The 274601-nt window shown below is 43.2% G+C and overlaps 1 protein-coding gene and 1 long non-coding RNA gene across 27 annotated transcripts; one reads left to right on the top strand and one right to left on the bottom strand.

Moving 5' to 3' along the window:
• Positions 1–39978: 39978 nt before the first annotated feature.
• SORBS1 (sorbin and SH3 domain containing 1) lies at positions 39979–270287 on the top strand. 23 transcript variants are annotated; one of them, XM_063102732.1, is made up of 34 exons: positions 39982–40073; positions 102001–102089; positions 146214–146269; positions 150808–150876; positions 153657–153752; positions 155746–155874; positions 165139–165165; positions 165291–165403; positions 177869–178237; positions 182250–182394; positions 186356–186385; positions 192484–192656; positions 194395–194458; positions 196285–196359; positions 196680–196742; positions 205345–205392; positions 205504–205633; positions 207711–207825; positions 213509–213592; positions 217586–217651; positions 218203–218304; positions 222596–222645; positions 230914–231086; positions 233762–233847; positions 237194–237361; positions 241302–241348; positions 245856–245970; positions 246125–246250; positions 247809–248003; positions 249478–250251; positions 259997–260056; positions 260787–260845; positions 264037–264149; positions 266968–270287. In XM_063102732.1, the coding sequence occupies exons 3-34, from the start codon at positions 146260–146262 to the stop codon at positions 267033–267035; spliced, it is 3942 nt and encodes a 1313-aa protein (XP_062958802.1). In that variant the 5' UTR covers positions 39982–40073; positions 102001–102089; positions 146214–146259; the 3' UTR covers positions 267036–270287. The 23 variants fall into 23 exon arrangements, with proteins under 23 accessions (XP_062958801.1, XP_062958802.1, XP_062958805.1 ...); XM_063102735.1 differs by lacking the exon at positions 196680–196742; XM_063102745.1 differs by lacking the exon at positions 249478–250251.
• On the bottom strand, positions 171436–178565 carry LOC134382284 (uncharacterized). 4 transcript variants are annotated; one of them, XR_010024065.1, is made up of 4 exons: positions 178237–178565; positions 176899–177739; positions 175441–176088; positions 171436–175132 (listed from the first exon to the last, which is right to left on the bottom strand). It is a non-coding gene; the product is annotated as an uncharacterized LOC134382284 (long non-coding RNA). The 4 variants fall into 4 exon arrangements; XR_010024063.1 differs by having other exon boundaries at positions 177225–177739; positions 178237–178563; XR_010024066.1 differs by having other exon boundaries at positions 177225–177476; positions 178237–178561.
• Positions 270288–274601: the final 4314 nt, after the last annotated feature.

Genomic DNA, 274601 nt, shown 5'->3' with positions numbered 1-274601 from the left:
CCAGGAGTGAAAATACCTGTAAAAGGGAACCAGGAGGCAGCCACAGTCTTACAATACCTCCACTTAGTCTTCTAATACTTAGTGGTTTATCGTAGCTATATAGCAAGGGGCTTCTTGTTCTGAAATCCCTCCTGTGGTCCTGCCCTACCACCTCCTTTTCCTGGCCACTAACTTCTGATAGCACAGGCCACTGAACCCACCTCCCCCACTAAGGGGCAAAAAGTTCTCTGGGATATGTGAGATAGCAAATATTATTCTTCAAGCCAGTTGTACTTGGGTTTAGGTTTTCTGTTAATGACATCCGGAAGTATCGCGATGATACAGTATACACATGCATTATAGGGGCATTTACAACATGGGCAGCAAGGCCTAGATTATAATGTGCCATTTGTCTGTGTCCCTTACTTTATGGAATCATCTCTCCCCCATATTGCAGTCAACCCGCTCAGTCTGTGTGGTTCAGGGGAGGGGTGCTGATCTCCCCCTACTCACCATTTTTAGTGGTGGTCACATGACTCATGCCTGATTAATCAGAACACTCTGTTCCCTGTTTACAGTGATCACTTCAGATCTGGGCATAGCCAACCAGCATGCTAATGGAATTTATGCTGTGGTTATCAGGAAAAATGAAGTCTCTTCCTTTGGGGTTACAGACTCTTAAGTCTCAAGAAGATCCGAAGCTGATAGTATCCATCCTTCTTACTATGTAGAGAGAGTCTGTGTAAAAAGTATCCAAAACCAGAGGAAAGAGAGCCAGGGGATATATAGTTTGCCCAACTGGTTCCACCTATGCATGCAATCCACCCCTGGACTCAATTCAATAATTTCCCTTTTTTGCTTAAGTTAGTTTGAATTGAGTTTCTATCCCTTTCATCTTAGAAGACTGGATAATATACCTGGGTTCAAATCTCTGCTGTGCCACTTATCTACTGGGTGACTTTGAGTAAGTTATTTTACTTCTGTAAGCCTCAGTTTCCTCATGGGAATATTGATCCCCCCTACTTCATAGGTGGTAATTAAACACTGGCACATAACAGCGCTCATTAAGGGAGGGATGGTCATGTGCTATGATTCTCCCAGTGTCCAGTAGTGTGCTTGTACTCCACAAGAAACCAAAAGTTTCTCCTGTTACTCATGAGGCAGTTTTCAGGAGCCAGATTTTCCCGTCTCAGCTGCGTCTGACCACCCGAAGCCCAGCCCTGCCCTCCACATGGGGCAGCGAGGAACAGAGCACTGAATCCGATCAAGCGTTTAAACACCTGGAGTGTGTGGCAGCTGCTACTGAGAAAGGCATGAGGCAGTAGAGACCCTATTTGGGGCCCAAGAGAGAGAAGGTGAGTCCAGGTAAATGTCATCTTCTGCCTGAAAGAAGAGAGGTGATCCTGGGGAGGCTGAGGGGGGCAGGCCTGCTGTGCTTAGAGAGAGGGAACAAAGCAAGAGACTGGGTTTCTAGATCTTACACGTGTGCACCACAGTCTAGTATAAAAGAAATGTAGTGTGCATGCTGTTCCAAATTGGAAATTCATTTTTAAATCTCCCAGCAAACACAAAGCTTTTGTGTATTGGAATGAATCATCTGGAAGTATTGTCTGGCTAAGGCTTTAATTCTGGTAATCAAATCTCTTTTTTGACTCAGGGGCAGGTATTGTTGAATGTCATTATTACTCACATCTGTCTCTCAAATGTACATGGAACAAAATATTTCTGGATAGTGTTTTGTGCCCTGTTATGAATAATGTCTCAGAGCAGCAGAAATGGTGGGGAATATTTTCAGGTACAAGTAACAGAAACCTTAGCTCAAACTAGTTTTAAATATATGTATTTGCCTTCATTACTGAGGGAATCCAGATGTGTAGTTCAGGCATGATTTGATCAGGGATGTGGCTCTATTTCTCTGTAGCTCTCTGTAAATCAGTAGTTCTCAAACTTTAAAATCTTCAGAATCACCTCCAGGGTTTATTAAAAAGGATTGCTGATTCAGTAGATCTGGGATAAGGGCCAAGAATTTTCATTTCTTTTTTTCCCCCCAAGTTTATTTATATTTATTTTTGTGGGGTACAGTGTTTTGTTTCAATACATGCATATACTGTACAATGATTCACTTAGGGAGACGGCATAGTTTTGTACGTGTTAGTCCAACCCTTCTCCTCCCCCAACCCGAGAATTTTTATTTCCAATAAGTTTCCAAGTATTGCTGCTGCCACCACCGTTGATCCAGCATCCATACTTTAAGAACCACAGAGCTCACGAGATGTCCACCAGCAGCAGCCTGTCCACATTGTGGGTTGCATGGTGAGGGGGTCAGAAAACTCTTTCCTTCCACCACCATCAAACAAAAATCCTAGGCTCCCCACTTATTAAACTGGCCTGAATCAATCGCTGTAGTAAGTGCAGACACTGAATTGAGCTGCATGCCACAGAAAATGCAAACCACTAAGGCTTGGATTGGATAGGAGCTCATTCTTCTGTCATGTAAAAAGAGGTCTGGGGTAGGCAGCCCAAGGCTGAGGTGATGCCTCCATGATGGCATCAGGCACTCAGGCTTTTGGTTTCTGCTCTTCCATCCAAGGGTGAGGCCTTCGTCCATGTGCTAGTGGCATTCCAACCATCGGGACTGTATTCCAGGCAGCAGGAAGAGGGAGGAACCATGGGCAACTGAGCATGTGCCAGCTGTCCCCTTCTACATGACTTTCCAGGAAGACCCATCCAATGGCTTGGCCAGACTGGCTCGTGGCCTCCCCTGTCTAGCTTTTTTTATCTGGACACATTGCAGCTCCAAGAAAGTAGGGGTTCTGTTGTTAAGGGAGAAGGAAAATTGGGCAGGGAAAGGAGATTATCCTAACTGATTCATGGAGCTGGGAGTGGGATCCACTGACCTAAACAAAATGGCTGCCACAAATGAAGGAGAGATGGAACCGAGGCCAGGGAGGCAGCCACAGGGTCCCAGCACAACGGCAGGGAGTGGAGACCAGACATTCTAAAGGCTCGTGGTGCTCTCTGCAGCCCAGCATAATGGAGGCTGCACTGAATTGGGACTCCAGAAATTTTTTTTCAGCTCTGCCATTGACTATCCTGTGACCTTGGGTAACTTACTTGAACATTTGTGCCTCAGTTTTCCAGTTTTCTCAATCATAAAATGGGAGCATGGATCAGCTTTCTATTTAGATAGGGGTGGGGAAGGTTTCCATCACTAAATTGCAAATTAGCTGACCAAGGCTTTTTTCCAATCTGACATCTACAGCTGCCCAAGTCTTTGGTGGGCATTTTGAAAGCTAAACCCAAAGGCTCTGACCCCCTCCCCTCTACACACACCCCTCTGCTAATCGCCAGATTTATGGGCCTCAAACTACTTCAAGCTGTGGTCCAAAGATCTCTGTAGCAGAATGACCAGTGGGACTAGCTAAAACTGTAGATTCTCCCACCCAGAGCTGCTGACCCAAAATAACTGGGTGTAGCACAAAGAATCAAAATTTTTAACAAGCTTTTTATGTAATTTATCCCACCACTATCACCACTGCAAGTAACCTGAGAATTTTATTTTTCTCCCAGAATAAGAAGTCCAGAAGTAGGGAGTCCGAGACTGGCAAGGCAGATCTCTGATGGCTTTAGGAACCCAGATTCTTCCTAACTTTTGGCCCTGACATTCTTAATACCCTTAAAAAATGCATGCAGTTTCCATTGCACAGTGCTGGCTGCTCCCCCTCCACACCTATGTTCCATCTACGGCAGGATGAAAGCATCAGGAAAAACTGTTTCATGTGGCCACATGGGCAACCCTAGATGCAAGGGAGGCTGGCAAATATTGCTTTATAGCTGGGCACTTGTCTGCTCAAACAAAAACCAGGATTCTCTTTGTAAGGAATAGGACAGGATAAACATTAGGTAAGCTACTAGCAGTGTTTGCCTCAGTTACCCCTAATCACTTTCTAAAGAGTGGATTTTCTTGGAAGGCCCATTTGTTCCCTTGAGTTCATGAGTGGGTTTTGTAATGCAGGTTTTGTGGGGGAAAGATGAATTGCTCTATAAGAGATGGAATAAAGACAAAATTCCCAGGCAGTTCTAGAGAGGAAATAGTGAGTTGTAGACTTGCCCTAGGTAGAGGGTACAGAATAAGAGCAGCAGGAAATTAGGCTGGAAAAAGCTAAACCACCAAAATGTAAGAAAAGCCATCATTTTTAAACTGATGGCTTGGTGGGAGTTGTTATGGACTGAATGTTGTATCCCCCAAAATTCATATGTTGAAGCCCTACCCCCCAACGTGATGGCATTTGAAAGTGGTGCCTTTGGGAGGTAATTAGGGTTAGATGAGGTCATGAGGGTGAGGCCCTCATGATGGGATTAGTGCCTTTATAAGAAGAGACCTGAGAGCCTGCCACTCCCCAACACCCTTCCCATGTGAGGACATAGCAAGAAGACAAGAAGGCCTTCTTCTTCTTTTTTTTTTTTTTAAAAAAGATGACCAGTAAGGGTGTCTTAACCCTTGACTTGGTGTTGTCAGCACCACTCTCTCCCAAGTGAGTGAACCAGCCATCCCTATATAGGGATCCGAACCCACGGCCTTGGTGTTATCAGCACCACACTCTCCCAAGTGAGCCACAGGCTGGCCCAAGAAGACCTTCTGCAAGCCAGGAATTTGGCCCTTACCAAGAACCAAATAGGCCAGCACCTTGATCTTGGGCTTCCTAGCTTCCAGACTGTTAGAAATAAATTTCTGTTGTTTGAACCACCCAGTCTATGGTATTTTCTTATAGCAGCCAGAGCAGACTAAGACAGGAGTAATTGTTTTGGACTTACTTGCATTTTAAAGAGGAGTCCTATTATTTCAAAGAATTAGCCAGAATGACATACTAGAAAGAGCATGCATGTGGGAGTCATATGACCTGCATAGCCATTTATAAATTGTGTGAACTTATTAGAAATACTTTTACCAAAATGAGCTTCAATATCCTTGTTTGGAAAGAAGGAGACAACTAACACCTACCTTAAAGGGTTCCTATAAGGAAAGAATAAGGTAATGGTTTGGACACCCAGCTCATGGAAGAAGCACTATTAGTGTTAGCCACAATTAGCCACATCTGGTACCTCTGTCTTTGTAGTCCCCATCCAGCCCAGCTAGGAACAAGACACACAGGTGCTCACTGTGTACCTATTGAAATGGACTACCTGGGCAGACTTATGGAGGTGAAGAGGGCCTTCTCTGAAACCCATGGACCGTCAGGGACACTGGTGTGAAGCTGTAGCCTAAAATGGTTATATATCTTCCCTACCCTAACTTATTTCTAAGCAACTGAGGAGGATCGTTGCTCTCACCTCGTGAAAGTGCCCTATGGAGTCTCTCATAGTGAAAGGTGGGTTAAATGTTGCAAGTCTTTTCTCCTAGTGCTTCTGGCAAAAATTGATGAATGACTTTATAACTGCTCTTAAGGGCAACTCATTTAAGTTGGCAGAACTCCACCTTTAGTGAGAATGAGATTTAAAGCTTCATTTGGTATTCAGTGAGCACGTACTATATGCCTGGTACTAGGAATGAGACATTTCCCCACCTGATGGTTCAAATCTTAACCTGTCTGAGAATTGCTGCTCAAACCACAGACAGTTCTTCTGCTAACTCACAGTCCTTACTGCCTATTTTACCCCCATTCCTAGCTGGAAGGGAGGAGGAGTCACATAACCTCAGAAGAGAAGCCACATGCTCTTTATGCCATCCAGCCCCAGGATTCCTCCAGCGCTAGAGGGCAGTCTGGCACCATGGATCTGAGGAAGTCTGTCTGCCCAGCAAATGAAGCTTCGTCCCAGTGCCTCCAATCCACCCCTGCCCCACCATTCTCAGACTGCTTTACTGGAAATGAAGTGCTGGCACAGTAAAATAACTTCCAGAAATTCATTACCTAGAGGGTAAGACCACAGGCTTTTTGGTTAAGAGACAGAAAAGGGTTTGGACCTTGATTCCAACACTGACTAGCTGTTTGACCTGGGGTAAGTGTCTTAACTTCTCTGAACTTTGATAGTACTTATCCATAAATGGATTTTGTGAGATGATATGTCAAGCAATCAGCACAATATTCAGCGGATGGTAAAACTTCAATAACAGTTAGCTTATGATTTATGATTCTAAAGAACAGCTTTCTCTTAGTTCTGGACATTTATCTTTCATTTAAAGTCCAAGCATCTCTTCCTAGGAAATAAGGTAAGGACACTCTTAGGACTGATCTATTATGTACCAGGCACCATAGTAGGCGCTTCATATATGACGCCCCAATAATCTAAGTGAGGGAATTGTTATCCATATTTTACACATACAGAAACTAAGGATTAGAGAGGTTGAGTAAATTGCCCAAGGTCACACAGTTAGGAAGGGGTGGAGGAATCTAAATTTGAACCCAAGACAGTGGGGCTTCAAAGCTCTTAACCACCACAGGTGGCTGTAGCACTAGTGTTTTCCCAGCTCGTACCTTAGCCCAAAGGCAAGTCCTAAGGCTGAAGAAGGAGGTTGCCATAGCTACAAACTGGACCCCTGTTCAAGTAATCAGATCCTCAGTCTGCTCCAGTTTTGCAAGAGGAGCTGCTTGTCTGGAAACTCTCCTCGACACCTGCCCCTGGAGGGAGCCAACTGTGCCTTAATTATTTAGAGAGTCTCTAGACATTTGATATAATGAGCAGGTGTGGATGCTTCTCTGACTTTCCCTGACATGCCTTTACTTACCCTGTTTCTACTCTCCCTAGTTGCCTTTGAGGAAAAAGGAAGTATCGTCCTTTTCCTCATTGTGTATGTATCTGCTTTCCTCCTTCATTCTCCATTACAAAATCTATTTGTAAGAAGTGAATCATTTTCCTTGCAAATTTCAAAATCACATCATCTGAGGTGAAGTTGGTGGTGTAAGTAGGACTCTAACCAGTAAATGGATAAATCATCTTTTTCTATCAATACACTGTTCCTTTTCCTCTATCTTAAGCTTCTACAAGTCAAACCTAAAGACTGAGTTTGTATAAATTTTTAAAAAGGTAACAAAAATATTCATTCTATAGATTTCAACTATGTGTAGGTAGGGGGAAAAAAGCTATGCCTAGAAAAAAGACTGGAAGGTAATATGAATATAAAGGTAGAACTTGGCCTATAGTTCTCAGGCCATAACAGCATAGGCAATAGCATAACAGCAGGTGTTAGTTAATAAATTCATTGATTAGGGTCATGTACCCTCACCTGAGTGCTCACATACACCCCACCCCTTGACCGTCTTTCCATCACTCTCTTTTTCTCACTTCCTGTTCATGGACCAGTAGTGTGGGATCATTATGCTGCCTGAAATTGTCCTGGTAGGGAAAAATTGTTTTTAGGTTTGTTCCTGATCCTCTCTGTATCTAATCTGTGACTTTGTATTGTTATCAGCACCCAGTTAGATTTTAATGTAAAACCAAACTGAAAACATTGGATCCTAATCATATACCTCTTTACAGTGGACTATTTGAAAATAATTAGCCACTAAAAAATCTTATTTTTGAAGGATATTTATTGACATTAGGAAGAGGCTCACTACAAATATGGAATAGGCAAAAACTAGGCTATAAGCAGTATGATTAATATTTCCCAGTTATATTATTTATATTTGGTTAGAAAAAGCCTGGAAAAAAATGTCTCAGAAAATATTATGAGTTGTACACATCAAAGGAAACTGTTAACAGAGTGAAGAGACAACCTACAGAATGGAAGAAAATACTTGCAAACTATACATATGACGAGGGGTTAATATCAAGAATATATAAGGAACTTAAAAAACTCAATAGCAAAAAACCAAATAACCCAACTGAGAAATGGGCAAAGAATCTTAATAGACATTTCTCAAAAGAAGACATACAAATGTCCAACAGACATATGGAAAAACGCTCAACATCACTAATCATCAGGGAAATGCAAATCAAAAGCACAATGAGATACTACCTCACTCCAGTTAGAATGGCTATTATCAAAAAGACAAAAGAAAACAAGTGTTTGCAAGGATGTGGAGAAAAGGGAATACTTGCAGGCTGTTGGTGGGAGTGTAAATTAGTACAGCCATTATGGAAAACTATATGGAGGTTCCTCAAAAAATTAAAAATAGAACTACTATATGATCCAGCAATCCTACTACTGGGTATATACCCAAAGGAAATGAATTTAGTTTGTCCAAGAGATATCTGCACTGACATATTTATTGCAGCAGAATTTACAATACCCCAAATATGGAATCAGCCTAAGTGTCCAGCAATGGATCAATGGATTTTTTAAAAAGTGGTATATATACAAAATGGAATAACTATTCAGCCATAAAAAAGAATGAAATCCTGTCATTAGTGACAACATGGATGGACTTGGAGGTTATTATGTTAAGTGAAGTAAGCCAGGCACAGAAAGACAAATACCCCATGATCTCATATGTAGAATCTTAAAAGAGAAACAAATATTATAGAGACAGAAAGTAGAACAGTGGTTACCAGAGACTGGAAGGGGATGGGCAGAAGGGATAGGGGGATGTTGGCCAATGGGTACAAAATTACAATTAGATAGGAGGAATAAGTTCTGGTGGTCTTTGGCACAGCAGGGTGACTATGGTTAACAGTTATGTTTTGTAGGTGAGAAGAGGCTTTTGAGTATTTTTGACACAAAGAAATGAAAAATGCATGAGGTGATGGATATATTAATTACCCTGACCCTATCATTATACAATATATACGTATCAAAACATCAGATTGTACCCCGTAAACATGTGCAATTACAATGCGTCAATTAAAATAAATTAAATATATATATTATGAGTGATTCTTATTGAGCAGTGAGACTACAGTGTTTTGTCATTATTCTTTTCTAATTTTTCTACTTTGCTACTTTATTTTTAAATGTTCTTCTTATTTTTATAGCTACTAATATTTCTTCCTATGTGAAATTATTGGTTTGATGGTGAAGTTAAAATTTATAACAATCTTTTAAATCTAAAGAGAGGCTTATTTTCCATCCCATCTCCTTTGTGTTCTATCTTTTAAAGATGAAAAAAATCAAGGCTCAGGGGCTCTAGGTGATATAGCCAGTTGAGGGGAAGGGCCAGACTGGAACCCAGATCTCTGCCCTGTGGGGAGATAGTGGCCTCAGAGCAGAGACAGACTAGGGAGTCCTTCGGTGCTTTCCAGCCTGTGGTTCTCTTTCTGCCGTTGCGCTGGTTTCACCCCCTGCTCTCACCGCCCTCCCAAGGCATCTTCAGAAAGCCACGAAGTGTTTCTGCTCCAGGTACTTCAAACTCTAGTTTTCCTTCTCTAACTCACAAATAAGGCTGCATCTCTGACTCTGTGTTTCCAGATTCTATTTCAATGCAGACAGTTAGATGGTAAATAATTCAAGAGAACGGAAACTGGCAAAGTGGTGTGTGATGTCCAAATAGCTATCTTGTTTACTCTCCGGTGTAAACTTCAGGCTCATCTGCAAGTTGGGAGTCCCTGGAGTAGGTGAAATGTGCAAACACAGGAATCTCCCCTGTTTCCACTCCCTCCCATCTTTTCATATTGTTTGGGAGTGGGAGCACAGTTTGCTCAATTAAAGTAAAACAGCACGGCTTTAGCTGGCAGGTTCAGAAGACTTCTTCAGCGTGTCTGAAGTCCTTCCGATGGTGGGCTATGTGATCAGAATTCAGAAGCATTAGTTTCTCCTTGAGGTTAGAATTCATGGTCCAAAGCTGAGGTATCAGAAATATCACCACCTATCCTCTCTCTCTTCCTTCGGTGCAATGAAGGAGATGCTTTTTGCTAGACCCTTCTGAACCTGCTCCATCATTAAAGAAGCAGTCTTAGTGAAGACTCTTAGAGTTACAGGTAACATAAACCACCTCCACCTTGCTTAAGAAGAAAAGGATAATGTATTATATGTACACAGGGTGTCTCGTAAAGCCCAAGGGCAAAAAACAGAGATGGCCCAGCCTCTCAAGAGACTAGCTCAGGCAAAAAAGAGAAAGGTGTGGCTCAGGTCACCAAACCACGGCAAGAGCAAGTGACTGGGATCAGGAACTCCAACACCGCCTGGATGCTCACTATTCCTTTCCTTCTACTCGGGCCACCTGTCCTCTCTGTAGTGAAGGCATGTAGGAGGGGCCATGGTATGATCTGGGTTGATTCAGCCATATATACCTGTATGACCTTGCGATGGTTAAATACTGAAATAGTTACACAGGGCTTTTTCTTCTGGATAGAATGCACTCGTATATGTAGCATCAATCCAATGCTTCTGCTGAAACAACTAGAAAAAATTGGGCAAGTTAAAAAAATTATAGTTTTAAAGACACTGGAGAATTGTGGCAGCAACGAAGATTAATGAAATAAAATTCTGGAGAGAAAAGAGCCCCTTCTAAATGAGCTGATCATCTCTGACTATTCTCTTCCCTGGGGATATTTGTCAGATCTGGACACAGACTGAAAAGAAAGTGTGGCCCAGGCATAAAGTCTGTACTGGGGCAAAGAGAAACTAGTAGAGTTTAATGATGAATGTGATGTGGTATAACATTAGAATCTAGAGGACCTCTAAACATAAGGCCAATTTTCCCCCTGGAACATTTGCTGAATTCTGGGATGGAGCAGAGGCTGGGCCAGAGGCATCTAATAATGGGGGAAATTTCCTGGGGACTTGCAATATGTAGGAAGCAAAGTCCTGTTGAAGGGAGGAGGCTGCTCTCGCTAGGAACTTCTTGTTACATAGAAAGTAACTCATTTCCTCATGTTTAAGCTATTTCGAGTTGGGATTTCTCTTATATAGAGCCAAGAGCATCCTAATGAACCCAAGGTTGTTTGTGAGGATTAGATTCAATTAAATGATTTATGTAAAGCACTTAATACAGTTCCTGGTATAAAAAGTGCTTTAAAAAAATAAGTGTTATCATCATCATCATCATCACTTTTTCCTCATTATTATTTTTAGTTCACTTTTTGCTTTAGTTCTGGTTACAGGCAGAGGATAGTGAGTCTGGGATTTAAAGATGTGATGAAGGGATGGGGAAAAAGTAGCCCGCAGAGGGGAAGGGATGAACGCAGGTGTCTTGGCTCTTGTCAAGAACTCCTTCTAGTCAAGGGCTTTTTGTCTGAGTGTGTGGATGCAGGCAATAGAAAGAGACTTCAGTTAGCTCAAATTAACAAATAAAAAATAATTTTTTGAAGGATATGGAAGGTGGTATATAACTGGAGGAAGAGAGAACAATGAAGACTTAAGGAAGGAAGGAATTAGTTTCAGAAATGCTCAGCCTCTGAGTAGGTATCTCTGTCTTTGGAGCTCTCAGATTAGAGAATTTGGGGGAGGGGTCTACACCATGCTTCACCAGCTACGGTGGCACAGATGCGGCAATTGAGGAAGGTCATCCTTGGTTATCAGGGCCCTTTTCAGATAAGGGAGAACCATGGCAAGCCCAAAACGTGTCTTTCACTCCCACCATGCTCTCCCCAAACCACAGGTTTCCACCAGCTTTACACGAAAAGCAGCAGCCCCCAGCCAAATTCTGAGCATGCTCAGAATTCAATAATGCTGAAGACAGTCTGTTTTCTATGATGACTTGGAAAAGAAGAGAAAGACTGGAGCAGGAGAGCAGATTGGACGATGGAGTCTAGATCTACTCATTTAGGGCATCGAATCACTGACTTGGAACATTCTAGCTAAAAGGACCAAGCTGTCCTGACATTTGCAAAGTGCAGATATTGCCCCATGTGCCAAGTATCTAAATGTTTAAAAGGTATAAAAAAAAAAAGCTGTAAATCAAGCTATGCCTACCTCCATCCCACATTCCCAAACAATTCTTTTTCTCCCACAAATTTCACTTCTTTGTGATGTGGAAGCTAAAGGAACCAGGTTTCCGCTAGGTCGTTCTTGCAATCTGGACGCTTGAGTTGTCATACCATGTACGTGCTGGGTCTCAGCAGGGCACAAGCTGGCCCTAGACCCAGGACTACATCCATCCAATCCTGGCATAGGGACTGACCCAGTCAAGCTCCCCAGAATTAGGGTGGGCAGGTTATCTTCCCTCACATCTTACTTTTCAACTCAAGATTTCCAGGCAGTTCTAGGTACCTCCCCAAACTATACCACCCTAGCTGAGGAGCAGGGAGTGGGGAAGAGAGGATGGGCAGGAAGGTAGTTATGGGTAGTCAGTTCTGTCTACACACCCATTTCAGTTGGTTTGAGGGACCAACTTTAAGCTGAAGCAGCCACTCTCTCCCTGGTTTCCCAGGGCAGAAGCTGTGATTCCTCAACCCCCACTCTTCACCCCCACCCCACTCACTGACAGTCACAGGCCTCACCCTTTGGCCTGAGGGGACAATTTGGGTTGACACACATTCCCTCCCTCCTTGACTCAATCTGTCACCCACCTTCCAGAAAACTTTCCTATAAAATTTGAAAAGAAGAAAAAAACTTTGTGTCTTAAAGTGTATGATATTAGTGTCTAAGGGCAAGGGCTCTTTTTTCCCTGCTCTGAGGACAGTACCAAGAAGAATCTTAGAGGTTATCTCAGAAGTCCAGTTCAAAGAAAGTAAAAGCCTATCAAACACCACTGGTGTTGGGTCAAAGGGCTTAGGAGCAGACTAAGAGGCTCCCACGGTCCCGCCAGCCAATGGTAAGATAATCAATGAGGATTATAACATCACTGAATTGAAACTCATTAAATATATTTACACCCATGAATTCATATTGGTACTTAAAAAAACAACCCTCATTTGTCATCTTCTGAACGGTGCTAGGGAATCAACCTATTATTTTTAAACTGGTAAATAAAGGAAAAGAAATATTATTTATTCTGCCTTTCCTTTTCCAACTGCATGCTAGCATAACCAAACAGTGGATAAGTGGATTTTTTTTTTTTTTTTTAAAGATGACCGGTAAGGGGATCTTAACCCTTGACTTGGTGTTGTCAGCACCACACTCAGCCAGCGAGCTAACCGGCCATCCCTATATGGGATCTGAACCCGGGGTCTTGGTGTTATCAGCACCACACTCTCCCGAGTGAGCCACGGGCCGGCCCCATAAGTGGATTTTTAAGAATAGAAATATTCTAGCTGATAAATGAAGAAGAAATGAAGCTAAGAAATGAAGTTAGCAAACCAACAGTTTGCAACTCAATAATATAATGGATCTAGGCAATGATCATCAACGTCTGCTAACATCAAAAAAAGAAAAATAACGGGGCATTACATGTCTCCTGATAGAAATACAGAATGTTACCTATGAAGTATTCTTGCCAAAAAATAGAACCTGAACCTCATCAAGTCTTTTGATAGAACTACCAGTTTGGGGGCCGGCCCCGTGGCGCACTCGGGAGAGTGTGGTGCGCGGGTTCGGATCCTATATAGGACTGGCCGGTGTGCTCACTGGCTGAGCGCGGTGCGGGCGACACCACACCAAGGGTTGCGATCCCCTTACCGGTCACAAAAAGACAAAAATAAATAAATAAATAGATAGAACTACCAGTTTGTAGGAAATTCAAGTAATGTGGTCTCTTCAACAAATAAATCATAAGGGGAGAGGGGAAGGATGGGGAGGACCCTAGCTTAAACAAAACAATATACATATGTCGTGCTCTTTTACCTGCCTGTAATCCTACCGACTGGGCCAATTGTCGAGCTAGGTCTGGGTCTGGAGCTCGTAGACCCCTCAAGCCTGTTCATAGACTGGGTCACAAACCCTTCACACACCAGGCTGGGTCCCCAGACCCCTCACATGCCAGACTGGGTCACCAGACCCCTCACACACAGGTTTATGAGCTAGGTAATTGGCCAAAAGATCCTTGGAGCCATAGGTTGGAGAGCATGGCCACGCGCAGGGAGGATGCCCAAGGCAGTTGACGCCAGCCAAGTTGGGGCACTGCCCAAGCGCACTGATTCCACCCACACACAACTTGCTTACAAAGAATGTGCCACACCATCCCCAACCTGACCTTACCTGACCTAAGGTGAGGGGGCCTGATTAAATTATTCTATTTTCCCAACAATCCACCCCTTCAGGGTTCCCTCCCTACAATCTATGTGTTCAGAATCTTCTGTAATGTTCCCTTAGCTAGGATAAATGACCCTTACATTTACATAAACTATTGTCCATTCAATATGCCTTAAGGCTTGTAGTTCTGTAGTTTTAACTGTTAGCTGCATATGTCCAGTTAGTAGTCATCATTGGTGTGATCCTCCATGGGAATCCTGCAGTCATACTGATGGGAAGTTCAACACACATTCAGTAGGCCAACACACCAATCATGCAACTCTGGTGCGGTGCCTGCAGCCAGAACACTATGGGTGAAAAGACAGAAGGATTATTGTAACCAACAGGGGAAGTTCTCATCCCTCTGGTAAGACCCATGCCAGTTTGCCATCCTGAGAAACGATGGTTGCACGAATAGATATCTTACCTGTTTTTATGATACCATACTTTATCTGCTACCACTGTTGGATCTGTAGGTTCTACATGTAACGGCATAGGGGAACTCATGATTGGCCATAATGACAACACAAATGTGCCCTTTGGAATAGAGCATTTATCCATTCCAGGCCATGTTACCTTTACTTGAGGAGGACAGGTGCTTGTCACCCAAGGTGAAACTTACAAGTCTTCCACTAATGCTTTTCTCCAGGGTCCTATTAAACCTACCCAGCGCATATGGGGGGCTTTTATTCTCCAAGGCCATTCCCATTGTATTGTCTGTCCCTGTTGCAAACAGATTGGTGCTAGTAAGAGAATATTTCAATTCTCGCCATATCCTGGCTTCAAAAGTTTATCTTTAGTAATGATTTGCAGCTGTATAGGTGCTGCAGCCCTATGCAAAAGAGCTTCCACCGGAGAGAGTCCGCCCTTGCGGGGTCTCTCACTTAGAATTCTGACTGTTGACCATAACCTCCATGTCCACCCCTTCAGGGATGGGGGTTGGGTAGATAGCCTTAGTCCATTTTTAAAAGACCATTGTACCGTTCAATCACTCCCGCTGCCTGGGGATGATATGGCACATGTAACTTCCACTGAATGGGCAACTGGGAGGCCCACCTCTGAACCTCATGTCCAGTAAAGAGGGTTCCATTATCACTCTCTATAAGTACAGGCCGACCACACATGCCATAAGGCTATTCAATGCCTTCGCAGTGTTTACCTGGTCTGGGGCCTTACAAGACCATACAAACAGAAGACCAGTAGCCATATCAACAGCTGTGAAGATGTATCTAAAATTCTCTGACGTTGGCAGTGGTCTGACAAAGTCCATCTACCATCAAGTCAGGGGCACCCTTCCTCGAGTTACTTGCCCATCAGTATGGGGCATCCGCTGGGGGTGTGAACTCTCTTTAGCACATATTGGACAAGCATGACGGGCATTCATTACATCTTCCCATCTTATAGGCAAGGCCCATCTTTGAGCCGCCATCCACATGGTTTTACTGCCAGCATGTTGCATTTGTCAGTGTAACCTCTGGGCTACATCAGTAGCTGGGGCTGTCTCCAGACTTCTTACCTTAGCCAAGGCATCAGCTTCATCATTTCCTGGACTGGCTAAGGGGAAGTGTCCTGTGACATGGAAAGAGTTGCTTCTTTCTCATGCCCCAATTCCCATAACTCTTGCCACATGGCTTGTCCCCACAGGGGTTGGTGGCCTACCATTCGCCATTGATACTTCCAAGTAGAAATCCAAAGGGTTAAACCTCTGTATACAGCCCAGCTATCAGTACGGATGGTTAATGGCCCAGGCTCATTTTTTATCACCATCCATACTGCTCTCAATTCATCCCATTGACTGCTTTGCCCTGTGCCATTTTCATTCCACATGGTGTCTGTTAAGGGCTGGGCAGCAACAGCTGTCCACAATGCTGAAGTACCCATGCTAGAGCCATCTGTATACCAAGCTTGCTCTGTAATAGATCCATGTCCTTCATGAAAAGGTGTAGCCTCCACTTCCATGGGTAAGGGTTGTGTCAAAGTTTCCTCCATGACCTCTACTGGGCCTAGCACAGTTTGCAACTCTTTGGACAGAGGACTCATTGACACAGTGCTCCTTCATTCTATATATGCTCCCCATTTGGATAAAGTGGGAGTCTGAGCAATGCCTGTTTTAGGGTTGGTTGCCCACATGCACAGCCAACCTCTTATGGGATATGTCATCCTTACTAGGACTTTGGCAGTTCCTGTGATAGCTTCAGTGGCTATCAAGGCAGAATACACAGCTGCTAACTACTTTTCTGTTAGGGTATAATGCACTTCAGCACCCTTCCAGAGCTGAGACCAGAATCCTACAGGTGTGTGGAATTGGTCCTGTCTCTGCCACAAACCCCATTCTAACCCCTCCTGGGTTATATGTACATCTAACTAAAAAGGCTTAGTGGGGTCCGCCACTTGTAAAGCTTGTACTTGCTGTATTGCCCTTTTTGTAGCCCAATAAGCCTGTTCTACTTCCTCAGTCCAATCCAAGAGGGCCCCTTTCTTTGTCAATGCATACAGTGAACATGCCATTGGGCCATATGGGGTACAAAAGCTCTCCAATACCCCAAAAGTCCCAAATATGTCTGTAGCTGAGCTACAGTTGTGGGTCAAGGGTATACCTGTATCTTATCTATAATAGCTTCTGGGATGACCCTCGTCTTACCCAACCAAACTACTCCCAGGAATTTGACTGACAGCCCAGGTCCTTGAACTTTGGCTATGTTCACAGCCCACCCACATTGTTCCAAATGACTTAGCAGCGTTGGGGCTGCCTGGGTTAAATCTGCAAGACAACCAGAGGTTAGTAACACATCATCAATGTAGTGAAACATTGTAACCATGCTGGGCCTAGTCCACTTGGCTAGGTCCCCAGCCACCAAACCATAACAGACAGTTGGGTTATGCAGATAACCTTGGGGCAATAATTGAAAGATCCACTGTCTTCCTTCCTGCATGAAGGCGATCTGATCTTGGCTATCAGCCAAGATTAATAGAGAAAAAAGCATTTGCAAGGTCCAATACATAATGATAAGTCCCCAGCTGAGTCATCAGCTGATCCATTACGTTGTGAACTGAAGGCACAGCTGCATGCAAAGGAGGCACTACTTTGTTCAGGGCTCGATAATCTACAGTCATTCTCCAGGTACCATCAGGCTTTTTTACTGGCCATACTGGAGCATTAAATGGGCTATGAGCCAGACAAATAATGCCAACTTTCTCTAATTCCAATATAGTGGCATTTATTTCTGCATGTCCTCCTGGTAGGTGATACTGCTTTACATTAACTATACATCTTGGCTTGGTAACACCTGTGGGTCATGTTTAGCATATCCTCATAACACAGGCTTTATTGTCCATATTCACAGCTGAAACTCACCAACTGTCGTTTGCAGGTGCAAATCATAAAGTACATCCATACCCAAGATGTATTCAGCTACGGGGGATGTATATACAGTATATACATGAGGAGGTAATCTTCCTATGCCCAATGGCAATGACACAGCTTTGACCTCAATTGTATGTTCTCCATAGCCATCTATATGAACTGTGGCCCTTGGAAACTTATCTGGATTGCCATATATCAGGCTACAACCTGCACCTGTATCCACCAATGCCAAAACACACTGCACATTCATCCTCGACCAATACATTGCCCATTCAACATGAGGCCTCTGGTCCTCGCCTGCCCCCAAAAGATGAGTACCTTGGCCTGCTCCCTAATCAGAATGGAACAGTTCGTCTGCCTCCTCAGGAGCAACCAAAAAGTCCTTTAAATCCACTGAACGTAACTTGCTACCTGTTTCTGGATGTTTGGTGAAATGCTGTTCAGGGCACAATTGCTGCCATAAGGCAAATGGGACTGCATTTGGCTTCCGGTCAATTTTCTTTTTATCAACCCCTGCTGCAAGCAAGTCAAGCCACATCTGCTTACAGCTAGTCTTGCTTGGTCCTTTCAGGATAAAATCCTGGGCATTTCTTGGGGGTTTGGTCTTAGCCACCTCTTGGATCCCTTTTGCTTGTCTCCTATCCTCTACTTCACCCAAGCTGACTATCATGGTCATTACCTCATGTATAGGATGACCAATGTATGGGACCAGTATTGCCATCAGTTACCCAAAGGACATTGATGGGGCATTTTGCAGCACTATGTCTCTCATGCTGCCTGTAAAATTTTCATCATCCAGGCCACGAGTGTTCACATTAAACATGGACTGCCGCATCCCCAGCTCTCGAATGATTTGGACCAACTCAGCATACGTTTGCCATTTGCTAACAATCTTGGGCAGTTCTCCAGCATTTGCCCACACAGTTCGGGCAGCTGCATTCGCCCAGTCCATCAAGGAGTGATTACCTTTCCCTTGTGCATATCTGTGGCTATTCTGCAGCCACTGCTTCAGGGAAGAGTGTATGGTAGTGGAGGCCAATTTCTCCACCTCCTCACCAGAGCACATTATACTATCCACCCCTAGGTCCCAAACTGCAACAGCCAAGCAGCCAGGGGCTCCCCATGTTTCTGGCTGAACTGTCTCCCCAAGTCAACCAGTTCAGCCTGGGTATGCAGGACATAGGTGGTGAACTGGGTCACCTGTTGATTGCCCACTGGTTGTCCATCTGGTCCCATAGGCTGCTTGTGCTTCATTTTCTTGTGCACAACAGGTTGTGCCTGGAGAGGCATGGTTTCCCCCAACTCACCAGTGGGTTGGTCATCTTCCCTGGTGTGAGAAGCAGGAGTGGCCAGTCACTGCACATCATCCTCCAGGACATTTATCCATGCTTCCAACAACTCTGCTTTCTGCCACAAATCTCAATCAGTTTGCAGCATAGTGAGCAGTAGCCAGGCTCCGGTCAGCAGAAAAGTGGCCATTGGGCACCACATGCTCAAGGACAGCCACATTTCCTCCCTCTCCCAAGGGGTTTGGCATTGTAGTACTGGGTCTGTGCTGCCTTGCAGTACGGTGTGCAGCAACCATATCCTGATCAACAGGAAGGTGGCCATAGGGCAGAGCATATTCAAAAGTAGCCACATTTCCTCCTTCCAAGGGCTTTCAGCTCCTGTACCTGCTCAGAATATTGTCACAGACTACACCAGTTGTCGTGCTCTTTTACCTACCTGTAATCCTGCCAACTGGGCCAATTGTTGAGCTAGGGCTGGGTCTGGAGCTCGCAGATCCCTCAAGCATATTCACAGACTGGGTCACAAACCCTGCACATGCCAGGCTGGGTCCCCAGACCCCTCACATGCCAGGCTGGGTCACCAGACCCCTCACACACAGGTTTATGAGCTAGGTAATCAGCCAAAAGGTCCTTGGAGCCATAGGTTGGAGAGCATGGCCATGCACTGGGTGGACGCCCAAGGCAGTTGATGCCAGCCAAGTCGCAGCATCACACAAGTGCACTAATTCTAACCACACACAACTTGCTTACAAAGAATGTGACACACCACCCCCAACCTGACCTAAGGCAAGAGGGGCTGATTAAATTATTCTATTTTCCCAACAATATATCACCCAGTTGCAAAATTTAGATCCTAATTTAAACAAACTGTAAAGCAAACTCTAAAAAAACACAATATTTTAATGGCACAGTCATGGAAATTTGAACACTGAATTAACATTAAATGATATTTAAGGAAGTATTCACATTATTAATTTTTAGGTGTGATGATATTGTGGCTGTGTCTAGAAGTGCTTATCTTGTAGAGTCACGCACTGAAATATTTGCAGATGAAATTATATAATCTGTGTGAAGACTTGGGGTCAGCTGGTGGGAACATAGAAAAGCTAGACTGGCCTTGAGAGAAGATTCTTGGGGCTGGGTGATGGGATTGTGGAAGTTAAGGGTTCTAAAATGATGCAGACAGCATCTCTGCTGTAGAGTGATTTCAGTCTGGTTCCCAAACTCTTATCACCGAGCATCTCTTTTATTCTTTTTCCTTCTGAGCCCCATCTTCGAAAGATTCTGATGACTAACTACTTGCATTTATTATGTAATAATTTAAAAGTCTTTGGGGTAGTTTGAAATGTCCAAACATTTCTTCTTTTGTGGAGCCTTAAAGGAAGTCTTGGCTTGGAATCTCAAAGTGGTCCAACTTTTTAATTTCACAGAAATGGAAACTGAGGCCTATACAGAGAGATTGCCAAGGTCACCTGTTTGCAGAGGAGAGACTGGAGCCTAGCTGTCTGGAAGCTAACCCCACTGCCTTTCCAGTGCACCACCACCGGCTGAGCAAGGGAGGTGTTTTGGAGTGTGCAGACAATCTAGTTTGCTTTACCAGAAACGGTTCCTGTATTAGCCTGTCACCTTCTCTTTTTAAGGCTGAGCTATGCCAGTTCCTTCATACATCTTATTGCCTTGCCACCTTCTGAGACTATTTCAAAGCTGTCTGACACATTATCAGTTTGTTTACATTTTCACTTTGTGATGGGTGGCTGAGCGCTTATTTTCCTTACCATTCTTCAGTTAACAGTGGAACTGAGTAAGAAGTCAAATGCAGATAAGTCTTGGCTATCTGGGGGCAGGTTGGCCAAATTTCCGTCAATGATGGTCAATACAAAACAAAAACAAAAGCAACCATGTAATAGGGGTAGAATAGCAATCAGTAGAATAAGTAGATGCCACAGTGGGTAGCTTTGATGTTAGAATGTTTTTTCCTTTCAACAATCCCACAGTATGTGCAGGTTGGTTTACCGAGAAATGTCTATTTATGAGTGTTTAGTATTTTATTTTGGATGCTTGTCATAAATACTTTCATTGAAATTTTCCCAGTGGTAAGTGCTCTTCAACAGTGTTTCGCTTGCAATCTCTTCTCTCTCCAAAAGATTTTCCTGTCAAAATGGCAGACCCACATCCTCCTCCCCAGCCTTCTGTCAAGTTGACAATGTAGAGCGAGCAACCAACCTGGGTTGCCAACAATCTCACATGCAAGATTGAAATCTTTAAAAGCCCTTTTGGATGATACTGTGGTCAACTCTTGTCTCTGCTGGGAATTATTTGGTTTCCTTCCTGAATTTCTATCAGGGAAAAAAAGAGGCTTGATCTGCCCACAGCAAGAACAAGAAGTGGCTTTCATAGCAGCTGATTGGAATGGAAAACCAGCATCAGATCCACCTCCAAAAGAGCTTTCACTTGAAAAGGGATGAAGTTTTGGTTATCTGCTCCAATTTTTACGAAAAAGCTTCTTGAAAATCCAGAGTTGCTTATGTAAATTAGGAAAAGAATAAACAAGAACTGTAATTAGAGCCCAGTTTTGTCATTACTACACTCAAGGATCCAGCAGAGCTGAACGGCAACTTCTTAGTTTAAGAGCAGAGTATGAGGAGTAACTATCATACCATGACAGTTCCTCAGGACAGGATGCTCCATCATCCCCAGCCTGCCTGCTTGGACTCAATTTTTTCTTCTGGTATTCCCAGGATACCTCCCAAGCCAACCTTCTTATCACCCTGCTCCCCTGATTTTCAATGCTGTTTCCTACCTAGAAGCTTAAGTCTAATAACCACAATTACATACAACGTAAGCTTAGCAAACTAGGCACAGAAGAGAGCTCCCTCCAATTGGAGAAAGGCTGGTTTGAAATTAAAAAAAAAAAAAACACAAAAAAACCCCCTATAGTTAATGGCAAAATAGAGGCATTTCCATTAAAGTCAGGAACAAGACAGACAACTGTCATTGTAGTGGAGGTCTTTACTCATGCAATGGACAAGCAGTGAGAAGTGTGAGTGGGAAGGAGCTTCCTGGTTCTCTGTCCTTACTGCTGATGGCTCCTCTTCTGGCTTTTTACCTCTCAGTCTGAGGAAAGGAGTAGATGAAAAATGGCCCATAGCTTAAGATGCCTATGTGGTGAGAGAACTAGCATTTACTGATTTTACTGTTACCATGTCGATCATTTCCTCTCAGCTATCTGGAGCCAAGGTAGGAGGCAGAGCAGAAAGGGAGAAATTAAAAAAAAAAAATCCTGGGCCGGCCCGTGGCTCACTCGGGAGAGTGTGATGCTGATAACACCAAGGCCACGGGTTCAGATCCCGTATAGGGATGGCCAGTTAGCTCACTGGGTGAGTGTGGTGCTGACAACACCAAGTCAAGGGTTAAGATCCCCTTACCAGTCATCTTTGGAAAAAATAAATAAATAAATAAATAAATAATCCTGCTGATTAGAATTTCTATGCTGTAAAGAAAGATTGGGGGAAGGGGCACAATAAGCAAGAAAGAATCAACTGGGCAAGAAGGAGACATGAAAGAGAAAGGGAGAACGGATATGTGATGGATACATGGATGAGTAACAAGTGCAATAGAGAGGTAGAATCCTGAGGTGGAGAGTGAGGATGAGAAGATGGCCAGAAATAATAGCCAGGAAATCACCTGGAAGCCTTATCATGACTGAAAGAGTGTGGAGGTGTTTGAGATGAATTAACAGGAGAATTTGACTAGAAAAAAGTAGCTTGCAGGGGCATGGAGAACAATTATGTAAAAGATAAAGTTTGAGGAAGCTCTGAGTCCTTAAAGATTGGTCAGGCTAAGTGGTTTGCAACCATTGCCTTATTTAATTTAACCCTTACAACAACTCTGTAATGTGTATGCTTTGATTTTCCCCAATGTACAGATGAAGAAACTGAGGTTTAGAGAAATTATGTATTTTGCCCAAGATCAGTCATCCAATAATAAGTAGAACTGAGATTCAAACCTGGGTCTGCTGACTTTAGAGTTCTGGTTGGGTAATCTTCAGCTTCACTCATCCAAACTCTTATCTAGCTTGACCCAATTTACATTCCAGAATTGGGTGTATTCAGGGTGGTATGGGAAGGATTGCTATGCATTGTATGGGTAGGTAAAAAGCATTTTGTCAGGCTAAGCCAACTCATGGATGCTGATGAATCTAAAATTCATGTCAAATGAGGAACCTTTGGAGGAGCTGTTGTTGATTAGTCTGGATAAAGAGGAAGGTGGGATGCTGGATATTTGAGGGACCGACATGCAAGAAGCAATCGTCTCCTGAGTCATTCCAGAGAAGAGACCAGTGAGTGCAAAAGACAGAGAAGTGGATTGCAGTTCAGTCTTGGCACAGATATCCTTTCTTTCCTTTTCTTTCTTTCTTTCTTTCTTTTTTTTTTTTTTTTTGGTGGCTGGCCAGTACAAGGATTGAACCCTGGGCCTTAGTGTTATCCATACCACTCTAATCAACTGATGCACAGACTTTCAGTCAAGGCTTTCTGAAAACGAGATGAGATGATTCATTCTGTAGAAGCTACCCATTACTGAAGATGTCCAAACCAAGGTTTCATCATTCATTCATTCATTCTTACAAAGTTTTGTGGAGGATCCACAATGTGTCATCTTTATTCTAGGGCTTGGGGTACAGAAGGCAAAAAGCGTAAGATAAATGTGTTCACTACACTCCTGTAGATTTTATTTTGCGGGGGGGGAAACAGATAACAAACAAGCATAGAGACAAATAATGACATAAATAACTTATAAACCATGACATGTGTTAACAAGGAAATGAGCAAAGGCCTGAGATAGGCAGTAAGGGAGGGAACTGCAGTGGACCCTGTTGGCTGGTGCTTCGCTGATGTTGTCCCAGATCCTTTTTGCAGTTTCAGTGTGCCAGTCTCCCAGCTTCTGTGTGATTTTGTTTCTAAGGACCAGCACCTACAGCTTTGTTCCAACGATAGCCCATAAGTCACGGAGCTCCTTGCCCACATGCACAGAAAGCTCCTGCCAAAGCCTCTTTAACCAAGGACTCAGCTAGTCAAGTGGGACTATAAAAGCACAGTTCCACTTGACTAGCTTGTCTTTAGGAGGAACGCGGTGCTCGATGCAGTTTACCACCCCCAGCTTCTCAGAGGAATCAGGCTGAGGCTGGGACTGTGCCTGAAATCCAGGTTTTCAGGCTTCTTCCTTGCTTGGTGTCCTCCCCTTCCCTGTCCAGCTTCCCCTACTTCCTCACAGGTTTCTTCCTTGCGGTACTTTTTAAATAAAACACTTGCTCATAAATCCTTGTGTCAGGTTCTGCTTCTGGGAACTCGACCTGAGATAGGGAGAGAGTCATGATCTGATTCACATTTTTAAAAGGTACCTGTAGGTTTGCAAGTGTGGAAGTGAAGAGGCCAGTTTGGGGCTAGTAGTCCAGGCAAGGGATGCAGGAGGTTTACGCTAGGAGAGTGCCAACGTTGACGGTGGGAGGAAGAGTGATCTTCAACAAGAATCAACAGGGTGTGCTTTGGAGTGACTGAAGGAAAGGGAGGAATCCAGGATGTCTCCTCGATTAGATGAGAACATGAAGGGATATTAGGGAAAGAAACCCCCTCACTGAGTGGAAAGTAAATCTAGGTGATTTCAAAGGTCATGCATCATTTGAAAATCCATCTGTAATAGCTGGATGCAGCCGAACAAAAGACAGAAGCTAGAGATGGTTACACGTGAGAGTAAACATAAAAGCACGGTGAATGTACATATAGACTGGCAGATAGCTTGCAAAAATCAATAAAGTTGCCCAAATTCCTTTTGAGTTATCTAATGGGGTGTTTTCATTTCCTGCTCGTACAGTTCCCCACCCACTTGAATTAAGGCCATGCCTGGCATTGTGAAAGGTGCCAGGCCTTTCTCTAGGTAGAAAGTGTTTGTGTGAGAATCACACTACCTTCTTGGCTTGGCTGTCCTTCACTCTTGCTGACTGCTCACTTTGCTTTTTTGAAGAACAGATGCTAACCTTTGCTGTTATTACTACTATTATTGCTCACATTTACCGAACACTTACTAAGTGCTGATACTTCACTTAGCACTTTGCATGTATAATCTCATTTAACCTTCACAACAACTCTTTGAGGTGGTGCCCTCATATTCCCCTTTTGGGGGCTGAAGCCATCATGGCTTAGCTGTTGCTCAAAGTGGAACAGCCAGAGACTGTCTGAGCTGGGATTTGAACCAGAAGTTCCATACCAGATCCCAAGTTCTCAACCAGTATGATTAAAGACTGAAAAAATGCCCATGCTCTTGGGAGAGCTTGAGAGCTTCCTCTGCCTGCACAAAGCTCGGGTCCCTCCTGGCTGTGGAGCCCCAGGACAGCACCTCCAGGTCCTCACTTTCTAACCCTCCAACTTCTCTCAGCAGACAGGCCCACTACCCTCTGTTCCCCACCCAATCTGGTGTCCCAGTTCATGTCACACATCTAGCTCTGTTCTACAAAGCAGAGCTGCCTCTCACTGCACTGACTCTTTCTTGCTTCTTAGGGAACAGTACAGTACAAGCTCTCAAGAAGTCAGCACTCTCTGTGGTTCTGGAATTTCCTTAGAAACAACCCCAGAGTGACTTGTTTCAGGACACTTTGGATCCATTCTACCCATGTTCATCCAGCACCTGTGATGTGCTAGACTCTCTGTATTTGGCAACGAGGAGGAAAAGTGGCAAACAATGTCCTTGATTGTAGGGAACTCAAAGTTCATGTCAAACATGGTGTCCAGGTGATATATCTAGAAGGCTATTTCTAATAGCCTTATATTCCCATTTCTCTGGAGACTTCAAGGGCCTTCTCTAGTCTAAGAGAGAGTCTCCAAGGCCACAAAAAATTCTTCCTGCCGCAGGTGAAAACTGTCTAAATGTCTGATAGTAAAGGATTGGTTAACTCATTAATTTACTATTCCACACAATGAAACATTCTTATAGACCTTTAAAAAAAAAAGAATGCTGAATTACATGGGTTTCATAATTAACATGCTGTGAAGTGAAAAAAAGAGGTAACATAATTTTTGCACACTATCATTCTATTTATGTGAAAAAAAGATAGTTGTGTGCATGGTTAATAATGATTATCTCAAAATAGTGAAGTTTCTCATGATTTTTTTCTTCATTATGGTTGTCTTTGAATTTTTGATTAAAAAATTATTTATTCAGAAGCTAGTCTGAGAATGCTGCACAGTGTATGATTCCAACCACATGATGTTCTGGAAAAGGCAAAACTGGGGAGACAGTAAAGACCAGTGGTTGCTAGGGGCTTGGGTGGAGGGAAGGATGAATAGGCAGAGCACAGAGGATGTTTAGGGCAGTGAAACTATTCTGTATGATAATGTGATTTGTGGATACATGTCAATTTACATTTTTCAAAGCCCATAGAATGTATAACACAAAGACTGAATCCTAATGAAAACTACGGACTTCAGTTATGGTTCATCAATTGTAGCAAACGTACCACACTAGTGCAAGATGTTAATAACAGAAGAAACTGTGGGGCGGGGTTTGAGAAGAACTCCCTGTTCTTTCTGCTCAAATTTTTGGTAAACTTAAAACTTCTCTAAAAAAAAGTCTATTAATTTAGAAAATAATGTACTCTATAATGTATCAAGCATGCAGAAAAATACAGAGAATGTAATAAACACATATTTATTCACTACATAGACATAATGTCTTCAGATTTTGCTATATTTGTTTCAGATCATTTTTAAAAGAAATAACAAATTATAGAAACAATGAGAACCTCTTTATGTCCCTTCCTAATTTCAACCTTTTCCTCCTTCTCCAGCGAAAATTTTTTCCATCCATTTTCTATACTTTTATATATCTGTTGACATAAACAATATATAATATTGTTTTAGATCTTATAACTTCTCAAAAATGGCATTGAATTACATATCTGACTTTGTAAATTACCTTTTCATTAACCTTATAGGAATAATTATTTGTGTTAGGCATCTATAATTAACAATAATTTATTGTATGTTCTTGAGTGGCTGGAAGAGAGATCAAATGTTATCACAAAGAAATGATAATTTTGCCATGAAGATATGCTAATTCCTCTGATTTGATCATCACACACTGTATACATGTATTGAAATATAACTCTCACATTTCATACATGTATTGAAATAAATATGTACAATCAACACATTTCAATTAAAAAATAAATAAATCCCTTTAAAAATAAATAAATGTACTGATAATCATGGGGAAAAAACAATTATTTGCATTGATACATGAAGCTCAAGTTTATGCATCATAACTGCTATATAATATTACATTGTAGAATATATTACAATACAAAGTTTTAAAATAATGTTTTGGAATATATCTTAGTAATATGAGCAAATACAATATTAAGTGAAATAAACAAGATATAGAATGTTATTTACAGCATGACACAAAACACATACATGCAAAGTAAAATACCACAACAAATATAAAAATGTTAACAATGCTATTTTTGGATTGTGGGATTATGGGTAATTTTCCATATTTCCTAAACCTTATGTAACAAATAAGCATTAATTTTATAATTTTTAAAAAAGTACTAGTAAAAGCATACAGTACTACAAAACAGGAGTTTGAGTTGTGTAATCCTCCCTCCTGCCTTGGTTGGTGGAGTCCTTAGCTAATCTGCACACAGCCCTGCCCTGCACCTGCTCAGGTATCTCATAGGGCCAGTAGCTGGCTCAGAAGCTCCCGGCCACAGTAGCCATATCTCCCTGGTCTCTGTGGCATGTTGGGTTGGTTTTTGATGCCTGATACCCACAAGGCAATTACGGGATTGGCTATAATTATGCCTGCAGTGATATTATGGGATTGGGTAAAAATATTCTTGCAACACGTGAACAGGATTTATTTCTGTTCACAATTTGCCATCTGGCTGCAGTACATCCTTTCCTAGCTGAGAGGGAGGAAGAGTGCTTTTCAAGCCAGAGGTGAAATGGGTGTGGGGTCAGAGGTTTTGAATAATCAGCTTCTGAAAAATCATCTCAGCATGTGTGATGCTGATGGGGCCATTGTGTCAGGAATCACAGGAAAGAGGCAACAGATTTGTATCCAGTTTATATTGTACCTGACACAGAATAGGCCGGCAGAGAGATCTCTATTTCTCTCCTTGCTAAGAGCTTGGAATGAAGCTCGGTCAGGCCATCTCAGACCTACCCGAGTCCTAGTGCTCCCATGGACTTGAAGCTGCCCTCTGTGGCGTTGTCTCACATGGTTTTATCACCTCTCTTCCCCTGGGTGATGGAGCTGCAAAAGGATTACTCAAAGCCCATCTCTCCGAGCAGTGAGAGACTCTGAAGGGGTTAATCTCTCAGAACCCTCAAGAGCGAGACATTCCTTCCTTGGGAAATTAACCATGAACTGGGGTTCTCACCCTGCATTTATTTTCCAGACCGGGAAGTTACAGAAAAAAAACATAGGTGGGGTAATAGTTTAACAATAGAGGCTGGTAACAAGCAAAGTGACATTCCACAATGCAATTTGCAAAAGGTTAAGTCAATCAACCAACAGAAGCTTGATCTTAGCAAACACTGTTTTTCCCTACAGCAATTTCCCAGTATCTTTACATATCAATCAGTAACTTGTCTGTCCTTGAGCCAGCAACCTTGCTGTGTTACAATTCTTTATTTTACAACAGAGACTAGCCTGGGGAAAATTTCCTGTCTTTTGCAAGGTTAACATTTCTATATGTGCTTTTAAGAAGTTAGGCTAAACCTGAAACTACAAAAAGCTAGGCCCTGTGAAATACATTTGCTTTATACTATACTCCACAGCTCTCCTGGCAGAGGTACCCACATCTCCACCTTCTGTCTTGACCTCCCTCCCCAGCTCAAGTCCTACACTTCCCCCTGCCTGCTGGATGGTTCCATCTGCCTGCCCTGCTATACCATTAATTAAATTCAGAACTAGTTGCTCTTAGGTGCCCAAAGTAGGTCTTTCTCCTGACCTCCCTATTTCTCTTAATGGCAACACCATGGTCCTAGTCATCTAGGGTGTCATCTTTGGTCACCTTCTGCTTAGTACCTTGTATCCCAGCAGAAGGCAGGTCTTGCTACACCTTCCTTTATGAGCACAGTGCCCAGATCCAGCACAGTTCCTGGCTCTCCATGATTAATAAATATTTGGTGAATGAATGCATGCATGAATGAATGAGTAGATGAATGAAATATCTCTCCCTTTCCATTCCTCATGGTCACCTCCCCAGTTCCAGCCCTTATTACCCCTCACCGAGACTATTGCGGTAACCTCTCAACTGGTTGTTCTGCTTCTGATCTCTCTGGGCCCCAATTCCTCTTGTTGCTGCCACTATACAGGTTGTACTTATGTGCCACCTCTATCACACCACTCCCCTGTTTAAAAACCTTGGTGACTTTTCTATGACACATAAAATTCAAAATCATGAGATTAGTTTTCAAGGTCCGTGCACTCTAGCCCCAATTAATCTCTAGCCTGTGACTAAAACCACTCACATTCCTAAGCCCTTTGTTCTGTTCTCACAAGTCTTGCACTTGACCATCTCTATAGCTACGCCCAGGTCATTTCCTTAGTCTGGACTGATGTTCCCTTTTCTATCTGTTCTCCAAACCTTACCATCTTTCTGGACCCAGCTCACATCTCTTCTTTTCCAGGAAGTTTTCTCAGGTCATTCCAACCCTGAATTCCTCTGGCCTAGGACTTACTGTCAATGCTATTGTTGGATAACTAATCATGTTTTGCTTTGTGCAATCTTTCATTTTCTTGAAGTGAACTTATTGTTTGTCCCTTGTAATTAATCTTTTTTCCCCTTTTCTGCGCTTGCCTTAGCTCTCTAACTAGATCATATGATGCTGCAGGGGAGACTGCTCTGTCTTAGGAACTGTTTTGTTTTTTATCTTTTTTATCTTTTTTTATTTTTATTGTCTTAGGAGCAATTGTCTTTTTTGCTTGGGTGCTTTTGTGCTTTAACCATCCCCTCCTGCATGTCCACTGCCCACCATGACATGTGACACAGGCCAGACAATCATAGTACCCAATCCCCTTGTCACATTGAATATTACAGGGATGACTCATAATCCATGACCCCAACTGGTAAAACGGCAATCTTTTCCCAGTATTTGTCTAACTGAAACTGGGAGGAAAGACCTTTCACCTCTGGATTCTCAGAAGTGGAAAGGCATGACTTAGGACCACCGAGTTCCCCTTGAGGTAGAAAAAAGGCGGTCTGGTCTGTAGTAGGAGAGGATGTGGCCAAAACCCAGAGAGAAGCAGTCAGAAATGAGAAGAGAGAGATCTGATGACAGCTCTTGGGTACCTGGATCAAATTGTGTCTAGAGCCAGGTTTACTCTTGACATTTTAATTATCAAGCCAACAAATTTCTTTTTTTTTTTCATTTAGACTAGATCTGGTTAGGTTTCTGTTATTTTAGCTGTCAGAGGCCAATACACTTTACTGAATGAAATAGGCCCCTTTATTACTTACGTATTTGCCATTTTATTACTTTATGTATCTTTATAAGAATGTTCTGAGGATAAGTATGCTATTAATCATTTTAGATAATTTGAAAATACAGAAAAGTTGAAAGAAAAAAATGAATATCATCTGTATCCCTACCACCCAAAGCTACCACTATCTGCTTTTGGCTTGCAATTTTCCTTTTAACTTTTTTTTATGTCTACTTTTTATAAAGCAATGCCACTGTATTGTATGTTCAGTTCATATTCTGCTTTGCTCCCTAATCATTATATTGTAAGTGTTTCAGCATTCATCCTTTGTTAGACTAGTCTTCAAATTTGTTTACATTTTTATTTAAAAATGTTCTCTTTATTTTTTTTACTTTTGAAGAGGGGGCTAAGATGAGAAGGGGTGGGTGGTTGGGAGAAAGGAGAGAAATGCCAAGGAGAATACACGAGAGAGAAAGAAAAGAGAGCAGAGATGACCCTCATTTGCTTTCTTTTAAGTCCGTATTTTATCCTGCCTGGTTCCAGAAAAGATTTAAGGCACTATTGTCCTTGTGGCCTTAGAACTGTTCTCCAGTCTCTTTTTCCAGTGGTGGTGGCTTCAGTGGCTGCCGCTGTTTCATGCGCCTGGGCCCGAGGCTGAGCCAGAGCCGGCTTCTGCAGGCTGCAATTCAAGATGGCCAATTCGCAATCCTAGCAAAATCAATCTATTGGAAACTAATGAGGCACAAATAGTTCATGCACTTTGAGGCTGATCTGCCAAATGAGATAAACAGAGCTCAATCAGCAGGGAAAATCAATGATGCAAAAATGCATTTCAATCTAGCATTATTTCCCTCTGGGATGCCGACATCACATTCTATTGTTTTGATGCTTCTGTAGCAATTCTTGTCTAAGCTTCTGTAGGCCAGGCCAAGAGAACTCCCTCACTCAGGGTTTCATGCTCCCAGAGGCTGGTAAATGCTAAGATTTGGTGGCTATGACTGAGAGGCCTGGGCAGCCAATATGTGTAAGAAGTGAGAACTTTTTGTTTTGCAAATACTAACCTCTGTGTTTCTAAACCACCCTCTGTACTAGGTGATGTAATTAGCAAATAACATGATTATGAACTTGCCAAGAAAGCAAATCACGAAAGTATTGTATTCTCCACATTTATAAAACACAAATTAGAGTGATGTTTTTAAAACCCTATCATTTTGTGTCACTAAGTTTATTTTCCCTTAAATGTTATACTAGTAAGATATGATCATTATGAAAAATGTAGAAACTATTGATAAGCAAAAAATTTTTTGCTATTTCTATTAAATTTTATTTATACTTGCCAAATTTCTCTCCATGCAGAATTATTTTAAAAATAAGACCACATAATACATGCTGTTGCGTAACCTACTTTTAAAAAATTGTAATATATTGGAGTTGCCTATCCTAAACAGCCCTTTTCCACTATAATGGTGTTGCCTGGGAGACTCAAGCCTCCACTGATGCCCTGTGTGTTTGGAAGCCCACTAGGTCCTTGGAACACTTGACTGGAATGGATAGTTTGGCTAAAGGAAATAGAGAAATGATCAGGAAACACTAAGTCTGATCCCAGATAGGGGATGTCCTGCAAGAACTGGGACCCAGGCAAGGAGCTGAGTCTGACAGGCCTGGTCAGTCAGCTAGATCCAAAGCAACATTGAGGATAAACACCCACCCATGTTCCCCTATGGGGTCATCAGGTTAAACCCAAGAGTGGCCAGAAAACTGAGGGTACGGGCTGAGACCCAAGGCCCAGACTAACCAAGAAGGCTCAGGGTGAAGCCACCCCGGGGACCTGGAAAACCAGTGGATAATCTGAAATAGTTGACTCTCCCTGAGAGTAAGGACTGGATCTATTTATGTCAGCCCCAGCACCCAGCAGCATGGAAATTCAGTAAATATTTGTTGAATAAAGCATTTGGTTCTGCTTCTTAGTCATCCTTCTAGTCTTAGATCAGGTATTATCTCCTACAGGGAGCCTTCCCTAATCAACAACCCTCTACTCATCCTCTCTACCTTCTCTCTTACCTAGTAATAAATGCCCTCCATTAGGATCCATACAACTCAACAGTAAAAACACACGGAGTCCAATTTAAAAAAGCGAAAGATTTGAATAGACATTTCTCCAAAGAAGACATGCAAATGGCCAATGAAAAGATATTCAAGATCATCTGTAATTAGGGAAAGGCAAACCAAAAACCATAGTGAGATACCACTTCATGCCCAATAAGATGGCTATAATAAAAATGATGGACAATAACAGGTATTTGTGAGTGTAGTGGATTGAATTATGTCCCCTCAAAACTCTCTGAAGCTTGAATGGTATCCCCCAAGTTTTATGTATTAGAAACTTAGCTCCCACTGTGACTGTTAAGAAGGTGGGAGATCCTATTATGATGTTTAAAAGGTGGAGCCTTGAAGAGGTGATTAGATTGTAGGACCATGCCATAGTGAATGGATTAAAAATGGTGGTCATGGGCATAGTATGGAGGGCTTTAAAAAGAGAGTGAATGAGGAGGTTAGTCTCTGCTCTCTCTGCTCCGCCATTTCACAAGTGATATCTTGCATCACTGAAGTCACTACCAAGACCCTCAACAGATGTGTTTCCTGGACTTTGGACGTGCCAGCCTCTGAAACTATAAGCAATAAATTTCGTGTTCTTTATAAATCATCTAGTTGCAGGTATTTTGTTATAAGCAACAGAAACAGACTAATACAGTGAGGATGAGGAGAACTTGCAGCCCACATACATTGCTGGTATAAAATAGTGCAGCACTTTGGAAAACTATCTAGCAGTTCCTCAAAAAATGAAACATAGAGTTACCATATGACCCAGAAATTCCACTTCTAGGCATATACCTAGGAGCATTGAACATATATGTTCATGCAAAAATTTCAACATGAATGTTCATAAGAGCATTATTCATAATAGCTAACAAGTGAAAACAACCCAAATGTTTATCAACTAATGAATGGTTAAACAAATTTTGATATATATGTACAATGGAATATTATTCAGCCATAAAAAGGAGCAAAATACTGATACATTCTACAACAAGCATGAACCTTGAAAACATTATACCAAGTGACAGAAGCCAGCTACAAAAGGCCACAATTGTATGATTGCATTTACATTACATGTCCAGAATAGGAAAATCTATACAGACAGAAAGTATGTTAGTGATTACCAGGGATTGGGGGGAAAGGGGAAATGGGAATGATTGCTAATGCCATAGGATTTCTTTTGTCAGTGATAAAAATGTTCTGGAATTAGACAGTAGTGATGATTGTACAACCTTATGAATATACTAAAAACCATTACATTATAGACTTTAAAAGGGTAAATTTTGTGTATGTAAATATATCTCAATAAAAAAAGTATGTCTATCACACTATCTTGTGATTGATTATGTATTATCTATCTTTCTCACTAGACTGTGAGTGTCTGGAGTGTAGGGTCCTACCCTCATTTTCTGGTTCTCCAGCACTGACCTGGAGTACAGGACCAGGAAAAGAGTAAACATATGATATTAGTTAACTGAACGATTTGAGAGTCTCTTCCCACAATCCCAGGGCTACCTGTCTGGCTCTGCCTCTCACCCTCAATGAACTGCTTGTATGTTAAAAGTTCTAGTCTAGGTATAGTGTCCTCTGGAACCAGAGTGGGCCTCATCCACCCAGCATACACCCAGCAGCCTGTGGTTTGAATACCAAATGGTGGAACTACATTGTTTAACCTATTGAGCCTTGTCCAGGAGTCCCACTGGGACCAAGCAAAGGGGCCACCACTGACCCCTTAGGGTTCCTTACTTTCCTTCTGCTAAAAGTGTCGTTGTGTATAACCTTCCTCTGGAGGTGTTGTCCTGGGCTGCAAGAGGTTCTGGGAACCTGATTCTAGCATGCTTTCTGGTTCTGCTCTTCTTCTACTTCAGGGTCAAATGAAGAAGTCATCCTTGGATCTTTTGGCCTAAGAGAGGAGATATGTATCTCTCTCCAGTTCTCCCTTGTACGAGGTCCAGTTTCCCTCACTCCCTTGGACACAGGACATGTTTCTTTCATATTATCTCCATCTCACAGATAGAGCCAGATAAATAGGCAGGCCATGCAGGCATTGCTTAGATCGCCAATTTAAAGAGAGCTCCAAACATCCCTGGAAACAGGTGATTTTCCCAGACTCCTCTCGCAGACAGCCAAAGTATGCCTGCATGAATTGCTTCAGAGAGTTGGGGAAACAGGCTGGTAAGATCCCTAAGGGGCATGGCCAAGGGACTAGAGATGGTCACTAAACTGCCACTCGAGGCAGTGGGTTGAGGTAACTAAAGGTTGAGGCTTGGCTGAGTGGAGACAGGGCAGGCAAATTCGGGGACAGGACAGATTTGCTGAGATGGAGAAGGGGCTAATGTCTGACGGATGATACTTCCTCCAGCCATCTTCCCTTCTGCCCTTCTCCACAGCACTTGGTGTCTCCTCTTGATAAATGCTGAAGAAGCGTAATTAACCTTCCCAGGGCACACAGGTGACTCAATTGGGTCCTGTGTGATGAGTTCCCTCAGTAAACTCTCCCCATCACCTCTGACAAGCTTCCAACAGCTTCCAGAAAGTCAGTTATTCTCTTAACACTATTGTTGTTGATTTTTTTAACTTCGTTAAGGTTATATTAGTTTAGCGAGGCCAGCTGCCCTGTTTCTGAAGTTGAGTATTATTCTCTAAGTTCGTTCAAAATGATCTCTCTTCCTCTCTCTCTCTGTCACCCTCTCCTGGGCTCTCCCTCTTTCCCTTCCTCTCCCCCTGCTTATCTCTCCTTCCTGGCTTCCTTGTATTATCTCTCCAGCCTCAATCAGAATGCCTCTCCAGAGTTGTCAGCTGTAACCACCAGCCCTAAAAATGGTTTTCTGAAGCAAACACTTAATTAACTAAATTAGAGTAGTAAGTCTTCTAACATAAACTCAGTGTTTTCTAACCAGTGAAGCCCCTGCCCCAGTCAGAAAAAACTCATCGCCCAGCAACTGCCTTCAGACTGCCTCCGCCTCTCATCCCTTTCCCAAACCCCCATCCTAGGGCAGACCCTTCCACTGACACAGCAGAAGTCAGTAGAAGTACATTCTGTTCTTCCAATTTCTCTCAGAGGTCTGCCCAGGTCAACATTTTAAATGTATTAATTTTGATTATCTAAAAGTATAAAACAATCTCTAACTCAAACCTTGTATACTTGGCCAAATATGATACAAAATTTGGGGTTCTATTACGTACACACGTTTTCAATCAAGCAACAACACGAGACATGTTGGGGCAAATGTTTTTAGATTGACAAACAGAGGCCCAATGACCAGAGTCTTGGGGTTACTTTTCATACTCATCCCAGCTCTGCTTCCCCTGCGCAGTGATCTCCATAGACTCCTCTTGACCAACCTCCACCCATCTCACCAATCTTCCCTAAAGCAGCATCCATCAGCATTGACCTCCAAAGAATGTGGAATTCCTGAATCTGGCATTCAATGATCTTCAGATCAGTTCTGTGCCCTCAGGCACAAGTGTGTATTTTACTTTTTTTTCCTCAGTAATTAATCTGTAAGAAACAAGAGAATCAGTTCTTTAGGGAAGTTTTGCTCTTTTCTTGATTAACTTTAAGATGCTGCAAAAAAAAAAAATTAGGTACAGACCATCACTATAGCAGCTAAACTCTGATTCATAACTCTCTATCACATTTGATTTTCCTCTCTCCTGGCGTTCTCCAGCATGGTATCTCTGAAGATGACTATACTCGATATTTGGGGTAACTGGGGAAATGAGTTACCAGCACATTTTGAAAAAGCATCTTTCTCACCATTGCCTCCTAAAAATATTCATAATAATATCTACTTATTGAGTGCTTATGTGTGTCAGGCAGCTTGTAAGCACTTGACACACGTAATCTTATAACTCGTAAGTAAACCTTAGGAGGAGGGTGTTTTCCTCATGTTACAGATGAGGGAAACCTGTACAAGTGTTCCACACTAGGCACCGGAGCCAACATTCTGCAAGATGTCTCTGGCTCTGGAGTGCGCAGCCTTAGCCACTCACTATGCGAATGCCATTTCTAGATCCTCTAGTTTATTTTCCTCTCCCCCAGTCTGCATGACCCTGAAGATGGAGAAAAGCCTGACAACTCTGGTCTGTCTGTGAAATCTGCTCCCTCCTCTCCTAATTCCTTACACTTAGGCCTGCTTGGGGGATGCTTCCAACAGCATGTTTATGATCCTGGTTTGTGTGCACGACTCTCCTGCCTGATATTTTTATTTCTTTCCAACAGCGGGAGGACTGCTGGGAATAATCTCTTGCACATGAAGAGAAAACAAGGAGTTACTAATAAGATTAAATTAAATTTAAGCACATTTTAAGCAGTGTGTAAAACACAGTACTAAACACTCTCTGAGATGAGCAGACACAAGCCACAATGTCACAGAATTTACAATCTGGTAGGGAGAGGGAATGAGGAATAAGATTACACACAAATATACAGGAGCTCATGCCAAATATGGTCAGTTCCACAGGAATGGAAGAAATGAAGAGCTGTAGGGCTGGAAAGCAGGAGCCCTCTATTTCCCAGGGGAACCAGGCTACATGGCTCATATACTGATAAGGCCTTGGTGCTTTCCTTCCTCAGGAAAGGCCACATAATTTATAGGGCCCTGTTCAAAACGAAAATGTAGGGCCCCTTGTTCAAAAATGAAGAGTGTCAAGATGGCAAGAGCAGAGTGTTAAACCTAATGTAGGACCCCTCTCAGCACAGGCTGCTGGCCCTGGAGCTGGTCCTGCCCCACACAAGCCTCCCTGGGCCTCTTCTTCAGGGCTCCCCTCCAGGAAGTAGGGAGCCAGGCCTCACTGTCACCGCCTATCCCCAGCTCCTAGCACACAGGACCTGCTACTCAGATGTGATTCAGTGAATGACTGGAGGAAAGAAAGAACTGACACGGTTACACCTGATGATTTCTTGGTTTGTTTTCAGTGTTAAATATTATTAGACCATGATTTTGCACACACAGAGGAGACATTTGAGATGAGTTGAGTCTTGAAGGATAGTAGGATTTTTCTTTCTCTTTGTTTCACCCTCTTCCCTTCCATCCTTCCAATATTTTTCCATTTCTATCATAAACCCTAATTGTAATGTTATGCTTCCCAGTGAGAAATGCAACAGTTGCATAGACTGGAATCAGCCAAGGGATGACTCGAAGGTTTACGCCTCACTAAGATTCCTCCAGACAGTTTCCCACTTACAAGGATGGCCTTGACTATAGATCAAATCTCCATGGATAGAGTCTGATTTTTCATTTAAAAATTATTTTATTTTCATTGAACATTTGATAGATGTTTATGAAGGAAAACATCAGAAAAGTATAGATGAGCAAAAAAAAAAAATTGCTCATAAGAAATAATTCAAATGGTATCGTATAAAGTTAGTTTTCAATCTACTTTTCCATTTAATAATATATTAGCATCTTGTGTGTCAATAAGTGTTAGTTTATATCTTCATTTTTTTATGGCTGTATGATATTCTTTCAGATGGTTGTACTGTAATTTTCTTAACTAATCCATTCAAATTGAATATTTTTGCTATTCTATATGGTGTTGCCCTGAATTTGCTGGGTAGGTAACTCGCTTAGTCTCTCTTCCCTTTATGTTCTACATCTGTGGATAACCTCAGGATAACAATAGTACTCCCTCCTGGGGTTGTGAGGTGTGTGTTAATGCTTGTAAAGCTCTTAGCACAGGTACAGTGGACACGGTCTCTGACTTATGACGGTTTGACTTATGATTTTCTGACTTTACAATGGTGCAAAAGTGTATGTATTCAATTATAATTCAGTATAATATGCAATACATTATCTGAAATATTCAACACTTTATAATAAAATAGGCTTAATGTTAGATGATTTTGCCCAACTGCAGGCTAATGTAGATGCTCTGAGCATATTTAAGGTAGGCTAGGCTAAGTTGTGATGTTTGATAACTAAAGTGCATTAACGAGTTTTCTTTTTTTTTTTTTTTTTTTTTTTTTAAAAGATGACCGGTAAGGGGATCTTAACCCTTGACTTGGTGTTGTCAGCACCACGCTCAGCCAGTGAGCAAACCGGCCATCCGTATATGGGATCCGAACCCGGGGCCTTGGCGCTATCAGCACCGCACTCTACCGAGTGAGCCACGGGCCGGCCCAACGAGTTTTCGACTTAATGATATTTTCAGTTTACAATGGGTTTATTGGGATCTAACCCCATTGTGAGTAGAGGAGCATCTGTACAGTGCATAGCAGACTAGACATGCTCAATAACATTAACTATTTTATTACTTTACGGCCCAGGGAGAGCTGTTTTGCCCAGATTGTGGTGTAAGTTAATAGCAGAGCCTGGGAAGTGTTCTCTGCAAAGCAGTTGGATGAGGTGTGGGTTGGGGGAGGCATGCGCTGGAGACTCTTTAGGTTAAGCAGTTCTCTACTAGTCTCTTGTCTCCTCAGTTATGGAGTAAGTTCCCAGACAGCTATGAGTCTTCTTTTTTACACAGCAGAGGACAGAAAGTGCTCAGCAAAGACTTGTCACTGTTCCCCGACATCTAAGAACCTTCGCAGATGAGTTTCGCATCAGCCTGTGCAGTCATCAAGGACTGTCCTTATCTGGCCACACACAGCCTATTACCTGGAAATGTGTTCTGGCTAAGGATTCTTGCCAAGGGCAGTGGACAAAAATCAGTTGTGCTCAGCCCAAGGGGCGAATGTTCTACCTCCAGGGATGTCCTAGGGATGTGGGAAGCTGGACCAAGTTTTAGAACAGCTACTTGCTGGCTCTGTGACCTTGGGCAAGAAATTTCCCCTTTCTCATTCCCCTCCTTGTTTACTTTTCTGTCAAACTGAGGGGAAATGGAGGTCAAGAGGATGGTATGGTATGATGGTTAGCTGCAAACACAATATAACAATCACAGTGCCCTCCCTCCACTTGCACATTACCTGTTTTATTTCATTCACTCTACTTTTCACATCCCAGATAGTCTTGTTTGTTTACTCCCTCACTAAAATGGAAGCTTCCTGAGCGGAGGGGCCTTGCTTGTCTTGTTTTCTGCAGCATCTCCAGGGCCCAACACACGCCTACCACCGAACCCCTGAATATATGTGTTGCATGAGTGAAATCTTACAGCCTGTGTTCAAATTCTGATGGCACCGCTTGCTGTGTGACCTTGAGCAAGTCACTTAAACTACACCTGAGTTTTCCCACTTGAGAAATAGGGATTTGTAATAGTGCCTCCTTTATAAAGCTATGAGGATCAAATGAGAAAATATCTAGGAAGCATAAAGCATATTGGCTAGCACAGAGTATAAAAATGAGAGCAGCAAACACTTACGTAGCAACAACCAGGCACTGATCCAAACGCTCTACATACGTTAACTATATTAATCCTCACTGCATCCTATGAAATCGGTACTGTTAGACCATTTTACAGATGAGCAAACTGGGGCACAGAGGTTAAGTCATTTATATGCAGTCAAAACGCGTCAGCTGTTGTTTTATGCCTAAGGTTCCTTCCAGGCTCCCCGTGGGCGGGACAGAAAGGGTAACCGGGTCGGCGCGCGCCTTATCAGCGGAGATCTGCGGGCCCGCGCGCCAGGCTCACAAAGCCGCGGGTTGGGCGGCCGGGCGCTTCCTCGCCTCCCATTGGAGCGCACGCCCCTTCCTGTCACGGAGGGCCCTGCCCCGCCCCCTAGCGCCGCCCTCCGCCCGGGCGCTGCCAGAGTGGACGGTTCCAGAGACATGCTAATGAGGGGGAGGGCGCCGCAGCCCATTGGCCAGCGGCGGAGTGTCGGTGAAGTCAGCGCCGAGTCCCAGAAAAACAGAGCGGGGCCAACTGCAGCGTGTAGTGCGAGTGGGGCCGGACGCGCGCAGCCCGCTGGTCCGCCCGCCCGGCGACCCGCAAGGTAAGCCCGCGCTGGCCGACCGGCCGCTCTCTCCCGCTCGGCGGCTGCGGCGCCGAGGCGTGCGCCTGCCCGGCCCCCGCTGGCGGCGCCTTTGTTCCGCGCTAGGAGGAGGCGCATTTAAAGGGCCCAGCTGTTGGAGGGACTTGGGGAACCCCCTCCCCCAGAGCATCTCCCCCGTGGTCACCGGGAAAGCCGTGGTCCCACGCAGCCGAGCCGTCCGTCCGGCCTGCTCAGTAGATCCCCAGTCTTTCAAGGAAAGTTCCCCAGGGTGCGGGGCATCTGAGATTCCGGGTTTTTTTGTTTTATTTTGGAAGGTGGGGGCTCGTGCGATCATGGTCTTTGCTAGGAGAGAATGTCCGCCTGCTTCAGGCTGGCTGCAATATGGGTGGGTGGAGGAGACATCAAAGCCCGGGTGGGTTTGTGCTGTAAAGTGACACTACCGAGGAGGGGCTGCAGCAGCCAGAGGAGGCAGGAGGGAGCAGCGGCAGGATGGAGGCATCTCAGGTGTGTTCATTCATCGGCATCCCCTAGGAGGAGAGGGCGGCGGGAGGGGCGCAAGGACGACGCGTCTGGCCCGCGCCCGCCTGAATGAGCCGGTACGTGTACGTGCCGGGACACCGTGCCTGCCCATCCCGCCTGTGCCCCTTCATCTCCCCGAGTGGCTGACAGCATCTCGCTAGGCAGCTGGTCACCGAGATGGACAGAAAGCAACTCCTTTCTCCGAATCCCCGCGCATCCCCAGCTCCCACCTCGCTGCTTTCCAACGTGGCTTCCTTGACAAGCGGTAGCGCCATTCAAGATAGAGGGGGAAAGAGGCTTAAAGTCATTATGTTCCTTTCATAGGAGAATGTGCTCTCGAATTCGGCATCCTCGTGCATCCGCTGTCGTAAGATGGCTTTGAAATTCACCAGTGCATGCTTTCTTCAGGCAGACAGAATTTATTACACTATTTCATCGCTACATTAAAAGGCAGAAGGGATCCCACTGAGCGTGGCTCGTTTTATCCGGTCCCTGGGTTTTCCCAGCATGTTCTGGCGGAGCCTTTGGATTTTTGTTTTAAACACTGAGAGCTGGGATGCTTCTGTTGTCACAGGGCCGACTTGCTGAAATTGCCCGAATTGATCTCACTGTCAATAGGAGTGAGGTTCATTTAGAGACATCATGGAACCTATCTGGCATGTCAGGCCTCTGACTCCATCTCTCCCCTCCCCCTTTTTCCTCTTTCAAGAGAAGGGGCCAGGGATGGCTTGTTTGTCTTAACTCTTTTTTTTTTTTTTTTTAGCTCCTCTACTTAGATTCAATTTCGTGTTTTTGATTGGAAAGGTAACTTGGTGGTGGTGGTGATTGAAGGGGGTAGGATGTGGATTACAATTAGGGTGGGCAGCAGAGGAGTACAGCAGCATCAATGACATAAAACACATGATGGACATTTGGAGGCTCCTTATCTACAGCCTTAGAGATAGATGAGGTTGATGGCTGTCTACAGGGTGAGGGCTGTGTGCCTGTGCTGGCTGTGTGGGGGAGGGGTGGAGGAGGAGCATGCAGCCAGCAATTTTTTGCCCCACCCTCTTGATACTGCCTTAAATAGCTCCTTGCCAGCCAAGCTCTGATGTCTCAGTCTTGGCTTGAGGGAAAAGGAGGGAAGGGTTGGTCTATTGGCACCTCTGCTCTGAGCACTGTTGGAGTAGATGGTTAGGAAAAGGTTAGTTATCCAGGGGTTGCAGAGAGCACATTTCTCAGCTGGAGAGCCCTGAGACCACTAGTTCTGGTGACCTTCCTGGCAGGGAATTAGCAACTGAAAAGAAAAGCTTCTACCCTGGGGGGGTGAAGAGATGGGCGGGTACTGGTATCTTCCATACAACACCCACCCCTGTTGGTCCTTTCCTCCTCTTACCTACTTTCATTTGTTGTGGTAGGAGAGTTTTTGTAAACTTTTATGAAGAGATTGGGAATATTGGGAGGTGGGCAGGAGTTACGAGAAAGGACAAGCAAATGTTTCTTACTGTCAGAACAAAGAACTGTTTGGCTCTCCCCTCTTTCCCCTTTCCAAAATAGAGTTCAATGCAGATAGCAGAGTCTGGGGTTTTCTTTGCAGAGAATGAAAAGGCAGAGCCCAGGAAAGAAAGCTTTTATTGTGTGGCATTGGTAATCATCTGGTCATTCAAACTAAACTCTGGACCCTTCCCTGGACATGGAAATATATTTGCTGTAGAGGGCATTCACTGGAAATTTAGGATTTAACCTGTTTCTATGAAAAAGCAATGGATGGTCTCAAAATTCTTGGGTGGAGGAGCTCTGGACCAGAGGTGGCACAGCTGACTTCGGTCTTGTTCTCTACTCTTCTTTGGGCTATTGGCTTCTCCTCTCTGGACCTGTGTCCTTGTTGGTAAAGTGGAGGGCTTTACAGCAGACTGTTTTCCAGGGTTCCTGACAGTACTACTGGTCTTAGATTCACAAGTTCAGTTTATGATGGCATTTTTAGATTCTTTCCTATTTGCCAACCTGATGTTAAATTCACAGTATTGAGCAATGGCAGGAAAGAAGTATTCTAGGACTCAGGTTTCTGTTGGGTTTGGATTCACCTTTTTCTTGATTAGTGTGACTCGTGAAGTTTTACTGTTTGTAAATAATTCAGAGCTAGAATGACCCAGAGTGAGAGGAACAGACCTCAGAGTGGGTGGTTGTCTAGGGGAGATGAGAGTGGGATGACAGTTTGCTGAGGAAAGGGAGTTTTTATAATTCATTCTCTCTGTATATGTTTAACTTGTTTTATTTACGGTTATACAGGTGAACTTCAGATTTTTAGAGCATGAGAGTTGGAAGAGACCTCTGTGATTGCTAGGTGCAGCCATCCTCACTGAGGAATTTGAGGGGTTGGGAGGATTGGCCATTTGTCCGTAGCTGAACAGCTAGCAAGATGCAGAGCTGGGGCAGGAACCCAGGTGGGTAAATTTTAGGTCCTGTGTTTTAGATTTATCTGTTAAGCCTCCTCTTCTGAGGGAAATGATTCTAAGACAGGGTAGAGAAAAGTGAGGAGGAAATAAGAGGAGAAGAAAGAAAGATTGAAGAAACAGACAAGCAAAGGTATAAGGCTGGAGACAGGTCATGTGAGTAGGGAAAAATACAGAAGCCCAGCTTGGAGAAGAAAGGGATGGATGGAGCCTGAGAGGGGGAGGCTCTATCAGCTGTAAAATAGCCAAGCATTTCTGTAGCCCTTGGAGTAAAGTAAAGAGAGACTTGGCTTAGACAAGGTGGTGGGCGGGTGGACCGAGAGGCCAGCCTAGGGCTGAGACTAACTTGGAGTCTCCTTGGAATCTCTCCTGTTGACCCTCAAATTGCTTAGTTTCAGGGCCAACTGAGGCCTTTTGATCCACTGCTTGTGGGAAGTCAGGTGTGCTGGTGGTGATGCTGGCAAATGCTGAGGTGGGACCCAGTTCTGCTGAAGTCCCAGCTTTTTTTTCAATACAAAACTAAAAAAAAGTATTCCATAGAGTTTCTTTTCAATCCAAGCAGCATTTTCTCCTCTGACTTTCGTCGGTGCTTTGTATGCTTTATGAGACAGCATTTTATGTACCCCCTTTTCAGAGATGCTTGGAGATGACTGATTTACTTAATTGTAGCTCATTTGGGGGGAGCTTCGGGCTTGTGACCTGAGCTGTGCCTCAGAATGTTTCAATGAGCAATTAAAGGGCTGTGAACAATGGTTAACCAGAGCATTAACCATTCAAAGGCAAGGATAAAAGGTGATAACACTTTGAAGCCTATAGCCCCAGCCAACAGCTGGCTATGGATGTTGTAATTTACTTTGGCCACCTCTTCAGGCCCTAGCAAGTGTCTCTGTGGATCCTTCCACTGCTCCCGCTTTTTGTGTATGGTTAGGCATTTATGCCTGTTTCTGTCCATCCTTCCACATCTCGCTCCTCTATTCATTTAATTTTCTCTTTTCCTCTTGTATCTTTCTCCTTGCCCTCTTCCCTTATCCTTTCTTTACTGTCAGTAATATACCTTTGTAGCGTATTTTTATATATTTATTGTGTCATTAAAATTTCATGTTCCTTGTTCTTAATTTAAAATCAGTTGAGTTCAGTCTTTTTGATTGTGTATGTGTTTTACACACAAAACAAGAGGCAAATAAACCAAACCCAATTAAATTGCTTTTTACTTCTGTGTGGCTTTCCATTGATTTTTTTCCCCCTCCTCTTCTGTGGTCAGTAGTGGCTCTCTGTAGGAAAAAAGTAGTTCCCAGGTCTCTGTCATGTGGTCATTGTTTTTACAACAAAAACAGCTAGACAACAGAAAAAGTTTCCAGCCTTGTATTGTGAACCACAAGGGACACCCTCTCCCAAGAGAAGTGCCCTATTTCTTAATTTCCTTCCTTGGAAAAAAAAAAGTCTTCTTAATGTATTCTCTAACTGAGGCCTGTACTGTAAGGGGTTGGGGGTTCTGATGGCAGAGGAGGGACTCTTGTCAATGGTTCTGGTAATTCTTAGAGTTGGGGTGGGGGGTGTGGCAGGCTATGGCCAAGAGACTACATCTAGGAAGAATTTAGTGTGATGATATTTCTGTTTCCACAGGCAGACCTAATCCAACTGGCTGTAGTAGTACCCAGACCCCTTTAGAAAAGAACAAGATGCTTGTCAACTTTCTGATTAGTGTTGGGTGGGACCCAAAAGGTATCTTGTCCCCACTTTGGGAGGGTGGGAAGCCACCAACAGGTTGTTCTGATGGATGTATGCTGTACTGCTTCATAATTTTCTTCTGACTCTGAGTAATTACAGAGAAGACTGAGTCTTGTTCAGTGAGTAGTTCAGTGTCTAAAATGGGCCTTGCAAGCAAGAAGTCACCTCGAAGTCTCCAGTTTTTATATTAAAAATGCACGTGAGTATTCTATGTCTGTGTTTAGTAAAAAGTATTTAAATTGCTTTACTGTTGAATATAATTGATGGCCCAGGAAAATGTTGGGTTTATCTTGGGCCTTCACCTTTCCCGGCCCTCCCCAAATAAGCACAGCAGTCCCAAACCCCAGCTGGAGAAGCCAGGAGTAGGGCGGGCATCAAACCTGCTGGTGCTGAGAGCTGCCGCCTTTCCTGCCAGTCTGCCAGACCCACTGTAGGACCCACTTATTCAGATCTCTTCCATGCCCCCAAAGGCCAGCCTCTCCCCACAGCAGGACTGTTCCTTCAGCAGAAGGCCTTTTTCTCCTTTTCCTGGCTGACCCCTACTTTTCCTTCCAAACTCCCCTCACGTCTGAAAGAGACAACTCTTCCTGCGTTCAGCTTTCTACTGTTGTTACTGATGGTTCCCTTGTCTGTTTCCTCCTCCAGATTGTGAGATCTAGGAAGAGAGAATCTGTTTCATTTCTTTTTTATATTAAATTTTAATTTGCATCGAAGTTATGTGTTTGTGTGTGTGTATGTGTATATGTATATCTATGTACACACACACACACACACACACACACACACACACACACACACAGAGTTTTAAAAGTCATAACACTACAAGAAAAATATAAAGGCTAATAAAGAAGCCCTCCTCATCTTGGGGATTCATTCCCTAGAGTCAGTAACTCACTGTGATTTTCTATTGCTGCAGTAACAAATTACCACACATTTAGTGGCTTAGAACAGCCCAAACTTGTATTACAGTGTGTAGGTTAGAAGTCTGAAAAGGGTCTCACTGTGCTAAAATCAAGGTGTCAGCAGGGCCTGCGTTCCTTTCTGGGAAGAGTCTGTTGTCTTCTGAATTCCGTCTAGAGCCACCTACATTCCTCAACTCGGGGTCCCCATCCTCCCTCTTCAAAGCCGGGAGTGGCTGGCTGAGTCCTTCTTTCATTGCATCACTCTGACCTTCCATGGTCACATTGTCATTTGATTCCCTTCTTCCTCACTCTTTCAGTTCTAAGGACCCTTGCTATTACATGGGGCCTACCTAAATAATCTAGGATAGTCTCCCTATTTTAAGATCAGTTGATTAGCAAGCTTAGTTCTATCTGCAACCTTAATTCCCCTTTGCCATGTAACCTAACATGTTCATAGGTTTACAGGCTAAGATATAGATATCTTTGAGGGGCAATTTTGTCTACCACAGTTACTTCCAATCCTTTTAGCTGTTTCTCCTGATATTACTATCATATTTAAAAGTTACCTGCTAACGATGCTATTTCCTTATCATTTAGATGGTATGTCTTGATGTTTTACTATGGATTAGAGAAGTCCTTATTCCCTTCCCTTTCCCCCACCAATACTTCCCTTCCTCTCCATCCTCCCAATATGGTTATGTCATAGTTTCTGATTACATTGATATTAAGTACTTACATTATTTTGACTGTGTAAATAGTGTTCATTCATGGCTGAGCCATATAGTATACTATAATGATATTTCCTTTCTTGTACATTTTTTGAGTTAATAATTGCCTTAGTTTTTCTATTTAGTTTTCTGTGTACTTATTACTAATTCTCAAAATCTCTGGTGCATTTTAAAACATCTCTGTTTCATGACATGTTCCTTTTTATTTTTTATTACTTTGTTTTTTTTTTTTTTTTTTTTGCTCTTTGGAGTCTTCCCTCCTAGCGGCCTCTATCCCTCTCTTCTGTTCTTGCCTGTTGACCTGTAGGCCTGAGATATGACTCATTTTGGGAATTCCTTCACCTTGTCCTGGTTGGATCCTCTCTTTCCTCTTTGTTGATTTATTGCTCCACAAGTTTCTGAGAGATGGTCTGTGCAAGTTGAATACTTCAGACTCGCCTGTCTGAAATGTTCTTATTCTATACTTATACTTGATTGGTGGTTTGACTCATCTAGAATTTTAGGCTGAAAGCCATTTTCCTTTAGAGTTTTGAAGGCTTTGCTCTATTGTCTTGTAGGTTCAATATTGATGTCAAAAAATGGGATGCCATTCTGATTCTTGATCATTTATTGATAACCTGATTTCCCATGGAAAGTTTTTAGGCTCTTCTCTCTTTCCCTGTATATGAAATTCCCTTGTTTAAAAATTGTTGGTGTAAGGCTGGACCATGGCTCACTTGGGAGAGTGTGGTACTGATAACACCAAGGCCACGGGTTCAGATCCCTATATAGGGATGGTCAGTTAGCTCACTAGGGAGAGCGTGGTGCTGACAACACCAAGTCAAGGGTTAAGATCCCCTTACTGGTCATTAAAAAAAAAACAAACCTTAATTCGTGTAGGTCTTTGGTATGCCCTTTTGATCTAAAGTCTCACATCCTTCAGTCTGGGAAAATTTTCATATATATATATAATTTCCTTTTCTCCATTTTCTGTCTTTTGTCTTTGGAATTCCTATTAATTTGGAGTTAGATTTCCTGGATTGAGTTTATAATTTCAAAATGTTTTATTTCCTGTTTTCCATCTTATATTTTTCTTTTACTGTTTGAGAGAGATCTTCAGTTTTATCTTCAACCCTTTTAATTTTTAAATTTCTGCTTTCATGTTTTTACATGAAACATACTTGCATGTTTTACTTTCTAGAGTGCCCTAGTTCTCTAAATGCTCGCTTTTCTTCTTTTTCTTTTCTTTATTTTTTTTTTGGCGGCTGTCTGGTGCAGGGTTCTAAACCTGTGACCTTGGATTTATAAAGCTGTGCTCTAACTAACTGAGCTCACCAGCCAGCCCTTCTCTTTTTAAAATAGCATCCTGTTCTCATTTCATGGATGCAATATATTTTCTTCTGTTATTCTATATACATATATATATATACACACATATATATGTTTGTGTATATATATTTTATATATATATATATTTGGTGGTTTTCTGCTGTTAGTTGCATTGTCTTTGTTCCTCCAAGTCCCCTTTTCTGCTTGTTTTGGTTACTGTATTTCCCGTTGGAGCCCTTCTTCCATGCATGCTGATCCTTGATTGTCCATTTGTATTTTAAGAGTGGACACCAAAAGGCAAATTGGGTATCTGTGCAACAAGGAAGGGGCTTGTTAACTTCACTGAAGGGAGATCCAGCAGAGAGCCCTTTTATCCACTGGAGAAACCTAGGTATCAGTGCCTTATAAACCTTTTCTCTGGGGCTTTCCTGGAGTGGGTTTTTTCTGGAGAGGATTTTGGCTGGGGTTGGGGTGGGTAACAGCCTGGCTGTCCTGCATTCTGGGAGCCTTGATAGGGAAGGAGACTGAGTATTATCCTGTTTGGGATGCAGACTCACTCAGTACCTCTGAAAGTTGCCCCCCTCTCTCCCTACCTTCCTCAGATGTGCTTGAAACCTGAGAGTGGTGTTAGTTGCCTAAACTGTGGACCTCCACCTTCTGCTGGCTAAGGGAGGGAAGTCACCATGCTGAGCAGATTACAGGAGGGACCTGGGTCTGATTGCTACTTGTACTGGGTTTCAGCAGGCTGTCTTCTTTTTTGCTCCATCCTGCTTCTCCCTTTAGAGTCCTTGGTGCTTCCAGTTCCTGAGCCTTCTCTGGGTTTTGTACCATGTGTCAGCCTCTTGTCTAGTGGTTTCCTCCCCTGTATGCACTTAGCAGAGCAGACAAAGCAGAAACCTAAATCAGCTACTGCATGGCAGTCAGCTTTCTGTCTCCCAGAGTTCTGTTGACATGTCTTGTCTGCTTTTGTATTCTTTCCATTAAGAAACAAATTCCTCTACTGTCCTTTTAGTGAGGTTCTGGGAGAGAGCAGAGATAAACATGGGTGTTCACCCCTCTGATTTGGCCAGAAGTTTGTTTCATCTCTTTATCCAAGCCCTTTAACTTGAGCCTGGTACAGGGTATATTCCGAAGAAATGTTTGTTAAACGATTGAATGCATATTTCTAAGATGATGTGTACATAGTTATCAGATTTCTATAGAGTTCCAAACATACAGTCTTACAAAAATAAATCCACTGTTTGTTCTGAAATAGACATAATAACAGGCTATTCTCTCTATGCAGTGTAGGATAAGAAGTGCTGTGAAGCAGCATTATAGATGTCGGGCCAGTGAGTGACGAGGCCTAGGTGCTATCTCCAGCTTCATCACTAACTGCTGGGTCACCTGGAGAAGTCCCTTAACCTGTCTGGGTCTTGGTTTCCTCAGCCTTAAATGAGGGGCTGGTCAAGATTTGATTCAGTTCTCTGCATGAGCACCTGCTGTGTGCAAGCCACGGTGCTAGGATCCTTCCAGGTGCGTCTTCTAAAGCAGCAGTGCAGTGTTTAGTATGTACGTCTGTAATGGCATGTGTTACAACAAGTTGATTGTGTTTGGTCTGTATGTCTTTCTCCTCAGCTTAGTTCAGTGTCTTGCACAGAGTAATTCCTCTGCACATTTTATGTCTTACTCTTTCTAGACTGTGGGCTTCCTGTGAAGACTGTATTGTGGTCATCTTTTTATCTCTTGTGTCTACCACAGTTCTTGGCACATAGGAGGTGTGCGGTAACTGTTGGGTTTTTCCACTAAGGAGTACATCAAGGAAATATAAAAATCTGGACTTGCTGTGCCAGAATCCCCAGACCCTGCTTGGAGGACAAGGCCTAGCTTATTGGAGGTCCAGCTATATACTCCCTGGCTCCTTATGGAGTTGGGGGGCTCAAATGCAGGCCCTCAACTCAACTCTATACATGGTATTAAAGTCAATGGAGATAGCAGTTCTGTATCACAGCCCTGACACTAGAGGATTGTTTTCCTCCAAACAGATTGTGGTCATATTCTTGTTTAACACATTGTTACGAGTTAAGATCAGATTAGTCTTAACTATGAAAATGAATTACAGATATAACCCTGCATTTATAGTGTTTAAAAACATTTAAATGCTTTTTCATGACTTATTTTGGTTTTCACAAACCTATGAGCTTATGTGTCAGGACTAATAAGTAGAAGTTTCAGGGAGACAGATTTATCTCTGTAGAAGAATTTTTCATCATGTGAGTTACTCCTCACCAGACTGCATTGGGATCCCTGGACTCCTTTTCAAGCCACGGCTAGTTGTCCACTGGCCAGGGTACCTGAAGAATTGATGCCTGGGTGGGAGATGAAGTACTTTTAGAGCACGTGGGAAGTCCTTTGCTTTTGATTTGTTCAACAAATAACTATTGAGCACCAACTATAAACCAGGGTCAATGTTGGGCTCAGGGAATATAGTGATGAACAGAGAGAAATGGCACCTGCTGTCCTGGAGTTTATAGACTAGAACTGAGCTGTCCAATATGGTATTTAATTGTGGCTATTTAAATTAATAAAAATGAAATACCATTAAAAATTCATTTTCTCAGTCATGCTAGCCACATTTCAAGTGCTCAGTAGCCACTTATGACTAGTGACTCCTCTACATACAGCATAGATCTAGAATGTTTCCATCATCTCAGGAAGTTCTCTTAGGCAGGCCGAACTACAGAGCTAAGATTCTGTTTCTATACCAGACTCTGTGATCAGCCTTGTTTCGCAGTGGAGGCAACAGAGGCACAGAAAGGCCACTTGTTTAAGGTAGTGTGGCTGGACAAGACTGAACTGGGAACAGGTATCTTATGGTTGAGCATGGCTCTCCTCTCCCTGAAGTGAGACAGGGAACAGGGTGACCAAGAGTGTGTCTCTGCAGTCAGCTGCCTGTGTCAGATCCTGGCTCTGCTACTTCCTAGCTTTGGGCCCTAGGGCAAGCCACTGCTCCGAGCCTTAGTTGCCTCACCTGTAAAATGGAGAAAATAATAGTACTTACCTCAGGATGTGGGGAGGATTAGATGATCCAATAATGCAAGTCATTTAGAACTGTGCCTGACACATAGTAATCACACAGTCAATGCTATTCACTATTACTGAGAATGAAAAGGGGACAAAAGTTATTGGTAGAACCACGGAGTCATTTTCAAACAGCAGACTGTGGAGTAGACAAAGAATGTTGGCAGGTGACGCTTGTTTGTAGAGCTGATCAACCACCTGGAGAGCGACACATAACTGAATGTTTCTAAGCCAGGGGCCGCTTAGGTCATGTGAGCTGATGTAAAAATGTCAGCATGTTCATGGAGCCCTCTGAGCCACCAAACTGGTCAGTGGTATGCTGAACAAGGATCATTTTGCTGTCTCATTCCTCCTGTCTTGCCTTTACCCGGCCTAGTTCCCACAGCCCGTTTTTCCTGTCCCCAAACTTTCCTTCTCCCCTCACTACATCTCTGTGCAGCGGCGGGGTCACAGATATTTACCATCACTCCCACGGAGCGGAGGGCTGCACCAAAGGAGAGCAGAAGAGAGAAGGGACAGAAGCCCGGATAATTTAGCAGTTGGGTCCTGCTGTCTTGCCAGCAGGTCCATCTAAAGTAGCACAGCATCCTAGAGGTTCCCTGATCTCTGATGTTAGCTCCAGGAATGGGAGGGTGCCCTATTTGATAGGTCAGCCCCTGATTGCATATGGAACTTTAGCTTAAGAAGTTCTTTGATAGCCACAGTCTCATTCCATTTCATTAAATGTTGGTGAAGGATGTGGATGTGTGTCCATCCCTCTTGGAGTTTGTTTCCTTATTAACACTGAGAGGGCAGGGCTCTTGTCTTCCTCAGTAGGCATTCAACAGTGTGTTTCAGGTTATGAAGTAGTAACATTTTAGTTTGACAAGGTGTGTGTGGGGAAGTACGGACTCTGAACGTGCATAATGGATGTGGCATCTTGCTTCACCCAAGTGAAGCACACAGGGCACGTGGTAGAAGCCAGTAATGTGCACTAGATCAGGTGTCTAGTAATGGTGGACCCAAATGGATGTGGGAGGAGACTGTTCCTGGCGAGCTGGATTCTCAACGTGGCGTAGAAATACAGGTTCTGCGTGAGATCCAATGATTTGAAGTATTGAGGAGTTGAAGCTTAACCTGTAAGTGGCTCTGCTGATCTATTCCTGTTTGGCCTTGATTTTTCATGTGTTCTAGCTTATAGCAGTGGTGACAGGAACGGGTGCTTAGTAAATACCGGAATTGCCCTTCTGCCTGCATGTCAATGTGAAAGCTCATTACTCATTTATATAATGCCTTGTGCATTGATTATTAACATCAGCCTCTAGGCTGACCTTTGAGCTTGGTTTCCCAGTATGAAAGGTCACTAGGACATACCTTGTGAAATCCAAACAGTTTCTATTGTTGCCTGGAGTCTGTGTGGAACCTGGTGGCTGTGCATATGAGCAGTTTCCTTGTCTGATGTGTAAACAGATCATTCATTTGCAGATTGCTCTTCTCCACTTAGAGTTTGGGACAGATCCAGTGTTGGGTGATTGTCTCCTGAGAGCACAGAATGATGATCAGGGATTATAGTTTTTTATAACAAATGGGTGGGGGGAAATGGGAACATTTTTCTGGTATATTGATGTTAGGGAGTCTTTTGAAGGCTGCCATAGCATGTACACTGCTGACTCTTCTGTGCTTGAGCCTTTCTTTATAGACAATGCACACAGGAGGCTGGTGATAGGAGACTGAGCAGGTTCTTGAAGCCAGGGATGAGGTAAAAAAGACTGGAACTGGAGCTGGGAGATCTGAGTCATTGCCCCAGTGGCCTGGCCAGTGGGGATCTGGGCAGAGGGGCAAGGCAGGAGTAGGGACTGCTTTTAAGCAGGACAAAGAATAGAGGCTCTGGAGAAAGCAAAATCCCAACAGGGACAGAAATTAGAGTAGCTGGAGAAAGCCAGGGCTTGGGAGAGCCAAGGGCCTAAGCAGAGTTTGGTTGTCGTTGCTGAAAAGCAGGTTGACAGGCCCATGAACCTTGGCCAAGGCAGTTTGAGGCCTTTAAGGACTATTTTGTGTTTGCTTCGTAGGGCTTTGTGTTGGACATGGTACATTAGTGAGCCAGCAGTGGCAGGTGTGAGGGGGCGAGGCCCCCTAGGAACTGGGAAATATTAGTCATGCCTGAGCACTGATAGAAGATACGGCTCCTCTTCAGGACAGCTGCTGCAGGAGGAGGCCCCTCAGTGCCAGCCTGCATGACAGTCTATGTTCTTGGTTTTAACTTTAATTATTAAAGTCATGGGCTATTTAAATACTCACCTGAAGCATCATTGTGAATAATTTTCCCTTCCTGGGGTCAAAGGAGCTCCAGCAGTGAAGGGGTTTTGCAGGTCTGTGTTTCTCGATTCCCCGGGTGGCTCCCTGAAGGAATACACACCTGGATAAACAGGAGATTCGTAAGATGCCCTTGATGGCAGGGTGCAGACCTCCATGTGCTGTCTTGCAGATTGGCATTCATTTTTGAGTGAGTCCTTAATTTGACGAGTATAGGGTGTTCCTTTTTATTGTAGGCAAAGAAGAAATAGTGCTGTTAGAATAGTAAAATATTTATCAGCCTGTTTAAAAAATTAAACTGCCCAGGAGCCTTCAGTTGGTGGTGCCTATGGCAACATGCACAGTTTTCAGGAGGTGCTTACCATTCTCCATCCAGCCTCAGGACTTTTGCCCGTGTAGTGTCCTTGGCCTGGAGTGCTCTTTCCTTCCTTCACCTGGGAAAATCTCCTATTTGAGGGCTGTCATGGTTTGGTGGTTCTGGATAGAACATTCTTCATAGCTTTGTCTCAGCTGCTTTGTTACACGTGTTTGGAAAATCATTGTTCCCCACCCTGTGAGTCTGGAGGACCCATGATGACGGTGCCCAGAGCTGTTTCTCTCACCATCCTATCCCCAGTGCCTAGCATTTGCCTGGCCCCACTGGCAAATGGGGCCCCACTGGCTGCTGAGTCAATTCATTTGTTTATTCAGTTTTGGGTTCTGTAACAGATTCTGGGAGTGAAAGAGAATAAAACACCTCCTGCTGTCCACACAGAGCTCCTAAACTAGAACCGTGGCTGAGCTCCCAAGATATCCCCTGAGGAGCAGGAAGAAAACGTTATCAGCTGAAGTTCTGTTTATTCTTTAACTAAAAGAAAGACATAGTTTTCCTATTTATAGTAGTACAGATTTTATAATTAACTTGTAAGTAAATATGCTGAAGCCATTTCACAAATATTGAACTTTAAAAAGTTTGACTGCTGGTCTGAAGGGAGAGGTAGGCAGATGAAAGAGTTTTATGTCAAAGCGTGATGAGCACTAGGTTAGGGCAAGTACAGGTGCTATGAGGGCACATAGGAGGGGGACTGGAACAGACCAGTGGGGGGCATTCCTGAGGACAGAGGGACTGGCATGTGCAAAGGAAGGGTGGCCCGAGAAGTCTTAGTGTATTGGGAGAAGGACAGACACTCTAAGAAGTCTGGAGTATAGGCAGGAGGAGGGCCAGCTTGGTGCCTGCCGGGATGGGGAGGGATTGAGAATTGGGAAGTACCAAGAGGGTTGAGACTGGGCCCCGGCCTGCAGGATGAGCCTGGTCTAGTAGGGGAGAGGAGAATTGTGCAAGTGTGCCTTGGGAGAGACACAGCATGGAGAATATCTGGAATTCAGAAAAGGGTTGATGTTTTGGTTACGAAGGGTCCAGCCTGGTCATGCTTTAAAGATGTAATATGCCCAGCATCACCCTGGCACATCTCTCCATTGCAGAAGTGGAAGCGGTGGGGGCTGGGGGTTGGCTTCAAGGTTCTTTCAAATCCGATCTCAGGGTAAGACTTCTCCATGAAGTTCTCTTTTGTCTACTCCTACTCAGTGGGATTTTTGTTGTGATGTGATTTAGATCTCTCCTTGGGCTATATTTTCTGGGTTACAACATTGCATATGAACAAGAAAAGGGCACATGGTATATACGTAAATGTGCACATTCTGTGTGTTTACTTACCTATGTAATCCTGCACACTCCCTCCTTTTCTTCTCTGGTTTTTAAGTCCCAGGGCTTGAAGTAATTATGTAATTAGAATCCAGAGAGTGTGGCTAGATAAGGTGTAATTAAAGAGGAAAGCCTAATTTTGGAAGAATGATAAGAGGTTATTTGACTCAGTCTGGGCCCAAATCCAATCTTGGAAGAACAGTAAGAGGTCATTTGGATGTAGGGAGCTTGAGGCCACCCAGGAGCCCAGACTAACCTGAGAATCAGGCAGATTCTGTGTCATTCACTGTGAAAGACATTCATTGAGCATCTTCTTGGTACTAGGTATTGTGGGAGGCCCAGCCATGAGTAAAGAACAGAAGTCCTAGATCCCAGGGAGGACACGGAGGGGCATGGGCTTAAGGACAACTACGTAGAAAGATGAAGACTCCTGGGGGGGTGGGTTGAGGAAGGATTCACAGAGCAGGTGACATTTAATCTGTGCCTCGAAGGATAAGCAGGGTTTCAAGAATGAGGACAAGAACTTTCTGGGCACATTAGAAGCACTCAGATAATATTTGTGGAATTTGTTGGAGGTGGAAGGAACATGGCCATGTTGGTGGGTGGTCATTGTGCAGTTCAGTGAGGAGGTCGAGCTCCTACAGCTCAGGCAGTACAGTGACAACATAAGGCCAGGAGGCCAACAGGCTTAGGCCTTCAACTGTGCAGTGGTGACTGTGTGCAGAGGAGTCAGAGATGGCTGTGGATGTCAGGGGGGCTTCTTTGTGGAGGGGGACTTGAGCAGTGCCTTGAAGGACCAATAGGAGGGGGTAAAGGGGAGAAGGGAAGACTTTCCAAAGGAGAGGAATGACATGGGCAAAGGCCTAGAGAGGGAGCAAGGAGAAGATCATCCAGGCAAGAGGGAAGGGGGCTCACAGGGGGGAGCAGGGTGAAACCAGCTTGGTTGGAGTGGGTGAAACTGGTTCCTGGGAATTGGGCATGTTGGGCAGGAGAGATTGATCAGTGGGACAGAGGAACCATGGTGGACGGTTGGATAGGTGAGCAGCATGAAAAAGGCATCTTGAAGGAAGAGGAATCTGGCCCTGGTGGGTAAGATGGGCTTCTGGGGAGTTTGGCCTCATCTGTTGGGCATGAGGTGGTAGGCAGCAGGTAGAGAGTGGGCTTGGGAGGGTGGGGCCATCTGCAGTCCTTCATCACTGAAGTACTTCATCACCGGAATTGGTGATGAGAGGAATAAGGCAAAAGAAGAGGTGGAGGTGACTACAAGGTCCTAGTCTGGGAGAATGTAGATACCTGGGACAAGAGGGGGCCAGCTGGTGGGGAAAGGGTGTGGGTGGAAGCTTGGTGTGTTCAGCGCACAGAGAGCCCTCTCCTAACCCTAGCCCTGCCTCTGAACTGTTGGAGAAACCTTGGGCCAATTCCTTCCTCTCCTGATCTCCATGTCTTTGTCAGTCACAGTATCTGCCTTTGTGGTTCAAGCTCATCTCAGGGAGTGGAGTCATTAAGTCCTAGGGCTCAGGCAAGGGGAAGGGTCTAGGCTGGAGATTTGTGAGGCCGCCCTGTGGGGGTGAGAGAAGAAACTGCATCGTCCTATTCCTTGTCTTCCTGGAGTGAGCAGGAGATTGGGAAGGGGGCTCTGGCTGGCCAGGTTGGAGGAGGATTTGGGAGGGGGGAGGGGGCTGTCCTGATTCATCCTGCCCATTTCAGAATGGTTTTGAGACTCTTTGACATGATGGGTGTATAAACTCTAAGCTTATACAGATGTTGAGGTAAGTACTCCATTTTGGGGTGGAGCAGGGAAGGGGTTAATATTCCTGAATTCACAGGAAATTTTCAGGGCAGGGAACTGATGGTTAGTGAACTCCTCTCCTGCCCCTACAAAGACAATCTTTGGGAAACTTTGGGCCTTGGACCTTTAGAGACAGAGTCTGTGCAGAGAAGACTTCCTGGCAGAGGAGGACTTGGTCAGAGCCTTGAAGTACAAATAGTGTGTGAGAAAGGAGAGAGGGAAGGACTTTCCAGAGGAGGAGAATGACATGGAATTATAGAACAAAATTTGCAATAGAGATTTCAGAAAGGAAGGCATACATTTTTTGAATACCTAGTGAGTATACCAGCTCTGTACCGGGTACTTTCATGATATTTGTCTCATAGTCTTTACATTATTTCTACCTCTCTTACTATTCCATGTTACAGATAAGGCAACTGGATTAGAGGGATGAACTAATTTGCCCAAGGTATTGGTTGTAGGGTAGGATTTCATTTTATTCAGTTTTCTGACTCCAGTGGCAACAAATACCCATGTCACTGTATTTTGCTGACTCTCTGGGGAATATAGGAAAAAAAGAGAATGATTTGTCTTCATGACCCTTATTCCCAAGTTAAGCACCTACTTAAGATGTGGGTCCAGCTGCTGTCCATGCTGCAGCATTTCAGTACAGTGCAAAATCTTAGAGACTGGTGGTGGGAGGCCCTCAGAGCTCAGCAGGGTCTAAAATCCTCATTTACAGACGAGGGAGCTGAGGCCCAGAAAGGAGAAGAGATGTGCCAAGGTCAGGAGCAGAATGGGGATGAGAACTAGAAGAGTTTGGGGACGTTGATCCTTGTGACTGTTTTAAGGCTCCCTGTGGAAAAGTTTGCTTTTAGACAACAATGGAAACCTTTGTCTGGAGAGTTGGTCTAGGCAGGGTTGAATCTGAAAGATCCTCTGTGTGTGTGTGTGTGTGCACATGTGTGTTTCTTTCCTTCACTTTAACCTCAGATGCCTTTTAACCATCAGGAAGTATTCCTTAAGACCAAAGGTTAAGACCAAAAGCATTTAACAGGTGGAAAGGGAATAGGAGGAAGGAGGGGGAAGATCAGAAGCCACAGAAATAGAAGACTAAACTCTAGGCTTGACTAAAAGGAATTTTCCAAGCCTGTAAATAATCACTAACATTTATTGAATACTCTCTGTGCCGGGCAATCTTTACATGCAGTTTTATGTAACTGCCATCGCCTTCCCATGAGGTAGATGCTGTTCTATTGCTCTCCCTTTTTGCAGATGAAGGAACTGAGGCTCAAAAAGGTTAAGTGACTTACCTAAGTCACAGAGTTAGTGAGATGTAGAGCCAGGACCAGAACCCCTAAGCTATTATGTTGGAAAGGGAGCTGCAGGTGCCTTAGCATTTGAGGATATATGAAATAACATATTTAGGGAACCTCTGGCAATGATTCTAATGAGGGGGAAGGATGATTTTAGCCCTAGGGGACATTTGGTAATGTCTGGAGACATTTTTGGTTATCACAGTTTAGGGAGTATTACTAACTTTTAGTGGGCAGAGGCTGAGCATGCTCCTAAACATCTTATAGTGCACCAGAAAGCCCCCCCACAACAAAGATTTATCCCATGCAAAATGTTGAGTGCTAAGGTAGAGAAACCCTGCCCTTTGGGGACCAAGATGTATTTTTATCACTCAGAGCATAGGGCTAGTGGAAGGGCTCATCTGAAGAACTTGAGCAGTTCCTTTAGCTCCAGAGACTTATTGTACCTTAATGGATATTTGCAGTTTGGGTTCCTTACTGACTGAGCCCTTAAGGGGTTGGGTGGTGGTAGTGGTGGGTAGAGGCTGGAAAGAAAAATTCCAGCAAGGTATGTCCAGCCAGGGTGGTGCAGGGCTGACACTTAAGCCAGAGCAGGTGAGAGATGGGTTGGGTCCAGTCTGGGCTACCGAGAATTGATTCTGCTACTTCACTACACGTAACTGGAATGAGAACTCAGATTCAGCTAATTGTGCTTTTTTTTTTTTTTTAATATACTAAATTAGCGCTATGATTACTCACCATCGGAAATGTCTGAGAAAGATACACATGTTGCAGATACACTCCGATACAAGTATGCTGCTTACCAAGCTCCTCTGTCACTGTTTAATCTAACTCTAGTCAGCCCCATTCCACTTAGGGGAGGACTGCAAACAAATCTGGGGAAGCCCCAGAACCCTTGGCTTTTACTTCTTCAGCAGCTTTATCTGCATGCACTGCTGGTGCCCGAGGAGGTTAAAGCAAGCCGCTCTCCTGAGAGGGTAATCCCGAGGAAAGCAAACACTGTCTACTGCTGCTTCCTGCTCCCTCTTCCAGGTCAGACAGGGAATAGGCATGCTGTGTGCCCTTGTCTCAGATGGTGTACCTTTGCAGGTCTGATTTTTGCCTCAGAGCCGCTCCTTCTGTAACACTGGTTTCAAGCCGTCCCTTCCTTGCCAAGCTTCTGCTCTGGCCATAGACAGTTGCCTAAGGTTGTGCCTTTACCCTGCTGGCCACTTCCTTTCCATCACCTGGGACCCCAAGGCCTCCTTCAGGAAGCTCTCTGGCCACTCCAGTTAACAGTGTCACCTCCTCCTCCAGGCACCCTCTGCTCCAGGGACTCCTTTTGTTGTTTATCCAGTCATTAAATTCTGAGTCTTTCCTGTGTCATCTTCTGACCCTTCCAGTGGCTCAGTCACTAACTAGCTATGTGATCTTGGATGAGTCACTTCACCTCAAGAGAAGCAGCATAGCATTGAATCAGGTGACTCTAGTTTCCTTCTAGCATCAGTGTCAAATGAGAGTCACAATTGTAGGACCTGGGCGTTTCTGTAAGGTCAGTGGAAAGTCAAGTTTCTCTTCGATCCAATACAGATTCAGAAAGAACCCAGAACTAGTTGTTAGAAAGCTCTCTTTGGGGGCCGACCCCGTGGCGCACTCGGGAGAGTAAGGCGCTGGGAGCGCAGCGACGCTCCCGCCGCGGGTCGGATCCTATATAGGAATGGCCGGTGCGCTCACTGGCTGAGTACCGGTCACGAAAAGGACAAAAAAAAAAAAAAAAAAAAAAAAAAAGAAAGCTCTCTTTGGGCGAAATAAGTGAGCTTATTCAGCAGATGTTTGTTTAGTGCCAGCTGTATCCAACGGCATGTGATAGGTTCAGTAGGGGTGTAAGATAGGTCTCCTGCGCTTTGCCTTCAAGGACCTCACAGCCTTGTGGGGTGGTGGATGTGTCTTCAAAACCATAACAGGGCAGAATCTCCAGCATGTCCCTCTGTGTCCATCCTTTGGACCAGTTATCCCAGTAGCACACATGAATGAAAGTTCATGAAAAGTGGAATTTTTTCAGTCTTGTTTACCACGCGCCTGACAGTCTGTAAATATTTGCTGAATTAATGCAGTAATGAATGGTACTATCTGATTTGTATTTTGAAGGAAGGGTAGGATGTAGACCTACATAGATGGGTGAGGGGGGCATTACAGACTGGTAGGGGATAGGGGTGGGGTGGAGGCAGGTGGAGGAAGAGGCATGAACAAATGTACAGAGATAGTGAAGCCCAGGCATGCCGGGCTCCTGCACACCCATTGTGATTGGACCATGTGACACTGGCAGGCTGTAAAAAGGCTGGAAAGATAAGTTGGGGCCAAATGGTGGAGAGTCTTGAATTCATGTGGTATTAAGAGGATTGGATTTATCCTGTGTAGTAGGATGACCTCACGTTCCAGTCTCCTGCAGTGGTTTTGCTGGTTGTCCCAGAGTGATTATTAATAGCGCTCCCTCTCTGAAGTATCTATGTTTGGTTGATAAATTATATGTTTCTGCAGTCCTCAAGGCTGCGTGGAGCCCTCAGAGCTTTCACATAGGATGTGGTCAGGCTGCCCTTAGGAAGGTCAGTGCCCACAGTGCTTGGTGGAGCTTGGAGGCAGATGATTATCCTCTAGTCCAGGCAGTTCGGGCGTGAGCCAGAGGAGTTGCAGTGACATCTGAAAAGAGGAGATGGTTATGAAAGGGACTAAAGGGAAAGTGTCACCACACATGGTCTCTAAAATGGCTCTAAGACGGCTTTTCCAAATATAGACCCATTCTAAAGTTCAGGCATCCTGGACAAGCATTTTTCTAACTTGAAGTTATGACTGATAAGAAAAAAAAAAACCTACATTGTGCCTGTTTCCTGAGCAATTAAAAGTCAGAGAAGCTTCTGCCCAGCCTCCAAAACGGCCTGGTGAAATGCGCTGGTATCCACTTTCCTAAACCCCGGCATTGTTCCTTGGAATTTAAAAAAGGTTATGAATGTGCTTGATGTCAGGAAAGATAAATCTGTAAGGAGGACTGTAGTCAATACATTTCCTTTTTAAGTAGAAACAATATAAAGAGCTTAATTCAGTTCCGAATCAATCTCAGTTTGTTGTGATGATTGTGTAAAACCTGAGCTGCGTTATGTCTGTCTCGCCCTGTTTATATTCCCCCAATGTTCCTCATGTCAGCTGGCCATGTGCAGAGTCCCAGCCTTTTTAGGCTATGTATGGTTCTCTTCTCTCAGGGCTGTTTTCTTGTGCGATGAGCAGTGATTTCATTTATGTCTAGGTGCGATCTTCAGGGTGGCTATTCAGTGGTGTCCTTGAATGAGCTTCGTTGTTTAAGAGTTGGAAGCCTAAATTCTTTTGCTTTTTTTCTTCCCATGTAAAGATTGTTAAATTTAAAAATATTTAATATATACATATGGTTTGGAAATCAAAACACTGTAAAAAATGTGTACATTGAAAATTTTTATTCTCACCCCTGCATTCCATTCCCCCCTACCTGGCCCCCATTAAGTAGAGTGAACATACATTCCAGTCTGCCCGGGACAGTTCCAGTTTACATTCTCTGTCCCAGTGAATGACCAATAACATCCTTTTTTACTCTTAGAAGTGTCCCAGTTTAGGTGATAAATTGTATATTACCCAACAGATAGGTAGTCACGTTTATTAGTTTCTCATAGATCCTTCCAAGATTTCTATATGCAGATATATACGTTGGGGGGGTGACATACATTGCTTTCATCACTTAACAGTATATCCTGGAAACTATCTGTATCAGTACAAATGAAGTGTCCTCATTCTGCTAACCTGTCTTTGGAGAATAGTGTTTGTAGAGACTGATGGGCAGTTGCCTTTCCCTTGGTTTATTAATTCATTGCTTTTTAGAGTTGCTACTGTTCACCCAGGGAGAAGTGAGAGGCTGTGGCAAATGAAACCAGCTTCCTTCACTTAGGAAGAGCCAGCTCAGTAGCAAACTCATCCAGGAAATATTTAGTAGCACCAGCTTTATGCCTAACATGGTATTGAGCACTTTGGATGAAGTGGGCCCTCCTTTCATCTCTACTGCCTAATAAACAAATCCTTCAAAGTTCAGCTCAGATGCCTCAGCCCTTCATTAAGCCTTCCCTAATTTTCCTGGTCAGAATTCCTTGGCATCTCCAACCATCCATCACCATTCACCCCTCCCTTTATCTACTTCACCAACCAGTGTTCACTGAGTGCTTCCTTGTGCCAGGACTTGTGCTAAATATATAAAGATGAACCAGATGATGAGCCCCTTGCTCTAGGAGACAGACAGATGAATGGACGGGCAGTTACAGGACAGTGTGGTAGCTGCAATGATAGCCTATGCCCAGGGTGTTGAGGAGGCACAGAGTAAAGGGTACCTGGTCACTAGTGAACCTGGGAGGATTGGGGAGACCTTCTGTAGAAGACACTTCCCCTAATGGGACTTGCTTTTTTACTTTCTACTATATGTATTTGCCTTATCTTCACTGTTAGACTGAGGTCCTTCATGTTATCTTCAGCTCTGACCCCTTCCTCTGTCACTGCAACCCTGGTATAGTGTTCTCCACTTAATAGTCACTCAAATATTTATTGAATGGGTGGAAAATCCAAAATTAATTAAATAGACCTAGCTTCAAGGATCTTAACATCAAAAAGAGCAGGTGAGGTATTCTTTGCTGCCCTTGGCCTTCATGGTTCATCTAGGCAACTGATATCCTACAAGGGCCCCTCTAAGTTAGTGCCTGCCCCTCCCTTCAGTTTCCTTTTATTCATGCCAAGCAGTCTCTGGTCCTCTCTCCACCATCATCAGCATTGCCATGGTAGGAAACCCTTTATGACTCTGACTAGTGCTAAAAAGAAAGAGCTGTGTGAATGGAGGCCCCAGGTCCCATCCCTTCTTTGGTCTTGGTTTCTCCTTGGAATGAGGGGTGTGGCTCTGAACTCTTAAAACCCTTGCTGTTCTGACATTTCAAAAACAATGATTTCAAGAATCAGCCTGATGGCTCACTTAGCTCCTTTTATCTTTTTCTAATAACTCTAGCTTCCTTTGCAGTTTCCTGGTGCCACGGGGAGTGATCCGTCCAGGATAAGAAATAGCCAGGCCAGGAAAATGACCTCTTAATAAAGTTGAAAGGGCCACTGGGAGAGTAGCATGGCCAGTTGTGTGGCTGTGAGCCTCCACTGTGGGCTGTAGTAGATGCTGCAAGAGGGTCCAGGCAACGACTCTAGCTGTGCAGCTGCAGAAGCAACCAAGCCTGTTGGCTTGTCATGGAAGAGGGTTTGGTTGAATGTTAGCAGATGGTTTCCTAAAACTGTGCAGAAGCAGCCTTCTTTGGGAAGAGGTGAGTTTTGTTTGACAACTCACTCCCCTCTCTGTTACCCTCATCTGTTCCTCTTATTGCAGTTTTTCACAGGAATAGGAAGGTGGGATGGTGTTTCTCAGGTAAGTCCATTTTGGACTGTTGCTTACAGTGACGACTGTGTGTCTGGCACTGCACTGGGAGTCTCTGCATTCCCTTAAATCAGTGGTTCTTAAACTTTGGGGAGCCTAAGACTCCATTGGGGTGCTTGTTAAAAATGCATATTACCCCCTGGTAGGACCCAAGAATCTCTATTTAACACATTCCCTGGGTAATGCAGGCTATATCCTGATTTTTTTGATTGTGCTTTTTGGTGGCTGGCTGGTATGGGGATCTGAACCCTTGACTTTGGTGTTACAAGGCTGTGCTCTAACCGTATATCCTGATGTTTTCAGCTGCAAGTAATAGATCACAAGTTGGATTGGCTAACAATAGGGCAATTCATTGTCTCTCCAACAGGAGTGGTTTCATGTACGTGGCAGTGTGAATTGATTCTGAATCTAGACAGAGGATGGGCTTCAGGGTTGATTGTTTCAGTGGCTCAGTGATGTCAGCAAGGCCCTGGTTCTTTCAATCTCTGCTGTCCTTGGTGTTAATTTCATTGCAGGCTGTGAATAAGACAGCAGCAGCATTTCCAGGCATCTCAGTCAGACACAACATCCAGGGGAAGAAGAAAGATATAGATTGACTCTGGCGCTCTCAGGTGTCAGGATGCTTCCAGAGTCACCTCCAGCACTCTTCCCATCATGCCTTCTTGGCTGGAGTTGGGTCACATGTCTTTCCTGAACCAATCACTGTTGACTGGAAGGGGATGACCCTTCTGGAGCCATCTGGAGGAGGGGCGGTACCTGAACAGAATGGGGGCTCAGGAAGGAAGGAGCAGGAACCCGGGGCTGGGAAGGCTGCTACCAGGATCAGAGGCACAGGTGGTTTGCAGATCACACTCAGAGAAACACTGCCTTACGTCATCCTGGACAGTAGGGGGTTGTTGGTGAAGTTATCTCTGTTTTGCAGATGAGGAAATGAGGCTTACTGAGATTAGTGACTTGTCTTAGATAACATGCACATAGGATGTGGGGGTTGGGAGTGAGGGAACTGGGGTGTTTGAGAGGCCTTTTTAGCCCTAGGAGAGCAATCATCCTCTTTTGCCTTCCTAAGTTGTCAAAGTAGCCCTCTTCCTTTTGATTTCTCTTCCATGACTGCAGTTACTCATGGCAGGAGGCCTTCCTGAGTGTTTCCTATGGGAAGAAATCTCAGGGCATGAGGAAAAAATATATCTTATACTTCCTCTACCTCCAAGTTGACTGTGCCTGAAAGCAGTTGAAGTAATAATATCAGCTTCTATTTTGGGGGGTAGGGGGCTACCCATGACGGCTCCTGTGCTAGATATTTTGTATACATTATCTTAAATCCTGACAACAGCTTAAGTTAGGTTTTATTATCTGTATTTTATGGATGGGGAAACCAAGTCTCAGGAAAGTAAAGTCAACTTGGCGGTGGTGGAGCCAGGATGGCGGCCTGCTTGACCCAGAGTCAGTACCACTTCTCTATGCCACACTGTGGCTTATCAGCGGTGGCCAGCCTTATTATGCCCCTGAAGGAAGGTTCTCAGGGAAAGGGATTTTAGTGTCAAGAGTTCCAAAGGAGCTGAATGTTTCCTATGGGAATAATTCTTAGGGCATTAGGAAAAAATATCCTAAGCATAATAAACACAAGAAAGAATCAGGAAATCTGGTTTGTTATATAGCAGCTAAAATGCAAATAGGAAAAACTCTGAAAAAAGGTTAAAGGGTTGTTGGCTTTGAAAATGGAAAATTGAAGGAGGGTAAGAAAACCATGCTGGGTTCTGGAGACAACTGATAAATGTGGGCAGTGTGGTAGCAGTAAGGAATGCTAGACCCAGAGTCTGGGCACCTTGCTTTGAGCCCTGTTCGGCTGCTTTTGAGCTCTGTGACCTCGGGCAAGTTGCTTAGCCTTTCAGAGCAGTTTCTGTACCAGTAAAACAGGGTTCTGGCTGGCTGCTTGGAGGGTGGAGGGAGCAGAGAGGTAAAGGGCTGAGAGGTAAAGGGCTGACGGGGCTTTGCAAAGGTGAGGGAGTAGCAGGGTGTAAACCACAGACTTGGCACCTCAAAGTTTTAAGTTTAATGCAGCCCTACCTGGCCACCGTGAGCTGTTTTGTTGCCTAGAGCACAGGGGCGTGGCAGAGCTGGCTTAGGACAAATGTCTGGTGTTGCCCTCTTTTCTGGGAGAAATCTTTGCCTGAAAAGCCCCTCTCTACCTCTCGATATTTAGAGTCCTTCCCTTGGTGCATTGCCCAGCTTTTGCCTTGGAGACTGTCCTGCGGGAGCCTGCTGCCTCCACAGATGCCCATAGGGAGGTAACGAGTACAAGGTGGGCCGAAGTAATGCCGCAGTGGGAGGGCCCTGGGGGCTCGGGAAGCTCTGGATAAGCTGGGAGTAGCAAGTTGAAGATGTGTTGAGGGTGGACTACAGGTAGGGGTGTGTGTGTGGGGGGGGCTCTGGAGAGAAAGTAACTTCACTTTTCAAATATGAACAGAGTAACTGTTTATATTTTTTTCACCAGAGCACGTTTACATCTTTGTTGGGGTTTGAGTCTATAGTGAGGTATTCAGGATTAGTTTCTCCCTTCCATCTTTTCTACTCGCTTCCCATTTATTGAACACCTTCTGACATTTGTTGAGCAGCTTCTGCATGGCAAGCTGAGCTTGGTGCTGAGGTTTCAAAGACAAAAATCATTGCCCTGAAGGAGTCACCTTGTAGGTAAACAAGACAATTATAAAGCTGTGTGATAACGCTAACAGGTGTGTATGGGGTCCTCTGGGAAAGGTAGGAGGGAACACCTGGTTATGTCTTATGGGTGGAGGTGACACCTCAGCTGGGGCTAGGATGGGAGGGAAATGTGCCAGGTGGATGAACCTCTTAGAAGGTATTCTAGGCAGAGGGTGGTAACAAAATTCATTCTTGCAATAAAAAAGTTTATGAAAACTTGCTATGTGATAGTGGTGATGCTGAGATGGGTGGGACCCAGCTCCGCAGGTGCTCACTGTCTGGGTGAATAGGAAATGATAGTGCAGATGACAGTGTGCTTGGGATGTGGACAGAGTTCGGTGGCAACATAGGGACCCTGCTTAATTCACTTATTTATATTTGCTTATTAGTCTTCCTTGCAGGGGATTCCTTTGTCTTTCATTGGTGAGAGGCTTTGTTTAAGGAGCTAGCTGGCTGTCAGTTGCCCTAGGGGTTGACCATGCCCTTCAACAATTTGGATTTTACTGTGAGGCAGCTGTTCTTACTTCCATGTATCTTCCTTGTGGAGCCAGCATTAGACTTAACAAGTTGATCTTGGGCACTCTTTGAGCTTCACTTTTTAAACTTATAAAAATAGCCTGTTGGACCCAGGTCAGTGTTTCCCAAAAGGTGGTCTGGGAACCACCTATCATAGAATGGCATGGGCTGCTCGCTGACATGCAAAGTCCTTATGGGATGGTGCCCCCTGCCCATTCATCCAGTCAGCATTTTTAGGGATGGCCTGGGATTCTGCATTTAACTGGCACTCCAGGTGATTTTTAGACATTTTAGAGTTTTGGGACCCCTGAGCTACATGATTTCAACCTCTAATTCTTTCATCCCAGGTCTCCTCAGCTATATGTGCACAGGAACTTAAAAATGTTAGCTTTCTTGATGTTCTTGCAATGATGCCTTCAGCAAACTGCTCCATAGTTTAGGTGTCCTGAATCTTGACAGTGTGCCCTTATGAGCTGTTCCACAGGCTGGTTTTGATATTCCTTAAGGAACAAAAACCTTGTTAACATGCACCCGAATGTGACTGTCAAATCTATTTATGATCTGAATCGTTACAACAAACACCCATCTCAGCTTTTCATCTCTGGCTTTGGAGTGTTTGACTAGCTTTCCTCTTCTGAGTCATTCTCTTGGCCTCCCGCATTCTGACGAGGTCATTTGCATTGTCTATAGTTGGAGCTAAAGATTGCAGTTTCTCTTTGACAAACTCTACTTTGGTTCCTACTTGGCCATCTTTGAAGGGTCCTCAAGTGAGGTTCGCAGTGTCTTGATAGCTGCTGTATATGTTCTCATTTTTTAGTATTGTGTCTGGAAATAGTTTTTAATGTACAACATAAGTAAATAAGTGCTTTATGCTATATTTATAAAGATGAAAACCTTGACACCTGGTACCCTAGATCTTAAAAATTAAAAACTTTCCTCTGGATCTTGGTTTACCTCTGGTTCTATTCTGTGTTGGGATTTTCCTTGTCCAAATCAATCTGTAAACACAGAACTCTATACTAGTAAATTCTGATGAACCTCTTGACATTATTCCAGTGGGGGAAATCCAAAGCTGTCTTTAAATGATGAAAGTGGTAGGTGCAGGTATGCACCCAAGAAGGCAGAGCCAGCCAGGCATGACATTTCCCAAGGGTTTCGCACCATTCTCTGCTCACAGTGGGTTCCCAGTAGGTGGCTATTGGAAGAATGGATTTTTAAAAAATAATAGACCAGTAATTAAACAGGTGGAGGCATGTCATTCAAAGTGTAGATCAGTGTGATTTTGAATTTGCCCTTGATTCTTCCTCAAGTTTGATGTTCATGGAAATACCAATTAGATGCAGGATTAGTTGCAGTGCAGAATGGCAGAGAGGGGAAAAGGCAGACATTGCATGCATTTTAAGTACTTTGGTACATCTGTTAGTTGTTTATTATTTGCCAGTCATTTTGTTAGCAGACCCCTTCATAGTGTGTCCAGGGAAACTGAGGCACAGAAGTGCATTAATTGATGTGAATTTACATAGCGAAGCATTGTCCGGCTAGTTGACCAATAGTCAAGAAGGGTATACAGACCGCCTGTAAAGTAAGGCAAATCATAACTAAAGCCAAAATGTTTCATTATTTTAATTAAGTTTCCATTTATATTGTCAGAGCTAGGGCTCAGACCCTTCAAACCCATTGTACAGACTGGGTTCCCGGACCCCTCACACGCAGGTCTATGCTAGGTAATTAGGAAAGATTCCGGAAGCTGTTGGCAGACAACATGAGCTCAGTCCTCAGCTTCCTCAGTGGCAGCAGCTTTCAGGTCCTGTAGTTTACAGGTCCGGCGGTGGCAGTGGCATTGTGGAGGGTCCTGAGGGCATTAGCAGTAGCAGCCTCCAGCAGCAGTAATGGCCTCCCCATGCCCCCCCCCCCCCCCCCCCGGGGGCATCCTCGGGGTGGAAGGCACATCGATCAGAGCCACTGATCCTTTATGCTTAAGTCTATAACCCAGAACACCTGGGTGCACATGTGCAATTACACTAGACAATAACCAAGGAACCCCTAAGTGCATGTGCATATTTACGTCAAATGCTTGGCAAGATTCTGAACATCTGAGGGGCCCTGACCATTTTCCTATATTTTTCCAACAGCTCCTCTCTCTACTGGAACACACATGAATTAAATTTAACTTTACCAAAGATGTTAGAGGTGCTATGGAATGCCTTGGAGTGTACAGTTGCTTTGTGACATTTCTGTCACTTGGTTGTTTGGCTTCTGTTTGTATCATCCCAAGGACAGGGAGCTCACTACTCACCAAGGCAGTTCATTTTATTTTTGAACGTTTCTAATTGTTAGAATTTTAAAATTTGAGCTCAAATCTACCTGTCTTACAGTTTCTTCTTTAGAACCCATGTCTCTATTTTTACACACCATGATTTGTTCACTCAAGCATATGTTTGAGCACCAACTATGTTTTAGGTTCAGAGAGCATAAGAGTAAACAAGATAAAGTTCCTGCCCTCTTGGAACTTAGAGTCTGGTGTTAGTAGAGTGGGAAGAGGATTGAACTATATGTCAGAAGAGCTGAGTGCAAGCCAAAGAAGTTTACAAAAAGAGGAAAAAAAAGAAATGAAGGTTTTCTACCACTTATGACCTGTACAAACTTGGGTAGGACAATTGAGTATCTGTTTTCATTTCATTTTACAGAGGACATTATTCCATTTACCTTCCAGAGCAGTGACAGTTCACTGGGACAATGTACCTTTTAAAGTATTAGTTGCTGTATATTGCTAAGAGTAGTGTAGCTCTTCTAGAGAGTAGTTCTTAAAGTGTGGTCTCTGGGCCAACGACATAAGCAACACCTGGGAACTTGTTAAAATGAAAATCTCCTAGCTCCACCCCAGACTTGCTGACTCAGAACCTCAAGGGGTGGGGCCCCCAAATCTCATTTTTTAACAAGTGCTCCAGGTGAATTTGATACCTGCTGTAGTTGGAGAATTGCTATAAACTAGAGCAATAGTTCTCAGCCTTGACTGCACATTGGATTCACCTGAGGGGGGATTTTAAAACTGTGCTGCTTTGCCCCGGAAAGTTAGATCGGAATGTGTGGGCAGGGCCTGTGCAGAAGCTGCCCAGGTGATGCTCATGTGCAGCCAGGGTTGAGAATGCTACTTTGGCCACTGGGCCCAGCTGGAGCGGCAGCAAGTTGTGGGGTGAGAAGTGCAGGCGCTGGAGTTAACCTGGTTTAGTTTGAATCCTGTCTCTGCCTTTTTTTTTTTTTGGCTCTGTGGCTTTTGGCAACAGAACTCTGGCCTTTGTTTCCTTATCTGCACAATGAGGATAAAATATGCCCACCCTTCAGGGTTGCGTGAAGTCAAGTGGGATGGTGTACCTAAGCCCCCAAGACTATTTCAGGCGTGGGGTAAGTGACCAAGGACTGAAGTTATTGGTGGTAGTTGAGAGTATTTGAAGATCATGGTGCTTATCTTTCCTCCCAGCCCTCTTTTCTCCACACTGAGCCTCTTTAGTTCTTCCTTCTGGTACATAATTTCCAGCCCTCTCTTTTGGAAAACTCCATTTTGACCATGACTCTTTAAGAGGTGGTGTCCAATTTGACAATATCCTTCAAAGTTAGAAACGTACCCACTTTATATCCCTGTAATTCCACTTCTTGGAATTTGTCCTACAGATATACCTCTGTATGTGAGATAAGATGCAGTTCATTCCTTCCAGCATTGTAGTAGCAAAAGACTGGAATAATTTAAATGTCCAGTATAGCATCTCCATGCAATTAAGTACTGTGCAGCCACAGAAAGGAATGAGAAAGCTCTTTAAGTACTGGCATGGGACACTGGGATTTTAAGTGAAAAAGCAGAGTATGAAAACATATATATGATATGGTATGCTACAATTTGTGCAAAAACAGGAGAGAAGGGACGTTTATCTCCTTGTATATGCATACCTCTGGAAGGGTGTGAAGAAGTAGGTAATATTGGTTGCCTCTCAGTTGGGGACTGGGTGACTGCAGTAATGAGTGGAATAGGGACTTTTCATTATAAATCATTGGGTGCCTTTTAAATCATGTGATTGAAATTTATTTTAAAAAGTGTAGTGCCCTGAGCCGTATCCTCCACTGTGGCCTGACCACTGCAGGGCGCAGTGGGAGCATTTCCATTTTTCCACGAACTGGACACTGTCCTACTTTTGATGCCATTGAAGATTGCATTACTCTTGGCATTGTGGGCTCTGATGAACCTTGCGGTCAGTTACAGCACTCAGCTCTGTTTCACATGAATGATTGCCAGGACAGGTCCTGTGGACTCCAGGGAGTTAGAACTGCCCCCAGCCTGTACTTGCACAATCAGCTTTGCTTTTGGCCCAGAATGCTAGGCTGTCAGGATCTTTTGAACCTTGATTCTGTCATCTATAGCATTAGCTCTTCCCAGTTTGTGCCATCTGAGGGTTTGATAAGCCTGCCTCCTGTGTCTATCTTCAGTCAAGTCGTTGTTAAAAAGACACAGAATTGAATCCTGTGTTCTGCCACCAATAACTTTTCTCTAGGTTGTCCTCAAGCCATTGATGACGCTAGTGTACACATTTACTCAGCAGGTGTTTATGGTGTGCTATTTTGTGCCAGGCACTGTGCTGGTGCTGAGGGTACACAGAAGAACAAGACAACTTTCCTACCTGGAAAGAGACGATCAGCTAGTACGAAGGTAGGCAAACCTTTTTTCTAAGGGCCAGGTAGTAAATATTTTCAGCTTTGCGTGCTGTATGTTCTCTGTTGTAACTAGTCACCTCTGCCATTGTAGCGCTCTGTAGCCATAGACAACAAGTGAACAAATGGCACAGCTGTTCCAGTACAATTACAGGAACAGGTGACGGGCTAGGTTTGGCCCATGGGCTATAGTTTGCTGAACTCTGGGCTAGGAGGAAGTCAGACAATAGCTCGGTTGAGTTTCAAAAGTGTTACAAGAGGGGTATGCACAGAGTACAGTGGTGGCCCAAAGGAGGGAATAATGTACATTCAGTGGGGGTGGCTGTCAGCTGGCTAGGCAGGCTGTAGTGCAAGCTGCTTGACTTGATTTTGCTAATTTATCTACAAGTGAATCATGGGATGGTTTTTTTAAGATGCTCTGCTGAAATCCCGATGCATGGCATCTCTGGCATCTCACCTGATCTACTGCTTAGTGACCACCACAAGAGAAAATCAGGTGGATTTTAGCATGCCTTGGTAATTGTGTACTCACGTTGCCTCTTCCCAATATTCATATTCTTTTCTAAATGTCCCCCACCATTTATTCTATAATTTTGCCAGGAATCATTATTGGTTTGTAGTTGTCAGAGCTTATTCATTTGTTAATGTCAGGATCGCCCACTTTTCTACTTTAAAATTGGGATGTTGGCCCGTGTCTCATGCTCTCAGACCCCTTTCTCCTTTGTGCAGTTTTGAAGTTGATCAATAGCAGTTCTAAGAACCTTTTATGATCAGTTAAATATGCATGAAGGAAATTATATGTTTTCTAAAGAAAAGTGGGAACCACATCAAAAAGTGGAAGGACAGCTAAAACAAATCTGTCATGGTGCTGCTGCTCCAGTGTGACCTCAGTTAACATTTTGGTGTTGCTTCTGCCAACTGTGTGAAAACTAATCAGGGCTTACAGTCATACTGCTCTGGAAGGGCCATGGTATATAAGAGGAGCCTGATGTGTAAGCTAATTAGTAAAGTTTCATAGGGGCATTATTCAAGCATGTTCAGAGGATAGTGGAAGCATAGAAGAGAAATGGATGTTTCAAACACCTGGGCAAGAGGGTGGCTGGGAAAGGCTCCACTGTACAGGTGACCCTTGAGAATTGTATATGGGTTATGGTCACAACCATATGCTCAATGTATATGGAAAAAAAACTGCAAAGAAATGTCCCCAAATGATATCATAGTAGGAATGTTGGTGAAAGTGGTTTTATTGTCTCTGGTTTTCAAATGGGAGTCTATTGCCTCATGATTATGTATGCCCATTCCTCAGGAACTCAGGATTGCAGAGCTTGGCTGCAGCCTGCTGCAGGGTCAGGGAGCTGGGAGCTATGTCCTATGCAACCTTGTCCTTTTCATCAGTGGCAGCTGAGGATGAAGTAGAGGAGTTAATAATTCTCTGAAAGTCCAGCCTTGGGAGTAGTCTAGTATTAGGTTTGTAATCGGAAGATTTTAGACAAATCGTGGAATGTAACTTGAATAAAACAGTGCAGGTTGTTTCTTTGCAACTCATATTGGATCAGACCTTGCTTCTCTGTGCTGACATCTTTTATGTAGAAAGAATTACTTTTAAAATGTTCAAGTACAAAAAAGTGCAGTAATGGTTTGGGAGAGAAGTGACATTATTGGGGGCATGAAGAAAATGTTTAAATGTTTATTTCTGGCACATGGATTTTCCACTTCCAGCATTCATTTCCACCTGCCATATCTACAGCAGAAGGGAGGGCACCCAGAACTGGAGTCTTCGGACATTCTGAAGTCCTATCTCACTCCTCTCCACCACTGGGGAAAGGAGAAATGTAGTTGTTGGATAGTCTTGGGTCCAGGTTTTGTTGCTGCTTTTTAACTCACTGTGTGACTGTGGGCATAGTCTTTGAGCTCAGCTTTCCTTCTCCATTAAATCAGGATGATAAAATTGGCTTCACAGTTGTAAGGATTGATCAAACTAGATAATGTATGTGAGCACTGGCCTAATGCCTGACCTGTAAACAGGTGTTCAATACATCTTAGCTGCTATTATTCATTATTACTGTTTGGTTATTAGTGCCAGCCCTGTAAATCGACTCCTGTGTGTCCTGTATGTGGTCATGCAGAAAGAACTCTGGCCCTGCATTCATTATCAGTACTTTGTACCCATAGGTACATTCTGCCCCATGATTCTGAATACTGACATGAAGTTGGTGGGGTATGGGGCATAGTGGGATTTGTGGTCCAACAACATAAAATAACATTTGGTGAAATTTTACTTCAGAGATCAGTTTTCATAAACGACTTTCTACAAGATTCCTGAGGGGTGGAGTTAATGAAATGTCAGGTGCCGTGGCATTATGTTGATGAAGGAAAGGCTGTGTTAAATTGGGAAACATGCATACGTTAAGTAGGGGCTCAAGAAATATGTGTTGATCTCACTGCAGTTTGAATGGCTATTGTGAACAAGACAGAAAATAACAAATGATGGTGAAGACATGGAGAAAAGGGAAGCTTCCTGCGTTGTTGGTGGGAATGTAAATTGGCACAGCCATTGTGTTTGGAGGTTCCTCAGAGAACTAGAAATAGACCTACGTTATGATCCACCTGTCCCACTACTGGGTCTATACCCCCTGAAAATGAAATCAGTGTATCAAAAATACACGTGCACTCCTGTGTTCATTGCAACATTGTTCACAGTAGCCAAGAGATGGAATCAACCTACATGCCCATCAAGAGATGAATGGTTAAAAAAATCTGTGGTATATATACATAATGGAATACTCTTCAGCTGTAAAAAGAAATATGTCATTTGCAGCAACATGGATAGAACTGGAAACCATCATGTTAAATGAAGTAAGTCAGGCACAGAAAGACAAGTACTGCATGGTCTTGCTTATTTGTGGAATCTGAAAAAGAAAAAAAAGCTTCTGCTAGAAGTAGAGGGTAGAATAATGGTTATCAGAGGAGCGGAGGGAGTTGCGATGGAGGGGGGAGAGAAGCAGTGGCCTGACAGGTATAAAACTATACTATCTACTCTGAGTGATTCATTGTGCAGTATATGCATGTATTGAAACAATACACTGTACCCCACAAGAGTAAATAATAATGAAATTGAAAAAAAGAAAATAAGAGATGTGTGGACTGAATAGAAAGACAAAACAGAAATAATCAACAGGGAGAAGGAAAGAGAGAAGAGGCACCTCTGGGTTGGATCGTGGGCCCCTGGCAAAGCTGCCTCACCCTTCTTGTCTCTCTCTAACCTGTAGTTACACTCAGACCTGGCTCTGAGCTTGATGAGGCCTGGAATACTTGTCTTCTTGAAATTAGTGATTCAGCTTCATCCTTCTTCCAGGACACCCCCATTTTCACTTTTCTACCACTCTGAAGTCCTGCTGAATCCCAGATTCAGTCCTACTGGTGACCTGAAACAAGGTAAAATTAGGGGAGAAAGTTTTGCCCTCAGGAGGGTCTATAGGGTGGGAAGACAGGCTGAGAAGCCACCAGAGAAAGGAAAATGAGAGAGTTAACCAGTCTACATTTGTCGGCATGTTAAGATGAAAAAGTCGTTTCTGAATTAGGGTTGACATATTCCTCGGTTATGCTGAGCGCGCTCTGTATACCGTTTACCTCTGCCTGCTGTCAATATCGGTGGTATCTGAAGGCGTGGTGTGACCTTCAGTCCTTCTTTTCCGTTCTTAACCTGCCATGGCCATCTGGGGACTGGACAGACAGAGGGTTAGGTGAAGGGAGCACCTTATTAGCTCTGAGGTCTGGCACACAGTAGATGTTTAATAGAGTCTTTTGTCTTGTTTTCTGGTGCAGGGCCTGTCTGTGGTAATTACTTTGAATTCAGGGCACGGATAGAACTGAAACCATTCTTTGTGTGTTTGTTTTTGAAAAAAATATATTTGAACAGTAGGGTAGGTGATATTCAAAGTACTCAAGTTAATATATAAAAAACACTTCAAACATCTTTTTGTAGAAATGTTCATTTTAACAAGTTTTACAGAGAGTGAAAGTCTGTTTTTAGTTTAGCTGCCCACTACCCTTTTCCCTAATTTGGAGAACCATAGCTCTAGATCTAACAGATTAATTTTCAGTCTTACTGCATTTTCTTAAGCTCCCCAGCATTTATTGCCAACTCTTGGTAGATTTTTCATGCCCTTTCAGTGTATAAGCATAACACTTCCTTTATTTTTAAATAACTTAACATTTTTATTTTATAAATAATGTATATTTTATCATTTACTTTGAAAGGGTTTGCCTAAGTATATTTAGGCATTTAGGAGCTTTTTTAAAGAAGCCGGATAAGCATATACTTCAAATTCTGTCTGGTATTTTACATTGTGGTGGGTCCACTTAACATTTGTCAGTTTGCTTTTCTTGTTTTGCGAGAGATTGGGTGCTTAGTACAATTGATTTGTTAGGTTGTGTCTTTGATGTTTAGGGTGGACTTGTAGAACTCCCCTTTGAACAGCCTTGGTAAGTAGGGGCGAGGAGTGGGGAGGAAGACCAAGGCTACAAGGCAACTTTAGGGTGGGGTAACTTGACATGGGGCTTTTTCTTTACACCACTCCCCTCTCTTTATTTTTCTTTCTCCCCTTCTTTATTTCCCTTGTTTCTCCCTATTTTCCTGCCCTTGAAATATTTTGTATATGTTGCTAGATTTAGTGCATGTAGGCTTATGGTAAAGAAGAGGGATGTTCCTTCCTCTGCTCCTCCCCTGCTGCTCTTCCTTATATTTCAGATTTGATTTTGATGGACATCTTACAAAATGTCTTCGGCCATTTCCTACATGCCTTGCCATACATGTATGAGTCATTATGGTTTTTGCAAAGGGTATGAAGGCTCAGGGATCCAAAAATGGATGTCAGCTCGTTTATGACTCCTTTTTTGGTGCTGGGGGTGACTGTGCTCACTCATGGTGGGGACTAGCAGGAGGTGGTGGCAGCAAAGGCCAGAGTGCTGCTGAAGCCTGGCCAGTACCAGGCTCTTTGGCTCTAGCTTTGCCAATTGCCGACTCCATGTCTTGGCTACTGGGTTTTGGCTTCAGAAATGTCATTTGTATTGGCCATTTAGTCTGTGCTGTTCTACAGCCTTTTCATCACTGGAGTTACACAACTTGAACATTTTTGACCTTGTAAGGCTTTGTTGAAGAGAGTGTAAATTCCAGATCACTCTGTACAGCAGTGCAGGGGCCAAAGCTAGGGAGAATCTGTTACTCAGGCAGATGGCCTTGGCTTCCGAAGGCTTTCCCTGCGGTTGTCCTGGGCATATGTTGAACACATCCCAGAGGGAGCTGGTGCAGCATAGAGACTCCTGATGGGCATGAGCCCAAGGGAAACTTGCAGACAGATACCTGCTTGTTTCACAGCATATATTTTTACAGTTTCTTGCTGTAGGAAGGGAGGTTTGGGTTTATTTAAAATATGTGGTAAATAGTCTCTTCCCCTGTTGCTTGTCCTAGATTCATTCCAAGTCAGTTTCAAGGGGCCTAGTAGAAAACTCTGGCCTCTATTATTCCTTTCCTCCCTATCAGAAAGCTCAAAGTCTCTGGCTAACCTCCAATTTGGGTGAGACAGAGCTGAGTGGCAGCATGGCTGTGTCCTGGGTAAGGGCCAGGCAGATGTGGTTTTGTGATAGGTTTTGACTGGCAGGCATGTTTATGTGCCAGCTCTAGTGTGCCTCCTCTCTTAAAGGCCATCTGGTCCACTCTTTTACATTACTGGGGAGGAAGCCTCCCTAGGGCACAGGGAGGTGAAATGATTTATTCTGGGCCATGCAGTAGTGGAAGAGTCTGAATGAGAATTGTCTCCTATCTGCAGTGTGTTTTATACCATGTTGCATTGACTCTCTGAGGCCTGCACATCCTTCACAGAGTCTGGAGAAACTTACACCCAATTAGGAGGGATAGATAGCTGAGCATGGCTAAGAGCACACTTTGCAATCTGACTGACTGGGTGTTTGTTCTGGCCCTGCTCCTTATTAACTATGTGACTATGAGTGTGTTCCTCCCTGAGTCCATTTCTTCATCTGTAGAATGGGGAGCATGCCCGCTTCATTAGGTTTTGAGGATCACCCAGGACTGTTACCTGGTTCAGAAAGACACTCAGTGAATTGTGGTTGGCAGGAGTATTTTCCATGCCTTGCTGCAGAGTTCCAGTTATGGTGAGGCTAGTGTCGCCACTCCTTGAGTTTGAGATAGGGAGAACCGCAGCAGATCCCAGACATACCTGGATTCCTGTATCATCTTCATTCATTCACCACATGCTCTGGGAGCAGACCACTGCCTGGGGGATCTGCACCCACTAGAAGAGGATGCCTGTGGGTTTAATAACTTGTGCGTTTAGTAATCAGTAATCAGAGACAGATTGATTATACTGGGGCAGAAAAAGAGTTGTATGCTTCCCCTGTAGCCCTAAGTCACAGGCCTTTAACGTATACATTATCTGTATATACATATGTGCAGCCAGCTGCAAATAACCTTTTCTCCCCTGTACCCATCCATGCCCAGCTGCTGTGGTGTGGTTCATTCTACAAATATTTGCATATCTACTGGGTTCCACCAACGGGGCAAAGTGCCAGGGAAAGACACAGTGATGAGCAGAAACAGCCCTGGGCCTTGACTTCATGGAGCTTGTGGGGTTGTGGAGAAGATAGACATATTAAGCAAAGAAGGGTAAAATTGTAATCAGTGTAAGGCTACAAAGAGGAAGTACTTGGGGCTACTGAAGCGTATGCTGGAGAGACTTGATCCAGCTGGGAGGCCAAGGAAGATTCCCAAAGAAATGGGGAGAGGAGCTGGTGATGGCAGGACCTGACCTCTTGTGCCATCCCCTAAGCTCACCACCCTCCTTTGTTTTCTTTGTTCTTTGAGGAGGCAGTTCCTCCTGCAGTCAATCTTATTATTTTGAATGTATGCTATTTTTCTTTGATTGCATAGTTTTCAGGGCAGAAGTAGGGCATGGCCGCTACTTTAGGAGTTAAACAGTATAAACCGCAATCATTTGTTGAATGTCACTATATACATTGTCATTTTATCCTCAATCCTGCAAGGTGAGTATTATGATTTCCTGGTGAAGAAACTGAGGATGAGAGGCTGGGTGACATGAGCTTTGTCTCATGTTGGTTAACGATTAGAAAGCTGGGATTTGAATCTTTTGGACAACCATCAGCCATACATGTACCTGTCTGCCTCTCCTTCTTAGATATTTGTGGCTTGACCTGGGGATCCAACAACTATCTCCATGTTATGTCCATGGGAAAATGCAATCTGAGTTCCAACCTCCAACTTGTAAATGAACTTTAGGCACATGGCCTGATTATCAGCTGAAGGCTGTTGTCTTAATTCTGTGTCAGGCCAGCATTGAGAGTAAGTAGACCTCTTGTAGTGGTTTTAAGATCTTTTTCAGTTCAAATCCAGAATTAAGGGAAGGTGGTCTTAAAAATAGTCACTTGAGATGAGTAACAATGGACCAGATTAAAAAGTGAATTTCATTCCTGTTGCCAGCAGTATCCCTGTGGGCTGTGGTGTGGGCTGGTAACTTTAAATTATTTGAGTTGAGTCTCTGACTCTCATGTGGTTTGTTAGTGAGTGGGCTCTGGGTGGAGGTAGTCTATGCCAGTCACTTCATCTCTCTGAGCCTCAAACTCCTTATCTATAAAATGGGATGATGTTGCTTTATCTACCTCAGCATTGCTGTGAGATTCAAATGAATTACAGAGCTTTAGGATTAGAAGAGGGTCTCCCTAAGATAATATATTTGAAAGTGTTTTGAAGACCTAAATGATGTTGCTTTTGTTGATTTACCATCTTGGTTCGTATTATGATTAACAGAACAATACACTGGTTCTCAAACTTTAGCTACATGGAATTACCTGGAAGGCTTGTGAAGACACAAGACCAGGCTTGTGCTGGTCTCCTCCTCTAGATTTTCTGATTCAGAAGCTCTAGGGTGGGGCCAGAGGATTTGTATCTGTAATAAGTTCCCAGGTGATGCTGCTGTTGGGCTAGTGACCACACTTGGAGAACCACTGGTGCATACCACTTAGACTTGGAGCCTCTTGGCCTAGCCACTGCCTCAGGCCTAGAGTGACAGGTGAAACCCATTGACCCTTGGGAGAAGGTAAGTGTGGATGTCAGTTCAGGGCCGTGGTGTAGCTAGACAGAGCTGAGTTGGCATTGGTGACACTAGGTTAGGTGCTGTGATGTCTGGAGTGGGGTGGAGGCAGCTTCACTGCTCTCTTGGATCCCTTAGGACATGGGATGTCCACTGTCAGTCACCACTTCTCACTTCTCAGGCTGTAGTGTATGGGGCAGAAGGTACCTTTCACAGGGTGCTTTAGGCCATACTTGGACAGACCCATCCACATTGGGGGAACTCCTTCATTCTTTAGGTTGACCCAGATCCATACAAACTCAATCCTCTTTGGCTCTTGTAAAGAAATCACCTTCTTGTGACCGTCCAAGATTGCAGTGAAGGGAAAGTTTCCTTGTGGGGCTAGGTGGCTGATCATCATATTCTGTCTCTCACTTGGAGAGATTTCCTACTAATTGTTCCAGACACTCTCCTCCCCCTTCCCAGCCCACGTGTGGTTTCTGCTTAATCTCTTTTCTAATTGAGATACCCTGCCTTTTCCTTAATTACCCCGATTTCAGAAGATGGCAGGCCGAAACAAGGTAGCAGCAGCCCTCACATTTTTGGGATTATGTTGAGTGGCTTGTTAAAGGTGCAGATTCCCTGACCACACCCTCAAAGATTTTGATTTCTCAGGTCTGGAGAGATCCCAGGGATTCTGATACAGTTGTCTGAGAACTGTTCTTAGGGAGCTAACCAATGAGAATTTGACTTGCTTTTCAGTCTGCTGACACGTGGAGGGTACCACTTTTATTCCAGCCACTCAGGCCCCTGCTTGGACATCTGTTCTCCTTAAAGTCTGTACCTGAGAGTGTGCTCTCCATACCTGAGAGACACAAAGCCGAGGTCTGGGTGGGGAGGGGGTTTTGCTTAATAGTTGCTTTCTTGGCCAGCCATCCTCAGGCTTTTCATTATGGCCTTGAAGGAGATCTTTTACCTGGAGTGTCTTCCCGTTGATACTCTACTTATACAAACTCTACTCCTGCCCTGGGGCCCAGTATGAATCTGAAGTCAAGGTGACCATTGTAGCCCACATGTGATCCATTCTCAGAACTTCAGTGAATGATAATGGGTTTTTTCTCTTTTGCCTGATGTGGCTGCCTGATTAGCTTCTATTGGGCTGATTTTTATCTCTGAAATTATATTGCAAGTATTGTGGAGGTTATGGGGTCTACATGGTTCTGGGCATACAGATATCTTAGCAATGATGATGAATATCTTGGTTCACAATGATGTTTCTGGGGTGGAGTGACCACTGTTTGATCCCTGCACAGATATCAAAACCATAGCAGTAAGGTTGTTGAACTGGCTTGATCTCCATAGCATCTCTTAAATGGAAAGACATTTTAAGTATAGGCCCTTGAATGTAAGTGCCATCAAACGGTGCTTCCAAGGAGAACTCTAGGCAAGTCTGGGTCCTAGCTGAAGCTGGAGGTTTTAACCAAAAATAGGCCAGCATCAGGAAGGGAGCCAGTCAAATAACTCTTCCACTGCATCAGTGGGTGGCAGAGACTCTGGCCATGACAGAGTGAGCTGGATACCAGCCGTGGCAGCAGATTACTCATCAGGCTAGTTGAGTGTGTGTGTATGAGTTTGTGAGATGGAGAGAGAAAAAAAATCTTTTTTCAAATAGCATTCTTCCTGTGTCTCCTGAGGATTTATTTTTCCCCCTTAAATGTTCTTTTTCTTTTTTCTACATAATAGTCAATGTTCAAGATTGTGTTTAAAAAAAAAAAAAAAATCAGGAAACAATCCAAGACCCCAATAGTTAAAAGGGCCTGGGCAAACTCTCAGCATTTTATAAATGGCCTTTCTTGCCTGGATCACTTCTATGGTGGCATGCCAGATCCATCCGGCAAGGTTGCCACTTTGCCTTTGTTTGCTCTCAGTCTAAAGAAACTTCTTAATTCATTCTAGTCTTTTTTAATTTTCATGGCTTACTGCATTTGGGTAGCTCATTTTAAAATGAGAACATGGAATCAGTGCAGAACAACAGACCCAAAGGTTGTTACAGATACAAGAGTCTTTTCTAGATGGTCCTGTCTAGTCCAGAGAGATCTTGCCCCTCCTTGGTGTTAGGGTCCTAAGCCCAAATGTCCCAGTCTGAATTTAATTTTCTTCTCCTATTCTTGCACTACGTTCTGGAGATCCTGGCTTCCCTCTGCTTTTCCACTTGGCCAAACTGAGGTGTGGCCCATAGAGAGAGAAGGGTTTCTAGGGGCTGAGGTTGATGGGAACCATTTAAGTACGAGGAGACTAATGAGAAAAGGGGTGTTGTTCAGATTGCATTTTAAAATGGTTGGGAATAACACTGGCTGTAAAAACATTATCAAAAATCTGCAAAATCAACACTCTTTCTTCCTGGTAAACATGAAAGGCTCGGCAGCTGCACCTCCTTTGTACGTGTTTGGCCAACCGCTGTTCAGGACATTGTGCCTCCCTCAGCGGCTCATGGTGCTGATGGAAGCCAGGGCTGGCATTCCAGCTCTTTGCTGGGTGGAACAGGGCGTTTCAATGCTCTTGAAAGCTGTACCAGTTCAGAGTTTAGCTGAACCTAACTGTACCATGCACCTCTCCATCCAGGGCTATGTGGCCCCTTTGATGCTTCCCCACGTCCCTGGTCAGATTTCAATGAGTCAAGACCATTGCAGGCAGAACTGACCCTCTTGTTTAGGCAAAGGTGATTTGTGGGTGATTTTTTTCCGTCAGAATCCTCACCCTCTTAGTCACCCCATAACCTCTGTTAAACAAGAGAATTTGTTTATTTCAGAGAATCGGCCCACACACAGGTTTGAAGTAAGTCCAAAAGGAACATTTGCCACTGTATAAAAAAATCATCTCATCCTGCTGGTTTTTGAGAACTGGTCCACTACCCACCCTGCAACCCCCCCACCACACCCCCACCCTACCCCCAGTTGTATACATCATTTGTAGAAAACTTGCTGCTTGGAAATGTACTGGTTTGTTTCTCAGAACTGGAGCTATTGTCTGACTTTCTTGGGGAAATACTTGGAGAAAGCCAAATTGCCTCATTTGCTCTCTCATTCTTTTTTCCCATGTATCTTCACAAGGAGATGGCTTGGGAATAGTTACCAGGAAGAATGCAGCAGTGTACTTCAGTATAAGTTCCTGGAGTGAGAGCCTTGTCAAGAGAATGGGATTCTCTTTTTGATGTGGACTTAGGAACATGCTGTAGATACAACATTGTGCATGCTGATTTCAGTGGAGCTTCTAGCCAGGAGATCCCATTAGGAGCCTATGATTGAAATGGAACATGGGACCTGGTTGATAAGCCTGCAGGTAGATGCACTGCTGGCTGAATTACCAGATCAGATTTGCATCCTTGAGATTTGTGGGAAGCCTCTTATGGCAGACCTAGGCTTGTGCCTGGGCCTGTCCTGGTCAGTATTTTTGATCAGACACTTTGGGGCTCTGGAAGGCAGTTGTGTGAAGTGCATAGATATCTCAGAGCTAGGAGAGAGAGCATGCTCTTTAAAGAGTCATCAGGACCTAAAAAGCTCTTGTAAGGTGTGTCTAACACATAGATTACAAAAAATTCTATATGTATAGGATGGGGGTGACCTGATTTTTGAAGCTCTTGTGAAAAGACTCAGGCATTTTGGATGGTCAGAAAAGGAGGCACGATCTTCTTAGAGGGCTGGAGGAATAGGTGGTTATTTAGCTGCATGCTCTGATGGTTTTGGGTTTGCCTTCTGTACCTATTGACTCCCCCATATGGGGTGATGCTGGGTTGGTGCCCCAAGAGTAGAATAAAGAGGGCTCTGACACTAGCCCTCTTCTGTGGTCTCTCTTCTAGAAAACCACCTCCTATACCATCCAAGGCCTTTTCCATGTCTATCTGGCTTCTCCAGGCAGGGGGCAGGGCTCTTCTTATTTCTCAGGGTGTTCTGCTCAGGCTGTAGGCCCGAGGGCTGCAGCTGCCTTTGGTGTTTTTTTTCTTTTTTAAATCAACGAGCAAAAAACAAGACAGCAACATCAGTTTTAGAAAGTGGATAAATGGAACGCGCTTATTTCAGCTTTAAATTTGAAGACAAGGATCATCCAACTATATTCTGCAAATGTAGAAAGTAATAAAAATATGATCTCCGTTCCATATTGCATCAGGTTAAGGGTGGCTGGGAACAGGTACAGGTGTGAGAGAGGGGAATGAAACAGGAAATTGGGGTGGAGTCAAGAGGAAAGCAAAGAGAGACTTGCATGGGAAGAGACCAACAAGGCGCGGAAGAGAGGGCTCGTGAGCAGAGGGAGAGTCAGAAAGCAACAATTTGAGGTAACAATTTACAGTAAGGACCTCTCCCTTATTGCTGTAATTTATGTCTAGGAATTCTGAAAAATAACATCACTTTCCAAAAAAGGGTTTTTTTTTTTTTTTTTTTTTTTTTTTTTTAAAAGATGACCGGTAAGGGGATCTTAACCCTTGACTTGGTGTTGTCAGCACCACGCTCAGCCAGTGAGCGAACCGGCCATCCGTATATGGGATCCGAACCCGGGGCCTTGGTGTTATCAGCACCGCACTCTCCCGAGTGAGCCACGGGCCGGCCCCAAAAAAGGGGTTTTTGCTTCTATTTTGTAAATGCATTGTGCAGTCAAAATGTGACAAACTGACATGCGTATCCTTGTAGAATGAAAACTTGATATTGTCTAATGGTATAAAGATCAAAGGCCCAATTTATTGAGTACTCTTCAAAATAAAATATTTCCTTTCCCCCAAAACAAACCCAAAACCTTATTGTCATTGGATGGGTCTAAAGAGTTTAAAAAAAAAAAAAAAAAAAAAGTATGGATATATGAAGGTACATATATAGAAAAAGAAATACCTCCGGGGCCGGCCCGTGGCTCACTTGGGAGAGTGCGGTGCTGATAACACTAAGGCCCCGGGTTCGGATCCCATATAGGGATGGCCGGTTTGCTCACTGGCTGAGCGTGGTGCTGACAACACCAAGTCAAGGGTTAAGATCCCCTTACCGGTCATCTTTTAAAAAAAAAAAAAAAAAAAAAAGAAATACCTCCAAATCATCCAGTGGTTATCTCTGGATGGTGATTTTACGACTATTTTTTTCCCCTTTTTTTTTGGGGGGGGGAGTGTGTTTTCTAATTTTTTAAAACAATGAACAGTATTACTTTAATCAGGAAGAAAGTCATTAAAATATAATGCTCTGGTTGGAAAATGTGTAGAAACAATAAATATTATCATTTACCTAAAGTATTGTTTATTTTTTATAGTTTGAAAATACATATATTCAAGGTATCTTAGTCCCCCCCGTTCTTGTTTTTAAAATTTGTAGTTTTTTATCAAAGTTACATATGCATATAGTTTCAGGAATCAAATCCTTCTAAAGGACCACTGCCTCCTTGCCCCCGACCTCTAACCCCCTGCTTCCCCAGCGGCTGCCACTTTAAAATCTTAGCTGATTCTTTTGGCATTACTTCCACATGTTTAAATAACTTGCCTGTTTTGCTACTTTTGGACATTATCTGTTAACTTCCCACCATGTAGGGTGAGGATTTGGCTCTCTTCCTCCTCGCCCTCCCTCTGCACCACCCCCATTTGTGTTTGGAGGAAGAAAAAGCCTGTTTTGCTTCTCTGAAAGTCATGGGTGTCACTCCTTTTCCGAGTGACAAGTTTTCCTTATGTGCAGTAACACGCACATCCTTTGGCCTTTTGTAACCTCGCCAGTGAAACTTTTCAAGTCTGGTCCCAAACTCCAAGGTATAGGTTTGAATTGGGCCATGAGTTTTTACTAGCTCCATAGGCCAAATGAAACCAAAAGCCCATCAGAATCTGGATTGAATTTAGGATGTCTCCTGGAGGTTGTTTTTTGGACAAAATTACAGATATGAACTTATTATCCTTGGTTTTTATCATAAATGTAGAGTGTAGAGAAATATACCGCCTTTGCTAATTGTTTGCTGGACTCTGGTTAACTTGGGGATCCTAGGAGGGACTTTCATTGAGCTCTCAATTCCAGGACACTCTCAAGAGGATGGCTTCTGTTTATATTTGGCAATGTCCAGGGTATGCGGGACAGTGGTGGAGATGCCTGTGTTCTGGGGACCCAGCTGGCATTTGTGTGAAGTCCTAAAAGTGCCACCTTTTCCCAGAAGGGCTGCTACAGTCCAATCTCAGGGGTATGGCATGTGGACTGTTATCCAGGTGTTGACAGTTTCACTTTGTTTCCAGGGCCACTCCCCAGCAACCTCCAAATTCTTTGTCCAATTCTAGAGGCCATTCCTCGGGGCTTATCCTCTTTCCTCTAGGCTTGTGAGTGACTCCCACCTCCTGCCCTTTGTCTTTCTATTTATGGCCCTTCTGAGTTCTGGAGAAGATGTCATTGGGACTTAGGTCAGTGATCTCACCGTCTTTCTCATTAATGAAGAGTGAGAGAAGGCAACAAGGGCAGTGCCCTTGTGGCTTCCCCCCTGTAACAAACTAGAAGACTCTGAATATTAACATTGTAAGGACACTTGGGAGCCTTGTGGTTTGCACTACTCTGCTTGCATACCTCTGGCAGTGAGGAGCTCATTCTGTCAAGGAGCCACCCTTTCCAATGTTGGATGGCTGTTCTCACTGGAAAATTCATTCTGCTGATCTGACATCCTTGTCTGGGACTTTCATCCACTTAAGAAAATGAGAGTATCCTTGAAGGTGAAGTTTGTCCAACTAGTCAACAAATTACTCTTGTTTCTCCGGCATAAGTGGTATAAAATGATGTAATTAGATGCATTTTGGAAAAAGTAACAGGCACTATTCAAATGCAAGAGATATTATTGAATTTTTTATGGCCTAGAGGAGACTGACTTGAACTTTCAGCGTTGTGTACCCCATTAGTCTAAGTTGGACTTTCAGCATTGTATACCCCGTTAGTCTGACTTGAACTTTCAGCATTGTGTACCCCATTAGTTGAGAACATTATGGTAACCTATTTTAGGAAACAATTTCCTGGGCTCTTACTCAAAAATTCCATATTTGGCTTTTATTCCACAAAAAGTGTCAAATAGTTATGTGTTAGAATAGTCTGGACCCCAACTTTTTGGCTTAGATGCCCTTTAATTTTTGCTTTTCACATATCTCCCACTTTGTTTTTCACATATCTCCCTACATATGATTGTATGTGTGTGTTTAGTTTTAAATTCCATTTTTTTGAGACGATATTGAATAAGAATCATACTATGAAAACTTTTAAAAATGAAATTCTGGAGTAGAAGATTAAATTACTGATACAATTTAGTAATGGAGATCTTTCAGGAAGAGGCAGCCATATTTCATGCAGGGAAGGAGCTAGCTGTCTTTGAAGGGATAGGATAATGGTTAAGAGCAGCTTTTAGGGTGGTGGTGGCTCACTTGTGATCCTAGGGCCTGCCCATCCCTCCCTTCTTAGTGCCTGCATCCTTCTCCAAGTCCTCACCCACCTGTGTCTAGACATGGCTGGGGAGGAGGACCAGTTTTGAAAATACCGAGAACAAGTATCTTCTTTTTTTTTTTTTTTTTTTTTTGGTCTTTTTCATGACCGGCACTCAGCCAGTGAGTGCACCGGCCATTCCTATATAGGATCCGAACCCGCGACGGGAGCGTCGGTAAAAATGAGTCTGACGTGCAACTGTTATATGTTCTCCAACCTGCCTAGGATTTCTGTTCTTATCCTTGCCCTAAAACACTTTGACTTTCTTTGGAAAAATCACTTGAGTGCAGTTTGTTGAAACTAGTCAGCAAATTATTCTTCCCATTGCTCTGGCATAAGTGGTATTAGAAATGGTTTTATGAGGCAACTGTAAAAGGAGCTGGTAAAAACTCGTGTTTCTTAAGCACCAAGTGTGTTGCCAGAGAGGTTCAGTTTTGTTTTTCTTTTTATGATTTTGATTTATTTGATTCTGATAGAATGGTATCCGTGACATGAGGAATAATTATAGTATCTTTGGAAATTCTATCCTGGAATCCCACCAGGACTCAACCCAGACTCGTGCCAAAGAACACATCATAGGTTTTGGGTTTTTAAAAATGTTTTTAAAAATGCTTGTTTGAAATGCTAGACGTTTTGATACTTAAAGAGCATTGTTTTAGTGGGTGGAGTTCTTTTTTGATCCTGTGTTTAAACTTCATAGTTCTCAGGTGGCCGTGGTGATCATCCTGTATTGTGAGAGTTTAAGAGGCTTCTGAAGGCAAGCCCTGCATATGTGTGTGTGTGTGTGTGTGTGTGTGTGCGCGCGTGCGTGCGTGTGTGCACGTGCATGCACTCACATTTGCACTGTCTCCATATTGCCACCCAGTTCTGATCCTTTCCTGACTCTTACGGCTTTTACCGCATCTTCAGAAGTGCTTGCCACCTTAGAAAACTTAGTGATATTGTTTTAAATAGAAATGATTTGCTTTAAAACAAGAAGAGAGAGATTGGCAGCAATAAATCGACATTTTAACATTGGTGGATGGATTATTGTTTCCTTTGAGACTTCCTTTGTTTTCCCAGTTTTCTATGATGAACATGTTTTACTTTTATATTAGAGAATTATTTGGAAAAAACTGGTTGCTTTCAAATTCATTCTCTGTCTGCCAGTGGGATAAACAAGTTGGAGAACCCAGGAGGGATATTGGAGCTTAGGGATGTTGGGAGCCAGGGCTGCCATGGGAGATGTCCCAGCCTTTTTGCTGTCAGAGATGCCCTTTATTTTTATTCTTATTTATTTTTCCTCTAAATATCCCTTGCTTTGAAAGATTTCACCTAACCCAACACTGTGTTTGTTACATGCTAATATATTCCCCCTTGATGATCAATCAAAGATAGACTTAACTGCTTGTTAGAGTTACTCGGACTACTTTATGGAGTTGAACTTGTTCCGTCTGAGAGTAAAGACGTGATGTTTGAGTTGGCCCTTTTCTAGACACTCATCTATGTCCTCCACCTTCATTGCTACCTGAGTAGAACTTTCTGGGCTGAGGACCCAAGTCTGACATTCCGTAGTTAGAGCTCTTCTGTGTTTTGGACTGTATTCTCTCTGATGCTGGTATTTCTCCCCAGCATCCTGCCTTGATTTGCCTTTAATGCAACAACATCTAAACAACCTAAAACCAATAATACAGTAAGTCTTTGTGACTTTGCTGACCTTTGTTTGCCTCATCCTTCATCATCATCATCATCATCATCATCATTATAATGGTAATAATAATTGGGATTAATTAAGTCTGCAGTTAAGATGTGTCAGATATTGTGTTAAATGTCTGCATAGGTTATCTCGTTTGAGCCTTAAAACTCCTCTGTGAAGGAGGGACTGTTAATTAGGCCTTCATTTTACTGATGGAGAAACTGAGGCTCAGACAGGTTGAGTAATTTGTCCAAGGTCATGGGGCCACAAAGCAGCAAATCAAGGATTTAAATTGTTTCCACTTCTTACCCCTTTTGTAACTTACCCCTTTATTCCTCTTTCTCCTTAATCATCTCTTTCTAGATCAGGACCTCAGCTTTTCATCATCTTCACCTCCCAGCCCATCACCTTCTTGTGTATGTGGAGTTAGTCAACTCTGTTTTCACAGTTCCCGAGCAGGCGGTGCGGGACAGGTGACCGGATGCCTGGAATGGAGGGACTGGGCCATGGTGCCAGAAGTTCCTCCTCTTGCACTGTGCTGGACCAGGCGGGGGTGGGTGGATTCCTGATTGTGTGGAAACTGGAATTTGGGTTCTCTCTCCTTTCTAATTTCCCACTCTTAGATTGGGGCCTTAAGAGGTCCCAGGAGGAATTTCCCAGCCACAGAAACGACTGTTTATTCCCTCCAGTGCAGTTCATCAGAGTTCTTTTTCTTCTGCCCTCCAAATTAGGGGGCATGGAAAGCCTCAAATTCCTTTCTTCTGGAGAGATAAGGAAGCTTGAGGAGGTACTTGCCTTCCCACAGGATGATCTCAGTTCCATTTCAAGGATAGGGTGTAGAACGGGGTTTCTTAATTTTTGAGTCATGGCCTCCTTTGATAATCTGAAAGCTTTTGACTCTTTCCCCAGAAAAATTAAAGTGGTAGTAAGTAACGTTTATGTTGCAGGCATTGTGCTAAGCACTTACATGTATTACCTTTTTAAATCCTCATCATAACCCTATGAAGTGTGAGTACTATTGTTATCTCTGCAGGTGAGAAAACTGAGGCATTGAGATGTTAAAAGACTTTCCCACAGATATACATAGAGAAAATGGTGAATTCTTTGCATATGATTTCAGTTGGACCCCAGGTTAAGATCTTCAGTTCCAGAATATGAGCCACTACCTGCATTCCTTAAAGACAGGAGTTTGTGCAACACGTTGGCAGGTGGATGCTAACCTCCGTGGCTGGTAACCAACCTGCTTGTCAAGGTGGTAGAGGAAGGAAAAGCTGCTCTTGGCTCCCATTTTCAGAGTTCTACCCTGTCCTCTTGAACCAGTTAGGTGAATTTGTGTGGGAGTTTCTAAGTGTCCACACTTTGCAGGGATCCCACACAGTTATCTAATTGGCATTTAATGTTAGGTGGGGAGTGAGACAATCTGGGCTTCTTTCTTGGTTCTGCTACCGCCAAGCTGTGTGACTCAGGGAGTCATTCTGACTCTGTGAGCTTGTCTGCAGAGAATGAACTCTGGCCTTCGTTAGGATGGGGAGGGTCTCACCAAAGTGGGAGGAAGTCACTGCCCTTAATGTGTCTTTAGTGTAGCCCATAAGCAAACGACCTCCTTGAATTACACTGTGCACATTGTTCTGTTATTAAGATTAAGGGGCCCAGAAACTGACCTGTGACTGCTGACCATGCTTGACAACTTCAGCTTTTGAAGTTGCAGTGAGTATTTGCTTAGAGCTACAATCAGTGATCAATAATAATTAATATTCTGGAAAATTTTGTACTTCTTCTGTCTGCTCTTCTCCCCACCTGTTTGTCCATGACCCCCACAGCAGGTATCCTTAAAATCATAGAGCTATGGAATGTCAGTGCTGGAAAGGAACTCAGATCACCTGTGGCCAGCCCTCTTATTTTGCAGAAGTAGAAATAGGCTGAGAGAGGTGCAGGGACTTGTCCAAGGCCACACAGCTAATCCAAGTAGAGACAGAATTTAGTATTCTTTCAACTGTGCCACGTGACTGTCCTTTTTCTCACCTCTTAACTCCCTTTACAACCAGACACAGTTCTTAATTGGTTTTTACCTTACATGGTTCTCATCCCCTCTACTTGCTTCCTTGAAAGTAGAGCCTGGGTCATTGTCATCACAGTTTCTCCATCGTCTTCCTCAATGCCTCCCACACTGCCACAGTGCGTGGTGAGTGAAAGAACAAACCCATTTGCGTAAGCAGAGCCATTTCAGAAATTCTTCATGTGCTAGGCCCACAGTTCCACCAGGATTAATCTCTGCTGTAGACAAAGACCTGGGAAATAATGCTCTACATGTACTACCTTATTCCAGCTGATGTAGTGATGGCTGTAGCCAGCCAGTGTGTTACGGGAAGCTTTTGGAAGCCAAGGTGTTATGATTTATTAAAGGCTGTGCTGGGGTTCTCTCTCCACCAGAGATCTAACCTGGATATAAAGAGTGACTGTTCTGAAGCTGGGTGCAACTGTTCTGAGTGGTGACATTTAGCACTACCAGGCATTAGCTTATAGCACTCACTACTCTTTGCCACTGTGAGTGTTCATGGACTTTGTCTTCTTCTCTCTGCTAAAGAGAATTCTATTACCTATTACTCAGCTTCCCCAGTTACTTTACCTTCTAAGGGGAATTTTCTCTTGGTTAGCTCCATTCTTCGGCCTTTTTCATATTGAGTCAGGGCAATGAGTAGAGGTTAACTTGGGGAACTAGGGGATGGGAATGGTCAATTTGTGTGTGTGTGTGTGTGTGTGTGTGTATGTATGTATGTATGTATGTGTGTAGGGAGGGGCTGTACTTGTATCTGAAAAGGCCCAATATTTGTGGGAGAGAAGAAAAAATGGAGGCTAAACAATAGGAGGAGGGAGAGAAAAGTGCTTATATCAGCTGGGAGAAAAAACTAGAGGAGAGTTTTTAAAGGAGTAGCTGCTATCTGTGTATGGGGTACCAAGTGGTAGAGAAGGAGGAGAGATTTAAAAGATACTTTCCTATGCAATAAGAATTTAATTCCCTCCCTTACTACTGTCAGAAGTAGACATGGTCAGGGATAGCGTTTCTAGATCAGTGGTGGCTAACTTTTTCTGTAAAGGGCCAGATAGTAAGTCCTTTAAGATTTGTGGGCCATAAAGTCTCTGTTGTAACTACTAACTCTGGTTGTAGCATGAAAGCAGTCCTAGATAATAACATAAAGAAATGGATGTGGCTGTGTTCTAATAAAATTTATTTACAAAAATAGGTGTTTGGCTGGATTGGTCCATGGGCCATAATATGCCAGCCCCTATTCTGGATTCCAGAAAATACTCCACTGGTCTGTATGATTGACCTCAGAGGAAGAATAGCAATGGTTTTCAGTTAACTGGACTAGTACTTGTAACCTTCAGTATCCATAGCCAAGACTTCACTGTATTCGTATATGATAAATTTGTTGTCAGAAAAAAAGAAAAAATTCCCTCCCTTTGGTGTTCAATGAGATCCAGTAACATTTTAAATTAATTCTATTATGTTTGGGTTGGATTGCTTCCTTGTATGGCTGCCAAGTGGGCACTGGACTGCATGGGGACCCAGTTATGCCCAGGTTACGCTGGCAGGTTCTGTTTGGGAGATAGCGGGCAGTGGAATGTGAGAGGCAGACTGGCTGCTGTGCTGGCGTCAGCTTGTAGTTTGTTACTACGTTCTGAACAAACCCCAGATCGTTTTCCTGCATTAAAAATAAAATGTCAGTTCTCTGATTCATTGCTTATTTGCTTCATACCCTATTTTCAAAAATAATTTGAGGCAGTTTGGATTTAGTGGGGAAATGTGGTAATTCATTCAGATTATATTTTTTTCCATAAATAGACAGGAAATTTGCTCTGAAAAGAAAGAAAAGATTAAGTTTCTAGGCCACATTTTGCTGACAGGAATATTGTTGAAGGATATTTTAATTTTTGTTCTTCAAGAAATCGCTCTTTTGTGCTAGTTTGAGATAGAGGTGGTTCAGCACAAAGAGGGCTTTTAACAAGGTAAGGGGCAGCAGCTGTTAGGCTTAGAGAGAGTGCCTTCTTCTGTCAGTGTGCCTCCTGGGGTTGAATCGATCTGTGTGCGCTGCATGTCCCACATTCACATTCAGTGGGATGACTTCTTTGAGAGGATAAAGGCCCTAGAATAAACAGGCTGTTGGGACTTGCAGGTCTGTGCATGGAGCCCCATTCTGTTGGCTCCTAGAAGAGCAGGAGTAACACTTCTGCAGAGGAGCAACATCCAGAAAGTTCAGGCAAGATTTGGTGCAATTGGGCACCAGGCAAGGGCAGAAAGAGGTGCTGCCCTGGGCCCTCTCATATGTTGCTGGTAGGAGTGCTAAGCAGCAGTCTTTCTAGCCCAGTGGCCAAGCTCTTGATATTGTCCATATATTTTTAAATCGCCTTTTAAGGGGCCTTGTGTGAGGGCAGGAAGTGTTAGCTGCCTTTTTTTTTTTTTTTTTTTTTGGTCTTTTTTGTGACCAGTAAGGGGATCGCAACCCTTGGCTTGGTGTTGCCCACACCGCGCTCAGCCAGTGAGCGCACCGGCCATTCCTATATAGGATCCGAACCCGCGGCAGGAGTGCCGCTGCGCTCCCAAGTGCTGCACTCTCCCAAGTGCTGCACTCTCCCGAGTGCGCCACGGGGCAGGCTCGTGTTAGCTGCCTTTTGATGTTTGAAACAATGCCCAGGGCAGACAGTGATTTTCGACCTAGGTTTAAAAGATCTCAGGAGAGCAGCCCTCTGCTGGGGAAAGGCCTGTGATCAGTTCCTGGCTTCTCTGTGGATCACACCTGCTTTGTTTACGCTGGCCTATCTGACTGTGGGCTGGGGAAATCCCGAGGCAGGCCTGATGGTGTTGATCACAATTCCTCAGCTGTGTCAGCGTTTCCCAGAGTGACTCCTAGACCACGGGCATCAGGTGCTCCAAGGTTCTTGTGAGTAATGCACATGCCTGGACCTCACCAAATGGACAGAGTCAATCTCTGGGGATCCAGGAGATCCTGGGTTCAAATTTTGTGTTCTGAAGGAAGTTGGGGCACTGTGCAGGTGTTGTGTACCAGCTGTGAGAAGATGCATGTTAGGTGCTCCAGATGTATTCATTTATTTGCTCTCACTGCAGCCCAGTGTGCTGGGTCTTATCATGCCCATGTGTAGGGGAGGAAACTGAACATCAAAGAGGTTGATAACTTGCTTAGCATCCTACAGTTGGTAGGTGGAGACAGGCTTGGCCAGCGTCCTCACCTGTTCCATTATGACTGTAATCTGCATACTAGAATGATGAGTGTCTCCTCAAGCCCGGCACCAGCCGTAGAAATGTGATTGATGGGAGCCGCATATGTAATTTAGGATTTTCTAGTAGCCACATTAAAAAAGTTAAAAGAATCAGGTGAAATTGATTTTAACATATTTTCTTTAATTCATTATATCCAAAATATTATCATTTAAATATGTAGTAAATGTAAAAATATTAATGAGATAATTTACATTCCATTTTTTAATATCAAGTCTTCAAAATCCAGTGTGTACATTACCCTTACGGCACATCTCAAGTCCCACTAGCCACATTTCAGGGGCTCAATGGCCATATGGTTAGTGGTTGCCTTACAGGACAGCACAACTCTAGCATGTCTTACTTGGTGTGTCCTACCTGGCTGTCCAGGTAGCCAGAGGTCACAGTTTTCTAGATCATTGATTTCCACACACTGCAGGATGGATCGGTGCTGGGCAATCAGCGTGCGTGTCACCTGAGGAGGGGGATATTAAAATTCCTCAGTCAGGCTGGAGTCCCACGTGATCCTTTTCTGTAGGCTGGTTGGGAAGGGCTGCACTAAAAAACATTTACTGGGTGATTTACTTGGGTTCTCTGTGACTATGCCCCACCCCCTTTTAGGGACAATTACATTCCAAGCATGTTCTTTGGGGCGGTGGTGTGGTAGGAAAGGTAGGGAATGCATACCCTAAGGACCTTTTCTCTCCTCTACCATAGAACTGCAGTTTCAATGGAGAGAAAGAAATCATATTTATTTATCTGGATATGATCATACTAAGGGGTGGAACCTTCCTTTTTGGTGTTTGAGAGCAGGATCTTGCCTCAGGAAAGGTGAGATGAAAGAACCAAATATTTAGGGGAGAATGGGATACTGTGTACTTACACTGTGTTCTTTACCAGTGGTTTTCTTTTACAATTCATTTGCTGACTTAGAGTAAGAAATTTAGTCCTAAAGAGTTATAGTGCAGGGGTCCAGACCTCAAATACCTCAGAGGTCAGGCAGGTAGCACGGGATGAAGGGTGGGAGATTGCAAATCAGACTGTTAGGAATGTTCTTCTTCACAAACGTGTTGTGGTCTCCTTTTTTTTCTGGAAGCACAAGACACTCTTGGTCTTTCATTTTCCTGTTGTTGGTAGAGAAATATTTCTCTTCTCTAAGAGAAAAACCAGTGTAAGCAACCAGGATAAATGGCAGCTGACACTTGGCCTTAGCATAAGGGAGATGGATCTAAGAACCATGACCATCTAAAGGAGAGTAGCTATGACTCAGCTCCATTCTAGTTGTCCTTGAGTCGAGTGTTACCAGATCTTGCTATTTAAAGGAGAAGTCACATTTTTAAATTGTAAAACCTTTGGCTTAAAAAAAACTTAAAATTTAAAAAAAAAATTAGAAATAATTATAGACTCACAGGAAGTTGCAAAAAATTATAGAGGGGTTCTGTGTGCCCTTCACCCTGCTTCCCCCAGTGGTCACATTTTACATAACTATACCCATTGCATCAAAACCAGGAAATTGACATTGCTGCAATCTATAGACCTTATTCAGATTTCACCAGTTTTTATATGCACTCATTTGTGTGTGTGAGCACATGTGTATGTAGTCCTGTGCAGTTTTATCATGTACAGATTTGTATAATCACCACAATCAATAAAATCTTTGGCTTTAAAATAATTTATGCAAATATATTGAAAACTCTGTTTAGGTTTAAAGAATATGCTGTAGGCCTGGCATATTCTTTATGTGCTTGTTGAATCTTTATGGCTTGTTGAGCTTTCAGTTTTACCTCTGTTCTAATCTGGCCCTTTATTATTTTTTTTACTCAGATAAAATTCACACAACACAATTTACCATTTAAACCATTTTCAGATAGACCTTTTTTTTAGTATATTCACAAAGTTGTCCAACCATCACCACTGTCTAATTCTGGAACATTTTCACCACCCCAAAAAGAACTCCATACCCATTAGCTTTTATTCCCCATTCTCTCCCTCCCCCTATCCCCTGGCAACCACTAATCTACTTTCTGTCTCTATGAATTTGTCTACTCTGGACATTTCATTTAAATGAATCATACAGTAGGTGACCTTTTTTGTGTGGCTTGTCCTTTCATCTTATGGAGGAAGAGACTTAGGGCCAGGGAGGGAAAGTGACGTGCTCCTGATTATACTGCTAGAGAGTGGCCCAGTCTGGACTTGAACCCAGAACCAGTACTCTTTGTACCACACCTATCTGCCTCTTATCATTCAGGTCTTTAGTTTTATAGTGATGATGATGATGATAAAACTTTCCAGCTACTTCTCTTCACTTGGCTTTAATAAACATGCTTAACAACAGAATATTTTCTGTTACTTGTGCTGAATGTTAAGGTTCTTCAAGGAGTTGTGGTGGAGATGGGAATTGTAAAGGAGAAAACAAGGTAATTCTGTTCAGTGTACATATTAAGTGCCTACTATGTGCCAGGCTCAGGACCAATAGGGATGAGTTAGGTTGGGCACTGACCATCAATGGACAGTCAGTTGGGGGAGACAGACTGATGAAAGATAATTTCAGGACTTTGAGAGTAAATATGATTGTGGGGCAGAGTGGAAGGGCACCAGGCCCAACCTGTGTGTGTGTATTTAGTGGCAGGGTGGGGGGTGGGGTGTTGAGGGATGAAAGGGAGCTAACAGGTAATGAGGCAGCATAAGGATGTTTTAACTAGTAGAGGCCTGAGCAAAGGTTTAGACTTTAGGAATGGTGAGTCTGCAGAGCTGTGAGCTCACTGGTGGTGATGGAGGTGAAGTGTAGAGTATTGCAGATATGGCTCAAGAGGTGGGCTTGGGTCAGATCCCTGAGAGCCTTGAGAGCACAGAAGGTCAGATGCCCCATGGATGTCTGAATTTTTCAAGCTGAGGATGCCCAAATAGAAGCAGAGTAGAAGCCAAACTTGGAAATGGAGTCTCCAGGGGAATACCCAAGTGTGAGCAGTTGGGGTAGGGTGGAGGGTATGCATTGATGGAACTGATATCTAAATAGCAACAGAGTTGAGAAGAATCAAGGCAAGAGAAACCAGGAGAACCATTCTGGGGACCATGATGAAGCCATGTCATAGGGCATCTTTGGAGGGCTCTCAGCCCTATTCCCACAGGCCTGCCGGCACCTCCTCCCTTGCCCACCCACCCACTCAGCAGCATTTTATTGAGCACTTGCTATGTGCTAGGAACTGTTGTGGTGCTGGGGTTACACCAATGAACAAGTTGGGCAGGATTCCTCCTCCCCTGGAGGAGAATATAGATAAATAAGATAATTACAGATTATAATAGGTTCTACTAAGAAAAAGTCTTTTGCCAGTGGGAGTAAGGTTAGGTAGTCAGAGCTGGCCTCAGTCAAGAGGTGATATTAGATCTGAGCTGTCAATGGTGAGAATGCCCCAGCCACACAGCAAGGTACAGGGAAAGAGCTCTGCAGGTAGAACAGCAGGTGCTTCCCCCCAGTCCCCTTCCTGGGGAAGGAACCTCTAGCCATCTGCAGGGTTCCCCTGGGCGTTGTCAAGACTTACTCAGGGGACCCCAAATCAGATAGAACAGGTATTTGTGGGGACCTGGCCCTACCCCTATACTGTCTTAGGAGGGGAAGAGAGGGAAACTTTAGCTTTGGGAGGAGGAATACGTCTCATGGAAGAAGTATGAAGTCATTGTGAATCATTTAAAGTAGGGGTTCTTTTTTTTTTTTTGAAGGGGGAGCTAAAATTGTTTTGTTATTTTTTGTTATTTTTCAACTAATTTTGTTGTACTTTATGAGCTTTGTGTCATTCAAAGAACTTGGAAACATTTATCCTCCCTCCTACTGAAGCTGTGGAGTAGGTAGAAGGCTTTAAAAAGCTCCCAAAGACCTACTTTTCCTCTGCCAGCGGGTGTGGTAGGAAGACAGCTGGGCAGTGGGACTGAGGTGAGAGGTGTTAGGGAAGAGGGAGCCATCTCGCATTGAGCGTCTTGGAAGCTTCAGTGGGGTTCAGGTCCGGAGGATGTTGGCACTGGTTATGGCCTCAGTGGGATTTGTTCTGGGAGACGGAAGACCTTTTCAAGGTCAGAAGGATTTATTTTGCATACTAGAAAGTCATCTTAAAATAATTAATGTAGTGTGAGTGTGAGTAAAAAACTGTACAAAAAGAAAATAGATAATTATTCTGATTGGTTTCCTTCCCAAGTTGGTCAATCCCAAGGCTAGTTGGGGATTTTCTCCCCTGGATTGTCTGGGTTTGTTGATAGAGGAGTTGGGATTTGTGGAGAGAGGAGGAGAGTCTTCTCCATAAGCTCAGGAAGCAACTTGGGCCTTGGATTCAGAACAAGAAGGGAGAGGCCAAGTCTGAGCTGGGTGGCATGAAATTTGGGGTTTATTTTGAAAGAACCTGGAGGATTCCAAGGTACTATATTGGGATATAGTGATTAACCAGTCAAACAAACAAAGACCCCTTAAAACTTAAAAACAACAAAAAAGCAAAACAAAAATGACATGGATCCTTGTCCATTTATAGGTTAGTGGGAAAGCAATGTAAAAACATAAGTGATATGTGCAAGGAAAGAGAAGTATATGGTGCTGTGAGAACATTGGTTGAATGGTCTGGATTGCTGTTTGGTAGGAATGAGGGTGGCTAGTGTGACTTTCACAATAGCCAGTATTGATCTATATTCTTGGGATGGGGTAGAGATGAGGATATGGAGGAGGGAGGTGATAGGTCAAGGCCTCTGACAGGGCGTGGAACAACTCTGATGTCTTTTAGAGGGTTGGGTCAGAGAAATTTCTTTTCTTAGGCCAGAATATAATAGTACTGTAGGAAATAATGAATATATCTTTTAAAAATTGAGGGCCACCAGAAGGGGACAAATTACTTTGAGATTTTCCTATACTTTCTTCCCTACCTGTGCTCATCAAAATTTGCATTATGGCTTAAGTGGAGGACCCTTAGGCTGAGCAGGACTCCTGGTTTTGTTGAAGGATAGTATGAATTGTTGCTGGGCCTTGCAGTCAAGAAGGCTGATCTTGGGTAGCTGTGGGTTTCTCTGGTGCTGGCTGTCTGAAGGTCACCTGGTGGCACCTGGTGATATTGGGGAAGAGATCTCTCCAGGCAGGTCCATTCAGGGAGCCAGCTTGCTCCAAGCTGTCATCTTTGTGGTACACAGCATTTACTTTGCCATTCTTGGCTTGAGATTACTCATGCCATTATATGACCACAAAGTGGAAATCTGGAAAGAGAAGTGCTCAGCCTGCTTGGTAGGTTTCCAGGCATTGCATTGATCTGTAGTGTCCTGCCCTTTGGTGAGGAGGAAGGACCTGATCAGAGTGCTCCGTGCCTTGGAGCTGTTCCTCGAAGGCCGCCTTGATGACTAACTGGATGCTCCCAGATCCTTTGTTCTGCAGGATGTGAACCTACACAAGTGTATGAACTCCAATCTGCTGAGGTTGGACAACCCCAGTAGTTTATCTGGAGGCACTGACATTGGGTCCTGGTATATTAAGGACTGGGGCAGAGGAAGGCTCCCTTCACTTACCTGGCTGCCAACTGGCTGCTAGTATTTTGTTCGTTTATTTCAAATAAAGAGGAGTTAAGTGGTGATTGTCATAATGTGATGCAGAAAGTGGGCAAACATACTAAGAGTGTACAATTCCCGTAAAACCTAGGTCCTTGGATCCTTTTGGAGGATGCTGAATTAATGAACTTGAAGAGATGGTTCTGAAGCTTCTGAGGCCTCTGGGTGAAATAGCCCTTTAAGAACTGGGCATCAGAATCACCTGTGTCAGGCTTTTGACCAATGCCTAGGCCTCCAAACCAAAGATTCTGATTTAATGATCTGGGACCTAGGGCTTTTTAAAAAAATGTTTTCCAGGTGATTCTAATTTTCAGCCAGATTTGGGAACCTGTCTACCAGTTACAGATCCAGGGAAGCTCTTCCCATTCTTCAGGTGAATTCTGCCACCTTGTTTCCTTTTACTGTCCTTGAACCCTGACCATGGCCACTTATTTGGCCTTTACTTCTCTTTATATACTTTTTCAGCTTGTCTTTTTGGAGTTCTTGCCCCTGACTTTGCCTCAGCCTAGATCAGGGCTGGTGGCTCATCTTTCTTATCTATGAAGAAAAGGAGAATTCCACTTGGGGATTTTGACAGGCAGGTATTCTGGGACATTTTCTCACAGAACTTCCTGCTTAAGGAATGAATGCATAGTAGATTCTTACTGTGGAATTCCAGGCCCTGGGGTGGAGATGGACATGAAAGTCTTGTGACTGATGCAGCAAAACCCTTTTTTTTTTTTTTTTTTTTTTTTTTTACTTCTTAGAGACATTAGGGAAGGCTCAGTGTTTCTGCCACCTTGTTTCTTGGGCCCTGCAGACTCTGGGCAGCACTGGTTGTCCTGAGGGAGTCATAGATAGGCATTGTCAGGGAACAGAGCTGAATTGGTGGCATTCTTGATGTGGGCACTTGGTGAGATAAACTTCCCAGAGTGGGCATGTAGGGCTCTGCATCAAGTCTCAGCAGATATTGGGTCACGTGGCCTAAGGCAGAGGTTTTTAAGATCCACAAGGTGGTGATAGGATTATGAGATCTGGACAAGACCAAACTGGAGGGGCTGTTTTCACCTCCTTGCTTTTGCCTATGTTGTCCCATGGTCTGTGATCCCTGCCTCCTGCTCCTTGTGCTTTAGTTAGGATTTCCTTAGGTCTCTGTCCATGCTAGGAAGTGTTTATAGCTGCTGCATTAGGTGCCCCTGCTCAGTGTTCCCATAACACACATGCATATCCAGATCATTGTACTTACCCATTGTTTTATAATTTGTTTTGAGTGTCTGGATGTCTTTTATTCAGATAGAGCAACTTCAGGGCCTTGTTCACTTATGTTTCTCCATCACTTACCATGCTGCCTGGAGTATGATAGGGTTCAGTAAATATTTGTTGAGTGAATGAATCAATAAATTCTTTGAGGGAGCAATATAAATAACTCCTACCAAGATGTTATAGTTGAACACTGCTCACTTATTACAGTGCCAGTACCTTGCACATAAGCTTACTTACAGTCTTGTATTCAAGATGCATATGAAGGGAGATTTTCCTAGCATAAAGAGTGTTCTAAACAGTTTGGGGCATAACTGAGCACTTTTGAAGTAGTAGATGCATAGTATTTGTGAGATGATGATGATTATTAAGATTGTTATTATTAGGTACTTGAAGAAGTGAAATTATTGAAAAATGTCACATTAGTAAACAAACCCTTAGGGAATCTGATATAATTTAGTCTTATTCTTTGGTGATAAATGAAGGTGTGGCAAGCATTTTAGTAGAAAGTGGGTGGGATGCTTCAACTGTATTTCCTTGGCTTTAATACTTCTCTTAAAGCTACTTACTAATTTCGAGAATACACACGTGTGCATGCATGCACTTATTTTTTGCGTCATGGTACAAGACTACTGTGAAGTGGGGCATGGTGAAAGAGTCCTGGATTGGCAGTCAAGGGACCTAGGTTCTAGAATGAGCTCTGCTTCTAACTGTAGGAGTGGGCAAGTCAGGTTTTCACTCACTCTTAACTTGTGTAAAATGGGAACGCTGCTCTTGTTCAGGGATTGCAAATTGTCTGCAGGAGTGTGGCTACTAATTTGAGTTGCTGTATGTGCTGTACCATTTATTCCCCTTTGGATCTTGGCCCTTTTTCTTTAATTTCCCACCTTTGTTAGAATCATAAGTAGAGGAAAATGTTGCTGTGCCACAAGAAAAATAATGTAAGTGCAGTGATAAATGACAGTCACAGTTCCTCTCTGTGTTGAGGAAACGATAGAGGGTACTGGGGCATATTGGAGCAGCCAAGCCTGAGGACAACTGCTATTTAGTACCAGCTGATCATTGTCAGACACGAACGTGGGCCATGTTGACTGATCTGATTTTTTTTTAAAGAGGAGTCAGAAGTCTGGGTTTTTGTGTGACATTTCTGATTTTTAAGTTTTGGCTCAGATTTTCTAAACATATCCTGTCAGTGAAATGTAACACCTCTTCAGGCTAAATGTGACCCACTGTGCTTTCAGTTTTTTGATCCCTGTTAAAGTTGATCTCTAAAGCTCCTTTCTGCCCAAGATCCTATAATTCTAATGAGGACCATTTCAGCTGGTGAACTGAAGATTCTTGTTCTACTTTGGGAAGTCAGGGTGGGGAAGGGAGTTGAGCTGGAAGAGGAGGAATGGGGCTCTGAGCTTAAATGAGGTGCATGGCAATTGGTATTTGGATGGGCCCCCATGGGGAGGGGCCACAGGGTGCCTGCGATTCACACCAGGTGTTTTGTACGTTTGTCATTTCAGGAGTTGGCATCCGTTGGAAGAGTTTGTGAAACCCTCTCTCAGCTCAGAGCTCCAGGACCAATGCATCTTCCCACTGCCTTAAACCACTGGTGAATATGTGTGTTTTTCCCTTTTGCTGCAGTGAAAGGAAACATTTTCAGTTGACTGTAGATGTGATTTGCAGAGAATAGTGCTGTCCTTTTTATTATAGAAGGAGGGACGCTGGGCTGGGCCGGGCCTGGGCATATCTGGGTTCTGGTACCTACTTGGTTCTGCCACTTTTACTGGGGGATCTTAGGTGAATTATTTGACCTTTTAGGGCCCCAAACAGAGAAATGTAGCCTGCCCTGCTTATATCACAGGGTTGCTTGCTTTGAAGATGAGAAGAAATAATGTATGTGAGAATGCCTCAAAGGGAATAAGAGCTGGGCAAATACAAGGTAGTACTATTTGGCTCTGAGATGTAGAGCAGTGCAATCCCCCTGCCCCCCAACCCCAATTTTATTAACTTTCTTAACATACTTTTTCAAGCTGGAGTTCCAGATGTAGGAAGAAATAGCTGCCAAACTCACCTGACTTCTACTGATCACCAGCTGGGGGCTTCCTGCCTTTGCTTTTGTGATGTTTGTAGACATCTTCATCTCCTCCAATCCCATGAGAGAGGGTATAAAAGCAGGGCACTTCTGAGCTGACAAATATATTAAAATGTGAACACATGTGTATTGGGAACATGATTTTTAAATACCTATTTGCTGATATTTTGAATACCAGACTCGTTCTTCAAGAAATTTACATTTTCTTTTTTTCCCCTTCCTACCACTGCAGCTGCCATTTTCTTGAAAGTAAATAAACTGCATTTCACAGTTACCTTCTTTTTTATTTGGGATCAGATAATTTCACAGTTAACAAATGTTCTTCCTTTTCAAAAGAAACTAATTACTCATCACAGCAGGTAAACGTCTTGCCTCTGTAGCAGTTGAAAGAGGTGAAAATATGTCCTTAACAGCAATGTGTTCCAATGCTGAGATGAGAGTGCTTCTAGGTGTGATGTTGAGGGTCTCAGGTGAGCTACTGAGGGGAATGACCACCATGAGCCAGGGAGGCAGTATGGCCCATACATCCTGATTCCAGACACTCTTTTTAGAAAAAAGCTGGCCTGTTTAATGCTGACTGCCTGGTCAGTTCCCACTATGTGGATTGGGTACTTTTGTGACCCAGTGAGACAAATCCCAGTGGCCTGGCCACCTGGGGAGCTTACAGTGTGCTGGGGGTTGGAGCAGGAAGGAAGGGCAGTCAGTCAGGTCAGGCAGGCCCAGGCTTAGGAAGCCAACTCAACTTGGTGGTCCAGACTATTCTGTCTAAGGGGACACAGTAGACATTCTGGGTCCCACCACCTGAACTCCATCCGGTAGGCAGGAAGAACTCTGTCATAGGAGTCCTCAAGAAAGCAGATGGCTTTAGATAGAAGGACATTTTATCCATTCATCAGATATGTGTTAATACCTGCTCTGTGCCAAGGCACTGCTCTGGGCACTGGAGGTTCAGTGGTCACAAGACACACTATGTGTCCATGCCTCCCTGGAGCTTAGATATGAGTGGGGACAACACACAAGAATGTGAGCTTTGTGAGGGCAGGGGTCTTTGCTTGTCTTGTTCACTGCCATATTGCCAGCTCTTAGAAGACCACCTTGTGCCTGATGGTCGCTAAGTATTGTTTTATGAATGAAGCAAACAAATAATTTTAGGTAGTAATAAGTGCTGTGAAGAAAACCAGATCAGGAGCTGGAGGGACTCTTTTTGAAAGAATGGTCTGAAAAGGCATGTGTGTGCATGTATGTGTGCAGGCACACATGTGTGCAGTGACCTGGAGTAAAGGAATCTGGAGAGGAGTGTTTAGGCAGCAGGAACAGCAAGCAAAAAGAAAGACCTTTGATGTAGGATGAGGTTGGTGTGATAGAGGAACAGAAAGGCAGCCAGTTTGGCTGGACCTGGGCTGGGGATGGTTATAGGGAGGGAGAGTGATATGAAATGAGATCAGAGTGGTAGGTGGGAGCCAGGTCTAATAGGCCATGATAGGGAGTTTGGGTTTTACTCTGACAGTGATTTGAATTCCACTGGAGGAGTTGGAGTAGAATAGTGATATTCTTTGTGCTTTAAAATTATTCCTGTGGCTCCTGAGTGCAGATTAGACTTTCGGGGCAAGAGTAGAATGAGTGTAACCTGTTGGAGGCCCTTCGAGTGGTCCAGGCAAGAGATAAGGGTGTGGCATGGATTAGGGTAGTAATACTATAGTGATAGGAAGTGTTCAGGCTCATGATATATTTTGAAGGTAGGGCCTGCTGGATTGGGTGTTGGGTATGAACAAAGAGGAGTCAAGGATGAGTCCAGTGTTTTTGGCTGGGTGAATGATGTTGCAATTTACTGAGGTGGGGGAACAAAGAGGAACCCTAAGAGTTCTGTTTGTGCCAATTAAGTTTGAGGTGCCCATTCTTGTAGAGATGTAGAGCTGGCTGGGGCTGGAAATGGTACCTTTGTAAGTCATCAACATGTAGATGGGAGTTAAAGCCACGAGACTGTGTAAGATCATTTAGGGAGAGAAAGGAGGTGATGTGGAGGATTTCAACAGAGAGGGTAGAGGGTAGATTTTCCATATGAAGTCCTTTCTAAGAAGTAAATGAAGACACATGCTAAAGAATATGGTATGATTCTATTTTATGCAAATATGAATTATACAAATGAGATAATGTGATATAAAAATAGTAACAAGGCCTTATATAAAAAGTTTTAAATACTGTGACTCCCCCAAATCAAGAAAATTAGTTTTAGAATTGCATAATTTTAAATCTGGTTGGCTGAGTAAGTTATAAATGGCATTTATGAAGTTGGCATAGGGCTATGCCTTTGGCTGGCAAACAGAAACCTCAGCATCTTTTACCAGTAGCCTGTAAACTAAGTACATTGTTCTTTATATGCGCTGGAACTTCTACAGGCCATTTTGATGACTGTTAATTCCCTGTTAATGTATTTCAGATGCTTTTTACATCCTATAATTATATCATCCAAAAGTCCATTAATTGAAGGTTCACTAAATGAAAAACATGCCTGAAAAAATCAATAATTTTGCAATGAAGTCAGATGTGATAAAATCCTGTGAAGAAGGCCAAACAGGTACCATGGTTTGCAGGGCCACAATTGAGAAGATATTTAGGATATCTTCAAAATGTTGAGGATAAATCCTGCGAGATAAAAAGCAGCAAAAATATACTGTGATGGTTGTAGTAGTTGCATGTGTTTCAGGTACCACCCATACCCCTCAACCACCATTGACTGATAGAAGAAAATCAGCTCTCAGTCATATACATTTTCACCTATTTGTGGGCTTCTGGCATAATGCAGCTGTTCTGTATTTGGCTTAGTCCATTTCCCAGAAGAGTCGCCCGCCGAGCTTCCTCCATGTTCTTGTTGGGCTCCTTAATTTTCTGTGAGTTCCTTTAGTCTTGATCTCTCCAGCCCCCTTACCACCATCACCAGCTCCAAAGTCTGCCTGCCTCCTCCCTTTGCCCTTATGAGCCTTTCATTTTAGAACCCCCCCACCCCTAAGGCTTTTGAATATCCTCAAGATTTCCTCCTTTGAAAACATTTTCTCTGTCCTCCTACCAACCCCACCTGATCTTCTCAGGCTTTTTGTGAAAATGATGACAAAGGAATGGGAAACTGGAGCAGCTATTGAGGGCAGGGTGTTAAGCAGCATTCTAAAATGGGCTGTTGCAAATCCCCTGGGCAATGGACAGCCCTAACTTGCTTCTCCATGTGTTTTAAGACTCCCTGGTTTTAGTGGAAATATTCTGAATGGGACTTCTGGAACATCTTATCTCTGGAAAAGAGCATTGATTGTGTAGTGTTTTGTCTGTAACCAGCTGTCAATGGCAAAATGAAGGTTTCAGTGGAATAGTATTTATGACGATTGGCATCAGCTCTGGTTTTCATTTGTTTTTTTCTCACAGAGTGGAACCTAAATAAAATTAAAAAGAATGAAACTTACTGACAATCATAGGGGGAGGATTTCTAGTCCCTGCTGTCTTTAGTGATTTCAGGAATAAAGAAAAGATGAGACCTTCCCATGGCCCTGGAGACTTAGAGCTGTGGGCATTTGAAAAATGGTGTTATCTTCCGTAAGGTTAAAAAAAAAGTGGGGCGGGGGGGGGCTACAGAACAGTCTTCAGTGCTTGTATACTTGTATACTTGTAGACCACCTCAGGAGATGCCTGTGATGGGTGGCCTTCTGGGAGGGCAGTGGTATGGGAGGGAGACCGACTCATCGCTTTATACCGTTTTATACTAAAAACCTTTTTTTTTTTTTTTTTTTTTTAAGGCTTGTTACCTTTAAAAAGGATGATAATAGTGCCTTTTATTCTTGATAAATGATCTGGAAAAATTTAAATTTCCTTCATAACTTGATTTTATAAGTGCTCTTGCTCAATGTGTCTTTTGATTGCCTGTTCCCAATGTGCAGTATCTGAAGCTTCATGTTCATTAGTAGCTTGGGAATAGGGTTCTTTAACTTGAGTTTCAAATATTTGCATGTTTGGGGAATGCCGTTCAGGCCAATTTCTTTCTTTCCTCCTTCTTTCCCTGATTTCTAAAAGGATTTGAAATTGTTTCTGGTCAATATTTTACTCAGCTGTGTTAGACAAATATAGATTTGAAATGAGGTGGATACCATGAGGTGAGCCACAAATTATAGCCATTTCAACTGAACATCTCACTGCCGCCCTTTAGAACAAAGTCTTACTGCACTGTGGAACAGAACATGGGATTTGGAATCCGTTGTGGTTGGTAGTAGTTTCTTATCCCAGAGTTCAGGCAAATTAAAAAGCAACTTGAACTCATTTTCCTTTTCTTAAGAATCTCAGCTACTGTAGGAAAATGCTCAAAGTAGAATTTGCTTAAGTTGTCACTTCTCTTAAAGGGAAGGGTAAAATTCAGTGTCTAGAACCAATGATGCTGGTTGTTTGGAATGTGTACTGTTGGGGGCAGCTTTTGCCAGTATCATTGTCTAGAAGTATCTCTCTGGGCTGCCATATTGCTTTGTGTTACTAGAGGTTTGTAAGGTTACTTTCTGGCCAGGGATATTGTGTCTTCTGAAGACATGATATCCATTTCATGCAGCAGTGACATCTCTTAGGTGCTGGTGTTTCTCTAAGAGATTTACGTGTTTGATTTTGTACTTTTTAAACAAGCAGAAAATTGTACCACATTTGCTGGCCACATGTAAAAACAAGATATTTTCTCCTTTTCCATCTAGTTAGTACAAATAGAGAGTGGAATACATTCTTTGTCTTTCCTTTTTTTTCCTGGGTTGGGAAAGTAAACATTAGATGGTGCTTGGGGTTGTCACTAATACAAGGAAATCAACATCATCTCCAGTGATGACTACATGTCATGGGAAGAAATCATTATGATGGTTCCACTGTCTAATTTAGAGGAGGCACTATCTGATGCCTCCTTCATAGCAGTACCCTCATTGTGCAGTCTCCCTATCAGCAAAGAGGTGACTCACTCTGTTTTTCTCACTCAAAAAGAATTTCTCCGGTTTGCTGATTATGGCAATGATTAAATAAAAAATGGTTCCTGCAGAGATATGCTTGAAAAAATGACTGTATTATTTGTGGTGGTTAAATTTGCATAATTCAACTTTCAGTATTATAATGGTGTTAGGTGTTAGTTCTTAGGCTTTTTAGTGGGAGAGGCCAGGAAGCCCTTTAAGGTGCATATGCACATACCCAATTTGCACGTATAACACTTTTACATTGTTAGGACGGTGACACTTCCCTGCCCAGTCATCATGCTTAGTCACACATACCATTCTAAATGTGGCTGCTTCTGGATAGCTCTGTGTGGCAGACACCCACCCACTCTAAGATGGCTCTTGTGATTAGACAGAGAAAGATTAGGGAAGATATCTATGTTCAAGGCAGTCTAACTTCAGTGACATTTGCAACTTCTGGAATTATCCCAACATGGACTCAAAAGCTGGAAATACTCTATTATATGACTTGCTATTAAGTAAGGAAGCAGAAGCATCTCTACCCTTTCTTTAATAACAGCTGATTTCATTTTTTCTTAAGTTCATTTATTCCCTCTCCCGCAGTTAAGAGAAGAGCTGTTATAGGGTAATACGGTTTTTTAAAAAAGTGGACAGATCAACCTCCATTTTTTCCCAACAGAATTTGTGTCTCTAAGACATTGTATTTGTTCCCCACGTTAATCATATTATTTATTTATTTATTTATAAAAATTTCTTAATATTATTTTTTTACATTCTAAGGTGGAGCAGTTGGGGGTGAAGGGGAGAGGAGAAAGGAAATAGGGTGGGAGGACTAAAAAAGAGGGGGTCTTGGTTGAGGCCCATGGCACCCCCCCTTATTCCAGAAGGGGAGACCAGGGGGGTTCTGGTGGCAGCTTGGTGGTCGTCACTAGGCTGGTTGTAGATGTTGGGGGGGCATGGCTGAGGCTGTCAGCTCCCACTGCCCCAGCTTGGGAGCCTGGGACACTTTCCTGCAGTGGCTGGGTGTTTGTCACTGGGCTAGATGCGTATGTCAGGGGGCATGGTTGAGGCCTCCTGCCCTCACCTCTCCCTGGCTTGGGAGCCAAGGGGACTTCCAATCCTCCTAGGTGTTATAGTTGTTCTTTGGTAGTGTTAGACCTTTATGAGTTAATATCAGACTTTGTTTTTTCTTTCAGTTCTGTGTTGAATTATTCGTTCTTTCCACCACTTAAACTCTGCACTGGAACTAATTTGTTGTCCTTGCTAAAATGGGGGAACTTCCTGTGGGGACCAGAACTTCAGCCCTGTGGTTGAGCTAAATTGCTGCCTTGCTGCTGATTCCCTGGGGAAGGCTTTTTGTGCAGCTCAGGTTTTAATTGTTGACCTTGTATGTACTTCCAGGTTATGAGTTCCAGTACACCTGGGCTGTGTGGAAACTCTGGTCTGGGCCTGAATCTTTTCAGCAAACGGCACCCCCTGCAGTTCTATATTCCTGACTAGTCTCCACTGAGTGGGCCTCTGCTGATTGGGGGCAGATCAGCTGTCCATGCTGTGCCCCAGTGTTGCCTCAGTGGCCTGTCTTCCCCATTGCCTGTGCTCTAAACACTTCCCATGGGATGGGCCATGTGCCGGTCCCTTGCAATGACTCACCAGCCTCTGAGTGGCTCCTTTATTCAGTTTCTGTGGCTCCTTGCTCCCATGTGGGTCCATGGGAGCTATGTTAGTGGTCTTGCTGGTCCAGGGGCCACCAAGGCCCTGTTTTCCCTTGTAGCCTCCAAGCAACTCCATCCGAAGCGCACAGTATGGGCTTTTGCCAGCTCTTGCTCCGTGAACCCTTTAAGTAGCTGGGGCTTGAAATGGTGGGAGCAGTCCTTTTTTTCCTCTCATTGTGGCTTCTCCTGCTTTCATGAACTCCATAGGTCTCTCCTCCTCTTCCCCTGAGCTCTAGCAGCCCCAGCTTGGCTGTTGTTGCTTTTTAGTAGTTGTAAATTGGTTGATTCATGGGGGAGAGTGATGCTGGGGACTGTCTATTCTGCCATCTTGACTGGAAGACCCAAGTTAATCCTATTTATAGCATTTTGTCCTCTGTGGCAAGTTGCAGACTAATTACCCACAAAACACCAGCATTTTTAATGTTTTTGAAGTAGTGGTCGGAATTTTAAAAATCAGAAAATTTCACGTAATTTGATTTCTAGCTACTCTTGAGAAACTAGAACATCTAGCAGTACTGGGTCGTGTTCTTGCATGGGACAGCAGCTGGAGTGGAATAGCGCTTGTCCCCTCTGGTGAGGCACAGGCCTCCCAGTTTGCTGTAGTCCTGGTACCACCCATTTGTTACCTGTTTGGCCCTCTTAGGCTTTTGGTTTTGTAACCCCTGACTTACTGTTTCTGCTTAAAATCTTACCTGGAAACATCAGGGGAGCTTGAGGTGCAACAAAACACTTTTAAAGGTTCAACACATCCTTTTTAAATGAGGAAACTAAATTTTAAATGATAAGGAGAAAAATGGTTGGGACAGTTGGGTGAAACATATGGTTTTTTTTCTTTAAAGAGACTTATGCATTTTTAACTAAGGGGAAGGAAAGCAATAATGTAATTTTTTAAAAGTATTCTTTACAAATATCAAATCACTATATTAAGTTTTGAAATATATGATGTACTCTGGATAATGTGATTTGCTCATAAAGTTACCCTGTTGGGAACATTTATACAAATTTACTAATTATATTTGCTCTTGAATATTTCCAGTTTTTTCTTTCAAATAGAACTGAACTACTGAACTTGGAGTTAAACATTTCTTAGTTTTTTTCCTTTTTATAATAAACAGACAAAAATATAAAACTGAGTAACAGGAGTCACCAATGTTTTAATAAAACAGAGAATTGGCTTTTTTTTTTGGCTCTGTACCTCCACAGCCTCCAGTAGAATATAGAAAAGAACTTAACATCAACAAGAAAAAAGCCAACAAACCAACCTAAAACTTAGATGACCATGTTTAACTTCATCAAAATCATTCCCATTTTGTGAGCTATCGTGATCAGCAGTTTCTGGTTCTTCTGATATTGCCTTTTTCTTCCAAAAATCATTCTTGTAAACTTCTGAAGACCAAATGTTAGCCAGGATGGGGATAGCATCTCAGCACTTTTCATTTTTAGCTTCTTAATTTTGGGGTGAGAGCACATCAGATTCTTGGTATACTGGACTGGGTACGAGGAGAATGGAATTCCACCCCAGCCACTTACCGGGCCCTAACTTGCCATCTACTCTAGAACAATCTACCTTCCCTGAGCTTCAGTTGTTTCTGACATAAAATGAGATCATACTTGTATTTGAGCTTCCCTCAAACCCTGTCTAGAATTCCATTATTCGGTCACATTTCAGTACAGACTCAGTGCTAAGGATGAGTTCCGGGAAACCTGGAGTACTGGCTACATAACAATTTCTGTAGGCAGAAGGGTTCCTAATGTCATTGCTATTTTTCCTGGTTACTTGTGGTAAACACAAAAGAAAAATGAGTTATGTACTAACCAGCTCCTGTAACCCTGAATTCGCAGCATTGGAAGGAAATTCTGTAGCTCTGTTTAGTAGATGATGCAGAGCTGAGCTAGGCAGAATGGTTTTTATTTTCTTGGCGTTCTGTAGAATATTTCTGATCAGAGCTCCCAGGTCTATGAGCCTACCCATGTTGATTGGTACTTATGAGACTTGGATTACCCTAATACTCGAAGTTTACAATCCAGGGTGATACTTTCCTTTATTTTTTTGTGGCAGGTCCAAAGCCAGTCACATACGATCTCTTGGCTATGATAAGTCAAAATTACTGACCAGGACAAAAAATAAATGGCAGAGAGCCTTTAGCAGAGTAAGCAACACATGTTGCAGAACATGCTAAACATGAAGGATGGCAAAAAGGAGGCTGCCTGAAGGTCTTTTGCAATGGGCCTGGGTCAGCAGTCACTGAGAACTTACAATGGTACTTAGAGCATGGAAAAAGTGTGTGTGTGTGTATAGTTACAATATAGTGTATATGCAGTATATTAAACTTGTGTAGATATTTAATACTAAATATATTGTTTGTTTTAGGTAATTATTTACAGAATAAATGGCACTAAGATGATTCAGTGCTGCCTGGGTTGGCATTAAATGGGCTGTGTGTGGAGGAGCAAAGGAGGGACCAGAGATCAGGCTTGCAAAGGCCTTGCCATTGTGTTTTAGAAAGGATCTTCTTGGCAGAATTCTAGACTGCATTCTTGGTTTGCATTCCTGATGATACTTTTTAGATTGCCCCTTCAACATCAAATTCACTGATTTGTTTACAGGTTATTCAGCCAACATTGTGGAGTAGCTAATAGTGTTTACATAATGCCTTTTGGCATGTAGAGTGCATCCATGTACCTTATCCCACTTAGGTGTACTTGTTTCAGAACCCAGTCACTTGTGTGGGCAACAGCCTGCATTGGTTGATGACTGCAAGTTCTGTTTCTTAATAGCCTTTTTCTCTTTATTTTCTAATGTATTTGTAAGCAGGGATCCCATGGCTTTGTCTGGGCCATTTAGAAGAAACTTGGGACAGGTGGGCAAGAGAGTTGCTAGGGGGGTGGGCTGGACAGTCATTCCCAGGAACAGAAGAGGTGGGAATCATCTACTGAGCATGAGAGTGGGGTGGATGGGATGTGGTTGTGGCTTAAAGGAAGATGGAAACTATTTGGAACAGCTGGCATGGGTTGGGCAGCAGGGGCTGAGTGAGCACTGAGAACAAGGACTGCTGGTGACTGAGAGGAAGCTCTGCGTCAGCAGGTGCGGCCTGGTTGTGCAGGGTGGCAGGCAGAGCCAGACGAGACTCAGGGACAAAAGGAGAGGTGGGCGTGGGGAGGGGTTGCATGGTTGCTTGGTATAGGAGCTGTTTCTGACTGAGTGTGGCTGTATAGGAGAGGGGAAGGGGGCTGAGGGTGCTGGGCATTAGTTCTTCTGAGTATGGCTTCTAAGGCCCTTTATCTTTCAGGACTCCTCCTGCCGTGCCTGCCATGTCAGGCTATTCCTGAGAGAGCATACTATTGTATGTACATATTATTCCTTTCTCCCTTTCCTTTGGCCAATTACCTCTTACTTCAAGCTCTGGCTGGCCCAGGCATCACTCCTGGGAAGATGTTTCTGATTGTTGTCTGCTGCATTCTCTGCTGGGATCCTTCACCCTGTCCACACTTCTCCCCTGTGCTATAGAGGCCACTGGCATGTGTGGATTGGAAAGTTCCCTGAGTGCAGGACTGCCCCTTGTACCTAGGAGAGCACCTGGCATGCAGAAGGTGTTCAGTAAATGCTTGCTGAATGGATGCATAATTGCTTTGTTGTAGTATTAATAGCATTAACAGAATGTTCAAACTGGAAGAAAACTATGTGATCAGCTAGCGTAACTCACTCATTTTATAGTTCGCAGAGAACTGAAACTCAGCCAAGACTCAAATTTCTCTAACTCCAAATGCCATGTTCTTTCCACTATACCACAATGGTTGCCAGTGTGTCTTCTAGGTGTGTGGAGATGGCAGCCCTCTGCTTAGTGCTGGTTACAGCCTGAAGTCACTATTCATAGTGTTACGTTATCTAATTTTTCTCGTAGGGAGGAAAACTGTGTCCTGACAACTGAGGAGCTTTTCCTCTACACAGTGCCAGGTTTACAACAGCCCTGACTTCACTGCTTCCCTTTCCTTTTCCGGGTTTGTCCTAGTTTATCTTTAGGTAGGGTGAGCATCAGCAACTGTTTCTAAGTAAACAGAGGAATTGCAGATTCAGGGTTTGTGGTTTCAAATATTCAGTGCCTTTTGCTTCAGCCTGTCCCATTTTGGCAGCAGTCACTGCTACTCCTGTCTCCAAATTGCCCTGATTGAGTATGTATTAAAGACTGACAGTACACAATGGAAGTTTCCTTCTTTGGGTAAGCAGAAGACCTGGCAGCATTGAAAAAGGGAAGCCTTAGGGGAATGAGAGAGAGTGGGCACTTGTCTAAACCATTTTGTGTCAGTTAAAAAATAAAAAGGTGTAACTCTTAGTCTCCAGACCCATCCCTGGAAGATGGAATATAAGGTAGGGTGTCTATGCTCGTTTGTGTATTTTTCATCTCCAAAGCTTATCTTTGAGCTTTTGGGCAACACTTTACTTTTAGAATGCTCTGTTTAGGGTTAAATTCTCAGGACGACTCAGGATGGGATGTGGCTAGTTCCCTAACAGTCTGTCCATGGATGACGCAGTTTTGGGAGGTTGGTTCCAGATCACTGGGAATCATCTGAACTCTCTCCCCATTACCCTTGGCCCAAAGAACCTTGGGGATCAGTTCCAGGACTGAGCACTGGGGATAGGGGTGACTCGTTTGAAACTGGGCTACTCTGTTAACTAACTGAGCAGTTAATAGCTAAAAATATCCATTTTGTAGAAAGTACTCTGCAGATCAGGGTCTTCAAATCCCTTATTACTTTGAGAAGCTCTGCAACACTGCTTCCCCTTAGCACCTCTGTACATACTCCCCCCGCCCACCTTATTTTGGAAAGTAAAAATTAGATGCTGTACAATACCCCCTTTAGCTCAGAAATCCTGTGGCTTGGAACAAGTCCAGCATCTTTGGTCTTAGGGTTTCTGAAGCCACTTTGAACCTTTTTGGCTTCCAGCTACATGGGAGCCTGTTTCTGATCCTCCCTGGGCTGGTCTTGGGTTCCAGGCATTGAGCTGGATGTACATCAGGCAAGGATTTGGACTGCATCAGGAAGTATTTCGATGTGCTCTATTCTCTGTTTGGCATCTATTCATTTCCTTCAGGGACGTCCCCTTCCTTGGGAAAAAAAAATAACTCCAAAGATGCTTGTCCGCCTGATGAGCTAAAAAGGAATTCCAACCAGGTGTTTCCATTCAGGATCTTGGCTTTTGTCAGTCACAGATCAGTGGGTGAGTAGGGTGTCACCAAACTTAAAATGCTCCTGACGTTCCCGCCTCCCCTCCTGCTGGCAGTGGTCTTTATGCTTGCTACTTTAGAGAATGGCAATCTTGGGACAGAACTAGCATTTGATTATAGTGGGTCTTAAGGAGTAGTTATTTCTAAGGTGTTGGCTGTCACGCTGCTGGGCTCCGACCTAACAGGGTATCCTAAGTGATGGCCTTCCTTGAGCCCCAGCCTCAAGCCCTTCTCCAGGTGTGTGTAATTCTTCTGTGTGGTGCTAGAGAATTGTGGTTATGAATGACAGTTAGACAGTGCTCTGTGGGGGCCCCAGAGCTGTTTTGGGATTCCATCCTGAAGCTGTCTGAGGATCATGATAAGGACTGTAAGACAGTGAAGACTTTACCACTCCCTGCAGTAACCACCTCAGACTCTTGGTTTCTGTGGAGCATATGGTCAAACAAAGTACTACCCCTTCCCCAGTTTCCCTCTGAAACATGTAGACTTTATATGTATTCATATTAAATTTCATCTTGTTAAATTTAATTCATCTTATAACCTGTCAAGAACTTTTGAAATCCAGCTTTTGGCACTGCCTTGTTTGTGTCACCTCTAGACACAGTTGTTGACCAACACCCGCAACATGATGGTGACACTTTGGGGACGGTGGTTTAATCATCTTTATGTAAGTCTGCCTAATTGCCCATGTTTCTTTCATCCTATTCATAAGAATATCAAGGAACTCTTTTACTGGTTTAGGTGAAATTACACTCATCTGAACTATTTGTCTAATAAATCTAATAAAAAAAAAGGGAATTGCTTAACTAGTACTTGTTCATAGTGAACCACTTAGTGATCACTACTTCTTTTCTTAGACATTCATCTATTAATATTCCAGGCTAGACTTTTTCTGGATGTTGATGCCAAGCTCCTTGATAAACTTCTAGAGCCTTCCTTCTGTTAACTATTTCGTTTCCCATCTTTCAACACCATTCCTTTTCTCTGAGGTTTTGGAAGGATTACTGGCTGTGATTCCTCAGTGACAGTTGCACGTTCTTTTAGCTGTCCGTGGATGTGATTCATCTGAGCCTGAAAACCTGACATTACTTAAAGTGGCTGCACTCTCCTCCTAGCTCAACACCTGTCTTCTGCTTCTGTTGCCTCTTACTAGAGTTGCCCTTTCTGGTGAGAAGACCATTCTCTCAGATGGAGGAGGTGGAAACAGCATAGGCAAGGAGCAGTTTCTCTTGTAACATTACACCAACTTTCCCAAGCAAGCCTGTTACCTCTTTGCTTTTATTCTTTGATCATAGCTTATTCTCTGATCATAGCTTTAAAAAAAAACCCAAAACCCAAAACCTCTATCCCTGATGGATATTCACATTTCTCACGTTTTAACTCATCCCAGATCTCTTCGCCTTTTGGATTTTCTTCCAACCAACAAATGCTACTGTCCTTTGTTCAACTTTGACTCTGTTCCCTCTTCCCGTGGCCCAGACATGTGCATAGAACATTCCAATGCTGGGAGTGCTTCACAGCCATTTAAAGGACTTTCCAGTGTTTTTCTGGTTCTTGACCTCCCTACCCTCTCTGGGCCACAGAGTTTTCCTCCAAGCTCAGATAACCTCTGACTCTTCATTTGCCCTTCCAAGAACTTTGCTTCTTGCCACCGTGTTCTCTCTAATTTTAAGTTATGACTGGCTCTCTGGGCTGCCTGGAATAACCAGGCAAGGCTGAGTTAGTGACTAAGGATAGGTTTCAGCCATGCTAACCACCCAGAACTTTTTATCCCACCCTTACTCCCCAAGAGACCAGCTCTTGGGACTCCCACCCAGGGCAAGTTTGGGCTGAGCCAACTGATCCCTCTGCCAGGTTTGAGTTCTCAAGGAACATGTTGGCCTCTCCCTGAGCTGAGACAGAAGGCCAAGGCTGCCCAGCCCCTAGGTCAGGGACTAGAGGAAAGAAGAAGCCGGGGATGTTCTGGCAGAGAGAACAGGCCCCTGAGTGGGAAGTACACCATTTAGAGAAAGGAGAAGAAGGGGAGGTTAAAAAGTTGGTGATGACTCTGAAGACTCTCAGGTCTGTAATCCAGGGGGACCCAGGCAGCCAATCACTTTTCTGCAACTCGGTGTTGGGAGAGAGCCCTCTCTTGGAGTTGCCCCTCCTATGCTGGGATGACTAAGTCAAAGGAGTAGCTCTATCCTGGCACCTGGAAGTGTCTTACATTTTCTCATTTTAGACTTGCCATTCATTTAGAGAAAAGCATCATAACTCCATTATTACAGATTCAGGACCATTAAGAGTCAGGCTGGATTAAAATTTATCTCTTTTCTGTCTGTGGAAAAGGATTTAAGGAGAAAAATCACAGTGAGGGATGTTGATTTAGGAAAAGCTTTTTAAAGAACCCACTTTAGGAATGTACATTTGCATACAAACAATGAAAGTGCTCATTAAAATGATTCTCACATCATTTTAGCAGTTCAGGGACTGCTGCTTGGCAACACTTACGTAGTGGAAGCAAGTGTGCTTTGAAAATAGTAAAATATCGTTCCATCCATCTAATCAACGGTGACATAGTGTGCGCCTTGTATTTGCAAGGCGCTGTGCTAGTACCCCTGGGGGGTATGTCAAGAGTAGAAAACTTAATCCTCACTCTCTAGGGTGCCCAACTGAGGCATTTCCTGGGATATGAGACTACTGGGAAAGTCCAGGGAGAACCAGGTCAATTTGGTCACCTTAACCTCAGTAGTTTGAAAGGTTGGTAGGAATGAAGAAAGTACCTAAAGCTTTCCACCTGTTGAGACAGGGCACATCTGTTCATATTGTCCCAGAAACTATTAGAATTCTGCCCTGTAGGGTATTTTCCCCCTCCAAATTGAGGAGTCTAATTCCCTTTTAAAGCTATAGCCCAACGCTTAAAATATTTCTATCATCATCCTTATTAGCATCAGCTTTCACTGGGCACCTGCTGTTTGCGGCTTGGACTTTGCCCTGGGGAGCGTGGGTGGGCTGATCTAGCCTGGAGGTGATGTGAAAACCTCTCAGTTCCTGGGGGAACACCACCACCTTATCTTTTTTTTTTTTTTTAAAGTGTTTTAGAACACAGAGCCTGGAGTACAGTAGATGTAAATATTTGTAGACTGAAGTTTATGAACTTTGTGGTTAAGAGTGCAGGGTCTGGAGTCATATAGACTCATTTCAAATCCTGGCTCTGCCATTTGCTTGCTTTATGATCTTGGCCTGTGACTTAACCTCTCGAGCCTATTTTCCTCTTTGTGAAATTAGGATTAGTATAAGGATAGTCATAGTGATTATGATAGGCTGCATAGTATAGTATATAGTAGTACATGCTGTGGAGTCAGACTGCTAAAGTTCACATCCGGCTTACTAGTTATATAACCTCAGCCCTTGAACCTCTCTGGGCCTCAGTTTTCTTATCTTTAAAACAGGGATAATAATAGCACCCTTATTAGAGGGTTATTAAAAGTCAGAATTGTAATGCCTGGTATGAGAAAACTTTATGTAAATGTTTGCTAACTTTTAAAAACTGTAGAACTTTTATCAATTAATTATTTGTTCTTACAGAATTTCTGTGAGGTTTAGACACAGGGCAAGTATTACTCTTAATTCCCTAGTCCCCTATTTGTTGTTGTATTTGAGGGAAAAAATAAAGTTTTCATGGGTTAAAATGGTTTGCTGAAGTGAACTTGGCCAGTAGATATCGGAACTGGGATCAGAATCCATGTTACTCGCTATAAAGATATAGGTGCCCTAGCACGTTTATTGAGGGCACATGGGCATGCATGCACATATTAAGTCTTTAATATAAACTGGAGACAGATGAATAGTGTATCTTCTCTTCTGCACCATCACCTTTACCACCCTCGTTCAAATGTGCCCTGATCCCCTGGCCTTCTGCTAACTGATGTTCTCTGTGAATTATGACATTGAGCTGTGTCCTCTAATTGGGTCTCTGGGACTTACTAAGGTTACTAAGATTCTAACTGCCTTAGTGTTGCTTGCTGTCTGGCTGGACTTCCTTTGGAGACCAAAAGATTCTACTGTATGTCATTCCTAATTTCAGAGTCTCTTAGATGAGCCATTTCACTCGGAGGAAACTCAGGCTAAATAGGAACACTCTACTCCCCCCCCCTTTATATTTGGGGTTGAAACTCTTCATTGCTCGCGAGAAACTTAATTAGGAAAGCAGTGTATTAGGGAATGTAAAACTAGCTTTTAAACGCTTGCCGATCTCTTGTCACTTAGATATCTTTAAAGTGTTTTACTCTTTGTTCACAAGCATGGGTGCTTTTAAAAAGTGCTTTTACGGTAAGGGGTTAAAATATAAATATTATCCTATGTGAGCAGTGAAGGTGCTTTAGTTCTTAAGCCCTATTTTTGAGCTCTGGAATCCAATTCCTTCCTGTTGCCAGCTGAACCTGGGACTGATGTATTAGATGAAAATATATTCCTATCTTCAAACATAGATAACAGGACATTCTGTCCTCCAAATTTCAGTGTTTGAATTGGGTGTTGCAGGAAACTTGGCACCCTCTCTTTCTTTTCACAATAATAAACAGACATGATGTAGCCTCATGTTTCATCTGATGGGGCTTAGATGCTATTGCCTCATAAAGGCTGATTCATAGACAAATGGGAACTAATTATAGTAGTTTAAATAATATCTCTGTTTAAATTTGGCAAGGCAAGATGCCTTGCATGTTTTGTAGGACATGAGAGACTCCGTTTCTTTAGTGGCATGGAGGTGACATACCCATTTCTATTTTAGCTACACAGTGGTTATGCTGGCTCTTACCTGCCATCTTTATTTTATTTTAGGGATTTTTGGTGCACTCATGCACACCCCATGCACAAACATTGAAGTGCCTCTTCCCATAATCTATACAGGGAATTCTTTCCTGCTATCTGTCCACTGCATTTTTAAGAAACAAGCATCCTGTGTTCTTCTTCTTTTTTTTTTTTTTTAAAGCATTTCAGAATATCTGCTATGAAAAATTGCAGGAAGTTATTCACTTCTTTCTATGGAATGAATAGAAGATTTTTGTCAGAGACTATTCTGATTACTTTTACTCTACGCATCCTCCCCACTGTGAATTAGGTTGGAAAACAGTTCTAATTTGTTTTTGAATTTGCTTTAGATAAAAAGGTGATATATGACCATATGCAAAATTAAAATTAGAAAAAAAGTTTGCAGTGAAAAGTAAATCTCCTACCCCTTTTGTATCCAGGTATCTCTCTTCAGAAGCAGTCCTGGGCATTGTTTTTTTTTTTCTATTCTATTCTGGAGATTTTCTCTGCATTTATAAACATGTGTATTTTCCCCACAGAAATGACATACTATCTACAGTATTTTGAACCTTTTTTAACTATAATCTTGGATGTCACTCCACATCACATATTGAGCTACTTTATTCTTTATAGCAGCTGTCTAGTTTTCCATTGAGTAGATGTGTAATAACACAAACAATTGCCTGTGAATGGTCTTTAGGCTGTTTTAATCTTTTGCCCATAAAATCAAGGTATAATGAATGATCTTGTACATCTGCTGTAGGATAGGCAATGTGTCTTGGTGGTTACGAGCAGGGTTCAGTAGCCCAAGGGCCTGTGTTTGAATCCTACTCTCTCCATTTATTATTGAGCTATATATAGTCTTGGCCATAATCCCTACGCCTCAGTTTTCGCATTTGTAAGATAGTATTTATCTCATAGGTAGGATGTGATGATTAAAAACACTAGTTTATATAATGCCTATAGACCAGTGCCAAGCACGTAGAGAGGTTTATATGTATTTACTAGTATTGTCATTTTGTATGATGTGGAAACACATGAATCTTAACATGTACTTATCTCTGCATGTTCCTGGATCACTTTCAGTGGCTTTTAGGAGTCATAACACAGTTTTTGATTCTGTGGGTTATATCTGTCCCCTAGATTTACTCAAATGCCATGTTCATTGTCCTCTCTTCCATTTCCTTGTTGCTTTTGTGTAACATCCTGGAGAAGAAAAGGGAAGGTTTCAGCCACTATACTCATGTGTTCACACCACTTTAAAGGCATAAAATGTTTTGTCAGTGGTGATAATTTTTAACAAATGGTCTAGTTTTCAATTCCCCATACATAACTAATTTAGAACCTTACAATACTTAAGTATTTACATTTAGGCAAACATAGCTTGTGTGTGTATGACTCAGTATTTATTGAATGATATCACCATGTTTTGAGTTACAAATTGAGTCTTTGGAAAAGAATGGAAAGTGTACTTACTCTGATTTAGTTGACTTTGGTATAAGTTCCAGGGTCTTAAGTTTACATCATCCAAGACTACCACTTTTGGATTCAGAAAAACCAGAGTTAAAATCCCCATGGTGGTGTTTGCTAACATGGGGATTTGATCTTGGGCAAGTAACATAGGCTTCCAGGGCTTTGTTTCTCCATTTACAGATGGACCCACTTCCTAGGGCTTTATGAGGTGACAGGAGAGAGTAGGTGAAGCACCCAACAGGGTGTGGCACAGAGCGGGTACTCATGGGCCATCAGTTCTTCTTCCCCTCCTTCTCCTGCTACCCAGTTCTTCCTGTCAATGCCACCTGACTCATGCCCGATGACTTACCAGTGTGCTTTCTCTGCCTTAATTGAGAGGACAGTTTGTTTCAGTTGTTGTCACTTCAGTCCTAACTTATGTGAGTGAGCTGAATATTCAATGAATGTCTGCAAATATGTGAATTAGAGGCAAGTTGACTATCTCCCCACTCCAGTGAGGTCATTAGTATTTCTTTGAGAGCAATATCTAGCGACAGCATTGCAAAATTGAAATGGTAACCCCTGAAGTGATCATAGAGAACAGTATTTTCATCCCTGGTTATTCCTTTGAAAAACTTTGTTATAGCTCACTCATGAAATCCTTTTCCCAGATACTCGTTGTTGTTGGGGGATAGGGCAGGGTGCAGAAGGAACGTCTAGAAACTTTAATTTCATCAAAGCTGCATTAGAAAGTCACTTGCAGGAGGATTACTTTGACTTTTTTATTCCTCCTCTTCCCAAAGAAAGCATGAGTCTGTTGGCTTGCAGACTTAATGGCCGGCTTAGCTTGGTCCTGGTTCAGTGTGTTGGGGCACAGGGGATGAGCTGGGGGAAAGCAAAGCTACAGATTGAAAGGAGCAGGAAGACCATTGCTAGCTCCTCCAGATCACTTGGAGAGGAGCTACTCTATTTTGCATTAAGTGTTTTGCTGTGAATTTTTGAAATAGCAGTCACACCCGTATTAAAATGTAAGAACCAGAGTGCTTTACAAAGACATGCAGGCCAGGTCCCTTCCGGCTCCGAAGCTACGAGTATGCAAACACAAATATTGGGATAATAGGAGCCATTGTTCCCACTTGGAACGCTCTTCCCATTCTTCTCTTTCTTACTCAGGCTTTCCTATACTTTGCAACCCAGCTCAATTCCCACTGTACCACTTTTGTAATTCTTTGACTCTAGAATGTTTGATTGGCAGTTAGATATAGCATTGTGTGTTGAAGTGTTGTTTATTAAACCTATTATCATTTAGGCATTTTCACATGTTTGTGCCTTGGCTTCTTTTCTAAGTATTTGCAAGGTGCTTTCCTTCCCCTGTACTGCTATGGGTGGGTGTAGTTCGGTGGTTCTCAAAGTGTGCTCCCTAGCAGCAGCATCACCTGGGAACTAGTTAGAAATGCATGCCAGATCCACTGAATTAGAGAGTCTGGGGATGAGGCTTAGCAGTCCACCCTTTAACAAACTGCTGGTGATTCTGCTGTATGCTGAAAGTTTGAGACCCTCTGGTCTAGTGATAAGAACCAGGGGACAGAGAGACCTGGGTTTGAAGCCAGCTCTACCATATATTATCTGACTGACCTTGGGGAAGTGAGTTTTTTCTTTCTTTTCTCCCCTTCCCAGGGGTGTTTCATAGAAATCTGTTTTGCAAGATATTAATGGGTACTGTAAGGGTAGAGATGGGTGAGGGGTTCTGTGGCCAGATAAGTTAGTGAAATGCTACTTTAGCTAATTTAAACAGGAGTCTTTATGGCAAGACTTTTCAGATACCTAAATATGGCTTTGAGGGTATCAAAGATACCCTCTGTAGAATGTTGTGAAGGTCTAGAACACCTTTTCTGCTACACACCTGGTAACTTTTCTGGAAACAGTGTTCTGTGGAACACATTTTGGGAAATGCTGGGCTTGCTGATCTACAAGTGACCTGAGGATGCTTTGAGCCTTGAGATTTTATGACCTTGTAAATCAGTGAGAAATTCAGAAACTCCAAATACAGGTTAAGTCAGACATGGTGCCAGAATTTATAATTTGGGTAAATCAGACTCACAGAACAAGTTGGACATTGAGACGATATGAAACGTTGAAGAGTAAAGAGTATATTTTTAAAAGAAGCGAGTTTTTCTTAGGTAGAAAATGATACATTAGGGGCAAGGTAGGAAAGGTGAAGGAAGGGAAATGTCATTTTACTGAGTATTTTGGCAGGAAACATGGTACATTCAAATCAGGTAATTTCAGGGGATTTTAATAAAGGAACTATTTATAAATGCTGTGGGCAGGGCTTGGGAAAGCAACACTGGTGACGCAGTACTTGATTCCTTGGTATACCCAGGGCTTTACATGTCTCACATTCACCATCATAATAACCCTAGAGGTAAATGTTGTGATTTGTCACTTCATAGAAGAGGAATGTGAAGCCCAAAGAGGCAAATTACCCTGAGAGAGTAGCTAGGAAACGAAGGAGTTAGGGTCTGCTCTGTCAGACCTGTAGCCCTGTGCTTCCCCGACACATTTCTTTAGGGTGAGCACCCTTTCTTCCTTCAGTCTTCCTTTAATGCTAGGAGCTCATGTTCTGAGGTTGATATGTTGCACTGAGCAATCAGTTGACAGTGGAAAAATAGCACCTTCTTCAGATATATAAATTAACAATAAAAATATGCAAATGACCTATGTGGGGAAGGGTTAAAGATTGTAAACATGTACTTTCCATGCCTAGGTGGGTTGGGGCTGAGGAAATCTGTTGTCCATCCTTTTCTGGCATCTGTCCACCCTAGAAAATGTTTGGTGGGGGAGATAGTCACCCGAAGGACAAGAACGAGGCAGCTTAGCTTGTAGGGGTTGGGAAGAGGGAAAGGGGAAATTTTTCAGACATGCAGCACGGCTTGGGAAGACTTGGCAGTGGGAGTGGAATGAAAGTGTGCTCTATTCATGGGTGCCTTAGCCAAATGGAAAGAGGGTGGTGGGTGGGCATGCAGTTGGGAGAAGTCATGAGGGTGCCTCTGACACCAGATTTTATATCTGGGCCATGCTGGTCTTGTGAAGTCTCTTTAGCCTAACACTTTTGTGAGAAGATGGTAAAGGCTTAGTTTTCTAAGAACTGATTTTACTTCCTTCAGGTAGTTTCAGAGTACAGATACTCCCCAACTTACAACGGGGTTACATCCTGGTAAACCCATCATAGGTTGAAAATATAGTAAGTTGAAAATGCATTTAATACTAACTTCTACTGAACATCATAGCTTAACCTAGGCTACCTTAAACGTGCTCAAAACATTAGCCTACAGTTGGGCAAAATTATCTAACACAAAGACTGTTTTATAATAAAGTGTTGAATATCTCAAGTAATTTATTAAATACTGTACTGACAGTGAACAAGAGAATGGTGTTTGGGCACTCGAAGTATGGTTTCTACTGAATGTGTATTTCTTTCCTACCATTGTAAAGTTGAAAAATCATAAGAACCTTCGTAAGTTGGGGACCATCTGTATATGAATGCTTAATTTCTCTTAAGCCCTAAGAAAATTTAAAAGTGATATTTCTGTGGGGGTTTCTTTCCCCCAAATCAATTTGAATTTGGGTTGGCTTTTAGTGCTTAATTAGAATACTTCTTAGGATTAAGTACTTTATTCCTCAAAGCAAAAAGACCTCTCAGATACTATGCACAAGACCTGTCTTTGAAAACGTCTGGTAAAAATAACAAATTGCTTGGAAAACTGTTATTCTCAGATGGACCCCCACCTCTGGGTTAGCAGGGAGTCACTGGAGTAAACCTTTATTTCCTGTTGCTTCCACACGGCGGGTCCTTCACAGAAATATTTCACATGTTTCCTTAGGCAGCAGGGAACCTCAAAGGGCAAACAGAGGGCTGAGGCCCCAGATAGGAACAGAGATGCTGTCTTTGCCCAGTGGTGCCTCAGGGAGCATGGAGAGCCAGCGTGGGCCTCAGCTTTGAAGCTGGGCCAGCTCTCTGCCCCAAACTGCTGAAAACCCCAACTTGTCCTCAGGCACAAGCAGTGCCCAAACTTGCCACACCTCCGACTCTTTCTACAAGAGAGATGTTTTAAAATAGTCTTAAATGTCAGACTTTTCTTTCCCCCACAACATGCCTCAGACATCTCATAAATTATTCTGCAGTAAAACTTTAACGGGCATGCTTAGAAAATGAAGAATTCTAGTCGGTGGATTTTTTGGTAGCTTATATGACTGTTAACCCCAAACCCCCCATTTCCCCTCCCCCCATAACTCATTATACAATAGATGACTTTCCTGAAACTGTGTTTAAGGTTGTCTTTGACCGAGGTCTTAAGTTCCCTCTGACGTAATGCTGTATGTTAGTTTGAACAGTGTGATACTCCAATATTTGACTGTTTTTACTTTAGAAAGTCATTTGGAGATAGTTCATTCTGATAATAATAATAGAAGTGTAGGAGTTCAGTGTTTTGACCTCAGAATACACCTAGAAAGTGTGTGTATGATTATATATACACACACACACACATATATATATCTTTAGAGAAATGTGTGATATCCATCTATCTTGCCATTTGCTTCTTCCTCATGAATATGGGTAATTAAAGATTCTGGTGGTAGAATTTGCATTGTTGCTCAAGTTGTGTCTGCTGTCACGTTGGCTCCACATTGGGGTTCTTATGAATATGTGTCATCTATAGCTACAGACACAATCAGTTCTGTTTCACGTGCACATGCTTCTGTAGATAAGCCAGCAAGCCTTCCTTTTGTGGTTCTTCAGACTATTGTGGCTTATATTTATTTTTACTTATAATGCTTCCTGCCTTGATTTATTCAGTTACTAGTTTCTGAAAAATTGGAATTTGGAGAGAATTTTTAATTAGTACAAAGAGATAGAAAACTTGATCCTGGGCTGTCCTAATATGTGGTACAACACAGAATCATGGTCATTCATGCCCAAAATGATGCTCTCTAGGTGCCTTTTAGCCCATAGAAAGATAAACCTTATTAAGGATGCTAGCATGTTTCATTTTATGATATTTCTCATTCTTTAAAAATTAGACTTCCTAAATAATCAGTATACTCATATGTCATTATCCAGAACATTCAATTAATTCTCTATACATGGCAAGTGTTTGTATCTAGAGAAATTTCCAAATGAGGACATATTTCTTAGTATCATCTGCCTTTTTATGTAAAAATCAACAAAGTATTTATTTTTATTTTTATTTTATTTTATTTTTTTTGTCGTTTTTTCGTGACCGGCACTCAGCCAGTGAGTGCACTGGTCATTCTTATATAGGATCCGAACCCGCGGCGGGAGCGTCGCCGCGCTCCCAGCGCAGCACTCTACCGAGTGCGCCACGGGCTCGGCCCTCAACAAAGTATTTATTGCTCCTTTAGTACATCCGAAGTACCATGTTAAAACTTGGAAAGAATATTTGCAGTGAATAAAGAATTTCACTCCTCCTTAAGTATGGCATAAACATGACATTCTCCTTACTGTTTGGTCTATAGAAGGTAAAGCCAGTTAGTGGTGTCTTGACTCGGGGCAGCATCCTTTGGGGGAAACAGGGCTGGATTGGGAGTTAGAAGCCCTGTTTCATTACTGTCCAGGTTCTTCTTTCCCACTTGGACTGCTTTCTCGTCTACACAGTGAAGATGTCAAACTAGATAATTTCTAAGGTCCTTCACAACAAAATAAACCCAACAATGATTTTTATTGAATACTTTTCACTTTGTAAGGTGCTGAGACCAGTTCCAAGTAAGTGTAAGGGAGTCCCTTACTCCTGGAATTCTCAAAGGCCCCTCATAGCTAGATAAACCAAGAAAACATTTATTGACCATCCTGCAAGAGGAGAGCACTGCAATAGACAGAGAGGGTGCCAGAGTGCACAGAGTACTCGGTCCCACCTTCAGAGAGTTATGCCTGGTTTGGGGAAGAACAGATGATACAGGAGCAATCACGTTAATGGGGCAAAGAGTGGGCTAGACAGCAAGTGCCCCGAATAACAGCTGTCGCTTATCAAGCACTTGCACCATGCCTGGCTCTGTGCCAGTTGCTTCTAAGTGTATTACCTATATTATCCCAACCAAGCTTGTAGCAGCCACATGAGGTGAATGCTGTGTTTACCCTATTTTATAGATGAAGAAACTGAGGTAATTTGCCCAAGTCACACAGCTAGTGAGTGGACATTTGAATTTGAGTCTATATCTTTAATCACCGTGCCTCTGAGGGAGGATGAAAGCATCGATAGAGAGAAGCAACAGTCCTCACTTATTAAAAGAAAGCACGGAATTGCCAACAGTTAGTGATGGAAGGACAAGGGGACATTTGTGACCATGGGCTACCTACACTACATGGACCCATTTCCTCAGGGATCTCTCACCTTGATTACCTGTCACTGCCTTGCTGGGCCCTGGAGAATACTGCCTCTCTATTAAGACTCTGGCCTAAGCTTGACTGAAAGAACTCTGCCAGTCCCCCTCCAGCACTTGTGCCAGTGCTAAAAAGAGCCGTGTGTTTACTGGAACTTGGGATATTTTTGCCATCCGAGTTGACAAGAGCCAAGTCAAGGGAGTAAACAACTGGACTTGAACAGCCATTTGATATTAGAAGGTGACCCCAACAGTATAACTATGAGAAAGTTTTTAAACTGTTTTTCCAAATTTTCCAAAATTTGGTTTTGCTCTAAACTGATGTTTCCCTTTTAATGCCTCTATTTGCAGAGCCAAAAAATTTCATTTTTGGAATTTGTGCTGTGAAGGGTTCAGCGTGAATAATGTGAAGAGTCCTTAACTAGCTATCAGTTCATTTCTTGGATGGGAGGGATCACTTGTATCTGCTCATGGGCCTCAGTACAAGCTTCTGTTCACTGTCACACTCAGCAGCCAGCAGTGGACACTGGCCAGGCATCATGTGGCTTTAAAGGAAAAAATCATGATCTTGCTTTTAAGCACCCTCTGTGCCTTAGATTGCAAGGGGTGCAGTGATGCTGTTCATCTCTGTAGCCTAGTACTGAGCCCAGTATATGGCACCAAGCAGACAGTCCATAAGTGCTTGGTAAATTTGTTGAATGATTTGTTGAGCACATTCTCTTAATCACCATAAAAACAAATGCAATGGAAAAATATTTTTAAAATGAGCTGGGAGTGGTTGGAAGGTAAATTCAGGGCGAGGCACAGCTTTGCAGTATGAGGTAGTCCTGAAGAAGAGCCTTGGGATTAAGGGTCAGTTAGATTGGGTTTTACATCACAGTTCTACCACTTATTGGTGGTGTGACCCCAGAGAAGACACTTGAGTCGTTGGCTTCTTTCTAAATTGGTGGTAACAGTACCTACATTGTAAGGTTATTAGGATTAGATGAGATACTGTATGTAATGTGCTTAGCATGGGGGATGGGCGGCTGTTCTTAATGATGATAACAACCCCCCCCCCCCACAACAGTAAATATCAGATTTGGCTACCCTTCGAAAGAAATGATAAGCAAAAGTTGAGTATATTATCACCCTCCCCCATCAAAAGAAAAAAAGGTTGCATTTTGCAAAGTGGTACAGTACTGAATACTTTGCAGTAACCTAGATCAGAGACATGTTCACCAGGGTATGAAGTGGTATCTGTGGAAATTTGGTCCTGCAGATTTCTGAAGTCTGGAAAACTTTTTTTTTTATATAGAAAACATACAGAATTAGAACCATATTTCAAACCTTTTATAGCAAGGGAAAAATACTTATGAGGTAATACTGTACATACACTATGATCATAACCAGATAATATAAAGAAAGAGTACAAGGAAATTCAGGGAAATAATGAGATTGCGTTAGGGTGGTGACATTATGAATCTTTTAGATTTTCAAATGTCTAGTTGTTTTGCTTATATTTCTTTTGTAGTTTAAAAATGCTTTAAAAAAGGAAACCTATTAAAGTTTTAAAAAGCTACACTTGAGATGAAAAAGGGATTCTTCTTAAAAAGTTTGATGCTTGAACAACCACTTTTGAAGTTTTTGGTTTTAATTGTCTTTCCAGTTGCTTTCTATAAGAAACTCTATTCTTGCTGAATAATTAATAAGACTATATTTATTGAAAACATGTTGAGAAGTTGGGAGTTTACGAATTTGATGCAAAATGAAAACTTTTCCCTTAAAATAATATGATAGGATAAAGTATTAATGGACGATTAGAAATCAAAACCTGTCTGGTTAAAAAGTAAACATTTGCTCTTTAGATGGCATCAACAGATACACCCATGGGTGTCAAACATACCATTTTTTTTTAGGTTATAGTCATTTTATGGGTTATGATATGAATTAGTCCTGAATTTAGGGTATATTTGAGTTCTTTGCTTTCCCAAACGTCCAGCTTAGAAATATTTAAATTAATAGGTGAGTATGCTTCTAGTAAATTCTCACTTGGAAAAACCCTGTGGCAGACTGTGCAGGTGGGGCAGCAGTTAGGATTGGCAGGCCCTGCAAGTGGGATTACATTCGCACATTGTTTTATTCACTGAACATTTTGCAGGAAAAAAAGGAAGAACTGTCTCCTCGCTTAAATGAAATTCTGACATAATCAGTACAATTATAAATTATACAAGATTTAAAGTGATGGAACAAATTCATGAATATTTCCAGCTTTGTGTGACAGGTTGGGGTTCAGTGTGGGCATTTAATACTTGGTGCTACAGTAACTTGGGCATATTCCCCCAAGCGTAGCCTTAAACGCTATCTGCCAGAAATGCAGATTTCAGGGCTCCCTTGGAACTTCTGAATCAACATGATCTGGGAGCAGAACCTGTAATCTGCATTTTAAACAGGTGCCTCCCTGTGTGATCAATGTACAGCAGTTTTTTGAGACCCTCTGGTACAGCAGGAACATTTTACAAACATTAAGTTGTTATCTGAATTGAAAATATTTTAAATCTAGAGAATTCAAATATATAACGAAAATTTGAGAGCAAACCTGACTTATTTTGGGTCCATGTTTTTACTTATATATGAATGAGATTTAAGATTTTAAAGTAATGTGAATAGTGTCTTCAATTTGTACAGTAAAATCAATTTTTGAAGTACAAGTTAAATTTAGTTGAAGGGCACATGTGAGAATAATTAAAGTTTTCCTACTGTTTTTCTGAATTCTCCAATTCATCAGCGTTAACTAGGATCAGGATTGCAAGTAGTAATTTAAAATACTTTCTAAATATCCATGAGAAGAAAACTTGCATTTGAGAAAATCATTGTTGCTTGTGAATTTTTTAAATGAGTAAATGTGGAGGAAATTACTAAATTTGGAGGAAAAGGGATAAAGAGAGAGAGACCCAGTGTTATATCAAGGATTATAACCAACATTTAATTCAATAAATATATTTATTTTGGGGTAAGAGTGAAGATAATATCCAGTTCTCTGCAAAAAGACAATGACGGTTTTATTAGGAACTTCCAAACGCATACTTACATAGAGAGCAGAATTTTTGGCTTTTAAAGTAATGAAATAAAAGCCAAAGAGAGGCCAGTTTGGGTCTGGCCATACTCTGTATAAAGATATTAAAGGTATATTTATCTTTAAGGAGCAAAAAGTTGGGACATGAGAGAAATAATCATTTTTATTATCTTAAAATTTATTTGACTTTAAAAATGATCTCACATAACATATCTATGTTTAAATATAATTTCTTAGTGCTGTCACTTGTATAGATTTCAGTGATAGAAGAAATGAATGAAATAAGATTTAAATAAAACTTTTTAACTTCTGTCTAGTGAATACTTACTTATATATTTATATCTGTATAATTTTAATGATTCTTGAATTGATCATTTTCTGTCTTCCCTGTTGAAATATTGGTTGGGCTGGGAAACATTGGTCTACTTTTCATTCACTCTGTTTTCCTTGTCTTTGGGGACTCTGCCCTTCTGCCTTATCTTCCTCCGTCTGCTGTCCCTTCCTGGTGGCAGTGGGGCAGAGGGGACTGGACTGTGGCCCCAGCGCATCTTACAGAGAAACCAGCCTTTATTTCCAGCCAGGAGCAGAAGTACTTGGCTAGGCAGCATTTTTGTTTTTCACTCCTGGGAAGCCTCAACCCTGTAAAGGAGTCTTTAAATTGGAAGAGCAGTACTCTAAGGATGATTTCTTTGTCTTCCTAATAGTTGCCTGAAATCTCCCTTCCAGCACTGTGATCTACGAGCTCCTATGACCCAGGCACTCAATTTATTTTCTTTGTTAGGAATTTCCAGAGCCATGGCTGGGGTCACCCTTTGTCTTCCCAGCAGCTGGCTTCACTCTGAATTTAATGAGTTTGCTGAGCTGAGTGACCGAGGAAGGGTTTCCCCCATTGGAAGGACTCTGCCGCTTGTCCCTATTAAATGAGTAAATGCCTGCTGCTGGGGGACTCCAAGAAAGGGCCTTTCCAGTCAGTTCTCATGTCAGCATCCAGGGCACATTCCTGAGCCTGCTGCCTGCTCCTCCCTCCCTTCTCTTTGCACTTTTGGTGCAAACCAGCAGTAAACTAGGGATATATTTTAAATCACACACACACACACACACACACACACACATATAACTTTTGGAGTCACTGAGATTTTCTGTCCCTCTCCACTGGTCAGACAATTTAACAGAGCCTGTTGGCAAACTTGTGTAATCATCCTGGATTTCATGCTATCAAAGGTCCCACTGCACCTGATTCTCCATATTTAAGTTTGCTAGTTAGTTTTTAAAGCTGTGATATTAGCAGATGGAGATTTGAAATGCTTCATTACCATTTTGAGAGTTTTAAGTATTTTTCATTTCTGTTTTTAGTAAGAGCTTTAAGCACATTTTTTTTCCCTTATGATCCCGGTGTATTTACTTAGACTTTACATTTTTACAGAAGGAAAAACTTATTTATTTTTGTATTTCTATTATTAAACAGATAGAGAGAATGTCTACAATTATATGCTTCTTAAACTGGATTTCATCCAGAAGTGTAATATATTCACCAAACTCTATGAATGCCAAAGCTCCCTTTAAGCAGATTGGGAACCAACCCAAGAGTTCTAAAGTTACATTTTTTTGAAGGAGTTTTGTTGCATACTTAAAAAGGGGGGGGGGTGATGGGGGGCGGATAAGGATTCTTGTATGGGACCTTTATCCTTACCCCCATCTCCATAGTCTTAAAATTCCCTCTAACTTTTTGATGGTTTGATTTCCAGATATGCAAGATGTACTGTAAATTTAAATAGCGAGATCCACTTTCAATGCCGCACATGTATTGAACTTTTATTGAATGAATTAATGAGTTCAAAAGCACCAAAGGGTATTTGATTGTGGACTTGCCTTAAACTAATGATTTATTTTTTTAATAAAGGAGAAAGTCATTTATTCCAAACTTAGTACTTATAAGATTTTAGATTTTAGTTTTAGAGACATTTGGACTTACGTAAATATTATGAAACCTTAGATTTTAATTCTCCACTGCTGCCTTTTTTTTTTTTTTTAAAAGGAAATGCCACAGTGAAATTTTAAAAGCAATTTAGAAATATTTTAGGGCCCTTATGACTTAACAAACGTCATACTGTCAGACACAGATGCCTGTCTTTGGGGAGCTTAACATCTAGAAAGCAGAGCAGGACCACAGATATAATAACTGTAACATATGTTGCTGACTTGGTTTCCCCCCTTGTCCTGCTGGAAGGGTTGGCAGGGTGGGGGTACTTTCTGTTTCAGGGAGGATGTGTGCCTGGAAGGTTGCATCTTCTCATCTCAGTCAGAAGTGCTTGATTAGCACTTTAAGGCTCATGACATTTGGAAATGATGGTCCTTTCCAACCCTGAAATTCTGTGCTGTTCTAAGTCATTTGGCTACATGAAACATTGTTTAAAGACAGACCATATTGCATTTAAAAAAAAAAAAAAATTGAGATTAAACTCAATTACTGGCCTGTTTTGGAGACAGCCAAGGGCACTGCTGTCTGGTAACCTGCAAAGTTCTGTACAAACGTGGGGTGCGGGGTGGGGTCACTACAAGGTTTGTGTTGAGTTTTCTCTGCCTAAGACAAAAAGCCTTCATTCCTGGAAATGAGTGCCCTTGCCTCCTTCATGCAGGATCCTGTAAATTGTTGTTATAGTAAAACAGTGACTAACAAGAGCCTTTTATTAACTGGGATTTCCACCTACCTCTGACTCCTCACTCATCATTTTTGGAACCAGAACAGGATAAATGGAGAAATAGACCAATTATGTCAATGTGCAACTGTTTATTGAATTCTTCCTGTGTGCCAGGCACTGTGCCTCATGGGTAAATGGTTGGCTCAATTAATCCTCACAATAGGGAAATGAGTGCTATTTTCATCACTGTTTTGCATGTGGGGAAACAGGCTTACTTTGGAAGGGTCACTGACTCTTTGCTAATAGAGTTGAGTGTGAAGAATTTAATTACTCTTAGTCAAGATCTCAGTCTTCCACTCCACCACCGCCATTGGCATCCTACACTAACTGAAATCAATACATAGTTGTTTTCTTCCAGTATCTTGTATTCTATTTATGTAAGTTGTGAATTGTGAAGTCAAGGTCATTTTATGTTGAGAACCATTCTCTTTAACATTTATTAGTTTGGAAATGATCTCTTAAATATTCCTAACTCTGTCACCTTTTATTCCATTTTAGTGGTTGATATTGTAGTGCCTCTATTTTGTTAGTAAGGCTCTTTGAGTTCTAAAGGATTTTTTGACACCTTTTATTTTCTGATAATTTTATCTTGTCAACCACCAAGTCAATTGGGCAGGAAAAAAGCTTTGCTGTGGGCAAAAGTGGCAGAATGAGATTTAGGGAGTGCGCTCAGAAAATCAGATTTTCTCTGAGCAGCAGTTTTTGCTGTGTATAATTGAGAGAAGACAAATGTAGAAATTGTCACCTGTGGTTGCTGTAATTAAGGCCTCCCTCTATGGAGCTTTTTGCAGCCAAATGAGAAATACGCATTTGGTGGGAGCTTCTCTCCTGTTCAAAGAGGGTATATATGGTAGAGGGATTTTTTTTCTTTTTGGTCTGATTAAAAGTACTGGGCATCATTGTGTGCTCCTGTGGCCAGGCCTCAGCTCACAAGAAGTCAGCCCACATGCCCTCCCTGCCCCAGGGTCCCCACCTCTGTAGTTCGTTCTGTGTGCCTCAGCCAGATTAATCTTGAATTAGGTAACTTTTCTGCAGAACTTACGCTGGGTTCCATGGTCTGCTGGTACGCCATTGCCTGGCATTCAAGGTCATTTTGGAGTCTGTCTACACCATCTATCCAACATTGTTTCCATTCACTCTTCAATATAAACCCTTTTCCTCAACTGAACTGGTCTTGGGTCTATTCTGTGTACATTCTGTGCTGTGAACTAAACATTACCTATGTGGAAACTACTTTGAAAACTAGTTTAGGCACTTTGTGAGGAGAAGAGCTTGTTAATAATAGCAAAAGACATGGAAGACAATAAGGTTTATAGGTAAATCAAGTGATAGCTAGCCAGTAACATGTACAAGAATTAACTCTAGGGAGAAAGAGTAGACTAGTTAGTTTACTTCTTATGGGAAGTTAAGTTATAGAGGCAGTTGTGCTGTTCAGGAGAGATAGGCCATGTCACCTCATGAGGGAGTGGAAGCAGGTGATGTAAGCTCTTGAAAGAAGAGCTGACGAGACTATTCTTTTAGTAAGCTTGAAAAGACTAGCCTGCCTGGAGTTGAAAAAGAACATTTGCTGCTACTCAGAGAAACTAGCTGAGGAGAATGTGGTTTTGAGCCTCATCCTTGGTTGCTATTGGTGGTGTTGATCCTGCTGAAAGAAGCTAAAATTTATTGAATGCTTTCTAACACTGTAATAGGCACTAGATGTGCTTGACCTCATTTGGTCCTCCCCATAACGCTGTGAGACGGATGGCTCTTATTATTCTCATTGTACAGGTGAGGAAACCGAGGCTTAGCAAGATTAACTGACTAACTGCAGATCATGCATCTAGTAAGTGGCAGAGCAACTACTCAAATCCGAGTTACATTTATTCTAGAGTCCCTCTCTCTCTTTTTTTAAAAGATGTATGTGGATGGGCAGCTGTTGGTGGGTGTCGTTGCTTCCTAAAGTGTGCTAGAAAATGCTATGTGTGATTTTATTCAGTTTTAACTTCCCCTAATGAACACTTTCTGTAAGGAAGTTGGTATAAGAGCTACAGGGCAATTTTCAGCATCCAGAAAAGGGCGCTTTTATTGACATATATGTGCGTGGGTAAGTCTTGAAGCTTGGCAGTCTCTTAGCTGTAATATTCCTGCAGCAGAGGGTAATCCATAGACACTCTTCCATGCTGTTTGTAGTGATTCATTGTGGTTTCAAGGTTATTAGTCTTCTCTCCCCAACTAGAATATAAGGTCTCTGAGGGCAAGCACCTCTCTTATCTTGGTTGATAAGTTTATTTTATTACCACAACTGGATAAAAAAAAGCCCCATAAGATGATCCATCTGACTTTTTTAGGTCTGTATATTCTCCGAACAACCTTTGTACAGGAGCATCTTGTGGCAGGGACTGTGTTGTGCCTCCTTGGGTAAGGCTACATGGCAGAGTAGAAGGAGCCTAGCTTGGGAGCCAGAGCCAGGATCCATATTCCAGTTTTCCTTCTTGCTTCTGCAAGACCCTTCAACACGTTTTCTAACTTTTATGAAGCTCGGTCTCTCCACTTGCAAAATGAGTGTAGAAACCTTCCTGTGTGTGCTGAGGATTAGAAATGACATGTAAAGTGGCTGACTCAGTCACCATTTAGGAAATGAAGAGGTGGTTCATCTCTCTGCATAGTGTGAGCAGAGGGCCTTGCACAGAATGCATGTACAATGTGTCTTGGTAATAATGGTTTGGTTCCTTGAGACCTGACCCTTATGAGAGAGCAACTTTGAGGTCTTTTAAAACATGATGCCTTTATCAAGAATGTCTTTCATTGCCTGGCTTTGCATAGGAAGGTAGAGCTGGAGACCAATTTTTTTGGTTCTTGGATCCTACTTCAGTTTGTAAAACCTAACGTTTGGTACAGGTAAGTATTGGTATTATCAACCTCATGATCAGATATACAGTGATTATATTCATCAGCCTGTTAAAACAATAAAGGATAAAAAGGACGGGACTGGCACCTTCTTTGTTAGAATGCTTTTCCTTTTATAACATACCAGTGTACAATGTTTCATATATATTTTTAAATTTAATCTTAAGAACAATTTCTTAGGTATTATTAATTCACTTTTATAGGTGACTGAACCAAGGCTGACATTAAGGGACTTCCCAATTTGCACAGCCCTGCCAAAGTTTGAATTCAAATCCAGTTCTTCTAACCCTGGCTTTTTGTTGTTGTTCTCCTGCAGCCACTAGGCACTATAGCAACTGAAGTCAGAAGTGTGTATAGATAACAACTGAGCCAGGGTCCTCCTGTGCCTGCATATAGACACATTGACACATTGTGTGCACATGTGTACGTGTGTGTGTGTACATATATATATAAACACACATATATATTAATATATAAGTATATAATTGACACCAGACTATTTCCAGTTGTCTGGTCTGAGAGACAACATAGATTTTTAAAAAATATTTTAATGGGATATTTGCTGTGAGCTTGCTACTATATTGAATGTTTTAGTGGTTTTTAGCTTAGTTAGGAGAAAACCCATTTCAGAAGTTTGTACTACATTCTCAAATGCATGGATGCAGCTTTTATACATGATATATTCAAAAGTTGCCTAAGATGAGTTCAAAAGAAATAGAATAAAGTACCTAATGTAACATAAACCACTGCCTGAGGAATGGGAGCCGAGCTGTCCCATTCACTACAGTTGGACACTAATGATCTGATGTAGTCCTTGGCCTCCATGGCCCAAGTTCAGGGATTATTGACTCTGGGTCTGCATGTATGTGTTCCACCTCAGTTATTAAACAAGTTCCACTGAAAAGAGAGGTTTTCTCAGAAAAGGTAATGTTCCCAGTGTTTCATGTTGACTTTCTGGTAGGTTAGTATACTTTCAGTAAGATTTCAAACTTCTTAAGGAAAACAGGTAATTCCTGAACAAGCCAGTATTATGGATTGAGGTATTTAAGTTATATATTTGCAAAAGACCCAAAGTCTTTTTACTGAATGGAGGCTCTGTTCGCTCATTCCTGAGCATGGTATGGGCCTGTACTGCAGATGTCTGTATAATATATGATGTGGTAAATATATAGCCTTAGGGATTTTGTGGTTTAAAAGAAAAGTTGAGAGGGAACTATGGATTGTCTGTGAGAGCAGACACCTCTCCTTACCTATCAAACCCACCCTTCTTTTCCATTTTCAGGCTCTGACAGATCTCTTCAGCTTTTTTAGATCTTTTTTTTTTTCCTCAATCACATACAGTACTTCTTAGTCTCGTTTACCTGTATTGTGGCCTGTGGTCTAACCTTGTCTCTCCTGAGCATTCAAAGTGTTTGCTGATGCTCCCTCAACAGGTAGACATTATTTAGCTACCACTTCAGAAGAAAGGTAGCATCTATATCCTAGACTTGCCTTTATTATTTTGAGGTTATGTGTTTACAGTTCAAATGGAGCTAAGATGTTTGGCTTTTATCTAATGAATTTGGGACTCTGCCCTATTTTGAATTATCTAGATTATCTAAGTGGAGTGTTCCAAATGTACCGGATGCCACAATTAAACAGCTTTGTTTTGGTTTTGTAGACACAACCGTATTTGGGAAACACAAATGGACCGTTTTTACATTTAAGACTTATCTTGGTTAACAATGCGTGTTTAAGGAACTGTGTGTGCCCAGAGTTATACATATAAAGAGTTTGAGAAGGAACTCAGGGATCTGGAATGCCATGAAGTTGGGTTAGGAGCAGGGAATTGGCAGTGAGCAGGCCTAGGAAGCAACGGGGAGACTGTGTGTTGTCACCTGGCAGTCCCTGCTAACTATTTTAAGATGAAATGTTTTGGTGCAATTGCTTCTTTAGGAAATCTGGCTGAACATTTGAATTATTTTATTGCCCCCCCTTGTCCTCACAAGGAACTGCATGGGAGTAGTTTGGCTTCATTAGACAAAAGCAATCACTGGCGATTCACATGTTGGAGTTCTACACTTGTGGTATATGCTCTCAGTCCTGTAGAAGATTGCATCATGTGGAGCTTCCTGTTCTAAAAGATGTGATTGTTAGTGGCATTTTTTTTTAGCTTGACTCCTAGAATTTTTTCTTGGGAGTTCTAAAGATTGTACAATTGCACATCTGTTGCAAGGTATAAGCTAAACAAACAATTAATTTTCATTAAAAAGAAATCTATTCTAACCACATTATAATGTTTGAAAATAGAAAAGCAAAAGTTACCTATGATTGTACACTATTGCAATCACTATTAAAACTTGGGCATATTTCCTTTCTAATATATGTATGTGTTTTGCTTTTTATATAATTATACTCACAAATGTCACACAGACCTATAACTCTGCTTTATTTACCTTAACTTATGACAAGTCTTCCCTTGTTGTGTGGTCTACATAACTGTTATTATAACTGTTCAGTGGTTCACCCAGTGGATACGAGGTCAGGTTCTTGGTCACCCGTTACTGAATGCTGGAGTGTTTCTAGGTTTTCACTATTATTATTAATGCTGTGGCAAACATCTCTGTAGGTATAGCTTTATTGTCACTCAGGTTTCTTTCTTTGAACTGGATTCCCCTAAAGCACAAAGGGTATGAGGTGCATAGCTCTTGATGTGTGTTGCTGAAAACAGTGGAAACAATTTACAGTGTCATTGGCTGTGTAGGCAAAAGCCAATGTTTTTGCATTTGCCCATATTGAATATTTGTTTCTTTAAATTTGTGGACTGATGTAAGAAGTGGAAAATGGTTAGTCATTATTTTAATCTTTTTAAATGTAATCGTGTTAAGTGAAAAGTTTCTCCTAGATTTGTTTATTATTTGCATTTTCTGTTCTGGAAATTATTTCTTCATGCCCTTTTAACATTGTTTTCTTGGCAATTAGTATGGGTAGTACGCTGTGAAATAAAGGCTTTAACCCTTTGTACTATGTTTGCTGCAAATAAGCCATACATTTTAATACATAGACAATGTTATATAGGATTACAAATTAGCTCCTAAATTCTGTTGTTTGAAGCTCAAGTAATATTGCATTTCTGAGACTTGAGCCTATTTTGGGGGCCGCATTTTGCTTATTGGCAGTTTTCTTGGCAGAAATCAACTTTATTTAAGGGCTCTACATAAGTATAAGAGGTAAAAATGATTGCAGATTTATTGGTGGTTAATGTTCCAGTTCTGAATATGACACCTGTCTGGCATTGGCCTGGGATGAGAGTGTGATGATTTTAGTGTGAGCTTGGGCATGGGAATTCTGTGATCATAAAATAGGTCTTACTAAAATGAGTTCCTCATCTCTGTGACTTTTAATAGGGGTTAAAACCAAAACTAGACTAAAATAAAAACCTTTAGTTTTTGTTGGGCCGGTTCATTTGGCTACTGGGATTGGCCTTAAAGTTTGAGAAGGTGAGGGAAAGGACATTAGTGGGATTGCAGCAGCAAGATTAAAGGCTTGGAAATGGGAATCTTGTCAGGATTCAGTAGGAATGACAAGCATGGTACATATGGAGTACATGAGGGAGATGGGAGATGAGACTAGAAAAGTGATTGGGACTTGATCTCACAGGGCTTTATGGAATGTTAAGGAATTTGGACTTGAATTTTTAGATCAGTGTTTCCAAAAGTGTGATATTTGAGGTGATTTTAGAAAGTATGTCATTGAACATTTGAAAATTTTACTATTTATTCATTCCTTGATTTTCACTCTTGTGCAGAATGTATTTCTTTTCTTTCTGCACTCCCATTGCACTTAAGCCAGATTGCTAGCAGAAGGGTTTCCCATTGTATTATGTTTAAGTGGGACACATCTATCTCCCTACAGCTCTGCCTGATGGCCTCAAAGACAGCAGTCTTGTTTGATCATATTGGCTCCTGTGGGCCAAACACTGTCCTGGATGTGTAGTAGGTGCTAAAGGAATGCTGTTTGAATTTCATCCTTTGGCTTGTGTTTTAGATACAATATTTTTTCCTGGGGGCTTCGCTGCCTTTTTTTCCTTTTGCCCTATACTGCCCAGCAACCTCTCTTAGCTTATAAGGGCCTTGTAGATTTCTTTCCTCATTGAAATTTGAAGCAGGAACTTCCTCCACCCACCTCTTGCTCAAGTCAGAACAAGGCAGTACATGGGACATAGGGTGATGCTGAGACTTATTAGGCTGTTGTAGTGGTCCTGGATGAAGTGATGGAATAGAATGGTGAGTGTGTGATGGAAAAGAAGGGGTGGCTGGGCTACCTGAGTCATGAAGGCGGAAGAATTGACGTGAGTAGGCAATTTATCAGTGTGGGAGTGGAGGGGGGATGGCAAGAGAAAGAGGAGAAAGCAGTGTACTCTGACTGTGAGGGACAGAGCTTCACTCCCCCAGTATCAATTGGGTGCCGTACTAGATGTCAGGATGCGGAGATGAGCAAGACCCTGCCCTGCCAGCTGGGTGCTCACTGTCTGGTAGGCTTCGTGTCTGAGGCAGCAGACGCAGGGAAGGCAAGCTGGGAGAGATGGGCAGTGGACTCAGCCAGGCCTTATACCTGATCATCAGGACTTTGAACTATTTGGCGAGTAATAGGCACTAGCAAAAAGATTCTGAAGGGCATAGTGACACAGTCTGTGCATTGACTGGAGGGCTGATTCTCATCTGGAATTCAGTATCCATTCCAAGAGGCTGAAGCCTGAAGATGCCTAGAGGAAGGAGAATAGAGATAAGAGAGAGGTGTGTAGAAGTTAGTAACCTTTTTTTTTTCCTTGTTGCTGCAGAAATCATTTAACTAAAGAAAGATCAGGAAGTATAAATAAATGAAATCGATAAAAGTATAGTTGCCCTAGCTAAAGTGGAAGATGGGGAGTGGGTGGGCCGGGGCCTGCACAGTGGCCTGAAGGGGCTCATGGAAACTTCTTTTAACACAGTTGGGAAACCATGAAAAAGGGCTAGATAACCTGCATGGATTTTTCTGATTCTAGTATTCCACATGTAAACCCTCAAGGAAGTAAGCTTGTAGTTGGAAGGAATAAGGACCAGCTCATGGCCCTCTGGCTCCTAAACTCCTAGAAGGACTACAGAGACCCTGGTCTAGAAGGAGGATCCTTCTGGCCCAGAGTGAATCAGTTCACAATGATACTTGGAAATCAGTACCAGAAGGTGTTTGTGAGGAAGAGGAAGGAGTTAACTATCTTAAATGCAGTGGAAAGATTGGTAAGGCTCTGACCAGCACAGAAACTGTTGGACTTGGCTATGTGTGTGCACTGGAAACCTTTCTGAAGGCCATTTCAGATAATTGGTTAGAATGGAAACCAAGTTGGAGGGACTCCAGGAGGAAATGGGTGGATGTGGGGGATGGCCTTTCTGATGTGTTTTCCTATTGCTCCCTCTCTAGAAACATTGGCCTTTTCACAGAAACCTGGTGCTTGTGTTCTGAGCCCCAGCTGTGTCATGGAATTCCAGATTGAAGTTAATGTCAGGGTCAAGTTTATCCTAGTTTTTCCCCTTGAAAGGAAGTGTCAGCGACTCAGTGTTTATTCTTTCCGGCTTCCTGAAGAGCCTTCTGCACCCTCTTCAGAGAGTGCATTTGAAGAGAAATTACATTAATAGAGATTGGGAAAAGGAGCTGCTGAAAAATTGGAGAAACGTAGCTCTGCTGGTGGATCAGCAAAGTACAAAGAAATAAGGCCAAGCATTTATTCTGGGGCTTTGTGAGCTGTCTCTGTTCTTTTCAGGCCATTGGAAGTAGCTGCAAATATGTCAAGTCCCAGATTAGATTTCAAAGCTAGAGTATAATCGGTGTTTTGTCTGAGTGGGGAGCTAGCTTCCTTTTAAAGTAGGTACAGTGGAGTTAAGGAGGGTCTTCATTACCTTGAAGATAAGACTCCAGAGTTAGGTTCACATGGCTAAATAGAGACAAGGGCACAGTCGTGACTGACCACCCACTGACTGCATGCTCAGTGCTGAGGATGACATAGTCCTTCCCTTCCAGAAATTTACAATCTAATGTTGGGGACAGAGAGGACCTATGGAAGCAAAACACCATAGTGCATAGAATCTGGAACATGTTGTGTGCGAGGTTTAACCAATAGCTCATTATCTTCCAAGAACCTTTGCTGGTCCTTGAATTCATCGTTACAAATTCAATTTCTCCCTAGTTTTGTACCTCCTCAAACTATCCATATAAGGACCTTCTTTGCTTTCCCAGTAAACAACCCGTGTTGAGTTATTTCAGCTGAGTTATCCTATTTCAGCTGGAAGCATGTGTATAACTTCTGCTTTTTAGTAATTATTCACTCTTTGTCATCAAAACTTAATCTTAGAATTATAAGGTCGTGGAATTAGGGAAGGACCATGCAGAACCACTAATTACCTGGATGTATTCTTAACAACTCTGGCTACGTCACATCTTGTTTTTCCGGTGGAATGTCTGTGTTGATGCTGTGGTACTTTGACTAAGTTTGGTAGGTACCGACAGCTCAAGGCATGGAATGGTGGCTTGATCCTCGCTGGCCCACTCAAGCTGTGTGACACTGTATAGGTTCCTGCAACCCACTAGGGGAATAACTGCCGTCTTGCAGTTGTCTGGTTTTGCCACTAGATGACATTGTTTATCGTTTTGACTTTGTGCCTGGCTCCTTTGGAAGGGACTTGCAGGAGACATTCAAAAGCTGTGCCATCATGTTCTCAATGAAATTAAGCTCTTTACAGCTTAGTTTTTAAATAAATATTAAGTGTCGGAGGTTTTTATGTAAAATAAACTCTCAAGTTCTACGTGTGATTGTAATAGCCTGTATTGTCTCTAAATAAACAGCAGGGAATGGATTATGACTTTCAAAGCATTTAGAGTTCTTCTGGTCAGGGTCAGTTTGTGCATCTTTCTAGACACATCCTTGCTGCCTGGACTTGGGGCTGTTCAGGTTGTAGGAGAAAACCATTGCTGAGCCACTTGTGATTCAACTCTGGCCAGCCTCACTTCAGGAGAGAGGAACGAAGATTCTCTTCAGATGGAACCTTCGGATTGCACCTTCCCATCTCGTGCTGGTCACAGTTCTTGGGTTGTAAATAACCAAGAACCCAAGTTCTTGGGTTGCAAATAACCTCTGGTGAACTCAAACAAGAAGGGATTTATTGGCAAGATCTTGGGCAGTTCAGAGTTCATGGAAAGCTAGAGAACTGCACTCAGGACTGGGGCAGGAATTCAAAGAGGCTGAGTTGGCTGGAATCAGATACAGAATCAGGCCCTGGAATAGTCTGAATAGGTTCTTGCTGCTGTTGCCACCACGAGTAAAGACTGGACACTAGGCACTGTCGTTGGCACAGCTGCCACTGCTGCAGTTTTTATTGTATTTTAAACTGCCCCTGCTTCTTTGTGTCACCTGCTGCAGATTCAATCACCAAATGAGAGCATGCAACAGAACTTACTACCCCAAAAGCCTTTGTGTGCAGAGCTGTATTGTCATTGTCACCTACTATTGTTATACTTGTTCTTAAAATATTAAAATACTTTCACATCACCCTCACTATCCAGCCACTAAACAGTTAACACCAGCCACAGGGAGGGCCTTCCAGAGAGTGCTACATCTGGCATCTACTCCAGTTTGGTGGACAGTAGCAAAATAATGGTTAAGTATTTTGAATATTATCCCTGACAATGTCTAATTTCTTTTTTTTCTGTAAGTACGAGGAGGGCTGACACTTAATTTTTATTCTGAGAAATAGAAAATCTGCAAAGGGCTCCCTACATATGACAGTGATAACTCATGAGTTGAGGATTTTTTTTGTTTGGTTCATAAAACATGTCCATTTATTTCTTCCCCAGCCTAAGAATGCTGTGTGTTTTGTACTTATTTTTTAAATGAATATGAATTAAACTAAACTGTAGAGGGAATTGGCAAATCAATTATGGAGTGTTGTTACAATGAAATATTATACAGCCGTTAAAATCATGGATATGCAGACTGTAAAAACCCAGAAAGATGTTCATGAAATATTTAACTAAAAAATTGGAATACAAAGCAATCCAGATGTTTACAACTATGTAAATACTATTTATGCATATACAGATTAGAAAGGACTGTAAAGGAATAAAAAGTTTCTGTTACAATAATAGTCGAATCAAAAAGATTTTTTCAATTGTGCTTTAAAAATTGAGCAAATAAAATCTTACCATAATAAAACTGATCAAGAAAGTTATTTATAAAATAAAAACACTTGGATGATATCATAACTGCCCTTTTGGTCTTGGGAGGCAAACCGAGGTATCATAAAAATAGGATTGGAAAACATAAGGGCATACCAAACACAGCAGGTTGTATGTTCCTTGACTGAAAACAAATGTTTCCACAGCTTAGAGAACAATCTGAGGGGGCTATTGAAGATTACAGATAGTCTCAGGTGTATTTGACAGTGACGGAGGCAAAGTTAGTGCTGATTTGGGATGCAGAGAAAGATATAGAATTATTTCCTTTTTGCCCTAGCATTCTACTCTGTTAATTCCAAAAACAGTAAGCAAAGCAACCACCCTGAAGGAAACCAGTGCTGACTTCAGCTTGTTTAAAAAAAAAAAAGGAAACTAAGTATGTCTCATCATGTAGACCCTCATGTCGTATCTTGATGTTCCTATTACAGAATTCATGAACCAGGGATTTCTTCTATGTCATTGCTTCTCACACTTCATTTTTTAATTGTTTTGGTGGCTGGCCAGTATTGTGTGGGAGTCCAAACCTTTGACCTTGGTGTTCCAAGGCAGCACTCTGATTAACTGAGCTAACCGGCCAGCCCACTTCTCATACTTTAAAGTGCAAGGAGAGCACCTGGGATCTTGTTAAAATGCAGATTCTGATTCAGTAGGTAGAGAGTGGAATCTGAGATTCTGCATTTTTCATAAACACCAGCTAATGTCAGTGCTGCTGGTCTGCAGACCATACTTCAAATATCATGGTTCTATGTATTCTGAGGACTTGCTTTTCGGATTGTGTGACCTTCAGATGTGTTCAGTAAGACCTTGCTATTTATTCAAAGTGTGTATAATACCTGTACTTTGAAAAGTATTAAATAGTCAAAACATTGTCGAGAGAAATTAAAGAAGATCTGGATAAAGTGAGAGATAGCCCATACTTGTGAATTGGAAGACTCAATGTTGTTAAAATGTTGGTTTCTCCCAGATTGACTTATAGGTTCAACATGATCCCAATCAGAACTCCAACAGACTTTTTTTCTTTTTTGGTAAAAATTGATTAGGTGATTTTAAACTTTACATGAAAATGCAAAGGACCTAAAATAGCTAAAGTGATTTTGAAAAATGAATTTGGAATACTCACACTAGTTATTTGATAAAGACAGTTCAATAGAACAGAATAGAGTTCAAAAACAGACCCACACATATATAGCCAGCTATTTTTCAAAGTGTTATCTAAAGGAGAGAAACTAGGCACAAAAGATAAATGGTATTATATTTTATAATACCATTTATATAAAATTCTAGAAGAGGTAAAACCATAGTGACAGAAAGCAGATCAGTTGTTATCAGGGACTTGGGAAGGTATTTGACTATAGAGGGCATAACTTTTTGGGGGCACGAGGGAAATTTTGGGGTGATGGAAATGCTGTGGATCATGATGGTGGTGGTGGTTATAGGACATATATATTTATCAAAACTCATTGAGTTGTATAATTAAAATGGATACATTTTGTTGTGTGCAAATTATAACTCAATAAAAGATCTTCTAGATATGTATTAGGGTCAGTACAATTTAAGCTTTCTTTGATTTGAGGCCCTACTGAATTGGGGGGCTATCCATGTGAACATCAGTGATTAGTAGGAGCCCGGGCCTGAAAGTCAGACTATCTGGGTTCCAGTATTAACTCCTCCATACCAGGAGGCAAGCTGGTTCACCTTTCTGCCTTGGTTTTCACGTCTGTATGGACTAACATGATATTATTTCTTACATCATAGCGTTATTGTGATGATGAAATGAATTAATGTATTTAAAGCATTTAGAACATGTTCTTGTGCATAGTAAGCTATATGTGAGCTTCCACTATTATTATTAACCTCTGATAGTTTGTGTTGTGATTTTACTTAATCTCAAATGTGTTTTTTCCTCCTTCCTTTATACTCTTCTTGAACCATATGTACTCATGTAACTTAAGGTTTTTAATAGAATATTAGAGCTGGAAGAGATCTTGGATAACATCTAAACCAATTATGGGCAACAAAACTGAGGTCAAAGAGGTTGAGTGATGTGCCCAAGGTCGCTACAGTATGTGGCTGACCACGAACCAGAAGCCTGGCCAAGCAATTCCTGGTTCGGCTGTTATATCAAGGGTTACAGTGTTTGCATTTTTAATACTAACCATAGGGATTTGTCTTGAACCTGCTGTTTATTAATTCCGTTGTGTGGTATTTGTTTTTCTGCAGAGAAATTCAGAGCCCGGTTGCAGAAGACTTGTCCTGCTATACCACCATGAGCTCTGGTAAGTCATTCTAAGCTCAGATTTTTTTGTGTGTGTGTGTGAAATCTACAAAACTGGGCAGTTTACTCAGATTTCCCACATGCTTCAAAGCCTCTAGTGACATTTTATTTTTTATTTTTTGAACCTAGGTGAGTGCCAAAGCTTTGTCATAAATTATCATCATCACCATCATCACCGTCATTGTTGATATATCAAGAACTATGCCATACAATGTACATGTACTGTGTCCTAATCTTTACAATGGTCCCCTTGCCCTTTATTGTGATATAATTTGCATACAATAAACTGCAGTTATTTTGAGTATACAATTTGATAAGTGTTACATATGTATACACCTCAGCGACATTTCTTAATCCAAGTGACTCCAGCAGAAGTGGACAGATCAACCATAATTGCCCCTGGGTGTGAATTAATCTAACACTTCCTTCATCTGGGCTGGGAGGGCAGTTTGCTCACCTTCATGCTTTGCTTTTGGTAGTAAAAATCAAGACCTAAACAAACAAGCAGTTTTGTGTATTGTCCATTCTGAACTGTGATAGAAAACATGGGCTAGGGAAAACCAAGAAGGACACAGATTGCTGCTCGTCATGCAGCCAAGAGATGTCAGCTTTCCAGCCCAGAACTGGAGGCGGAGAAGTTTCCATCTGGAGATTAAGGCCCACCTTGGCTTCTGAGCGTGCCCTAGAGCCTCCTGGGACCGCAGGTGGGGCTGTGTGGGGGTGAGAAATCTCATCAGGGGTCTCCCAATCCTGCATCATTTCAAGAGTATTATCAGAGACCTCTGGATTACAAACAAGCCTTCCTCATTTATTTACATCCAGTGCTCTTTTAGCCAAGTCCTAAGCAGGATAGTGTATGGTTAGGACCTAGGAGGGCTCCAGAGTGGAACAGCTCAGGGCTCATATCCTGGCCCCCTCATGTACTGACTGTGTGGCCTTGGGCCCATGGTCAACCCTTCTCTGCACTCTCCTCTGAAAATGTACCTAATAAAAGCACCAACTCATTGAGATTTTGTAAGGATTAGGTGAGGCAGTGCTTTTAAAGTACTGAGCACTTTGTCCAGGGTGTGGCAAGTACTCTATCCATGGGTTCTTACTGTTAACAGCCCAGAGTTTCTCCTGGCAAAGAGAAGGACTTGGCTAATGCCTGATTCCTTGAGTGCTTTTGCTGTGTGTGAAGAGGCTGTCCACTTTCTTTTCCCCTCCAAGTGGACTAGTGGACTGGGTTCTCCTGGCAGCAGCTCCTCCTTTATAACTCAGTTTTTGTTGTCTCTTTGGCTTTTTGCTTTTGTTGTCATTTAAAACAGTCCAGGGTGGATTCGTTCTTTTTCTTTCTTTCTTTTCTCTTTCTCTCTCTGTCTCTTTCTCTCTCTCGCTCTCTTTTTCTCTTGCTCTTTTTTCTCTCTCTCTCTGTCTCTTTCTCACTCTTTTTTTCTCGCTCTCTTTTTCTCTCTCTCTTTCTGTCTTTCTTGCTCTCTCTGTCTCTGTCTCTTTCTTGCTCTCTCTGTCTCTGTCTCTTTCTCTGTCTCTCTCTCTCTCTCTTTCTTTCTCCTTTCATTTTGCTCAACAGCAAAACTTCCAATGTCAGAATTAACCCCAACTGGCATTGCTACTCCTGACAATAAGTGCAGGAGGAGGAGGAAGGGAGGGGCCTGGAAGGAAGGTGAGGGAAATACCTGGGGAACTATTCCCCAGGGTGTCTCTCTCAGGTGAGGTGCTGGAAGGGTACATTGGCTAAGAAGAGTCCAAAAATTCGGGACCCTTTGACCTGATAATCTCAGTATTCGGAGTTTCTATCTTAATTTGAAGGAAACAAAAACATTACCCACATGTAGGTGGGAAGTGAGTAAGTACATTATGTGTATTTACTTGATGGAATGTTATGCCACTATTAAAAATGATCATGAGGAAGATGATAGCTACATGGAAACTATTTGTTTCCATCTTTGGTGGAAGGAGCAGCATGAAAATGATGTGTTTTTATTCCAAGTTTGGACTAGGCTGCCAGTCACTGAGGGAAGTACTTTACCTTGCATGATTTTGTTTCATTCTGTCAAATCCCCAAAGGTGGGCGGGTTTACCACCCCTTTATATAGATGGAGAAACAGAGGCTCTGAGGGGTTAATAATTTGGGATCACCCAGCTAGTATGTAGTGTTGCCAAGTCAAACTCAGCAGTTAGACCCAACACATTGTGCTGCACAGGTTTGAGTTTGAGATGACTTAAACACCTTTACAAAATTTCTTCAAGTTTGGTCGTTTAATTAAAAGAAAAAAAAGGAAAGGAAGAACATGGGGCTGGGCCTTGGTGGTGGTTCAGAGGCTGCCGCAAGGTTACCTTGGGGAGGCCCAAAGCAAGGCCTGTAATCCTGGAAGGGCAGTGATCAAGGGAAACTGGGGCAGGGAAGGGATCTGTAAGAACCATGGGTGATGGAATTTGTAAGGTTTCTTTTATTTGGATTTCTGGCTTTCTCGCCAGCACCCTCCTTCCACCCATCCTGGAAATGAGGGCTCAAAGGAGACTTCGGCATCTAGGAGAATGAGTGTTCATGTGTAGGTGGATGTGGGCAATTAGCAGGATGCAGCCTGTGGGGCCAGCCAGGTGGGAAGGGGCGCCGGCCCTGCTTGCATCTGGATGCAGGCAGCACCAGGCAGGCCTGCAAGCATGGTTCGTGTCAGGCCACCAGACATTTGGGGTGCTCATCGTTAAGAGCCTAGGTTAGGGTGAATTGGTCTCAGCCTGATGAGCTACCGAGGCTGGGGACTGGGCTTTATTCTCATCATTTGGGGAAACAGAATATATATAAATCAGGAAAGCAAAATGTTTATCTCATTTGGGGAGGAAGGAGATGATGTGCTGTGAGATAGGGCAGTTCAAGTCCCAGCTTAATGATCTTGGGCAGGCCTGGCATCCTCTCTGGATCTCAATTTTCTTGTCTGTAAAATAGGAGTTCCTAGCTCCTATCACCTTGCTCCAGAGATCTGAGTCTTAACGATAAAATGAGATGCTAATTATGGAATGCTAAGCATGGATCCTCAGATCTAGGCAAATTGAGGTTTAAAAACCCATAGCTAGTTATGATTATGTTGGTAGCTTGGTTGGTTCTTGGCTGTCAGGGGTCTCTCCAAGCATATTGGCCATGTATCCTAGGGTGACAGGGTCTGCCTGCCTGCCTGTCTCCATCTATTTTGGGATGGGGAACTGGGTGGGGCTTAGGCTGTAGGTGGGCAGGGAGGGTCTCAGTGTCTGTAGCTGAGCAGAACTCAGGAAAGTCTCAGCTGACACAGAGGAGGTGACATTCAAGGGGAGCCTCAAGGATGCATAGGATTTCCGCAAGCTAAGAAAAGGGGAGAAGGCATTCTTGGCTGAGGGCCTTATAGTAAACAAGGCCTATAGGTCTGATAGTATCTGACTTGCTCAAGCAGTTAAAACCAGCATTGCAGGCAGGGAGAGGAGGGAAACACATCTGAAAAGGGGATGGGACTGGTGGTCGAAGAACCTCGAAACCAGGGTAAGTTGCTCAGACTTTGTTCTCTAGGTAGCAGGTTGGTTGGTTTTTAATTATCAAGAAAGTCAGTTTAATTTGAATATAATCAGGTATGCCAAGATATAGGTCATCCTACTTACTACCAGAGTTATATTCCAAACAATCTTTGTACACTTTGGGGGGCTTAAAATGTATTTTTCCCCCTATGGAAATAACATTATAAATGATTGAATTCCTGCAATCAGTCCCCAAACGTTTATTCTCAAAACAGAGGTGGAATATAGTATATCTAAAGCAAAGAGGTTTTAGAGCATCATATTGCAGAGTTCCATTTTCTTTCCATCTGTCCTGCATGCTGGGGCTTTTTAGCCTGGGGAGAGCTTGTTGGGTTAGGGTCCAGAAAGTATTCTCAGGCTGCAGACTGAGGGTTGGGTTAGAGGAGGGGCAGACAGGAGGCAGAGAGAGCAGTCAGGAAGCTGCTGGACAGTAACACGAGGACCTGAACCGGGGTGATGAGGAGGGGCAGTGCCTGAAGACACTTCATGGGAAGGACAGCATGACGCTGACAAGTGGGATGTGGGGTGGGGTGGAGGAAAGTGTCGAAGAGCCTGGGTTTCTGTCCTGGTTGCCTGACACATTGCACTCTGGATGCACAGGGAAACATCTGGGCTGGCCTGTGAGTGGGTAGATAGGCCTTGGTCAGGCAGGAGATGCCACTTTGAGGGAGTTAAGCAGAGTTTTTTGAATGTCAGAAGGGGAGCCATCATCAGGAACTCACTTCCTATCCCCAAACAGCTTTTTCCCCTCTCCTGGCTCAGGCCAAGCAGCATTCTTGGAACTCTCTGCGATGCCTGAGGGGGCTCATCCCAGGTCTGAGAAAGCCAAGGGCATGTGCGTGGGGGCAAGGGGTGGATGGAACCACTGCAGGGTCTGTGAGGGAGGGAGGACCCTTCTGCTGTCTCTCAAGTCTGTCCCCAGCCCTTGTACCACATGGGACTCAGTAGATTTTTGTGAGGCGTAATCACAAACCTCGTGCTGTTTCTTTCTTTCAGAATGTGAAGTTGGTGCATCTAAAGCCGTGGTCAATGGCTTGGCTCCCAGCAGCAATGGGCAAGACAAAGGTAAGTCTCTCAAAGAGCAGCCCCAGTACTGGAATCCATTTCTAGAATGTGTAGAGTATACCAGGCTGGGGCCACTCCACGTGCCTGGTGGGAACATTGTTGGCCTAATCAGGCCATGAACTGGAGACCTGTCCCCATGCCGATTTTCTGAGACCTGAAGCATGTTCTTGCATCTCGTGCATCTGAGGCTGTCAGTGTCCCACTGTGAGGTGGTGTATTAAAAACTGTCCCTAGCTCACAAGGATGCTGTGAATGACAGATCAGATAGGTGGACTGAGGCGTACTTCGTGTCTGGTGCACAGGGCATTTATCAGCCTGAAATATCCCTTACCTGGCATTTCATCTTCACCCGTAATAAATAGCGATGTGTTCACAATCCTAACCCTGAGGCAAGAGCCTAAATCATTAAAATAACTTCAGTGGCATTAATTTCATGTACATCCTCTCATATTTTTAGTTAAAAAAAATTTTTTTAGCATAAAAGGCTTAAATGTGAAATGAATGATGGATAAGATGACCTTTGAGGTCCTGTTTGCCCTGGAGACTTTCATCCTGACCTTCTCAAATAGCCTGGCAGGTGGTATCACATTTGTAGTGTGATGTGACGGGTGCTCAGGTTTGAGTGATGAGATATGGGTCCTGGCAGAGGGACTCAGAGACATCTTGGGAAGTCTTTTATCTTTGAGGGTGTGAGTTCCCTTATGTACAAAATGAGGAACTTTGATGACTTTCCTGCTTCAAATTCTGGGTTCTAGCGATTCTGTAAATGCTTATCCAAGTAAATTTTATGGCATCAAAGAAGAAGGGCAGAAATTCTGGCATTGGGAATTTAAGTCAAAATGCAACCCTTCTCAAAGAATAATTTCAAAGAGATTGACGTTTTGGCCTTTGACACTTCCAGCTGGTTTAGCCAAGTATTTCTTTTGAGACAGGGCAAAGTAAGAGGCCTAGACAGCAGGAGGAGATGAGGGATGTGGGGGCCCAGTTGGTGTGGGGTAGCTCGTTGGGGGTGGGAGATTTCCTGCTGCTGTCCTGTTCTCCTTGCCTCCCTGGTTGCTGTTCCACTCATGTTGTGGGACTGTGTCTGCTGTGTTCTTGGGGTCTTGGACTATTCTGGCTAAGTTGCGCATAGGGAATACTGAAGGCAGTGCCCATGGAGTGGCTGCAGGTGAGTGTTTAAGCATGCAGTGAGGAGCATGGGGAAGGGTGGGGGCTCCAGTGCATTTACAGCCCATGGGGCTATCAACCCCATTTCTGTGAATTCATTTATTTAAGAGATTTAGAGATGTTGGGGGAGGGCAACACGTGATGGTGTGTTCTGCTGTTTCCTTGGTAAGACTCACTGTTAGCTGGAAACAAGGAGGCAGGTGTAACCTGAAGGTCATCAGGGTAGACTGGGGAGGTCACTGAACCAGGAGCCAGGATAGTTGAGCTCCAGTTTTAGCCTCTGCACTCGAGAGCAGTTGGCTAGCCTCTTTTCTTCCTCTGAAAATGGTAACAAAAATCTCCCACCAGCTAATTTCCCAGATGATCATAAGGAGCAGTCAATAGGATTGCTGTGAAAGTGTTTTTGTCTTAATACATGTGATATTATCATTGTCCGCTTAGTTATTGATGGCCATAACTATACGACTGCTATATGCCTTATGAAGTGGCAGCCTGATGGACTGGAAGGTACACTGTCCACCACTGAGGTGCCGCCTTCCATCCCTCCCATCCCCTTGACAGTCTTGCCAACATGATGCTGATTTAGGAGTGAGTCTTGTTCCCAACAGCCCTACCCCATTATTCTGTGGACCTGGGGCTGCAAGACCTCTGGGTGTCTCTCATTGGGGTGACTTTGGCACCATAACACAAGAGCTCCCATCTCTCTCTTTTTTTTGGCTGCCATTAAAGAAAGAGGACAAGGGGAGGCCTCACAACAGGCTTGTTGTGAGAAGAAGGGTTTAGGGATGCGCCCACCATTGAGATAGCAGGATCCAGGCAGGCAGGGAGCCCAGGGACCCTGCAGATATATAAGCATAGGCACCCAGGACCTGAGGATGGCAGCCTTCACTGCCTCCCAGGCAGGCATTCCTGTTCTACCTTAACTGGGTGCCAAGATCCTGGGCTGTGCACTTGGGTGCTGCCGAGAGTGTTAAGCATGCACTTGGACACGCAGCATCTCTTGCCCAGGACAAGGTGGGTTTTAAGCAAGACCATCTGCTGCCCAACAGATGGGGATACTGATTTGCTTGGGGCCAGGGGGTTCTCATTGTCAGAGGAGGCGCACAGGACCCCAGAACTTACGATTTGGGGGAAGCATCTGTGGTGGCTGAAGGGAGCAAGCAGCTCATGAACTTGTCTTTCCTTCCTGCACTCAGCTGGAGCCTGTGAGCTGCAGCTCTCCTCCTCTGAGCTCTCCCCCAGCACGGATGCCCCAGCGTTCTCCCAAGGGGCCCCTTGGACCCTGATTGCTGTTCTCTTCCTCTGTTTGCCAGGCCATCTGTGTCTGTACATCTCTTTGTTCAGAGCCTTGGCAAGCTCCAGGTGTGGCGGGAGGCACTGATCAACACTGACCAACTGTATTTGGGTGGTGGTTGAAGGGAGGGTTCTGCTGTCTTGGCCCAGAACTCTAAAGAGAGATAGCAGGTTATTTTTAATTACTGCATCTCCTGCTCTTTGTATTGTTCTTTTTGTGCGGGCGACTTCCTCCTATTGTCCCTGCCCAGTTCCTCAGCTGCCTGAGTGTTTCCCAAATGTTCTTTCTGGATGCACCATTTACCCTTTTGTGTTTTCAGCAACTGCCGACCCTTTACGTGCACGCGCTATTTCTTCTGTTAAAATAATTCCTGTGAAGACAGTGAAAAATGCTTCAGGCCTAGTACTCCTTACAGGTATCTCTCCTTGGGTCATTTCTTTCTTTCTTTCTTTTTTTTTTTTTTAAATTTTTAGCAGATCATGCATGGTTTTCCTTTCTTCTTTCTAACAAATACTTTGAGGCTTAGTCTTTGCATGGTTAGGAGGCATTTCCTCTCACTTCCTCAGTTTATTTCCTTTCTTCCTCTGTGTGTGTATGTCAGTGTGTGTGTGTGTGTGTGTGTGTGTGTGTGTGTGTGTGTGTGTGTGTGTGTGTGTGTGTGTGTGTGTGTGTGTTTTTCTGGGAGCCAGCGAGTGTGGGGAAGAACTGGGGACAGAAGCCTTGCCTCTCCCTTCTTCAGAAGGGTTAGTCCAGAGGCTAAACTTTCACTCTGGAGTGGATCTGAGGAGCATGTACTTCTTAGGCTCCTCCCAGTACTTTACATAAAACCCTAGTCCCCCCAAGAATTAACTTGGCCTCATAGGGAAACTCTGAACTGGGCTGAATTTGATGCAGCCACCTTAGACACCAAACCTAGACTTGCCTTTTGGTGCTCTCCAAGCCATTTCCTAGAGAACCCCCGCCCCATCCCCAGTTTCATCTACAGGCACTTCCTGCCTCTCCTCTCCAAGGGGAGGGGGAAAGTTGTTTAGATACTAGCTCCAGCTCATAGCTTCCTTCTGTACAAAGTAGGGCAAGTGAGGCCTAGGTGGCACTTTATCCAGTAGTGCTTTCAGAAGTTGGGCAAATCTGGCCATGCATCCAGGAACTTGCGGGTGGACTGGATTTGCCAATTTGCCCTGTGTCCTTTTGAAGTGACCACGAACCAGTTTTCCCAGTAGTTTTGTGACATTAGTCACTTAGCCTCTTGATAGGATTGGATAAATCAGATGCTCTCCAAGGCCGCTGCCTGCTCCGCCATACATTGTGGGTTTTGTGTTTTGCTTTCAATAGAAGAGGTGCTGAAAGGCAGGTCTGTTCTCCTCTGTAACACCAATGATCATCTGTCTGAGTTGTTGGAAAGGGGGCTGCTGGAGTGCAAAGCAAGGAGAAAAGAGGCTTTGCTTCTCTCTGCCCTCACACAGGAATGGGGATAGATAGGGATCTGGGCTGTGAGCAATTTGGAAGAAAAACAAACAAATAAAAACAACTGGAGTTCGGCTTAACTCAGCTGCACATAAGGAAACATTTGGCATGTGTGCCTTCTAGAATTGCATGGTTTGGATCGGTTTCCTGCCTCCCCATTACTGATTCTCCTAGAGGTGGGCATCCAGATCTTCTGAAGCTTATTTTGAAGTCCTCCTTAAGGGAACTCTCAAAGATGTTCTGGGTCTGTTATTAGGCCCTATTGAAACTGTAGGAGAGGTCGGGACCCTGTGAAGACTCAGCTGAGGGTCAGTGGACACTGTTCATTGAAGGATTTAGCCTTTCGGAATGTGAGGCTCTCACCCATGAGTTTTCTCCCCGGGCAGTTCATCCTTCTGTCTCATCATTTCAGGGGTCTTGACTTGCTGATACATGGAGACTTTTCCTTTTTCCCACTGGAGAACTGCAAGGAGCAGTGATTCTCTGCACAACATCCACCTGACTCCCTCTGTTGCCAACTTGCTCTTTTATAAGAAGGGTGTTCTGGGAGCTTGAGAAGTCTTTCATAAACTTTCTTGAACTGTGCCTTACTAATTGGCCAGAAGCCTGCTCAACAACTTAAACTTCATTTAATAAAAGGAATAAACCTGCTTTCATTTTGAAATGTTTTCAGTTGATACTGTAACTCGTACATTTGCTCAGAACTCACCATGCCTTCATTTCTCCCTAACCTCATGATTCGTGGCAAATCTCTGGAAATATGATTGTCCCTCTCCATCCACCACAGATTAATTTTCATTGATTGCAAGTGTTTGAAGACTTTGCTTGGCTGTAACCAGGTTCATCTCATTCCCTGACTGTCACAATTTGCTGACTGACTGTTGTTGCTTAAATCCTGCAGTAGTCTTGGATTCAAACTTCTCTTTTGGGTCTTTTCTTTTTAGACATGGATCCTACAAAAATCTGCACTGGGAAGGGAGCAGTGACTCTCCGGGCCTCGTCCTCCTACAGGGAAATCCCGAGCAGTAGCCCTGTGAGCCCTCAGGAAACCCCGCAACGTGAAAGCAAACCAGGTATGCTACCCCAAGACTGGGGGGAGATGTTCAAAGCTATATGGGAAGGAGGCCCTTGTGCTTTTGCTCAGGTGGGGTGTGAATTCATCAGCTGCCTCCTGATTCTCTCAGCGGCCCTTCGGACAGTCAGCTCCTTGTCCCTTCTGTGATGGGTAGTGAGTGGTCAAATCCTCGAACTGACAGGTAGTCGCATGCTTCAAGTGAAGGCATGGCTGTGACCACCACTTTATTTCAGCTTTGACTGAGCAGATAACCCTGTTACAAGAGCCAGTGCTCTACAGATCGCATTTGTATAGACAGAGGTAGCTTAGGGGCATGGGAGTAGGTGGTGAGACAGGCTAGAGGTTGGGCTTCTATAAGCTTATCCTGCCTGCCAGGGGTTGGCTGTGACCTGTCCGGGCAGGTCTGGGCTGGAGAAGAAGCCAGGGGAGACAGAAATGCAGATGGCTGAGTGGCCTAGCTCTCCAGAAAGCAGAGGCAGGTGGGGCTCAGCCCTCTGGTGGGGACTGGGCAGCTGAAGAAGCAAAATCAGAACGGCAGTTCAAAGGCCAGTATGAACTAAGTGCAAAGGGAGATCAAAGGAACCTGTGTGAGGCCTGCCTCTCCCCACCCTGATCCATATCTCAGGAAACCTGGGTGTCTAGTACGTGGTGTTGAGGTTTAGACCAGGGACTTGGAATCGGATAGATTTGTGTTCATATGTTGCCTCCACCACCTGCTGGCTGTGCACCCTTGGCTGAGTTACTCTCTCGCAACGTAATGATCCACCTGTATAATGAGGTTGATTATTGCACCTGCCACATAGGATTATTGCGAGGAAGTAGTAGTGAGGTGTTTTACAGCTTTCCTGGTGGCATGGAATAAACTGTTAGATGTAGCTGCTGTTATTGGATTGGGATTAGGATTATTTTGGCTTCTCTGGAGAGGGTTTTTCATAGCCCAAGCATCCTGGGACCTGGGAAATGCTGACTTGAGTTTCCACAGGCACAGTTAGTTTAGGGTGGGGCAGCCCCTCCACTTCCATGGGCAGTGGTTCTTACACTTTAGTTGCCTCAGACTAACCTGGGATGAAAAGATAGGTTGCTGGCCCCAGCCCAGAGTTTCAGAATTTGTGATTCCCACTTGTAGTCTGAGGTGTGGTCTGAGGTTTTGCATTTCTGACAAGTTCTTAGGTCATGCTGATGTTGCTGGTCCATGGACCACAGTTGAGAGCTCCCATTATAGGGAATGGGAGTTTTTTGTTTTTTGTTTTTTTCTTGAAAGAATGAAGGGATGTGATGACTACTGCCTTGGATCCAGAGAGGAAAGGACATAGGGTACGCAAACCATTTGGTACAGCAAACCATTTGGTACAACAGGAGCGGTGTGCTGTGACAGGATGGAATTATATGGGATGGATATGGTCACTGCCTAGCATCCTGGAAACTTTCTTCTTGTCCTTCCTTCCTGTTACAGCCACCTCTAACAGGTGCCAAGGCAGATGTCCCAGGACAAGACCAGGCTAGGGCTTAAGCACAAGCCACTTCCTGGTCATTTTGGTCCCTATGGAAGGCGTCTATATTCCCAGGCTCAGGGAGGGCACTTAAAGTTGATGGAATAGCTTTTTTTCCCCTGTATTCATGAGCCCACTCCTGACCTGTTACAGTTTGCTGTCCAGGAAAGGTAGGGGTGAGGAGAGAAAGACATAATTTTGCTTTCTAAGGCTAACCTAATCCAGTCTCTCTGAGCCTAACTGGGAAGATCCAGTTCCTAAGCTGGAGGACATTTGGGGAAGAGAGAATTCTAAGGGATGATCCAAAAAGAAAGCCATACCTGCAGGTCCATGGCCCAGTAAAATGACCTTATCAACCACCTGGCCCGTCCTCTGGCAGTGAATGGAGCAGGTGGAGGAAAAGGAGCCTTGAGCTCCCTCTAGTGGTTACAGTGTGGCAGTAACTAGAACACTAATGCCACACTCAGGCTTGTGCTACTGGTACTGTGTGTGGATTTGAGGCACTTTAGGAAGTGCTCTCTCATCTCAAAATAATTCTGTATCTTTTCTACTGACCAATTTTAGTGAAAAACATCAATTCTTTTTCACCAAATTGTGTTAACAATGCAAATACTTGGAAGAATTAAGTGATCCCTACCAGTAATTCATACCTTACTGTAAATTGATCTTGATATTTTCCTCCTGGTAAGCTGAGACCATTGACTTCCAATGAGAATACATTCATTCAGCATCATCTGTGTGGCAGGTACTAATTCACTGGGAATTGTGATGAGAAATGGTGGGGGGTAGGTGGAGGAGAGTAATTCTGGATTCATTAGTTGAGGGCAAAGGCAGATTGTTGCAAAGGAAGAGTCAGGCACAGGCTCGTAGCCTGCTACCTTGCTTTCTGACTGTGGGTATGTCACAGTGACTTGGAAGCTTGTATGAAGTATGAGGAGAGTTGGGCAAGATGCTTTCCAGGACTTTCTCATTCCAAAATACTCCATGAATTTGGGAGATTTGGAAATTAACCTGACACAAATGGAATCCCATTCATTCATTGATGGTGGACAAAATGAAGATTGTATGGTGGGGTGGTTTGGGTGGAAAGGAACAACCTGATTTGAGTAAACCAAAAACCACACACACTCATTATGTGTTCAAGGAAGGTCAGAATGGATTAACACTGGGGAGTGAGGTTAAAAGAGGATGTGACTGTAGAGATGAGATACTCAGGAATGGGGATTGTGTCCTCTTACGTTACTGCCCATTGGCCAGCATCCTGCTGCCTTCTAGCTCTGGTTGTGTCCATGTGGCTCCCCAGCCCTCTTCTTACCCCTTCCTACTCCCTCCTTATGAACTTCTGGATGACAACTTGCTGGCCCATGCCAGTCTCCAATCCTGCCTTGGGGTCTGGGGGCCCCTGGGCCTTGACTGGCCTCATGAAAACAGTTTTCAGCAGGATTTGCAGCAGCTATGCCTAGGCTGGACTGGGAGCCCAAGCGGGAGGCAGCGAGTGGCCCTTGCCAAGGATTGGGCATGCTTCCTACTTCCAGTGCCTTTGCAGATAGCTAATGTGAGATGGCGTCTGGCTGCCTCCCTTATCACCAGAGCCAGCATCTGTCCCCCCAGCTGCTCTGTCTGCCTTCTCTCTGCCTTGCTCTCTGGCTTTACCACCTTCTTCCTTCACTGTAGGTCTCCAGGTTACTGATTATTTGCCTTGACTGGAAGCACCAGTCCTTACATGGCCTCCTGACACCTGCATCTCAGGGGTGTCCCCTATTTCTAGTCTTTGCTCCAATTCCCTCATCCCAGGAGAAGTGGTATATTTCCTGAGTCACACAGTCCTCTCTCAAGGCTGAGCTCAGCCACTTACTATCTTTGTGATGTGGGTAAATTACTCAGCCTTAGAGGGCTTCAGTTTCCTTAACTGTAAAATGGGAATGATTATTATAGAGTTGTTGAGATTAAATAAATTCTTTCACATCAAGCATTTAACACAGGCCCATGGTAAATGGCTCTTTAATAGTAACCACTCTAGTTACTGCAGGTCAGAAGGCCTCTTTAAAGACTTGAAATAATTTCAGTGTGAGGCCATGACCCTCGTGTGGTGGGAATGAACAGGGACCGAGGGTGAAAGTGCATTGGAGAGGATGAAGTGACAGAGCTTGCTGCAGTTTATTTAAGGACCATGTAGAGCTGGGACTTCATGCTGACCAGAAGGTGTCTTCCCTGGTTGGCCGGGAGAATCATTGTGGCATTCATGGAGATGGGGGGATTGTGAAGGGGGTTGAAAGGAATGTTGAATTCCATTTTTTGCTGTGTTGAGTTTTTTGGCAAGGAAACGGCCTCTAGAAGAAAGTCTCCAATGGGCATTTGGAAATATGGAGTCCAAGATGTGGACTTGGGAGTTATCTGCATCCAAGTGAACTTGGGAGGATGGAGACATTCCCTGGGTGGAGTGACAGAGGGAGTCCCCAGAGTTGCCAGGTGAAACCCGCTCTCTAGACCCCTGCTTTTGAGTGGTAGCTCAACTCCAGATCCCTGACCATGGCTTCCTGACTCGCCTCCTCATCTCTGAATGTGGACCTTGGTTTTTGGGTCAGAACCATCTGAAAAGAACGGCAGTAATCTTAGTACTGACTCTCTGTTCCTGGGAAGAGCCTCATTACTTATCCCTGCTTCCTGATCTCACTGCCTGTCCAGGTCTGGGTGTTGGCCATGTTGGTTTAGAGCAACCTCCATCCGTGTCCCGGGTCAGGGTGTTTTTACTCAAGAGGAGACAGGGAGCCTGAGCTAATGGGGGGTGCGATACCAAACTTCCTGTCTAGGATAGCTTGAAGCCCCTGGGGCTTGATACATCCGTTCCTGTGTTCTGACTCAGATGCCAAGTTCCAGATCAGCCCTGACATTTTGTTAGTTCTGTGCCAGTTGGCTCCAGTCCTTTCTGCCTGATTCTTGACTGCAAAGTTAGCTTTGGACATAAAGATTCTTGGACCTACAACCAACTCATTTCCTCTGGTTTGAGTCTCACACTTGCTCTCCAGAAATGGCAGTAGCAAAAAGATAAGAAATTTGACATTGAAGCAGTTAAAGGTATCTCTTACCCCCCACTAAATCAGAGTCTTTTTTTTATCAGTGCATGTGGAGAATTAGGGCCAACTGAGAACTTTGAGGGAAAAGTCCCCACCAGAGAGCACTGTCACTTCAGACACCAATTGCATGTTCAGAGGATTCCCAAAACCACCCTCAAGTTCGACATTACGTGTGCTAGAAGGACTCACGTAACTCATTGAAAGCTGTTACACTCAGTTACGGTTTATTAAAGGAAAAGGATGTAGACTAAAATCCACCAAGAAAGAACGCACATAGGGTGGAGTTTGGGGAAGTACCAAATGCGGAGCTTCCGTTATCCTCTCCCCATGGAGTCTGAACACATTATTTCCCAACATTGATGTGTGACAGTATGCTTGGAGTATTGCCAACCAGGAAGTTTACCTGAGCCTTTGTATCCAGAGCTTTTATTGGGGCTCCATTATGTAGGCATGACCCATTGTGCATGTGTCAGTCTCTGTCTCCAGTTCATTAGGAGGTTGAGTCCTTGATGGCTCAAAGCCGCTACCTGAAATCACATTACCAGTGTGGCTCAAAGCCCGCAGATAAGCAAAGACTCTCCTATCAGGCATGGCATTCCAAGTTCTTAGAGATTACCTCCCAGAAGCTGAGGGCAAAAGCCAGACCTTTTTCTGGATAAAGTTACATTCTCCACTACACAACATGAATGAAAAATAAACACAAAGTTTAGAACACCCTTAGACCCACTTTTAATACCTGTTATCCAACTCTTGAATACTCTACCAGAACACATCAAGATTGAGTCAGTGGAAATTATCCTAAGATCCCAAGAAGAACTGATCAGCAAAAAAACTTTAGAACAGGCCAAAATGAAATGAGCACAGGATGAGATAAAAGAAAATATTAGGAGGTTAAATAAAATTTACGTTTTATTTAAAATAAAGATAAAATTGTATATAAAGAACAGATGTAGGAAAATACAAGGCAAAATATACTTCTTGCAGAAAGGCTAGGTTTCTTAGGGCTGAAAAAACCTATCTAAGATCCAGCTTTTCAAGGCCCTTCCCCATCTTGGGAACTCTAAGGTAACATTTATTGAAAGAAGTGTTTTGACAGTCTCTTCAATCAGGAGTTAATAATTGATTATGTATGTAAAATTTCATTCTGCGGCACTCAGGCATAAATGGCCCTGGGCTGCTGCCAACCTTCCGGGATCGGAAGACAAGGTAACAGATGAAGGGTGATAAAACGTCAGATATACGGCTCTCCTTTAATGAAGAAGACAGGAACACTTGAATTGTTCTTGGGAACTGCCTTTTTGGGGGCAGGGCGAGGGGAACAGTTTTAAAGATTTAGCATGTGATAAAGTAGGTTGATCCTCAAGGATGTTATGTTCTTGAAGCTGTCAAGTGGCAGATCAGTGACTCTACTTGATTTATGGGGGGATTTTTTTTTTCCTTATGCTTGGATTCTGATTTTATAAAGCACACACTTTATGCCAGATACTTTCATTTAGTCCTCATGACTCAGAAGAAGTAGATATTATCTCCATCTCACAGGTGAGGCTAGGCTATTTTCTGCAGGATGTGTAGTTAACAAGATAGGGATAGTTTCTTTATGATACCTGGTGGTTTTAGGACAGTCACATCTCAACTGTCCATGATGCATCTGAGAATGTCACCTAAATAGAACCAACCGAGAACCAAAAAGTGGACAAATACAGTGTCCTCAAATCCATATACAGTTATCCCTCAGTATCCATGGGGAATTGGTTCCAGGAACTCCTATGGACACCAAAATTCATGCATGCTCAACTCCCTGATATAAAATGGTATAGTATTAGCATATAACCTACACACAAACTCCTATATACTTTAAATCATCTCTAAATTACTTATAATACCTAATGCAATGTCTGTATATCACTTTATTCATGTGGATTCAACACAGTACTCAGTGTGCTGTAAATTCAACTTTTGCTTTCTGGAACTTTGTGGAATTTTTTTTCCCCCAAATATTTTTGATTTGCAGTTAGTTGAATACCATGGATGCAGGACCCATGGGTATGGAAGGCTGACTGTACGAAGTTTACATCCTCTGTTGAATAGGCCCTCACTCACAACCTATTGATATTTAGTGTATGCACAAAATCTAATAAATTTGATAGACTGACTTTACAAAGGTGGACTAGAAATAGCAACTTAGAAAAGAAGATGGGACAGTTAAAGTGGTAGAGGTGAGGGAGGACAGAGGACCATTGTCACAGCATGTCACCTAGTGTTTGAGGGCCTGCCAGGTGTGGGGATGTTTCTGGGCTGGGGTCTGATGAATGCAGCAGTGACAATAAGTATGGTCACTTTCAGAGATACTTTCACATACCCAATATCTGATTCCTCAGCAACCCTGTGAGGGGTGTATGGGGTGAGGATTATATTTTATAGATGAGAAAAGTGAAATTTAGAGTGGCTAACAAACTTGTTTCTGGTCACACAAGCCAGTACATTGCAGTAATGTGACCAAAACAGAAGTCCGGTAATTTCCCAACCATGTGCTTGTGTGGCAAGGAGAAGACAGATACCTATGAATTGTCCAGAAGGAAGTGGCAGAAATGTAACAGGCAACCTGTTAAAGAATGTATAACTGAGTCACCTTATAAAAACTGTTTTAGAGAAGGGAAAAATAAAAAAATGTATAGTTTTCCAAAATAAAGATGTTTTCGAGTACACCTTCTCAGAATGTGGGCTGTGAACCAGCAGCCTCAGCATCACCTGGGAACTTGTTAGACGTGTAAATTCTCAGGACTCATCTCTCCCCTGCTGAATCAGAAACTCTGGGATTGGGGTCCTGTGATCTGTTCTGAGAGGCCCTTCTGGTGATTCTGATGCAGCTAAACCGCTGCTGTACTTTGGTGCAAATCCCTCAAAACCTTTACCTGTGAGTTGCCTTTTGTTCCGACACCTTTTGGCTCCCAACACTTCCCTGGAATGTCACTTCTACTTCATGGTTTATGATGTGGTTGGCGGCTGTTGGGGGTGGGCAGAGCACTGCACTTGGATTCTGAAGACCTGGGTTGACTGCTCTGTCACTTTCTGGCTGTGTGACTTTGGGCAAGTCAGTGGGCCTCTGTTTCCCCATCCATGAAGTAGAGCAATTACCTACCTCACAGAGTTGTTGTGTACACTAAATTGAATACCAAATAGGTGCAGAAGTGACTAACAGTGTCTGGCACTTAGAAAGGTGTTCAATGAATGTTTGTAAACTTCAACTTGACACCTGGAAAGCCCATCTCTTGTAACTGAGGGACCCGTGTTGAAATGGAGACTTGGGCTGTGAGAGCTGCAGTATTAGTCCCCTCTTTATGTCTACATAGGGTGAGATGAGAGAAGGCAGCCAGGAAGAAGGAGGAAGTTAAAGAATTAGCTAGATCAGTAGTTGGCAAACTAGGGCTGTGAACGAAATCTGGCCTGTTTTTGTACAGCTGTGAGCTAAGAATGGTTTGTATATTTTTAAATCATTGAAAGAAAAATCAAAAGAAGCATGATATTGTATGCCACATAAAAATTATATGAAATTTCAAATTTTAGTGTCCAGTATTTATTGGTTTATTGGAACATAGCCATGCTCATTCCTTTACATATTGTCTGTGGCTGCTTTTGTGCTATAATAGTAGAGTTGCAACTGAGGCCTCATCACCTGCAAAATCTAAAATATTTACTGTCATGGGCCTTTATAGAAAAAGTTTTTGGTCCCTTAGCTAGATGGAGGTTCAAGAGTAGAGACGAACTAATGCAGAAGGTGATGATGAACAGCAAATATTTACTGAGCTCTACCAGGCCTTGTGCTAAGCATTTCTCATGCATTATATCATTTAATTCTTATAACAACTATGAAACAACCATATCATTATCCCTATTTTTCAGATGGACAAACTGAGGCTTATAACTTGCTGAGGGTCACAGAGCCTGCAGGTGGTGGAGTCAGGATTTGAATTGAGGTCCAGCTGCCTTCCCAGCTGAGGTTGTAACCATTGTTCTCTATTGCCTTGTGCTGCTAGGTGGGTGAAGTTAGGAGAGGGGTAGGGTCTCTGAAACGTGTTGGGCAGTGGCTGGGAAGGCTGAAGGGTGCCTTGTAGTGTGATGAACACTCAGGAAGCATGATTCCATTTTGAAATGTTTATGTGGCTCTTTAATGGAAAAAATAAAAGCAGGCAGGGAGGAAAAAGTCCTTATCACAGCAGATGCCTCTGGGCTTAAATCATGTTGTACCCCTAGCCTGGCACCACCATCCCTGGAAAAGGGTTTATCCACTTCTCCCTCTCCCAGGTCTGTTAATTAGCCCAGCCTCCTAATGATGAGTGGTCAGTCATTCTGAGCCTACAGCAGGTTTGCGGAATGGGAATGAGAGTGAGTAGGGACTGGATGGTAGAGTTCTGTTGCCTTTTTGTCTGTAAAATAAGAATGTCAAGGGACAATTGTTTCTTCATTACTGTGAATGTGAGCCTTGTGTTCTCAAAGGTCAGCGCCTGTGAGCACATCATGGTTTAGAGTGGGTTCCTATGGTAATCAGGCCATCGTGACTGAGGGCATTTTGTGTCAGACAACGGGGTGCTGGATTTTCATCCTTCTCTGCAGTTCGTGCTTGTTTCCTGCAGATGTAACCCTTTCTTCTCCCCCCCACCCCCTTTCTTCTTGTTTTCATCCTTTCTGCACCACACGTAGGTCTGGAGCCAGAGAATTCCTCAGCAGGTATGGTTTCTCTTGCACTGTTCCTTGTCCCTGCCTTCTACCAGGGACCCCTGAATTAGAGGGGAACCAGAAACTGTTCACTGTGAGTGATAGGTGTTTTTTTGGCTTTTTTCCCTATCTTTCAGATGAGTGGAGGCTTTCTTCCAATGCTGATGCCAATGGAAATGCCCAGCCCTCTTCACTCGCTGCCAAGGGCTACCGAAGTGTGCACCCCAACCTTCCTTCCGACAAGCTCCAGGTAGGCATGTGCCTGGGGGCAGGGTGGGACTGGTGAGTGGTACCTGTTCTTGAGTCTTTTATTTTTTTTTTTTTTTTTTTTTTTTTTTTAAATTTTATTTTGTCGATATACATTGTAGCTGATTAATGCTCCCCATCACCAAAACCTCCCTCCCTTCTCCCTCCCCCCTCCCCCCCAACAATGTCCCCTCTGTTTGCCTGTCGCATCAACCTCAAACAATTGTTGTTGTTATATCTTCTTCCCCCCCCCCCCGGTTTGTGTGTGTGTGTGTGTATGTGTGTGTGTGTGAATTTATATATTAATTTTTAGCTCCCTCCAATAAGTGAGAACATGTGGTATTTCTCTTTCTGTGCCTGACTTGTTTCACTTAATATAATTCTCTCAAGGTCCATCCATGTTGTTGCAAATGGCAGTATTTCATTCGTTTTTATAGCTGAGTAGTATTCCATTGTGTAGATGTACCACATTTTCCGTATCCACTCATCTGATGATGGGCATTTGGGCTGGTTCCAACTCTTGGCTATTGTAAAGAGTGCTGCGATGAACATTGGGGAACAGGTATACCTTCGACTTGATGATTTCCATTCCTCTGGGTATATTCCCAGCAGTGGGATGGCTGGGTCGTATGGTAGATCTATTTGCAATTGTTTAAGGAACCTCCATACCATTTTCCATAGAGGCTGCACCATTTTGCAGTCCCACCAACAATGTATGAGAGTTCCTTTTTCTCCGCAGCCTCGCCAGCATTTATCGTTCATAGTCTTTTGGATTTTAGCCATCCTAACTGGGGTTAGATGGTATCTCAATGTGGTTTTTATTTGCATTTCCCGGATGCTGAGTGATGTTGAGCATCTTTTCATATGTCTGTTGGCCATTTGGATATCTTCCTTAGAGAAATGCCTACTTAGCTCTTTTGCCCATTTTTTAATTGGGTTGCTTGTTTTCTTCTTGTAAAGTTGTTTGAGTTCCTTATATATTCTGGATATTAATCCTTTGTCAGATGTATATTTTGCAAATATTTTCTCCCACTCTGTTGGTTGTCTTTTAACTCTTTTAATTGTTTCTTTTGCTGTGCAGAAGCTTTTTAGTTTGATATAATCCCATTTGTTTATTTTTCCTTTGGTTGCCCGTGCTTTTGGGGTCGTATTCATGAAGTCTGTGCCCAGTCCTATTTCCTGAAGTGTTTCCCCTATGTTTTCTTTAAGAAGTTTTATTGTCTCAGGGTGTATATTTAAATCCTTAATCCATTTTGAGTTGATTTTAGTATACGGTGAGAGGTATGGATCTAGTTTCATTCTCCTGCATATCGATATCCAGTTTTCCCAGCACCACTTGCTGAAGAGGCAGTCCCTTCCCCAGTGAATAGGCTTGGTGCCTTTGTCAAAGATCAGATGGCAGTAAGTGTGTGGGTTGATTTCTGGATTCTCTATTCTATTCCATTGGTCAGTGTGTCTGTTTTTATGCCAGTACCATACTGTTTTGGTTATTATAGCTTTGTAGTATAGCTTAAAGTCAGGTAGTGTTATGCCTCCAGCTTTATTTTTTTTGCTGAGCATTGCTTTGGCTATTCGTGGTCTTTTATTGTTCCATATAAATGTCTGAATAGTTTTTTCCATTTCTGAGAAAAATGTCTTTGGAATTTTGATGGGGATTGCATTGAATTTGTATATCACTTTGGGTAGTATGGACATTTTCACTATGTTGATTCTTCCAATCCAAGAGCATGGAATATCTTTCCATCTTCTTGTATCCTCTCTAATTTCTCTCAGCAGTGGTTTGTAGTTCTCATTATAGAGATTTTTCACCTCCTTGGTTAACTCAATTCCTAAGTATTTTATTTTTTTTGGTGGCTATTGTAAATGGGCAGGCTTTCTTGATTTCTCCTTCTGCATGTTCACTATTGGAGAAAAGAAATGCTACTGATTTTTGTGTGTTGATTTTGTATCCTGCTACTGTGCTGAAATCATTTATCAATTCCAACAGTTTTTTTGTAGAGGTTTTAGGCTGTTCGATATATAGGATCATGTCATCTGCAAACAGGGACAGTTTGACTTCATCTTTTCCAATCTGGATGCCCTTTATTTCCTTCTCTTCTCTGATTGCTCTGGCTAGTACTTCCAACACTATGTTGAATAGGAGTGGTGAGAGTGGGCATCCTTGTCTAGTGCCTGTTCTTAAAGGAAAAGCTTTCAGCTTTTCCCCATTCAGGATGATATTGGCAGTGGGTTTGGCATATATGGCTTTAATTATGTTGAGATACTTTCCCTCTATACCTAACTTATAGAGGGTCTTTGTCATGAATGAGTGCTGAACTTTATCAAATGCTTTTTCAGCGTCTATAGAGATGATCATATGGTCCTTGTGTTTGAGTTTATTAATATGGTGTATCACATTTATTGATTTGCGTATGTTGAACCAATCTTGCATCCCTGGGATGAATCCCACTTGATCGTGATGAATAATTTTTCGTATGTGTTGCTGTATTCTGTTTGCTAGTATTTTAGTGAGGATTTTTGCATCTATATTCATCAAGGATATCGGCCTGTAGTTTTCTTTTTTGGTTATATCTTTACCTGGTTTTGGTATCAGGATGATGTTTGCTTCATAGAATGAGTTTGGGAGATTTGCGTCCGTTTCAATCTTTTGGAATAGTTTGTAAAGAATCGGTGTCAATTCCTCTTTGAATGTTTGGTAAAATTCTGCTGTGAATCCATCTGGTCCTGGGCTTTTCTTTGTTGGGAGCCTTCTGATAACAGCTTCAATCTCCTTTATTGTTATTGGTCTGTTCAAATTTTCTACGTCTTCACGGTTCAGTTTTGGGAGCTTGTGTGTGTCCAGAAATTTATCCATTTCCTCCAGATTTTCAAATTTGTTGGCGTATAGTTGTTTATAGTAGTCTCGAATGATTCCTTGTATTTCAGATGAATCAGTTGTAATATCGCCTTTTTCATTTCTAATTTTTGTTATTTGAGTCTTCTCTCTTCTTTTTTTTGTTAGCCATGCTAATGGTTTGTCAATTTTATTTATCTTTTCAAAAAACCAACTTTTTGATTCGTTGATCTTTTGAATTGTTTTTTGGTTTTCAATTTCATTCAGTTCTGCTCTGATCTTAATGATTTCTTTCCGTCTGCTAACTTTAGGATTGGATTGTTCTTGTTTTTCTAGTTCTTTAAGGTGAAGTGTTAGGTTGTTCACTTGCCATCTTTCCATTCTTCTGAAGTGAGCATTTAATGCAATAAATTTTCCCCTCAATACTGCTTTTGCAGTATCCCACAGGTTTTGGTATGATGTATCATTGTTTTCATTAGTTTCAATAAACTTTTTGATTTCCTGCTTGATTTCTTCTTGGACCCATATGTCATTAAGTAGAATGCTGTTTAATTTCCATGTGTTTGTATAGTTTCCAGAGTTTTGTTTGTTATTAATTTCTAGTTTTAATCCATTGTGGTCTGAGAAGATACATGGGATAATTGCAATTTTTTTGAATTTATTGAGACTTGATTTGTGACCTAATATGTGATCTATCCTGGAGAATGATCCATGTGCTGATGAGAAGAATGAATATTCTGAGGTTGTTGGGTGGAATGTTCTGTAGATATCTGCCAATTCCAATTGGTCTAGAGTCTTGTTTAGATCTTGTGTTTCTCTACTGATTCTTTGCCTAGATGATCTGTCTAATATTGACAGTGGAGTGTTCAGGTCCCCTGCTATTATGGTATTAGTGTCTATTTCCTTCTTTAGGTCTAATAGAGTTTGTTTTATAAATCTGGCTGCTCCAACATTGGGTGCGTACATATTTATGATTGTTATGTCTTCTTGATGGATCAGTCCTTTTATCATTAAGTAGTGTCCCTCATTGTCTCTTTTTATGGTTTTTAGTTTAAAGTCTATTTTGTCAGATATAAGAATAGCCACTCCAGCTCGTTTTTCTTTTCTGTTTGCATGGTAAATCTTTTTCCATCCTTTCACTCTTAGTCTGTGTGAGTCTTTATGGGTGAGGTGGGTCTCTTGTAGGCAGCATATAGTTGGGTCCTGCTTTTTGATCCAGTCAGCCAGTCTGTGTCTTTTAATTGGGGAATTTAAGCCTTTAACATTAAGAGTTGTTATTGAAAGGTGTTGATTTATTCCTAGCATTTTATTGGTTGTTTGGTTGTCTTAGGTGTCTTTTGTTCCTTGCTTTCTGATTTACTGTTTGGTTTCTTTGTTTGTTGGTTCCTTAGGCTGTAGATAGTGTTTTTGTTAGCTTGTTTTCTCTTCATGAATGCCATTTTTATTGTACTAGCGGGTTTTGATTTTTCTTGGGTTTTTATGGCAGTGGTAGTTATTTTTCAGGAACCAGACCCAGTATTCCCTTCAGGATTTCTTGTAAGGGTGGTCTTGTGGTAGTGAACTCCCGCAGTTTTTGTTTGTCTGAGAAATATACTATTTGCCCCTCATTTCGGAAGGATAGCCTTGCAGGGTAGAGTATTCTTGGCTGGCAATCTTTGTCTTTTAGTATTTTGAAAATATCATCCCATTCCTTTCTAGCTTTTAGGGTTTGTGATGAAAAGTCTGATGTTAACCTGATTGGGGCTCCCTTATAGGTGATTTGACGCTTCTCTCTTGCAGCTTTTAAGATTCTCTCTTTGTCTCTGAGTTTTGCCAATTTGACTATGACATGTCTTGGAGAAGGCCTTTTTGGGTTGAATACGTTTGGAGATCGTTGAGCTTCCTGAATCTGAAGATCAGTGATTTTTCCTATACCTGGGAAGTTTTCTGCCACTATTTTGTTGAATATGTTTTCAATGGAATCTCCATTTTCCTCCCCTTCTGGAATGCCCATGACTCGGATATTTGAGCGCTTGAGGTTGTCTGATATCTCTCTCAGATTTTCTTCCATGTCCTTGATTCTTTTCTCTTTCTTTTTGTCTGCTTGTGTTATTTCAAACAGCCCAACTTCAAGTTCAGAGGTTCTCTCTTCAACTTCGACAAGCCTGCTGGTTAAACTCTCCGTTGTGTTTTTTATTTCGCTGAATAATTTCTTCAGTTCAGCAAGTTCTGCTACATTTTTTTTCAGGAAATTGATTTCCTTGTATATTTCCTCTTTCAGATCCTGTATACTTTTCCTCATTTCATCATGATGTCTAGCTGAGTTTTCTTGTATCTCATTCAGTTTCCTTAGAATTATCACTCGAAATTCCTTGTCAGTTATTTCAAGGGCTTCTTGTTCTATAGGATCTAGAGTATGAGATTTATTAACTTTTGGTGGTGTACTTTCTTGATTTTTTGTATTTCTGGTGTCTTTTTTTTGGTGTTTATTCATTGTGGCAGGGGGTTTCACAGTCCACCGGTTTAAGACTAATGACTAACTAGGATGTTGCTGTGGTTGCCAATTTGGTATGGCTCCCGCCGTGACTGCTCAGTTGGCCTCTAGTGTCTTGTGTGTGTGGTTGCCTCGGGTCTTGGGCTTCTCCGGGGAGCCACCTTTCTGGTCAGCTTGTACTCTGCTGGGCTGGTGGATCACGTACCACAGGGTGTGTGATCTCTGTTGAGCTTTCACTTTCTGTACAGGACTTCTCCCCGTTCAGTGTGCTCTGGCCCAGGCTGTTAGATCGTGCAGTGGCGACCCCACCGGGTGTGTGGTTCCTGTCGAGTCTCCGCCTCCCTGGCCGCACGTCTCCCCCCTCTGTGCACACTGTGCTGGGCTGGGGCGTGTGTTCTGCACCCCTCGTCTATCAGCTGGGCCTTCAAGACCCTGCTCAGCACCGCCTCGCCCAGGAAGTCTACCAGGTTTCTGCTAGGCACAGACGACCGGTCTCTCTGGGTGCCTTTGTAGCACTGTGTAGATCTTTTTCGGGTCTTGTTCACCTTTGTATCCCCCCGGTATAAACCGAGTCTAGTGCCCGCCTGCAGCCTGCTCTCCGGCAGGTTCAAGCGGACCTGGGAACTCTCCTACCACACTATTCCCAACCAGAAATTCGTTAGGCTTTTTTCCAAACTGGTGGTCGCAGAGATGGTATCTGCCTCCCAGTAACAGGAAGTTTACCGGGGCGGAGTCCAGGGTGTGGTGGAGTGACAGTCGGCCCGCCCGTACTTCCTAGCCCTCCCAAAACTGGTCGGGACGCCCCACACCCACAGCCCTGCCAGAGAACCGCGGAGGGAGTGGGAGAGGAGGTCGGCCCGCAGGGCCCGGAAAGCCCCGCGCCAGGCCAAGCAAATGGGCTCAGTGATGGCCGAGCAGGGCGGAGCTGCCCGCACCTGGGAAAATGGAGGCAGCACCGGGGCAATGAGTGGCCTGGTGGTGCAGGCGGAAGCCGCGTGGGCATCCACCCCCCCGAACAGAGCTGTGCCAGGGATCACTCACAGTGCTGTGCCAGGTCGGGCGCTCGCTCTGTCTCTGGTTTGTTGCCTTCCGTGTTCTCGGCGCTGCCGCCTCGGGCTGTTCAGTCGCGGTGCCGCTCGGGCGCTCCTAGGAATCTTCTTTAATGCCGGCCTGAAACCTCGAATCCTGAATAGGGCAGCTGGCCGCCTTCTTCAGCGCGGCCCCGGTCTCCGGGATCCTGGCTGCATCCACAGCAGCCCTGGCGCCGTGTTCCCTGTTTCAAGACTCACTTTTGCAGCTAAGAATCAGTTCTTTTCCTGCTCCACACTTCAAAGCTGTTGCCTGTAAATGAGGCAGCCTCTCCTGCCGGGGGCAAAGTGGCGTTGAGCCCCCACGACCGGCCAGCAGCAGCAGTCCTCCCTTAAGAGATGGCCAGAGGAAGGTCCACAAGTTTCCCGGCTGCCTGAGGCCCAGTGGCCACCTTTTCCACCTCAGCTACTCCGCGCCAGCCGCCGCAGCCGCCGCCATCTTGAAACCTCCTGTTCTTGAGTCTTTTAGCTTAGACTTGTGACTTCCTGCTTGCCCAACTGGATAATGGAATAGCTTCCAGGCTTTTGACCAACTCTGGAAAAGCTCTGCAGGGACCAGAGTTAGTTGAGGCCAAGGGGAGCAGAGGCATGGGTTGAGGTTGGTCTGTGCCAGGGCATTGGAAATAGGCCTTGATGTTTTGTAGTTTGATACATATGTGGACATGTTCTGAAAGAGGAATCCATTTAGCCTTGAATTAGTAGGAAAAAGGCCCAAGCATCTTTTTAAAAAACTCTTTAGGGTATATATTTGAGAGAAGAATGCACCTGTGTTTGTTCCATTACTTTTGTGGAGCTCTAAGAGTTCTAGTAACTACCTACCCCTACAGATTAAGATCAGGTAGCTGTGGCCAGACCCTAAATCCAGTGGCCCAGGAGCAGACAGAAGTCAAAATGGCAGCACAGCTTAAATAGCCTAGTTCTCCCTTCCAAAAGAAAATCCCCCAAAGCTGTACAACTTGAAGTGGGGATAATCTTGCTTAAGTCTTTCCCCCTGTGTGGTTTTCTTGATCTTTCTTTTTTTCCCCCTCTCTGTTGCTACTTTGTCATTCTGATGATAGGAATGACCTTGTTTTAATTCAGGTGATCTGTGAAGAATGTTTTTTTTTTTTTTTTTTTTTTTTTTACAGAGGAGCCACATCCACAGAATGGTACAGTCTTCTCTTAAAGGAAGTTGTGCTGCTCAGAAAATGTTGCAGAAATGTGTTCCTTGTATTGTCCACTTCCCTGTGCCTGCCTTCTGTGAAGGGGCTCTCAGAACTCACAAGGAGCCTGGAAATTTTGCAGGTCCTTCTGAGTTCCTGCCCTGTTTCCAACGATCCTCTGGCTCCTGCTCCTGAGGACATAAAATTGCACTGGCCACTGAAATGAACTTGAGTCAAAGATGATGCCTTCCTTTCTCTCTGCAGACCCCTGTCTTCCCAGGCTTAGAGGTGGTCACCTAATTGCCTTGTGTGCTGAGCAGCACCATTGAGGCTTTCTGCCACCTGTCATGATGTGACCCTTAAGTACAGCTATGTGCTTTCAGGGCCACTGGTGGGAGTCAGGAGCTGCGAATGTGCCTGGCCTCCTGAAGTCCTCATTAGACACAGGGACTTGGGAAAGTCAGTTGTACGGTAAATGACTTAACATAGTGTTCCCATTTCTGAAGCCTTCCCCAGAGTATAAATGTGCTGCGTGTAGTAGATTCGCTTCCTGCTCAGCCATCTTAAGAATGGATACAGTCAGCTCTGTCCAGATTAGAAAGCAGTGCTAATTAATTCAAAGCAAATGTGGAAGCATATCTTCTTCCGCTGTCAGTGACTTAGCCCAAAGCGTAACTCAGTAATTCATTTTACCTTCTTAAGCAGCTCTTCTAAAGAGATCATTTTGAAAGCATGTGAAGTTAATAAAAATTCCCTTTAAATATATTTATGAGGGTACTTCAGAAAGTTCATGGAAGGATTTCTGTTGTCTTTTAATTCCATTTTTCCATGAACTTTTTGAGGAACCCTCATATTTTACACAGCTTTATTGGGCATCTCTATTGTGTTCAGGTCACCATGTTAAACGTTGCTCAAGGACTTTAAGGATGAGCCTTATATATAATAAGGGTTAGCATCCTGTAACATCTCCTATGGACGGTGTGTTTTTTTTTTATCTGTTACTGTCCAAGAATTTTCTTTTTACTAGGGCTTATTAAAGGGGACCTGGTAAATTGCTGATATGAGGTTTACTCTGCATATTCAGTGTCATTGAAATTCTGGCTATTCAAGTTTCAAGAGCCTTTGGGTCATGCATTACCTCTCGGATTTGTTTCGTGAATGCAAATGTGACTTCTTGTCTGTACAGCCGAACTCTATGTATGCACTTGCTTAGTCAGAGCCAAGGTGGGCTAGGCTGGTGACTTCCCAGGCTTGGTTTCAGCTGAAGAAAGCTCTCAGATCCCCTGCAGGCATAGCATCTCCTCATGAGGACTGAGTTGGGGCCGAGGAGAGCCATGACTGTATGGGAATCCTGTGTCTTGCCAGCCTGGACCCCCTGCCTTGCTCTTTCCACCCTGATAACAGGGAACCAGGGCTTCCCTCTCTCTGACATCATCATCATCATCATGGTGGTCCCCAGTGGGGGTGGGGACTGGCAGTTTCTGGAACTGTATAAAACTGTAAACATACCAGATTTTTCAAGAAGTCTCATTTTTTTTCACTGACCCACCTTCTCAAAAGATAAATGGAATTCCATGAGTAGACATCTGCTCGGGAATGCAAACTGCCTGTGTGATTCCTACAACATTTACAATAAACCAAAAAGTAGTTCCTTTCATGTAAAGTCACTGTGCCTTGACCCTCCTTCTTAGGGCTAAAAGAGGCCCCAGGACAGGAAGACCTTTGGCTCTCATTGCATTGTCATCGCTCTGGGGAAGTGTCCTCTCTACAGGGTCAGAGCCCTGGGAAGGCTTGTGCCTGATGTAATGCAGCCCTGGCACCATATATGGCCACAGCCAAAATAAGTTAAAAACTCATTGAAACTGATTTCTATCTTTGGACAAGAAGTCACATGTGGGATGCTTGAGCTCCAAGTAAAAGTAAATCTGAGCCCAAATCAAAATAGTCTTTTGCTTACCTTGCTACAGCCATTATCAGCTTACCCTCACTGTCTTTGGTGCGTGCTAGTCCAGGTGTCTTGTTTCTGGAGAGCATCATTTAGTCTGTAAACGTGCCCCAAACTCTAGTCTAAGTTCACTGAAACCAAGTGAGTTCATCTGAAAGTCTTTGCTCTTGCTGAGTACCGGAGAGGGGCTTTTCATTTTGTATTTTTGGCTGACACATAGGGCCACATTCCACTGACACTGTCATGGGTGCCCTGTGGAAGGGACAGGTGTCGAGTTAACCAAGGATTCCCAAATAGCTACCTCTCTATTTAGGTTATTTGTAACTTGAAAACTGAGTTTAATGTATATGTTATTTACTGTTTCTGGATTGATATTCTAATGCAGGCTCATAAAGCTTTCTCCCCTATTCACCCTTTCTACTATCCCTTCTCCTTGGTACCTGTACTTTACAAAATATAAAATTAAAGAACAACCTTAGATAGATCCACATGTTTGCACCCTCCCAGGTTTTGGTCACAACCCATTTACCAGATATTGACCAAACTCTGATATACCTCACCTGTGCAGTTTGGGGGAAGATTCTGGTTTTCTTCAGGTACTGAGATATCTTTAAAGATAGGGACCAGTGAAGAAAATCTAGGAAAACCAACTTTCTTCATCTCATGGTCTGATTCCCAGTTGAGCCACAGGTTGGCAGATGACTCATTGAAGTGAGGGTTTGGAGAGTCCCCTCATTTTCTGACGCATTGAGACCCAAGGAGGAACGGTGTTGGGGCTGGGAGGAAATGAGATGTGAACTATAGCTCTTTACCCCTGAACCTGTAACCGGAACTTTGGCTTAAGCTGTGAGTCTGAGGCTGATTATTCAACTCTGGGATTGATTCTCTGTGCTGGGTGGGGATGGGGCTGGAATTTGGCAAGCCAGGCACAGTCCAATCCAGTAGTGCTTCATTGCCTGGTCCCTTTTTCTGTGTGCATCAGAAATGGGAAACGGTGCACTTTTAATCTCATGCCTGTCCTCCTAATAAGTTCCATCAAATTGTTTCCAGTGAGAAAAGAGCACAGGTATATTCAAAGTCGTTAGCGTTCTCTTCTTGGCGAGTTTTAACTTGTTGTGCTTATGGAATTGAGTGCAGAATCTCGGTGAATCAATTAAGACATCTGTCTCCTGTGAACACAAATAAGGATGGTTCTTCCAATTCTTTTCCTAAGGGAAGAGAATAAAATGCAGTCAGATGTGCTGAAGTCAACTTAAACTTATAAAGCCAAAAGCTTAAAGAGAAGTCTTGAGGAAAGGAGGTTTGAGAGAGAATTGGGGGCTCCGGGTTTCTTCCACTGGCATTCAGTTCCTTTGGCACCAATTGGCTTAGAACATGGCCTATTATAGGCTGGGCTCAGCCTCCCTGGGATGTAGAGGAGAGTCAGGCCTGCTTTTCCAGGTGAGTATGATTCAGTCCTTGACTTTACCTAGAAGAAAAACGTGGGCACCATGATGAGTCTAACCTGAGGATTTGCTTAAAAACGTGTCAAGAGTTGTTTTTGTGCAGATCATGTTGTGTTGCTGTTTCTAATGGTCATCCTTCTTTCCATTTCCCCTCCTCTTTCTTTCTCTTTTTCCTGTTTTGGTATTGCATCTTGAAAATACTGCTAAAGATTCTCTCTGCCCCACACCCTTCTCTCCCTCAAGAGGAGCGCTTTGCATGGCAGCCCCCCACCACTTGCAGTACCTACAAGGACTCCCTCTACCTGCGCTCACCAAAGCCTTACATCCCACCCAGCACCCCCAGCCAGCAGAAGCCCTCACACCCCCAGCCCATCTCTGTCCCCCTGGCAGCTGGATCGGCTCCCAAAGGTGCAGTGTGTCCTGGTCCCTCGCTTCTGGGTTCCACGTTCCCTAGTGCTTCATCCCAACCCCAGCATCACTCTGTAGCCACCAGGACAGTTTGTAGTAAGAATGTGAGCTCTAACCCGCGTCATGAGGCAGTTGGGAATAAAAAGGTCAGCAGCTTATATGTACCTTGTTTATCCAATAACATTTGCCCGGCGGCGTCAGAAAACTCTCGTGTTGCACGTGACCCGGCCAAAGGCACTCCCTCGGAGGCTGTGGGCACCCGAGCACCAGCTCCCAGCCTTGTCTCCCCCACAGCCGGCACAGGGAAACCACCCCCTGCTCTTCCTCCTGACCCTCCCAAGCTGTTCTTTGACATCCGCCAAGATGCCGTTAACCGTGGCGAGAGTCCTCCCTTGGGGACTCGGGCTTCGTTCCCAGATGCAGTGAGACCACCTGTGCTAGGCCCCCAGGTTACCTCTGATCCTGAAAACCAGAAGAGCAAAGAACCTTACCTTTTGCAGCCGAGTTATCCAGCCAAGGCAAGGAATTAGGAGTGTCTGTGTGTCTTCTATACCGTCTCTTTCAAAACTGATGCAGGCAGCTTGTTTGTTCTCCAGGCTGCCCTACCCTCCTGTCCTCGTTAATATTGCTGTGGCTTGAACCCCGAGTTCTTCTCTCTAAACATCTCAGCACAGTCCTCTCTCTGTTTCCTTCTCTCTCTTTTCCGTAAATGTGTAAGTATGCCGGAGCGTGGAATCCATAGACTAATAATGATATGATGAGATATGGGGTGTTCATGTTTTATAACAAGGTGCCAAAAAGTTGTATTTACTCCCAAGCTTTCAGGCTCTACTGCAGTTTCGTGGGGTTAAACACAGCCTGCCTGCCTGTTCTGTTGTTCTCTCTCTTTCTCATAAAGTGTTAAAAGGATTCAAAAATAGATGATGGAAAGTCAACTTGGATGGGGTTCCCTCTGTGTCACTGAGTTATCAGGAGGCCAACTGGCTAGCACCGACTGTCTCGTGTACTGTGAGGAAAGGGCACCGATTAAATATTTCTCAGAGTACATCATTGCATGTCCCCTCTCAGCTGTTTAATGTGGAGTTCCTGCCTCTCTGCCTACCCCTTTACATAACGACCCCCTTATTTCCTACAGGGTGCCACTTCCTGCAGCCCAGCCCAGCCCGAGGTAATAGTTGTCCCTCTCTACCTGGTTAATACTGACAGAGGGCAAGAAGGCACTGCCAGACCTCCAGCTCCTCTGGGGCCGCTGGGCCACGTCCCCACAGTCCCGGCGACCGCCTCCGCCGCCTCACCTCTGACCTTGCCGACTCTAGATGATTTCATTCCCCCTCATCTGCAGAGGCGGCCCCACCACAGCCAGCCAGCCAGTGCGCCTGGCTCCTTGCCCCCCGTTAGCCAGACACCACCATCCTTCTCACCGCCGCCTCCGCTGGTCCCTCCCATCCCGGAGGCCCTCCACGGAGTCTCGGAGCCTGACCTCACGGGAGCTGTTTCACGTACCGTAAGCTTGCTGGACTTCCCTCCCCGCAGCTTTCCGGAATGTCTGCTCCCGGCAGTCAAACTCCCCTTTCTCACTGAAGTCCTAAGTTGGGAGGAAAGCGTTGGCTGCTGCTGTGCTTGTGTGGTGACTGGAACTGTGTTTGCTGTCACCAGAGTGCATGCCTCCTGTGTGTGTGCTGTGGGCCTCTCTCAGCTGCTCATGCGTCTCTCTCATACCTCTTCTCTGTCCTCTTGGGCATGCACGTCTTCGTTCACCCTCTGAGAAAACATCTGCGGCCTGTCCTTTGGCTGGTTGTGCTCTTCCTAAGCCAGGCAGATGTAAGGTGAGAGCTGAGGAAAGCTAGAGAATTCTGTGGAAAAGCCAACAGCAGATGTGGTGCTGCAGAACAATTTGCCAGAGAGCAGGGAGGTTCTAGGGGAGGAAAAGATTCACTCTTTGGTTGATTTAGTGAGTAAACAAACTCTTACATACAGAATGGCAGAGAGTGGGTTTAAGAAAAAAAAAAAAGTTGGGCTTAATTGAATAAATGAGTTTGAAAACCTTGAATAAAGGTTAGGACAGTTTTCTCAAAAGACAATTGCCAGGGCCCCTGAGGAGGAGGTCCTAGGGGCCTTTGTGGCAAAATGGTGCACAGTGGTCATGGAAAATTAAAGGGCCCTGACACCTCAGGTCCCATCCTGTGGGGAGGGGATGAGTCCCCATCACAGGTGGTAAAGCCCAACTGCTTTAGAGAAAAAGCCGAGTCAAAGTACTTGGGTCAAATTTTTCCTCAGGAGCCCTAGCAATTGAGAGAATCTGAAAGAACACCCTCAATGTTGTAGAATGGCGATACATGGATATACTCAAAGGGCTGGGGGGTTCAGTGGGATTGAGTAGTAAAAGTTCCTATTATGGTGCTTGGCATAGAGAAAGTGCCCAATAAACATTGGCTACATTGCTGAGAACTTGCCCTGGCAAATGGGGGGCAAGAGTCGCTGAAAAGTAACCAGATAATTAACAATCATTGAGTTCCTACCATATTTTAGGAATTCTGCTTGGTACCATGGATATAATCATGGACAAGCCAGGGCCCCTACTCTCACAGGGTGTTTTTGGGCAGTGTATGGATTCTCAGGCTTAGTGTACATGGGATCATCTGAGGGGCAATGAGCCTGTTTAAATGGTCAACTCCAGGTTACAGTCCTGGACTTTCTGATTGAGTGGGTCTGGGAGGGACCTAGGACTCTCACTCGGTAGCAAGCACCCTGGGGGTTTCTGGTGTAGGGAGACCACACACTACATTTTGTATCACTGCCAGATACAGTGATCTGGTGAGTCAAGCGATTGGCTCATGGAACTAAATGCTCGCTGACATCCCTTTGTGTAAAGAGATATTCATACAAAACTGATCTAAATGGCTTGTTAAGCTGAAGCCAGTCATACAAAAAGCAGGAAGAAAACTTTATTCCTTTAAAAAATTTTTTTAATTTACACTGTAATTGTACATATTTATGGAGTATAATCTGATGTTTTGATACATATGTATAGTATAATAATTGAGTCAGGCTAGGGTATCCATCACATGTATTTCTCATCTCTTTGTAGTGAGAACATTCAAAAGCCTCTCCTCTAACTATAACATAATATACAAAACTGGGAAGGAAGCTATTTATTTGGCTTATTAGAGATATTATAAAGAGGCATCAGACACACCAAAGCTGGGAACTGCTACATCCTGGGCTCAAATCTCTAGTCTCTAGATTAAATCAAATCTCAAATCTCTAGATGCAGCACAATTGTAGTCAAGTCAGGATGAGGCCAAATGTGGCCCATGGGCTTGGATATCCTTTGAACTTTGAGGTTTGCAACTGAACCCTGTTGGAGAAAAATGTTAGATTGTTCCCTGATATACCTCCAACTCCTAGCTGAACTTCTAGGTGAATTTAGAAACACTCTTTAGAGTAGTATAGGCATCTTCCGTTTGGCGCATGTTTCTCTAGAGCAGCAGTTGAAAAGAGTCTTATTTTTAGTGCACTCACATACCATGTGAGTAGTTTTGTTGTGTACCCTATAATTGATCATTTGTGTAGATCTAGGTTCTTATATCGAGTTTGTTTCAAGTGTGCCAGGACAGATAGATCACTGTCCTCAGTTGCTCAAACCTGACTAATCAGCTTGGTGTAGACTTCCCAGAATGACTACGGTTGGCCTGATAACTTCTGGTTTAGACCCGGGTAATAGAGTAAGAGGTGAAAAAGGAAACTGCTCGGATTCTTCCTCTGAATAAAAATTGTCAAGAGGAGGAGGAGCCCCTGTTGGTGGTGTCCGAGCTGTACCACCTGCAACCTCTGCAGCTATTTGAGAGTAAGGGGGAAGAAGAAAAGTCATGTTAATTGATCTGAGTTCTTTTAGTCAATAGCTGTATTTTTGTGATGTTCCAGAAATAAGACACAGTATAAAATTTGTAAAAATAATGCTCATATAATCCACCCAAACATCACATTAGGTATTTATACTTTTTTTTTTTGGCAGCTGGCAGGTATGGGGATCTGAACCCTTGACCTTTGTGTTGTAACATCATGCTCTAGCCACGTGAGCTACCTGCCAGCCAAGGCATTTATAATTCGAAGAGCTGTATGCCTAACATTTTGTGTTTCTTGGGTGCATTTAGGCAGTTTTTAATGATACATCATTTATCTTTATTATATCACTTTGGAGATAAATTAGGAAAAGTATAATTATTTTTTACTTTATAAATGGAGGGATCCAGATGAGGCACTTTTGTACAAGATCATACTGCCCCTCTCAAGTCTGAGGAAAAGGTTTTATTTACTAAATTGCGCTACCACCCATAACTGACAGCAGTGGGTATTTAGGGCACTTTCAAAAGAGATAGTCTGAGTTAAGGCAGTGTTTATGAAGTCCCTACTGTATGTCCGGGGCTGTTCTGGGTGCCAACACCCATATCCTCTCTTTTGATGAGCAAGTGTGCTCTTGCTACAAACAGACACTGGTAGATGGCTCCTGGCATTCACGTGGCACTTACTGAGACCCTGTGTAGGGCATTGTGCATAGGTACTTGGGGGTGGTGACAGGAGGAAGGGGGAAACATGGTCCTCATCCCGCAGGCACCTACATAGTAGTTGATCTCTGATTGAGAATAATTGCTTCAAGATTAACAATCAAAATCTTGTTCTTAAAAGCCCTTTAAGAAAGACTTCCTGACTTTAGGGTTTGTAAATTCCAAAATAGAAACTACAAAATGTAAGGATATGATGGAGGAAACTGTCTAAATATCCTGGCTACATTTCAGGGTCTTATTTTCATTTGCTTAGAAAGACTTCTTCCCATGATGCAAATTATAATGTTAGTATTAATAATTTTATTGGTATTTCTGGCAGAGACCTCAGGTTTTTAAAGTAAGGATTCTCACAAGTCTTTACTTCAGGGACCTTTGTCACTCCAATATTAGAGTGAAAAAATGTCACAGTGGGATAGGATAATATCCAAATCTCAGAAGTGTTAGTAAAATTGCTCAGTGGTGCTGAGGCTGACAGTAGCTTTCCAAGAGAACCATTGTCAAATCTTCCCTGTTCTTACATCCATGTCTTCTTAAACTTATATTTTCTCACATTTCTCTACACAGTGTACTAAACTTCCCTGATTTCTCCCAGTTAAATCAGTTCTCATTTTTGGATCGCATTTGGAATTGCATGGGTTTTGCATGTTATTCTACTTCGATTTGTATTTGCTTTTTCAGTAATTGGATTGACCCACAGCTATTATCAGGTGAAAATAATGATATTGCTGAGACTTTCAGTAACATTTACCTTCCCCCTCTTTCTCCCTACTAATACCAACGAGGAGAATAAGCATTCCTGATTAAACTTCTAACTGGAATTAATAATATGTCAGGTTCCACTGATTACATTTCTTTTTATAATTAAGGTCTTTGTAAAGCTTTAAACTTCTTTTTAAAAAGTATTAACTCTAGATTTCTTATGTTTACAGTTACATTGTTTTTTTCCCCCAGGGTTCAAGTCCTCTAGTAAATGAAGTTTCTTCTTCCCATACCGGAACTGATTCCCAAGCCTTTACACCACTTAGCAAGCCATCATCTGCCTATCCCTCCACGACGATTGTCAATCCTACCATTGTGCTCTTGCAACACAATCGCGGTAAGGGAGCCTTGCAGCGCACCCCTCTCTGAGGTTTCTGGCATCAGTATAGCTATTCTGGGGTATCTGGGGCAAGAATTCTGTCACTCCACAGAAATTTTCACAAATCCCATCCTTTCCTGTGGTCACCTGCCTCAGTTTACTTACTCCCATGACCCACAAAATAGATCCCAGCAGGCAGATGGAAACCCCTGTTTTGGGGTGATGTCAGATGTCTGAATAAGTAAGCTGGGATAGTGCATTTTCCACGTCTTGGGTGTTCGTGGTTGTCTTCTTCAGACGGTAACACCAAAAAAACCCCAAAAAACAACAAAAAAACCAATTTGTGTCTCATAATTCCTCATCAAGAGAATTCTAATTAGAGTCTTTGCTTGGAAAATCTGGGTATAATAATATCTCTTTTGAGTAATGTCATAAATGATTTAATTCTTTGATATAATGAATTTTCTAGAATGCAGAGTTTTGAGCACCAAATTTTTGTCTCTCTAAAATAGAGGCTACTGAACGTTTTCTTAGTGGCTCACTGGCCTTCAGTCTCACCAGTAGTTACTGCACCAAGCTGTCGCTCGGTGGCACCCTCTGGGGACATGAAGTTTGTGTGGCTGTTTGCCCCTGCACTGTGGCACCAGACAGTTTGGCTTAGTTTTCATATGTGTTTTCTGTAGTTTCTCTGACTGCTTCTGGTTGGTTCTTCCGCTTCTTTGAAGGGCCCTTTGGGGTTGGGTGAAAGAGAAGTGCTTGAAAGTAGTAAATGGATATGTTCACCCTTCTGCTTTAAAATTCCAGATGATGATTTTAAACCCCAAGTTTTCCTTTTTGGAATTCCATAAAGGAGTGAACTTTCCCTTCACAAAAGTCCTTTGCAGTGTGAAATGTAAAGTTTTCAAGCTATTTCCTAGTGCAGAAAGTACTTTTTAGTCTGAATTTCAAAGAACAGTGGAGGAATAATTATTTTGTTCAGAGCTCAAAGCTCGGTACCAAATCTTCCTTTTCTTGACTCCCTGCTTGCCTCCTTCATAGTTTCCCACCTCCCTTTCTGCATTAACTTGGATGAGAATGAGGCTGGAGTCTATTTTTAATTGTTTTCCATACTAAATACAGTTTTCTGTTTCCTGCTTCTAACTTGAAAAGTAGATGAATAAGGTGTTTTCTCTTACTTAAAATCTTTCTACTCAAATCTTAAATAGTTGTTTTAGTAGTTTTATTTACTTTTTCACTATGTGTGGCTCCCATATTTTCACCCATGAGTCTGTGTTCTTCAAAAGATAAACATGGTTCCAACCCCGTCCTGAACTGTGTAAGAGCCCATTCTCCTTCCAGCCATGCGATACCCCTTACTGGCAGTAGCTCCCCTTGCCCAGAAAGGGTCTGTAGTGCAGCACAAAGTGAAATCTTGGTTCTCTATGAACTTCTTTATGACTCATTAAAAAAAAAAAAATCAAGTGAAACAGAAGCAAGCTAGTTCCCAGAAGGAAAGACATTTTCTTTAAAAATGGGATTATTCCCAAGGCATTTTGGTTTTTGGGAAATGACAAGTCAGCTGCTTCTGCCAAGTCCCGTCTGATGGCACCTTGTGAGACATCTATGGTTACAGAAATGCCTGTAGTTCCTTTTTGTTTCTTTCTTGAACAAATGAATTCCTCTTATTTACCCAAATACCTTTGGTTCTTGCCTTTCTCTTTTGTCCAAGTCCTGCCCTAGGTCTTAAAAATCAGAACTGTGCAGCCTGAGACATGTCCTTCAGAAAAGGATACAAATAATGGCGTTAGTTTTTTGGAATTAAATAGTAGCTTCCCATAAAGAGCAAAACCACACATTCACTAAGCAGGTAAGGCAGGAAGAGTTGAGAAGAATAGAAGAGCGTGGCCGGCCCAGCCCTGCATCACGTCATAAATGGGGTTTAGGTCAAGCGTTTCAGGCTTTGCTTTGGAACGTACCCAACCTGGCAGCTCTGCTTTGCCCCTCACAATGGGACGCTTAAAAACAATTTCTTAACTATTGCGAAGTCTCACAAGGGACTGATAACTTTACTCCACTTCTGGAATTCTAGTTTAGTCATTCTAAAAGGGATCTCTTCTTTTTCTGCCTAGACTGTTCAAGGGCATAGTGTGACAATAATCCTGTCTCTGCAAGCTGCCCTCCCTCCCACCCCCCAACAACAAATGTTGGGGCACTGAGGCTCTGGCCTGGTACTGATGGTTGTGAATGACACAGTCCCTTTCCCCACTTTCTCGAGTTTTTATACCATGTGTGTTTGAGGGTGAAGTCTGGGAAGGAAGGTTTGAATCAGAAAACACTCAGGACTGAAAGAGGAGTGTGGGTCTCCTTGCTCTGGGCTACTCAGCCTTTAATGTGAGTAGGATCCTGGGAGTCTTGCTAACTTGCAGGTTCAGATTCAGGAAGTCTGGGAGTGGGGATGGGGGGCAGGGAGCTTCTGCATTCTCAGCAAGCTTACCGGGCATGCCACTGCTGTGGGCCCATGGGCCACACTGCAGAGCAAGAACTTGCTGGGTCCCAGATTTATCTTGTGGACACATGAAGCAATCTAGGCCTTGGGCCTCACCCTAATTTCTAACTTTGCTAAGTAACGCCACTGAGAAATAGCTATTACTCTCTGCGTAACATGGAATCTTGTGAAAGAAAGGCCATTTCACACCTCAGAAGTGGGAACAATGTAGTCTTTTAAATTAAACATGTTTGTTTCTGCCGCTGGAGAAGGCCTGCCAGGAAACTGCAGAACAGAGTTTCCAGAATAGGGAACACAGATTCCTTTAGAGACTACAGAGCACTTTGATTTAACAGATGGGGAAACTGAGGCCGGGAGATTACATGACTGGCCCTTGCCAACTGGCAAGTTACTGGCAGAGCTGAGCCAGAAGCTCTGCTGGGCTTCTGCTTGTCCCACGCTTGTCCCATGCTTGTCCCACCAGTGTGAAGCTCATCCACGGGTCAGAGGTGGGCAGACGTGGGTTCCCCCAGCTGTGAGTGCCTGTGCTGCCCTGTTTACTTCTTATGTACACTGGTTCTAGCAGGAGGGTAAGGATGCAGCCAAGAGGGATGATGATAGCACCCATGGGCTGGCAAGTGTTCTATTTTTATCTGTGTGGCTGCTTTATATTTAGCAGCTGTGGAAGGTAAAGGTCACTTTTGTGCTTATCCAATAGCACGTACACATGGGACTCTACAAAGGAGATTTTGGCCTCCCTTCCACATGAGTGTCCAGGAGGGTGAGACACCAATAGACCCTGGATGTTAGGATCCAGCAGGGCATTGGGGACTAGAGGTGGAAAGAACCCTGGACTAGGAGTTGGGGGATCCAGGTTCTAGATGCAGCTGATTTTTAGGGTTGTCTTGGGTAATTTGTGCTCCTTATGTGAGGTCTCTCGGCCAATGCTGATTTTTTTTAAAGGATTTCTCCTGTACCCTAGACCAGCCAGATTGCTGTAGTAGCTAAGGCTGTGCCTTAGTTTCCTAACCTGTACAGTGAGGAGAGGAATCATACCTAACTGCTGGGTTTGTTGCAAAGTTTCCAAGTGTTACGTGCAAAAGCTCTTAAAACAGTGTCTGGCAAGGCTCTCAGGAGGTGGTAGCTGTGTGGTTATGATTATAATTACATTTCCCTCAAAGGGTACCAAGACTAGGATCATAGAAGGTCCTGATCACTTGAAACCAGGGGAGTTGGGAGGGTCCTCTTCAGTGAAGAGATCATCTTGACAAGATGTAAACATCTAGGAAATAGTGGCAGCCCACCGAATCCTGGTGCAGATCTGGGAGAGAAGGGGTTGGGAGACACCACACCCAGATAATGGGAACTGCATTATGCCCTGTAATCAGCTATACATTTTAGCATCTAAGCCCAGAGGACAGTGAGGATGCAGACTTTGGGATCCCAAGTAGTTATGCCAGGATGGTGTGCTGTATAAATCTCATTTATACTGTGTGTTCTTTTCTTTTATCACAGAACAGCAAAAACGACTCAGTAGCCTTTCAGGTAGGTGAGAAATATTTTTTTACACATTAAATTCTGTTCCTGTTAAAGACATTTTCTGGTCACCACCTGATATTCCATTAGCAAAATCTTCTGAGCTCCTCTAATGGGGACTGTTTGTTGCTGCACTGCCAAGATGATGAAAACAAGCATAGTTCCTGCCTCCCTGGAGCTTGTAGGCTGGTGGGTAGACCAAATGAGTGAACCAAACTAGTAAATATGTCCTGTGGAACTGTGATAAGTGCCTTGATGGGTAACAACAGGATGATCTGGGTAAAAAGAACAAGGAATTCTGATCTGGATGCAATGTTCACAGCAGGCCTCTTCTGTTGCATCTTTCTCTCTTCTACGATGTGACAATCAGGGTTGGAAATGTGGGCAAATTCTTTTCTTTTTGGGTGGCAATCCCACATGCCAGTAGATGAGACCAGGGTTAGGGGTCCAGGTGAGAGCCTCCAGATCAGCAATGCCAGAAGAAGGTGCCAGAGCTCTGCTTCTTGAACTTGAGCCAGCACCAGATCTCCTGGAGAGCTTGTCAAAACCCACATTCCTGGGCCCTGCCCCCAGGGATTCAGAGTTAATGAGTACGGGCAAGAATCTGCCTTTCTAACCATCCCCCAGTGATGCTGATCCTGCCCTCTGTGCTGACGACACTTTGATGGCAAGTGGACAATCTAGAGCCAACAGTGGTGGGGAAGGGCTACAAGTATTATCAGATAGCATAGCTCGTTTCCCGATAAAGTGTGCAGGATTCGGATGATGTTGGGGTGGGGAGAGAACAAACGTGTAGGCTGAAAGTATGAGTAAACCCAGGAGTGAGAATGTTCAGCCATTTCCTTATGGCTTCCTGTTGATGTTCTGCTTTGAATCTGCATTCTGCCACTTATTAATGGTGCCACCTCAGGCAGGTTATCTAATGTCTCAGTTTTCTTATCTGCCCCCTGGGGAAAGCAGTAGTGCGTCACAGGTTGTTGTGAAGATCAAAGGTCCTGCTTATAAGCAGTATAGTACTGAATTTTGGCATTCTCCAAGTGTTTAATAGATGTGAGCTACTGTCATCAGTAGGCCTGTCACTGGTGCCCTTGGCATTTTATCTGGTGCCTCCTTCAGGCACTGAGCCAGGCTCAGGGGCTGCATCAGGGAGCTGCACTGCCCTTGAGCAGCTAGTGGTGTGGTGTGATTGGTGTGTAACCTACCTTTGGTCATGGACTCCTTGGGAGAATGTAAGGAAAGTAGTCTCCAGAAAAAGCCACGTATGTGCAAACATGTGCGTGTGATTTCTGTGGATTTGCAGATTCTCGTGGACTGCAGGGTTAAGAACGCTGATCAGGTGGATACTGAAGCTTCCACTTTCTGAGCAGCTGCTACGTGATTTCTGTGTGACTTCATCCCATTGCTGTCCATGTGATTCGTGGAGAGTCCGGGTGTGGAGGACATGGGGTTCTCATACCCTTTCAGCTTTATCAGGACTTGGCCGCAGGACCAGGACAGGCTGTGGTTGAGCCCAAGGTGCCCTTCCCGGCCCCTCCTCGAGCTGCCACACTCCAGCCCGCTTCATTCCCTGGTCCCAGCCCAGGTTGCCGAGAACATGATAGTTCTGGGGACAAGGTGGCTTTTGTGGGCCTTATCCTGCCAGTGGGAGTTTGGAAGGAGGGTGGAACAGATGAAAAAGGCATGCAGCCACAAGTTAAGAGACCCAGACTTTGGTCCTGGCTCTTCCCTCTTAGAGCTGTTTTTCCCTGGGCAAGTGATTTCACTTCTCTGAGCCACCATTTCCTCATGTGGGAAATGGAGGTAGTGATCCTAGCCCCTGCCTGGAGGAGATGTTCCATGCGACAGGTAGGAGGAGGATGCTCTGCACACTGGAGAGAGCTGTGTAAATGTGAGGGCTTCTCCATGTTGGTGGCTCGGTCCAGTTCCTTGGCTCTAAAATAAGTCTGATGCTACTGCCCTTCTTGAGTTTTGGGACAGATCTACTAATGATGTTTGATAGAGTGGGGCCGAAAGTAGGTGCTCACTAAATGTTAGTTTTTTATTCAAAAGAAGTAGTTCCATTTTGTTTAGGAGAGCCTGTAAAAGAAAGGACTGGCTGTGCTGGCACTCTTCAGTCTCCATGCCTTGGAGCAAGGAAGTCTTTGCCCATCACCTGTGGTGGTGGAACTCAAGGGCCACCAGCCTCTCTCCATGTAGCAGATTTTTCCTGAGCCTCTATGGGGCTTGATGCTCAATGAGAGTTATCCAGGAATGAAACCCATGTGGTGTTTGGCCTCAGGTGGCTCACAGTCCCCTTGGGGAGATGGGAAAACCAGACAAGGGCTAGGATAGAGGGGCTGGCATTGGGTATAGAGGCCACCCTCCCTTCCCCCAGGGAAGTGTAAACATTACTGTAATCCTCAGTCACAAAGCTGTGGGTGTGAAGAAGTGGGAGGCCATGCCGCCTCCCACAAACAGAGGCCCTGTCTGAGGTTGTTGGCCTCATCATTTTATTCAGTGGCCCAGGACCTTTTTTTTCAAAGCACAGTAAAAACTAGAAGGACGTTGGGAGCAAAATAAGATATTTAAGCTATTGCCCCCACTCTTGGGCTAGATTTTGGGTGTTGTGATGCTCCTACTTCCTTTACAGGTTTTTGGGTTCATGGTGCAGGCTAGCAATGGGATTAAAAATTGGCTTCCTTTATATCGGCCATTTAAGGGATTCTAAAGGAGGGCACATCTCAACAGAGCTCTAAATTATTTCTCTAAAATTTATTCTGTGGCTTGCTAAGATGTCTGTTGCCTTTTTCTGTTTAGCTAAGGAACTTGAATGCCTTATCTAATAACAGGTAGTAAGCTCATTTTATAAATATGAAAATGGTTGTTAGAAGTGGCATTCATGTATATTCAATGTTTGTCAGTAGACCGTAGAGGCTTGCCTGTTTTAACAAGTGAAATTTCACAATTTTTTTTTCCTTTTTTTACATACTTGTTTGATCTTACCTGACTAGTGATATTTGATTTTTTCCCCCTGCCCCCATGCTACCACCATTTTCTGGAGATTAGAGATATGGTACTAAATAATACTGTTCACATGATCATTTGAGATCGACATGAGCACAGAACTCACCAACTAGGTCTGCCTGCAATGTATATAAAACAGTGTAAATAAAAACTTGTAAATTAGTGTGGGAAAAAAAAAACAAACTAGGAGGACATGCCCCAGGATTTCATGTGAGGGATCTGGGCTGTGGTTCAGGCTCTGTTTATCAAAATCCACTCAATCATGAATCGCATGATCACAAGCTTCCAAAGTAAAATAATTCAGGGCTAATTTTGTAGCTCCAAAGGACTCTGGCAGTTTTGGGACAAATCTGTGGACTGTTAGCCTGAGTTTTGCAGTTAGGTGACTGTTGTTGGAGCCATCTGCCCCTAATAGTTTAAAAAAAAAAATTACTCTGCATCTAGAAACCCTGAGAATGTCTGTTTTTCATTGCACAAGGATCGTGATCACCTCCAAGCACCAGGTGATAACAGAGCTTGAAATCAGCCTCACCTGACCTTCTGATCATGCTTAGGGAGGGTCTTCCAGGTGGGAGGAGAATGCTAAGCAGAGCCGTATTAAGGGTAGGCTCTGGTAACTCAAGATCCCTTTGTACTTCCAGTCCTCCTGCCAAATCCTTGGCTTCAGGTTAGAATTTCCTGGGAGCATGAGAACTCATCCCATAAAGCCAGTGTGATCTTAACATCCTTTAAAGTTTATGGTGAGGATGCCAGGGATCAGGTTTTTTGAAGTACCCACTGAGCCGAGTCTCACAGAATACTTAGGAATTGTTCAGAAGTTAGTTTGGAATCTGGACAGGGTTGCCCCATTGAGTAGACTGAAAGTCATGAAACTTGATGATGCTGACTTTGTTTCCTCCACTTTCCCTACTTCTCCTCCACACATAGACATCCCTGACTTTGTCACAACTTTGCATGTTCCCTAGGGTCTCTTCTTTATGCCAAAGCATAGTCCCCCAGCCAGCACTCTGCAGCTTATCCTTTCTCAAAGATGAGAACACCTCCTCAGTCAGTGAGCAGACATTTATTAGCACTTATTAGTTGCTGAGGCACATCTCGATGCCCTTCGTCCTCACCTCATGGCTTCACTAATAGAATGTTAGGCTGGCCCTGGCTTAAACCTTTCTGACCTCTGAGTTACCGTCCATCACAGTCCTTCCTCCTTGCTGAACTGTCTGCTACCTACTACCCCCACTTCCTGCTCACACGTTTATTCCCTTGCCCCACTCTGGCGCCCACTACCACTGCCCTCCAGAAATTGTCCCTCAGAGTGTTTCTGTGACTTCTCTCTTGCCTAATCTAGTGCCGATGCCTCCTCTGCTCCAATTTCTGGGGTTTTTTTGACACGTTTAATGATCCACTTAGAATTCTGGCTTCGGTGGCACTTTGCTGTATTTCCTAGTCCATCTCCTGTCCCTTGGATGACTCCTGCATTCATGTGGGGATTCTTTTGCTTTTCAGCCTGAGACTGTGCCATCCCTCAGTGCATGACTTCAGCCCTGATGCTTCTCTCACTTCCTCCACCACCGAACTCCTCCACCTCCCTGACATCAGCCATCACTTTTGTGCTCCAAAAGTACCCTCCTGCTGGGGCGTCTCCCCTGGGCTCCCTCCATGTTTATTCTAGGGGTCTCTAGGGTATTTCTACCTGAGCATCTCTCTATCTTCTCAAGGTTACCCTGGTCTAAATGGAAGTGGTCGTCTCTCCCTCCCTTTCCCAGCCCAGTTCCCTTTCCTAATCTCCCTGTTTGGATTAAGCCAGGCTCCCAGACTCAAGACCTTCGTGCTGTCTTTGAGGGGGGCAAGATAGGATATGGATTAGAGACGATTGCTGGAATCAGGAGGACCACTGGGCCAGATCCCAGCTTTGCCATGTGCTGGCTTTGTGACCTCAGGCAGGGGACTGTAACTTTTCTGTGCTTTGGTTCCTTTAGTTATTAAAGAAAAATGGAGGGGCTATAATAGTTTCTTCCTCATGGAGTTATTGGGAGAATGAAATGAGACAATGTATGTGAACAGTTTAGTGCAATGCATGGCACATCATTAGCTCCGAGTGGTTCAGAGGCCCCCACACATCTGCTTAGGCTGTCCCTTCTGCCAGGAGCACTCTTCACTTCCTGTTAGACTAGCTGGCTTCTCTGAGAAGCTGACCCTGAACCTGAATTCCTTAACCAAGTTGGATGCTGACTCCTCTTTCAGTCCTCGTTGACTCACTTGCTCTTTCTTCCCACAAGACCTTAAGCTCCCCAAAGGCCGAGATTCTGAAATGTTCGCCTTCACGTCCGCAGGGCAGAACATAGTGCATAGCACCTGGCAGGTGCCTAGTAAATGCTCTCCAAGGAATAAATGACATGGCTTGTAATAAGAGCTTGTATTAATTTTATAATTGTAGACCACACCTGGTATGTTTATTAGCTCTTTATAACTTCCAGTCTTGAACCAAATTAAATAAACTGTATCACACATTTAGCAATGTACAGCTTTCTGAGTGCTTTGGCGTAAGTTATCTTGATAAGTTCATTCACGGCATTGCTGGGAGCTTGCCAATGGAAGTGTTATCTCCATTTTTGGATGAGAAAACTGGGGCACAGAAAAGTGACTTCACAAAATGAAAACAAGAACTTTCAAGTAATGTTTAGCCACTTCCTGTGGTTCTACCTGCTCCCTTAATTTCTAGAACAGTCAGAACAACTTGGAGAACAGTGTGCATGCCACTGCAAAGCACTTAGCTCACTGCTGGCAAACTCTTTTTTTAAAGGACAAGATAATACATATTTTAGGCTTTGCTGTACAGTTTCTGTTACAGCTACTCAGCTCAGCTGTGGCAGTGCAAAAGCATCCATAAATAATACGTAAATGAATCGTCATGGCTGTGTTCCAATAAAACTTTACTTACAAAAACATGTGGCTGACCCACGGGTGGTAGTTTGTTGACCCCTGCTCTAAATGTAGCTAGTTCCAATTGAGAATCAGCAAACACACTTTCCCCTAGCTGGACTGTTTAGGAGTTTTTTGCTTTGGAGCTACCAGAAGAGCTTCAGCTAACAATTGCTTTTTATTTCCAGATCTTGCCTCAGAAAGAAGAGTGGGAGAACAGGACTCCGCACCAACCCAGGAAAAACCCACCTCACCTGGCAGGGCTACTGAAAAAAAGGCAAAAGATGACAGCAGGCGGGTGGTTAAGAGCACTCAGGACCTAAGAGATGTTTCCATGGATGAAGTGGGCATCCCACTCCGGGTACGAATACTGACCTAGAAGTCCTTCCTAGGCTTCCTCTTAAGCGTGATGAGTGTACACTCCAGAGTGCATAAAAACCACATCTGTGGGTTGCAGAGGACTCATGGGGAGGGTCCTCACACCCTGATTCTCCAAGCCCTTTGAGCGCCAGAGCCCCAGGAGCTGCGCTCCAGGCTTCTGGTGTAGCAGCTTTACCCAAAGCGGGTGTTGAGTGTTAATAAGTCTCATGAGCAAGGAGTTTCATGGTCAAATGAATATGAGGAAAAGCAGGGTGGAACCAGGTCAGAGACTTTTCTGCAGTAGAACTTCTGAGAGGCTTTGGGCGTATGAGTGTTCAAGGGGAGGATGTTATGGGCAGTCTTCTTTTATTGTTCTGTGGAGCATGCTCAGGAATTCTTGGCCTAGGGCTAGAGAACCCTGGGGAGAGTGTGAGGCTCAGCGTCCTTGTTTACCAGTTCAGGAAGAAGATCCCCCTGGATGGAGATACTCCATCATCCAGAGTGGTTAGGAAACTCTAAGAGCACCACAGATGGATTTGGCCAAGGCCTCTGGGACAGAGCGGGTCTTATGGCAGCCCTGCCCCCGTTTTGCCCCACTATACAGGCATGCCAGTCTGTAGAGCCTAAGGAATTCCAGGGAGGCCCAACTTTTGAAACTGGATTTGGGTGAATTCCATTCCTCTCCATGTGTCCACCAGACCATTGGCCACAGTATATTCTTCTGTGATTTCCATTTAGCAAATGAAATGTTTTTGTCCTTTCAGAGGAGGCTCATAGAAACACAAGTGGGCTAAGCCTCAGAAGAACTCTTCTCTGGTCCTATGCAGTAATATAGAAAGAAAACTACTACTAAGAGTAATCGTGGCTACCATTTGCCTGCATACGTTACCTCATTTAAAACATCACTCACCTGAGAGAGTGGTGGATTCTAATGTCATTCCCATTTTATAGATGAGAAAACAGGGACTCAGAAGAACTAGGTTACTTGCTATGATTGCGCAACTTGTGGGTGACTGAACGGTCTGTCCAACTCCCAAAAGCACACCCCTAACCATTGTGCTAGGTGGCCTGCCCCCTCACCTTCTCACCAGCTCTGTGACCTCGGGCAGTTCACTTTGACTTTCTGCATCTCAGCTCCTCATATGTAAAGTGGGAGTGAAAAGGTCTGATCTAACCACCTATCTGTCACCTTCCTTGTATTCTTTTTATCTTAAAAAAAGAAAGAAGCCCAGCTTCGTGGTTAGGATGAGAATTCTGGCATTGGATGCTATAATGGGTTACATTTTAATGTGTGCGCTCTAAACCTGGCCCTGTGCAAAGTGACTTAGATATAACCTGGAAGGGTGGGGGCACGGCATGATAAACAAGTTTTATTTGTGTGTTATGTTTCTATGAGGCTTTACTTCAGTTTAGCGTAGTCTATGTCTATATAGGGGGAAAAATTCTCTCTAAAAATGAAATTTAGAAAAATTAAGAATAGACACATTTCAAGTGGATCCTTGTCTACTGTTTTCAAAATCTGCATTCTTTTGGCCAAATGTCACTCTGCAGCCTTGCATCTGAATCTCTTGTTTTATTGGTTCTTTCTCAAAAGTTTTTTTAAAAAAATTGTATAAATGTGGCTGAGTTTTAACTTCAGATGTTGTCACTTCCTTTTTGATTTCGATTTTCTAATCTTAGAAGTTCTGAAATGTGCCAAGATTTCCATTTTATTTTACTCTGCCTTTGTTTTTCTCCAGAACACCGAGAGATCAAAAGACTGGTACAAGACCATGTTTAAACAGATCCATAAACTAAACAGAGGTACTGGTTTTTGTCTGTAGAAACTGTGCTGTGTGTCCTTATATTGAATGTGTGGTGAGGGCCTGAACTCATGTCGCTGGGATGCAGGACGGCTGGCTCCTGCAGTACCTTATGAGGTACTGGTCTGCCTGAGCCCAGCCATGTGCCTTCAGAGCACAGGAAGGAGGCAGCACTGATGCACCTGCCTCAAGTCCTCCCTCCCAGATGTTGTGGAATGCAGCAGGCTGAGCCTTGCCCACTGCCTGTGCTCTAGTATCTGTCTGCCTAGGATGTGAGCAGTTCCAGCTGCCACCTGCTTCTAGCTTTAGGGACATCTCCCTGTGTCAGCCCATGACTGCTTTGTGGGCAGAGCAAGTTGAGAAAGCGCTGAACTAGGAATTTTTAAAAAGCTGTGTTCTCACCTAGATTCAATCCCCCAAGCATTCATGTGACCTTGGGCCAGTCATGTACCTCTCTGTGTTTGTCCTGCTATCCTTCCTCTGAGGCATGTCCCAGGGTCTAAATGAGAACACATTTGTCCTTTCGAAGTAGAATGCATGGTGCACCTCTAAGGCTGTGTTAATATGAAAAATTGTCTTCCCCAGCAGGGAGCCAGCCCTTGGCAGGTAGCCCTGAGAGTCAGTCAAGAGCTGACACACCAGAGCTCGCTCAGGCCACAAAAGAAATGCTTTCAAATCAGAGGCCCGCTGCGCTGTCAGCAGGTGACCCAGCATGGTGGGAGAATTCCAGGCCAGTGCTCTGGCACATCATGACCCTGCCAGCTCTCATCGCCACCTAAGCCACCAGTCAACTGAGAGGCAGGGATGTAGCTGCACTGTGGGAAGGGTACTGCTCGTCCTGTGGGCAGAGCATTCTGTCCTTCCCTGTGCCCAAATCCAGTCTGGCCGCCTGGCATGGATGACACATAAAGGCAAAGAAAAAGTGTTATGGTCAGTGTCCTCACCTAAGCCACAGATACCCAATCTCTGCGTAGCTGCAGATGCTGACTGGCATCACTGTTAATTAGCTCCTGCTGGGTTCAGGATGAACCTGGGTGTGCCCCTCTTCTAACTGTTTCTAAATATTGAAGTGCTCAGTGTTTAGCATTTCCCAGTCAAGAGTAAATCTGCTGTGCGTAGGTGGATGAGCTTAGTGATGGTGGTGATGCTGAATGCTAGATCCTGATGAATGGGGTCAGTTCTACTGGTCACTTCATAAAGCTGCTGTCCACTTCCTCGAGCAGTCTGTGACTCTATCACCTTCAGACCCAGCTTCAGAAGCCTAAAATGCAGAGACACAGGTGCTTGCATATGTGCAAAATAATATAATTCTGCCCCACAAGCGGCATTGGTCTTCTTATGTTATACTTACTAAACTCAACCTAAATTACAGGTTGTAAACAAAACTGCCTGCCCTAATGGTAGGCAGAGGTATTTGAAAAATTAAGAATCTTCTTGTTTGCCTTTTTAATGTTCACAACACAAGCTTTGAATAAAAAGGGGGGGAGTGTTTTCATTGCATACTATTTATTATTGTACTTAATATTTTTTGCCTAGAAACAGTGAAAATTTGAAGCTTTGTGCTAAATGCTTCTTGCCCATTGGAGCCTGTTTATATGTAATTCTTTGTCCAACAAGAGGAATGATATTGTCTCTTTCGATGTGTCTCTGTAATTCAGGCAAAAGGACTGGATTTTTAATAGCAGTTTGAATTTCTCTCATATCGCTAGTGAAGCTTAGTATGTTCCAGAACTCAAGGAGCCTGAATTGTATGTGGATTCCTACTTGTTCATTCTCTCCCTTTGTATCTTCCTCTATTCTCTCTCCCAAATCTGCTCCTCTGCCTAGACACTCCTGAAGAAAACCCTTATTTCCCTACGTACAAATTCCCTGAACTACCTGAAATCCAGCAAAATTCTGAAGGTACCATAAATTTAGACAGTATATCTGTTGTCCTAGCCTTAAATTAATTTCTTATAGTTTAATTATAGGCATAAGATTTGGCTTTTAGATTTTATTTTCATAGTTATTTTTGGTTGGTGAAAATCTTATTTCATATGCATGATGTGCTGTATTAAAATAACTAAGTCCTTTCTAATTTATTAACCTATTTTTAAGTGTGATGCCCGTGTGCTTTAATAACACTAAAATAGGTAATCTGTCATTTGAGTCAATTGGGGATTTGTCAGTTCCTCCACTCCGTGGTGGTTAGTTTCAAAATCCACTGCTTTTCTCTGCTACAGAGGACAATCCTTACACTCCTACCTACCAGTTTCCTGCATCTACTCCTAGTCCTAAATCTGAAGGTAATTAATGGAAAATCACGTGCCTCTCTTTGTATTGCTGCTGTTACTTTCTTTTCACTTTGGGGTTTTTTCTGGTGGCTAAGGGCTATCTCCCAGTCATTTGCTTCCCTCTAACCTTGTGTTTTGTGGTGGTGTTTCACTCCTCGCTGACTGTATAACCAGAGTCTATCCAGATGGTATTTTAATCCTATTCCCTTAGGGTTTACATGATTACATGATTAACTAAGCCCACATAGCTTAGTTATAATGCTCGGAACGTGGGGGGCTTTGGGAAAAGCTGCCCCTACCCAACTACCCAGGGCTTTGTGTCCAGGGTGGTCACCTGGTGTTGGTGGCTGAGCAGTGACTCAGGGAAGCTGAGTCATTATGGCAGATGGGCAGGAGGTTGACCTGCCAGCTGTCAGCATTGGGAAAATTGCCAGATTCCTGTACATGCAGCTAACTTGTTACAGGGCCCCTCTTGTTAATGGACCCTCAGGGTATCTCTCTTTGGTAGGGAATTCCTGAAGAGATATCCAATTATAAGATTCAGTCATGGGGGGAGATTATATCTTTTGAAAATAAGAGTTTTGGTCAAGCTGGAAAGCATTTCATGAAAGAGCTGGATAAGAATTTCCACCTGCTGGTTAGGATAGCCACATTTGTATCAAAGAAGCTTCTAAAAGTGAGTTAAGGGCAACATCTTGAGAATTGTCCTTGTAGCAGGGATTGTCTGATCTTTGGATGAGACGCCCAGAAGAAGGGGAGTGGATGGGGGTATGGAGGAGGAAATTTTGTTAAATGCCGTTCTAGTATGAGATATTGAATGCTCTGAACTTCATTCACACCAGTAGTTTTGAGTATTTGCTGTGTGACATTCACTGTCTGTGGAACTGAGGATAATGCCATGAAAGAGACATGTTCCCTGTCCTCAGAAATTCATATCTGGCAGGGAGTTAGACAAGACTGCTTCAGCACACCGTGTCCAGTGTGTGTTTAGTTGCCAGAACATGTGTCCAGAAGGTCACAGAAAACCTTGTTAGCACACAATAGGTCCTCACTAATAGCTGGAGAACGTCAGTGAGTGAAGGCTCTGGACCGTGGAACCAGAGTTCTTTTTTAGGGATGAAGCTCAGTGCCAGGATCTCAATGCTTCGCTGCTCTGATCAGCTCAGCAAACCATCCCATACAGCCCTTACCTTCATTGACATTGTAATGTCATTCATCAAACTCTTACTGATCACTTATCCTGTATGAGATGACACACTGGTATGTGTTAACTAAAGTGTGAAGTGAAATACCATAGTCCACTTCTGGTCTCTCATATGTCTTAGTCAGTGGCTTCCAACAATTTCATGCCTGGGCCTATTTTGTATGAAAAAGAAATGTCTACCAAACAAACCTAGACTAGTACAAAACTAAAAGTGGGTGATTTATTTTTGATCAGTGACCTCCTCACTGCCAACAGGAGTTTCTTTGGTATAGGTAACCTAGTCTTTCTGTCTTAAGAGTGCTGATTCTAGCCAAAAGCAATGCTGAAGAAACAACTGATGGAGCTGGGTGAGGGAGAGTTTTTTCAGGGTAATTTTGACTAAATGGTCTTTTTGATTTGTGCTTTATTTTTGGACTCATGAACCCAACCCATTTCTAGGGTTAAGATAGAGTTCCCTTCTAGGATAAGGTGGCAAGGGCATAGCATGCTCAAGGCACATGCAGAGGAAGGCCTGCTTGGAGAAGTCCTGTGGAGGGGAACAGTGGCTCCCTTGGGACTGGAGGATTGCCTAGACCTGTCACTGGTAGCTTGGCTGTTGTTCTGAAGACAGGGTTACACAGCCTCACACCCAGAGCTCGTGTGTCTCCAGCCTCCACGCCTAGCAACCCTGGCTGGTGATAACATCTCCTTTTTGGTGCACATCATGTCCGGTACAAGAGGGAATTGGAGTTATTTTGCCTAGAGGTATAAACAGGGATGACATGATAACTTGTCATGTATAATTTAGAAGCGGACTCTGTTTTTTATTATCAGAAACCAAAAATGAAGAAATAGCCTTAAAAAATAAAAAGGAAAAAATTGTGTTAGACATAAAAAATTCATAATAGCAAAGATGATTAGACTTTAACACAAGTTTCTAAGTAGTTTTCTTCCCTGGAGATCTTTTTAAAATAGGGTAGATTCCATCTCACGCACCCACCCCTGCCTAGTTGACATATCCAGGCACAGATGACTGATGTATTCACTTAGATCAAGCCTTTTTACAAAGGAGGGAAATGTTTGAGCAAGATCATTTTAAAGATTTTTCTTTTTCTTTCGTTCTCCCCCCCCCCCCCCCTTTTTTTTAATGTCTTAAGAGATTCTCTGGTTTTCTGGATATGTGGTTTGTGGTTTTGATATTGTCTGTGAGCTACAACAGTCCCTCATTAGCCCTGTCCGTGGTGCTGCTCCAGCCTGTGCTCCCAGGAAGTGGCCCTGAACTCTATGCAAATCCTTCTTAATGTAGGAGAGGTTTATGCCTTTCAAAGAAAGTCGTTAAGGACAGATTAGTACCTAATGGAGGCTCTATCCATAGATTTTAATGTGTATTAATAAATAGCTTTACTGAGAAATGTGAGCCATCATTCCAGAGTTTATCTCCTGGGGAGAAGGTGGTTGTTGCTGCTGTTATTTTTGTTTTGTTTTAATTCAGAATTTGGAACTACAGTTATTTGTAATAAATCTATCAAAGCCTAGCCTAAGGGCTGCTGCCTCTGTCTAAATTCTAGTTTTTATATAGTATAAAATAAGACATTTCTAAATATCTCAAAGCTGATTCTCCTAAATAGTAAGGGACTATATGAAAGTTTGTTTATGCTGGCTCAGCAACCTTTTTTCTCAGCTACAGTGAAAAAGTAGACTTCTGGCCAGACTTTTAGAGGATAAATAGAATTATCATGTCTTAATCAATGAGGTTTTAAATGTACTTAAAACAAAACAAACACCTCTGTAAATTCCAACAAAGAGCAGTCAGTTCTAATCATTTTATAATTTTATAAAATATAATTGTATAATCTTTGAGAGTGCTCTATGTGGAATGGGAGAGATGTTACATATCATTATACTTTGTTTCATGAAGCAGGGGGAGAGGGGCAAGCTGTGGAGAAGCAGCTTCACAAAACAGCCTCTTCCCTTCCCCACCTCCCACTTTAAGGAACAGCAGTGTGATGGCCAGCACCTCAGCAGCTCATAGTCGTAATCCTATGAATACTATTACCACTACCACCATGATGACTATGTGACTGTCATTTATTGAGCCCTTACCGTATACAAAGCTTTGTATTGAACACATCACTGTTACCTCATTTTCATCCTCCCAGCAATCCTATGAGGTAAGTCTTCATTTTGTCAATGGAAAGTATGAGGCTCACAGAGGCTAAGTAATACATGCAAGATCACACAGTAAGTGGCAGAGCCAGGATTCAAACCCAGGTCTCTGGGCACCACCCCAAACGTGTGTTTACTGACTCTGTGACACTACTCTGCTGATTCCTCTCCCTCTCCTGATACATTCTGTGTTCTTGGTTAACCCCTTCTTGCCAAGGGCTCTCTGACACCTGTTCCAGAAATCTGTGCTCCCCTTGGGTCAGTCTTGCCTCAGTCTGCTGAGCCGGCCTCTCCCAGGATGGTGTCTGGGAATTTGTAGTTAGGAAAGTTCCCCAAGTGATTGTGCCTCATGGCCACGATTGAGAACCACTGGAATGAAGGAATACCACTCTTCCCCAGCCTCCAAAAGGGATGAAGTTTCTTGTCCAGATGCGATGTTAGGCACTTGGATATAGAATTCAAGTGGGGAATACAGGTTCAAGAGAGCCAGCCTTTCCACTCTGCACATCCCCAAATGATGCTGACTCACCTGGCATGTTTGATGTCAAGAAGACGGAAGATATTTTCAAATGTGCCTCAGCATCTGCAGCAAAACTAAGTAACTGGTATGTGTTACTTTGTGGTCTGTGGCCTGTGAGGACCCACTGGGCTGTGTCAGGATGAAGGGCTATCACCCGAGGTGAAGTACCAGAAACCAGCTTTCCCCTGTGCTTTTTGGATGCCTTTTCTACCACTCCAGGCCAGTGGTGGCTCTGCCACCTCACAGTGATGTGACTCAAGACAGCAGTTCTGGGCATCCCCAGGTCATGGTGCCATCATGGTGTGGCTCATTGTACTTTTTCCTCATTCCCATAGGAGAGTGCTCTAAGGCCAGGATTTAAGGAGGCTGATTTTTTTCAGGCACATCTGTATTTGAGTTAAAATAATCCTCTACTGACCTTGCAGGATTTCTAAGAATAGCCTTATTTTGCTTGTGTTCAAGTAAATAGTTCTATTGTGAAGGTGCTTGGCCGGGATCTGTGCCTCCTGCCCCAAACCACGGCTAGCACTGCCCAGAGGAGGGGCCGAGCTGCTGGCGGAGCCACCTCTGCTCTCCTAAGGAGAACTGCCCATGCGGTCTATCAGTGGCCTGTGGGATCATTAAGAAACAGCAGCAGTTACTCCCTTCCCACCTTCGAGGCCCTGGAGTCCGATAGGAGGTGAGGACTTTGAGTCTTTTCCCAGCCCTCTAGTCCTCACAAACATTCTCCTTTAACTTCTTTCCTGCTCCACCTCATTCTCTTTTTCAGAATTCTAGTTTTTTGTTGTTTTTTTTCCCCCTGAATATGTCTTCTACAGCTACTCTATGCACTATCCTGTTTTTTTTTCATCCCGTTAAACTGGATTGCCTTTAATCAAAACATAACTACCTTTGTGACTTCCCCCAGGCTCCCTAGATCTCCCGACTTTCCTGCTCTTTGCTTATTCTTCCTCTCCCATCCCACCCAGACTCTGTACCCAATTCTACATGTCTCCTTTTCTCTGACTATTTTTGTCTGTGGGGTGTGTGTCTGTCTGTCTCTCGTTACCCTTTTATGCTTTCTCTTCCTAAGTGTGTCGGGTAAAGCCGGAGAAGGAACTATGTTGAGCAATGGAAGAAGATTGTGTTAAAAATGAGCTAATAATATTAGAAAAATAATCAAGTTTAAAAGCCTAAGAAATGCATACAATTGAAATTTAATTGATAGAGGCAAATGGTTATGCAATGCTGATTTTTGCCCACCATCTCATTGGTCAGTTATATAGAGTATTTATAGAACAACAATTTTCAACTAGTCCTTTCTCCATTTGTCCTTAATATTTTTATAAATTCTAAAAACAAACAGAAAAACCAACCCGGAAAAAAAGTCATTTAGAACCTCGTTAAAAGTCACTGTGATTCAGAAGTTTTAGGAGAGCAGCTGTCCCAAAATTGAGCTACCAAGGACAGATTGCTAAAGCCCCGTAGAGAACCAGTGTGTGGGCATCAGAGCCCAGCAGGGGCCTTCAGGGACCAGACGTGAATTGTTCACCCTGTGTAACTACTGCTCAGTGTTAGAGCTGCGTGGAGATCACTGGCTTGGGAAGTTCTGAGTGTTGCTGCCAAGGCTCGATGTCTGCTGCTTGGTGCTCTGAGGGGCACAATCAGCATGTGGCTCAATCACGAGCAGGAATCACAAGATCCTGGCTCATCTGAGTCCCTTATGGTGGTGTTTTAAGGATGCTTGGAGAAATAGTGAAGGTAGGGTTTCAGATGATAGCTTATAGACAACCCGAGAAATGTTTCATTTAATGTGTCTTAACTGGTTAAAAACACACACAGATACACACCTATTCCATCTGTCTAGCTCTAGCATATAGAATAAAGAGGGTGCACCATACTCCCAGTTTGCCCATTCCTTGGTATTTCTAACTCTATACCCATTTTCCCCAGTGTGGACTTAGATTACCATGAGAAGGAAGCAAGATGCAGAAAGTGAAAGATATAGCAAGACTGACTCAGTGTTACCCATTGTCCCTGGAGACCAGCAGGACGAAAACTAGAAGAGTGGTGGAGTAACCCAGAAAACTTGCTTAATCATCACCCAGGGTGGGTGATATGTAAAAATAGAGCAAAGGCTGTAAGGGCTGGAAATCGGCCTGGCCAGCAGTGCGGTGTGTAGCTTGAGTTTCAGGACAACACCTCTCCCTGCCTCTTCTATAGTACCAATAGTAATGGAGTAGCCACAGTCTTTTACCTTTCCCAGGATCGGGCAGATGAAGCTGGAGGAAAGCTAGAACAAAGCAGCATCCCCGTCACAGGGCTAAGAGGTGACATAAGGAAGTGGAGTCAGAGAGACCTTGAATCCATTCCTACCTTGTCTCTTTCTCACTGTGCAGCTTTGGGCAAGTTTTCTTAACCTCCTTGGGCCTTATTTTCTTTATCTGTAAAATGAGATATTTACTTCTTCCTGGAGTTTTTTTAAGTGAGATGATATTAGTAAATTGTCGGCTATTATTAGGCATTTAACAATGGGATCTATTATTATTTTTATTCATAAGCTGAGATCAAATTTTCTTCTATTAGATTTGCAACAGGCTTCAGAAATTAAAAGAATGAATTATGTATGCCGTGGAACTTGTCCTAATTGCTAAAGTTGTTCAGGTGAATCCATAGGACTTTAGTTTGCTCTCCTATGAGTCTATGAACTGAAATTCAGTGTCAGATCCTGCTGACACTGTGAGAAATGAAAGGCTTTTAACAGAGATGCCCCTGTCCTGTTTTAGTCTTGGGTGGGCAGGTGAAATTTCTTTTTCTACCTACACCAAATAAGAAAATAGCTTTAAATGCATTCAGTTATTCAGACTTCTCTGTTGCCTTCATCCCCCAGCTTTCCTACTTCTCCTTCTACTTTCCAAAGTACGTGAATTGTTATACTTCCCAAGCAGTGCTATTTTTTCCCCATCCTGCAGGAACTATTTCTCATTTTCTTCTTATAAGCCTTCTAGAATTCCACATTAGAAAGCTCTAGGAAAAAAGACTTTTTAAAGAAGATGTCCTCTCTCCCCACAAAGCACACTCCAGAGTAATAGAAGAAGCATCTGATTCACGATAATAGGGGAAGACTTGATCATACCTGTCTCAGTACTGGACAGATCATCTCGGCAGCAAACCAACAGAGGAACAGTTAATCTATCAGATGGAGAGAACAAATCTATGGTTATTAGAGGGGGGACAGGGAGGGAGAAAGGGAAAAAGGAAAGGGGGAAGAGAATTGGATAAGGGCTATAGAGAATAAATGATTTGTAACAATGAATATGTGAATAAAAAAATTGAAAAGTGAGAGGGATGTTAAAAAAAGAAAAAAACATTTTTTTAAAAAGAGCTGAGGCTTTAAAAAAAATCTTTGAATATTTAAATGCCATCTTTCTCCTCTCCCAAAAAACTTTGCTTCTCACCTTATGAAGCGGGTAATAGTTATAAGTTAATCTTTGCGTCACCATCTGCTGATAGGCTGTAATTTCTCCGTTGTTCAGAGAAGTACAGGTTTTTGAGCTAAAATGCTAGGTTGGATTTTAAGCACTGCATATACCAGTCTCTAACTAAGCTAATTTTTCATTTGGCACAGGCACCATTTTTTCTAATCAAATCCCTGCAGTCAGTGCTGATTTTTAGTTTTCTTCGATATTGTGGTGTTTTGTCAGTACAATAATCAGAACTTCTATTTAAAAAAAAGAAAATAGAAGGCAAGAAAAAGTTCTTCAGAACAGTATTTCAAAAAATATTTCTGGCTTCTGTTTTATCTCTCTCTCCTGCCGTATTTTCAGAAGTTAGCATTTAAATAACCTTACATACTCAACTTAGGATAGTGAAAGACTTGGCTGTGTTGGTAGGAGAACCTTAAACCCTGTGCAGTCTTGATATTAACTAATTCTTATCCTTAAAGATAAGATAAAGGGAGGGAGAGAGGGAAGGGAAAAGTTACCTTGGTACCTGATAGCTGTCCCTTGGACAGCCATCTCACACTACAGAAACTCGTGTGAGTTTGATTAGTTACAGACTTATTCTGAGTAGTACCTTTGCAGAGCAACCCACATAACTTTGTCAGCCATGGCTGTATGGTGTTCCAAGGAAAGAAATCTATCTATGGAACCAGGTTGAGGTAGAATAAAAAATTATGAGCATTTTCTCAAACTCTTTCTTAGCTACCGAACCTCTTTGTTGATGATGATGTGTGTGGAAGCTTAACGTATAAAACAGGAGGTCCAAGCTGAGGTGGAGAGATAGAAACCATACCCTCTAGGCCTCTCCCTCCCACCCATTCCAGCCCCAAGCCTCTGGGAAGAGTCCTCTCGGGACTCCATGGAATTCAGCAGACTAGACAAGACTCTGAGCTTGAGCAGCTGGGGATCTTCCGACTCAGCCAGACCCAGGACCCTCCATTCCAGCTTTGGCTGTGGGGATTCTCCTTAGGAGGATCTTTGGCTGTTCGTCCCCATGCATTTCTTTGGTGTCACGCAGCGGTCATCTGCTGGGTGTCTTAAATGTCCTGTCTGGGCAGCAGGTCTGGTTGGGTGGACTCTGAACCTTGCTCCTCTCAGATGTGGTCTGCTGTGGTGTAGCTTCCAGCGCTTGATTCCTCCTCTCTCCGCTGGGTTTCCTGGTGTGGCTGGATGCTGGAGCAGGACTGTGGAAGTGGGGAACATGCACCTCTGTTCTCATACCTTAGTTGATTTCTCCTGATTACATTTTGTTTTGTTCAATAGATGATGATTCAGATCTGTGCTCTCCTCGATACTCCTTTTCTGAAGACAGTAAGTGACTTTGATCTTCCTGGTTGTGAGGGAGGAAGGGAAGATGGCAGATGAGGGAAGAAACTTCTGTTTTCAGTTTTCAAAGTCTTTGGTATGCACTTTCTTTTCCAGCAAAATCCCCCCTTTCTGTGCCTCGCTCAAAAAGTGAGATGAGCTACATTGATGGTGAGAAGGTAGTTAAGAGGTCGGCCACACTACCCCTGCCGGCTCGCTCTTCCTCACTAAAGTCAAGCCCAGAAAGGTAAGCGCGCCCTCGTCCTGTGTTGTTACCAGCCAGGGCCTTGTCAACGTTTATTGAGACCTAGGGGCATCCTTTCTTGGAACATGGAATTTGAGTCCCTGCTCTATAACCTATTAGCAGTGACTTATTCTTTCTGAGTCTCCACGTCCTCATCTGTAAAGTGGGGATAAAAATTGCACTACTTGTTGATAGGGACATTGCCAGTGTAAAATGAGATGATGCACATAACATTCCTAGTAGTGCCTGCCTCATGGTATGGGCTTAATTAATGTTGACTATACTTACCGTGTTTTACATTTTCACAAGAGAAATTTTAACTGCAAGATTTGTCGCATATTTTCATATTCTGTGTGATACTGACTCTGTGTTCGTGTATTGATAGCAAAGAATATAATTTTACAATGAGGCCTCACTTTTTAACATCTGTTTGTTCATGCAACTTGTATTATTAAGACATAGGCCCAGTTGGACTGATTCTAATGATGACTTTAGTCATCTCTTAATGCCTGTACCAAACAACCCAATTTTCTTTTATTCTAACCTCTAAAAATGCCCTATGGAGCATTTTTATTTTACCTTCTCATGCCATCTGGATAGGTGTTCTATGCAACCTCCAGCCCCAACTTCCACCACTTCTCAACACACAAAGGGCTCTAGACAAACGAAATTGCAGTCACCCCTTGTTAATCGTAGATGATTGATTCCAGGACCTCCCATGGATACCAAAATCCACAGATGCTCAAGTCCCTCATATAAAATGGCATATAGTATTTGCATATAACCTATGCATATCCTCCCATATACTTTAAATCATCTCTAGATTATAATACCTAATACAATGTAAATGCTATGTAGTTATTATACTATACTGTTTAGGGAACAATGACAAGAAAAAAAGGTCTGTACATGTTCAGTATAGATGCAGTTTTTCTTTTCGAATGTTTTCTCTCTGCGTTTGGTTGAATCCGTGGATGAGGAACCTGCAGGTACAGAGGGTCCACTATTTATTTTTCCCTTGGATACGTGTCCAGTTTCACACCTCCATACCTTTTCCATCTTCACAGACAAATGAATGGCTGTCTTAAAAGCCCCTCGTGTACTTAAGTAGCATCTACCTGAGGAGTTTGATAATTAATTTGAAAGGAAGCCTGGGTATACCCATAAATCCTTCACAGATATATTCATTAAGTGCCTACTAGGTTTATTCTACGCAGATTGAACCAGATGTTATGGAAGAATTAAGTATATATAAATCATTGTCCCTGCCTTCGAGAAGTTTACAGACTTGCATGGAAAACTTAATACAATCACAGTGCAAAGTGCAGTAATGAATGTGCATAAAAAATCTGCAAACAGTTTGCAAGGATTTATGTATCTTCTGAAACTCATCACTGGATGCCTGGTTAAGTATCTGTGCCAGAGGCTGAGATTGGTGGGTAGCAGGGTGGGGTGTGGACTATGGAAGAATACAGTTATAATAACAGCTAACATTTATTGAATGGTCACTATGGGCCTTTTTGTCTGCTCAGTAGTTTTACGTGCACTGTCTGATTTAATCCTCACAACAGCCCTGGTTTTTTAGATAAGTAAACTGAGGTACCAAGAGGTAAAGTACTTGGCTGTAAGATGACCTAGCTAGCAAGTGATGTAGCAGGGATTTGAGCTGTAGTCAGCTGGCTCCGGGACCTGCATTCGCTCTCACTGTACTAGCATGAGTGGGAAGTACAGTAATGTTTGGGGAATAATAAACTCATGAGAGCAGAGCAAAGGTGAAAGATTTTTCCAGAGCAAACTTTTCTGCTTCTTCCTCCCTCTCTGCTTCTCTTTCTCTTCTCTCCACTTCCTGGTGCCTGGTTTTGACACAGGATACCGCAAGGCCTCTGTGAGGTCAACACAGAGATTTAACTCGTTGTTTTGAGAAGCAAACCAACACAACTAAATTGTTTGCCCTGATACCAGTTTTATGCTTCGGGTATAAAAATTCCTTGATTAGACTACAGCCAACCAAAGTCAGACCATGTCAGAAGCTGATGCCAATTTTCATGAAAATAGCTCCAATAGGATTTTCTTTTTATAGAAACGACTGGGAGCCCCCAGATAAGAAAGTGGATACAAGAAAATACCGTGCAGAGCCTAAGAGCATTTACGAATATCAGCCGGGCAAGTCTTCCGTTCTGAGCAACGAAAAGATGGTAATGTGTATATTAAAATTTTTTTGTCTCACCCTACCCATATTCTTTAACCCGGATGCACTGTGCAGTTGGATTACATTCTTTCCCCCTTGAGATAGTCTTGCTTTGTTTAGAAGACAATGAAAAAATGAAATATTTTTACCCTTTTCATTTTTGCAGCTGTTCATAAAATAAGTCCTGAGAATCTGCTTTTAAAGAATCCTCTTATTGTGTCTGTGTTGCTCTTTTTGTGCATGGTTTTAACTAATTTTAATTTTTCTACTAACATAAAGATTGCCTTTGTTGCCGTCTCTTTTAAACATCTAACTGTTATTAGTCTTACTAACTGGATTAAAGTCCAGTTTTTGTTTTTTTAAGTGACTCTTATTTGAACATGCATAAATTTTGTAGAAGTTACTGGTACATCATTAAAAGCTAAATGATTAATAGGATGTTCTGACTTGTGGGGAAAAAAAGCCCCAAGCTGTTAGAGTATGTCTTTTAGTTCTTCCTTTTTTGACAAGTCCAATGTTGAGGACTAATTTCATGTTCAGTCTGTTTTATGGTTCCCTATACAAGTTCACATCTCCAAACAATTATGAGTGGGAAAATGGCCTGTGTGGGCATAGCAGACCACCCTGGAAAAGTGGCCTCTTCTGTGAAATAGGAAGAATTTTTACAAACTGATCAGTTTCGTATCTGCCAATCACACTTCCTTTTATTCACCCTTCATTAGAAAAAGCTGGTTCAGAATTCTGGTTGTGGTGAAAGGGATTCTCCAAAGCTCCATAAATGGTGCAGCCCTCCAGCGGTGACAGCGGGATGGAATTATCATGCTGGGGATTGGTTTTTATTAAAATGCTGTTACCACACCATGTACGGAATAAGTAGGCCTCTGAAATGTGGGTTCACATTATTTTCCCTCCACCTCTTCTGTTCTACAGGATTTTAAGGAATAATTGATTTGACTTTTACTAAAATAAAACTGTGACATCTTTAAAAGCACAGAGGGATAAGTAATTTTAATTAGGAAAAAAGGTCAATAGTTCACAGAAATGCTTTTAGAGCTGTCATTCTTAAGCATTTACTGTGTACCACAGTTATTTTAAACAGAAAGTTCAGAGAGGAGCAGAGAATTTTGACTCTGGCTCCCGCCTTCATTGGAGGGTTAGAAGGTACCTTGTACACGGTATATGTGGAAGATACCCTTCCATCCAAGTGTTCCTGGAGAGAAATTTGTACCCTTTGATATATTCCTAACACTTCAGTAATGAGCCTGGGACCCACCATAATTAATACATTTAAGTGATTTCAGGGACTCTGGAACCCACTGGGTATCTTTGCTTTGGCAATGTTACCGTTCGTAGATTGTCATGGCTCTTATTGAAGGCTTGCCCTTTTTCTTAATTTCTTCTTTGTTTTCACCTCCTTTCCTTGGTTCCGAGTAATTTAACCACTACTCAAAACTAGGAAAAATGCCAACATAGTTTTGTTTTTCTTATTCGCACCACAATGGTTACAAGAATCTTTCATACCATAGTTCTTGGTATTATTGGTATTTATAAACCCTGAAAAGTATGACTCCATAGGGGCTTTTTTTGGGGAGTGCTTGTGACTGTACATGTGGATTGCAAAGCACCATCTGGGTGTTTCTACACAAGAAGCTCCTCTGTGTTATACTAAGCCTTAGGCCAATCCACTAATGGGACATAAACACCAAAGGCAGGCCAGGGAGGAACACAACTGTCTAGTGGTTTGATTTAGCTTTATTCTTCCAAAGAGTTTTTAATTTTAGAAGGAAATTTCAGTCAAATCTTAATCTTTCAACAGTCTACCCTTTACAGTAGTTGAATTAGTCTTTTATGTTTGAATTTTTTTCTCTGTTATTTTTATCACATGAACAGAAAAGCTGGAATGTGATTTTCATTGTGTGAGTCTTGCCTTTTGGTATCCGGTATCTGATTTGCCAGAATTTGAGCATCCTCTCCCCTCCCCAACCTGCCCACACACTTTTTTGCTGTTGTTTAGCTATGGGTAAGTATACTAAATAGGGACAGGTGTAGAATCTAAGTTTGCTCTCAGATACATACTACCTCATTTTGGAAAAAGCAAAAAACAAAAAAATCCCATGTTTTGTTCTTCTATATGGTACTTATGTCTGCTTAACTCTAGAATTTAAATTGTGACCTTGCAGGCATATCTACACATTGTTAGCAGGAAGGATTGAATGGTAGACTAGAAAGTCTGGAGCTCATCTTGCCCTTAGAGTATACCCAAACCATCCCAGACAGATGACACTGTACACCTTCTAAATCCCCTACAGAAGATTTACAGCCTTGGTGACCTGTTCACTTACTTGACAGACTCATATGCAGGTCTACTTACCTACTTGGCCTCCCCTCTTATCATAGCAGGAGTCCATTTTTTCTCTTGGCCTTGAAATTGGAGATTTATTGGTCAGTCCCTGCTTTGTCAGAAATGGCCCTTTTCAGGCCTTGTTTCTTTATACTTTCCTCTAAAATCCCTTGTAGAATTTCAGCTCAATTCAACAAATATATGTATGTAACAAATATGTATATAAAGTAACTTTTATGCTTCAAGCCCTGGGTTAGATGTTGGTGTTCCTGCTCCCATTAAGTGGATAGTGGGAAGGACAGACATCAAAATAGTAAAGACACAGTATATGAGGGTACTTCAAAAAGTTCATGAAAAGATATATATTATATTATCTTTCAATTCTATTTTTCTATAAGTTTTTTGAAGTATCCTCATATATTTGGAAATGTAAAACAGGGGGTTTACCCAGCTTGGTGTCTTCTCAATTCACGGTCATTCTGAGTTCCTTCCCTGGCTTTTTAAGTTAGTCACTTAGCCCTGCTTTAGCTTGTTATCATTTGCAAACTTAGTGAGTCTGCCCCACCCCCTCATGCAGAGTATGAGAAATGGAATATAGTGTAGTGTAGTGTAAGGAGCACTGGACTAGGAATTGGAAGATCTGAATTCTGGGTTCTGACTCTGCTTTATGTCTTGAGGCAAGTCATTTAAACTTTCTGAACCTCAGTGTTTTCATCTGTTAAAGAAATATCATCTGGCCCACCGACCTTACTGAAAACTGAGTGAGTCAGTTGTGATAATGTGTGTACAAGACTTATAAACATTGTTAAGTGCTGTGCAAATGAACATACCACATCCAGATGATTTATTTAATTGAAACGTGCAGCTGATCTCTGATTCCCATTCAAGCCGCAAAGCTGTCTTTGAGGAGAAGCTGGCATTTTCCTGGCGAGTCACCTCCCTCCAGGTTTTTATCAAGCTGGGAAAAGAATAGTCCATGGTACCAAAGAACTTAGTCTGGCATTACGAAATTTGCTGTGCCTGCTGGGAGAGGGTTTCTGCTCTGCATCCAGAAGGACGTTTTCTGTTGGTCTCTTCCATGATTGGATCTACAGCTGAGTTATACATGGCAAAGTCAAATGCAGATGTTACTGCTGTGTGGTGTCACCTTTTTACCCTTATCTCTGGGCAGCTCAAAGGACTGAGTCCAGCTGCTCTGGACCCAATCTGTCTGACATACCTCCTGATGCTAGTCTTGGTACCACATTAACCTTGGCAGTAAAACAATCTGCAGCCAACCTTCAGGAATAAAGTGGATCAATTCTTTCAGGACTGTGAGTACCAAAACTTTCAGACAGCTTCCTGAAAGAGTTGGTACATTTTATTTGGCGGGGGGGGGGGGGGGGGGAGCCTAACCCATTCCCAGAGAGCAGTTTATAAATAGTCTTTGTAAAAGTAATAAACATAAAATAGGTTTCACGAAACCTCATCACATTAGAATCTAGAATGTCCCAATGACTATAAACTGTCACTCCTGAATAGTTGTATTCTCGTAGATATTATGCCTCATTTCACTGAATAAATACAGAATCCATTTACTGTGGTGAGGCAAGCCTTCCCCTTCAGGATTTAAGCCCTGAGTCTCCAAAGACAATCAGAGGAGGTTTTATCTGTGTGCAAGAGGACATACCTGGTGTTTCAGTAATATTTCCCTCTGAATTCAACTTGATTTAATTTCAGTTAAAGAAAGGTTCTCTAGGCCGGCCTGTGGCTCACTTGGGAGTGTGTGGTGCTAACACCAAGGCCGTGGGTTCGGATCCCTATATAAGGGTGGCCGGTTAGCTCTCTTGGGAGAACATGGTGCTGACAACACCAAGTCAAAGGTTAAGATCACCTTACTGGTCATCTTTTTTTTTTTAAAAAAAAAAAAAGGTTCTCTTCCATATAGCCATATCTTACTCTACCTGTAGTGAAAGTGGAAGTAATGGTAAAGATTTTTATAAGGCTCATAGAAGTAAAGATCACTAAGAAGGTTTGCAGCCATTTCTACATGCTGCAAAAGGTCTGTTAACTGCGTTTTTAAGAAAAGTACATCCAGGAAGAACACTTTATGAAGAAGTAGCAATGACGACCTGTATGTGGAACTGGGCAGCCCCCTTCCTCATGTATTGTAGCCCAGTGGTAGTGAAGTTTCTTGTGTGATGTTTTCATTCTCGATAGAAAATGTGTACATTTTATATTTCAGATTGTTGTAGAAAATCACCATATCTCTTTTTGTGTGTGTGTGATTATCAGCGTTTTAAAAAACATACACATATATGAATTTAATCTATGAACCTCAAATACTTTTGTCTGATGTGTACATATTTAAAGTTTATTAAAGGGAAAACCTGATTTTGCTTTCCAGGCATTCATTTTTCAACTAATTATTTCCAGAAACACAGAGTAAGGTACCAGAACTTTATACATATTTGATTAAATATTAAATCCCATGGAATCAAATTATCAGTCTATGTGACACCTCTTAGAGTCATATGAAGTGAAAAATCTAACTTATTTTTATAACATAACCCAGAAGTTTTTTCCCTGTTATCTATCTTGTCCAGCTTTTCCCCACTTTATTTTTTCCAGTTCTTTAACATTTATTTGTTACAACACAAAGTACATTGTCTGTATTCACCCCCTGGATGGGTGCTTGTCAATCGTGTTTTTTTACTTGTGTCCTCTGTTTTTACTTATATCGTCTTTTACTTTACAAGACATGGTTTCTCACCTATTCATGTGCCATTAAAGATGCAGTATTAACCAATTGGCTTTTATAAAGTGTCAATATTTGCATTTATTTTGAAAAACTTAAGGCAGCCTTACAAATACTAAAACTGTACTAGCCAATAGAAAGTCTTTGCTCTATTCAGCTGGCATAGGTGGCTAAATGTTTGGTGTGCTCACCAGTTTACTTGCTTGTAACTAATAGCTCTTTGAAAAGAGGAAATAAGGGCTTTCTTTTTCCTCACAATACTGACAATTATTGAGGAATACTGTCATGCCCACATTCAGATTTGTTGTGAAGACCTGCAGTGTGGTGCAGAGTTCTCCATCTGTGGCCCAGTTGCCATCTGCCTTAGGACTGAGAACGATTCACTCACTGCTCCCTGCCTCAGTTTCCCTGTTTTTGTAAACCTATCCTCTCCCTCCTGTTTCAACTCCCTGTTTTTGCTGATGTCATTTAAAAGGGATGACTGCTGCTGTTGAATGCAGTTGCTATATATATATCTGGAAACCACTGCATCTCTACTGGCCTGTTCCTATGTAATCTTTGCATAATGTTATCCTTCTCTTTCTTCCATTTCCCTATCACCAACCCTTATAGAGTCGGGATATAAGCCCAGAAGAGATAGATTTAAAGAATGAACCTTGGTATAAATTCTTTTCGGAATTGGAGTTTGGGAAACCGGTAAGTTTAATAGCTTCAGTGGTTATACTCCTTTTTAAATAACGCTGTTGATGCACTGTTGCTGCTACAGAATCAGGTCTATTTGTAAGGAATTCAGGAAGTGGGGAGCAGTCATGTTGGTTGTCAATGGTGGGATTGTCTCTTCTCACAACAAACCTGTAAGCTTTTCTTTGGTTTACTTCAAGAAAAGACAGCTCTGGAAGTATATCTTGCCAGAATATCCCAGAGAGGCATGACTAAATCATTGATTGTCTTAGGACTTCCCACCACTTACAACAAATACTACATGCCTTATGGATGGCATTATTCAGTCATTGGCTCACTTCCTTGACCAAAGGCCTTATGGCATGCTGAGGTCAAGGAGAATGCATTACACACTGAGAAGACCAGCACTGTCATTGCTTTAAAGAGCATTTTAAAAAGCACATATACAAGGGAAATGCCAGAGCAGGCCCAAAAGGGTCATCCTTCTGTGCAGGTGTGACCCACAAATGCAACCCCATTACGGTAACTTATAGGGAATGATTTTGTGTTAGAATATTTCACAAAATTTGAAATGGGAATTAAGAATTCTAGCAAATTTTGTGTTCAGCTTAATGTTCTGCAGCTTCCCCATGGCATATCTGAGTTGGCTTTGGTACAAATTGATTTTTGGTACTTAAAGAAGGATTTTGTTAGCCCTGCACCCAAAGGAGAATCAAACGGAAGGGAGAATATAATTCATCCTTTCACTAGAGATGATTGGAAACTGACTTTAAACTATAGCTACTTTAAAGTCTTAATTATTACTGCTGCAGAAAGAATTTACAGGTGGGGGAGTTAAGTGTATAAAAACACAACATTTTATTAGATGTTCATATGAGACTTTAAGCATTGAATCCAGCTTTTTAAATTAAACTGTGGTTTGGGAAGACAGTTTTATTTGCAGAGAGGAATTAACTTTATAGCTCAATAAAATGTTAAAATCCATGATGTATATTTTTCATGAAGACGAAGAGAAATTGCTAATTTTCCTGAGTGATTCTGAGCTTTGTTTGAAAGTTCAGGCATCTTCTGAGTTAGGAGCACCTAACTTGCAGACATCCTGCTTGAAGGAAGAGGTGATCCCTTCCTAGACCCTGTCTCCCAGTACAGGCAGAGCTGTCCTGGATGAGCACCGCCACCTAGTGGCCAGTGGAGAGGGAAGCATCTAACCCAAAGTCTACCCTCCTTTCTTCTCCTCTCCCCGAAGCTTTCTCATTTCTTCACCTTTCTCTCCTTTCTTTTTCTGCTGTTCACCATTCAGACATAAGTTAAGTGTACCTCAGGCAGTCTTTTCCACGTGAAAATATTTAACAGTATCCTAACCTTTTCCTTTTCTTTTTCTTAAAACCTGCCCAATTTGCTCACAAAAAGATTTCTTTTGATATATGTAGTTTTCCCCTTCACCCCTCAAAAGACCAGGATTGGTATATGCAACAATAATGCTACACTTTTATCAAGGAAAGCAAAAGCTATTCATTTTAAATTATGTTTAATAAAGAGTTTATGCCATTGACTTTTGAAATCCCAGAATCCACAAATTTCTAGCTATCTCCTTATCTGCCAAATAACTAGTTTTATATGAAATATTAACTTTTAGGAAAAATTATGCAACTTTTTTTTCTAATTAGTTGTGATTGGTTTGCTTTACTAAATCTATCATTGCAAATAATGTTTTGTTGACAATAGACAGTATTTCAGTCCCAGCATACATTAAATAGGCTCTATGAATAGCTTGGTAAATTAACACCATTTCTAACTGAAACTGTAGTCTGAGTACCACACAACCACTTCAGGCAATGCTGAGAGCACAGTGCATTTGTATGTTGGAGCCTTCTTATAACTTGAATCCCTATCCCATTGCTTTAACTGCCTCTTAAAGACTTAGAGCTGCTTTTCCAAAATGGTGTTTACTCCAAAGCCATGTGCATTCCTTGCACAAACCTCAGAGTCCTTCCAATGGGACTGCTCCCTTTTTTGTAGGTCTTACTTTAAAAGAGAAGGTGTGGTAGGAAGAAATTTTTTCCTTTCTTTACCTCTCTTCCTGTCCCTACCACTCTAGATCACAAAAGAATGAGACATAAATAAAATGATGTAAACCATGGAAGTTGTCTTGGAAAAATTTTCAGCCATTTAGAAGCAGAATGAAATTAAAACTTGTACCAAATCATGTGGGTCATCGTTTCTCCCCCCACACCAACTCGGGACCACTTCCCTTGTGTAGAATTTTGACACAAGCCATACCCTCAACTTCTTTCTTAACCCTTTCACTTATATCCACCAAAAATGAACTGAAATTTCAGCAAGATCCTGACTGTAATGCCTTTTAGCTCCAATAAGTTGTTGTAGGATAGCAAATAACTCAAGACTTAAGGGACCGGGAGGATTATTTAAAACCAATTAAATTTGTAAATGCTGTCTTGGGTTTTTGTTCTTGTTTTTGTTTTTCAGTAAAGAAATAAGTAGAGGTACCATAGTGATATTAAAAAGTCTACTTCCTCAGATGACCAATCCAAGTATATTAAGTGCTAAAGATGAATGATAATTGCTAATACCCCTTGCTTTTATTTATTTATTCATTTATTTATTTATTTGTCTTTTTTCGTGACCGGCACTCAGCCAGTGAGTGCACCGGCCATTCCTATATAGGATCCGAACCCGTGGCGGGAGTGTCGCTGCGCTCCCAGCGCCGCACTCTCCCAAGTGTGCCACGGGCTCGGCCCTTTTTTCTTTTCTTTTCTTTTCTTTTTTTTTTTTTTTTTTGTCTTTTTACCCCTTACTTTTTAAAAAAATGCAAAATATACAGAGGTGACGTTACTGACCTGTTGCTGTCAATGGCGAACGTACCTTAGAATCAAATTACTTTTCATTTGCAGATTCATTACATATTAGCCTTTTCTTCTGTTTTTCCTCTGATTTCTTCAGAAATTGACTTGATTCCTATCTGTAAACTCAAGGCAAAATTTCACAACATGAACTGAGTTGAATGCTTCCATAGAATTGGTTATAATGAAATATGTACAGTTTTAGGAGCTATTAATGATCTCCTGTTTCTCATCTCTCCAGATGTCATTATATAAGAAATTTCAAATATAAGTAGGCAGAAACAAGGAGGTCCACTCGTTGGGAGAGAGATTCCAAAGTTAGAAGTGCCTTGTAACTTCTGTTGTCCTACCCTCAGAACCCCTCCCTTGCTAGACTTACCTTGGCAGCTTTCTGTCTTAGGAATGCAGCTCTAATTCTAACATGAAGGGTTGAAAGAGAAAGAAAGTAAACTTACAGTCTACTGTTTAAATTCTAAGTTTAAACTGTGTTCTCTAAGGGAGATAGAAGGTGTATCTCTACCACTAGCAGTATTATCAAAGTCTAGTTAAACTGTAAAATAAGGTTTTAACAGTAGTGTGAAATTGTCTTGTTCACTATTTAACACCCATTTTATATGTGGATTTCATTGCCACAAATCACAGAAAGCACATTTACTTCAGCCTACCCTCCACTGGCTAAACTTCTTAATTCACACATTTGTTAACACACACAGAATTTTACTGTGTGGAAGACTGCTTCAAATATATAGAATCTCCAGTGTCGATCTGAGTTTAAAAAGAACAATGAAGAATTTAAAAGTTTCAATTTCTGTTCAAATTCATGTTAGTGCTCTACCCCCGTCCCCCCCCCCTTTTTTTTTTTTTTTTTTAGTTTTTCAAAATTTAGAATGCAGTGATGGTTTGTTCTTGAGACATAGACATAGAAAGAAACTTCCTAGTTAGTGGCTCCACTCCCAAGTCCTCCAGGTCCCTCCTTGGGACAGGTGGCCTTGCGTCCGTAGGCAGAGTGCCCACTCCCTTGCTTTTGAGTTCACCTTTCTGTGTTGGTAGGTTCTCCTGGTGTGCCCCTCTTTGTTTGAACCAGTCTCCATGTTTGTCTTTATGTCTTTATGCTCATTTCTTCATTTCCTCCTCTGCTTCCCGTCAGCCTCCCAAAAAGATATGGGATTATACTCCTGGAGACTGCTCTATCCTTCCTAGAGAGGATAGAAAGGTAATTCTGCTGTGCCTCCTCCGTTGAACTGTGTGTGTGCTCTCTAGCTTTGGTTAGTGTGAGTGTGTTGTGGGTTTTCTTTTCTTTTCTTAAATCACTTTTAAAAAAAAATTGGTGATAACTTTTTTTTTGGCTTGGTAATAAGACTATTTAACAGTCTCTAAGACATATACTAATGTTTAGAGGTTTTTAAAGCAGTTACTTATTCTTCTGACATATAGTATTTGTCACAGTCACCATACTCTGAAAAGAGAGAGAAAATAGGTATTTCCTTAAAGGTAGGTGTTTGTGGTATTTATAGTTCTGTTTAGCAAGTAGAATAGATTTTTAAAGCTGATTACTATAGGGTTTCTTTTTTATATGCCTAATATTGCATTCTCTGTTTTCATGTCTCTAATTTCTAGTGAGCTCTTGTGTATTAGTCATGCCATCTGGCCTTATTAAAGTATAACACTAAAAAAATTCGTTTTTTTTTCAAACTTAACCTTTCATTCTCTCTCCCTTTCCTCTAAACTAAAACATTCTTTCCCGTCTTTTCTTTCTTGAACCAGACTAATCTAGAAAAAGATCTCAACCCTTGCCAGACAGAGTTAGAGGCAGATTTAGAAAAAATGGAGACGATTAATAAAGCACCCAGTGCAAACCTGCCACAGGTATTTCCGGGTTTTTCTCATGCCATCAGTTCCTTTTCAAGCTCTGCTTTGTTTTCTTCTTTGTTCTATGGTTTTTGATGTAGTCGAGGTGACGGATGGTTATGCTGGTTATTTTAAGCTGCATGGCTTTTGGGCTCCTGTTTTAGATTCCTTTTCCCACCCCACCTTCACCCAAGTTAATTTTGCTTGGATTTCTTTGAGCTTGGCATCTTCCTTACAGGAGATTTTTCAAATATATTCAGAGTTGACTGGTGATTTAAATTGCTCCCTTTACCAAATTCTCTTCCTCTGCTTTCAGGGGGCAACACTTTAAGTTCTCTTCCTCTGCCTCTGTGTACCTTCTCTGAATTTTCAGGGAGCTATTTCTGGCAATTTCCTTGTCTTTTTTCCAGCTCTGGGAGATACCAACCTCAGAGACCATTTTCAAAAAACACAGCAGCAGTGATTTGAGTGTCTGTTCTGTGCATGGCACTGTCAGAATAGTAGTAGTTATAATTTTAAAGCTCAGAAAGTTCTCAGTGAAAAAATGCACTCCAGAGGTCAGACAGCCTCAACACAAACGAGTGTTTGAAACTGAACCTGCATTGATATTGGAGCTGTGTCAGAATGTGGTTAGGGTTAGGGTTAGGGTGAGAGAGAGAGTCCAAGGTAAATGCGGTTCCGAGGGCAAAAAAAACAATAAATGTTCACAGAATTGTCCCTAGGGCTTCCTGATAAACAAAAGAGATTCTTACAAGGAAAGGATATCTTTAAGACAATAAAAAAGGAATGTGGACATTGCTAAAGAGGATAGGAGGGTCCACAAAGCATAGCAGGAAAAGTGGAAGCTGCCAACGGATCCGTGTTGTACTTAAGCAGAACTAAGATGAGGAGGGTCAGAGCACCAGCATGAGTGACTTGGGTGCGAAATGTCATGTGAGTGCCAGAGACTCAAAGCAGGGAAGGGGTGCAGAAACTGGGGGTTGTGACAGCAGCCAAGGGGGGGCTGGGATATGAGAGTCAGAAGCCAAGGTGCTGCAGGCCAATCAAGGGAGTTAGGATTTGTGAATCCAGAGTCCCTGGAGGATGAGGGAGGCAGAAGGGTTTTTGGGCAGGCCTGGATCCTTCTTCGGAACCTGAAGGGTGCACAGAGGTGGGTCACTGTGCACACGCTTGGGGTAGATGGGTGATGAGGCAGGAATAGGGAGTAGGGGGCTGAGTTTCCAACCGGGCTGGAGACTGGAATCAGGTATAGCCACTGTCAAATTGAAGATCCAACGTAGGGAGTGATCACACCCAGTTCTGGAGTAAGAACCGTGTCTGCAGGTAAGTCCAAGAATGGGCTGGGATGCAGTTTGGGAGATCCAAGATAGCACGTTGGATGAAGACAAATCAGAGGGGTACTTTTCAAAGTAGTCCAAAATAATAAGCCCAAGGATGGGAGGCCGCTAGAGAGCCACTGAACTAACTGCAGCATCCCTGAGGGAAGAGCCTGCTTCCGGTACCTGGAACTCTGCCTGGGACAGGGTGGGCACAAAGAGCATCTGGTGCACAAATGGATCATCTTCATGTTGGCTCAGTTAATTGGTGCCCGTTAGCCCTGAATGTGTATGAGACATGCTGGTTCTAAATCAGTACCAAAAGGGACTTTGTCTTCAGGAGCTTAACAGGTCAGTCACACTCATAAAGATCTCTAATAGTGAACACAGCAGTGCCTGCTAAGAGCTGAGTGAATGGTCAGGGCTCTAAGTGCCAGAAGAGAAATCTTGTGGGAGGTCAGGAAATACTTCTCAAAGGAGTTAGCCAAGATCTTAAAGGGTGGATGGAACTTAGATACCTGGTAAAAGTGGGGGGTATCCATTTGAGGTATCATGAAAGCATTAGAAAGAGCACCGAAGTACACATGTTTAAGGTGTATTTAAGGAAGACGAGTTAAGCTGGAATAGGAAATTGGTAGTGGGAATAGTGGGAGGTAGGTTTGGGAAAAAGGGTTGACCTTGGATTGTAGAGGCTCAGAAAATATGGCTAAGGAGTGGGTGGGTTTTGCCCTCAGACCAGTGATGTGATTTGGGAAGTGTTTTAGGAGGATTAGTGTCATTGCTCTAGAGAGGTCGGATTGGAGGGAGAAGGAAACTGGAGTCTCATGGGGCACAGGGGTCATGGTAGTGCTCTGGGCGTGTGGCAGTGAGAACCCATGCTGTGGTGCACCAGCGTGAGACGAAGGTAGCTGTGAGAGAGATCACCAGGGAAATTAGAATGGGACATTTTGACTAATTGGTGCAAAGAAAAAAGAATTGGTGGGTGGGATGGAGACAAAGACAACTTTAGGGTTTTAGCCAGGCAGCTGGAAAGAATGAGGACATAAGCACATCATGTAAGAAAGCTGGGAAGAAAATCAGTGCAGAGGCAAGATGAGGGAGTTAGTTTTAGGTAATTGACATTTGCGCTGTTGGTTGGGTGTCATATAGTAGACAGTGGAAGTACAGGACGAGGTCTCATGAAAGAAGCAAGGGCTTAAGAATTCGATTGGAGTCACCTGAAGAAGGGTGGTGCTTGAAGCCTTGGGAGCAGATGTAGATGAAAGATTGAAAAGGGAATCATGTTGATAGAAAGGTTGAGAGCTCAACAACTGCCCGTTGGGATGTTAGATGACATGGGACAGGAGAAGGGGGCGTTGGAGAAAGAATAGTTCAGAGAGGTAGGGAGAAAAGCAAATGATGAAGCCAGAGGAGAAAGTATGAGAACTGCCTAGTTCTCCAGAGAAGTCTAGAAAGATGGACTCCAAGGAAAGGTCAATGGATTTGGAAACTAAGGGTTTCTAAAGACTTTGGAGGTTGCTGGGTGAGTAGCTGATGGGAGTTTGAATGTGTGGCAGAGAATCAGGTGGTCTTGCAGGGGTGCAGCACTGATTGAGAAGATGTGATCAAGGGAGGAAGGGAGAGAGGGAGGGAAGGATGAAAGGGTATGTTCCCAGAGGACTCTGCAGGGTCATGCAAGAATTTTTCCAAGATGGAGACCAGGACAAGGTCTTCAAGGGTAGAAGACCAGAATGGGACAGATGCCAAAACATAGGAGACTCAAAGAGAGGACAGATGGGCAAGACCAGTGCAACTGAAAGGGCTGGAGGATGAACATGGAGGTAAGAGCAGGTGCCCTCTCTGAAGAATAATGGGGGTGGGGTAGAGTCCTCATTCTGGGGCAGAGGTGCCCCCAGAAGTGAAAGGACCCCTATCCCAACAGGTTGAGGGTGGATGTTTCAGTAGGCAGAGAGCCAGGTGGGTGAGCGAGCCCCTGATGAGGGCTGCCTCCCCTCCCTGTCATCTCCTTTTCCCTCTTTCATAATCTCTTCCTTCCTCTTTCTCTCCTTTCCCCAAATGTCTGTTCTCTAGATAGCTTGTTTTCTTTAAGATGGTCATTATTAGAGAAACGGTCATTATTAGAAATAGGGGTACCTTTATAAGTTAACTTTTATATTGATTTTTTTCAGCTACCACATTATTTTTAAAAACAAATATACAAGAGTACTTTAAAAAGTTTGTGGAAAAATAGAATGAATCTGTCTATGAACTTTTTGAAGTACCCTCCTACTGAACCCTTTGCATTCTTCTCTCCAAGACAACAGAAATCTCAAACTACATAATGTTGCTTTTTCTCTGCATGTAGCTCTTGGTTGTTGTCTTCCTTTTGTGTGGCGGCCTGTGATGTTATAAAGCATTCCCCCATTCATGCTGAAGTGGTCATCAATAGGTTTTGTGAAATTGCATTTCTCCCCGTTTCCACACTTCTGTGTCTGTAAGTTATCTGAATACATACAGTATGTGATCTTTTAAAATGCACTTTTCTATATTCTGTACTTGAAGTGTTGGGTAACCCTTTCTCTGGATGTGGCATTTGGGGCGCATGAAGGGGTCTGCAGGGGGCTCAGCAGGGGCCTCAGGACTGGGGGGAAGCTGGTGAAGGGTGTGCTATCTGTGTCAAAGTGCATGTTGGCCCAGTGTTGGGCCTGGGGCTGAAGATACACCTGAGCCAGAGGCCATCTCCTGATCCACCCAGAGAGCCTTGGCTGCATCTGCTGGAAGGCAAAAGACTAGAGAGTAGGAGCCCACCTGCCCAGAAATTTCTCTTCCCAAAGGAACAGCACCGCCCTCCACCAGCACTGAAAACCTTCCATCCAGATTCCCTGCCATCCTTCTCTAAATTAGGAAAAGAAATGACTTCTCTTTTTCCCCTTGGCTTGAAACATCTGAGTCAAAATAAATTGTCTACATTCTTTTTTTCTTTTTCTTTTCTTTTTTTTTTTTGACATTTACAGAGCTCAGCAGTCAGCCCCACTCCGGAAATTTCTTCAGAGCCTCCTGGATAGTAAGTTGCCATTCCACTTTGTTTACATGGCTTAATATGTCAGAAATGGGAAGAGAGAGGCTTGTGTTTTAGACCCAAGGTGTGTTATATTTGTATCAGTCTAGCGGCTTTGAATGATGTGCAGTTTGATACATAGCAATCTAATTATAGATTTCAAATTATTCTTCTGTTCTCTCCTCTTTAAAATTAATTTTGTGGTGATGCATATTACCTTTGATAAGCCTTTCCCCATGTTGACATCTTTACCTTTAGAATATGAGTTTATTTGTCTAAGTTTAGAATCAAAGTTCTCATTTACTTGTTCTCAGCTGGAGGTGTGTTTGTGACTGAGACAGGCTACATCTGGGATAAAGATGGGGGAGGTTTGGTGGGGTTGAGTCCTCAGACTGGACCTGTCATGGGGGAAGGTGGGGCCCAGGTTGGACTGGCTTCCCTGACTCTCTCAGAAATGTGGATTTGTACCGCACATTAGTTCTTGGCCTCTGTTTCCGTGGTGCATGCATGCCTCCTAACTCCAAGGGGCAGCCACAGCCTCCTTTCCCCTCCCTCAAACCATAGCGGATCCTCCAGCAGATTGCCTTTCTCAATACTTTGCTATACAGTTATTATCACACGCAAAAATGTTCAGTGCTTACCCCCAGCCCACCCCCATTACATACATGGCAAATAGCAAACATTTTAGCTCTTATAGATAGGCCCTAACTGAGCCTTTCTAAACCCAGTCTCCTGGTATTGCCTCTTATGGCCCTTATGTCTGTGACCATATACCTGAATTATACTCTTGTGTTTATATAATTGCCAGTAAGCACAATCTCCATAGTGCCCGGTGCAGCCAATAAATTTGGGAAAGGAGCTTGTTCTGGCAGGAGCATTTCTTTACCTTTTCACCATCATATCTGTAGCTCATTCTTTGAAATATGATGAGGAGGAAAGGCACAACTACTGTCTGCTCTATTTGGGTTGGTAAGTTCACAGTGAGCAAAATGGATTTTTTTGACAAGTGTTACGGTCACTTGGGCATGTGCTATCTACCTTGCAGGAAAAGTCAGTCAGCTTGTGTTTGAGTATTTCAGTAGAAAAATGGAAAAAGCATAATCCTTTTAGGGTAGTGATCAAAAGCTCTAGCTAGATCTGTTATGTTAATTTTTCTCTATAAATATGTGTGCTTCATGATGAATATGCCCAGGACATAAGAAATTGGGAAGATGTATTAAGACAGCAGCTAGAGGAAAAGTTACCTGCCTTAGAGGACAGTTCTCACCTTGGAGAAGGCTAGGTATAGTCTCTTTCTCCCACTTTGGGATTGGTAATCAAGCTCCTAGTATGACAGAGAGGCTTCAGGGCTTAGTTGTAGCATTGGGACCTTCTCCCCTTTCTCTCTATTTGGGCTCTGAGTTTCACTCTCTTTTAAAGAGCTTCCAGTTGAGCTGTGCCTTCAGCTCTAAAAGTGACAACAAGTCACCCATCCTCTAGGTTCCAGAGATGTGCTTTCAGAGGTGAAACCCCCTAGATCACCTTAGGCTATCTGCAGATAAAGGGCTTCCTCAAGGCAACAGCTCCCAGCAAACTCTTTAGTCCCCAAGACCACATGTTTGTGTCTTGACTGCCCATGTTAACCATACTGCCTGGTCACCCCTGCCTCCACCTCCTCACCCCACATCTCCCTGAAATGCACAAGGTAGAAAAGTCTGCTTCAGGCAGCCAGGTGAGTGAATTCCTTAGCTCTACTGGGTCTAAGACACTATGCTAGGTATTATAATAGGAATGGGGATATAGTCTCTTAACAGTTTTGGGGACAAAACACATATAAGTAAGTTTTAGTACATGAAAAGGCAAAGTGGCAAATGTAGACTATAAAGGTTAAAAGTGTTAAGAAGAGGAAGCACCTACCACGAGCATTCAGGGCTAGGAGCACAGGTCTTGAGTAAAATAATTTTAGTGATTTATTGAGCAAATTTAGTGATTTATTGTGTGCCATGCCCTATGCTTAGCATTTTATCCACCTTAATCTCTTTAATCCTCTGAACATCCCAGGCCCAGGTGTTATTTCTACTCCCATTGTATAGGTGAGGAAACAGGCACATCGAGGCAGTGTAATGCTAAGAAGGTTCTACAGCTGGCAAGTGGCAGAGCTCTGTCCAGAGCAGGAACAATGAAGTTCTAGACCAGGGGACTGGTGTCAGCAGTAAACTATCACCTGCACCATACTGATTCAGACTTTGGTAGTGAATTAGCAGAAAGCATACTAAAGTTTAATGTTTTTGATCTACTAAAAATAATTTAAGCAACTATTTGTAATATTGGATTGGCAGGGTTGAGGAGGACTAATGTAAACTGCTTAAAAGAGCAAATTGTTTTCAGACCCTCTCATTGTATATATTCTATATCATTGAAATACGTCTCCAAAGACCTCTGTTTTTCAGTCATAGCTCTATGAGCTATTTCATAGCTCTCATGAAATACTTGGCAGGAATAGGTGAGTTTTTCCTCCTGCTATTCTATCATTTGGGGATTTTTCAGTAAACGGGCTTGGTTTTCTCCCAGTTTGTCCAAATGAGTAAGATTTTTTCATATTTGGAATTGTGAAGAACCAGCCCAAGTGGGTGCTTGACACAAAGGAAAGTGTACACCAAATGTTTGCTGAATAAGTGAATGGATCTAGAAATCTTGATGAACTGGAATAACTCGCTTAGCACCAAGGCAGGCAACTTGAGAAGTGGCCGTGGCCCCTTTCACTGGATGGGCAGGAATGCTGTGTTGAAGAAACATGGGCAGGACTTGCCCTAACCCAGGGAATGAAGATGGAGGAATCACAAATGGCCCACGTTCATATCTTGAATAGACTGCAATTTAGAGTTTAGTTAATTAACATTGCTTACATATCACAATATTAGAAGAACCTGGTAACAGAGAGGAAGAAATTCAGCCGTAGTTCCAATATCCTAATATAACTACCAGTCCTTGCCCTCAAAATATATTTTTTATAGTTACCATCACAGTGTCTGTCCAATTTTGCATTTTATTTCCCTAGCATTATCAGGTCTGTAAATCACTAGTACGAACTACTTACTGATGATTTTCCATCATCGCTTAGTATTTCAGCATTGATTAGCACTCACGCTGTTTTCCTAACCTAAGAGCTTTACTGTGTTTGGCCAGTAGGTGGCACTCAAGAACAAGTTGCTCACTCAGGTGGTGATGGTAAAACAGAGAACACTTTTTTCCTTTAATCTGAATTAAGAACAAAACACAAATCATAACCTGAAGCACTATATGAAACATCAGAGATTCCCCTGGGCTTTACAAATATGTCAGGAATCTGTGCATGTAGGTATTCAATTATATAGAATCATTGTTTTTCCTAATATTTATTGAACAACCATGCATGCAAAGATTAATAAGATAAACTGCCTGCCTTCAAGGGGTTCAGAGGGTAACAGGAGAAACAGACTTGTAAATAACCAGAATCCAGTGTGGTAACTGCAATGATGGGACCCGGAGGGAGTGAGCATCTCTTGCTTTGTGGAGGAGGAAAGGTCAAGGAAGCTTTATAGAGGAGCTGCAAATAAAATGTGAATAACAATGACATTATATATACATAAAAATAATTTTTTCATGCAGTACAAATGATGAAACATCTAGAGGATTGTCTAGACTCCCTCCCCCAAAGTCAGTTAACAACAGTTACTTTTTTTCCTTCCTGAAATCATCAAATGGGTTTGAACAGTGAATATAATCTCCGTGAGGCTAGAATTTTTTGTGTTCAGTTCCCTGTTGAATCTCCACCTGGGAGAATGATTGATACTTAGTAGGTGCTCAGTAAATATTTGTTGACCAAATAAATGAGCAATGGATTGACATGATGAGATCTTTTCTAGAAATGTCACCAGCAGTGATTTGCAGAGATTATTGGAGGGAGTCAGAACTGGAGGCTGGGGGAGTGATGGTGTGCTTGTCGCAGGGTTGTAGGTGAGTGGTGGTGAGGCAGTGACCAGGGAAGTAGAGTGAAGGGACTGATATGAACTGTGTCAAGGACAGGGAAGAAGCAGGGCCTGGTGACTGATTAGGTATTGAGGAGCAAGGAGAGGGAGGGAACTGATCCCCTGGGCTTTCTGGCATAGGTGATTAGAGGTGGAGGAACAGAGCTGGGTTTGGTTTGGGAGATATTGGGTTTAAGATGCCTGAGGAACATCAAGGTAGAGAGGTCTAGAAGGCAGTTGAATGCATGCATGTGTCTGGAACTTAAAAGAAAGGTCTGTATAAATTTGCAGGTGGATTTCTTGGACATTTTTACCATGCCTTTAGTTTTACAGATGAAAGAAACTGAGGCTGAGAGAAACAGACTGGTTTGCAAGTTATTAAACAGCAGGTTTGCTTCAGGTGATCCACATTCCTCGTTGGAGTTGGGCTGGAATCCCAGCCTTCCAGGACCCTGTCCACTGCCTCCAGAGCCAGCCTGTTAGCACAGTTGGGAACACTTGGCCCTATGATGATTGCCCTGTTCTCTCACTTTATTCCTCCAGTGAGTGTGTTTTTGTTGAATCCTCTTGAAACTCAGCAGCCAGCTCCGCATCTTAGCCAGAGGCTGAATTCTCTTGGCTTGTTTTTTCTGATCTAAAATCTGGCTCAATCCAGGCTACTAAGAGCTGAGCTTTTGAGTTTAACTTGTTAATTAATCAGTAGCTCCTAATCCTGATTGGACCTTTCTCAATCAACTGGGAGTATATGGCTTCTTCTCTCATTCTCTCTAATCTACTTGGACACAGAAAGGACCCAATGACTCTGTCACCTTGGTTAATGCCTTCAACACTGTGGTCCTCAGTTTCTCCTTTTGTACAGTGGGACAAATGAAGAGCTGATGGAGATGATACATTTAAAAACATTGTTCTAAAGCTCTTGGATAATAGTTTTTAAACAAGGGGTGCCTTAGTTACAAAATGCTACACATCTGGAAAAAGCATGTTTTGTTGGCTTTGGTATCAGAAAGAAAACAATTGGCTGTAGCAAATTCATTCTGAGAGGTTTCCTGAGTGCTGGTTTGTTGTCCTGGTGGGAAGCAGGAAAACGTGGTGATAATGGGTGGAAAAAAGCCAGAGCATGGGGTGGCTAGGGTGGGGTGAGTCCTGACGGCAGGTGAAATAGAGCAAGTGTGAGGTCAGGTAGCAGTGATGACCAAGAGTCATGACAGAACAAAGTTAAGAGGAACTTAACTTTGGAAGTTCTGACCAAGGCTGAGGCAATTCAGATGGCAGCAGGAGCAGCAGGATGGAAGCTGCTGTGAAAGTCACTCTTAAGAGAAAAACCTTAGTCAAATTAAATTTAGCAGAGTTTATTTGTGCAAAGAAGGATTCATGAGTTGGGCGGCCCTCAGAACCAGGAGAGGTTCAGAGATATCCACCCAGCAACTGGGCAGGCAGTATTTATAGACAGAAAAATGAGGTGATGTACAGAAACAGCTTGACTGGTTTACAGCTCAGAATTTGCCTTATTCTTGCAAGGTGTGATGAGGCTTTTGCCTCATATGGACGTGGTCTGATTAGTTGGCAGCCTGTGATTGGCTCAGCTGCTATAATTGGCTGAGACTCATTTACTTTTATAAGAATATACTCTTAGTATGGAGGCAGCCTCAGACCAAATCTAGTATAATGTAACGCTCTCCAGTGCCCAGGGAGGTGTGGTAGCCCCAAACCAAGGCGGGTGGGGCTTTAGAGACCATCCCTTCACAAAGTGAACCTCAGTCATCACAGCTGTTGGTCAGCAAGGATAAAGGACATCTACACAGATGCTCTTCAACTTACGATGGGGTTACATCTTGATAAATGTTTCATAGAGCTGAAAAATTGTAGGTCAAACCATCCTAAGTTGGGTACTGTGTGTACATGGATCTTTCTAAAGTTGGGGTTACACAAAAGAGAAACAGGTTAAACTGAAGGGCAAAATCAGAAAATACAACCAAAGGGAAGAGGATGGACCATGAGTAGGAAATTTAGAAAAGGGACAGATGTATTTTTAATTGGGAAATTCAAAGTTAAAGCTAGCTTAGATGGGCTGACATTTACTTATGTTGGCATATAGTGCCACAGGCTTGCAAGCCACCTACAGGTGTTTCCCAGCTCTTTAGCAGGAATTGACAGCTTTTATCAATCAAAACCTGGGACTATGTCTGTGAGCGCCCCCTGCAGGTAGAAGCGGGCAGGCAAAAGCTGCATTTGGTGACAGCCCACGTCCCTTGGCCTGGCCCCTGAGCCAGGGAAAGCCAAACCTTTATCTCTGGGGGTAGGAGTGGTACCTCCAGGCAGTGGCGAGGAGCCAGCGGAAGCCTGGGTTGTCCCAATTCCCCGCAGTCTTAACTCTTTCCACCACTGTGGTGATACGCCATCATGTATGCCAGTTTTACTTTCAGAAGATGCAGCCTTTCATTTAATCACCGTGCGTGACATCGCTGATGTCAGGAGCTAGCCTGAAGTAAATTTTATATTCTTATATTTGTGGAAGAATTTCTAATAACAATTTCACAAATCAAAACATATTGTTAATCAGATTGCGTATGCTAATTTTACTCTTAGGAAATAGGACCTTTTATTCATTCAACAAATCTTTATTGAATGTACTGAAGGACCCTATAGTCTAGTGGGCAAATAAGGGCGTGGTCTGGGGGAAAGAAGCTGGCACCATCTCACCCCTCCCGGAGGTTTCTCACCATGAGGCATACACCTGGAAACTGCTCTCACTTCATTTGCGCGCTCTTATGTTTTCAGCATTGAGAGAACCCCAGTAACGTTTTTCTGTCTGGGCTGAGGAAAGGGGGGAAGCATTTGGTCCCCTCACCGAGGACACAGAGTATGAGGGACCTGGGAGAGCCTTGCCCCTTCCCCAATACCCCCCGCTAGGTCCCCTTAAATAGAGCTTGTAAAGCCCTTAGCCAGTGGTGGGCAGCTGGTGAGGGCTCAGTTAAGTGGCAGTGCCTGTGATGGACGTGACCAGAGGTTCAAGCTCTAGCTCTGCCGTTCTGCTTTGACAAGTTATACCAAATCTCTCTGTGCCTCATTTCCTCATCTGAAAAATGACAGAAGGGGGATTGTCGGTGAGGATTAAAGAGAGAATGATCATCAGGACTTAGCACAGTGCCTCCCGTATAGGATGTCTTGCCCAGTCGTGTGTAGAGTAGTTATTGCCATGACTGTCTGTGGCCATGGGACTCAGGCAGGGGCTGTGCACAGAAGGAAAGGCCAGCTTTATGGAGTGTAAAAAATGCCACCATTGATGGATAGGTAGAAGGAAAGCTAGATGGCTAGAGCGTGATAAAGCAAGTGCAGATCTTCAGCTGAAAAATCTGTATTCATACTGGTAAACTTAATTCAGTAGGATTAAAGGCAGCCTAATAGAATCCTGTGTACAGTACTTTTGTGGGAAAGGAGTCATTCACTTATCCAGGCAGAGAGCGTGTGTGTGCATGCGCATGTGTCTGTGGGTGCAGGCATGGAGAAGTGGGCTCAGGGGAAGGGAAGGGCTGAGAGTAAAGACGCTGAATTTTTTTCTGTGCCCCACCTCATTCCAAAAAGGATTTGTGGTAACTTGCAAAAATACCTAGATTTTAACAAGATAAAAATAAATGAAGGATTTAAATGAGCAGTAGTTTATGCTCATAATACATGTCATAAAGTTCTGAACACAAACTTGAAAGAAGTGAGTGCAAAATTTGGCTGTGATAAGATCACTGAGAATCTCAGGTTCCAATTTCACTTGGTTGCTGATTTTCCTGGAGAACCAAGACAGTTGGGCTGCTTCCTTTCATTGCTGATTTTAATATTCAAGCAGCCAAAGCGCTTATGAAGGATAACCCAGGAAAATAATCCGAGTAGTGGACTTGAAACAGCCAACATTGGCTGGGCACATGTCAGAGGCTCCATTTATGTTCTCGACTACACCATCTTGTGGGTGGCCACTTGGTTCCTCCTCCCCCCTGCCCTCCCTCCCTAGGAAGTGTTTTATTCTTTTAAATCACAGATGCAGTCATCCCAACTAGAATACATTGCTGTTTGGATGAGATTTCTGAGCATTCAGGGTCCATGGGCCTGTCTTATTTGTAGAAATGTGTGTCTAAATAGGAATGCTTAGAAAGGATAGTGCTTGATTAGGATGCTAGGAGGTATGTTTCCCATCCTCATTAGGTAATGTGTTTTTTTTTTTTAAATGCTAAGAAATGCTAACTTCTATTCTTACCTTTTTTCCTCCCTCTTCTCTCTTTTAAAATTACCTCGTTGATAGTGTATATTCTTCCAACTTCCATGCAGTGAAGAGGGAATCAGATGGGGCTCCTGGGGATCTCACTAGCTTGGAGAATGAGAGGCAGATTTATAAAAGTGTCTTGGAAGGTGGTGACATCCCTCTTCAGGGCCTGAGTGGGCTCAAGCGACCCTCCAGCTCAGCTTCCACTAAAGGTAATTAACTGGGTGAAGCCTGTAGGCCTCCTGTCTCCCATACACACCAGTTAACTGAATGTTGGCAGCGGGTGAAGCTCCAGCAACTGGGATAAGTTCTGCCTTGTTCAGGGCCATGTGCAGGCCTTGGAACCCTCTAAGGCCCCTCCCCTGTTTTCTCACCGGCCATTTTTCTTTCTGGTGTTAATAGTTTCCCTTCCTTTGAACCCCCACCCTTTCTCTCCTTGAAGCATCTTTCTCTCTTTTTTGTTCTAATTCCTTTTTATTTAGAAATTAGCTGAGCTTTAGCCTCTCCTAACTCTAGCAGGGTGGCCATTTTTTTCATTGCATCTTTGCACCTGCTTTGCAGCACAGATTATTTTGCTTCCGGACGTCGACTGGAAAATTTTTAAGAGCCCTTATGACAAATGAGCATGTTACCTCTCCTTTTTATTTTTTAGCAGCTTTCAGCTTTAACCTAATGGGTCTGTTTATTTTATTCTGCATGCTTACCAGTGGATCGTAAAGGTGGGAATGCTCACATGATTTCTTCATCTTCAGTTCATAGCCGAACGTTTAACACTAGCAATGTGTTAGGCCCTGTGTGTAAGCACAAGAAGCCCCTGTCAGCTGCGAAAGCCTGCATTTCAGAAATCCTTCCTTCCAAATTCAAACCGAGGCTCTCTGCTCCCAGTGCTCTTTTTCAGGAACAGAAGAGTGTCCTGTTGCCCTCAGAGAAGGCTCAGAGCTATGAGAACCTTTGTGTTTCAGTTTCTCTGAATGATTCTAAAAGAGGCCTCCCCCTCCAAGTGGGGGGGAGCATTGAGAACCTGCTCATGCGCTCCCGGCGGGATTATGACAGCAAGTCGAGCAGCACCATGAGCCTCCAGGAGTATGGCACCAGCACCAGGAGGCCCTGCCCTCTCTTGAGAAAAGCTGGTATGCAGTTTACCATGTTCTACCGGGACATGCACCAGATCAACCGAGCTGGCCTCTTCCTGGGATCCATCTCCTCCTCCAGTGTGCGGGATCTTGCCTCCCACTTTGAGAGGAGCAACCTGGCATTGGCCAGGGGCGAGCTGGGCCCCAGCCAGGAGGGCTCAGAGCACATCCCCAAGCACACTGTCTCCTCCCGCATCACCGCTTTTGAGCAGCTGATTCAGCGGTCCCGGTCCATGCCGTCCCTGGACCTATCCGGCAGGCTGAGCAAGTCCCCCACACCTGTGCTGTCCCAGAGTTGCCTGACCTCAGCCCGCTCAGCTGAATCCCTACTTGAGTCAACCAAGCTCCATCCCAGGGAGGTGGACGGGATGAGTTCCAGCAGGGTCTACGCCTCCCCAACGTGTAGCAATATGGCAGACCACACCTTGGGCTTCAGAGGCCTTGTGCCTTCTGAGCCCCTCTCCACCTGCTCTGATGAGCTAGACCACTGTTCGAACGTGTCCAATGACAGCAGAGAGGGCGGTGGCAGCAGTGTTCATGGGGACTTCCCCAAACATCGCCTCAACAAGTGTAAGGGCACCTGCCCAGCCTCGTACACACGCTTTACCACCATTCGGAAGCATGAGCAGCAGACTTCGAGACAGCCCGAGTGGCGCCCAGAGTCCAGAGGGGACAAGAGCACCCTCCTCAGGAACATCTACCTAATGAGTCCCCTCCCTTTTCGGTTGAAAAAGCCCCTCCAACACCATACCCGGCAGTCTCCCCCTGGTGACTGCTCAGGCCTCCCCATGGGCCAGAAGCCAGACCTCCCCAGTCAGCCCCATCAGGACCAGCCCCCCTCTGGGGGGAAGCCCCTGGTTCCCACACGCCTGTCTTCCCGACACACCATGGCCAGGCTTAGCCGCAGCTCAGATTCTCTTCAAGAGAGACCCGTGGGCCCGGAGGACTGCCCAAGGGCCGTTAATAATGAGAACTCTGTGCCATACTCAGACCATGACCTGGACAGGAACAACAACCCACAAAGTGAACGGGTGCCATCACGCGGAGGTGGCGTCTTGTGTGTCTGGCCAGTCTCACCTCCCTGCCTCTCCTCTGCTTGCTTTGTCCCCCCTCCCATGTGCCCCTGGTGCTCATTTTTTGGTCTGTCTTTGTTTTCTGTTTGTTTTGCTTGGCAATTAATCATGGCTCCTAGTGGCTGCACTTCTTTAAAAACAAAGCCCCCATACCATTTAGACTAATCACCAAACTGTGTTTTGAAAGAAAAATTGGCCGTTTAGCTCATCTGAGAAATGTGTTCATTTGAACTCTTGAACCTCTTGCTGTTGCACCAATCTGGATGCACCTGTGGTTTTTGAGAGGCAGCCTCTCCCAGTGGCCGTGTGTGTGTGTGTGTGTGTGTGTGTGTGTGTGTGTGAGAGAGAGAGAGTGTGCAGTGTGCAGCGTGCAGCGTGTTGCTCTGAGATCCTGCATGCCTCTTTGTGGGGATACCTTTCAAAGAAAGTTCTCTTTTTGCTCACTTTTTGCATTCTGATTACTTTTCTTTGTTTTAAACTGGTTCACAAGTAAATCCAATAAGCAAGGGGGGGAGGTGGGATTTGGTTTTTTTTCCTTCTAGATGTGATTATTGATTATTAATTTACAATAACTGTAAAAACTTGATAGGATATTTCTTATAGATGATAGGTGAAATCTTTTCCCAACCTGGTTTCTCACTGAATCTTTGCCTGTTTTAACTCTGCTTTATTGTTTTGAAGATTCAGAATCACCTAGACATTTTATACCAGCTGATTACTTGGAATCCACAGAAGAATTCATCCGGAGACGTCATGATGATAAAGAGGTAAATCCCATCTTTTAAATGTCTTAGCTCTTGTACAGAGAAGTGTATGAAGGGAGTAAACATTTTAGACATCTGTCAGGGAGGTGGCATGGTCTAGCAGTCGGAAGCAAAGATTGGGGTTTACACAAGTGACTTTTTATATGACATAGATTCAATCACTCTTCTTTTAGTTACTTGTCCAAAAAGTATAACTGATTTACCCACAGGCACTAGGTTATAAATGCCAAGTCTATCCAGCCCAGCTGCATGGGAGGTACAGAAAGAGGTTGCCTGCTACTGCATTTAATGATTTGTAAGCTGGAAACCAGAGTTTGCTCTTTCATCCCCTCTCCAGCCCCCCAACCCCCACCCCCCTTATAGTCTCTAAAGAAATCCACCCATATATTTCTCCAATCCTGCTCATGCCTCTGTTGGCACAAAGCATAGCTCAAGTTGGGAAGGATGCAGCAGTAGGAGAAAGAGGAAAATGAAAAATAATAATGACCATGACACATTTTATAAAACAATTTGAGGAAGTTACCTTGAACTCAGAAGAAGTAAGATATTCCAATAAGATACTCCAGCCAGGAACTTCAGAGTGTGGATATTTTCTTGCAGCTAATGAAATGTCTGTCCTTAGTGATAGGACTGGCAGGGCCTGAAAAAGAGCCCATTCTCTGAGCAGTATAGGGAAGAGGTCATTCTACATATCAGCCAAATGGGCAAAAATCACAAGCTTTTGCTGTGAAGTGATATTATGATGCATGCTTTCTGGGCTTCACATTCCCAAGAAAAAGGGTCCTATAGATCAAACAAGCTCTGATGCCTATTTTTCTGTAATGAATTAAGAGATGGAAGAATTGCTTTCAACTGGTGCCATCAGGGGAGGGTGTTCCTTTGTGCCCAACACTGTCCCATTCTCTTTAAAGTCTGAAGCTCTTTTCCTATGTTGTTTCTTGTTGAGTTGTTTCCAAGGTTAAGTGGAGTTTCCTTAAGGATTTAGGGTTAAGGCTGACTTTGAGAAGAGTTGGACAGTAATAGTCATTGTTGCCAGATGGTGAGACAGAAGACCAAAAAGAAAACCATACTTCTCCCTGCCTCCAGGCATGATCAAATCATATTCAGTAAGACACTTGCACCTGTCCATGGAAAGAAACAGGAGGAAGTATTTGATGCACAGAATTAATGCGACCTAAAACTCACTCACGATGAGTGTCCATAGGCCACAGAACAGATTCATTCTTATAGCTCCTTGTTAAATATTCCTGTCACCAAGATGCAAGATTCTCTTGTACAAGGGTACTTTAAAAAGTTTATGGAGAGATTCGTATTATTTTTTTAATTCTATTTTTCCATTTCCATTTCGGTAATGTAAACCCTCATGTCCAACATGGAAGGTTTTGTGGTAGAATTCTTGCCTACCACATGAGGCGCATATTTTACTTCCTTGGTTTAGCAATTGCTATATTAAAAGTTGCATACAGAGGGCCAAGCCCGTGGCGCACTCGGTAGAGTGCTGCGCTGGGAGCGCGGCGACGCTCCCGCCGCGGGTTCGGATCCTATATAGGAATGACCGGTGCACTCACTGGCTGAGTGCCGGTCATGAAAAAACGACAAAAAAAAAAAAAAAAAAAAAGTTGCATACAGAAGGTGAGCAGTTTGTTTCCTGAATAACACTGGCTCACAGATCCTTAAGTTTTGTGTCTTTATCCATGGTTTTTGACTTATGTGGTTAAACTATGGGCCTGATGCATTTGCTGGGTTGGGAGCTTTGCTCCATTCTGTGTCCACTTCTGCCGATTGTTTAACTCTGGCCAGAACACTGTTGGTATTGAGCAAGCTGTGCCAGCCTCAAGCACCAATCCATTCTCATTGCTACAGAAATAACTCAAATTTCCCAGCCCATGGGGCATCAGTCTGGTACTTTTCTATGCAGATGCTTTATTATTAATATTGATGATAATAGCATTTCAGAAAATGAGAACATGTTAGTCTTGGAAGGGACGTTAGTGGCCATCTAGCCAACCCCCTTGTTTTATCCAGGAAAGGACCACAGCAATGTAGTGGTTTGCCCAGGCCACATAGTAAGTTAATGTACACCGGGGGCAGAGCTAAAAACCAGGGTTCCAGATACCTGTGCCAGTGCTCTTTCCATGGCACTGTGGTTTGCCAAAAACTTTCTCATGTCTTTCCTCATTTAGTCTTTACGACAACTTACCTGAACACTGGAGATCTCACAACCATTTGATGAGTTGTCACTTTATTTGTAGACCCTGGAGAAAAAGCAGGCCCACCATCTTTTGGGGCTTGATGTCACTGGAGGCATATAATTGCTTACTGGAAAAAGACTAATGTTTTGTCGAGTATGCTAAGAATGATCAGTTCTAATTAATGCTGTCCTACAAGGAACATTAATCCAAAGAATGTAAGACTGATATGGTATAACAAAACACTTCCATAGTGTTATTTCAATAGGCATTGAGGACATGTGGTGAAAAGCAACATTGTTTTATTATTTTAAAAGGGCTTTAGAAATAAAAGTACATAACTATTTCCTTAATGTAGGAGAGAATATTTCTTCTAACCCCAGGTACCATTATACTTTGGTTTATATTCTATATATTCTATATCATTCCCTTAAACTCAGCTTCATTTTATCTAATGAAGAAACAGTTCAATGAGAAAGTAATTGATGTTTTCTTGTCAGCCACACAAATAGCCTTTGGTACATATCCTAAAGCCTCCTAAAAAATTGCGCCCAGGGGAAGAGTTGGGGTGCCATATTCTCTGAAATGGGCAGCTTCGCTCTTGGGAGAGCATATTAGAGTAACAAGCATAGGAAGCATGAAAGATCTAGTCGCCATAGACCCCATGTAGTCAAAGCCAGTAGCAGGTTTAATAGGCCTGATGAGGGCATCCAGCCCTAGCCCACTCCATGGGGACCCTATCACTGCCTCAACAAGGTAGAGAGAGCACAACCAGCCTCCCACTGCCAGCCCAGAATGCTTGGGAAATGCCCTGGTTGTGCCCCTGGACTTGCCTGGCCTTTGCTGCCAGGAGTCAGGAGGATTTCAGCTGAGCCAGGGGATAGTTTGCTGGACAGTGTAATCGTATGGCATTGTCCTTCCCCATACCCCAGCTTTCCCCAGGTTTCTCCTGTGCAGTGCTGTCTCCTTCCTACACAGGGTGTGCAGAGGGTGGGTACGATGGGAATGTGGTAGTTGTGGCCATAAAACCCCTCCGACATCTGACCCTTCAAGTCTCCTCCCTGTTCCCCCAGCACCTCTTCCTTAGTTGCTTTTGTTGGCAGTTTTCCAGTACCCTGCACCAGATGATTCACTGCCCGTTTTGTGCAATTTCATGGCAGAAACTTTTAGCGGACCAGAGACGACTTAAGCGCGAGCAAGAGGAGGCCGATATTGCAGCTCGACGCCACACGGGCGTCATTCCGACGCACCATCAGTTTATCACTAATGAGCGCTTTGGGGACCTCCTCAATATAGACGATACCGCAAAAAGGAAATCTGGGTCAGAGGTCTGTTTTGGTTGCCTCCATCTGCTGCTTGACCCAAAGCGATACTTGCTCCCTTCAGCATTGCCCTCTCTAGGCCAATTTAGTTCTCCACATAGGCATCTGTCATCCTGGCTTCCCTTAGGCTTGCTTTGGCTCCTTTGTGCCTGGTGAATGTACATGATCCCACTGTGTCCTGTGCGCTGTATGTTCAAGCATGCCTGGCTGTGGGATCGGGATTTGCTGGTGCACACCCCCAATGCATGCTTTAGAGCATCGGCTGTGTCATAAGTCCAGTCCTTTGCATCCTGCATTTTATCATGACACTGTGTTGCCCATGCATTCTGCTTAGAAACCTTATGCCTTAGTCCATATGCATTGGTAGCTAGATATGAGCAATGATAACATTCTTCCTCGAAGAGAGGGCTAATGAAACATATTACACATTAGCTAGTCAGCTAGTGATACTTTATGCCATTTACAAAGGCCCCAAAATTTAGTGACGTTAACATTGAAGTAACAGAGAATAAATAACTCAGCTCATGTGCGGGTGGATTAATTGTAGAAAGTGTTCTGTAGTATAAAGCAGCTCACTGAAAAATTTTGAAACCTAAAGACTTGCTGTTAGGATAAACCCATAGAGGGTTTAGAGAGTTCTCTTAGAGATGTTCCATTTGTTCCCTTAATTCTGACATTTCTAAGCTTAGATTACAAAAGCTTGATATTATAAAACGAATGAAGAACAAACCTTTTAAGTGATTTTATCCAGGTTTTGGCCTTCTGCACTGAGGTCAACATATTGAGATTTTTGTGCTAGACAAATGCAGCATCTTGTGTAAGAGTTTATGCTTTTCCACGTAATCCTTAAGTAACCCTGCTGAAGACTGTCTGCTTTTGGGGAACTATGTGTGTTTGAGGCTTGGGGTGGGGGTAGGGGAATTGGGAATGACACCCAAACCATATGGGGTTTTATAACCTTTCAGTGTAGTAGATTAATGCTCATGTTTTTATCTTTTGACTGATAGCGGCATCGCTACTCATCTTTTTTTTAAAAAAGCTGGAGAGGGGAAGGAGACCCTAAAGTGATGGAGAAAAAGAAAATGTAACAGGGAAGAAGCAAAGGTAGCAAGTGTTACTCAGTTGCAAGGATAGGACAGTCCCTTGGCCCTCCGTGTTCCAGCTCCTCCTCAAAATGGCTCTGTTCTGAAGGCTCTGGTGAGGGTTTATCCCGATTTACAGGCCTCCCTGCTTGTGAGTGATGGAGAAGATGGGAACGTGCAAAGGCACCCTAGGGCTGCGCACTTAACATGTATAGATAATACACGCAAGTGGAAATGCAGCTCAGGTGGAATAACCATGGACAGAGGCAGGCAAACTGTCTAACAAACCCTGCCTCCCTCTTGGAGCAGAAGTTCTCAAACTTGATTATGTGTCAGAATCTCCTGGAGGCCTTGTTAAAATACTAGGTGATATTGATGCCAGTTCAAGGACCGAATTTTCAGAATCACTGCCCTGGAAGTTGACTAATGGACTTGAGAAAGTAGAGACCAGCAAGTCCCAGGTGCACCCTGCTGTGTAGGTGTACTTCAGTCCCAATCAGTAGAGCTTGGGTGACCACTAATTCTATGTAAGACCCTGTGGGAGGCAGACACACTCAGCCTGTGCCCTCAGGGAGCTGGTAGTGGAAGATCCTCCCTCACATACAGTTACCTGTCCTGTAGTAAGGAACACAGTGCTGTGAGAGCCAGAGGAGGGAGAGATGGATTTGGTCTCTCAGAGCTATGGAATATAAAGAGGGGGATGTTGCTGCTTTGAATAACCGTCGATGACTCTGTGTTTCTCAACCTTGAGAACCTTTAATGGAAAAAGAAAAATCTCACCAGCCCCCGTTATTTACCCAAGGCAACGTACAAATTAAACAGTAAACTGATAATTTAATCAGTAAATGGAATAGTTTTGACAGAATTCGGTCACCATTCAAACTGTGACTGTGGTGCTGCTTTGGTATAAGTTCTTTTAAAATTCCCACAGCTCCACAGCTGGGTGACATGGGGTGACCTAATTCTCCCTCCACTTTTTTCTATTGGAATCACTGTGAAATTTTGTCCTTACAGTTTTGATCATTTGTCTTTGTGAACTTGACATTTATCAATAACCCCACATCCATTCTTTTCTTGTTTACCTACAACTGGTAAATTTTGCTCTGTGGTTACAGACAGACACAAATGCAGGCATTGAAATTGTATGGCATTAACTTGACCCTTTTTTCAGTTGACCCCTAATTTGTAGGTGTATAGGTAGATAGATGGAAACATCAACATGAATTTGCAGCATTAGAGAATTGCCGTAGGGAATTCATGACCCTCTAAGAAGATCTCTACAAGCCCCCAGCTTGAGGAGCCTGGAAATACAGGGCATATCACTGAGGGAATAAAATCTCAGCTTTAGCTTGGTGAAGTTTTTAAATACCAGTAGTTTCTTACCTAGAGTCTCCCATTTTTTCCCTCCACTTTGTTCGTGGCTTCTAATATTGAAGAGGACGTGTGTAGTTTCACTTTCATCACATTGTTTCCCTAGACCTAGAGGTCATAGCAGTTGAAAAAGTTGGAGCTGCTCATAGCTGGGAGCAGAATTATACTGGCAGCCAAAAATAGTTTGTTCACATGATTTCTACCCTCCCTGCTCCCCCCTCACCTTTCTTTGTAAAAATTGGTTAAAGTAACTACATTTATCTTTTTTTTTTTTTTTTTTTAATAAAGATGACTGGTAAGGGGATCTTAACCCTTGACTTGGTGTTGTTAGCACCACACTCTCTCATTGAGCTAAACTGCCATCCCTATGGAATCTGAACCCGCAGCCTTGGTGTTATCAGCACCACACTCTCCCGAGTGAGCCACGGGCCGGCCCAAAGTAACTACATTTAAAGGTGGGGGAGAAAGATATGCAGATAAATATAAGTAAAGTGAACTTCCTATTACAATTGGAGCTAAAGAAATTCCAGCTAGAGAAGGCAGTTTAGCTAAAGTATAGCAAATAGATTTGCCTGGCTGGAACAGGAAGAGTGTAATAAGATAAAGGCAGTTAGGTAAGAGTGGGGAGACATTACCCAAAGGCCTTAACCCACAACAAGAATTGAGATTTGATCTAAGGAGGAGTAGAGAGCCACAACTAACTTCAAAGCAAGGAAGTGAGGTGAGGAAGAATTTGAGGAATGTCATTTGTGCTCCTGGGTGATAGTAGATTAGAAAGAAGAAAACGTGAAGTCAAAGGGAGCCTTGTGCCTGTGGGAACTGGAGGTTAGACCCGAGCAGCTGGGGTTGTGGAGGGAAGGCCTGGGGGGAGGGTAGAATGACATGCTGACAGACTTGATGAGAATGTGGAGGTGGGGCTGAGGCTGACTGCCATGCCTGGGCATCTGAGAGGAGAGGGCTGTCCCAACAGGACTGGAAGTCTCGGCACAAGGAGAGTGAGCTCAGGGCTTGCTTTATCCGGCTTGCTGGATGATCTCACAGATGATAAGTCTATGGAGTTGAAGGTGATGTGAGAGGAGAATCAGTGTCATCTACTTGCAGGTCACACTTTAAGTCAGGCAACTGGAAGATGTTCCCCAAAAAGTAAGATAGTAGATAAGGAACATCTTAGAACTTCTGGTTGACTCCAGTTTTTTAATAGCCGTGGTCAATGTGTTTTGGGGAACTAGCACTTCAGCTTTGAGACTTTTCTAACCGTCTCTTCCCCAAATTTGGCCCTCCTTAGGGGGTTTCTCATGCATAATGTAGTTGACTAAACATCCATTTGGTATTCTACTATGGACAGACAACTAGAATATTGCCCAGATTTCTACACTAGAACAAACTGGTTAAAGTGAATTTTTCTGCTTTGCTTTACAGAAACTTGTGAAAATGTGTCCTTTTCAATTTACGTGAATGGTGATTTTTAACTTGTCATTGTTTCTTGTGTTTAGATGAGACCTGCCAGAGCCAAATTTGACTTCAAAGCTCAGACACTAAAGTAAGTGCCAGCAATCATATTTATTTGTCTTCTCAGCTGCCTCTTGAAACACCATAGTTATAGAGAAGAGTTGGAGAAATGACAACAATGATAAAATAACAACAACGTTTAGAGTTTGCTGTGTGTCAAGCACACCGTTCTGAGTACTTTGCATATGTTAACTCATTCAGTCCTCACTGTGGCCCTATGGGGTGGATACTGCCGTTATCCCCATTGTACAAGTGAGGAAACCGAGGGACTGCAAGGTTAAAGAACTTGCCCAAGCTGGTAAACGATGGAGTCGGGATTCAAACCCAGGCAGCCTAGCACCAGAGCTGGGCTCTTATGCGCAGTGCCACCCTGCTTCCCCCTATATGGGGACTGAGTTTGCCTGGTTAAGTGGTGGCAAACCAGTCTTCAGAAAGCTTACTTTAGCAGTTTTGTTACAACATCGTGAGAGATTAAAGGCTTGTGGGAACCCATAGGAGACTAGCATCTCTCTAAGTGATGTTCCTCAGAGTGCTAGCCCTGTAAAATATTTCTCAAAAAGAGGGTTCTGTTGTAGAAATGAGTTAGGGAACTATTGCATACTAAGTCTGTATCTCTTACCATCTCCCACCCCCCAAAGAGATACTTTGCTTTTGGCATATTAATGGCTCTGGAAGTCTTTCAGTGAAGAAACCTGACTAGCTTATTTAGCCCAGTGTTTTCTAAATTTAAGTGACTAAGAAACCTTTATATTTTCCATGGGACACAATTTGAGAAATACTACCAAAGGCTGGGCTGGCCCGTGGCTCACTCGGGAGAGTGTGGTGCTGATAACACCAAGGCCCCGGGTTCGGATCCCATATACGGATGGCCGGTTCGCTCACTGGCTGAGCGTGGTGCTGACAACACCAAGTCAAGGGTTAAGATCCCCTTACCGGTCATCTTTAAAAAAAAAAAAAAAAAAAAAAAGAAATACTACCAAAGGTTGGGTTCCAAAAGGAACCTGCTAGCTTTATGTCTTATTGTAGGTTAAAGTGAAAGATGAGTTTTCGTTGGCAGCTGAAAATACAATAACCAGCAGCCATCCTATTGTCCTACGGATGGGAGGCCCACATCTGGTGATAAGAGAGAGAGCTCCCCATCCTTGGATGCTGTGAAATGCTGTGTGGAACTAATCAAACGTGGTTCTGATCTCTGACACAAAATGAGTGACCAAGTCACAGTTTCCAAAACGTAGGCATGAATCTGGTGCCATTGAATTTGTCTGTATTACTCCAGTCCTTTAGTTCATCAGCCAAAGGAGGTGGCTGCTGTAATATAATGCAAAGACTAGGCTTGAAAGCCATGGAGTCCTGGGTTCAAATCCTGACCACGCCACTTATTGTCTCTGACTGTAATCAAGTTATCAACCTCTCCCACCCTAAATTTTCTTCATCTGTAAGATGGGGATAAGAATGCCTGTCTTGCAGGGGAGATAGGGGAACATCTGTAAAACATTTTGCGCAGTGAAGCAAAAGTCAGTACTGAAAATATTTTATCCATCCTCCCCCTTTTTTTAACCAGAGAGAAAATAACAGAAATACATAAATTAATTTGCAGTTTAATCAGATAGATACCTTCTTTCCTTTTTTCCTTGAGTTGAGAAAGGTTCATGTAGGAGTCATTGAATGCTATAGTGATGATAATATTACATTTTCCTAGATTTCATAAACAAGTCTTAAAACAATTTTTTATTCGGAACAACCCTGTCAAATAGAACAGGTGAGATAGCTGAGATCCACAGAAATTGTCACCACTTATCAACATTGTTAATGCTGGGGAGAGGATTCCTCCCTCCTAACTCAGTGTTTTCGTCATAACATGCTGCCTGCCAGAAAAAAAAAAGGTCATTAAAACTTAGGAAAAGTTGTAAAGTCTAGATCCATAGAGCACTTCAGTCACTTAGTTTTACATTTCCCCATAGTATGTTATTCAAAAAAGTGTGCTATGGGAACACTTGGTTCCACAAGGTTAAGCAGCTTTCTTTCCCCCTAGCTGCCTTAGAGCCTCTGCCATGTTACTGTGTGCAGTGACACTCCAGAAAAGATCTAAAGTGCATCATGCTATTTTTTCCTAAACCTTCTCCCCACCAGACCTGGTCACATGGGTTTTTTGGGGAGCAGGGAGTGTAGTCCACAGTACAGGAAGGATGGCAGCCCGAGGCACCTTGTGTATCTCCATTGCCACAACTGCAGACCTCTTGCACACAAGTTATCCTCCTCCTTTGCTTAACAGTGGAACTGTTACAGCTCCTGCCACCTCCACAGCTGTGAGACACTTAAATGAGCAGAGTTAGGAGCCTGCAGGTCTCCAGCAGGGGGTGGGTATGCTGAGGGTCTTGTTCATCTATGTGTGCACATGGTTAGGGTAGACAGGGGAGTTCAGAACACCCCCAAGGAGGGCTATGGCAAAAATATGGCCAGAGACATTCCTTCCAACAGAAACAAATGCCCCTGATCCCCTTCATGAGCCTCTTTAGGCCCTGTCTACCATCGTGAGGCCCATAAAGGCCACCTGTGCTTTTATTCAGCACAGAGCTGACTTTGTGTAGTTTTCCAGATATGCCCTGTTGTTTAGCCAGCATCCCTCACATACTGTTGGGCTTCCTGGAATGCTGCAAAGTGGGCACCCACCCCTTCCAAATTACAGAGAACTTTGTTTCCATGCTGTAGCCTTGACAGAAATGAAAAGGATCTAGGTCATTTTTTTTTAACTCAAGAAAATTTCAAGTTACACTTTTTCTCTTTTTAAGTTTTCATTTTCTTTATAATCTGTCTTTTGTCTCATTTTTTTTTTCGTTAAGTGATACCTGACTGTATTTTATTTTGGCCTATAACAACGTCAAAAATAAAAATGATAATATTCAATGCTGATCACAGTTTGTACTCATACACTGCTTACGAAATCATAAATTGGTTCAAGTTTCCTAGAAATTATTTTGGCAAGAATATCAGGAAACCTAAAAGGACCAATCATTTGATCCAGGAATTTCACTACTAGTAATCTATCCTAAGGAAACAACAGATAGTCAGATAAAGATTTTCATATAAGAGTATCCACTATTGCTATTTATAACCAAAACAACCAACCAAATGGGAATTAAGTAAATTAAGGTACATTAAGATGTATAAGGTACATTATGATGCTATTAAAAATTGAGTCCTTAAAAAATAATAATATATATAATATGAAAAGAAAATTAGAATAACCTCAATTTTGCTTGTTATTAATATGTATAGGCACAGAAAAAAGGATGAAAAATCAGTGATGGTGTAGTAGTTAAAGTAAAAAAAAAAGAAAAAAGTCTTTCCAAGGAGATACTGTACCCAAGAAAGGTATCCTTCAAACATGGAAAGAGAAAATACTTTTCTAAGACAAAGGCTGAGAGAATTCATCACACCAGACCCACTCTTATAAAGTGCTAAAGAGAACTCTTCCATGTGACAGATGATGCTGACATGCAACACTGCCACATCTAAAGGTACAAAAGTCATTGACAATGGAAGTATCAAAACAAACTCTGAATACACTTTTCTCTCTCTCTCTCTCTCTTTTTTTTTTTTTTTTTTTTAAGTAAAGGAGTCCTGGTTAGATGTTAACAACATCATTTTTGAGACAGGCAAAGGGATGGAGGTGGAAAAGTTGAAAAAAGGTACAAAGAGTATTTGAAGGAAAATCCACTTTTCTTTCCAAGATCCATTTTCCATGTTGAAAACGAAGGGAATTAACATTTATTGAGTGTTAACTGTATAACAGGCACTGTTCTAAGAGTTTTATTTGCAGTTTGTACTGTATTATCCAACAACTCTGAGTTAGCTCCTATGTTCAGATAAGAAAACACAGTCTCAGAGATGAAGTATCTTGCCCCAGTCCCAGAGTTAGTAAGTTGTAGAACTGCCTAACTTCAAAATGTGCCTAACTTCAAATCTGCTTAACTTTAGAGCCTTTCGACTGTATGATGATAGATGGATGGATGGTAAAATGGGTGAGTGGACAGATGGCTAAATGGGTGGAATGATAGGGTATCAATATATCACAAATAACTTGAGGGTAATTTAAAGCAATGAAGGCCTGCCTTGCCTGTGGCATGAAAAGGGTAGTAAAGGCAGTGAAGGTATCCAGAAGGAGACATGTTTTGTCATTTGATAGGTATTAGTTAAGACTGCTGAGTGCATCACTGTGTGTTGTGTAAATATTCTGAGCATAAGACAGCATTCACAAAAAATGCATTGAGAAAACCGCAACAAACTAATAAGGCCTTTGAGCACTTTCAAGTGCTAGTTGGTTTGAATGTTAACATGCATCCCACAAAGGACTGGAAAAATGCCAAATGTGATGTGATTTCCTGAATGATGGGATTCTCACTTCCAAATATGGAGCCCTCTCGTCTGCAATTTGTCCCCTTTGGCCCAACTCGAAGTCATTTTGCTAAAAAACTGAAGTGTCTTAATCTCACACATATTGAAACATCTGCTAAAATGCCATGACCCTCTATCGACAGGGAGCTTCCTCTGCAGAAGGGAGATATTGTTTACATTTATAAGCAGATTGATCAGAACTGGTACGAAGGAGAACACCACGGCCGGGTGGGAATCTTCCCACGCACCTACATCGAGGTACCGCAGCCTCTTTTCTTTCTAAGGAAAAGCCCAGTCATGCCCAAAGCACCTTTTATTTGCTGAATACTTGTGTTTTGTTTCCCCCTTTTCCTCTTGTTTCCTCACTTTCTTCTCTTTTCCTTTTCTCTTTTGCCTCTTTTTCCTTTCTCAGCTTCTTCCTCCAGCTGAGAAGGCTCAGCCCAAAAAGTTGATGCCAGTGCAGGTTTTGGAATGTGGAGAAGCCATTGCTAAGTTTAACTTTAATGGTGATACACAAGTAGAAATGTCCTTCAGAAAGGTAAGCAGCCCTTCTCATCCCATGCTTTGGGGCTCTCCTGGGTGGCGCTGTTGTCATGAGAAATGTGGTGTTGCTATGCGGTGCAGATTGAGGGTGCTGTTTGTATCCTTAAGAGATGAGATGAAGAGTGGCCTGGAGAATTTTCTGAGGTGAGGTATTTTAAAAAATAAACACTAGGTTAATTTATTTATAAAATAAGCCATTGAGTTCACTGATTAAAGTCACTATTTCTGGAGTCTTAGAGATTTTTTGTAAACCATATTCAACATTTAGTGAAGAACACCTAACAATACGATAAGCACTGTGTTGGTGACTAGGTTTTACAATATATTGATCTGGCCTAGTGGAAAATACAACTCCATTGGTACAAGGAGAACTTTGGAAAGCTTTGAAGCCCAAAGTCACAGGTTATCAGCTGTGCAGCTTGCAGGGAGTTAAATACTTTTTCTGAGCCACCATTTTCTCATTAAAAAAAAAAAAAAAAGAAGATAAATAGCACTCTCCTAGGGTGGTTGTAAGAGGCTTAAATGAAACAACATATGTGAAGCCCTCAGCATGACACGTGGCATCTGGTTGGTGCTTAGTAAACAGGAGATGCCAGTAGTAGTATTATCATTGTTATTGCCTTTGAGGACTCAGAATGCTTATTTGGAAAACAGTTTCACTGTGCAGAGAAACTCTTCTTCCCAGGAATTCAAACACTCTACATGTCAAAATTCTCTGGCCTACTAACGTTATTGAAGTTACTGATATTTTGGAGGGATTGAGAGAAGTGAGCACATGCCTTGGAAAAAGATGAGCCACTTTATGTAAAAGAGAAACACTGGAAGCAACCTAGCCCAACAGCTGGGGATCAGTAATGAAACCATTATATGTGTGTGCAGTAGAATACCCTGCTGTGGTCCCTTAAGCTTTGCAACACTGTTAAAAATGTAGAATTGTATTTCTTGATAAAGAAGGAGGTTTCTTTAAAAAAAAAAAAAGTTGGAAAAGAGAAATACCATGCATATTGAATTTTTATAAGAAAAAAATATATGCAAGTCTAAATCATATGCATAGAATTAAATCTGGGAAGTACATATGTCAAAATATTGCAGTGATTATCCCCAAGTCATGGTATGATGGGTGATGATTAATTTTTGCTTTATATTTATTTGCATTCTAATTTTTCTGTACTGATACATGAAAAATAAAGTTATAAAAAGAAAGAAAAAAGATAACATCCCAAAACCTTTGCCTTAGAGATGAAGATTGGACACTTGTCTATTTTGTATAAAGTCAAAACACTATATTTGCCTTCCAGATTGGGAGCATGAATGTGATCTTCTCCTTTACTGAGATATTTTGAGACCGAGCTTAACTTCCCAGCATCCAGGTAGCTCTACTGCTGTTAGCACCCCCATCCCAGCAATGTTAATTCCATGCAGGTCCAACAGGGAAGATTTCTCCTGAGCAAAGGATGTGATAAATAATGCAGGACAGTGCAGGGTGCAGGTAGGAGCCTCAGATGTTCTGAGGCACAGTGGGACAAGGAACTTTGCCTTGCTGTGTCTTGCAGGGCGAGAGGATCACACTGCTTCGACAGGTAGATGAGAACTGGTACGAAGGGAGGATCCCAGGGACATCCCGACAAGGCATCTTCCCCATCACCTACGTGGATGTGATCAAACGGCCACTGGTGAAAAACCCCGTGGATTACATAGACCTGCCTTTCTCCTCCTCCCCAAGTCGTAGTGCCACTGTGAGCCCACAGGTATCTAAGCTTCTCGTCTCTGTTTTTTATACTCAACAGTACTAATGGTGCACCTTTTGGGGAGGTTCTTAAGCACTGAGATTAAGAAGTGACTGTAGCAATTCTGACTGTATATTGGAGTTTGTTTTCATGCATACAAATGGAATTTTTCCAGCACTTTGTGGGAGAAATATTACGTCAGGGAAAAAGGCAACATTTAAAGTAATTGCCCTGGGGATAAAGTGAGTAGGGCAAAAGAAACAAGAGCCTCTATCAGCTGGTTCATCCTGGGTGAAGCTGGTCATGTGAGTACCACCACTGTGTCATAAATCCCATGGCCCAGTGTCTTAGTCATCTTATTAGTGAAGATCGGCCTGCAGAAGAAGGCAGAGGTTGAAAGAGAGAATTTCCTGTTCACATCCTCAGACATGTATACCAGATCCAAAGTATTCTTTGCAAGCAGCTACTAGAACCAGGTTAGAAAAAGAACTTACAGCATCTTAGTCTACACTGGGATGAAAGGAAGTAGGTTTATAGGCACAATAAGATGTTTGCTTTTCCAGACATTAATTATGAACAAACTTGTTTAAAACCATAACTCGTTCCAAACCCATCTCCACTTTCCCAAAGCCAAGAAAAAAGCAGAGCCTTGGGTTCAGGAGAGGCATGATCGGGTGACATTCTGTGAAATAAACTGACCGTACCACCATGTAGGTTGTGGGGATGATAGCCAGAGGGATGAAAGCAGGACCCAGATGACACTGAGGTGGTGCCTCTTTTCTCTCCTCATCGTTTTCTCCTCTCCCACCTGCTTGTCACTGATCCCAGCAGAGGGTTCTTGGCAGAAAGCAGTGGATGGGTTGACCCAGAGCTGCTTACACAGTGAGATCCACATCCTGTCATTTCATGGAGCGAGGGTGTGAGATTGGAGCCAGGCATTCTGCTTTGGAAGAATATGGGGATTCAACTAGCATTTTCACTTGACTGTAGCCAAGAGCAATTTTAAAACGAAATGACTACGCCACTCATGCTCCTCTCTGGAAGACCCTGCTGAACCCCCTAGAGTGAATAAAAGCCCAAGGAAGAGCCAGAGTAGTGGTGGGCTGCATTTTCTCCCCCATGCTCCGGGTCAGGGCTCTGGTTGCAGAGGTGACTGAGCGGGTTGCAGTGAGGAGCTGCCAGTGTGTTCCTTGGAAAATTTGATTCTGCAAATCGGGCCAGCGCCCTCTGTAACAACTATGATGGGAACCTCTCTCCTGTCTCCATACCACTTGCCTCTCCCCTCCACCCCCTGCCTGCACACACTCATGCACATCCCAGTTTCTCTCCCAGCCTAACCAAGTGATTTCCCTTTTGGACACCAGAGTGTCCTGCTCATCCTCTCCATTTCATTCCTCTTTTTATACCCTTGTGATTATTTTCCTTCTTTCTCCTTTATGCTGACAGTTGTACCTTCTGCTTCTTTCTTTTGTTTTCCTCTCCTTTTCTTTTTAAGTGTCCCAGTCACAGTAAGCTCATTACTCCAGCCCCATCATCCCTGCCCCACCCCCGCCGAGCCCTGTCCCCTGAAATGCAGGCCATCACCTCCGAGTGGATCTCACTTACCGTAGGGGTCCCAGGCAGGCATCCTTTGGCCCTGACTCCACCCTTGCCTCCTCTTCCAGAGGCTTCCATCTACAACATTGACCACCTCTCTTTGTTGTCGAGGGGAAGCCCCTCCATGTCCTTCAGCCTCCCTCATTTGAGTTGGTTAGATTGTTCCATCCCACGATCGGCGGTTTCCCCACGGGCCCTGCCTCCTCCCCACAAAGCCTACTCCCCGACACCCAGTGCCCAAGCCCCCCTTCATGTCAATGGAGACAGTGGTATCCACATGCTACCTTCAGGCACTTACCAGGATAGCGTCTCCCAGTCACTGCTGGGGAGCTCTGACAGGGTCATCTCAGAGCTTAGTGATGCCTTTAGCAACCAGAGCAAAAGGCGGCCATGGCGAGAAGAGAGCCAACGGTATGAGAGGAAAGCAGAGAGGGAGGCAGGTGAGAGATGCCCTGGTGGACCCAAGATCTCTAAGAAGAGCTGCTTGAAACCTTCAGACGTGGTCAGGTGCCTGAGTACTGAACAGAGACTCTCAGATCTCAACACCCCCAAGGAGAGCCGACCCAGCAAGGCCCTGGGTAGCCTTTTTCCAGGAAGGGAGGCTGAGCAGACAGAGCGACCTAGAGGTGGCGAGCAGGCTGAGAGGAGAGCTGCTCAGAGAGATGGGAGCCAGGTAGGCTGCAGCATGCCGTGTGTGCCTGGGGCGTCTCCCTTGGTAGGGTGGGCCAGCGTCTTACCATGGTCCATCTACCGAGGCCAAGGGGATGCTGGTGAGGCCCATTTACTTGCCTTGGGAGCAAAGAGATGGCCCAAGAGGGAATGGAGGGGACATTGATTAAGGTGTCAGAGCTGGGGACAGTTGGAGGAAAGGTCAGGTTGTCTCCTGGCCTGCTGAGGCAGTTCAGAAGTTATCCTCATGTTGGGTACCTCCTGTCCTGGTCCAAAAGCCCATGAGAAGGCAGGCCTTTCTTGTGTCCCACTTGTGCCTCGGAGATTATCCTGGATTTGCTCTGACTAACACAGCTGAGAACACCCGGCTGTGCTGTGCTGTGCTGTGCTGTGGTTTTATGTGAGACACACTTTGTTTCCGTACCCATGGCGCTTTGCTAGTGCTCAGTTCCATCAGGTCTTTGTCCTGTCTTGTGTTTGTGTGAGAGCGTGGGATGAGTCTTCACAACAGAGGCATTTTGTTTGTAGGGAGGAGCATGCAGACCCCACTGGGGCCCTGACAGGCTTGTGATCGTAGAGTGGGCATGCCAGGGTTTTGGGTGACTGTCCCATCTTCTTTTTGGGTTAGCTACAAAGATTTCAGGTTTGGACCAAGGTGGTCTTAGGGTGTTTTGAGGGCTGAAAATTTTTGAGAGGAAGTGAACTTGGCAGTAAGATCATGATTCTAGATTTGCTATGAAAGTCAGAGACTTTGGGCAAGTTCTCCAGAGTAGCCAGGTTTGAATGCTAGCTCGACCTCTTACCATCTAGTGACTTGGGAATTACTTCCCCTCTCTTAGACTCAGTTTCCTCATAATGGAGATAACACCTACCTCATAGAGTGGTTGCAAAAATTCCTTGAAATAATGTGTGTGAAACTCTAAGCACCAGGGCTGCAAACATGATCAGCACTTTGTAAAGGGAAGCCGTGGAGCCACCACTTGGTGATCCAACTACATCTAGAGCTGAGAACAATCTAGAACCAGATGGGATTCCTGAAGGTGTCTCCAGTCCATTAATTAAGTACTTGCTGTGTACCACACCCACAATAAACTGCTCAATCTGGGCAGGGTGTAGGGGTTGTTGATCCCTGATCTTCAGGAGCCTATGGTCAGTAGGGCTGGCAGACACAGCAGAGCCACCAGGGCAGTAATAGAGGTGTGCTTGGAGGCCACAGGAGCACAGAGCCCTGAGACATGCTGGGTCAGACCTCCAGCTGTTCTGGCCTAATGCATGTAGGTCCACAGGCCAGCGTGTAAGGAGCGGGAATCACTGAGGGTAAGCACAGTGTGGGATAGTTTGTACGAAATCAGGCTTAGCTTCTCGCTATCAACCCCTTAACCTTCTGGAGCCATAGTTCTCTCATGTGGTAAGCAGCAGTGGAAACAGTCCCTCCCTTGTGGGGTAGTTGTAAGGATTAAATTTGGTAATGAACGTAGTGTGGGGCTTGGCATAGGCTGAGGCTCCATAAAAAGGGGGCTTCCTGCTGCTGCTGTTGTGGATTGTTGCCCGACCACATAGCATCAGTCTATGGGAAAGCAGCAATCCTGACAGGCTTTGCCCATCCCTGGAACAGGTGCTCCTAGAATATGTGTTCTGAGAAAGAAAAGGGTGTGTCTGGTTAAGGAAAGAGCAGATGCTTGGAAGAGGTGGTGAAGTGGCCAGTTGAAAAGAACTAAATGTATCTGTCATAGGAGCAATTCTGTAAACATTCTAAGATAACCCAAGGTGCCTGGAGACCTCCTTATTGTTAGTAGTGAGTCATCATTGCAGCCTGATTCCAGGATCCAGGGTACAGGAAGTGCGCACACTGCCAGAGTTCTGCATGAGGTTAATGGTATACACCTCCTGCCTCCTAACAGAGGATAGGAGTGGAGTAGCTGACAACACCAGAGATGACATTGATTGGAAAGCCAGGCTTGTTGAAAATTGGTTTTCCTTTCTTGGTGGGCCTCCAGGCCCTAAGAATACCACTTTCTGTCCTCTTCCTTCCTCCTTGCTCTCCTGGCACGAGTCCCTTCTCCATGGGTGTGCTCAGGCCTTGGGCCCTGGGCTCGCTCACTGTTGAGAGCTGGGGGTTGTGTGAACAGGGCTGCTGCCCACGTACCCCCTTTCCACCCCTCTCACTTTCCCCTTCTGTGGCAGCTCTGGAAATGGGGTTCATCATAAGGGGCTCCTGCCTCTTGGGCCCTCTTAGGTTGTCAAACAAGCTAAAAATGGAAAGGACTTTTAATAACAACTGTCTTCTGTGGCCCCATCAGGAGGACATGATCTCAGGCTGTGTCACTTATTTGGGTAAATGCATTTGAGACCAGTTTGTGAATAAAAAAAAAATTGTCAAACATTATTCACCTTGCTGAACCAAGAGCTGAACAAAAAGTTCAATTTTATTGTAGTTGTTGGGCAGCTGGGTTGAATGTCTGACCAATATATAGAAGAGATATTACCTGAGAGCCTTCAATGAAAAGGCGTTCTGAAACATTTACTCTTTCTTTCAAGCATATGGGATGTTCTAGGTACTGTATTAAGTGTTGCAGGAGGTGAAGAGGGATGAACTCCATCAGGACTTCTGTTGTTCTTGGAAAAGCCTCCCTCCCTCACTGGGTTAGAAGGCCCCGTGTGATCCGGCCATTACACAAGAAGCCAGCCTTATTTCCAAAGCCTTCCCTGCTTGTTTGCCTGGATAATTCCCACCTATCCCTTACTTCTCCATTTGGATGTTACTTCTTCCAGGATCCTTTCCTGACAGCCTGCTCCCACCCCTGCATCTGACCTGTGAGAGCACTTCTTAGTGCTGTTGTATCTGCCTCTTAGCTTGCCTGCATCCCCATTAGGGCATTAGCACCCTAAGGTCAGGGACTGTGACACTTGATACAGGGAAGGCACTTAGTAAATATGTGTTAAATGAAAGAAAAGACAAAAAATAACTGACCCCTACTGAAGGAGTTTATGATCTCCATTTGGAGACTGAGACATGTTTACAAATAATTATAATGCAAACAGGAGAGAGTCACAAACAGTTCACTCTGGAGGTTCAAGATGAGGAGAAGTAATAAGCAATGGGACAGAGAAAGCGATCATCTGCAGAACGAACTAGCACTTGATCTGGGCCTTAAAGAATAGGGAGTTTTCCAGTAGGTGTACAGCAAGAGGGCAGCATTCAAGGCGTATAGCCTCGGCAAAGACCCAGGGCTGGGAACATGAAAGGTGTGTGTGTGGACAGCGGTGGGTTCCTGGTTTGGGTGAGGCTTCAGGTATCCACAGGTGAATGGAAGGAGGAGATTCTGGAGAAGGGGCTGGGACCGGGAGCTTAGAGGATGCTTATTGGTGCCTCTAACACTCAGCACCTCCTAACAATGTCTAGTCACCTTCCTCACAGTGACAGTGACCCTTGCAAGTCATTCTCTGCTTTGCTGCTTTCCTTCCCTTTAGTTATGTGCCCCCCACGCCCAACTCTGCAGATGTGTGAACACTTCCTTTAAAATGGTTTGACGTTTCATTCCTTTGTAGCCTCCCAAACTGGTTTCATATTGGGTTGGTTCCTCCCGTTTTTCGACCTGTGTTTTCTCTGAATAGCAGAATGGGGTAAATGAGGTGCAGGGGTCTCTAGGGGGAACCAGGATGGGGTAGGAAGAGCACTGGATTGAAAGTCTGGGTACCTGGGTTCTAGCCCCAGCTCTGCTGTTACTCTCCTGAGTGCCTTTGGATGAATAACTTCTCTTCCCTGGCATATTCCTTACCGTAAACAAAAGATTCCAACAAGAGAACCAAAGTTCTTTTTAGTGTTGAGATTCTATGGTGAGGTAAAAGTCCTGTGTGAATTTCAGTTGAATGAGAAAGAAGAACAAATACAAAACTTCAAGGAGAAGGTTTATTATAGACCTGCACACCTTCAAAATTGAAAAGTGAAAGTTTTTCCATTTGTTTTTAGAGGGATAACTTAACTAATTGGACAAAAACATGCACACAAACACATATAAAATGCCCAAGCCTTAAGAATTATCAACTAAGTTCTTGTATTTTGTTAGGTGTAATTTGGACCAACAGGGTTTAGAACAATCAATCAAGAAAGTAAAGGGGAAGATCATCTTGGAAGTCTCCACCATTATCATCAAGTATTTACTGAGTTTCTCCAAGATAGGAGCATCGTTTGCTAACTGGTATCCAGCCATGGTTTTTAAGAGTTTTTGTAATTTGTGAGAGAGCCTTGTAGAATTTTTTAATTAAAAAGAAGTCGAAAGATCATCCACTCCAGTGATTCATAACTTTTTCTAGGTCACAGCACCTTTGAGAATCTGAGGTCAGCTGAGGACTCTAGGCCAGTAGTTTGGGGAATGCACAGTTTTGCATACAGTTTTAAGAGACTCACACCTGAATCCATCGGAGAGCTCCTTGGGAGTCCGTGAATGCCCAGGTTAAGAGCCCCCAGTCTATCCAACTTTCACAATGAGATGAAAAAACTGAGGCCTGAGGAAAGTGACAAAACTTATGTGATGTCAATTTGGTTCCTAATGGGAAGGAAGCCAAACAAACAATAAAGCCCTAGGGCATGAAGTGTAAAATAAAGGTACATAGGAAAGCTAGGTGTGCTCAAAGTACACAGTTCTCAAAGTGTCTGAGAAGCACAGGAACAAACTGCAGCCTTGGAGAAAGGAGAGAAGGGAAAGATACACAGCTGAAGACAGAAAGGACTGCTTTGGTGACTTCAGAGGGAACGTCCTCACCACGTGGAAACTAGGTTAGTTCCCAGAAAGATAAGAACAAAAGCACAGGCCTGCTTTGAGGGTGGAAATCAGAAATAGAAGGGAAGGCATATGATGCAACTTGCGAGAACAAAAAGGAAATTAAAAATGCTAAGGTACTCAAACGTGGGAAATGTTTTCCTTTGACTTACTCAGAAGGGAAATCCCTAAATACAGAGGGTGTTTAATGGTTTGGGGGATGGGAAGAGATATTGGCTGCAGTTCTTACAAAAATTAACCAACAGGTATTCTCTCAGCACTTGAGGTGGGGCACCAAGACCCAAATGCAGACATGTCGGGTCTTGTTTTCTCATTTGTAAAATGAGGTAAATACTGGCAATTTGAAGTCTGAAGAAGTTAAGTATTTTGCTCAAAAGACAATGAGTGTGAGAGCCTGGCTTGGAACCCAGATTTTATCCTTGTCCCCCTGGAAGTCCAGTATAGGTCACCAGAAAGGTGGGGTGGGGTCTGAGAACATATGGGGTGTGAGATGACTGGAGAAATGCCATTTCTAAGAGCCTTAGGCAGTTAGGAGGGCAGAAGAGATTCGTGATATTTCTAGAGGGGATTTGGGCCATATAGAAGTTGTGGTTCTTGGTCCTGTCCGCATCTCCAGGACTTTCTGTGCATGTTTATTTTGGGCTACAAGGCTTTGGCACACACCCAAAGCTGGAAGAGATGCTTAGCAACTTCACCGTAGCGCCAGGTGTTTTGTGGATCCAGAAGGATTAACAGCTCCAGGGAAGCTAAGATTTCTGAGGGACTTCTGTGAACTGAAGGTAGGGCAACAGAGTAAGGACACTCTCACTTGGGGAGGATGAAACGAGCACTCCTGGCCAGGAGGGGTGACTTGTGTACAAACACAGAAGAAAGCAATTTCTGGATCAGCTACTAGCACCTGCTTGCTATTGATGGGGGAGGGTGGGGAGTGCAGTGTGTGTGTGAGCACACGTGGTCTGGGCTGGTGGTTGTTTTTCTGAACATGTGAAAAGCTGGAATGCATCTCCAGAATCCAAAATGTAGTTAGCATGAGATAATACTCCCTTTATTCTTAACCTTGGATGAGGTCCTGGTTAAAACGTTTGTCTACTCTTAGGCTTAAATAAGGGCAGATCTTGAGGACCTGGGGAAGGTTGAGAGCAGCACTATCCAGTAGAAATATAATATAAGCCGTATATATAATTTCAAGTTTTCTAGTAGCCATAGTAAAATGGAACAGGTGAAATTAATTTTAGTAATATATATTACTTAATATGTTCAAAAATTATTAATGAGATATTTTACGTTCTTTATTTTGTGCTGTTTTTGAAACCCAGTGTACATTTTTACACTTATAGCCCATTTCATTTCATGCTAGTCACATCTCAAGTTTCAACAGCCACGTGTGGCTACTGGCTATCATATTGGACAGCACAGGTTTAGAGGAAGAGCTGTATAAAGCTGTAAAGTGAATAGAAAATGGGGCTGGGAAAAAAAATATGCCAAAAGGGGAAAAAAAAAAAAAAAAAGGTAAACAGTGTTCAAAGTGAAGGGCTGATCCTTGTGATGGTTATTAATGGTGTCCATCTCCACTGAGGGTCCACTCCATGGCATGCCCCCCTTCCCTGCACAAAAAACAAACAACCAACCAAAAAACCTGGTTTACATTTCAGTTACATGAGATGTTTCATTTAAATCTAAATAGGGAGAAATTGAATCTCAGCTAATAGGATAAATATTTATCTTGCCTTCTTCCTTATTTATTCAATGAATGCTAAGTGAGGAACCCAGTCATCCCTACTTCTCAGGAGGGGGGTTAAGTTTGTACTATGCAGATGTTAAGGCTATAATGATTATCCCTTGCTTTGGGTATGGCCTGACACCAAGGAAGGTTTTAGCTGGGCCATCAGTATCGCTTCCAGTGTATGGTTCCTTGGGTTAATGATTGGTTGCTATCTGTTACTGCACACCATACCTTCCACTTAAGGAAATGTCTTTGAACACCTGGAGTAAAAAGTATTCCAGAAGAGAAGTTATAGGGCCCATTTTTAGAAGAGGCAGAAATTGGTGTGTTTCTTTCATAGTTATACCAACAAACCCGTCATGGCCCAAGAGGGAGGTGGTATATGGATGTTAGACTCTGATGGAGTTTGGATGTGTTGTCCCCTCCAAAACTCATGTGGAAATTTGATCTCCAACGTGGCAGTGTTGGAAACTGATTGAGTCATGGGGGCAGATCCCTCATGAATGGATTAATGCTCTCCCTGGGGAAAGAGGGATTAATGAGTGAGTTCTTGCTCTATTAGTTCCCGCAAGAGCTCATTGCTTAAAAAGACCCTGGCACCTTCTCTCTCTCTCTTGTTTCCTCTTGCCATGTGATCTGCTTGTACCCGCCGGCTGCCTGCCACTTTCCACCATGAGTAGAAGCAGCCTGAGGCCCATGCCAGATATAGCTGTCCCAGAATCGTAAGCCAAATAAACCTCTTCTCCTTATAAATTACCCAGTCTCAGGTATTTCTGTTATAGCAACACAAAACGGACTAAAACAGACTCCAAGGGACTCAGCTTTCACAATCAGTGGCTTTGCTACTTGTGCAAGTCTTCAGACTTCTCCCGGCCTTAAGATTCCCTATTCTGCCAAAGGGCTGGTGCAAAAGTCAGATGAGGTAATAGACCTATATGTGCTTGTAAAATATTAGGTCCTTCTTACTGTATTTGATTTATCAATCCTCTTCTGAGCACCAAATTATTTGCTAGATGATTGATTCCAGTCACTCCTTTGGGATTAAGTTAATTGAAGGATGCTAGGGGGCTTCTGTAAGCTGTGGAGGTCATGCCAAGAGATTGTCTGCATCCTCTCTTTGTGCTGCATTTGACCTGAGGGTCATTAGGACACCAGCTGGAGTTTGGAAATATTTTGTTTTTTATGAGAACTTTTGTTTTCATAAGGTGTGACCCAGATCAGTCTTGGTATACTGTAGCCAAAGAATCTCAGTGTGGGATATTGAGGTTTTCTACATCCTTGCTACCCAAAGTTGGTCTGTGAACCAGCAGCATCAGCACCACTAAATAGAAATGCAGAGTCCCGTGACATACCCCAGATGAACTGAGTCAGCATATACATTTTAACAGGATCCCAGGTGATACCTACGTACATTAAAGTTTGAGCAGTCCCACTCCACAATATCCCAACTATTAATAGTCAACTGCAGCCTCAGCTTAAACAGCTGTTGTGGCCAGCAACTCACTTCCTCTTGAGGCAGCCCCTTCTATTGGTGGACAGCTCTCACTTTTGATTCCTTCTGTCAAGTCAAAATCTGCCTGCTGCTCTCACCCACTCAAGGTGCCTAAAATAAGTTTCATTCTTCTTAACCCCATATAGCAGGTGCTTGGAAATGTCTACTTCTTTCCTTTGTTACGTGGAAACCTTGATCCAGAGACTGGGTGGGTGGTGAGTGGAGCCCCATGGCCAGCTCCCAGGCACTTGGCAAAGGCCCAAGGTCCTGAGACATTGTCAAAGGAGCATGAAAAGGCCCTCAGGTCTGCTTCTTCCTTTATTCCTGTCACAGTCCAAGGAGGCTAGTTTGAGTGATTACAGTTTGAAGGGGTTTGGAGAACTCGAAGAGGCATCCCCAAAGGACAGGAGTTTAGAAGTGATGCCTGGATGGGAATTGGTCCTGCAGTGCATACTAAAGGATGGGGACATGTAGAGTAGAGATGAACAGTAGGGGTGACATGGTAGAGTACGAAGAGCAGCTAATCAGCTTACCTCTCGCTAGCTGTGTGATGTTGGGGAATGCACTAAACCCCTCTGAGCATCTGCTTCCTGGGTTTTTAAAGAAAACAGGATGACAAACCCTGCTTGGCCTGTCTCCAGGTTTTCTGTGGGACTTATTGAAGAAGTCAGTGAGCACACTTGACAAAGTGGTCTTAGGATGAAAGACAAGGTCAAATGGGACCACAGATGAAGCGAGGAGACAAGTCTACCACTAATTTGCTGTGTGACCTGAGGGGGGCCCTTACTCTCTTTGGGCCTCTCTAGGAAACAAATGGGTCATACACAAAAGATTTCTAAGTGCCCTTCTAGAAGGCTTGAGAGTAGCTGTGGCCTGTTGCTATTACTGCATGTAACCTGGAGAGTTTCTCCAAGGACGGCTCTTCAAATATGTATTTAGAAGGACTTCCTAGAGCTTAAAATGGAATCTTCTCTGGGGGAAATGGTTCCAAGGAAGGCCTGGCCTCTATAGATGGGAGCCCCGCTTGAAATGCAGGTCTGCCTGGCCAGGCTTGCACCTGTGTTTTTGTGTCAGCGTGTGGTACCCGGCCTGGTGGGTGAAGAGTGACAGTTTCATTTCTACACATGTCAGGACATACAGTCCTATTTCTGGAAGCAAGTTCTGCCCTAGGAGCTATCTGTACTCATTTCATACCTCAGTGGAGTATGTCATGTGCATATTTTTCCAGGGGAAAGGTCTTGTTTGATACTTCAGATATTACCAAGGAGGTTTTCAAAAGTGTTACTGTTTTTCAGTTTTTATATGTATTGAAACATGGCAGACCTGATAGTTTTATGAACTAGTCAACAAAATAATGGAAACTGGGTTTTGGTACAGCAGCCCTTCTCTAGAAGCTTGCTGAGAGCAAGGGCACCAATGTGTGGTTTGTGAAGGGACATGACAGTTCCTTGAGACAGCCCTTCTGTGTCTCCCTCCTGCCAGTCTGGGGACTTGTGTTCTTCATTCTTACCTCACTGCAGCCATGTTTCCAACTACCCATTTCATTGTCTGGATGCTGCTTCTAACTACATTTGCATTTTCTCCTGTGCACTTACCGTGTTGTTGTGGAAACTCGGGGCCATAGGCCGTGAGTATCCGGTGTCAGCCAAGTGTGATGGCGTGGTATGTGTATTTGCTCATGCTTTTATTTTGAATCCTTTCCAATGTGACATCTGCTAAAATGTCTCCCTTATAATTTGCTTGGTGATCACAGCCTTCTCATCATTCATTGAGAGCAGGACCTGATCTCACAGAATCTGAAAAGAGCTATGTGGTAAGATGCCTGTTGAATAAGACCGTAGCTTTTTTAAAGAGAATCCTTGCTGACTTCTAGAGTCTAGAGTAGAGAAATGCCTGGTTAACTCACAGAGCCATTATCTACAAGAATTCTTTGTCTGTTGTAGTAGAGTGAGATGTTAGGCCAACTCCTCCCCATCAAAAAAAAAAAATGCAGAGGAGTTTAGAGACTACTCTGCCTACATGTGGGATTAAGTTAATGTATTAGTGCATGATTGGGGGATACATATTTGCATTCCTATCTTGAAATTACTCCATTTGTAACAGTTACTAATTACAGGCTTTTATGCTGCTGCCTGTTTTTTGTTTTTTTGTTTTTTTTTTTAATATTCATACTAAATCCCAAATTCTTCTGTATCTTACCTGTTTTTCCATGCTTACATCTGGATTTCTTCTGCACTCCACTACTGGAATATCTATTTTTTTTTAACCTGGATCTTCAACTCTGTTTTCTCCCTGGACTTATGTGCTTCGTCTGGAATGTTACATCTCTTCCTCTTTCTTTTTTTTTTTTTTTTTATCCCCATGTTGACTGTTTTATGGGGGTTTCTCGATATCTCGGGGCCACCTCACAGGAAGCAGTTTGCAATGAGATCATAAACATTGCCGAAAAATCTGTTCATTACTGCAGCACTGTTTCTCATCCCCTTGACTTTCATCACAAGGTATCCCCTTCTGACAATAAATCATCTTTAATCATTTCTCAGCAACCTCAAGCCCAGCAGCGAAGAGTCACCCCAGACAGGAGTCAAACCTCACAAGATTTGTAAGTACACTTGGAAAACTTTGATTTTCACATTCTTAGTGTACTGTTGACTTTAGGAAGTGGGTTGTTGGCTGACTCTGGGAGCAGCTGTTTCAGGGAACAAGTGAATTGCTCTCGGCTTCTCTGAGGATTTCTGGTTAAGGCCATTGTTTCCCATCAGCCAATGTGAGATAGGTGGTGGGTAAATAAAGGAGATCACATACTATTGGGAGAGAGAGAGAGGTAAAGAATTAACTGCCATACAAGAGCAAATGAGAGCTACGCTGGCTGGTTTTAGTCCCAGTGTTGTGAGAACGTAGATGAAGGAGTGGCTAATTCTGACTAGAAATGAATAAACAGGGTTGATTTCCTCATTCAAAAAACTTGCTGGTTACCTCCTATGTTTTAAACACATAGGAGAAAACTCTGTTGACAGAGGAAGGGGCATTTGGACCAAGCATTGAGAGGCAAATTGCATTTTGAGAACTAGAACAGGGAGGAAATGGTCTTCTCAGCTGAGTGGATTGCATGTGCAAAGGCTTGGTGTAGGTGGTGTTTAGAGAACTTGAAGAAGGCCCGTATGGCTGCAGCATACAGTCCATGGAGGAAATAGAGATGAAGCTCAAGAGGTAGGGTGGGACCAGATGATAGATTCCAGAATGCAGTTGGAATAAGTTTGCATTTTATTCCGCAGGCACTAGGGAGCCACTGAAGGTTTTTGAAGTGACGGACATGTTGATCATATTTTGTTTTAGGGAGATAACTCTGGGAACAGTGAAGGGTGGAGTTTAAACATAAGGGACAAAGATGTTGGTTAGAAGATATTAATCCAGCAAAGAAGTGATGAGGGCCTGAGCTAGGACAGAGTGGGTGCTTTGTAACCATGGAATTGTCCACGAGACAAGTTAAAGAGGAGTACAGCAGCAAAGGAGACTAGGAAAAGGTAGCAAGAGATGCAGGCAAGGGTCTAGGAGCGTTCATTTCCACAGAACCAAGCAGACAACATCTGCTCAGCAGCACTGCCCACCTCAGGGGGGCCAAGGGCAGGGTATGAGAATCCCCTCTGCTCTCCCCCAACATTCTCCCTGGCAACTGGAAAAATCACTGGTGACCTCTGATGCAGCAATGTTAGTAGACAGGTGGTGGCGGATGCTATGTCAGAAGGTTAATGAGGAAGTTTGGTGAGGAGGGGAAGGGGGTGGGTATATAGATAAAGGGAATAGCAGGGACGGGGGAAGGATTTTTAAGGTGCAGAGACTGAAGCATGTTTGTACCAGAGGAGAAGGAGCTGACAGAGTCAAAAGTGAGATGTAAGTGAAGGAAGAGCCCAGGGAAGGGGTTCAACACGGCCAGGGGAAGGGACCCTTCGTTTCTCACACATGGGAACAGAGGCAGGAAGGTGAGTGGAGGCACAGAGACTTAAATCTGGAGCGGAGGAAGATTAACGTGCTGCCCCCAACAAACTTCCCTCTCAGGAAGTGGGGGCGGAGTAAAGAGCTTCCTGCTGAGAGGGGGGCAGCAGAATTGGCAGTGGAGATGAAGGAAGGACTCAGTGGGACATGTCTTGAGCAGTATGAGACCCATCCAAAATCAGAGCTGGCTGGGGACCCAAGCAGCAAGTGTGTGGTACTTTCTCCAGCCAGTGTGCACTGTCTGGGAGTGAAAACAGAGAAGCAGGTATCAGGAGCTAATTCCCAGAGCTGAGGCTAGCAAAGAAGCTGAGGTGGAAGTTCTGGGGACAAGGCATTAAGGTGTTAGCAAGGGCATGTGTTGGATGGCCAGCCCTAGGAAACCAAGTTGTATAGGAGATGGCAGGCAAATACAGAAACATGAAAAGATGTATTCATTTACCAACTGGAAATCTACCTGCATCTCTTAATTCCTCATTAGAGACTTTCTTTCTGGCAACAAGATCTGTCAACTTGGATAAACATGTAAAATGAAGTTGTCCCTTTGGTTTTAGCAGAGCAGCATGAACCTCTTATTTCTGGGACTGACTCCACTTACTTGTTAGTAGTCTCTCTTGCCCACACACTAGAATTCACTGACATCCACTGGAAATGGTAAATATTTGGCTCATTTGCAAAGTTTTGCCTGCTACTGTTGTGTTTCAAACTAGTGAATAAACTGAATTGTGAAGCTGGTCCTCCTTAAGTGTTTGTTGAAGGAATATATAGAAACAAAGTTTTTCCTTGATGCTAAAGCAGGTATAGATTTTACCATAAGTGATCAGTCTGGCTGTCTCAGCAGCTCTTTTTGGGACTGACTGAACAGCACCGACCAAATGCCTTAAGCCAACTAGCAAGTAAATAAAAATCTTGCCCCGCAACATCACTAGAAAAAAAGCAAAAAGGTTTCAAGGTTTTCATTACTTTATTTTATTTATTTATTTATTTATTGTCGTTTTTTCATGACCGGCACTCAGCCAGTGAGTGCACCGGTCATTCCTATATAGGATCCGAACCCGCGGCGGGAGCGTCGCCACGCTCCCAGCGCAGCACTCTACCGAGTGCGCCACGGGCTCGGCCCTGGTTTCAAGGTTTTCAGAAAAATGACATCCACGTTTAAAAGCAGTTAATGAAATGAGTTTAGATATGTAAGGAAAGTCAAGGTAATTTTGCTAAACAGTGAGGCAATTGGAATGTACTTTTTATATCTTTATTTATTTATTTTTACAGTTGCCTTATGTTCTCCAGCAAGGGTATGTACTTCAAAAAGTTCATGGAAAGATTCGTATTACCTTTCAATTCTATTTTTACACAAACTTTTTGAAGTACCAAGATACGGTATGACCAGAATGTAATGTCTCTGGGCCTAAATAACTTCTGATTATCCTTGATAATCCACATATATTAACCTTTGTTAAGGAAAAGGCTTGGTTTACTTTAAAGGCAGGGAGTGGGAGTGGGGTGTGCTCTAGACAAAAAAGCTTGGCTAGGGCAACCAAAGGAAACTAAATAAGAGGACTGATCATGACTTGCTTGTCTGTAGTTCCCCATCCCTCTCAGTCTTAATTAATTTGTCATGTGTTGAATGCATATCTCCAAATGCTAAGTTATTAGAGAAATAGCCAATAAAACATTTTTATCCCCACTGATGAGTAGGAAATACTACTTAAATGTCGATTTAACTGAAATGAGGTTAAAAACTCATTAATCCTGTCAATGTTTGAGTCACTTAATATTCATTTTATTCATTTTTCTCCTCTATAGATTTAGTTACCAAGCATTATATAGCTATATACCACAGAATGATGATGAATTGGAACTCCGTGATGGAGATATCGTTGATGTCATGGAAAAATGTGATGATGGATGGTTTGTGGGTAAGAATCTCTTCATTTTTTTTTTTTTAATAGTTGTGTATTGAAGGATTAACTAGGAATGATGAGCCATGGAAAAAGCAGTCTGCACAGAAAGAAGAGCCTCCTCAGCTCCTGTACCACACTGTTGGGAATGCCAGGCCACCCAGCCTATGTTTTCTCCAAAACAGTGTGTCTATTACTGATGTTAGACCTAAAAACCAAATATGCCAACATTTACTGTGTGGAAGGGCAGTTGTCAGATTCATTATTGGGTTTTCATTTATGTTTCTATTGTGCATATGTCTGTTTTATATTGGGAAATTTTATTTTTAAAACTTATGAAACAGTACAAGAAAATTTTGACTGAGCCTAGGTCTCTACCATGAAATGAGCATATGTGTAGACATTCCAAAAACCTTCTTTACTCCAGGTTTCTAACAGTTTAAAGCAACCTGCTTAATTAAAATGAAGGATTTGCCTTTATAGGAAGGGGAGAGAAAGATCAATGCTTACTGAGATTCTGTTACAAACCAGACACTGCTTGATATACATAACTGAAGTTCTTTCAACAAACAGTCCAGCAAGAAAAGAATTACCCTCATTTAACAGATTTTTTTTTTTTTTTTTGTCTTTTTCGTGACCAGCACTCAGCCAGTGAGTGCACCGGCCATTCCTATATAGGATCCGAACCCGTGGAGGGAGCGTCGCCGCGCTCCCAGCGCCGTACTCTCCCGAGTGCGCCACGGGATCGGCCCTCATTTAACAGATTTAAAAACTGAGGCCTAAAGAGGTCTCCCAGGAAGAAAGTGGTGGGGTGAGGACTTGAAATCAGGCAGCCCATCTCTTCCTGAGCCGATGTTCTTTCTGTGCAGGCATGAATGTAATGTTTGGAGCCACTGACTCTTTGCCTCAATTTCCCCCATATGAATGGTTTTACCTTTATCTCCTTTCCAAAGATCTGCTCTTCCCTGATCTCTCTGAAAAAGCTTTGCTAAAGCAAAGGAATGTCAGGGCTGGGGTGGTTAGACTAGCAAGGCCTCAGCATAAATGGGAAGCCAGAAAGATTTGCCTTGTACTCCCCAGCCTGGTAGAAAGCTACCCCATCCTTCCAAAGCCCGCAGAAGCCCATGGCCCTCATGACCTTTAGTTGTTCTGCTCAGAAGAAAGTCATCTGAGAAGTCAGCAACCACGCTGGTGCAGTGCAGTCCAATAGAATACAGTGCAAGCCATGCATGAAAGTTAAAATTTCCCAGAAGCCACGCTGAAAAAAGTAAAATGAAACCAGTGAAATTAATGTTTTATAAACCCAGTCCATTAAAATGTTATCAATTTGAGCACGTAATCAATATAAAAAATTGTTAGTGGGATATTTTACATTATTTTCATACTAAGTCTTTGAAATCCAATGTATATAGGCCGGCCCGTGGCTCACTCGGGAGAGTGCGGTGCTGATAACACCAAGGCCCCGGGTTCGGATCCCATATACGGATGGCCGGTTCGCTCACTGGCTGAGCGTGGTGCTGACAACACCAAGTTAAGGGTTAAGATCCCCTTACCGGTCATCTTAAAAAAAAAAAAAAAAAAAAAGAAATCCAATGTATATTTTACAGGTACAGTACAGTTCATTTCAGACTAGCCATATTGCCAGTGCTCAGTAGCCACATGTGGCTATCATATTAGAGACCACAGGTTTAGTATGTATTAGCTATTAAGCTCTTCCAGAGGCGTTTACATTTTTTGTGAGAACTTGAGGTATGGAAAGGGGCACCAGTTCTCTAATGGAAGCATCCCAGCAGCTGGATAAAGGAAATATTTTGGTATGATTATCTTCCTTCCACTCCTCAGTCACTTCGAAAAGTAGCCTGGTAGTCAAACTACAGATAAAATAGCCCAGCAGAACTCATGTTTCTAATCCATAAGGAAAGGTGGTAACCAGGTATATGAGCACAGGCAAGTTCCTTACCATCTCTGGGCCTTACCATCCCAGTTCTCTGCAACCTTCTTGAGCATCCTTTCTAGGGGTTCAACTAGATGTTTTAAATGTCTAGCTTTAACACATTCTTTTAGCTTAAAAGTTTCATTTTGGGCAACCCATTGGTAGTGGCTGCTTGAGATGTGTTCCACAGTATTCTGGAGCCACATCCATGCCAATTGGGAAAAACAATGCAGTGATCAAATTGTGATGTTTGCTGGAGAGAGCGCAATATATCTGCCATCCCAGCTTTAGAGAAAGAATCCCAAGGGATGGAACTAGATTAGTGACCCATCTATCCCCAACATGGAGCAGCCCAGGAAGGGCTTTGTTCCCAGATGGCTCAATGCACCTGGCTCAGCAGGAACCTTCACAAGTTCAGTAACAAAGACAGGGAAGGGACTCAGTTTGGCACTTAGGCACAAACTGCTGAGAGGAATTTACTTTTGATGTATAGTCATAGTCAGTGGGCTTTTAGAAATCCTACAGTTTACAAATTCTAAATTCTAGGTATCTTCTTGTGTTGGATAAACGTACTAATGTCTCCAAAAAGGAGAAGAGTTGTAAAGAGCAATGGACTGAGAGTCACAAGACCTAGGATGTGATTCTACCCCTGGTACTTATTAAGCTGGGTTTCTTCATCTGAAAAACAAGAATATTAAGAATGCCTACCTAGCTCACCACCCAGCATTATTTTGTAGCCTAAATGAGATAAGACAGGAGAAAGTGCTTTGAAAACCTTATGCTAATTCTACAAGCTCTAGGATTGTTAGCAAGAGATATTTGAGAAGAAATCTCTAAGTGCTCTCTGAACTCACGTGGGCGGTCTTCTCATTTTATGTATCTGTGGGGTTTTTTTTTTTATAGGTACTTCAAGAAGGACAAGGCAGTTTGGTACTTTTCCAGGCAACTATGTAAAACCTTTGTATCTATAAGAAGACTGAAGATTATTTTTATCGGAGGATGAAGCATAATTCACGAACTGGTGTCTTTATTTGAATGTTGAGTAGGAAAATGAATGCAGCAGATAAAGTTAAGAAGCAAAAGAGAGGGACAGAGAAGTATGTTTAAAACCCAAGACCGTCTAAGCTTACTGTGTATCAGACAGGGCTGAATCATGTGCTGAGGAAAAAGAATTGAAGCAAATGCGTACATCCTTAGCTGCTTCTGGGAGCCACTCCAGCCTTCCCCTCTCCTCCCCTCCACCTCTTGGGTAATCAGACCTGGAGCACATTCCAGGAGCAGAGTTAGCCAGAAATGCTTCCTCCTGTCCCAGCCTTAACCTGCTCCCATCTCAAAGGGGTCATTGAGCCTGAAGCAATCCTCAGGCACCAAGCAGATCCCCAACCATTTTCCAGACACTCCAAGCCTCAGAATCCACCAACTCCCCTAGCCTCCATGCGGCAGCCGACCTCCTCCCCACCCCCAAACTGCTGGAGATCTGCTGGGCTACCAAGGCTGTCCCTAGACAGTGGTGGAGGTCCCCAAGCTGCCCAAGACTGAATCCCTCCCTGGACCTGCTAAAGTACGGGTGGGGAGATGGAAATTAGGTGCCCTGTGCATTCAGCCTGCTGTGCAGCATTGCCATTTGCTGAGCTGGTGGTGTTCAGACCAAAAAACACACAAGGTTTTCCAATTCCATGGGAATTGGGGAGCAGGTAACCAGGCAGATAGGTGAGGTTACATTTGCATTTCACATAATGGAGTCAAGGAAGCCCTGCAACTCTGGAGGTCACTTGCAGTGTGTTCCTTTCCCATAACACTGGCTTTTTATAAATGGTCACTTTCAGGGCACAGTACAGCCACATTCTTTTCTGGCTTGTGTTTGGCTGGGACAGTTTGGAATTGGTAGGTCTATTCTCATAGAAAATCAAGAATGGTGTTCAGTGATTCGTTCAACATACACCCGTGTACACTGGCTGCTGGGGACACTGATGGGCAAGACACACTCCAGGCTTAGAAGGGACTCACCATGTCTCCAGGGTTGTGACTCCTAATGCACCCTGATGCGGCTTCTTTTCAGAGCAGAGGTGCAGATACAGTGGCTGTGATTATGAAGCAGCGATCAGGAGGTCTGTCCTTTGTGGGGGCTGGATCCAAGGAGAGAGGCTCCTGCGACACTTGGGGTGCTTAGTCAGAATTCTTTCCAATTCAAAGATGTTTATCCGCCTCTCTCTTAGATCCCTTTGTGAGACAAAAATAGAAACAACCCATTGAGAACTCAGAGGGGATTTGGGAGACAGAGAAAAGAACTTAATCAAGAGAGACTGTGATAAGTGCTAAGAAGGGTATGAGAGAGGAAGAGATGTATTTTCCCTGGAGGGATCCTAGAAAGCATTGTCATATTTCTGTCTCCATTAGCTCACTTTTGAACAACTAGGTTTCTGGAAGAACCTTTGAGAGTAGTTTATGGCTGGAAATACTTGGAACTTTTCCAGAGTTTGCAAACTCTCATGCTTCCCACAAATATATATCAAGGTCACAAATAGAAGTAGCAATTCTAAATGGTAGGGGTGTGTACAGAGCTCCTACTCTCTGCCGTAGTTCAGAATGACTCCAGGACCATTGTCCCAAAGTTTGGAGTCTTTACAAGTAGGTAAATCTGTCTGCGGTGCCTCTGCCTCAGCTGCTGTCTCAGATACTCACCTTAGGATCCCAACACCGCACCAGACAGCCACAGTACCTTCACTTTCTCCTTATTCTTCCTTCAAATCTTGCTCTCAGGAAAGAAACTGCCACTGATTTATTCACACTAAAGTGTAAATGACTGATAAGAGGAATGTGTTACCTCTTCCCAGAGACATTTGTTTTTAGCTGGGACAAAGCAGATCCTTAATCCCAAGGGAAAAGGCTGTAGAACTGGGGAGCAGGAGAGGAGAGGGTGTGCTTCCTGAGTAAAAAGAGCACACCTTCTTGATTTTCCTTAGGACCCAGTGACAATAAGATCTATTGTTTTGGAAGGTCTGCTCCACCATCCAAGAGCACTGTTTTTTTGACCTTCTCTCTCTGTCTCTGAGGGAATATAGTAAAAATGCATATGCACATGCATTTTGCACAGCAGCATTTCACCCATTTTGGAATGTAATTCTTGTATTTGGCTATTGTGTTTCCTTGTCTTACGTGCAAGCTATTAATAACACAATCTTATTTAATAGGGTTTTTGAGGGGTGCTTCTTGATTAAGTAGGTAATTTTGAACACCTCTTTAAATACAGCTAGAAAATAAAACCAATTTGTAAAGCCACACTTGCATATGAAGTCAGGCTCACGCATTTGTATATCTCCAGACATCCAGGTATGCCTCGCCAATTTGCCCGTCTTTAATAAAATCATGTGTTAAAATTTGCATCACTTCAGCTTCCTAAGTATGACAAAACAAGGAACAAAAGTTTCCAATGGCTCTTTTGTCTTCAGACATTTAGTAATATAAAGTACCTATTTTTATGCTGAAATGTTTATACAGGTTTATTAATAGCAATGCAACTAACTGGCGGCATGCCTGTGCAACATGTTTTGGTATATTAGCCATCCTTCCTGGTAAAGGCAAGCCCCAAACTACTTATCTTTTTCAGTCTCTCTAGGATCAGTAATAGAAAAAAAAATCATATGCCTAAGAAGTGGGACTGTGTAAATATGTATATTTAACTTTGTATAGCCCATGTATCTATCTTGTATAGAGAAATAATTTTAAAATTTTGAATGGAAGGGGAAGTAAAATAAGGAAGTCATGAAGGTTTGTGCATTTTATTTAAATGAAGGAATTCCAAATAACTCACCTGAAGATTTTTAGCAAAAAAAATAGCCATTGTAAAGTGTTGAAATTTACAATAATCATTATTTTGGGGAGAGAAGGTAACTATAATCTGAGTCACAGTTTTTCGGTTTTTTAAATTTTGTTTTTGGGTTTTTGTTTGTTTTTGCAGTCCTATTTATCTGCAGTAGTATTAAGTCCTATTGCTAGAACAGGTTACTACAAAAAAATATATTCTGAAAAAAACATATTATAACCAGTTAATTCAAAGGATTGCCATTTAAATTACACTCCGAGAGCATGTACTATGCAGACATAGGTTTTTCTGTTCATTTTTTTTTCTTTATTGTAGTGGATTGATTTGATAAATAGATGTGTTGGATTACCACATTTGCTGTACATATTATTTAATAAACTTTATTCAGAGTTGTGTGGCATATCTTTGTTCTTGCCATTCATTGTTTCTTTCCTTTGCCAAGCTTCTCAAATGAGACATATTCACGGCTGCAATTTCTCATACTCTCCTTTCCCTTTTTAATCACTTACCATTTGGATTCTACCCACTTCTTGACAACGCCGCTTCTTACCTTTTTGTCAGTAATAGAACTCCATGACCCTCTGTGAAATAATTGATTACTGTTGACAATCTCACCATTTTTTCCTAAAATATTTAATTCTAATAAAAGTAATGCATATATGTCTTTAAAATTAGCAAAAATGAAACATTATAAAATAGGTGTAATGAGTCTTTGCTCCATAAAACATGGCTATAGGAAGTGACACAGATGACACAGTGCTTAGTTTTTCTAAACGAAGTCTGGTAATGAATCTTCTCTTACTGTGGTGGCTGAAAATGTAATCTGTTCCCCGCCCCGCCAGCAAAGTGTGTCAAGGCGCTAGGCATCCAGTCTCCCCTGGCGTCCCATGGCTATGACCACCCCTATCTTGGTCTGGTGTGAAGTCTGTCCCCTAATAGAAAACCCCTAGCCTCCATCCTCTCTCCCTTGGTTCCGTCCTTCTCCACCTCCTCCAAGTCAAAGTGACAGGTGGCAATGCTGCCTCTGGGGTAACTCAGGGGGCTCAGGCCTCAAACAGGCCTGGCAAGGGGTTGTCTTCCAGGACTCACAGGCTCTGCTAAACTTTCTCTCGGGCCCTCCATCCCATCTGACAAATCCATTGGCTTACCTTCCAGCTACTTTTAGAACCCAACCACTTCTACTGTCATAGTCCAAGCCATTTTCTCCCATGTGGATCATTGCATTAACTTTCGACCTGGCTGCCACCCTTGTCCCCTCTGCCCTAGTCTTGACTGAGCACCTAGAGTGGTCTTTTTAAGTTGGTCCAAAAGCCTGTAATGGCTTCTCAGAGTGGCACAATGGCCTCAAGGCCATAGACATGCAGGCTCCCCCTCCCCCACCGCCCTTGTCCTCATCTGCGAATTTCTCATTGCTCCGTCCAGCCATGCAGTCCTTATGGCTTCAGACTCATCAAGCATGCCCAGCATTAGGGTCTTTATGCTTGCTGTCCCCTGTGCCTGGAAGACCTTTACCCCAAGAGCTGCATGGCTTTCTTCCTTCCTTCCTTTGGGTCTTTATGTTGCCTTCTAAATGAGGCTTTCTCTGACCACTTCATAATAGGAACGCATTGTCTCCACCCCCAGCTTTCTGTCCCCCTTCTCTTCCTGTATATTTCTCCATAATGTGCATCACTATCTGATATGTGCCTTCACAAACAATCCTATAAGATCTGTGAGGATAGTAATTCTGTTTTGCTGTTACATGCCCAGCACCAAGAAGAGTGCCTAACGTGGCAATCAATCTTTTGTTGATCAAATAAGTGAATGAGTGAATGAACCCCCGAGGCAGAGAACCTGGGACTCAAAATATGTTCTACTAATAATGAAAGAGGGGTAACATTCCATTTTCTTATGGCAGCAGAAACAGAACAAACTAATCTCTCAAATTATGCTGTACTCATACAAACAGAAAGTAAAAATTCTCCATTATTTACACTCCTCCCCCCACAGAGGTCTCCGCTGACTCCTATGGATGGTGCCCTGAGCTTGCTTCTCCGAATGTACTAAACATCCTTGTCTTCAAATAAATGCTTTGCATGGTCTTATACACTTTCTTTTTCCCTTAATAGAACTTGGACGTGTTTTCATAATTTATTTAACCTATCCCCTATTGGTGATGCAAATATTTGAGATTATTGTCAGCTTTTTTATCACAACAAACAACGCTGCTTTGAGTAGAATTATTGGCTCAGAGAGCAGGAGCATTTCAAATCTTAGGATAGCCAAATGGCCTACTCAAAAGTACCAGGTTATACTCCCACCAAGTATGAGTTTCCCACCACCCAGTTAAAACTACACTGTCAGCTTCTATGCAGTGCTATTCCTTGGTTTGCCTGTCTTTTCTCTGGCCAGCCCCTTCTCATTCCTCTTTCTAGATCTTCACTGTGGTTCTCCGCCCTCTGTTTTCTCTCAACACATGTTACATCAGGGAGCAGATCCCTTACAATATAATTATGGCCCAGAGTCCACTGTATGAGGGCTGTTTCAAAGATTAAGTGTAGAAACCTAACACGACCGGTGTTTGTTGAGATATACCAAAGGGAGCTGGAACTAGCCTCAGGCAGGAGACTCAAACTTTCTTCATCTGTATTTGTCTTATTCTTGGCTCGGTTAGTCTTGTTTGGCTACATTTTCACCTGCCGAATGCAACCGTGGGAAACATGGGTGCAGGCAGCTCCAGCTTCATCCAGTTTTCTGACTAGATTCTAGAGGCAAAAGGGCCTTCCTTTTTGGCTTTCTGTGAAAACATTTCCAGACCCTGGTGGCCCCAACCTGGATATTTACCCTTTCCTGGACTAATCACTTTGGCCGCCCCACCAAAACTTCATGGAATTGGGGGGTAGGGTGTGGGGATGGGGGTGGAAAGGCCAGGAAAGGGGATGTACTGCTATAAGAAGGGGAGAAGGAAGCTGTGCAGATAATAACTCAGTGGCCAGCTGGACTTGCAGAGTTACTATAACAAACTTTGGAAAATGCAACACTATTGTTCTGTCCCAATAAACTTCAGTGTAGCTGAAGCAGGTTCTGAAGCTCTGCTAGCCAAGGTTTTGAGAACACAGTGGAGGAGGACATCCAACCAGAGCGGGGAGCCTGTATGACCACGGGGACACAGCACAACTGTATCATGCACTAAAAATACCAAGACTCTTCTGAAAAAGAACAAAGGTTAATGTCTCAAAAGTCATGGAAGATGTTTGGGTGAGTTGTACATGGGCGTATTTGCCAAGTCTTAGTGTGTAGAAATCAAGCCTGACTCAGGAATACTTAGCTAAGGCCTTTTAGGACAAATGAAAGAAGTTATCACTGGGGGCTGGCCCATGGCTCACTTGAGAGAGTGTGGTGCTGATAACACCAAGGCCACGGGTTCGGATCCCATATAGGGATGGCCGGTTGCTCACTGGGTGAGCGTGGTGCTGACAACACCAAGTCAAGGGTTAAGATCCCCTTACCGGTCATCTTTTATAAAAAAAAAAAAAAAAAAAAAAAAAAGGTTATCACTTGATACAGGTAATCTGTGGAATTAATTAGCCGAAAAAGTGGTTCAGATTGAAACTATTCAAGAAAATGTAAGATAAATCTGTAGATGCAAAAATCCATAAGTTTTGAATGACCACGTGACACTATGACATCTGTCCAAGGGAACTACATTGTTCATCCAGGACACTCGCTCTGGCATGGTCAGAGGCAAAATACTGGCTAGATGAGTTTCTGGCTTGCTTGTTTCTGAGGTGAGATCTGACAAACAGATGAATCTGCAAAAGGGAGGTAGAGCTAAGAGTTATCTTCAAAATAGTAGCATAAGTTATGTAAATTGTTATCTCAAAGGATGGCCCATGGTCCCTATGGGGTCCCCAAGCCCTTTCAGGAGGTTGATAATGTCAAAACTATCTTCATAACAATGCTATGATTGTGGTAGCCAGCTTTTGAGAATGACTTCAGGGTCCTTACCTGGTATTCACACCCTCGTGTAGTCTCCTTACCCATTTTATCAGGGTTGGTCTGTGTGGCTAATACAATGTGGCAGAAGTGATTGTATGTCACTTCTGAGGCTAGGTCATAAAAACCTTTGTGGCTTTTGTTCATGCGCGGGGAGAAACAGACTACAGTTTAGAACTTCCAAGTGCCAGGTATCTTGTGCTGGATAAATGTGCTAATTCCTCCAAAAAAGAGGTATTGGAAAGAGCAATGGGCTGGGAGTTGGAAGACCTGGGTTCCAATGCTGCCTCTGATACTGAGTAGGCTGTGAGACCTCAGAAATATCACTTATGCTCTTTGAGCCTGGGTTTCCTCAGTCAACCTGTACTGTTCATCACAGAGCTCTCCAGTCATTCAGTGCCTATATTATCTCCATTTACATGTAAGGGAGCTGAGACAGAGGAATTCAGCCCAAGTCATTCATGCCAGTAAGTGGATTCAGTGTGGCTCCAAACCCAGTGTCCTTTGATCACGCTCTGCTGCTTCCAAGGGACAGACAGCTGGGACAAGTCAGTAGACCAGTATTTCTCTGGATCATCTAAAGTTTACCAAAAGACTAACATCTCCAAGAGTGCCCTCATGGAATAAAGATAATAGGAACCATTTGATAAGCACCCACTAGGTGCTTGAACAGTAAAAGTTCAATAAAAGATCTATGTCCCTCAGTCTCCTGCCAGGGCTGACAGCAGCAATGGCATAG

This window comes from Cynocephalus volans, chromosome 7 (assembly GCF_027409185.1).
Source record: "Cynocephalus volans isolate mCynVol1 chromosome 7, mCynVol1.pri, whole genome shotgun sequence".
Classification (NCBI taxonomy): Eukaryota; Metazoa; Chordata; class Mammalia; order Dermoptera; family Cynocephalidae; genus Cynocephalus; species Cynocephalus volans.
This window is presented reverse-complemented; position numbering and strand designations above follow the sequence as displayed.

What these genes read in the sequence shown, in the direction of transcription:
- SORBS1 (XM_063102731.1), top strand. An exon ending in GCCAGAGAATTCCTCAGCAG is followed by an intron (nt 165,166 to 165,290) that starts GTATGGTTTCTC and finishes CCTATCTTTCAG; the next exon opens with ATGAGTGGAGGCTTTCTTCC. An exon ending in CTAAAGTCAAGCCCAGAAAG is followed by an intron (nt 205,634 to 207,710) that starts GTAAGCGCGCCC and finishes TTCTTTTTATAG; the next exon opens with AAACGACTGGGAGCCCCCAG.